Source organism: Corvus hawaiiensis, chromosome 16 (genome assembly GCF_020740725.1).
Source record: "Corvus hawaiiensis isolate bCorHaw1 chromosome 16, bCorHaw1.pri.cur, whole genome shotgun sequence".
Classification (NCBI taxonomy): domain Eukaryota; kingdom Metazoa; phylum Chordata; class Aves; order Passeriformes; family Corvidae; genus Corvus; species Corvus hawaiiensis.
The window spans coordinates 16213486-16449985 of record NC_063228.1 but is presented as its reverse complement, the minus strand read 5'-3'; the positions used below and the strand labels follow the sequence as shown (position 1 = coordinate 16449985).

General features: G+C 45.6%; 7 protein-coding genes and 1 long non-coding RNA gene across 13 annotated transcripts; 2 read left to right on the top strand and 6 right to left on the bottom strand.

Annotated features, from left to right (window-relative positions):
- Positions 1–9450: 9450 nt before the first annotated feature.
- CRAMP1 (cramped chromatin regulator homolog 1) lies at positions 9451–62701 on the bottom strand. Of its 3 annotated transcripts, none has more exons than XM_048320582.1 (21): positions 62386–62701; positions 59855–60204; positions 50620–50813; positions 49059–49212; positions 45888–45971; positions 43344–43392; positions 35973–36058; positions 35141–35264; positions 33983–34064; positions 31659–32918; positions 29217–29391; positions 26846–27027; positions 26101–26175; positions 24805–24886; positions 24017–24121; positions 23184–23362; positions 18810–18878; positions 17247–17481; positions 16767–16931; positions 15971–16116; positions 9451–13685 (listed from the first exon to the last, which is right to left on the bottom strand). In XM_048320582.1, the coding sequence occupies exons 2-21, from the start codon at positions 60201–60203 to the stop codon at positions 13521–13523; spliced, it is 3960 nt and encodes a 1319-aa protein (XP_048176539.1). In that variant the 5' UTR covers position 60204; positions 62386–62701; the 3' UTR covers positions 9451–13520. The 3 variants fall into 3 exon arrangements, with proteins under 3 accessions (XP_048176539.1, XP_048176537.1, XP_048176538.1); XM_048320580.1 differs by lacking the exon at positions 62386–62701 and adding an exon at positions 60673–60754; XM_048320581.1 differs by lacking the exon at positions 62386–62701 and adding an exon at positions 60673–60754 and having other exon boundaries at positions 50620–50810.
- Positions 62702–68044: 5343 nt separating this feature from the next.
- On the top strand, positions 68045–174109 carry IFT140 (intraflagellar transport 140). 4 transcript variants are annotated; one of them, XM_048321091.1, is made up of 32 exons: positions 68165–68247; positions 71058–71133; positions 73406–73581; positions 74744–74965; positions 78345–78466; positions 79128–79270; positions 82957–83132; positions 86495–86586; positions 87718–87824; positions 89001–89146; positions 115457–115660; positions 116054–116126; positions 118263–118354; positions 119159–119286; positions 120824–120941; positions 121379–121506; positions 123886–124033; positions 125749–125880; positions 127013–127045; positions 128190–128386; positions 165188–165365; positions 167569–167759; positions 168759–168854; positions 169202–169334; positions 169424–169567; positions 169972–170100; positions 170308–170490; positions 171180–171386; positions 171549–171761; positions 171841–172007; positions 172975–173116; positions 173636–174109. In XM_048321091.1, exons 3-32 carry the CDS (start codon positions 73435–73437, stop codon positions 173834–173836), a joined length of 4392 nt encoding a protein of 1463 aa, XP_048177048.1. In that variant the 5' UTR covers positions 68165–68247; positions 71058–71133; positions 73406–73434; the 3' UTR covers positions 173837–174109. The 4 variants fall into 4 exon arrangements, with proteins under 4 accessions (XP_048177051.1, XP_048177048.1, XP_048177050.1 ...); XM_048321092.1 differs by lacking the exon at positions 68165–68247 and adding an exon at positions 68843–68986; XM_048321094.1 differs by lacking the exon at positions 71058–71133 and having other exon boundaries at positions 68045–68247.
- TMEM204 (transmembrane protein 204) lies at positions 128681–157767 on the bottom strand. The gene is made up of 3 exons (XM_048321096.1): positions 156660–157767; positions 143514–143669; positions 128681–130866 (listed from the first exon to the last, which is right to left on the bottom strand). Exons 1-3 carry the CDS (start codon positions 156937–156939, stop codon positions 130622–130624), a joined length of 681 nt encoding a protein of 226 aa, XP_048177053.1. The 5' UTR covers positions 156940–157767; the 3' UTR covers positions 128681–130621.
- Positions 174048–193379, bottom strand: TELO2 (telomere maintenance 2). The gene is made up of 19 exons (XM_048321095.1): positions 193000–193379; positions 192366–192434; positions 191088–191235; positions 190614–190716; positions 189779–189847; positions 188774–188915; positions 187404–187540; positions 186596–186684; positions 185246–185356; positions 184517–184602; positions 184173–184270; positions 183138–183254; positions 182123–182194; positions 181424–181594; positions 180625–180716; positions 179719–179818; positions 179142–179206; positions 178420–178535; positions 174048–175582 (listed from the first exon to the last, which is right to left on the bottom strand). The coding sequence occupies exons 3-19, from the start codon at positions 191126–191128 to the stop codon at positions 175479–175481; spliced, it is 1713 nt and encodes a 570-aa protein (XP_048177052.1). The 5' UTR covers positions 191129–191235; positions 192366–192434; positions 193000–193379; the 3' UTR covers positions 174048–175478.
- A 1118-nt stretch (positions 193380–194497) lies between these two features.
- On the bottom strand, positions 194498–202045 carry RNPS1 (RNA binding protein with serine rich domain 1). Its single transcript, XM_048321064.1, is given in 8 exon segments — positions 194498–195580; positions 196804–196945; positions 197414–197567; positions 198088–198190; positions 199346–199537; positions 199812–199967; positions 200308–200338; positions 200341–202045. Coding segments are annotated over 8 exon segments (963 nt in total). The 5' UTR covers positions 200420–202045; the 3' UTR covers positions 194498–195474.
- Positions 202046–206211: 4166 nt separating this feature from the next.
- On the top strand, positions 206212–217961 carry LOC125334312. The gene is made up of 4 exons (XM_048321063.1): positions 206212–206403; positions 215136–216159; positions 216292–216464; positions 217162–217961. Exons 2-4 carry the CDS (start codon positions 215751–215753, stop codon positions 217537–217539), a joined length of 960 nt encoding a protein of 319 aa, XP_048177020.1. The 5' UTR covers positions 206212–206403; positions 215136–215750; the 3' UTR covers positions 217540–217961.
- Positions 217962–218743: 782 nt separating this feature from the next.
- Positions 218744–220541, bottom strand: LOC125334313. The gene is made up of 2 exons (XR_007207113.1): positions 220503–220541; positions 218744–219529 (listed from the first exon to the last, which is right to left on the bottom strand). It is a non-coding gene; the product is annotated as an uncharacterized LOC125334313 (long non-coding RNA).
- Positions 220542–220558: 17 nt separating this feature from the next.
- Positions 220559–235881, bottom strand: LOC125334427 (the record flags this gene model as incomplete). The annotated part of the gene is made up of 13 exons (XM_048321245.1): positions 235803–235881; positions 233130–234279; positions 230316–230532; positions 228597–228754; positions 228164–228265; positions 227289–227477; positions 226338–226897; positions 224652–224925; positions 223752–223962; positions 223230–223366; positions 222109–222222; positions 221131–221334; positions 220559–220596 (listed from the first exon to the last, which is right to left on the bottom strand). Coding segments are annotated over exons 2-13 (3075 nt in total), but the record flags the coding sequence as incomplete, so codon positions are not given.
- Between the last annotated feature and the right edge of the window lie 619 nt (positions 235882–236500).

Below are 236500 nucleotides of genomic sequence, written 5' to 3'. Positions count from 1 at the left end.
TCTTTTACCTTCCTCAAGTATCTCCCACAAATTTAAAATCTCCTGCCTTCTGGCAGGCTGTGGGGGATAAGATTGGTGATTTAAAGCGAAAGGGAGATTCCTCTGGAGAAAAATTTTTTCCCCTCATTCTAGTCCTTAGGGACTTGCATAAAATGGATCAGAAAGTAAAAGAAAAGCACAAATCCCCTCACAGTTCTTCCCATATCCCTCCTTCCTGCCCTCCTGCTCCTTATCCCACTTCCCATCCATTGGAAAAACCGAATGGGGTGATATGCCAAGAGGCACAGAGTTGCTACCTTCTCTCTGACCCTTCTCGGTCTTTCCAGCCACCCTGTCGGGGTAGCCCTGGCCAGGCTACCTCAACCTCTTCCCAAACCCCGTATCCCTCGCCCTCTTCCCCAGCTGTAACTGTTCTAAATGCTGTTTGCCATTGTCCCCCCCCCACTCCACGTGTCCGAACAATGGCGCCAACCGCTTGGCACAGTCCACCCCTCCCCCCTCTTCTTCTTCCCACAATCCCTTTCGCCCTCCTACCCCAACCTTTTCCTGTCCCCGCCCCCAGATGTGACATCATTGGGCTCCTCCCACACATCGGGTACCGCCCCCTGCATCGGGAATCCCCGCCCATCCTGTGGCCACTCCTCCTGGTCCTCCAACCCCGCCCCCTGTGGAGGACTTCCTGGTTCCCACACCGCCTCTTCTGGTTTCCATGGGGTAGAAACTGTAAGCGATGCCATCTTGAAATCGGGTCCGGGAGTTCCCTCAGCTCCCTCCTATCCCTTCGCTGCTCCTGTAACATATGATTGAACTGGCAATAATCCCATATAGAAACCTTTTGATTCTGCAGGGCTGAAAGAGCTTTGCAAAGCCCAGAAAGAATTTGGGAGGGAATCTGTCAGTATTTTAAGAACCTTCTTAAGATAACTCTCTCCAGTCCAGTTATTGTGCCACATGACCTCAAAAGCATTTCTTCTGCTTGCTTTCCTCATCCGAGTTTCAAATGTGGGAAGAAGGTTGGAGAAAGCAACTGGGAGAGGTCCTCCCGATTTTACTGCAGGATCCAAACAAGGTGGGGGTTTCTATTGATCACCTTACTGGTGAGGGGTTATTAGCCAAGCCTCAGAAACAGGCTCAAAATACACCAGAGCTGGTCCTGAATGCTGTAAAGCAAGCAGCTGAGCAAGTGTTCTTAATGATGCCCCCTAAATTAGCACCTCAATTGAATTACACTGAGATTCAGCAACTGCAAAATGAGCCATTTATTGATTTTTGTGGATAAACTGAGGCTCGTAGTAGAAAGACAAGTGGAAGATCCTAAAACAAGAGAGCATATTATAACGCAAATTGCAAAGACCAATGCCAATGATGCTTGTAAAAGACTGATTTTGGGTCTTCCATTTGAACCTCCACCAACCTTAAGTCAAATGATTCATGCTAGCACAACATTGGTGCCAATTAACAAGCCAAATTTATAAACGGGGGAAAACTTAATAGGAACGGTAGCCGCTGCAGATGCAACAGATTCTCAGGACAAAAGAAATGCTAACTGGGTCTGCCACAGCTGTGGCAAACCAGGGCACTTGGCCCGAAACTGCAGAGCTCCGGCTCCAATTAATCAGAGTTCCTGAGGTGTCTCGCCAGGGCAAATGTCATCGCCTGCCACTGATGGGATGCAGCCAAAAAACTGACAGGACCGCGTGGAGTGGCAGGGCCACACGGGGGAACAAATCAAGAAACTGCCACCAGGAAAATGGTTACCACGACCTCTGCAACTCAAATGGACTTGGTGACACCCCAGAGAATCGTCGTGAGTTGTGAGAATCTGAGAGACTGTATATTATTTGTGTTAAAAGATGTTGTACATTCACCAGCTGACATTTGTGTTACACCAGAAATTGTTCAAGTGGGTCCACAAGGGTTCTTTACTGTCAGTATCCAGTGTGTTAACCCTCCCTATTTTCTTGCTGCTAACCAGGTTGTGGCCCAAGCTATTCTCATGCCCAGTAGTCCACCACAGGACTACAATCCCTCTGTCTTCTGGGCTGAGGTAGTTGGGAACGACAAACCCATGCTTAATTGCAAACTGTCTTGCCAAGGCTCGGACATCAGCCTGGCAGAAATGATGGACACGGGAGCAGACATGACAGTCATTTCTTCCCACAATTGGCCATCACACTGGGAGCTGCAGCTGGCAGAAGGTATCGTGACGGGTGTGGGGGGATCTATATCTGCCCAGAGAAGCAAGGCAGTTGTCCCAATTGAGGGTCCAGAGGGACAGATAGCATCAGTCCATCCTTTTGTAATTGACTCTGGATTTACATTGTGGGGCAGGGATCTCATGTCCCAGTGGGGGGCTCGAGTCGAAATTCCATCTCAACCCCAAAATTTTTAGTAAAGGCCACTGCGGAGCGCCCCTTCATGAAATTAAATTGGATCTCTGACGAACACATCTGGATTGATCAGTGGCCTTTGAAAAATGACAAATTAAAGGTGCTCACCGCACTCGTGGAGGAGCAATTGAAAAAAAGGAAATATCGAACCATCTAATAGCGCTTGGAATTCCTCGGTATTTGTAATCAAAAAGCTGGGGAAAGACCAATGGCACCTCCTACAGGATTTACGGAAAATAAATGCAGTCATTGAGGACATGGGACCCCTGCAGCCCGGAATGCCTTCACCCTCCATGCTCCCCAGGCAGTGGAAGGTAGCAGTCATTGATATTAAAGACTGTTTCTTCCAGATCCCTCTGCACCCAGACTATGCTCCTCGATTTGCCTTCTCAGTCCCTTCCATCAACTGAAAGGCTCCCATGCAGCGCTACCAGTGGTGAGTTCTGCCACAAGGCATGAAAAGCTCATGCACCATCTACCAGTGGTATGTAGCTCGTATTCTGTCCCCCATCAGAAAGTTAGCAGCAAAGGCAATAGTGCTCCACTATATGGACAATGTTTTGGTGTGTGCTCCTAACCAATGCTATTTAGACTGGACATTGGGGAAGGTAATCGAGGCCTTAGAGGCAAATGGATTTGAAATCCAGGCTGAAGAGGTCCAGAAAACCTCTCAATTTAAATACCTTGGACTAAAAATCCATGAACAGACTGTGGTTCCCTAACAAGTCAAGATTAATGATAACCCTAAGACCTTGCAGGAACTCCACCAGCTCTGCGGGTCCATAAATTGGGTGAGGCCACTCCTAGGGCTGACGACAGAAGATCTCGCTCCTCTGTTCAAACTCCTGTGAGGGAAAGATGACCTCACATCACCCAGGCATCTGACAGAGGAGGCGAGACAGTCCATCTGTAAGGTACAGGAAGCGCTGTTGTCCCAGCAGGCACACTGCTGCGCCCCAGGTCTGCCTTTTCAATTTATTGTATTAGGGGAAATGCCATACCTTCACGGGCTGATATTTCAATGGGACGAGGTGCAGAGTGATCCCCTGTTAATCATCGAGTGGGTTTTCCTCTCGCACCAGCCATCCAAAAGAGTCACAACGCCACAGGAGCTCATGGCTCAGTTGGTGATGAAAGCTAGATCCCGCCTCTGCACCCTTGTAGGGTGTGACTTTACATGCATCTACCTACCATTGGCAACCGATTCACTTGATAACCTCCTTCAAAACAATGAGCACCTCCAATTCACCCTAGGCAGTTACACAGGCCAAATTTCTATACACCACCCACAACACAAACTGTTTATTTCAGTCTTCAAGCTGATTCCAAAAGAAATTCAAAGCAGAAAACCATTAAATGCCTTGACAATCTTTACAGATGGCTCCGGTCGTTCTCACAAATCTGTCATCACATGGAAGGATTCTCGCACTCAGAAGTGGGAGTCTGATGTGCAGGTAGTTGAAGGATCCCCACAAGTGGCAGAACTTGCAGCCGTGGTCAGAGCATTTGAGCGGGTCAGTGAACCATTTAATTTGATAACTGATTTGGCCTATGTAGCAGGTGTAGTTTCCAGGGTAGAGAGAGCCTTACTAAAGGAGATTGCAAACCCAAAAATTCATAACTTGCTTTCGAAATTGATTCAACTGATCTCCCACTGAAAGCACCCATTCTATGTCATGCATGTGATATCACACACTGACCTGCCAGGATTTATTGCTGAAGGCAACAGGAGAGCAGATGCCCTAGCTATGCCCATCGAGTTAGCGAATCTGCCTAACAGATTCCAGCAAGCCCAGCTGAGCCATGCAATGTTCCATCAAAATGCTCCAGCTCTCATCCGGATGTTCCACCTCACTAGAGACCAGGCGAAAGCCATTGTGGCGACTGCCAGAAACATCAGCTTCCATCATTAGGTCAAAGGGTTAACCCCTGAGGCCTAGGCAGTTGTGAGGTATGGCAAACAGATGTCACCCATTTGCCCCAGTTTGGCCACCAGAAATATATTCATGTTTCTGTGGATACCTTTTCTGGTGCAACCTTTGCCTCAGCCCACTGTGGGGAGAGGGCCAAAGATGTCATCAACCACCTAGTCCAGGCCTTTGCTGTGTTGGGGACACCAAATAAAATAAAAACTGACAATGGCCCAGCATACACCTCTGCAGAGTTAAACAGATTCATGAGTGAGTGGGGTGTGGATGACATCACTGGCATCCCTCACTCGCCCACAGGCCAAGCCATCGTGGAGAGGAAACATCAGACACTAAAAAGACTGCTAGAACAACAAAAGGGTGGCAATGAGATCGCTGCCCCCACCATAAGACTGTCCAAAGTGTTGTTCACTTTGAACTTTTTAAACTGTTCCTATGAGGAACCTGATCCTCCCATCATGAGACACTTCACAAACTCTGCCAAACATAAACTGACTGAGAGACCTGAGGTCCTAATAAAAGACCCTGATACTTTACAAATACATGGCCCGTACCCCCTAGTCACCCAGGGTAGAGGCTACGGGTGTGTTTCCACCCCAGAGGGTCCAAGATGGATCCCTGGGAAGTGGATCAAACCCTTTTTGAGACCACCTGCAGATGCCAGGCAAAGGAAAGAAGCTGCCATAGCCTGGAAAAGAAGAAAAACCAAGCCACCTGGAAAAAAGACTCCTCTTCCAGGCCTGAAAAACAAACCGTCCACCTCCCAGTCTCCTTAAAATGTGTTTCCCTTCCCAAAATGACCCCTCAGTTTTGTTTTGAAAGAGGGGGAGTCGAAGGGAGCCAATTAAGTAATTGTATTTGTATTAATTTTATTTGTGTTACACTGTTCCTAAAGTTACCTGCCTTGACAGCGTGATGACATCCTACCTGCTGCTGTCCCACTGCTGCTGCAGCTCCTCCTGTGCACCAGGAGCTCCAACGGCCGGATTCCTTCCATTATCAAGGACATTGTATGGGGTTTCTTTATAGTGTTGTTAATTTTATTAGCCCTTCCCATCGTTAAGTGTTTGGTTTTGAAATCCCTTAAGCCTTCCCCTCATTTCAAGGTAATAAAGAAGGGAGAGATGTTGGTGTGACCCAGCCCACTGCGGGGCTGGGGCAGCGTGATGCCAATCAATCCCAGCCCCTCCCCTGGATCGAGTTTCCCCAAGACGCAGACTCAGAGGGTGGGGCGACAGGCGGCTCAGAAGCCTAAGCCGCACCCCCTGGGCGGTGCCCGGGTACAAGCCACCTCCCCCGGTTCGGGAAAATTCTTGGTTACTCCGTCGTTCATTAGTACTGTTATAATTCTCGCTTCTCGGTTTACCACAGTGGCTCTTGTTACATTGTATCCTCCCCCTGGCTTGTAACTCATTGGTTGTTTTCCCCTTTCACCGGGGTTTTCAAATTCCCTATAAAACTGAGGAAAAAGCCTCAGGGGACCATCCCATCGCATACCTTCCCATCAGATTCCATCCCTCTGAGCTTGTTCAGGTTGTGAAACTTCTAACAATAAACCTGTTAGAAGCCAGACCCGAACAGCCTCTCTCTTCCTTTGTCTCTGAGCCAACGTGAGCCAATCCCATCGGCTCCTGCCGTGTTCCCTCTGCTGAGGAGCCAGCTAGCTAGCTCAGCCAGCAGCTCTTTTCCTGATGCCGAAGTCACTTCAGTGCCCCGCAGAAGTAGCGCAGCTGGACTGTCTCTGACCTGGGGCATGCCAGAGTTGGTGCCTCAAGCACCAAATGCTGCGTTATCACAGCTCTACAGCTTTCCGTATGTCAAAAAGTAAATTTAGAGGCATAAATTTAGCAGCATACTGCTGCTTTTGTTTTGAAGGACTAAAAAAACCAAATCAAATAAAGCCAAAAAAACCCCACAAAAAATATGTACTATCACTGCAGTATCTTGTTTTGCTAATAATTTTTCAGACTCATTCCTTCTAGTTTTACTTAAATTTTGGTCTTAGTTTTGGTCATTAAGGGCAAAGTTAGCTAATTTGTGAGAGAAGATTCAGTACCAGCTTTGAATGAAGGTGGAAGAGATTTAAAGGTCTCTTATGCTGACAAAGGCTCGCAGCCAGTGGAGGGGAGAAGCTGCACAGAAGACCTCAAACTTGGTCATAGCCCAATTTTCTCAGTAAACAGGTGGGAGAGACAAGTACTCACTTTTTGGATGGGAAGGAAGTATCAAAATATTACTAATAAAACTTATGTTGAGCTTTTTGGAACAGTCTTCATTTCTTATCAAGTACACACTTGCACTTTCTCAGTGCAACATTAAAGTTGCCTTTTTGTATGCCATGGAGACCAAAATCCTAGAAGTGTACAAAAAGGAGTTAATTACTGACTGTAGTGGTTTTTGTTCGAAATATCCATTACTTACTTATTTTCCTTCTGTGAGATAAGGAGAAAGCAAAGCAGGCACAAAACTGAAAAGAATATAAAGAAGTTTATTAACAGAACTAAAAAAAAGTCAGAATCAGACTAAACCTTCAGAACACTTTCCTCCCCCCACCTTTCTCCCTTCTCCCACTGACAACGTAAAAAGACAACCCTTGAGATTTTTCAGTCAGTTTACCACCTCTATAATAATCTTTTTCAGTTCACTTAGAGAGAGGAGTCTCTTGCTCATGCTATGGAGACATCTCCACAAGAAACAGTTCTCTCGTGGCTTCAGTGTCACAGCGAGACAGCCGCTCGGGTTGGTTCTCTGCTCGCATGTGAGAGTCCCTTCCCTTGACTTACAGCTTTCCCCACAACTGCTTTCGAGGGTCCCATCTTTAGCTACTGGGGTACCATTTTAAGGATGAGCTGTTCAGAAGCAAAAGGTTCTCTTCATCTATCTCTGGGATCATCTTCATCTCTAGGAACAGAGTTCTTCTTCCCTGGGAGCAAGGGTCTTCATCACTTTCATCTCTCTCTGTTCAAGCTTCTCATCAAATCACAGCTACTTCAACATTTGCTTATTTCAGCACAAGTACTTTTGCTCATGATTGCAGTTTGAATACTCCATCCCCCATGCTTTCATGAAATTACAATGGGTACTCTTGAATCGCCCAAACCAGGCCAAGAGACACTTCAGAGACAGAGTTGGAGAAGCGGGTATTTGCTTTATTCGGTGCCGGGTGCGTAGGGGATTGCTCCTCCTAACACACACACACACACACACACACACACACACACACACACACGGCACTTCCTACAACACAATACTATGGGTAAAATTCATGAATAGTCATCACATTCCTTGGGATCGGAGTGGTTATCCAAATTAGTTCTCGGAAGTCATTAATATCATTAGCATACGTGTCACACGTGTGGTGTGTCCTGGTGGTCTCACTGAGGAAGGCTCCTCTTCTTCCTCAGGGGTCTTTCTGATGAAGATCAGTAGTCTTCATCACAATGCACTTTTCACCTTTCTTTCTGGAGCATGTGCAGTCCTTTGTAGAATGATTCAGCAATCTCTGTGCTGGTTTCAAGTAAATTCTTGTTCCTCTTATCTTGACAAGATTAGGGTGAATCCTGCTTCTTAGGTTTTGTGATTAACGTTTGCTGTCTCCCAATAGTTAACTGTGCTTGCATGAGTTAACTATTGATCAGTCTTATCACTCTGATGTATCATAGTTCATCACCATAGCTTTACAGCAGAATCTCAGCTTCTAGGTTTGAAGCATCTCCTCTTTCTCCTCTCTTGGGATTTCAGCTCTTCCTTCTTCACTGACTTTGGTGTCTTTATGGTGTTTTCTTCACGTACCTTCCCCTGACTCGGGAGAGGATTGATATTAGTAAGTTTCATCTGTTCTGAAGGAATCTTACAGCACTAAGAGAGTTAATCTCACCCGGACCTTGCAGCTGTAATTCGCTTATCACTGTTGGTAACATGGTCTTTGCCGGGCGGTGGCCTCAGATGAATTTTGGCCACACTAGGTGAGGGCCAGCCTGGCCTGGCCACGCCGTGGGGCCACCTGCACGGAGCAGGGCCGTGGATGGAACAGGGCTGTGTGGCTCTGGGGTGGCTGTCTCCTGGCCAGCCCGGCCTGCACTGAGGGGCTGCGCCGGGTGTCCGGCGAGCAGAAGTGGCTGAGATCTCAGCCAAGATGTGCCAAGCAGGGCCTGGCCCGGCCTCACTGGGCTGCGCCGCGGGCCCCCAGTTACCTGTGCAAAAGCCAGAAGCAAGAGAGCTTTCCCAGGCACTGTTCATTCTTGAATGTGGATCACAGAGGCGTGTCAAGCTTCTTAAGTGGCTTAAAAAAGTTGCCAACATTCAGACTAGCCAACTGATTGGTTCTGTCGGGTCTAGAGGAAGCTGTAAGCACCTCTTTGCAAGAGAATCATTTCCGTGGCTGATGGAGCCCTCTTTAACTAAAAACCTAAACTATGCTAAACCATGACACTGACCTAGATCACAGGAATTTCAGGCCTTGAGTCTAACTTGCCCAAAGCAGGGTGTGCTGCGTCAGCCCACCTTTCTCTGGGCATTAGTTTTATCTTGGAAAGCTCTGAAGACAGATACTATGCAACCCTATCAGGGCTTCCTGTTCCCGAGTGTCCTGGGGTGAAAAGTTGTTTCTGGTAGTGGCTATATAAAACATGATGGCCTGAATACAACCTCCACAGCTGAGTTTCTGCTTATCTGAAGCTGTGAATGGGAAAAAACCCCACAAACTCCTAAGATATACACTACCATCTTTATTGTACCTTCTTTTTGGTGGTGGTTGGGATTTTTTTGGTGGTTCTCTTGTTTTTCTTTCTTTCTCCTGGTGCCCACAGCCCCAGACAGGCCATTCACAATAGCCAGCCTTCTGGTTTGACACATTTCTAAAACTCACCATGAGCAGACACTACTGAGAATGGAAGCTATAAAGCAAAAACAACCCTACCAAAATTTTCTCTGACCATGGGGAGAATCATCAAAATTCTGGGATGGGAGATGCCAATGGGAGTTAGCCAACTGCTTTCACTGCAACCAAATCACCTTGAAAGGCTTGGCCTTATGGACAAATTTTAACGCCCACCCCCACGAGGCCGTGATCATGTAAATAAAGCTTAAATGGAAAAACCTGAGAGGACATGAACAGCAAGGAACACACTGGATGCAAGTTAGACCAAGTATTAGTATGTATTTATGCACAAGAATAAAAACAGCTTTACAAGTTGAATTGGAAATTTAAACAGAGGAAGTTTAACAGCTTTTGTATATTATATTAAATAACCAAAACACCTTTTTCCAAAATTGGTAAAGAATAAATAATATAATTTACAGTATGGTACAAAAAATAATCAGTAAGGACAGGCATTTTGCTTTATACATACACTATATAGGTATATTTATAATCTATAAAACAAATTCACATCTCAAACAAGCCAGAAACCTTAGATGATATGGCTTAGCTATTATTAAAAGAAACAGCATTAAATTCTGCTGCCAGAACCATAAGCTCTAAAGCAGTTATCATGTTTCAATAATTAATGATAACTTATTGCCGTAGTGCTTGCCAAGGTTTCACTTAGTTAACATTTACAAATTGCTGTGAAATTAACAGATTCAAAGGTTTGAAAAGGTTAAAAAAAAGTGCAGTACTTTCCTTATAAATGCATCTGAAGTCTGAGTGTAGAAAACAAAATGCAACTGAATTTCTACTGGGGATCTGCTGTCAGTAAATGAGATGTCTTTATAGGTTAGATTTGATTCACGCCATTTAATTCAATTTAGAAATATAGAGGGTGTCAAAAAAAGGCTTAACAATGCTGTATGAAAAACAATTACTATTCCTATGCTTAGCAGATTTAGTGATACATGAGAAAATGGATTGCGTGGGTGATCAGGATGCAACACCGTGCACAGATCTCTGTCAGTGTGTGTACACACACCGGGGTGGATCCAGCCTTGGGCTATGGTGCTGCTCTGCCCATGGTGATGAGACACTGAATCTCCTGCCATTTACCTGGTCAACTACTCAGACCTGGCTTATGGTAGGTAAGTCACTGAGAGGGAAAAGCCTAGAGCAGTTAATCCTAGACCTGGAGGCTGTTAGTGTCCATTAGTCCTCTCCAACACCTCATAGTGCCCCAGGAAGGTACTAACCTAACGAAGTCATTTCTACCTCAGAAATGATATTGTGTGCATTTCAGTGGCACTTGCTTGGATGTCTGCTTAGCCTGACATTGTCCCTCATACAGATTTTGTTACTGCTGTTGGGGAAGCTGAAATAATGAAAATTGAAGAAGTTTTGAGTATTACAACCCCGCCACCCCCCCATGCACGTGTGCACATGCACGTATGTGTGCGTGTGTGTATACACCACCTCCTTAGCAGTCTCAGGCACAAACTGATGATGACTACTATTGTAAAGCACATTCACCTAAAATCCAGAGCTGGTCTAATCAGAGATGTGTTTAAATGGCCTTTCACATAGTAAGGGTAACAAATACTGCATCAATTCAGAATTACCACAATGATCTTAATTATTCTTAAGTTCTTCCCTCATCCTCAAAGGGCTTTATTCTTAAAATGCAGTTTGCAAAGCATTACTGACTTCTGAAATAAAATTCTGCTTCATAATGCCAACTTTTAAGGGGCTGATGCCAAACACATTTCTAACCCCAACATTCTGAGTGCTGAACTGATTTCTGTCATTTATACTCTGTTATTACTGGGTGGTTCAAGCCCACTTGCAAAGGTTCAGCATATTAGAAGTTTTCTGATGTCACAGCATCATCAGAAACAGCCATTTGTGCTGCCTTTATTCTGCAATTGTGTCCTTCCCCTCTGGGAAGTGAGTGGGCTGAAGCAGGGCAGCTGACAGCTCCTTGTATCGCAGGCAAAAAGCCTTCACGGATTGGGATGAAGTGCTCTGCTTTCCACTTCTGCAGCAGGTGCAGCAACACTGGCCCTTTTTCAAGGCAACTTCAGAGCCAAACCCAGTGTCATATCCACTGTGTTACCAGCATCAGTAGGGAAGATGAAAAGTTTGTCAAGTTACAAATACACTGGAGACCCTCACATTACTCTTGCAATATTTAGAAGTTTAAGAATGAGAGTTCAGATTTCTTTTCATACAGTACTTGATTAGAATGTAACACATTTCCTCCCGCATGTTCCGTAACCCACAGCCATAGTAGGTACCTTCTACTTTTGTCCTGCAAATCTGAAGGATTTTTGGAGACATAGCATGTAGAATAATCAGCATTAGTAATGGAGGAACCCAAAACCAAGAGGGAACAATCTGGGAAAGTCCAAACCAAATTACAGCTAAATTCAAAGTAAAAATGAAAAGTTTTAGTAGGAATGACTCTTGAGATTAAGGGGTGTCCTCTCCATACCAAGGGGGAATGCTCAGAACAAAACAGGCCCCAGCATTCATTTCTGTGACAGCCTTCAACTTTTCCTATTCCAGGTTTATGTGATTTCCTGACAATTTTGTCAGAATTCTCAAACACGGCTCTGTGTCCATCAGAAAACTTGTTCCATTTTCTCCTAATGACAGAAAACACAAGGCCAACTCCAGAGAAGCTAAAAGTCATCGACCTAAAGCAGCATGAAGGGACTGGACAAACAGCAAAGAGAGTCAGTGCATTGTGAGCAAGTTACAGGAGACTTCCAGTCAAAGAAATACCTTGTACAAGTAGCTAAACGCAGCAGAACTACATCCACCAAGTGCAAGTGGGGAAATGAACCCATGATAACAGCCTAACAGATGGAGAAGGTTTGTTTATTTATTAATAATACCAAGTTGAGGTTTATATAGGAGCAGCCCCTGGGAAAAGTTCAGAGCTACTCAAACCAGCCAAGGGACACCCTCTAACTGGAGAAGCAGCCAAGTGCTTACAAAAGGGGCACAACATGGGTATTCTTGCTCAGGACAGGAAAAGAAAGGAAATAAAAAGGGAAAGTGAATAAGAAGTCTCCTGAGTTATAAAGCTAGAACTGACAGACAACCCCAAAATTAACTTGATATCCTGTTGAACCCACTGGAATCAGGATCTGGGTTTTTCCTACAGTAAAACACAACATTAAATGCACAGGGATTTCAGAGAGGGAGTGCCAGACCCACTCATGCCTGGGAGTGACTGTAATGAAGAATGATGCTGAGGTACTACAGAGCACCTGGAGTTCACAGAACAAAGAGGAAGTAAGGAAGGACTAAGGGATTAAGCTAGAACTTAACACTTCTCTTCATGACACAAAACAGATCTCAACCGCCGTAGCATTAACCTAGTATTTTTTCCTACATATTACAATATTCTTTCCTGTTTCCTCTCCCAGGTAAATCCTGAGTTTTTGTGAAGATGGCAATATTTACATGTTTCCAGCAAAGCCAAGACTAATTATGACACAGCTTTCCTAGTGTAAGCTCTTTTGCCATGTTTCCAGACCTAAAAAGCAACTGTTAGGGAGAGCAATAAAGCACTCCCCCACAGGGTGAACTGTGCAATGTGCTTAAGAATCTCAAAGGTTAAGAGTATGAGTGCAGTCAGGGTGATGATGATGGTGATGTGATGGGGTTTAAAAGATGGGGATCCAAGCAGCATGGAAGGAGGGAGGATCAGAGCTCCTCTACCAAACAAGCAAGCAGGTGTGAGCTCCGCTGGAATGGTCAAAGAGCCAAAGGAACAGAGTGGTCTCTAAGAACACAGCATTGGGGAGTGGCAGCGCCCTGGACAGAGTGCAAGAACTTCAGTTTGACTGAATGGTAAGAAGACTGCCAACTAGGACGTGCCAAGATACACAATGGTTCCCCTACCCACCACTACCCTTCATCCTCCACAACTTTCACGTGGATCCAACAGCATGGCATTTTGATCGCTACGCAAACAATGATTCGTGTACAGGAGCTTGTGCCAATCCCTTCCCCTGCTTGAGCTGCTTGCTTAGGCCATTCCAAAGTGCAAGTCCAGGACTGTCCCACAAACCTGCAATCTTAAATTGCTGATGCAGGGACACACTGTCTCCTGTAATGTTATTCCATGTTCTGTTGTTGCCAGCATATTGCACATTCCAGGACTAGCAAGTACTTCTTGAGACCTTTGAAACCAATTCTTCTCTGTTAGAAAGAAGCACACAGGACAGGGATAACTCAGCCTCAGCTGCTGCCCTCATCAAGTTCCAGCGCCGCAAGCTCCAACTTAGCTGAACAGTCTGCACCAGCCTGCTGGTCATTCCCTTACTGTGACAGATCCCCAATCGGGGGACCACCACCTCCTCCATCAAACAGGATCTCCCTGCGAGTCGGCTCAGGTATAGACAGCTCCTGGGCAAGGTCATTAAACCGAGATATGTAATCTATGCTGTTCTCATTCATCATGCAAGCCAGCTGGGAATCCACCACCTGGAAGAGACAAGGAGAGAAGAGATGATACATGTCAGTGGCAATTTCGTGGAATTACTGAGGTTGGAAGGGACATCTTGAGAGCATTTTATGCAACCATCTCACTTGAGCAGGGTCAGCTAGAACAGACTGCCCTGGGCCTTGTTGGGCAGGTGCTGAATCAGCCCCATGCACAGACATTCCACAACTCTCTGGGTACCCTGTTTCCATGCCTGATTACCTCAAAATAGATCTCTTGTCTTCAGGTGGAATTAAATGTGTTTCAAATTTTGCTTGCAGCCTCTTGTCCTGAGAAGAATCTGGCTCCCTCAGCCTCTCCTCATATGAAAGAGACACTTTATCTCACTTGACCCAAGTTAGAGAACAGCTCTTCTCATCCACAACTAAATGGAAGCTGCTAAAAAACCTTACCACCTATAGTCTCAATGGGCCTTACCTGCTCCAATTTAGCATTAAGGTGCACAGGTAGATGATCTAAAGATATTACCTCTGCCACAAAAACTGCTCTGCTGTGCCTAACATGGAGGCTTACCCCATTTTCTTCTTAAGGCAGATGGTAATATTGAGGGCTGCAATGTCACTTCAAATCCATGCAAATAAATGATCATATATTCCTTTAATTAGAACACACCTTGACAGCTTCTCACCACCAAGCAAACAGAATCCTTGTATTTATGCCAGAAGTGGATCTGTGTTTCATGTCTGAAGCTGCCAAGGTCACACTAAATCAACATGAGCTTGGTGCAGCTCCTGGTTACAAGGTCTGTACAGAACCTCCTTATCCAAATCCAAAGGGCAATGAAGAAATGACACATTCCTTCCATAAGGGCAAGTCCCCAAGAAATTACAAGTTACGTGGCATTGTACTGAGTTAATAACTGTAAACTGTGGGATAACTGAGACTGGAAGGGACCTGAAGAGGTCTCTAATTCAACTGCTTGCTCAAAACAGGTTCACCTATCAGGACAGACCAGCTCACTCGGAGCTTTACTGATGTGAGCCCTGGAAAGCTCTGAAGACAGCCACTGCGTAACACCTCTGGGCAACCTGTTTCCTTGCCTGCCTATCCTCAGTGTGAAGTTTTTCTATAGATATACCAGAACCTTTCTCAGTTCAGCTTCTGCTTGTTTCTCCCACCGCCCATCACCATTCTGTAAAGGGCTTGGCTACTTCTTCTCAATGACCCTACTGGAGGTACTGGCAGGCAGCAGAGTCCCTCCCACCCTGAAGCCTTTTCTAGGCTGAACAAGCCTAGACATCACATCCTTTCTTCAGCACCTGATCCTGCTGGTGACCCTCAGCTGACCTGCTCTGGTTAATTTCTCTCTCCTATATATTTGGTGCTCAAAACTGGTGACAATATTCTAGACATGGTCTCACAGCAGGCAGACTCTACTACTCTACAGAGTACAGCACATTAATCATCATTTTGTTCAATATCCTGGCCATACTCCTGTTAAAAACAGCTCATGACACCGTTGGTCACCTTTGGTTCCACAGACCATCCTGGATCATGCTCGGCTCATGTCTATTGCCATACCCAGGTACAGCAGAGCTGCTTCCCAGACAGCCAGTCCCCAGCTGATACTGCTGTAGGGTTATTCCTTCATTCCTTCCTAGGGCAGGACCTTGCATTTTCCTTACTAAGCTGCATGATGTTCCTGCAGCTCACTCTTCCTGTCTGTCTCTCTGAAAGGGCGCTCTGTCCTTAAGTGTGTCACAGCCTTAAAAACTGCTGAGCTTCATTCTACCCCTTCAAAAGTGTTCAGAACAAAGGGATTGCTCTGCCAACAGAGACTAACTCAGCAGCACAGGACCTTCTGCCATCCTCTCAGGTGACTTGGTATTAGCCATCTCCTACTTCTTCCTTCTGGACCTATTTATTTTTTCCTACCAGGCCTCCAACTGTATTGTAGCTGCATCGCTATTAACCTTTCTATTATCTTTAGCACTTTCAGTTCTTGCTCTGCAAAGAAGGACATACAAAACAGAAAGACTGAATCTCTCTCTGTCAAAACAAAGATATGTCCAACAGGTGAATACAACCTCCCTCAGCTGGGTTGAAGGAGTTCACAGCAGCTTCTCACACCAGCTCTGCTGCCAGGTAGCCTCAGATAATTTTACATCTTTCTGTTATGACTGTAACCCTGTCTACTGAGCTGAAGTGCAGGTGTCAAAGCACTGCCTTCCAAGTATCTCAGGAGGGTCTGATGGACAGTACCCAGTAACTGTAACTTCCAGCACTGCAAGAGGAAGAAGATTCTGAGTGTAATTTGCTGACATACCTCTGCCACGTCTGCCAGGGACCGCGACACAAAGGAGTCCCGTGAGTTTCCATCCAGCAGGCTAGGTCCCAGTAAGGAGGTGCCACTGGTGTTCCCAACTGGAGTTGGTAACATTTTTCGTCCCTTCTCTGGGGAGATAAAACTTGCTACAAAGAAAAGGCACATCAGTAAGTCACTGCACTGAGTGTTTTCAATTGAGAGGATAAAGAGGAGGACAAGGAAATTCAAAATGGAGGACAGATATCCATTTCTTCCATCTTTTAAAAATTATGGTTACCAGCATGAATACCATCACCACACTGCTAAGAGCAGGGAGACTCATTACACTGGCTCCATGAATTATTAATTAAAAAAAAAATCTCTCAACAACTAAACCTCACCCAAACCCAATGCGTGACCTCATGTCTTTGAGACAGTGCTTATCAAGCACACAACAAAGTCTATTTTTCCACGAGCAGAGCCAAAGGCATCTGTTCATTTTGGCACAACAATCCAAATGTCTCACCCTAACTGATGAGTCAGGCTCCAAAGAGACTACAAAGAACTGCCAAGGAATTATTTGTCCCAAGCTACGGGCCCAAATCTAAGCAACGGGATCTTTTGAGGAACAGACTTGTAAAGAGAGAGAAAACAAGGCAACACTGTGGAAATGAAAGCAAGTATTTGGAATAATTCTAGAAATGTTCTTCTGGGTTTATAATTTTCCAAAGGATTCACTTCTGATAAACAATGTTGGTTTTGTTTTTTTAACAGGAAAGGACTTTTTGGTTGCACTTCTCTGCATCTGGACACTTACAGAACAAGCTGCTGAGGGAGGAGTCTGTGGAGTCATTGGGGTACCACTGCGGATCGTGGGGGGGAGATGCAATCCAGTTCTGCTGAGGACTACTGGATGGGGATGGAAGACTTTTGGAGCTGTCACTGCCATTCAGCTTTGCAGGAGAGAGAGAAACACCTTCACCTGTAAGCCAATGTTGGGGATCACTAATTCAGTCAATGTGGTAAAGTTACAGGACACTGCACCAATTTTTGTTTAGAAAGGAAAAAAACCCCAAACAACAACAATAACGCCCCTGCCCCGTATTTGCTAGAAAATAAAGGCCATAAAATAAAGAATTTTATTTCCAACAGATATTTAGAGAAAAGCAAACAAAAACAAACCCACAAAAACCTCATAACCTAAGAACTGCTTCCTGGAAAAGCTTCTGCTGCCATATAAGATGTCAGGGATTTTCTTTTAAGTTGATAGGCAGACTTCAGCTAATCTTAGACTTACTGTACTGGCCAGAGCTGATGGCTATTTCAATGATGGAATCACTGATCTGAGTGGCAGGTTCCCCTTGGGAAAGCACATCTTCAGGTGGTCCAGGAAGGGAAATATCCAAGAGAGCAGAAACATTGGGAGGAGAGAGCCGAGTACTGGAAGCTTCTGATGAGGGAAGTGGAGGAGTTGACAGACCATTCTGGAGAGAAGTCTTGGCCAGTTCTGGCAGAGAAAGGACCGATGTGCCCTGTTACAAGAAACAGAATTAATTGTTTATAAATTTATTAAGAACTTGGAAAACTAAAAAGCAACATTTCGGCTCTTGAGTATCAGATTAAAACCAGATTTTTAAGAGAAAAAAATCCAGTAGATAATATGCCTAAATTAGGGGAATATACTATTTATATAATAAATCTGTATTATTTTAATGGTAAGTACCTGTAAGCATAAATAAATATGCTGCAGGCCATATCCTGCCAAATCATCTGAAAAAATATGCATCTGTAACATTCCAAAGAATATTTAAAACAGCCAACATAACAGAACAAACATAATCTTAAAATTAACAATTTTGATAAATCTACAAGATAGTTCCAAATAGATATGTATTAATTTGCCTTTGTATGGGAAAAAACCCTTTAACTGATGGAAGAGTATACAGATATTTTAAACTGGTAACTCACATTTATTCACTTTTTACAGCCAGATTTCCCAAAATTCAAGTGATCTTTAAGGAGTGTCATTACCAGTACCTCATCGTAGAACTGTAACATTTTTTCAGATGTAGTGTATACACAGCTGTCCTAAGAGAAAGAACCAGAACCCCAGGCCCCATTACCACAATAAGTGCCTCATAGGTTCACGTCCTAACATCTGTCCCATAAAAAAATCTTAATCTCCTTTATGCTCTCCAATCAAACTAATTTGACCTTTCTCACATGCAGGTGTCACAGGGAGCATAGAAAGTGCTTCCACTCAAGAAAAGAAGAGCCTGTATTCTGAGGCTTAAGAATCCAACACTAGGTCCTGGATCCCACTGGAGAAAGACTTTGGGGACAGGATGGCAACAGCCCTACAATTTAGGTGCCATCAGAGTTACTCTTAAGTATCTGTCTATGTCTTACTGGATCCAGCACAAAGAATAGTGAGTCTCTGGAAAGGATGCTGACATTACAATCACACTTTAAGTATTAATACTCCTTCTTTAGCGACATGGAGGCAGCAGGACTGCGAACTGCTGAAATCTCTCCTTGTGATGTCTAAAATACACACATAGATATAGCAGGGCACTTATAAACGCCTTCACTCTATTAAGAGATATGTAAAGGCTGTTTGTTCTTCACAGTTCACAGACTGTCAGCTTCACTTGATTTTAGGGAATGGCACATGCACATATTTAACCAGCTTTCCTAAATTTCCTTAAATTTCTTCAGATGCTAGGGATTTAACTTCCACCAGACAGTACCAGTGGTGCACAATTACCTGGGAATATGGAGTTTTAACTAGCAATACCAGTGGTATTTTCACAGAACATTACCCATTCCAAGAGCACTGTTCCTTCAGCACACACTGTACCTGGAAGCCATCCTGCTCGGGCCGGGTCGGCAGGCTGATGTACGGTACCCGGCACCCCGGGCCTGAGCCCTGCAACCGCAACAGAAACCATGTGAGTGACCAGCCAAGGAGGGAAGAGATAAGGGCCTATCACCATCTATCCGTGCTCTTCATACATCTCAAGTCCTTCAAAACTGTTGTCCTGGGTTGCAGTGTATTCTATTACCATCTTCATGAGCTGTTGGAACCAGGTGGGGCAGTGTTTCCTTGCCTCCTTGCTCTGGACCATCTTCTGTTAATGAGCCCATCAACACCTGGCCTCATGACTCATCATCCCATTGTGAGATGCTCCACCCAGAGGGAGGAACCAAGCATTCCATCCTGGATATAATCTGAGATTCCCAACACCACAGACACCCTTTCCACTGGATTCTCAGAGGACAGGAGCTACATAGCCACCTCTGGACCTTCCAAGGAAGAGCAGCCCCTTTCTACAGGATCACTGCTTCGACAGAACCACATCCACCACTTCAGGAGGAAGAGCAGCCACCATCTTATTGGACTGCTGCCGCCACGCTGACTAACAGGGTGTCAGGTTGTATCCTGACTCTGTCACTTTGAACCAGTGTTTTCTGCCTTTTTTTAAATTTCCCCATTAAATTGTTATTCTGACTTGGTGCCTCCCACTGGTTTGTTTTCAAACTAGTACATATTTTGGTGCCCAAGGTGGGGCTTGCTCTGAGAGAAAGTCAGAATTACAATTTTGTATTAACAGAAACCTATTCACCAGGTGCTCAGCTTGTCTATATGGGTACACTGTATCATGCTCTATATTTCTCCTCACCTGGGGAACTGCCTGCCTGTTGTATTGCTCCTGTTAAAACCAGGGAATGGTATGAGAATTGCTTTATTGGTTTATTATGTCTATAGCATAATAACCTGCGAGGCGATGAATACCATTCGGAATATATACTCAGTTTTGTTTGGCTGTCCTAGTCTGGGCTCCTATGTCTGGGATCTCCTCAACAATCGCACCCAGCCCCTGGTGGGAAGAGTAGAGAGTGGTTTCTTCCAGTCTTTCAGGCCAGGCACAGCAGTTTTTGAAAATATTGCATTCCCTCTGGATGTTTAGGATGGTATAATCTTCTTGTCAGTTCTATTCTCTTTTTTCTCTATGGCCTGCATTGTGTACACCATGCTTAGAAACAAAACACTACCTGCTGTGGTACAACATCTGCTTGAGGAGGGAAAAAGGAGCAAAGTCAAGGGACCTGCCCAAGAGATCCAGTTCCTGGGAGTAAAGGGGCAAGATGGATGGCATCAGATTCCCACTGAGGTCATCAATAAGATCACAGCAATGTCTCCACCAACCAACAAGAAGGAAACACAAGCTTTCCTAGGTGCCATAGGTTTCTGGAGGATGCACATTCCCGAGTACAGCCAGATCGTGAGCCCTCTCTACCTGGTTACCCGCAAGAAGAATGATTTCCACTGGGGCCCTGAACAGCAGCAAGCCTTCGCCCAGATCAAGCAGGAAATCGCTCACGCCACAGCCCTTGGCCCAGTCAGGACAGGACCAGAGGTGAAGAACGTGCTCTACTCTGCAGCCGGGAACAATGGTCTGTCCTGGAGCCTCTGGCAGAAGGTGCCTGGGGAGACTCAGGGCTGACCACTGGGATTCTGGAGCCGAAGCTACAGAGGATCTGAAGCCAACTACGCTCCCACAGAGAAGGAAATCTTGGCAGCCTATGAAGGAGTCCAAGCTGCCTCAGAAGTAATCGGCACTGAAGCACAGCTGCTTCTGGCACCCCGACTACCGGTGCTGGGGTGGATGTTCAAGGGAAAGGTTCCTTCCACACATCACGCCACTGACACCACATGGAGTAAATGGATCGCCCTCATCACGCAGCACGCCCGCATTGGAAACCCGAATCGCCCTGGGATTCTAGAAATTATAACAAACTGGCTAGAAGATGAGACTTTTGGATTATCTTCTGAAAAAGAGGAAGAGCAAGTGACTTGTGCTGAGGAAGCCCCACCATATAACGAGCTACCGGAGAGTGAAAGACATTATGCCCTCTCCACTGATGGTTCCTGCCAAATTATTGGCGCTAGCTGGAAGTGGAAAGCTGCAGTATGGAGCCCCACACACCGAGTTGGACAAGCTACCGAGGGACAAGGTGGATCGAGTCAGGTTGCAGAGCTTAAAGCCACCCAGCTGGCTTTGGATATTGCCAAATGAGAGAAGTGGCCGAGGCTCTATCTCTACACCGACTCGTGGATGGCAGCTCATGCTGTGTGGGGATGGCTGGTTCGCTGGAGAAAGGCCAACGGGCAGCACAGAGGGAAACCCATCTGGGCCGCTGAGATTTGGCAGGACATCGCTGCCCGAGTAGAGAAGCTGACCGTGAAGGTTCGACACGTGGATGCGCACGTACCCAAGAGTCGGGCTAATGAAGAACATCACAACAACGAGCAGGTGGACCGAGCTGCCAAGGTGAAAGTATCACAGGTGGATCTGGACTGGCAGCACAAGGGAGAATTATTCCTAGCTCGTGGGGCCCATGATGCCTCTGGTCATCAGGGGAGAGATGCAACATACCGATGGGCCCGTGACCGAGGGGTGGACCTTTCCATGGACAGCATCTCACAGATCATCCACAGTTGTGAGACCTGTGCTGCAATCAAACAGGCCAAGCGGGTGAAGCCTCTGTGGTACGGTGGACAATGGTCAAAGTACAGGTATGGGGAAGCCTGGCAAGTTGACTACATCACCCTTCCCCAAACCCGCCAAGGCAAGCACTACGTGTTGACCATGGTGGAAGCAACCACTGGATGGCTGGAGACCTACCCTGTGCCTCATGCTACAGCCCGGAACACCATCCTGGGCCTGGAAAAGCAAGTCCTGTGGAGACATGGCACCCTTGAGAGGATCGAGTCAGACAACGGGACTCATTTTAAGAACAGCCTCATCAACACCTGGGCCAGAGAACTCCTTATCATGCACCAGCTGCTGGGAAAGTTGAACACTGCAGTTGACTACTTAAAACCACCCTGAAGGCACTTGGTGGGGGGACCTTCAAAAATTGGGAAGTGAACTTAGCAAAGGCCACCTGGATGGTCAATACCCGAGGATCCATCAATCGAGCTGGTCCCGCAGAGTCTGAACCCTTGCACACAGTGGATGGAGATAGAGTCCCTGTGGTACACCTGAGAGGTATTTTAGGAAAGACTGTTTGGATTAATCCCATCTCAGGCAAAGGCAAACCCATCCATGGGATTGTCTTTGCTCAAGGACCTGGTTACACTTGGTGGGTAATGCAGAAAGATGGGGAAACTCATTGTGTACCACAAGGAGACCTAATCTTAAGTGAGAACTGTGTGTAGGGTTTCACTGTATATATATATGTGTGTGTGTGTGTAGAGTTTAAGGAAGGTATTGATTTGGGATGATGTAGATGGTAATAGAATAAGGGGTGGATTATGTCCTGGGTTGCAGTGTATTCTATTACCATCTTCATGAGCTGTTGGAACCAGGTGGGGCAGTGTTTCCTTGCCTCCTTGCTCTGGACCATCTTCTGTTAATGAGCCCATCAACACCTGGCCTCATGACTCATCATCCCATTGTGAGATGCTCCACCCAGAGGGAGGAACCAAGCATCCCATCCTGGATATAATCTGAGATTCTGAAACCACAGACAGGCTTTCCACTGGATTCCCAGAGGACAGGAGCTACATAGCCACCTCTGGACCTTCCGAGGAAGAGCAGCCCCTTCTACAGGATCACTGCTTCAACAGAACCACATCCACCACTTCAGGAGGACTGCAGCCCCCATCTTATCGGACTGCTACCGCCACGCTGACTAACAGGGTGTCAGGTTGTATCCTGACTCTGTCACTTTGAACCAGTGTTTCCTTTTATTCTTTTCCTTTTCTTTAATTTCCCCATTAAATTGTTATTCTGACTTGGTGCCTCCCACTGGTTTGTTTTCAAACTAGTACAATTGTCCATTAACTCCCTGAGAACATGACATGGACTGAAATGGACTAACACGTATCTGGGTCTCAGTGAAAGAATAAGCAAGGAGAAATTACAGTTTCCATTCCAAATACAATCCCAGATCCTCTCCTGAATTTCTGAAATGCCATGATTTCTTTTCAAGCCAGATTTCAACACTATCAACTGCAAGCCATTTTACCGGCTGGAAATTCATTCAAGGAGATGATGAATTGATCCCTCAACCCCAAATATACACTACACAACACGGACAGCAGCGTCTAACAGCAAGCCCCAGGAGAAAGCTTGCTGAGGAGTCATCATAATACAGGTTTTTTATACGATGAAAGACCAAGACAGTTAAGCACTTGAAAAAAGCTCATTTAAGAGCCTCTGACCTCCACAGTCGTGATGGAGCCTCCGTTCTGATGCGCGACTGCTGGCTCCTGCCCTGTCACCACTGTGGGCACTGCATCTGGTGACAATGGTGACACACCTGGCAAACCATCGGCATCCAGGACAGGCATGGGGCTACCAGGGATAATGCCAGCACTTTTAGCTGCCAAGTCGATAGCGCCTTGTGTGAAACAAAAAACCAAGAAACATATTACAAGCTTCTTCATTTTGTTTTGATTCTCTAAAAGATGATTTTTTTAAACTTACCCAGAGTCAGAACACAACCCACATGAAAAAGCAGCAATGGTAATGATCTGATCATCTGGGTGAGCTGCTTCTCTGCACTGAGGGTATGCTGCTTTTAGCTAAAATGTTTAACTTTTCTGCCCTGTTCCAACCTGTTACCAAGTATATCAAAATAGTTGAGAAACATCCCAGCTCCCCTCCCCTCCTTTCCTTCTATTTTTTTTTCTTTTTTGTCCTCCCAATTGGTAAGTATTTCATTATGCAATTTCTAGAAACTTCCTATGGATTACTAGAGGAGCTCTACAAACAATAGAGCCTTATTTTGATATCTTGTCTCTGGCAGCCATGTAGACTCAATGTAAAAAACCTAAGTTGTTGCAAGGGTCAACCTCATCCAGATCTTTTAAAATCCACTTCAAACATCTGAATGTCTTCTCATTGCAAAAGAATCCTCTAGGTAAAACATAAATGCAGTCACTGTTTACACCTCATTAATTGTTCTAATTATGGAACCCACTCTCTGTTGCAGGACAGTATCTGCCTGGAGGACACCAGCATGGCTTTTATTGTAGAATTCAGAATGACTTACTAGACAGATGGTTGGTGGCCTGTGTTGGAAGACCTTTGGGCACAATTGGACGAGAAACAGCAGCTTTAGTCAGTGAGGACTGGACTGGCCGAAATGAACCTCTCCCTGGGGGGAAGAATTTATACCTTTCAGGCAAATGAAATCTAATGCCTTTAAAGCAGAACACAACACAGTTGAATGGAAGCAAATAAATTCCAAGTGGCAGCAAGCTGCAGAATGCAAGCAGTGGAGATGATGGAATAGAGCTAAAATAGTGATGTGAGCTAAGCAGTGCCTTGCCACAGACAAACAACATCAAGTGCTGCTGTGCTATTGGAGCTGCTCTCATACTGTCAGTGAAGACAACCCTCCAGGTCTCATGCTGGCTTTGATGGGGGATCACCTGTACTACCACTGTACTCAAGGGTGTACCAGCAGAAAAGGACATATGGGCAGCGGATTGCTTATGCTGTATAAAATTTGGACTGTATTCCAGGTACTAGGGAAAGTCCAATAGAAAATCTAGACAAGTTATGCCCTACAGAACAAAAATTCCTATCTAAGTATTTTATTCCAAATTTTGTCTCCCTATTGGGAACTCCTTACTCTTCCCTGCTTTCAATCTTGGGAAACTGAAGAAAAAATTTTTATCACAAGCACGACTTGCTTAACAGTGATCCAGGAGAGCAATCCCATCATCCCACAGGCTGGTGACACTGTAATTTTGAAAGGGTATTTTCTTCTTTTTAGAAATTACTTCTTTATGCAGTTTTAAGGGACACTTTTTAGTTTATAGAAGTGCTACTCACCTGTAATGGATGAATTGGATAAAATAGAAAAGGAACAGACATGCTGGGACGGATTTCCAGACGGCCTGGGGAGCAGTGTTCTCTATGCGAGAGAAACAATAAACCAGAACAGATTTAAACACACACAGAGGGTAACACTCATTGTATAAGTTGCAGGAGTTCACAAGACCTTCCAGAATAAGCAGAGTACTTCTGTGGTATTACTATCATGCACCAGACACAGCAATGAGATCAGTGTGCTCTTGAGAAAAAAGCTACAGAAAGGAATGATGTGTTTTCTCTGTAAACTACTAAAAGAAAGTATTTCCACATGGAAAATTCCCAGAGAAATGCTGATTAGAACTATATACCTCTCCGATTATACTTGCAGTGATTTTCAAATCTCTCTCAGAATTACAGCAGTGATCTTAAGGATGGGACTTAGTCTGTGTACAAACTGATCTGCCCTTAAAATTCAGCAAGTGTGGATGAGCGAGATAGCTGTGTGTACTTGGGAGCTCTTAAAACACATGGAATTTCCCAGATCTGAAGATCTCAGGATCAAAAAATAGTCCAAAGGTAATTTCTGTGTGTCCTACTCTCATATAAAACAGAAGAAAAAAAAGGTATATTGACACTTGAGAACTTTGTTTTCCCCAGTAGGTTACTATTATTTAGGTTTCAGATTTCTTTTTTCTCACCTGCCTCTGGTGGCATGTGCCTTTCCCTGGGTTATGAGAGCAGTATGAAGGAGGGTAATGCCTGTTTGTCACCAAAACACCACAACAGGCCACCTCTTACATACATCTCTCCCCAAGCTCCATTTTTTCCCAGGAGTCATTGTTCTTTCAAAGTGTGTTACGGCTTATTTCACTACAGAGGCTTATATCCACTGCAGTTTAACAGTCACTACTGAACAGGAAGCAGGAAAAGGATCTAAAGCAAGATTTTGTTGTTAAGAGGGCTGCCAGCTCCAACACTGCCAGCACAGGGCAGCACAGGAACACACTGCCTATGCCTCAGTGCCAAAGGCCCAGGTAGCAGAACCTGCTTCCAGGTTCCAGAAGCCTCTTCCAGAGGCTTTTTTATTTTTCGAAACTACCTTAGGCACTGGACTTCTGCTGTTGTTGACATTCTTCATACAGGGAATGTATCATGGCTAGTTACCCCAGAGACTGAAGTGTTTCGTCCTTCATAATTTCAGCTTCACATTTGCAGTGGATGCATGAAGGAAATAGCTTTTTTTTGTTATGTGCAAATCACTACAGCCTTACTGAAACTCAGGGAGCAAAACAGGCATTTACACTTTGCTCTGACCTGTACAACCAGTGGCTTCCGCAAGTGCCTGTTCCGTAACTTCCTGGGCTTTGGCAGGAAGAAGTCCGACTGCATCTGGACAACAACAGGAAAGGCATTACAAGTATTTTAAGCATCCAGACGAAGAATAAATTATACCCCCCAAATTCTTATTTTCAGTAAAGCTGAATTAAGAGTTAACTAAAATACCATGTTTTGTTTCAGACAGCACAATATCCTTTCTGCTGAAGTCAGAGTATTTGCCACCAAGAATCTATTTTTTCTTCTTTTTTTATGGAGATATAGTTTTGTCCCAAAAAAGCAATTTCACTACTTAACTACTGCAGCTTCCTACGAAATTCTTTCGGAGATTGTGTACATAAAAATTAGAATTTGACTTAAATACAGAAATGAAGCTGTGTTAAGATTAGCTACACATCAGAAGGGGGTCAGTTTTTGCTAAACCTGGCACATATATTTGCTGGAGCAGCTTAATTAGACAGCAAATCAGTTTCATTGGGCTGTGTAATGGCATTCAGATTTGAATTACCTGAATTACCTGAACAGGTAATGTCACTTCGAAGCACAGTTACACAGTCAAAATTTGACTCGTCTCAGTTAATACAATGTTAAACTTGAGCATCATAAGAAGCACTGCTTCACAGGGCAGCCCATACTTTCTCATGATTTCAGAATCCCTGTGATACCTCCTGGAAGCTGGCTCATGCACACCATGCTGCATTTTCTATTCAGTCATCTCACTTACACTGATGGTGTCCAGGTGCTGCCTGAAGGTCAGCTCTGCTTCCTTGCTGGGTAGGAACAACTTCCCATGACGACTGTTGGGGGGCAGGGTTGTAGGGACTGCAAACAGTCCACTGTCGGCCTCAGTGCTCCCAGAACTTGAAGGATTAGCCACCAGGAGAGGTCTAGGTAGGTTTCTCAAACCTAGAAGATTTTAACAGCAATTTAAATGAAATAAAGTGAAAACAAAAAGGAAATAACTCTTTAGTAACTGAAGGATCATAGAGAAAGCTGAGACTTAAAGATTCTGACTCTGTCACCAGCTGTTTTCAAAATCAGGAATCTCTCCATATTTCAGTTGTCCCACCTGCAAACTGACCGTATTTACCTGCTATGGATACCACTAACATTCACTTGCTCTGAAATTCTTGGAAGTAGGGGATTAAATATAATTTTACACTACTTAAGAAACTAGAATTGAGGCCTTGTTTTCAGTCCCACATAGACCGTGACAATCAGTTTATCTGTTCAGCTTGTAGGCATACTTGAGGGCGTATCCCAGTAAACAAACTATATCCACCATTTCTTACGTAGGGGAAGATAATACAAACACAGAGCCACTTTACAGTGTCCTCACCCCTGCTTTCCCTATAGTAATTCAAAGTGCAACCCCAATAAAATGAATCTGGTGATGGAGCAGGGATCAATTTACCTTCCCAAAGACGGACTGTCTTCAAAATACATACAGCACAACGAAATAATGGTAGCTTGTCTGCGTAAAACTTCCCCATTTATGTTTAGGTTTAAAAATTACAGTAGGATTTCCCTGTGCTGTGCCCACCCTGCAGGCAGCCAGGATGAAAGCCAGCATTGTTAGCCTGTCACTCTTAGGTACCCAAGATGTGCCTCTCTCCACACAGGTGCTTTACAGCACCAGTTAACCTGCTCCTGGGTTCACTGCTTCTCAGAGCAGGGGTGTGAAAAGGACTGCCTAAGAATCACAACTGGTCTGAGTAACACCAACACCATCACAGACTTTCCCAAAGTCATAAACATTTGGTGGCAAATGCAACTGGGCTGAAGCAAAGAACCGAAGTTCTTGACCTGCATGGCTGGGGCTCACAGGTTACAGCACCTATTAAAGAAATGGCAATTCATAATCATTCTCTATCTTATAATCATAAAATCACATGACTGGTTTGGATTGGAAGGGACCTTCAAGCTCATCTCATTCCACCCCCTGCCATGGGCAGGGACACCTTGCACTATCCCAGGCTGCTCTAAGCCGCATCCAACCTGGCCTTGGGCACTTCCAGGGATCCAGGGGCAGCCACAGCTGCTCTGGGCACCCTGTGCCAGGGCCTCCCCACCCTCACAGGGAAGAATTTCTTCCTAATATCCCATCCAAAGCTATAGTGGCAGGATGGCACAGAAAATTTTCAGTAATTATTTATCAACAGATTTTATACCGTGCATTTACTCGCCTCTTTTGTAAGCTGATACTCTCTTGAGATCTCATACCCTGTGCCAGTCAGCTTGTGCTAGTTCAGGCTGGGAAGGGGTTAATTTTCTTCAGTGGCTGGTATGCGGCAGTTTTGGATTTGTGTTGCAAACAATGTTCATAACTCAGGGAGGCTTTAGTTACTCCTAAGCAGGACTTACACAGGTCAAGGCCTTTGCTGCTCCTCACCTCACACTGCCAGTGAGGGGGCTGGGGATGCACGAGGAACTGGGAAGGGACACAGCCAGGACAGCTGATCCCAGCTGACCACAGTGATATCCCAGACCATGGGGGATCATGCTTAGTGTACAGAGCTGGGGGAAGAAGAAGGAAGGGGTGGACATTCAGAGTGAGAGTGTTTGCCTTCCCAAGTTAGTTACATATGATGGAGCCCTGCTGTCTTGGGGATGGCTGAACACCTGCCTGCCAAGGGGAAGCAGGGAACAAATTCCTTGTTCTGCTTTGCATGCATGGCTTTTGTTTTCCCCAATAAAGTGTTTTTATTTCAACCCATGAGTTCTCTCACTTTTTCAGTTCTCCCCCATCCCACCAGAGAGGAATGATTGAGCAGCTGCATGGGGCTGAGTTGCTGGCTGGGGTTAAACCATGACACAGCTCCCAAAAAAACCAAGTGGCTTCTCTAAGAGCAACTCAGGAGAGTTTTGCTGGATTGTGAACTGCATTACTGATGTGCATTGTTATTCAAGATTCAAAGCAGCACTGGATTTAAGACAATTCTAAAGCAAGTTAACACACACCAATGTTCTCAGACTGTGAAGTTCCTAAGAGTAAGAGCACTCCTCCTTCCAGCGTTCTGTCACTGGGAAGTTCTTGTCATGGTGTGAGGTATTAAGAAGTTGATTTCATCAAGTGGAATTTTAGGAAAACTCACCTGAGGAGCTGGAAGCAGCACCAGGAGAAAAAGTCTTGTTGCGAAGGGCAGACTGATTCCGTGTGCAGCCTGGACTCCTGGTGTTGATGGCAATCACCTTTCCTGGGGGAGTCAGAGACTGCTCCTCCTGAGCAGGCTTTATGGGTGACGTGGCAATGGAGCTCACCTCGGGTGTCTGAAAATGCACATTAAATGAATGTTGTGTGCTGGCACAACAAATGTCTTGTGAAACTGTACTTAGGAAGTACACTGTACTTAGGAAGCCTTAAAATTAAAGTCTGACATTACCTTAAAGTAGTCTAAGCAATACTTCCTAGTGGGGGTGAGGGGCTGCTGAAATTCCCTTCCTGCCCATTTAGCAGTGTTGGATGTCACCAATTCAATATATTAATTTATGTTACAATTGGGTTAACACTCAACAAGCTTCACGCAATGTGCTGGATCACCACAGGATAGAAAGCAAGATGAAAAAAAAAGGTGTTGGTTTTAATTCAGTGCAAAACTATTTTGCATAAACTCCATCCCGAGGGCTGCTCTGGTGGGAAATACACCTGGAAAAAACATTTTAATTCTCTCTTAATTCTAATCAAGTAGAGTTTTGAATTTTTTCCTTTCCCTTCTCTTTCACACTGTAACACAGCACTAACAAGAGACACATGCACTTCATAATTTTCCAGGCCTATCCAGTTGTTTCATTAAATGTTTAAATTGTTTTCTAGACAACCCTCCCTTTTAAACAAATCTGTGTGCAATCACAGGCTTAAAATTACACCCCTGCTCAACTGCAGTGCCACTTGCCAGTTTGTTTTATGCTGATGATTTTCATTTAAGGAATGAACCACAGCACAGCTGGCTGCTTTAGCTGTTACAGATTATCTGGAGAAAACAGCAGGCGTGCACACAATCAGTCCTTCCTCCTAAAATACCCTGTGGCAAAAATATTATGGTTCCTGTCATTATTTGATGAAAGGCAACTTTCAGGATGTCCACAGTGCTTTCAGTGAGGCAGTAAATACCCTCCTGGCCTCTGAAATATCAGTGCCACAACATTCATGCTTCAAGGAGAGTATATGTTTTTCTGAAAAAGTGAGAATAAAGTGCTATTTGACAAATGAAAGGTTGTGTTCCTTCTTTTTGCTGGAATGAATAATAAGGTACATATCATTAAAGAGCTCCTTTATTCAGTAGTACTATGCTACTTTGATTAAGACAGCAAGAGTGTGAAAGTGACAGGAAAACACACGCAAATCCTAACTGCTGGTTTCTCCAAATCCTAACTGCTGGTTTCTCCAAATCCTAACTGCTGGTTTCTCGCCCTCTTTAATTCCTCTCCCCCCAAGTCTCAAGGATGTCCTTCATTATAGTTTGTGATTGTTTCATTATGTCATGCCTAGCTGTCACCTGTGTCACCAGAAGTAAAAGTAGATGCCAAAGAGGAGACAGCGTCCCAGATTCGTGAGATGTCAGACCAAAAGCCTTTGCAGTTTAAACAAAGTCTATATCTGGAGCTGCATCTGAACAAAGATGGGTTTAAATTTATAAAATCCTTCATTCTATGCCTGTAGAATCAGAATCAAAAGGAACTTTGAGGGGGGCTACATCACCAACAAAGAAGGATCAAAGAACTGTTTGGGAACAGTGATACATTTGCATCCTGGGTGGAACATAATCTTTAGCTCATCGTATCTACCACAGGCATTTGAGCAGATCTGCTGAACTCTGTGTCTTTTTAAAAGATGTTTTCCTAAGTTTCAATTGGCTGCACTAGATGGAATTGGCTGCCCAGGTATCACTGGGGCAGATCTTAAATACAGGTTACAAAGCACAAGAAGGAAAGCAAGTTCATTCCCTAAGGTCTGCCTAAGGAGGAAGGTATTTTTCTGGGACTGGTAAACAGCTATCCTGAAGTCTGGGATACACAAGTCAGCTGTGGCAGGCTATTGACTCTGCTATTCTTAAGAAATACGTTCTTTTCACTCTCACACTTAGTGTAATTTGAACTACATAAACACTGAAAATCAATGCAGTTTTCATGTGGAATATTAATCTCATCCAGGCTTCATTTCCCATGAAAGGCTGGATCAGATGATCTTCCAAGGGCCCTTCCAACCTAGGCTGTTCTACAGTCCTGTGAATCAGAGAGAACAGAAGGCACTTCACCTCACAACTGATCTTTCCAGCAGTCACATTAAATGTTCACAGGAACACCAATGAGACTCACAGCAAACCAGAAGCTAAAAAGGCTGTGTAAAAAGCATATTGAAGCAAAGTCCACCCTGTAGTCAGCTGTCTTGTGTTGTGGTTTTTGTATTCTTTAAACACAGGAATCTCCAAAGATCTTGACATGGCTAGTTATCGATTTGTTGTGAATACATAACTGGGCAATTTTTCCCCACATCAAACTAGAGTTTACTATCTGGAGCATGAACAAGAGCTACTTACTGGTTTGGGATTGACTTCAGTAGAGATGAGTTTCAGAAGGCAGTTCAGGAGTCTCTGCTTGTGAAAGGTAGGACATGCAGGGACAGCACTTGACTCAGATGTTTGCTCTCTAGCATCCTGGGTTTCTGGCTCCAAGACAGCCAACCAGTCATATTCCAGCTGCAGTTTGTTCGGTTTGCCCATCATGAGGTAGACTTCAGCCAGCGTAAGGCTCTCAGAGGTTCGCAGACTCCATCCTTCTTCTCTAACCTGTTGGGAGAGCCGACTTGGGTCATCCTTGAGAGACTTTGTACTGGATTGTCCCTGAGGTGGAGGTGGAAACAAGGAGCCCAGCTTCTCTTGAGAATCCTCCATTACTGCATCCGTGATATCCTTGGTACAAGCATCGAGCTGCTGGCCCTGGCTGTGGCCGGCCTGAGTTTCACATCTGCTGCTGCCGGGGGAAGCCACGCCACCTCTCAGTAGCTGGGAACAGGAGTCAGAGGTCTCTGCACTCCTCCTGCTTGGAAAAGCCACCAGAGAAGCATTACCAGCTGCTGAAGCAGAGTCTTTCCCATGCAGTTTGTCTGTGCAAGAACATTTCTCTGGGACAATTAGGTCCTGGCAGGACTTCATGTACCGTGGGAATGGATCGAGCAGAGAGAGCTCCTCCACATCAGGGATCTTGCTGCAAGCGCACGCTGTGCTGCACGATGGTAGCACAGCTGCCTGGTCACCAGCCAGGGCCTCCCTGCCCTCCATGCAGGGGCCCACTGAGCTCAGCTTTTCCTGGTGCCCTCCTGGATCCTGAAGTCCAGAAGGTGGTTTCTGGAGGGAATTAGCGATGCCAAGATTTGAGGCTGTTCCTTCCACCAGGACAGGCTCTGGGGCACCATCTTCAGTGCTTCCAGCAACTTCAGCTGTAGGCTGCAAGGTTCTGCTGGGCTCTGTAGTGCTCTCTGCCCTTCCCACACCCTTACCTTCCATTCCCCGCAGGTATTTCAGCTGTCCCCTTGCTGTCCCCTGACCACTCTGTATGCCGAGGATTTGGGCGGGGGGGAGTAAGTGAGAGTCTTTTGTATTCTGTTTGCATTTGCCTGTTTCCTGCCAATGCACAGTACAGAAAGCTTTGGAGTGGACCACTCTGGCTACCCCAGGCAGTGGAGTGAGGGTACAATTCTCCCCTGGAAAGAGATGGAGCATCACTTTCTCCTCTGAGAAGCTGCTTCTTGTTTCTGAGTCTCTGGAGTCCTGAAGTTGCTGTTCTTCTAGTGTTTTACGCTAAAAAAGATGTGTCAAAGAATGCAACAATCATCTGCCCCTTCCAAAAAAGCACCTGGGAGCCTACTCTGCAAGTTTAAAAAGAAAAAAGTAAAAAAACCCCCTAGCTGATCAAAGACATGTTCTCTATTCAGCACAGATTATAGTGGAGACACTATAATCAGAAATTAGGTCCTTTGTGGTGATAAAGACTACAGTGAAGACCTGCTACAAGCCCAAAATAAATACCTATTCCAAACAAAATTACTTCTCTCTCTTCACACACCACTGTAATTGAAAAAAAAAATCCCAATCAACAAACCCCAACAAAACCAAGCAAAACCTCCAACACTGCACAGCAAAGCAGCCTCTCACAAGTGCAGCAAACTCCACCTTACACAGTCTGACATCCTTCAGAATTTCAAGTGCTACGCTGCTGCTTCTTCCAGGCTCACGAATTAAACAGAAAAGCCTGAATGAAAGGCCCAAGAAGAGGATAAAACCTACATGTCAGAAGGACTGGGTTCAGAACAGAACAGCCTTTAACTAACAAATCCTTCTAATGCACGGATCAAAGTTCAGAGGCAGGGACACCTTGCATGCTGTATGGCTCAGACAGTGCAAAGATACATTGCAGGTAGCAGCAGCTACCTCCACAAGAAACTTAAGCCTCCATTGGTGAAACTGCACAAAGTGCAAAGATCTTAAAGTGCCTTAATCTTTTTGCTGAAACTGGAAACAGAATTGTCAGTTATTATCCATGCTGTATGGGGGACACCCATTGATAATGAACCAGACTAGGATCACTGTTTGAGGAAATGAAATAAAGGCAGGAGCTTAATTTATTCCTAACTAGCTTTCACAGGATCATAACAGAGAAGAGTTGAGGTAAAAGTAGAACATTATGGGATCTCCCATGAAAGCTTCCATTAGTGTTGCTGAGACTTTACCTCTACCTTTACTAAGCAGGGACTGGTACATTTATGGAGTAGATTCACTTTTCCGATGCAAAACTGAACTTGGAATAGGAAGGGAATTGCTCCCAGGACACAGCACGTGGAAAAGACAGAGTAGGAAAAGGATACAACCCGCACTTCATGGAGAGCCCACTTCTGCTTCAGGAATTCAAGGAGGCTGGAGACCTTCCGATGTAGCTCCACGATCATCCTGTACGCAAGAGAAACAAAGCAAGGGAACAGAGAACAACTGTCAGCAGGAGCTCCAAGTCCTAGCCTCGATGCTAGAAGGGGAATTAAGGAATAAACTGGCATTCTGTAATGCCACCAGAAAGTACACTCCCAAGCTCTAAGAAACAAAACCAAAACAAAATCCAAAACATATGTTATCCCACAACTTTAAAATCTAGGTTAACTCACAACTGTGACAACTCACATATTCTAAAAGCCTGTCAGATACACCTGACTGCCATGATTCAAGAAACTAGTTTTTTCCAGATGGAAGAAGATAGGAAAAGATGGCAGGACTTAGCTGAACTGCAAAAGCGCAGGCAAGGCACAAAGCTACCACATAAAGTATAGAAAGAAAGAGAAAAAGAGGCACAAAAGACTCTTAAACATTTACTTTTTGAAAGCATTTTACTAAATAAACCTAATGCAGAGGAGAGAATGGGTATTTTTATCATGATCTTTGGTCACTACACTGAAGTGCTGCATTTAAGACAACACTCAACATCACAGAGGCATTGTGTTTGCTGCCCCATATAAGTACCAGGATGAACAGCCACTGATGACACTGAGCAGCTACACCAACGATGTTTTGCAAGGGAGAAGCTACCAACACCTTCCATGCTGCTTTAATCATTGGGTGCAGGTGAAATGTTCAGAGCCTTGGTGCAGGCACCTCTGACCACCGTCTGTCTTCCCTCCTCTCTATGGTACACTCAGTACAAATTCTAGTAGAACCAATGCTACTATCTCCATTTTACTTGCACTCTGCTCTGACATTAAGTGGCACAAAGTATACTCATCTCCAAAGCTAGTAGCTCCTTCATTACTCAAAAGTTACAAAGGACAATGGTAATCTAATTTTCCCATGTGATAACTCATGTCTACAAACCATGCACTCTGGATGGGCAAAGGCTTCAGACGAAGTACACTTAGGCCAACTGCATTATCAAAGACGAACTGCCCAACTGGCAAAGAGAACCATGAAGAAAGAGGAAGGGGCTAGGATGCTGCTCATCTATTTCCCAATTCTGAGCACCACAATCAGTTCTCCATTACCTAAGCCGTGGGTTCTGGGCAAGACTCTGTACTCGAGCCCATGCATGGTTATTCCGTGGCTGCAGCTCCACAGGGACCTTGAGAGGAAGTCGTACTGGCTTTTGGTCCTCTTCATCACTCACACCTGAAGGAAGATGAAGCACAAAGGGTCAAAGCAAGGACAACTCAGTCACAACACTGTATGCTCAGTTACACAATACAAAAGATCAGACACCAGCATCACCTACAGACAACTCGGGCAGCTCAGCTTCACCAGTGGAGCCTGCTTCCTTAATTACCTTTTGTTCCAATATGTTCTTATCCTTGGACACTGCAGTGGTACTGGGGATTCCAGTTGAGCAAGCAGTGTCAAAAATCAGATGTCTGGAAACTATGAGCAAGTGCAGTATTTCAGACCTTTGAACAGCCTGATTCTACTTACTTGGGAACAAGGAAGAGGAAGAAAAAAAAAAACCCAAATGAAATCACACATAGCTGAATGGGAGAAGGTAAAAAAGTTGAAAATGTTTAAATGCTAAACACTATACTGCTGCTCATTCACTGGCACAAGGGACTAACCTTCACATACAGTGAAAGCACAAGGTATAAAGCAGCAACCGGTCTCGTGTGGGTATTTCCTTTTCATCTTAGCTAGTAAGAAAACTGGGTGGGTCCTGAAGTTACTGGGGTTCCATAAGCAATCAGGCCAAGACAGACAATACTGTGCCCAGGACAAACATGCAACCACCCAAACTTCCCTGCCAGTGATGGACACACCAGAACAAGCCTGCTCACTTTCTACACTTCTAGCTATCTTCTAGAACACCCTCATGTTCCAGCATCTTTTACTCACCATCTGGATCACAGAGTTTCTTTAAAGCCCTGCACATGGGAGCTTTGATACGCAGGTTTCTGCCTTTGTAACGAACAGTCGTAGCCCTGGATACATGGAAAGAGAAGGAACCAGTAACAACAGTGTGTGAATATAGACCTATCTCTCTTAGGCCCTGTGCTCTTCAACATCTTCATATATGACTTGGATGCAGGACTGGAAGGGATACTAAACAAGTCTGCAGATGATACAAAACTGGGAGAAGCTGCTGACTCCCTCGAAGGCAGGGAGGCCCTGCAGAGAGAGCCTGACAAATGAGAGGACTGGGCAATCACCAATGAAGTACAAGGGAAACTGCCAGATTCTGCACCTGGGATAGGGCAACCTTGGATGTATGGACAGACTGGGGAATGAGATGCTGGAGAGAAGCTGCAGGAAGGGACCTGGGGGTCCTGGTCGATGGCCAGCTGGATCTGAGTCAGCAGTGCCCTGGAGCCAGGAGGGGCATCCCTGTCCTGGGGGCACCAGGCCCAGCATCGCTGGGCAGGCCAGGGAGGGGATTGCCCCACTCTGCTTTGCACTGGAGTGGCCTCACCTTGAGTACTGTGTGCAGTTCTGGTCATCACAATGTAAGAAAAATTTTAAACTATTAGAGTGTCCAAAGGAGGGCAATGAAAATGGTGAAGGGCCTCAAGGGAAAGTTGTATGAAGAGCAGTTGAGGGCACTTGGTTGGTTCAGCCTGGAGAAAAGGAGAGTGAGGGGAGACCTCCTTGCAGTTACGATTTCCTTGTGAAAGGGAGAGAAGGAGCAGACACTGATTTATTCTCTGTGCTGGTGACCAGTGACAGGACCCAAGGGAATGGCCTGAAGTTTTGTCAGGCCAGGTTTAGGTCAGATATTAGAAAAAGCTTCTTCCCCCAGAGTGCTTGGGCACTGGAACAGGCTCCCCAGGGAAGTGGTCACAGCACCCAGTCTGACAGAGATCAAGAAGCATTAGGACAATGCTCTCAGGCACAGCGTGACTCTCGGGGATGGTGCCGTGGCAGGGCCAGGAGTCGGACTTGATGATCCTTGTCCCTTCCAACTCAGCTTATTCTGTGATTCTGTGATCAGAGGCACAGAGCCAAACACCATCATAGCTACAGGAACGAACACAGAAATATAATGGTCTGCAGTGCAGGTTCACAGAGCATTCAGTCTTTCCTACCACCTTACTTTTCATTGTGGAAGTGCTACTCTTGTGACTCTCCTCTTCCAGACTTTCATTAAACACTTGGTTGTCCACTCAGGGAGGGACTTCTGTTTTATAAGTGGACCAGGATTATGTTACTTTGGTTGAAGAGTACGCTCACAGACAGCTTCATAAAAGACAACTGGTTTTGCTTTAGTCTTCCCTTTATACTCACGACTCTTAATGAGTAAGAGTCTGAAGTTTTTGCAGAGTCTTGCATCTGGAAATATGATCACCTTATCTGGTGAGGTCTAAGAGCTTGTGCAGAAACCTGAACAAAGTAACTTTTTACAGTATGATTTCACTGGTTTAGCTTCAGTATCACTTTAGCAGTTTCAAAGATCCGTAAAAGTAATTTTTGTTTTCACCCAGTGAAACTACTTCACCCCATCAGTCCTGTTTTGATTTTAGGGACTCAAAAGGCAGGCATTGAGCCCAATCAAATTACCAGTGGCAGTACTACTACCTAATACTTGAAGCATTAAGGATCAGCTAGCATAGAAGCAGCAGGATTGAACACAAGTCCTTGTAGTAAAATGAAATAAATTATAGAAAATATTCTTATGCCTTAAATAAAACATCATGCAGGAAGAGCAGTTGTCTACAGTGCTAAGAGGAAAATTTGCAAAAAGGCAGCAGAAGTGAAGCGAGACCTGAGAAGATGGAGCTGGTGGGGTGAGCAACTCAAAGTTTAGTTACTCAACTGTGAACTTATATAGATTTGGAATATCCCTGGGCTGGAAGGGCAGATTTCCTTTCAACTTAATTCTTGGAAACAATTGCTTGAAGACAGTTGGTCCCACCAAGTCCAACAGTGTAAAGTCTCTGTCAGTCTCTGCCAGTGTAAAGACTCTTAGAGAAGGACACAGAAACCCCTGTGGGTATCTAAGCAATAGGTTAAGGTAAGGACAAAAGGTAAAACGTCCTCCTGGGCACCTCAGCCTTAGCCTAAGACTCCATATCCTCTTGTATGTATCCTTATACTAAAGTATAGATATGATTTTATCAGAAAATCAGCATTTTGTACAATGATCCTCTTCCCTATTTGTAATTTGTTATTTGTAATTTGTTTTAATACAGCAAATTCTTTTGACTACTTATGCAAGCTGAGACTCTCCTCCTTGATTTTAGCTGATGCAATTCTTTATTATCCAATGTGCCCTTGAAGCATGTGAGTGAAGAGTCAGAAATAGCATTATTATTATCATCATCATAATTATTACCTTGACAGTACAACAGTGCAAGTAAGAAGGGGTTTGGGGAAAGAAACATATTTTTTATATTAACTGATATGACTATATAAACCAATAAAGTTTTGTGGAAATTGTTTCCTCACATGAGTGGAAGCTGACTGAAACAAGGGCCTGGCTGCTCAGAAGTCCCAGAACGTTTGATCTGCCTAAAACAGCTGAGCTAATTGATCTAAGTAAAAGAAGAAAGGTGCTGTTGTTCATTTTTCTTATTTCCTATTTCTGCTCAAGAGCCCAGCTAGTCGGTCATAAAGCATTTATTGTTGAGTTAGGCTTCCTGGTAGTTGTTCCTGCTCAATTTGTCTGCCACCTGTGCAGGTGGACCTTGGGCTGCAGGTACCCACCATCTGTTACTGTAGAGCAGCTTATAAATGAACATGGATCAGCATTACAAACTCCTGACTGCATGTCTATCTATATTTAAAGGACAGAAAGATGAGAAAAAAAAACCCCACCCAACCAAACCCTAAGCCAATAGCCAGAAAAGAAGTGTGAAAAATATATTATGGAAAAGATATTATTTGAAAAAACAAACAAAACACTAGGAGGAAAATCACATTGGAGGAAACCGAACAACTGCAAACCCTGCTGATATCTATAAGGAGAAGCAGGGACTACTGCATTCCCTGAGCATGATGGGAAATGGCACAGCTCAGAAGTCAGCAAGCCAAGTACACCATTCAGTAAATGAAGAAACACAGAGCACACATAAATGCAACAAAACATTAAAGACTTTCCACGCAAGTTTTCACCCTGCCACTACAGCACTCTTCCACAACTACAGCAATCAATGCTATTTTCATGGTTCCCTCACGCACGCTTTAGAATATCCCAGCTCCCCCCATTCAGGTGTTCTGCTTCCCCTAATTCCCTCTTCCATTAAGTATGATTAGCTTCAAGCAATCTAGGACAGAGTCTAAAGAATAACTTATTATCAAACTAATATAAAAGTAGATCTATTTAGACACTGTAATTTTCTAATTGAGATCCACAGCTGGGAGGCTAGAAAAAGACTATTTCTACAAATTTAAGGAGGAAGCACAGTAAAGGAGTCAGTCCACAACAGAACTACTCTTAGCTTCAAAATACCTATTTTCTTCTGCTACCTAGATCCTGGATGTCTCCAAATGCAGAAAAGGATAAGTCTTAAAAACAGTCACTCTACTGACTATGCATTCAGAATTACCAGTCTGACTTGACACCAAGAGCATAACCTGCCTACTTAAAATGCTTTGCTTTATACATTATTTTTTTTCAGTATGAACTGCTATTTTATGATCAAGACTTTAGAGAGTTACAGATTCCCCCTCAGCATGCCAAAGAGCTTTCCCAAGGAACTGCAAGGCAGAGAAGAATCACTTCTATCCCACATAAAGTACATTCAGAACCTGAACCAGACAGAGCATTTAATGCCTGTTAATGGTTTCTGTCTTTCTTAACTCGTGCTATAAAGAGCCCCTCAGGCTGGGGGGTAAAACCACATACACTACCAGACAACGAAGAGTGCTCTGCTTAACTGGTGCATAGTCACAATATTTCTTGAATTAGGTGTTTCTTGTGGTTTGGGTTTTTTTTTTTAATCTTACCCAAAATTCCTACATATTTACAAAGAGATCAATAAAATATTTGTATTCATTCATATGTAGTTTTTTTATTAAATGTAAAGAGTGTTGCAAAACCTAAGTTAAATAAAAATGTTTCCCTCCTAAAAATGAAACAAAACAAAAAAGCTTCAGTTTAAGTTTATTTAAATTAGTTATTGAGCAGTTCTGCTATACCACCATAAACCTTTTTTTCTCGTTATACATCCTAATCACAGAATACAATTACATAATAAATGTGTAGTAAAATTAAAATGCTGTAATAAAAACCTTAGCACAAAGGACTGGACAGAGAGTGGTCCTATCTTTCAGCAGCTGGAGCAGGCCAGTGTTGACCTGAATATGCTGAACTGCTCGGAACAGTTACAGAAGCTGACAGAGTAATTCTTAGCTCCCCCTTGCATTTATAAAGATGCAAACTTTGATCTATTTTCTGCAAGATTCCCCAACTCCTGTACCACTGGCTGTTGTCTAGTCTGATTTGCCTGTTAATGACATTCTGAAGACAAGTACATGGATGTGTAACAGCGAATAGCCTTAACTCCAACCGCCAAACAGGGATATGTCACACAGAGACTTTGCCAGTACTTGCCAGAGCCACCTGATTGGAGATCTCAGGCACTCCTTAGTATCCATGACCTGGGTTATAAGCTCAACTAGGAAGTTTTTAATTATGGTTTTCTTATGAGTCCCTCACAGGGTCATTTGTTTTTCCATACTCCATGAAATTAGTACAGAAACCAGAGATGCAAAACAACCACTGAATTAGAGCATGTAACTCCAGGGTCTGGAGTGGTGCTGCAAATAAATTGCCAGGTAGCTCCTCACAACCTTATCCTTTCTTGACTTTTCTTACCAATTAAATGAGGAGAATGTTTACCTAAGGAGCAGATCATCAGAATAACACACGATCACATTCCCCATTTTTAATCACTTTGGATTCACTTTCTTTCATAGCTTTCCTCAGTGACAAGCCTTACAAAATGCACTGCATTCAGAAGCGGAGAGTCACACTTGAAAGCAATACGTTAGGAACCGGAGAAAGAACTGATTACAAACAGGGAAGAGGATCATGGAATTGTACCATCACTGAGCAAGATGGGAAGTTGAACCAACCAAGGTATATGCAATGTGCTTGCTTCTGGGAGCTGTGAGGCTGCCCTGCATGTGCAGGTGGTGCAGACATCCAGGTGGAAATGAAGACACAGTTTGCTCTTCTTCAACTGATGAGGTTCACCACCAAATGGGGTAAAGGATGGAGGAGAAAAAGGGAAGCAAAGATGGGTCTCCCATATGTAGACAAAAAGCCTATGCAAAAACAACTAATTCTGAACTGGTTAAAGTTATGTACACTCTAATTTTAGTGTAGAAGATTAGCATTAATACTTTCAAATGCAAAGACTCCTGTTCCCAAAATGGTTGGTTACAAGACTGGCTTTTATGGAGTAAATACCTAGACTTCACAGAAATCACTAACCCTCATTAACAATTAATTAGAAGAACAAAGGCCTGAATCATGCAAAGTGATAGACCGATGCTACAGCTCACTAAACGTCATCAGGCTCATTTGTTATGCTTTAGGTTGTTTGGATGACACGTTATTAGATAGGCTCTCTAGTCTAGCACAGAGTGACTAAACCAATTGTTGATATTCTGAACTATAGAGATATTCAGGAAACTACAGATGAAGGCTCATCCCAGGCTCACTTTAACTGGCAACTCAAATTTAAAGAAGTAATTTGCTTTAAGAATAATTCTGTTAAACATACTGGTCATATTTTCCTAATTGTACAAAACCCAAACCAAATGGGAATTTCTCTTCCAATTTAAAACCTTGCAGTTAACAGAAGAATGAACAAGTGATTCAAGCATCACATTCAAGACCAGCAACACAAGCACACCATACAAACAGCATCTCTCAGGAGAGGAAAGGTTGTTCAGCTCCTAAGAAACTGATCTGGAAACTCCATTTGAGAACACAAGAAAGGTACAACACCAAGTATCCATATTATGCAAGGTAAAGTCAAAAGACTGCAGCCACTGAGGGGGCAAACTCCTGGTCCTGTCTACAGTCAAGTTTACTTCATCAATAACATGTCTGCTATGGTGAACACCCTAAAAGCAAGAATGCAAAAGGTAAAAATGGACCTGTACCAGACAGAAAAGAATGCTTTTTCAAATCAATTCTAAAGAAGGGACTAAGGACAAATCAATGCCTCCTAAGTAATCACATGCCTTTTCCTTTGAAAGAGATTTCACTTTAAAACACATCAACTCTAAAAGCTGAACTACTTTGGAAGAATTTATGCATAAATACATCAGGTATGCCCTCATTTATAGTAATACGCAACTTCTAACCCCTCCTGCATTCTAGGAGTACCTCGACTCATAGACTGAACCCGCAAATCCCACAACACTCTCTTGAAGTGAAAGAGAACACTTGTTCTTAATGCCAAGGAGATGCAGAAGTGACTGGAGGGCTGAAGCCTCCAGCGTGCTGAAGGGTCATTTCACATCTGAAAGTCAGGACACGTGAGCCCTGCTGAGGCAGGATGGTTTGGAGATGAACCCTCACTGCAGGAAGGACACTGAGGGGCTGGAGTGCATCCAGAGAACAGAATGGAGCTGGGGAAGGGTTTGGAGCACAAGTCTGATGAAGAGCAGGTGAGGGAGCTGGGAAAGGGGCTCAGCCTGGAGCAAAGGAGGCTCAGGGGGGACCTTGTGGCTCTGCACAAGTCCCTGACAGGAGGGGGCAGCCAGGGGGGTCGGGCTCTGCTCCCAGGGAACAAGGGACAGGACAAGAGGAAACAGGCTCAAGTTGCATCAGGGGAGGTTTAGATTGGATATTCGGAAAATTTCTGCACTGAAGTGTGGTCAGGAAGTGGAACAGGCTGCCCAGGCAGTGGTGGAGTGACCATCCTGGAAGAGATTTAAAAGACCTACGGATGTGGCGCTTGGGGACAGGAGTTAGCAGTGGCAGGGCTGAGGTAATGGTTGGACTTGATGATCTTGGATTCCAACCTAAATAATTCTATGATTTCCATGAGTGAATCCACATAGCTAAGTGCTGTAGCTTCTGTAAAGAATTCTCATTTAATTATTTTATTAAACTTCACCCATCATTTCTTACTATTAATTAATGGCTTCATGGAAAAGGGGAGAAAAATCCTAATATAAAACAAAGAATGGAAAACATCAAACTTCAGCTCTCAAAACTTTAGAAATGACCCAGACTTTGGATGATCAATACAATAGTCAAGTGGCTGAACAACGCAGCTGTGTGAGTTTCAGGAGTAAGTTCTTACTTACCCAGCTTGAATGAGCTCATTGAGTTTAGCAGCGTTCTTGTCATCCATACCTTTTCAGGAAATGAGATAACACAGTGAATTAGGATTTACAGTGCTAAACCCATGGCCTTTTCTGTGTCCTGCTGGGCTTTCAAATCTATTACATTTTATTCTCACATAGGATTAACATGCATAAATGTGCTATAACATACCTCCTCTGGGAAGTTTGTGTTTTCATAACATGCAAGCTTTACATGATCCTTGCCACAAAAATTACTTTATACATGTGGATTAAATGACCCTAGTTTAGGTACTACAGCCATCTTTGATGGCTTTTAATCTGACACTGAGGTATTAAAAAGTAAAGCTTCTTCTTCCTGCTCAATCTCTGTTGCTAAGGCAGCAAGGCAGAATGAACAGCATCCTAGTGCTTAACACAACAAAAAAGTAAATAAAAATAATAAAAATGCACATGCAGCCTTCACTTTTTTCTATGCATTATAGAGCACATTTTTAAATGGACATTTGGTAACTTGATTTATATGACAGTTAGGCCCAGATCTATTTACTGAACAAGTAACCTCCCTGTGGCAATGCTAAAAGTATTTCTGGAGTGCTCTTGTGTCTCAATAGCTCTTAGTAAGTCTTCTCCATTTCTGTGACTGTGAATACCACAAGACAAAAAAAGGGGGTGGGGGGGGAGGGAGGAAGAAACTGCTTTCCACAGCTAAAGAGCAGACCTGTCATAAATGGGTGTAGAGTCTTGCACCTTGAGTACATTTAATCTTGAAGACAAGAATTTTCCAAGTGACAGTGGGTAAAGGACGTAACCAAGTCCCAAAGTTGTAAAAAGACAGAATACAGAGGCTGCAGGCATTGCCATGGTGACTGTGTGAAACCTTACTCCCAGTCATAGCAAGAAGGGTCTGCTTGTAAAACAAGATGTGGGTACAGGAAAGAAACACTAATACTGATTTCTGATGACAGGGCAATGTGCCTTGCTTCTGCACCTGCTTTGTCATCAAACACTTCAAAATTGCTTCTCCAAGCTGAGCACTGCTTCTCCAATTAACACACTGGAGATCTTTAAACAAATAGAATAAAGTCAGTATGAGCATTCACAAGAGTCTCATTCATTACCTGTTACAACAGCAACCCCAGGTAAGGGAACAACATAGCAAAAACACCCTTCCAAAATTCCACAATCCTTTTAAGAATTGTACATGTTCACTCACGAATGCTTTTGTGTCCATTTCACTTTACCACTACTATGACTTCACAAAGAAGTGAAAGTATTTTGATGGTTTTCCATGTCTCACAAATTAAACAAAACAGGTAGAAGATGCACTATGGTGTAATACTGACTGTACAAAAAGTCTGGGGACAAATGAAAAATGCATGGATAAAAAGGTGTAGGTACACAGACTGGCACATGCAGGGCATGTTCCTCTGCCCACTCCCCAAGCCAGTCATGTCAGAGCTCCCTCTGGTCTGGAAGTCATGAAGACCATGGGAACCATGTCCTGGGGTTCCATCCCCTCAGCGTGGACAGTAGGGTAAGGCAGGGATCCTCTCTCTACTCAGGTGAGACTCCACCTGCAGCTCTGGGGGTCCCAGAATATGAAGTACTTAAAGAAGGCTTAAAAGAAAGACAAGGACAGACTTTTCAGCAGGGCCTGGAGGGACAGGACAAGGGGTGATGGTTCTAAACCACAGGAGGGGAGATTTAAGCTACATATAATAAAAACATATTTTATTACAAGTGTGGGGAAGCCCTGGCCAGAGAAGCTGTGGCTGCCCCATCCCTGGAAGTGTTCAAGGCCAGGCTGGATGGGGGTCAGAGCTACCTGGTCTAGTGGAAAGTATCCCTGCCCATGGCAGGGCCTTGGGACAAGATGGTCTTTAAGGTCCCTTCCAACCCAAACCATTCTGTAGTTCTGTGAGCCTAAGCTCAGGTATGCTGCTAATGCAATTAATCAACTGCCAGCAAACAGCACAGCACTGTTGTGGCACATACTCCTCCACCTACGCTCACTGATACAGACAAAACTGGACTCTGGTGCTGACAAGGTCAGAACCCACCTTGCTTAGCCAGTGAAGTTATTTCCAGTTATGATTTGTGCTTTTTCATATTCAGGGTGCAGTGAGAACAACTTAGAGAAAGACACCACCCCAGATTTTGACTGCATAGGTACAAATAATTGTGGGTGTAAAGGGTATCATTTACACACTTAATTGCTTAGGTTTCAATAGCAACAAAATAGATCATCTAAGCTTTGTGTATGTTTACCTATTTATTGTTTACCTATATTTACCTATCACCTGTGGGATATACATGCATTGCATTCTGCAGACAGATAAAACTAAAGAAATCTATCAAAGTGGACTAATGCAACAGACTAAGGAGGTCTCTAAAAATAAAAATACCTTTAATGAAGAAATAACACCATAGATTACAGCAGTAGTCAAGAACTCAAAAGTGCAACTGAACTACACACTGCAAACTTCAAGGGTAGTAACTTCTGATTCCATCATGTAAAAATAATCTGGAGTCATTCATACTCACATCCCCCGATCTTTTTCCTTAGTTCCCCATAGCAGATTAAGCCATACAGCTCCAGGGAAGATTTTTTCAGCCCTTGAGAAAACACTAGAAAGCAGAAAAGGTTCCAGTGAGATGCAGGTTGCAGATACTCACATGCAGCTACACTGCATATACTCATTTCAACACTGAAAAGGAGAGGATTTGTATTTTCCATGATGAGACAAATCAGATTGAAAGCAAAACTAAGTTCTGGTTCAACACTATAATGGGACTGGTTCACCAACTTCCTTTTCATGGCATTTTTTATATTACAGGAAAACAAAGCAAAGCAGCTTCCATAGAATTTACACAAATATGCAACTGCTCAATATGTAAAATAAAGCTAATTCATAATAAAGCTATCTCTAGTATCAACTGTTTACAAATTCTAAGGGAAATTTCCAGATGCCCCCAAGCAAATGCATACAGAACTCCTTTATATGAAAATTCAGAGGTAGGTCTGGATTTTCCAGAAGACAGAGAACATTTTCTGTGCACACAAATACACTGTAAGAGATCTGATGCAAATTCTAGATTCTAAATTTTTACACAAAGAATTGCTGATATTTTATTCAACTTTGCAAGGGGTTTTTTTGTCCTTTCTCATCAACACACATGACACGGACATTACTGCTAATAGATCTAAAGATCTATGACAGCAAGGAGAGTCTTGTGATTCACTAATCAGGTGAAAATATTTATTCTTGTCTATTCATCAAAACTCTAGTTTTCTTTGATCTCAAAATCCAAGCACACATATTTCTACCAATACTAAAGCTAATCAAACTACTACACTGATTGTTAAATTCCATCAGACAATGAGATTCTAGACCACACATATATAGATACGTAACTTTTTGTTATCCAAAAAACACATTTAACTTCTTCTGTGACATCTTTTTATATTAAAAATTCTTCCATAAAATGTGTTTGCTGCAACACTGGTTTTTAAATAAAATACTAATGGCTTCAGCTTAAAGTGCTGCCTTGTTTTGAAAAAACGAACTCACAAATACACCTTATGCCAGGTGGTTTAGATACTCAAGTCCTCCTTTAGGTAACCTAAGCTCAGGAACAGACAAGTTCATAAAGAGATTGTATCATACAGTAGCTTTGCATTCCTTCAGCTTCTTTCTAGCCATATCCATTTCCCCTTAATGAGTTACTCTTAATAACTCATTATTTTTAATTTTTAATGAGGTTTAACAAGACCAAGTGCTGGGTCCTGCACTTTGGTCACAACACCCTGCAGCACTACAGGCTGGGGACAGAGTGGCTGAGCAGTGGCCAAGCAGAAAGGAAGCTGGGGGTGCTGGTTGACAGCTGACTAAACATGAGCCAGCAGTGCGTCCACATGGCCAAGAAGGCCAATGGCATCTAGCCTGGAGCAGGAATAGCGTGGCCAACAGGACCAGGACAGTGACTCTTCCCCTGTACTTGGCACTGGTTGGGCCACACCTCAAGTGCTGTGTCCAGTTCTGGGCCCCTCAATTTAGGAAGGACGTTGAGATGTTCCAATGTGTTCAGAAAAGGGCAACAAGGCTGATGAAGGGTCTGGAGCACAAGTCCTGTGAGGAGCAGCTGAGGGAGCTGGCTGGGATTGTTTAGCCTGGAGAGAAGGAGGCTCAGGGGAGACCATATCACTCTCTAAACTCCCTGACAGGAGGGTGCAGCCAGGCAGGGGTCAATCTCTTCTCTGAGGCAACCAGGCACAGAATGAGATGACACAGCCCTACTGCTGGGTCGGGGAGGTCTAGGATGGACATTAGGAAGAAGTTCTTCACAGAAAGAGTAATTGAGCATTGGAATGGGCTGCCCAGGGAGGTGGAGGAGTCACCATCCCTGGAGGTGTTCAAGAAAAGACTGGATGTGGCACTGGGTGCCATGGTCTAGTTGACAAAGGTGGTGATAGGTTGGACTCTATGATCTCAAAGGTCTTTTCCATCCTAGTTGATTTCTGTGATAAAGAGACTGTATTGTGCACTAGCTTTGCATTCCTTTAACTTCTTTCCACATCCATTTCTCCCTGATGAGTTATTTTTAACTTGAGAGGCCACAAACTGTGTAGATGAATTTACTATTCAAACTCTTGCTGATATTTTAGAGTTCTTCAGAAAACCAAAAAATTCAACCACCACAAACTGCCATGATTTATGCATCTTAGAATACACCATCAGAAGGACCAGAAAACTCTGGAGACTATGAATCAGCAAGCTAATGTGAGAACTGACATTTTTGACACCTTAAAATCAAAAGAACTGAATCTTAGTAAATTCTGGTCACTCTGAAATACATTTCTTTAGCCTGTTATTCAGATTATGCCACCCACAGACTAACTTGAAGCCTCTCTCCCCATTCCTAATTAGTATGGATTTGATAAAAATCCATTTTCAATTCTCATATGTTACTATTACTGTTACAAGACACCACCAGCAGTTATCTGACTTCCCAATTTCTTTTTCATTAAACCAGTTGCAGAAGGAGGGAAAAGAATGGGAAGGGGAATATGACACTGGGAAAGCTAAGTTATTGAACCAATGGTACAAATTCAAACTTCTTTAAAGTGGGAGCAAATATGTCACCATTTACACTTGTATTGCACTGTTTATTTATTTCTGCCTTCCCCAAGAATTGCCAAGTGGTGCTGGGTCACTTGAAGTTTGCTTGATGAAGCCATGCCTGACTAATGTTTAGGCAGTTCTCCTTGAAGGTGTGTTCCCGAGAACACAAAAACATTTCCTTGAACCTGGCTTTTCCCCAGTAGTAACAGCAGGACCTACATTTATTATGGTGTGGTGAATTCACAGAATAGTAGTGATACAAATACCAGGTTTTGAAAAGTATTTTTCATGAAACACAAACCTTGGTAGGGCCATGCTAACAAAACTAAGAAGTGAGACATGGTGGACTCCCCACTCCTGAAGGTCTCCACAGCCAGGCTGGACAGGGCATTAAGCAACCTGGTCTAGTGAAAGGTGTCCTTGCCCATAGCAGGGGATGGACTGGGATGGTCTTTGAGGTCCCTTGTAACCCAAACCATCCTGTGGTTCTACGACTACGTTCAGTATTTACTTCCTCCTCAGTATTTATTTCCTCACCTCTAAAAGGCAGGACTCCAACCCTTGCACCAAGCCCACTTTGGTGCATACTAACCATTGTCAAAGTCAATGTACTTGGAGATCTTGTGCCAGGTGCGGTAGTAGAAGTGCCGGACCTGCTCCTTGTTCTTCACCATGCTTGCTGGTTTGCCTTTTTTCTTGTATTTCAGGGCAATGTTGTTCTGGATAGCTTCAAAGTCCTTCCCATGCTGAAGAAAAAATAAAGCAAATTGAAATACTCAAACCCAAACTTGGATCTTGTCATAATTCAAGTCAAACAATGTCAGGGACTTTGGAATTCTTTGTGGGAAATTGGATTTCAGTGGCCATAAACAGAACACTGGTTTCCTTTGCTTTATATAAAATGCAATATAGATGCCAAATTAATTACTTTCCAATTTCTTTACCTGTTTCAAAATAAAAACAGTAAGTTGCTAGCAAATCAGAAAAAACCACCCATCTGTACTTACAACTGTGTTAAGTAGCAGAACTAAAAACACTGATTTTCTCCCTCAGCATTCTTTACTTTTCTCTGCATTTCCCCCACCATTTCTCACTAGAGTGAATGAAAAACATATTATATTTACCAGCTGCACTTTTATTTACAGTGCATTTCATATTACTGTTACTAGGAGTACAAAATTTGAGTTTCAAAGGATTTGATTTTATACACATTAACTCCTGCTATCACAAAATTTTTGTATTCAGAAAAGGTTGGGACTGATTTAAATACAAAGTAGGAAAACCTCTTCTGAAAGGCAGTGCCACAAAATGGATGGAAGGAGGGACTAAACAAACTGAGTTTCAGATCCACCTTAAAGCAAATTTTTAAAATTTTTCCTCAGTATTCAAAAAAAAAAAAATCAGTGAAGTGACTTAAAAATTACTTGATTCCCAGGAATATTACTGCAATTCAGAGGAATTTAAAAAAGAAAACACTGTTTAAGTATTCATTTTGTCCACAAAATATATGTATGTGATATCATGCCTATGATGAAAAAACAGTTATTCAAAAAGATGCATGTATGCAGAGAAAACTCCCCATCACTGCTTTTGTTTTTACCTTTGGCATGCATTTTCTAAACAGAAATGCTGTTGAAATAATCACAGGAACAGGACAAGCAGGAATCCATCATATACTTTGTAAGAGACAGAAGATAAGATGATGTACCTTTTCTTGTCTCTCAGCCCTAGGACTGAACTGACTCTAACCTCTTCATGGCCGAAGACTAAACACAATTGTCATTAGAACAGAGCAGCTTTTCTTTGGTATTACTACAGAGCAAGTGTGTTGCTTTTGAAAGTTCAGATGGGGACATTATTTAATTATTCTGCATTTGAAACAGAACCGTAATTCAATAACAACTGAAATGATTATAAACATTCATTAATAGAACTCAGAAATATTTCCTGTGTATTTAGAGAAAAAAACCCAACAAACTTGACACTTTTGACACGTGGCTTTGACTGACAGCTGTTTTACAGTGTATGGCCCCACAAATGCTCATGTGTAAGTGGCCTTCTGCTCCTGCCAGTCTCACCTGAATCAACCTTCTTTAGGAATATCCAGACTCTAACCAAAGCCATCTATGTCTGTTATTTTCTTCTACATGTACCTCATACAGTCCTTCAAAGAAGGTATTCTTGTCCTCCGTGCTCCATGACTCCCACTGCCGTCGGACCTTCTTCCCTTCCTCCTTCTCTCCTGTTGAGGAGCCCAGGTTCCTTGCTGCTGACTTGGAATTCCCAGCAGGATTACTGGGAGGAATTCCTGATGTGCCACCAGGTGCAGTCCCTCCATTATCTGCTGCTGTAAAAAACCATGACCAGAGTGAATATTAAACCAACAGGAGGATTCATGGATAGAGCTAAGGGAGTAACTCAGAATTTTCTCCTTTTTCACTTGAAGTACAATGGGCAAATAATGAGGTTTGTTTTATAGAAATAAAATCTCAAAGCACAAAAAACAAGGGGAAGGTTTCAACGGCTTAGTTTTGTATTTCCAGAAGTAACACAGATAAGCAGGAATGTACCACAGCAGCCTCTACCAGACAACCCTCTCTGATGGTTATATACTAGTGAGCTCTGCAGTCACTGCCCTGCAGCCAGGGGGAACTCCAGAGCAGTGCTGAACAGGGAGCTGACCAATGGACCAAAGTGATGTCTTTGGGGAAAATAGAACGCCACATCCTTGTCTTTGGTCCTGATCCTACTGCCTCCAGAATAACTGTGGAAAGGGAAGGATTGAGAGATGTCGACTTCAGTTCATCACACAACAGTGGATGAGCATCCAGAATCTCATCTGCAGTGTATGATCCTCAGAGCACCACCTCTGATATGGCCCATCTAGGAAAGCTCTAGTTATCCAAAGGCCAGCAAGTCTCAACCCATTCTCCTTTCCCAAACCCTGCTGCAGCTTTCAGAAAAAGACACAGAAGTGTAATTTTGATTGTCCCTTTGTCAGTTATCAGCATCCAAAGAACACGGAAAAAGATATGAAGATTGGAAATACTAAAATGAGAATAATGCCAGATAAAACTGAGAGAATTCGCTGTTTACTCAAGTAGGGACCCAGGAAGAAAATAGGATGGAAAATCCACAAACAAAACATCATGCTTGGTATGACACTGTATATCAGAGCGCTAATCCAGAAACCGAGGTCAACTCCCCAAAATGCGCTCATTTTTTTCCATAAAAATGTAACCATTCCCATTAACTTATATTTCCAAAATAAATTATCTTGAACTTTATTTAAAAATATTATTTACAATTTGACTGTCCTTATTGATGCAGACATATACTTAATAAAACAGAAGTCTTTCAACACTGAACATTCATTGCTCGTTATAAAGAATGCTCAGTACACTTTCCTTTTCTCCAGGCCTTTATGTCTTGTGTTTTACCTCATGATATACTGGCTTGCCGTAGTTTATTTGCTTATACACCCAGCTTCTACACTACAGCAGTTCCAACCAGTTTCCCTAATTTTTATACATATCAGCATAACTCTGTCTTTCATATTTAGGCTTAAAAAGTTCCGTTATCTTTACAAATTCAACTACATGAAGCAGGTTTTTTTACCTGACAAAGCCAGTATTTTATATATATGTACATATATATCTAATTCAAGAACCCAGATATCCCACTTTGATAATTCTAATAGTATTTTTTAAAAAGCGTATCAGAAGAATCTGCTGTTACAGGTCCACTATGCTTTACAGTTTTGAAGGACTTGTATGTAAATCTTAACAAGTCAGTTGCAATTTGAAGGTAATTCCTTCGGGCAACAAAACCGTATTTCTCCAAATCCTATAGAAACTGGTTTGTTCAAGTAATGGAGAATATTTGAAATCAAACCTGGAAGAGAGCAAGGTGCATGAAAGTACATTTTTTTCCTGCATACAATAAATAGTTACTTGATATAAAATATGATATTGTGACCATTTTGGAGTTAATGTTTCTTTTCTTTCTAGGGATGACTATTTGACTCTTGAAGAAAATTACTGTCACCACAGGGAAGCATGTAAGGAAAGACATGAAAAAACATTAGACATCTAGAAGAAAATGCACTTATAAACAACTTCTCAAATAAACAGCTTCTTTACTTCCTAAAGTCTTCATCAGCCACTGATAAAATAATTGAGACTTAGGCCATTTAATTCTGGCACTGTTGAGGTAAATCCTTTAATAAAAGGTAACCACAAGAAAAAACCTGAGCACTTCAACAGAAGTTACCCAACACAGACACAGAACTGACACTTCTTTATTCTGCAAATGTGAGACTGGAATATCACAATTTGCACAGTAATGAAATACACATCTTTGGTCAAGAAGGGGAAAGTCAAACACATCAAACCCCAAACTCAATCTCCAATCTCCTGTTGCTACCAGTTCCCAACACAAAAGATGTCCTTTATCAGAAGACAGGTACAGGATTTCAGTCCAGAGTCACTATTCTGATCACAGATCCCTAACTGCTGAGAAATCCTTCAGAGGAACAACGAATGCAGGATTTGGGGGTTTCACTTGTGTGTTGGGTGGTTGGGTTTTGTTTGGGGTTTCTGTGGGGTTTGTTTTCTTTTTTTTTTTAATACTTACACAAGTAAGTAAAATCCTAAGTCAACTGCCAGACGAACAGATCTTATCAAGGATTTTCTAAAGATTGTTCAGTACACTTGGAACACATAAAGCTTTCATTATTAAAAAGCAGAAGAAACTAAAGTGTCAGTGAAGATTTTACGGTCTTATTACAATTTAAAGTTCAGTACACTTTCATTTACATTTTAGTTGCAGGCAAAAGACGGACTAAAGAGTTCTATTTGATGTGCTGAGGGCTCCATGGACTCAACTTCTACACAGGACATGTAGCTCATAATTGATCTTTTGTTCCTTTATGCACACAAACTGTAGTCCTGGGAAGTTTATCAGAATCTTTTTTGTTTTAAACTCTTTTATAAATTACCATCCAGACAATTGTTCAGAATATTGTATATGAAGATCTAAAAATCTAAATATCCTGTCACCTCTACAGAACTCTTACATGCCATCCAATTCTTCCAGGAACAAAAGGGTTTGCTCATTCCTTTGCATAAATTTTCTTACTACTGTGCATGGTAATATTTATCATTGGGTTATCTCAATCCAATCTAGAGTATACTGAACCTTGGTATGGCAATGGAATGTACTGTATTCTAAAACATAAGACTATAAACCAGAATAAAAGGGAAAAATAGTCATACATCATTAAATTACCCCCCGTAAATTCATTACCTCAATCTTACTGTATGAGATTCTTGTTACATACCGAACAGTTAACGAGCTTTCATCCCCTCACTAATGATTGACGACTCTATGATTAATTCCCAATAATGGATGATTTAAAACTTCATCAATGCATTAAAACAAGAAGCTCCCCTGAGGCCAGCTATACCATTACTGCTGCAGAATGCTGGGGCTCACTCTAACAACCTGCTCAGGCGCTTGTAAAATGATGTAAAGTCATTTATAGAAAAGACAAGACAAAGACAAGCTGGACATTCTCCCACTGTCTACTCATTTTGCACCACCCAGCCAGTGACCTGGACATCCACACCATTACAGCTATGGCAACTCCTTCCCTTTGCTCCAGGTGTGCCAGAGCACCAGCACCTGTGTACAAGGTACAAGGCAGTCATTTGGATATGCAAGTTCCCAGCATATCCCCTCAGCTTTCAATACACAGTTTGCAAAGACTTCACGTTTTTGTACTCAGTATTTGAACTGCAACCCCCAACAAAATCATGGGTCAGAACACCAGTGCTCCAGGGAAACTTATTCAGTCCTTTTATCCAGTGTTCTCCACCCATGTATATGTACCACATTAAAACTTCATTTATCTGTGTCTGACATAATATCATCTCAAACTACATTCCCATGGAAAAAACTGTCTCTGTAGTTTTAAGCAAAACATAAAACATTTGCAAAAATTTATATAAAGAGATTTAAAGACTGCAGTTTAAGAATCTGATATGAAAATTACAAACAATGGAACACACGTATAAAATAACTGAGACACTGATAGTATTGGGCTCTCATCATGGCTACAGCCACAAATTCTTCCTTCTAGGTAGCATCTCAGAGTTTGCCTTTCAGACTTCCACTGACAGCTCTTACAACAGGCCAGCTGATTCATATCTTCTGTGACAGATTACACACACACGGAAGCTGGAATCCCCAGAGTAAATTCTCACTACACCCATGTATCCCAACACACAGGCTGGGTTACAGGCTTAGCTCACAACATCTCAACTTCTTCTGGAGTTACCAGTCACCGTAGGTGGAACATTCATTTGGAAATACCTTTATAAACAAGATGGTGCATTCACACTCTTGCATGCCACAGCTCAAATGCCGAGTGTTAGGACTAACTCACTCCCCAAATTGTGGGATACAAATGCCAACTTGTAAAAGACAAATTCCCTGCAAGTCAACACTTCATTTTGAGTGCTAACTTTATAACTGGAAAGGAAGTTTCTACTCTGTATGCCTCCACAGGACACAGCATGGACTCCTGCAAATGGCAAGTTTAGAACAGCTTATGTCTTATTGCATGGTTATGCCACACAGTGTTCTTGCTGTGAATTAACATCCAAAGTTTGAAACAGAAACACAGAATATTCTGAATTGGAAGGGACCCACAAGGATTATGGAGTCCAACTCTTACCTGACTGGCCGATATAGGAACTGAACCTGCGACCTTGGCATTCTTAGCATCATGCTCTCACCAACTCAGCTAATCTCAGGCTCAGCTGGTAACTATCCTACATGGACAATGACAGCCTACCTTCTTCTAACTCTTACTAGTTAGAAAATTAGAGGTAGCTGAATGTGTTTAAAGCATACACAGTGTCAATTATCAACCAGAGCCTCCTAACAAACCTATGCTGAAGGCTTGCTTCTCTATGGACAGGATATGTTTATTATACAATGTATCAAAGGCAGCACCAGCTGAGCTAACCAAGAAGAGCTATAGAAACCCCCCATGGTTTCTTACACATTTGGTCACATCTCCCATAAATCACTATTCTCATGCTCTTCCCTAAGAAAACACCCATAAAGTTCATGCTGAAGTTCCACTTAACCCTACGGCTGTGCAGCCTTGCAGGCAGGTCCCTGTCAGAGTTCAGCACCTACTGCACAGGAGGAGAAAATCCTCCTCTTGCAGTATGGGATGAGATATTGTGGAGTCCTGGTCCTCAGCGACTTCCAAAGGGAGGGAGGGAGAACTGAGGTAAACGGGACAGCAAAGAATGAATGAAAGCATGTCAGGGTAGGATGGAAGGAGAGGTACCAAGTGCAAGTGAGATGGATAAAATTAAGGATAATGTCAGAACAAGGGACTGTGCCAGTAGTTAGTGAACAGTGGTTCATGTCCTAGAGAAATAATGTTGCAGGAGTAACATCTCAAATGAAGGTTGTATACAATATATTCTGCAACATATGAACTCAGGAAGATACAATAAAACACACTGTAAGTACATACATCAAGTGTATTGGTATCTACCTCCTCTCTATAGGAGGAGACAGTAGCTGATTTAACCTGTATGTTACCAAACATGAAACTTTGACACGCTGAAACAAACTAGACTGCTTTTTAGCAAGTTCTATACCATGCCAAAAGATGGAACGCTTTAATTCAACTAAGCTTTCAGCTGAATAAATCCTTTTTCAAAAAAGAACTTCTTATTACTGCAAAAGAAACCCAAATACTTGTTTGAGCCATTCTACACATTTTAGGAATAAATCCAGAACAACAACATGAAAGACATCTTCAAGCTTCAGCTCATCACCATTAGGCTATTCCTCCTGACTTCATTCTGCATTCAGAAAGTGGATAAAAACACGGAAATGGCAATACTCTACTCTAGCTTAAGCTACATCTACAGCATATGATGGCAATGTATTCCACACTGCCTTTTACCAACGTGGTCACAACATACACATACATACATATTCCATCCACTCTGGCTTCACGGACCAAAGCCCCAAAACACACCTTAACACCCGTGCTCAGCAACCATGTGGCATGTTGGTGTTTGAGACACAAACTCTCAGAAATCCCTCTTTTTCAGCAACCTTAACTTGGTCTGCATCTCCTCCCTCAACAAACCTCCCTGCATATAAACTCCCAAAATAAACTGCCTCCACACCACTAGTTCTTCAAGCTCCTGCTATGGTTTCATGCAAGTTACTTAAAGACTTCCTTCCAAGCCTTCATGCTTCAAAAGTCATGCACCAGTTGAGGCATAGATTACGGCCTTGAAAATATAATTAAAAGATGAAACAGCTGAAAAGAATATGATAATAATTCTTTAAAAATGCAGAGATTTAGATATTTGTGCAGGAAATTTGAGAAACTTTCCTGCAATTCCAAATGGATTGGCTACTGAACTGAAATAGTTTCCAAACTTTATTTTGCTGTACTACTTCCTTGTAATTCCTATGAAATTTTTGCCTTAAACTCAAAAGTGCACCTCAGTACACAAAAGGAAAGAGACAGGATTCAAAGGTGCAATTAAAAAGTACGTCAAGGCAATCTGACTATTAGCAACATGTTTACACACTCTACAAGGCAGAACTTGGAAATTATTATGAGCAAGCTTTTGTGAGCCTCAATAAGATAAAGTTGAAAAGTCACCAGCTGCTGAGTGGGCAAACTCTTTTTATAGTTTACAGCCAAGTTTATCAATTATTTATCTGCTAAAATTAAGGACCCTAAAAGCATGAATGCCAAAAGTAAAAAAGGTAACCACAAGAAAAAAATACAGAAACACACAGAAAAAAATTACTATTTTCAAAACTTTTTTGAAGACAAACCAATGCCTGCTGAGCAACTACAATTTGAAAGAAAGTATGTGCATTGATCACACTCCTTAAAAATTAGCAAGTGTTTTCCCTTCAGAATACAGAGGTTCTAGAAGTAGAATCACTTCAATAAAATGTTAACGGTTACACAGCATTATTGAATGCCTATGACAAAAACAAGTTTCTGGTTTCACTGGACCAAGCATAAGCATGGTCTGGTCACTCCAGCTGGCCACTGTCAGAGTTACTTCTACAGCCATCACCTTGACTTTGACATAAACAATGCAAAAGCTTCCAGGTTTCAGAGCTCATGTAAAGTACATGCACTCCAGCTTTTCATCATGTTTATACTTACAGAGGGAGGAGAAAGGTAGTGGGACAGCTGATGGAAGGATTTAAGTCCAATCTTTATTAGCCATCTCCACCCTTCCATTCATTCCCTATCAGAAGCTGGCTCTGTGAGACATTTCGCTCAGAACACAGAGCACTATGAATTCTGATCACAAGGCATTCCACTGGGGAGAATTTAGACAAGCCTGGAAAACCTCTCATTATGCATCTCTGAACATAAAGAACTCAAATTAGAAAGGATCCTGCTCCATGGCTCTGTTCTCCAAAATCTGACAATTATAATCTCAACCATATCAGAGAATTCAATCAATCGGACACATTCACACCAAATCTGGTCAGGCAGAGCTGTGGCTGGTCTTAAAATTGAAAAAGTGAAAGCACAGTCATAATTCTACCACTGTCACTGCCAATGAATTTAAGAAGTTCTCCCAAATCTGACAACATGGTACAGTGACTGCAAACATTATCCATGACTGGTTACTGAGATAATATTTTCTGTTCTGTATGTAATTTTCTTAAGGTCGCTTTGGAATCTGAATTGCAAAAATGAATGAAACTTCTTTTCCTATTTTGTTGATACTCTTAGTTAAAAATCATTCTGCTGTTCTAGAATTGGAAATAAATGTTTATGTACAAATACACCAACATGAATATACACTTGCACAAATGTATGTATTTGTTCACACGTGTATCCATTTCCAAATCAATGGAATAATTTCAAATGGACATACTCAACTTGCAAATCACGTACAAGACGTATTTCAAAGAAACACCTCCTCGCATCTAATACTATTTACAATCCTGGAATTAATTATACGTAGCTAAACACTCCTGGGTATTTCATTTGTTTGTTTATTTGGTTTCATGCAACTGGAAGAGAAATTAGGTAGGCCTTTCTGTTCTGTCCTCTACCACCACACAGAGTTTTCATTTAACATTCAAGATATTAAAGAGGGCTTACTAAAGTATTTAGAAATACTTTGTCAATTATACCAACTGCCAAGCAACTGAGTTCAAGAACTTTTTTCTGATATGACAATAACTAAAACATCCCAGTTTGCACTCCTTTATTACTGCAACACAAAACTATCATAACTACAGTGTTTACTTAATGCCCAGCACGTGCACACCCCTGTGACGGACAAGAGTGTGGTAACCTCCAAGACACATTCATGCTACATGGAACTATAGTTCAATTTAGCAGACGAGAGTAAATTTTATCATTTTAAAAGTTGATGCAATCTTTTCAGTGCTGTTTTTCTGAAAAATTCATAGAAAATAACACTTGAGTACTTTAGCACATGATATCCAAAATTAGGCTCAAGTACAGCTCAAATGCAGTGCTAAGATGTCATCTAGTCACTGCTGAGCACACACAATGGCACCAAAATATTCAAATATCCCTGCTGCCTTCCAGCCATTCAAGGTAGAAACAGCTCAAAAAAAAAAAAAAAAAACCCCAACTAATTCTTGTCTCCAATGCTAAAGTGAAAAAGCAGGTGTGTGTATGTCTGCACCTACAGACTTTCAGATACAAACTAATCTTAATAAAAACTCAAATCACACAGAAATGCCCAAACTGGTCCGAAACAGTAAAACAGGGCTTGCAAAACCTTAGAAACAAATACGTCAATATGTGTATTTCATTGCTGTTTCCAAAACAGTTATTTGGATCATAGAAATAATTGGGGAAAATCACCAATGTCTTGTGGGTTGTTTTTTTTTTTCCTTTGCTAACTAGCACCCAGTCAGTATCTTGTTATTATCCAAGAACAGAATTCAGAGTGCAGCCCCCTGATTACACAGCTAGCTAGAGTATGATTTCCTAATCAAAATACAGGAATTTCCCAAAACTCCAGAGAGATGAAATAAAGACATTAAAGATTTGCCTCATAATGTAGAATTTTTCCTTCTCCACATAAACATCCAGACCCCCCATTTCTGGAAGTGCAGAGAGGACAGTGGGCAGCAGAGAAGCTGAAGCCTTGGGACACAAAGAAGATTTCAGCCATGAGAAACAAGCCCCAAAACACCACCCCAAAACCAAACAAAAGATGGCATCTACAGAAGGAGAATGACAACCCACAGCCCCACAGGTGCCTCCCCTCTTTGCCATCCCCCTTGTCTGCATGTTTTTAGGGTGTCAAAACACAGTACCTTTGCCTTTTCCGGCAGTGCTGCTGCCAACAGAGGAGGATGCCTGGGAATCCTTCTTCAGTCTCTTGCTCTGAGGTCTGACGCTGGACCTGAGAAAATGATGCTGGTCCTGGCTCTGGGAGGGCTGGAGAGAGGCCGGGGCCGGTGACAAGTTGGGGTTCGGTGTAGGGCTGCTGGTAGTGTTGCTGTTAATGATCTTCTCTTCTTTCTTTGTGCTGCTGCTGCCTGGAGCTGCCTCTCCTCCTCCTCCTGCCCCTTCTTCTTCCAGGGACTCCTCATCTCCTCCTGCTCTCTTGCCCAGCTTTTTCACCCCTTCCTCCCCGCTGCTCTCTCCCAGTTTCACTGTCATCCTGCGGGGGAGGAGAGGGAGAAAAGAGCGGGCACACAGTCAGGCCGGGGAGCCCCCCGGGGAGGCAGAGAAACCCCTGGGCTGAGAGGGGAGAAGTTTAGCTGCAGAAATTCCTCTCAACATGGCCGCCGTTGTTTGTTACTAAATCCCCTTTCGTTTGCTGTCCCGACCCAACAACCTGTGCCGAGGGCGGGAGGGGGAAAGCCCCGCCACAACCCCCCCCAAACCGGCCCAAACGGCAGCCGGGGCCCCCCGGTAGCCCCCCGTCTCCGTCCCGAAGGGCTCCGAGCCGCCTTTGGCCGAGAAATCGCCCGGCCAAACTCGGGCGTGTGGCAGCGCTCGCCAGCGCCGGAGGAGCGGCAGCCGCTGGGCCGGCGGAGCAGAACGGAGCGGGGAAGCGCTGCTCCCCCATCCCATCCCATCCCACCCCTCCGCGGGTCCCGGGCCCGGGGCTCTCCTCTCTCCTCACCGCGGAGCCGCGGCCCGGCCCGCCGCGGGGGGGGGATCCATGCTCCTGGATGCGGCGGCGGCTTCTCCTCCTCTGTGTGTGTGTCTGGGGCTGGGACTGGCCGAGGCTCCCGAGGTTCCCGCTCCCCTCCGCCCCCACCCCGCACCTCCCCGCGCTCCTTCCCGCCGGGCAGCCCCGACCCCGCCGACGGCACCACCGTGGGCCGGGTCTGGGCTGCCACCGGGAACGGGCAGGGACCGGCTCCCCAAGCCGGCACCCCTGGCCGCCGCCTCTGCTGGGGGAGAATTAATGCCACCCCATTTTTTTTTTCTTTTCGCTCTCTCTCTCTTTTTTTTTTTTTTTTTTTTTAAATTTGGAGGGCAGTAAACTCCGGAGGCACCTGCAGCGGTTGTGAACCATCGCTTCGTTGCTCCCGGCCATGCAGAGACCTTGGCCAAGCAGGGCAGCCCTGAACCCCTGTGTGCCAAGGGAGCATCCCTGGGCTTTCGAAGGCATCTGTCAACTTTTGAACCTGACATTGATGACCACTTCCTGTGCTGACTTCACAAATCCTCTCAATTCTGAAGGTTTTTTTCAAATACTTGGAACAAAATGCCAGATATGAACACAAGCTTAAGGCATCAAATCACATTACCTGTTAAAACCCAACAACTGTTTTAGTTTTTCTTAAAGAGTGTAAAAATATTACTGACAGCATATCTAAAAGAAGTCAACTTCCAAGAAAGAACCAGTTAGAGCACCCAGCAATGAGCAGCACTTGGGATGCAGCTGCCTTGTCAGCATGGCAGGAGCCATCATCCAACTTCCATCTAGGGAAAAGATAACCAACAAGAGGAGGAAATTCTGAATATCACAAACATTGGAATGACTATAGATTAGGCTGACACCAGGATAATGAGGTTCAAAATAAAGGAGATGCATCAACATGATAAGGCATACAAACTCATGAGGTTACTGCTTATGTGTTCTATTCCCACTATTAAAATTATATTTTTCCCTCTAATTTTCACCTAAACCCCTGAACCCATCCAGAATTGTGTTGGGGAATGTTTCAGTCTTTGAAAATGCTCAATAAACTGACCTGAACTGTGGATCTAAACGCACACTGAAATTAGTTATTTATTCACCTGACAGGTCCTTAGTTACAGACTGGTTCTTCACACACCAAACCCTACAGTTTCTAGTTATTTCGAGGACAGAAATCTTCAAATTCTGACAGTGTGTGCTCAAAAACTTCGTGTAAGCAAAGCTTAAATAATTTCAAGCTTGGTTTTATTACTCCAAATTAAATGATGCACCCACCCACTGACATCCCCCAACAATTAGCGAGGGGGAAACAAAGAGACACTCCTTGGGGAAAGCTCCTTACAGGAGCCGAGTAGCACACCCCAGGATCTGCTCCACTTCTCAACTGCTGGCTCCTTCTAGCATTCTGCCTAAGTCCTACGTGCAGTTTCCCCCGTTACAGCTGCTTTTGCCTTTCGTTTTCACCATGTTCTTCCTTTCCCTTTTTCTCCCAAAGTGAAAATCTCTTCAGCCTCGCTGCTTTGGTCGTGCACACCCTCATGGCCGTCCCTCCGCTGCCTTCCGTAAGAGCCGCAGAGACGCGTTCCCCAAGTGCGGCCGGCCCGGACGGGAGAGCGGGGCCGAGCCAGTCTCCCCGGGGCCAGGTGCGTCCCGCCCCGCAGGCTCCATCCCCCACCCCTGCCTCACCTGCTGCATCAATGCCGTCACGCAGCCTCCGCGTTCCGGCTCCCTCGCCGGCGGCTGCCTCGGCTGCTCCGGCACCCGCAGCCCCAGGCACCCCCGGGCTGTGCCCAGACCCGCCAGCTCGGGAAGCGGCCGGCGCGGAGCCCAGCGGCCCTCCCAGTTTTGCTGGCGGCGGCAGCCCCGCTCCCGGCAGTGGGGCCGACCTCTTCCCCGGGCTGCTCCGAAACCCAGCCGCGGTCCCAGCGCCGCCAGGCTCGGCTGGGCTCGGGCCGGGGCTGGGGCCGCGGCGGTTCCGGTTCCTCCTCGCCCTGCCCGGGCCGGGGGCGGGGCCGGCGCGCGCGGGCCCAGCTGAGAGCGCCGGCGATCCCCGCCCCCCAAGCAACGCGCCCCATTGGCCGGCGGCGAGCGGGAGCGAGGCGGGGGCGGGGCCGCAGCCCAGCGCGAGCCAAACAAAGCGCGGCGCGGGGCGCGTGACGAAAGCTCCGCGCAGAGGAAGAGGCGGCAGCGCGTGTCCGCCGGGGGCGGGGCGAGCCCCCGAGATCTGGCTGTTGATTGGCTGAAAGAAACACCAATTGAGAGCCCTCTAGCCGAGCCCTTCGGCGGGGGTCCGGGATGCCATTGGTCAGGGGGCGGGTGATTGGCATGTGGCGCAGTATTTGTGGCCGCCGGGCGGGGGCGCTGTGGCTGCGGCTCCGCCGCGCTCGGGGCTCCCCGGCTCGGGGCTCCGCCCGCTGAGCGCAGAGCGGGGCCGCTGGGCCGGGCTCGCTGCCTGGCGGCACCGTATCGGAGCCGTAGTACTGCTGGCTCTCGCTCCCTTCGCCGGGAACCCGGGGAAAGCCGTGGGGCCGCTTTCTGTGGAGCATTTGGGGCTATTCCTGGGCTGCATCTGGGAACAGCCGTCCCCCGTGAGGCCCTTTGCTGGACTAGGGTTTGCTGCCGGGCGTCCTTCTTTTCACAGCGGGGGCTCCTTGATGTTGACTGGTACTTTTACGTGGTGACTTCACGTTAACTGCTAAGCAAGATAATTTGTAAAAATCTTACAACTGATACCGTGTGAGATACTTTTTCCTTTGTAACGTGTTTGTGGAAGGAATGTTAGATCATCCTCTTTTTTGCATCTTTGTAACTCTCATTGCAGGAAAGGATGCCTTAGTCCTCTTCTGAGGAAAATCTTTGTAAGCTTAGAAATAAAGTCAGAACTGTTTAAACCTCATGATGGTGTCTAAATTCTGGAAAATTGGGCTCCCGTAGAGTGTGGTGCAAGTAATTATCTATGATGGTAGAACTGGAACGTGTCTTGAGCACTGTATCATCACCTGTGAATATACTTCAAAGTGTATTTGTGAGTAACCAAGTGGACTGCTCTAAATGGAATTTGTTTTTTAAAAAAAGTTTGTAGTGTCAAGCTTTGCATTTAAACATCTTAACTGTTCGGGGTTTTTTTTAGAGAGTGTTTTTCAGTTTCGTTATAATCTATCACAAGATCATACGGCTTATTTTTGCTCCTTGGTTTGGCCACAACGAAATTCAACAATACTGTTAGGAAATGATGGATTCTGCATTTCCACTACCAAGTATTTCCATGGTGCTTTGCCATGAGATGTGAACTAGAGAGATGTGGAATTATGTTCAGCTGTCCAGTTGAAGGTTTCCGTTCCCTCTATGTAAATAACTTTCCATGCTTGAATAGCCCTATTGCCTCTATTTGTGAAATTGCTCATGTGTCTAAATGTTTGTGAGAGAAAGGCTGACTGAAAAGGACTTGGACAAGAGCTGAGAGGCAGGGGCTAGGGTGAGACGTCAAAAGACACTTGAACTTCCATTTGTTCAGTTTTGATCACAGCCCCTCCCCACTATTCTGCTTTTACAGACCTGCACAGCTACAAAATGCAGATAATCTTTCAGTGTTTGTTGCCATGGTTTTCTAGGCCAGGCAAGAACATTACCTTGGATTTGTCCCACATACTGTGTATTTTAAGGTATGAATAACAAATTGCATTTTTACTAGAAACAGAGCACGCAATGCAGAACTATCCAGCAGAAGGACAAAGTTAATACTTTAGGTTTATGTTAAAATGCTTTTAAGTTTGCATCTAATGTGCATGATCATTGCAAATTATAACATGGAAATACTTTTCCAAAGATCCTAGATGTAAAAGCCACCAATATAGTGAATGTTCTGTATTTTCCTCTTACATTACTTACAAGCTAGTACATTTCATTCATGATTTATTTCTTCTTAAAAGGGTCTGAAGTTGTTTATTCTGGCAAACAATAATGAAGGAGCTTTGTGTTGCTAAAGCAGTTCTTTCCCATCCCAGGTAAGAGGATTTAAATAGAAGGACAGACTGCTATTGTTAATCCCTTATATCGGAATAGGAAGCACCGAGTCATGTGACTTTGTTTTGCTCTTGGTGTGTGAGGTCAAGCCCTTAGAAGAAGGGAGGAAATGGGCTGTGAGTAACTGCACTACTGCAGTCAGTCCTGGGACTTTAGGGAGTTGGAGCTGTTAGGCATTATTTATGATACCGGGGGCTTGGAACTAGATGATCTTTAAGGTCCCTTTCAACCCAAAACATTCTGTGGTTGTATGCTTTTATGAGAAGGGAAAATGTTAAAATCCAGGGATTCCACATTCACTTGTCTATTTTGCGTAATGTCGCGGTTTGACACTGACCCAGTGCCAGGCACTGTCCTGGGGTGACGTTATGAAGCCGCTTTAGTCCAAGGCCCGAGAACGCTGTGCCTTTAGGATGGACCCGGGGCGGGAGCCACGGGCCGAGTGTGGGGCAGTTCAACGGGGGCCCAAGGGCTCGGGGGCTCTGGGGCTCGGGAGGGAGTGCGCCGGGAGCATTGGGCTGCTTTTTGGTTTCCTTTGTGTTCCAGCTAGCTGGGAAAAGGTTCTGTTGGTTTTTTTTTTTCTTGTTCTTTATTCCCTTTCCTTCCCCCACTGCCTCCCTTCCCTCCTCGCCGGTCCGGAGAGCCTGCGGGGGCGGCCCCGGTGGGCCCGCGGGGTGGCCCCAGCTGGTCGCAGCCCGCGTGTCTGTTCCCTCTCCGGGAATTTGTTGTATTTTGAGGTGGTTTTTTTTTTTGTTTTAATCCTGTTCTATCCTATTTTGTTTGTGTGTTAATAAACAGTTTGGTTTCTTTTTCCCACTTTCACTCCTTGTGACCCATTTGTCCATTGACGGAGGAAAAGGGGAGGAACACTCATTCCGGAGTGTTTCCTCCTGAAGTTTTGTATTAAAAACCGAGATAGCCACCCATGAAAGTTGCTCACTCGCCCTCCCCTGCCACAGCTGGGCAGAGGTGAGAAAAAGAATTAACGAAGGGTTGATGAGTTAAGAACCAGGAGAAAACACTCCAAGGGCAAAACAGGCTCAACTTAAAGTTGCAAAGTGATTTTATTACTAAAAGAATCAGAGGAGGATAATGAGAAGTGAAATAAGCCCTTAAAACACCTTTTCCCCCTCCAACCCCTCCCTCCTTCCCACTGACAGCGGGTGGGGGGTTTGGTCAGTTCGTCACCCGAGGGTTTGTTCCGCTGCTCAGGGAGAGGAGTCCTCCCCCTGCTGCACCGTGGGGTCCCTTCCCACGGGAGACAGTTCTCCGTGAACTCCAACGTGAGAGTTGCCATCTCACGAGCAGCAGCTCCCTGCGACCTGCTGCACCGTGAGTCCCTCCCACGGGCAAACAGCCCTCCAAAAGTGCTGCACCGTGGGTGGGTCACTCTTCCACGGGGTGCAGTCCTCCGAGGCCAGGCTGCTCCAGCCTGGGAGCAGGGCCCTCTCTCTGCACCGGCTCTGCCCCTGGATCACAGCCTCCTGCAGGCATCCACCCGCTCCGGCGTGGGCACCTCCCCCAGGGGCTGCGGGTGGATCTCTGCATCCCCCGGGGATCCCCAGGGGCTGCGGGTGGATCTCTGCATCCCCCGGGGATCCCCGGGGGCTGCGGGTGGATCTCTGCATCCCCCGGGGATCCCCAGGGGCTGCAGGGGCACAGCTGCTTCCCCATGTTCTTCACCACGGCCTGCAGAGGAATCTCAGCTTCAGCACCTGGAGCACCTCCTCCCCCTCCTTCGTTAGCACAGAGGCGTTACCATCATCTCTACCCGGCCCAGCCTTGGCCAGTGCCATGTCCATCTTCAGAGCCATCAGGGACTGACTGCTGGACATGGTGGAAGCTTCCAGCAGCTTCTCACAGAAGCCACCTCTGTGGCCCCCCCCGCTACCAAAAACCAGGCCACACAATTTTGAATATTGAAGGACAGGCAAATTTCATTCCCAGCTAAGCCTGTACAAGTATGAATAGGTAGTTTAATTATTGGGAAAAATTCTGTGTAACACTGAACCAGCCAATTCTGAGAGCTGTAAAGTGGTCACTTGAGCAGAGACAGTCAGTGGATTATTTAGGTTATTTTTATTTCAACCTAGAAAGGGATGATAGACTAGATGTTTTTTTGAGGCTCCAGCTGGCTGTGTATTTCTGACTTGACTGTATCACGTAGTTGCAGTAATTTCCACGACAGCCTGGTTGTTTGAGAAAACAAGGCATCTGCACGTGGTCTGCTCAAATCCTCAGCTTCTTGTCTGATGATCTCAAGGCTACAGTGAGAACAATCGGCTGGGCAGAGCAAGAGAGGAATTGCTGACTCTGCTTTGGGAGTGGCACCTGAGTGAGCTAATGGGGTTATTGCATGTCCAAGGATCCACCATGAAGAGATGCCATGATTGACTGTTAGAGCTGATGCCTTGTAAGGGAGAAGATAAAAAGCTCCAGGACTGTGTTGGTTCTGCTGCTCTGGTCTATGGGGGTTGCTGACTTGTATCAAGATGGTCTAAAGCCAGTGTTTTGCCTCTTTACCTGAAGCCTGCCCATAATTCTAGAAGATATACAGTTTGTTTCAATGCAGTATGCCTCTCACTGAGTGCTTTTTCCTACTTGCTACCAAAACAGAGGGGTTGTTTTTTTGTTGTTGTTTGTTTGGTTTTTTGATTTTGTTTTTCCAGAGTGCCTGTGTATTTGGTAAAGGAAACTGATAAACACCACATAAATTACACATTACACATGGCCAGTCAATCTCAGAGCATGCAGGAGCTGCTTGTCATAGCTATACCAGGTGTGGCTGCTTTTCATCTGCTTGCATAGAAGTGTTGTGACTTCAGAGGAATTACAAATGACTGTGGACAGGACAGTGCTGTGAGGATTTGATCTTGAATTTTTTCAACCCTTTTGAAGGTGTTAGGCAGACTTGGCTGTTAGGGCTGGCTGCAGGCCCAGTGGGACCAAGAGCTGAGAATGGAGCTGGGCTGTACCTGACATAGGTTGTAGGTGGGGTGCTGAGGAGGCACAGGGTGGTAGGAGGGCTTTACGGGTTGTCTTCATTTAGATGTTACTAGAAAAACTTGGTCATTAAGTTAAAAACTTTTGCCCCCAAAACTCTAAAAGAGCCGCTGAGCTCCGGGCCGTACAATTACATATGGTTACGATATGCGTTTCTATCTCACGGAGGTTCAGCTGGGTTGAGCTCTGTCACGGCAGGTACTTGATAGCGTTGGGGGCCGGAAGAGTTTGGGGAAGGATCTCTATTCTCGGGGCGGCGGCACAATCCATCACCTGCGATAGAAAAAGTTCCTCGCAGGTCAATCCACCAAGCCCTGGAGACGACTCTGGGACCCCAGCGCAGCAGCCACCACTCGCCGGGACCCGCAGCACCACCGCGCTCGGCACTTTCCGCCACTCTCCGTGTGCCGCCGGGCGGCTTCGGCCCTTCCCGTCACTCCTCGGCAGTTTCCGCTCGGGGCTCGCCCCGTTGTCGGGGTAACGCAAAGCATCGCGGAGCGAGTGCGGCCTGCGGCGCGGGCGGTGAGCGCGGGGCGGGAGAGCGGGCGGCGGGCGCTGCCCATGGGCGGGGGAGAGCGGGCGGCGGGCTCTGCCCGCAGCAGCCCGTGGGGTGTCGGCCGGCTCTCCGTGATTGTGTCTGGGCCCGGCCCGCAGCAACGGGATCGATCGCGGTCAGCCGGAAGTGAGGGGCGCTTGAGCTGCTGCCCGCGGGCGGTGGGAGCTGGGGCGGGGGCCGCCGAATCTGCCCCCGGGCGCGAACGTGGCGGCGTTGCCCGCGTGTTTGCCCTCTCGAAGCCGGGGAGTTCGTGGAGCCCCTTGTTCTGTGCCGGCGAGTGGCGGTCACGGCCCGGACGAGGAACCCACGCGGAGTGCGCTCCACTCCAGGAGCTGCCCCATGGCAGCAGCAGCCTGGGCTCGGCCTGGCACAGGCTCCCCACTCCTTCTCCCTCTGTGCGGGTGCAGGATTCAACAGGGTTTTTACTTTATCTATTTTACAAGTTAGAAAAGAGTACATAGTCATAAACCATCTTTTTGTAGCACAGATCAGTTTTGTATTACTTTTTTTTCTGGGTCTGGCTATTTTAAACAATTGCAGACTTTAAAGGCAACATTTCTTATAGGTAGGGATTAAAGGAAAACCTCTGCTTTTGCTTTGGTAACTGTTGAGTCTTGTCAGAGTCTTGTTAAGGCGACTCGGACAGAGATCCCATTTCACTATGTGTCTGGTGACTGGGGGGCTGATGAGTCCATAGCTCCACAGGTACAGCAAACCAAGTTGCTATCAGTCTCGCTTAAATGTACTGATAACGTTGTGACAGAATATAAAAGCAGTTTTTTAAGAATTTTCCCCAAAGACAGAATAGCATCTTTTTTTCCCCCTGAATGTTGATGATTGTTTTGTGAAATATGTGCGCGTGTTCTGGCTCTCTGCTGTCATTTGCAGTCGTTAATGTTGTCTGTACTGTTCAACTCTGTGAACCTCATGAAGTTCAACAAGGCCACATGCAAAGTTCTGCACCGGGTTGGGGCAATCTCCATTACTAGTATAGTCTGAAGGATGAACAGATTGAGAGCAGCCCTGAGGAGAAGGACTTGGGGTACTGGTGGATGAAAGGCTGGAAATGACCTGGCAATGCACACTGGCAGCCCAGATACCCCCATGTCCTGGGCTCATCCCCACAGCATAGGCAGCAGGGAAGGGGGAAATTCTGCCTCTCTGCCCTGCTCAGGTGAGACCCCAGGTGTATCTCCAGCTCTGGGGCTCCAGCATAGAAAGGATGTGGAACTGGTGGAGTGAGTCCAGAGGAGGCCACAGACATGCTCCAAGATCTGGAGCCCCTCTACTCTGGAGACAGGCTGAAGGTCTGTGGGTATTTAGCCTGGAGAAGAGAAGGTTCTGTGAACGCCTCATTGCGGCCTTCTAGTATTTTAGGAATCCATTCGGTGCCAGTGCCGGCAGCTCAGGGTGCAGTTACAGTGCAAGCTGCAGGTTGAGCTTTGGGTGGCCAGAGCAAGAGGATGTGAACTGCCGACCCTTTGCATAACAAAGGACATGGAGCCCTGTGGCCCAGCCAGGTGAGGGACACTCAGAGACACTCAGCAGCAGCTGACGACCCCCAGACTTTCCTGCCCTTAGACTGAAAGGCTGTAAAAGTTCCTTTGTTTGAGGTTCCACAGCTGGACGTACCAGCTCAAGCTGTAATTTTGTTATTGGACCAAAATTAAATTGTTTCAAGGATCCAGAAGTCTGAGACTTCTATGGGAAACCTAGAGTTGAGCTGGTAAGGAAACTTGGTTTGGCTGTGTGGGTGTGAGAGTGTAGCTGTGCAGGGCCTTGGTCCCAGCACAGGCGGTGCAAGAGTGACTGTCAGGGTGGCTCCTGAATGGTTGGACAGGGAAGTTGTCTTAAAAAGAACTTAACGGAGGCTTATAAGAAAGGTGGAGAGAGACTTCTTATGAGGGCCTGTACTGACAGGATGAAGGGCTAATGGTTTAAACTGGCACATGTTAGGTTTAGTTTAGGCATAAGGAAGAAAAGTTTTACTTGCGGGGGTGATGGGGGGGGAAGGCCCTGGCACAGGGTGCCTGGAGAAGCTGTGGCTGCCCCAGCCCTGGCAGTGTCCAAGGCCAGGTTGGATGGGGCTTGGAACAACCTGGGCTAGTGGAAGGTGTCCCTGCCCATGGCAGGGAGTGGAATGACATGCACTTTAAAAGTCCCTTCCAACCCAAACCATGCTGTGATTCCATGAGCTCTAACCATTTTTAAGAATTGCCTGTGGGCTGTTTCAAAAGTGTCTGTCAGATGTATCTAATTTAATTATTGAGATCGGGTATGGGGGCTTGGCCATGTTCTACTTCAAGCCACAAAATGGTTAACTTTTGCAGAAATTCTATTTTTTTAAACCTTGAAAAAATAGAACGTGCAATGCCAGAATAGTTTGTAGAGGCAGTGTTACTTGGTTTTCTTTTTCTTTCTTTGAAGACTTGTTTTGAAGAGGCAGCTGTCAAAGCTACAGTGTAAATACATGAGCTAGCAGTAAACATGTGAATAATGAATGCCCAAGATCACAGCAAGAAAATGAATGTTGGTTTAATTATTTTTATACCACTGAGTAATCCACTTATGTAAGCCATTTATTTATTTGTGTGTAGCAGTCTGCTGCACAATTCTGTGTAGTTACTGTGATGGTGAAGAGTATTTTATATCAGGGGTTGTCCGTAATTTACGTGACAATATCACTGAATCTTGTTTTAGGAACTGCCAGTCTGCCATTTTAAATACACACAGTATTGACTGAAAATTTTTTCTTGCTGTCTCTTAATTCCCAAAGCTGATCAAGAGATGCAATTTGGAAGCTTGGTAAACTTATTTCTGTCATTGAAGGGGACTGAAATATCTGAATAATAGTAAGTAATATTTCTGACTACAGATGCAAGGAACACTTAAAAGCAGAAAGTGGTTGCTATAGAGAAGGTATTACAGCTGTATAGCTTGTGTGATAAAACTGTTATTTCATATGAAATGTGGTTTTGTTTTCATTTAGGCATCTTATATTTTTATTTTAATCTGAAGTGAAATTCTTTAGTATTTCAAATTTTGAGCGTGTATAAAGCTTATAGTCAAATATGGACTAAATCCTTCCTCTGTTAGAGGAAAATGAAACAGATAAAATAAGGAGTAAAGTAGTACTATGGGCACAGAACTCTGGAACAGAACTGGAGATGTAAGAAAACTTTTAAAATACATGAAATCAAGAAGAAAAACACTCTAAATTTTGGGGTTTTTGCATGGCAATAAAACTAGACCCATGCTATGCCACTTTGAGAATGCTGAGGATTTTGAAGGATTATGAGGATAAAGGTGAGTGGGTCTTGTTGAAAGATGAAATTGTTTGTCCTTAGGCTGACTGCTCTTGTGTCTGCTCTCATGTCTAGTGGCTGATGTTATTCTTTGTATGTGTCAGAGGCAAGGTACAGAACTGCCAACTTACTGAACAGGGTTGCCCACCTTTCTAAATAAAGTGCCCAGCAAATTAGTTATTTTAGGTGCTGACAGAAGATTTAAAGAAAAGAGGCCTTAAAAGAAAAGTCTGTTCATGCCCATTTTACATCCTGGTGGCTTAGGCAAGTCTCACTGCTGTGCATGTATGTGTGCCTGTGGGTTCTGAACTCATCGTTTAGCTGTGCAGAAGAAAAAGTCTCTTCCCCTTAAATGTCACAGGAGTGTTAAACATTTCATGCTTGGGTTGGGGTTTTTTTGTATGTGTGTGTTTGTTTGTGTTGTTTTTTGGGGGGTTTTGTTTTTCACCAGGTCTTGGCAGGGTTCTGTACCTGGGGAGGAGTAACCCCATGCCCCAGTCCAGGCTGGGGGCTGCCCTGCTAGACAGCAGCCCTGCAGAGAAGGACCTGGGGGTCGCCAGCTGTCCTTGACAAGCCATATGCCCTGGGGCCAAGATGGCAGATCCTGGGGTGTGTGAGGAAAGGCATTGCCAGTGGATCAGGGAAGGGATCCTGCCCCTCCGTTCAGCCCTGGTGAGGCACATCTGGAGCACTGTGTCTGGTTCTGGGAGCTGGGCCTCTTGGGCCTCGCGAAGAGATGGCTGAGAGGGGACCTCATCCATGTCTGTCAGTGTCTGCAGGGAGGGCTCAGAGAATGGACAAGGCTCTGCTCCGTGGGGCCCATCAATGGGACAAGAGGCAATGGGCAGAAACTAGAACACAGGAAGTTTCATCTAAATATGAGGAAGAACTTCTTTACTGTGTGGATGACTGAGTGCTGAACAGGCTGCCCTGAGAGGATGTGAAGTCTCCCTCATCAGGGATATCCCAGAATTGTCTGGACACAATCCTATGCCATGTGATCTGGGAAGACCCTGTGTGAGCAGGGAGGTTGGAACAGTTGACCCACTGAACACTGTGACTGTGATTATTTGCTAGTAATTGAAGGTGTTTTGCTCCGTCTGTTTTTCTTTTGAAAGCGAGCCGGTTGGATCTCATGATGCAAATCCCAAAGACCACCTCTGTGTATAAATTATTACAGATTATTAGTGCCACCCTCCATTTCTGACGCACAACTCTGGAAAGGGTTTTGTTCTTGTGTTCTTCTGTGTACAACATCAGCACTTAACTATTTTCATTCAAATGTTGGTAACAGTTCCAATGTAAGTAGCAGATAGTGTGATTTGAACTAATCCTGTGTGATTTCAACAGTACAAGCTCCGAAGCGGTGGCAACAGTTGAAACTCTCTTTGAAAGCCCAGACATGAGACTTTACAACACAAAAGTGTTCTGTCTGTGTATTAATTAACATCTTTGGATGTGAAGTACTGGAAGTAACTTTCTGGTAAATTCTGAATTATTTCAAAGTCCTCTGAAGGAGGCCAGCACAAGCCACTGGTGAGAGACTGGTACTGTGCTATGCACACTGTGAATCTACAGAGTATGAGGCTCAATGTTTCTGAATTTTTTAAAAAAAAATACCACTCTGACCTTTCTCATGTCTATGTAGTATGTGTAATAAGATGATGCTGTAGTTTTATTTTCCCCCTATGTTTTAACCCTACATATCATTATATATAGTGCATAAATTAAATATAATTTAGCATATATGTAGTGTATATGTATTATCTACATAAGCATATAAGCATACCTGTTAGAGATGTTTTTTTTCCTTATACAGGTGTGCAGTCTGTGACAGCTCCTGTTGTTATGGCTGTGTATGTGGATCATCGAACAGATGCTCCTGATTCCGTTGCCTCCCCTTCCCATATAGCATGGCACCCACTTCATCCACTCCTGGCAGTTGCTTCTATCAGCACAGCAGCTGGGGGCTGTGTGGATATCTACCTGGAACAGGTGAAAAATCAGCAACTTTGCTTTTGGTCTCAATACAGAGTCACAGAATCACAGGACAGTTTGGGTTGGAAGGGACCTTAAAGACCATCTTGTTTCAACCCCCTGCCATGGGCAGGGACACCTTCCACTATCCCAGGTTGCTCCAAGCCCCGTCCAACCTGGCCTTGAACACTTCCAAGGATGTGAGAGGTGTGTGAGAAGTCACAGCTTCTCTCAGCAACCTTTATCATTGTCCTAATTTAAAACTTCACATTTTTAATCTCTATTTTTGCAGGCTTACTTATCCTCCTTAAATCTCTCTCTCTAGAATTTAATTACTGTCTATGTCCTGTGCTATCTAGAACATGACAGATTCATCAGCCACTCATTATATGTATTTTTAAAAAGGTCTTAATAAATTAAATTGACCTTTCCTTTGAAATTTGATGTCTACAGCCTATAAGTCTTGTTTGTGATGGTTACTGATTTGCTTTTTGCTTCTCACAGTGTGAGAATTTCAGGCCTATAAGTAAATGAACACATGCCACTGCTGCTTTTTAACTCTTAAGTGAATAGAACATACTAAGAAATGGAAATTAAACAAATCATTCCACCACTTGGAAACTGAACTGATTTGTTGGACTCGGCTTGTTCCTTTTGAGTTGGTTGCTTCCTAGTACAGTTTCTGCCTGTAGATACACAAGGCTCTCATGTAAAAGAGTATGCAAAAGAAGTAAGACTTTGGTTTTCAAAATTTTTGGGGAAGTAGCACTACAAGGTATCTAGCAGCAGACTTACTGAAACATGTAAGTCTGTTAATATGAGGTAGCCTATAAAATGTGTACTTTTCAAAGTGTATTCTGAAAAATTGTCATCCAAGTTTTACAGATGGAAAAATAAATACATAGAGAGGTTAAATGATTCACGTGAAATATTCTTGTGAACTGTGCCCAAGGGAGGATTTGCCTTTAAGAGTTGTTGAAGTATTAGATTATTCTGTGTCCTTTGTGATGTGCTTTATTCTTTTTCAATAGCTGGAATTTCTTTTTACCTTGAAATGTGCTCGAAGCCTTCTTACATCCTTTATACGGGAGAGAAAGCTTGATATTGACTGGGCTGTGAATCTGAAGGTTTGGCTGCTGATTTTCCATTGGACTGAGTTCACACAGATTTCTGTTTACAGGGAGAACATGTGTCTGATTCCCATGTTGAGAGAAGCTTTCAGGTCACATTACTTGCCTGGCACCCTTCCAGACCCATTCTGGCATCAGGATGGGAGACAGGAGAAGTTCTGATACTGAACAAACAAGACAAGGAGCAGCACACTGTACCCCCAAATCACAGCGCCAAAATCACAGTCCTGAGCTGGAGTACAAGTGGTACCTGCCTCGTGTCTGGGGATGGGGTGAGTAGCTGAAATGCCCTGCACGTGTTTGATGTGGAACACAGTCTTCGAAGCTCTGTAATGGGAAAGGATCATGGAATGGAGATCCATGGGGAAGGAAGAGTTGTGTGGGAGAGGAATTTCCTTTCATTAGGTACAAATTAAAACTGTTAGGGGGTAAAATCAAATCTTAGTGTTTTAAATGTTTCTACAGTATAATTCTACAATTAAAGAATTGCTGTTCTACAATTTTTCTTTAAATAAAAGTGTGTCTAATCTCAGTGAGTGCTGAGTGTTGATGAAGGTTTAAGCCTATTTAATGGATGGAGTAATTGAGGTATAGACAATTTGAATTCTTTTGCTCCTGTCCATGCACAACTTTTATGGAAAACTCAGGAATAAAGCCTAGATGTTGAGAGACAAATTCCAGTTACAATATATTCATCTATAGTGAGTGCAAAGCAGTGCTCACTTGAATACAGGAAACCCATGCTAATCTCTCTTTTTCTGGTTTTATTAATGACTTAAATTGTATCAAAGTGATTGTATTGGGAAATGTGACACTATTTCTTGATGAGCTGGTTGCCCTTTTATATAGTGAAGTGAGAAAGTAGCTATTGAATATTCAGGATTAAGTATTCGTAGAAGATTCTGATTTTGCCAGTTTTTGAGTCGGCAAATGAAGAAAAAAAAGGTGTTTTTTTCTGTATTTTCCCTGATACAAACTTGAGCTTGCCCAAGAATTTCAGTTCTGCTCTTACCTATATGTCAGAATTCTTATTCTATAAAAATCAGAGGAAAATATAATTTTAATTCATTGTTTGTAAAGTTCTGCTGCTGCATTTGACAGAAATGCAGAAATTCAAAATTGAGTAAAATTGAGTAAAAAAAGAATTTATCATCTTCTTTGTTAGAAAAGAGAAAGTTCTGCCCAGGCAAAAGATGGATACATCTCAGTGTAGCTGAAGCCTTAATCATGAGACAATACATTAATGTAGTCAGAGCTTACATTTATGAACAAAGTTCTTTTCAAATTGGTTTCAAACCAGTGTCACTATGGTATGGTCTGAGGTGCAGCACAGATATGCTTAATTTCTTCCATCTTTTCCAATAGTTTATAAGTTTATTTTTAATATTTTCCCCATGAGGGTTTATATTGAGGAAACTTCCATTAGGTGAGTGCTGCCAGGATCATGTTCTGCTCCTACTAGAGGAAAACCTTTAGAAACAAGATAAATATTTGGACCCTGATTTGGTTTCTCTTTTACCCAGAGGATGGTTGGACACTGGAAAGGCTCCCCAGGGAATGGTCAGAGCTGCAAGGCTGCCAGAGCTCCAGGAGCCTTTGGACAATGCTCTCAGGCACAGGGTGGGATTGTTGGGGTGTCTGTGCAGGGCCAGGAGTTGGACTGGATGATCTGTGTGAGTCACTTCCATCTGAGCATATTCTATGATTCTGTCTTCACTAGGATTTCTGTCATCGTGCATCCTGAAATGCAAGAAAATTATTTGAAAATAGCTTCATAAAGTTGGAATAGGATGCTGTGAAAATCAGAAGCTCTTAATTTGTTTTAAGTAAAATAACATGGATGATTTCCATGTTTTGATCACATAAAGGATCTAGGTGCTTTCTATAATGAAGGCCTATTTTTAGGGCAAGTAGCTTTCATACCAAGGAGCTAAAGCTTTGGGTTTTTAAAAATAATTGGGAAGGTACAGGATAGAATCAGAGACTATCTCCACTTGGAAAGGACATTTAGATAGATGATAAGGTCAATGTCCTGTGTAATTTAAAAATATCATTTGAAAACAGACCAGTTCTACGTCTTTTCCAGTGACACTTAGGAGAGGTAGTGAGCCTTTTTTATTTCCAATCTCATGTGTTCCAAACTAAGAATTGAGTTTGCAAGTAGGTTATCAGGATACAGGCTGGAATATCTAGAACGAGGTGGAAGGAAGGTCAGCAGCTTTAGAAAGCTGCAAGCTTTTCCTCCAGCTTATAAATTGTGCAGGTGGTTTTAGTCGGGATCCTTGGAAATTGGTGACATATAAAGCTGATGGAAGAGTGAGAGGAGGAACCAACAACTTCATAGGATCCTGTGATTTTCAGAGGTAATGAGCAAGCATTTTACGAACTGCAAGGGTCCTCTTGGGACAGGAGTACAGCAGTGTCACAGTTGCACAGCTAAGTGGCATTCTTTAAGCTGCAAGACATATTGCACTTAATAAACAGTTTTGGATGGTATAACTATTGCCATCTTACTGCTGAAAAGAAGTTAGAATGTTGAATCTTAGGGAAAAAAGAAGGAAATGTTACCTTGGAAGGCCTCGGCTGCATCTTGTGTGGTTTCTAGTTAGAATTGGAAAGAATAAGTGACCACTGCTACCAGTTTTTCACTTCTAGAAGGACAAGACTTCATTGAAAACAATAAATAAAAAAAGAGCAAATTCGAATACTGCTTTATTGTTGTCTATCTTAGTAAAATAAAATGAGATTGAACTTGATATTGAAAATTGTTGCTGGGTTTTTTCATGTAGTGCTTACATGGAAGGTTCCCAAATACAATTTGGTTTCATAAGCACTAGCATAACAACAACAACAATAATCACCTTAGCGTTCCAACTGTGGGGATGTAGTGTAAGTCAGTTTGTTGGAATTCTTTCCAGTTACCAGGGGTTTGTTGCTCCTGAGCTGGCACTGCAGGGTGTGAGTTATGTCAGCACCTGTGCCAGGCTTGAGGGCTGGCCTATGTTGACCACTGTTGAGTTAATTAGCTAACCAGACTTCCTTTCTTTAACATCTATGATTAGTCTAGTTACTAGATTCTTTTTCTAAAAGCAAATACTTGAATGTCTGCTCTGAAAGAGGAGGAAAGCTCCAGAAATTCAGAAATTCTGCCCTTAGTCTTTCTGCATCCTGTGACTTCACATGTCTGGTCATATTCTTGTGCTCATCTACATCAGTGTTATATGCACTTACTGAGGGATGCATATGCTCTACTGTCTTTTATTTCAATTGCTAAACGATAAGATATCAGACTACTTGCAAGAAAAAACATGGAAAGGACATTATCAAAACAAATATTTACATCTGCTACTTGCAGAAGAAAACCAAGACTGTTTCCTTAATTGCTCTGGCAGTGCAATCTAACAAAAAATGGATAGGACCAATAAGCTTTTTTTAGATAATTTGATTTTAAATAAGCAAATAATATAGTATTAAAGATAACTTTGATTCCCTGTGGCTTAGTTTTAAGTGGGAGTAATTGTATGTGTCAACTAAACGAAAGGAAGGGTGTTGCTCTGTCAATAAAACGTTTATTTTTATGTGCTATGAGTAGCTGGAGTCTGGATTCTCATCTGTGTGCAAAGGGTAATGAATTAACTTGTCTTTTTCTAGCACGGTGTCTTGTTTCTGTGGAAAATGGACCATCGAGGCAGAGTCCAGGGTCCTGCCCTGGTTAAGCAGGAGTATGGGAAATGCTTGTGTCACTGTGTCTTTCGGCCACCCCCTCCGGGCGAGTGAGTATTGGCCCCGGCAGAGCTCTGCTAGACCAGGTCTTTGTCTTGTTCTACAGAAAGAAAATCCTACCCACAGACGAACTATTTTTAAATATATAAAAAAACGTTTTTCTCCTAACTGCCCTTTATTTCCAAGCTCTTTTTCCACTCTGGTAGCTGGCTCTGTGTCCTGTGTGCAGCAACAGATCTTCCTCTTGTCCACATCTTCTGTCTGTTGCTGTTGACTCTTCTGTCTTAGTTTTTCTAATTAGCAATATTGCTGGTTGTGGAAAGCGGTAAACACACTGGAAACACAATTATATTATTGTCAAAAACAATTACATTAAAAGTCAGTTCTTAAACATTGTTATTTCTTTCCTCTCCAATCAAGAAATAGGAAGCAGCTGTAATAAAAAAGAAGAGTTTTCCTTGTCTGGGCTTTTCTGTTTCACATCTCTGTAAAAATAGTGATGCGTATGGAAAAAAAAGGTGAAACAATGCAAATGAATGCTAATATTAAAATTTTGTTTGATATCTTTTCGAGTTTGCCCTTTTTTCAATCAGTGTAGGAAATATTTTTATTCTCTTTATACAATATGCTTTATTAACTACTCCTCCATTCTTTGAGACTGAAACTACTCTATTATGAAAAGAATTGGGGATGAAGTATCTCTCTTTGCAGGGACTTTGTGCAACTGGCAAAAGCGGCTGTGAGTGGTGATGAGAAAGCCTTGGATATGTTTAACTGGAAGAAAGCTGGAATGGGACCACATCTGAAAACAGCAGTCCAGGAAGGACTCTCCTTCTTTATCACTATGACAGATGGTAAGAGCAAAACCACTTTTCCATTTGGCTGGGAAGTTGTTTCCTTAGAGCGTCAAAATAGCTCAGTGCATGATAGTCTTGTTTTCATATATCCTACATCTGGGGTATATTCATATATCCATCACATTCATATATTCAATGGGGTAGAGTATTCATAGGAGTTGTAGAATGTTTAGTAAGAAATGAATAAAATTATTGAAATCTTACCATCTTCAGGGTGGTCTTGTTCACAAGGACACCAGAGGTGCTGGGTTAGTCAGGTTCCTGAAGAAGTGAGTATGAGGAAAACAATCTCTAACACATAAGTGTAGATAAAATCAGCTTTTGTGCAAAGCTTCAAAATAATGCATATGTTTTGGGTTCTTTTTTCTATAAATAGGCAAATTCTGCTAAAATATACCTCTTAAAATAAATTCTGAATTTGCTTTTCACTTTTTTTCTCATGCTTTGAAATGATGCTTCAGTCTTACAGAGCAAAAAAAGTCTGAGAATCTGTTTTGTTAGTTTTCTCTCTGTTTCTTCTCTGCATTTCCCTTTTCCTTGACTTTTACTCTTCCCTGTCTTTTCCTATCCCTTTAATCTTCTGGGTACTAGTTTGCTCTAAGCTAATTTTCTTCCCACCCCAATTCTTCGCATGATACCATCTCTGTAACTTGCTCTCTCTGAACTGGAGCCAGAATGTGTGTGAGAAGTTGCATAATGGGTTTTTCTGGCAGGTACTCCTCTTGATTCAAGTGTTAACTGCTCTGAAAACATTTCAGTTATGCTGGTTCTGCAGTTCAGTTATAATTTGACTTAGTGTTTTACTAAAACTGACACCCCTTGTTTACAGCAGTACAGCACCAGCACAGCTTGCAGGAGTTGCATGGGCCAGCTGTGTGGTTGGTTTGCAGAGCAGTAGACTATACCTTCTTTTGATGTGTGAATTACAAGCCTCTTTACTAGAAAGGAACCATTTAAATGGAAAATGGACACAGGGCACTTTGTAAAGGTAAAAGGAGAGAAGCTCTGAGAAGCTGTGCCCGTTCCATCCTCACCTTCAATGCCACTGTTGTGGTGGTGCAGGGCCCCATCTAGGGACAGGCTCTGTGTCCTGCGGGTGCTGTCTTTGGTTTGGGCCTCCTTGTTAAACTTCTCAAATTTCAATCAAATGACACGGACTGTTCCCTGTGAGCAGTCTCATTGCTTAGGTTGGTTTGGGCATATGTATTTCAGACTCAGTTCTTTATCTAGTTAGTGATCTGCTGTAACTCCCAAACGTCCTGAGAAGGACTTGGGGCTGCTGGTGAGTGGGAGGTGGACATGACTCAGCTGTGTGCACCGGCACCCAGAAACCCTGCTGTGTGCTGGGCCGATCCCACAGTATGGGCAGCAGGGGAGGGGGGGATTCTGCCCCTCTGCCCCACTCAGGTGAGACCCCACCTGCAGAGCTGCCTCCAACTCTTGGGTTCTCAACACAGGAATGACATGGAGCTGTTGGAATGAGTCCAGAGAAGGCCATGGAGATGCTCCAAGGGCTGGAGCCCCTCTGCTCTGGAGCCAGGCTGGGAGAGCTGGGGGTGTTCACCTGGAGAGGAGAAGGCTCCAGGGACACCTCAGAGCCCCTTGCAGGGCCTAAAGGGGCTCCAGGAGAGCTGGAAAGGGACTGGGGACAAGGGATGGAGGGACAAGACAAGGGTGAATGGCTTCCCACTGCCAGAGGGCAGGGCTGGATGGGATATTGGGAAGGAATTGTTCCCTGGGAGGGTGGGGAGGCCCTGGCACAGGGTGCCCAGAGAAGCTGTGGCCTATCCTGGAAGTGTCCAAGGCCAGGCTGGACAGGGTTTGGAGTAACCTGGGATAGTGGAAGGTGTCCCTGCCCCAGCAAGAGGGTTAGAAAGAGATTAGTTTTAAAAGTGCCTTAAAACCCAAACTGTTCTGTGATTTAACAAGATGAAGATATCTATGCAGTGTTTTATTTCAGGGAGAAAATAAAGCAGTGGGGCAGGACTTGGATTTTTTTTTTATATAGCTGGAATGTAGGGGATGGTAATATATTTGCAAGAGTTTTGGAAATTTAAACATTCTTTTAGATCATATCATTTGGGTACAACGTTTTAGTGCGAATCCTTAATGTTCATTCTTACACACTTGTGTTTTCTGCTTAAGCTTTTGGGGTAAGATGCTACTTAATTTCATAGTTTTTTTGATTTGCAGTGGTGTAAAATGTCACCCTTCTATAATACCGTGATTTGCTAAGAAATTATGTGGATATGGCTTGAGATCTGTCAGATTTTGATGACATTGGTTTGGGTAATTTTTGTAATACCACTTGCAAGCAACTGTACTGCTTGTAGGGGGGTTTCACTGCCTAAACCCATGCATGCAATGGGCCAAGGCCATTGTATGAGGTTCAGTAAGGCAAAACCACGTGCTGCACTTGTGTGACAACAACCCCATGAAGTGCTCCACACATGGGTGAGAGTGGCTGGAAAGTACGCAGCAGGAAAGGCACCGGGGGTGCTGGTGACAGCAGCTGAACCTGAGCCAGGTGTACGCAGGTGGGCAAGAAGGTCAATGCCACCTGGCTTGGATCAGCCATAGCGTGGCCACAGGCCCAGGGCAGTGACCATCTCCTGTGCTGGACACTGCTGAGGCACCTCCAGTCCTGGGGTCAGTTCTGGGGTTCTCACAACAAGACAGACCCTGAGGGGCTGGAGCGTGTCCAGAGAAGGGAACAGAGCTGGGGAAGGATCTGAAGCACAAGTCTGATAAGGAGCAGCTGAGGAAGCTGGGGGGCTTGGAGAAAAGGAGGCTCAGGGGGCACCTTCTGGCTCTCCACAACTCCCTGACAGGAGGGGGCTGCGGATAGGGCTCTGCTCCCAGGGAATGAGGACAGGACAAGAGGAAATAGCCTCAGGTTGTGACAGAGGAGACCAGACTGGACATCAGGAGGAATTTTGTCAGAGGAAAGGTTTAAACATTGGAATGGGCTGCCCAGGGCAGTGGTGGAGTCACCATCACAGGAAGTGTTCAAAAACTACTAGATGTGGCACTTCATGATATGGTTTAGTGGGTGTGGTGGTACTTGATCAAAGGTTGGACTTGATGATTTTGGAGGTCTTTTCCAGCCTTCATGATTCTGTGATTCTATGATACATAGAGTAGTACAACTTAATGAAATGATAATGGCTTTTAAAATCTTGATATGTGCGTTAGTTGCTGTTGTCGGTGTTCTTAGAAAAACACTGTCCCATTTGCCAGTGAAATTATGGATTCAATCTGAATTTGGTGTGTGGTGCAGTGTTTCCTAAACAGTGAAGAACTTCAGGTCCACAGTTTTCTGCTGTAAAACTAAACTCTGCTGTAAATTGAACCAATTATTAGCTGCCATTCTTCTTTCACAGATTTTTTTCTAAGGCTGAAGATTTCAGAAGCTATCATTCATACAGAAAGTTTACTTGCAGTTTAAAATTATTTAGATTATTCCCCTTTGGATTTTCTAAATGGGGAAAAATACACTTTGGTTTATTGCTCTGGTCAGCTATTGTAGTCTCTATCCTGAGGCAAACTAGAAAATGAAAGAATCTTTGTTTTTACCTTTTCAGCACTTGAGGAATGTTTTATTAAGGTAGAAAGCATCAACTTTGACTTTTGTAGCTAAAAGCTGTTGACTAAAATCTGCACCTTGTTTATTTGTGCTACAGGTTCTGTGCACTATGTGAATGAGAAAGGGAAGACAAGGCACGTATTGTCCACAGACAGTCTGGTTCGAAAGCTCCTGTTGCTAGAGGAAAGAAATGTTTTACTTGTAATAACAGAGAATCTGCAGTTGTCCTTACATGCAGTTTCTCCCAATGGAGAGGCAGAAGAGCTTATGAAGGTAAGAGTCATACTACAGGGTAAAGTTGCAATATTTATTCTTTATAAGTATTTCTTGGGTTTTTTTGGTTATCACAATGTTGATTTCAAATGAATCAACTCTCATTTTTGTTTCTCAGATAATACCTTGATGAAGAAGCAAAAATAGCTCATCTAAAAGTGGAATAGATGATGAGTTACTGAACTTGGAAAGATGGTTTTCATCTTGTCTTCCTGTTTTTTCATAATTTTTTTTCAGTTTGACTCTATCTTAATCCTTTTACACTTAATTTCAGTTTCTTAGTGAATTAGAGAAAAATTGGAAATTCCAGTTGTTCTGGTTGCAGAGGGGGCGGAGCTTAGCAGTGTGTAGATGCGGCTACGTTGTTATTCTATGCCACCTATATCATCACTGGTTTTGGGGAGAAACTGTGCACACCCCAGAAGTGGGAACCATTCTGCCTTGCTCTCTCTCATGGGAAGGTTGTCGGCATCAGCCCTGCGGATTCTGTCTTCCGCCTCTGCCATCCACCCTCTCCCATTTTCTCTGAGATGCAGCTGTGGACGTGGTGCTGAAAGGAAAGCAGCAGAACACAGAACTGACATGTGCTGAATGGCAGCACCAGCGGGGAGGCTCCCAGTCCAGCCAAAGGGAGCCCAGCCTAGCCCAGTCCAGCCAAGCCCATTCCAGCCAAGCCAAGCCAAGCCAAGCCAAGCCAAGCCAAGCCAAGCCAAGCCAAGCCAAGCCAAGCCAAGCCAAAACAAGTGCAGCAGAATTGCAGTGAAGTGGCAGCGACCTGCAGGATCAACCCCCAGTACGGTGGAACGCTAGAAGCAACGGTGCAGGCACTTGTGTGGAACTGAGCCCAGCAGAGCTGCAGTGCGACCCGTCTTGGATGACCCGGCTTTTGGGGGGTCTGTTTGCCATTGTTTTTTGTTGTCTTGGCCTGAGGGGGCAGGAGGAAGCCTCTTGCCATACTGCCTTTGTTTGCGACGGTGTGTGGGAACCTGGGGAAGTCACATGGGTGCAACCTATGGGGAGCATCCACCATTTTGGTGTTGTCTCAGCAGCTACATAAAACTAATTTTTTGTGGGTAGAACACCTTCTGTTTTAGGATATTTTTAAAAATTCATATTGCTGTTGTTACTGTGTGTTTCTTATTCCATTGCCTTTTGCTTTCAGTAAATTATCTCAGCCCATAGTCTCTGCTTGTGTCCCTCCCTTCCAGAAGGGGCAGGAGAAGGGCCATGGCTTATTTGGAGTTTAATTTTTTGCTAGTGTTAAACCACCACATTTAATTGGTGCCCAAGGTAAGGCTCAAGGGGCTTGAGATAACTTTGATCTAACCATTTGTGTTTTAGGTAGAGAACTCCCTGGTTCCAGTGTTGCTTGGTCTGTTCATGTGGGTGTGATACCTAACCCTGTATATACTCCCTCATATGCGCTCTGTATCCACCACAGTGATCTCTTTCAAAGTAGGGAGAAGGATCAAGATTGCTGTACTCTGTGATAACAGTTTATGACGTGATAATATCAAAGGCAATGGAGGTCATTTGTGATGTGTATTCAGTGTTGTTCTGTCCTGGCCTTGCCTGCTACCTCTGAGGATTCATTAATAATCATACCCACCCTGTGGGGGAAAGGATGATTTTTCCCAGCCTTTTATCCTCGTCTCCTCCTTCAGGTCTGTTACAACAGCTTTTGAGAATTTTGAATTCTCTTTGAATGTTAAGGGAAGCATGCCCTCATTGATGTGGCTATGTCTCCTCTGTACAGTCTACACCATGTTAAGATTCAGGACAGAGATTTCTTGGGAAGTTGTCCAGAGACGTGTCCCGGGATGGACAGTCATTAGTGGTGTGGCATGTGGGAGAAAATGGGCAGATTTTGAAAGAGTATTCTACTCCTGGTTTGGAAGTTCACCCCTGAACAACTATCAGGGCCCTGATAAAAATGGCAGGATGTTTGAAAGAAAATTGCTGTGGCAGTTGTGTGAAGTTATGAAATGTGCTGGACCCTGGATACTATTTATTGGACACTGCTTGTTTATATACAGCACCCTCAGAGGGAGGAGGAGGAAAGCAGAGCAACAGGCACCATGGCCATTCAAACTGCAGCTGAACCACAAGAACAACCTGTGCTAGGAGCAGTTGCCCGTATTCAGAAGAAGAAATCCAAGACCAAATCAGTTCATGTAGTGAGTAATGAAGAGGAAGCCGAGCCCTCACAACAGGAGGAGGAGGCAGGGTCAGAGATAATCACCTGATCCCTATCCCTGAGTGAGCTGTGAGACGTGGAGAGATTTCAGCCTCCAGTCAGGTGAGGCTCCAGTGACCCAGCTGCTCTGATGCTGGGCTATCATGGCCCATTATATGAAATTAGATGGTAGTGACACTTTACAACTGGGATCCATGTCCTGGGATGCAAGTATTGACCAGGGGATCGGGAAAAGACCAGAAATTCTCAGCCTCTGGACGCAACTCCTGTCAAATGTGAGGGAAAGGTTTCCTTGGAAAGATGACCTTTTAGTGCACTGAGACAAGTGGAACACCATGGAGCAAGGTATCTGGTACCTGAGAGAATTAGCTGTGATGGAGATAATATTTTCAAATAACAAGCAATTCCCTACTAATCCAGACAACGTCCAGTGTATGCAAAACATATGGCAGAAATTCCTACAGAGTGTGCCGGTGTCATATGTCAACTCATTGGGAGTGATGCCATGGAAGGAAGGAGAACAAAACATGGACAATTTGGTTACCCAACCCCAGATAGATGAAGAAACTATCCCCACCCCGCTACGGGCCTGTGTCTCCTCACTGGAAAGACTGACAGAGGATCTCCAGAAATTAGAAGAGGAAATTAAAGAGGAAAAGCTCACACCCTGCCCTATGCTATTACAAAATGCTGCTTGTGGGTAGACCCCAAACCTTCACTTTCCTAAGATGGTTTTTTTTTTCTTTCTATCCAAGACAGAAAAAGACTGGACACTTGTGTATTACAGGAGTGTCCACTTCTTATTGATCATTACTTATGTTTGACTAGAAGTAAGATTTGGTATTTCACATTTTAAAGCAATCTTTATTAAATTCTAGGAGAAGATCTAGTGCAAGAGTAAAATACTGCTCCTTATCTACTTAATTAACCTATTACAAGGTTTCTTTTATTAAATTTATACATTGCAGTCTTGATGCATTTTGTGGTGATCACTGTCTGATTTGTCTGAATTCACTGTCTGAATATATCTGTCTGAATTGACAGAAAGGTCTAGTTATTTTTATATTTTTACTTTTTAGCCAAATGATGCAGTTCAGATGCTTACTGTCCTTCAGCATGTTCCTCCCACCTTCTGTAAATTTATTTATTTGCTTATGGTTAACAGGTGAAGTTGAGTGGGAAGACTGGTCATTCTGCCGACATTATTTTAATAGACCATAGCCTGGTTGTTACAGCACTAGGTGAGACAGTCATCAGGTAAGAATGAAAGTTGTTCTGGCTGCCCCTGAGAATGGCCAGCTAAAAGTTAAGGTCTGCAATGAACTGAATATTTTGCTGAAATACTGGTTGGGGGTTTTTTTGCCAATAATGAAAAACTCCCAATATTTCTTAATTTTGTTTGTTAGAATAAGTAGAGAAATGAAATGGAAAATTGTTTTCTCAAGGACAGAAACTAATTTGGTATGACATGCTTTCTTTCTAGGTATTTTACTTTGTCAGGCAGTGCTACCCAAATCTGTTCCTTCCTTGAGTGCTGTTACTGATTTCTTCGGAAAATAAATCCATTTGGGGGTTTTGCATGAATACAGCCCCTTTGCTGTTCTTGCTAATGTTACTGTCTGATCCTTAGGATACTTATAGCATCAGCAACCAGAAAAGAAGTGCTTACTTTTCAGGACATTTCTGTTACTGTAATATAAGACAAGTATTTCAATTACTTCTGTCCCTAGGCCTTTAAAGTATGTTGCTTTGCCATGCTGTTATGTAACTGTGTTCTGTAGTTTTACCTTTTTGCAATCTTTTCTTCCTTGTCTTTACTATGACCTGCTCTACCTGTTTCCTCTAACCTTTTGGGAGGGTGGGAGTGTTCCATTAATATCAGTAGCTCCCTTTATTGAACCTCTGTCTGCTACTATCAGACAGAATCTTTTGTTAATTTTGTGAGAATGCAATAAAGACCAAGTATCGAGAAGAAATAATTTCATGGCAATATTTAGCTCTAGGAAATAAACCTGGAATCCAAAGGACTACTGGCTAACCAAGGAATAGTCTTAAAATAGAGGAGGAAGCATAATTAGAGATGAAGAAAATTGCAACTAGCCCTCACCTTTTTCTTTTTTTCTTAAAGCTGCGCTTGCTTCTGACTTCTTTCTTCATTGGAGAATATCCCTAAACATGCTCCAGATTAAAAAGTCAAAGGAAAAGGAAGGAGGTTGTTAAGAAATTCACACTACAGAGACAGCTGCTGACAATTTAATCTTAAAAATTAAATTATCTAGGTATTATGGAAATAGTAAATTAATGCCATGTACAGCGTCCTATTGACTGTGTTTGGCAAGACACCTGGAAAGAAAAGCATTGTTAACACTCTTGTTTTGTGTGCCTTAGGTTCTGGGATTTGGATCGAGATGAGAACTATGTGCTCTCCCTAGATGTGCAATTTGGCTTTGAGGGGGGAGAATGTATTAACTGTGTGTCTTACTGCAGTGCTAAAGGTGAGAAATAACCTGGCGGCTGTGATCTCTGCTCCTAAGCCTTTCCAAACCTCAGCCTTCCATGCCCTATAATCATTTCAGTATGTTTGTCCTGTGACTGAGGATCTCGGTGGTAGTATGCGATGTAGAAGATTTTAGTTTGGATCAGAAATGTGCCTTTAAAGGTGCAGGAAGATCATTAGATATTCAACTACACTTGGACCCACTGTGGAGTTGTCTCATGGCATACGAGCTGGATTCCCTTTGATACAAGTACCCCTGGAGTTCACGTAACGCACTTCAACGTTTTTTGGGCATTCAGTCTACAAGCCTGTACTACAGCTAATGCAAAATAGAACTTAGCAGCATGTATCATGTGGATGCCAGGTCCTTACAACAGATCCTTTCTACAGAGCTACTCCTGGGCACCACCTTGTTTGCCAGCATAGGCACAGCTGATGTCTGCTGGAATGGTTTTCAGTGGTCGGTTGCCCAAGGTGACCAGCTATTTAAAAATAGACGCAAGCCATAGGAGGAACAGCTGAGGTCACTTGGTTTGTTCATCCTGGAGGAGACTGAGGGGACTGTCCATTGGGCAGCTTCCTCACAAGGGGCAGATCTGATCTCTGGTTTCTGTGAACAGTGGGGGGACCCGAGGGAACAGCCATAGCTGTGTCCAGCCAGGGCGAGGTTAGACTGGATATCGGGAAAAGGTTCTTCCCCCAGAGGGTGGTTGGGCACTGAACAGGGAAGTGGGGACGACCCCAAGGCTGCCAGAGGTGAAGGAGTGTTTGGACAACACTCTCAGGCACATGCTGGGATTCCTGGGACTGTCCTGTGCAGGGCCCGGAGCTGGACTGGATGACCCTTGGGGTCTCTTCCAGCTCAGGATATTCAATAGTTCTGTATTCTAAGAAAAGATTAAAATGAAGTAATTAGCTGATACATTTAAAAAATAACTTCATCTGGTAGCTTAGAAGATGCACCTTGCCACATGGAACTTCTCCCATTGTTTCTCCAGAAAAGTTCTCCAGTACAGGACTAGGATGCTGGTTTGCAGTCAGGCAAGAAATGCTGCTGCTGGAAGGTGGCTTCTTTGTACCCGGGAACCAGAGTTCGCTGCCTGCTACACTGTCTGATGTGCATTTGTTTTTCTGAAGTCCAAGATGAAATGCCTGAAATGTTTGTGAATGGCAGGTCTCTTGGCAGCTGGAACTAGCAAAGGGAGAGTAGCAATGTGGAACAAAGCAACAGGATCTGATCAGAGCACATGGGCTTTGGAGGGCAAGAAGTGGAAGTTCCAGGCATCTACAGAACTTGAAGGAAATGTCACTCAGATAAAGGTAAGAAAGAGCCTCCGTGAATGTTAGTGGGACTTCACAAACCTTACATGAACAGACCGTCTGTGTGAAACAGATGAACACGATCTCTATCATTTAGATATGTATTCCAGCAGAGGCTGGTCCTCCTTCAGAAGTAGGAGGAAAACCCCTGAGAATCAAGTAGCTTTAAAAATTGAAATGGGCAGAAATACTCCCTGTTTGTAGCTAGTCTCTCCATCATAAGGCTCATTGGCAAACCCTTTGGATTCAGCTTCCTGAAATTATTTTCTGGAAGAAAAAGATTATCAGGAATGTCAATTTTGCATAAATTTACTAAAATAGAAAGAAAATCTGACTAAATGAATGATTTTATTCATTAATAATTTTTTTTCTATTTGTTACTTTCTCAATGTAAAGTTTAATCTCACTGGTAGCTGTAAAACTAAAAAGGTGTATTTACAACCAAATATTCTTTGGTGAGAGGTGCCATCTAGAAGGGAATGTTATATATTTTAACATATTGTCTGTTAAATGTCAGGATGCAGCATTTTTATTTATTTGGAATATTTTCATTTGTCACAATGAGGTTAAACACTGTCATTCTACACCTAATAGCATTTTGATATACACAGAAGAGAAATGCTGAGTGTAACAATCATAAATTTAAATTTTAAAAGTTTTATATTAATGAACAGCTTCTTTTTTTGCCACCAGCATTCTGCTAAAAGGCAAAGCTTGTGCTTAAGGTTCTCCAGCATCTTTGGTTGTTGGGTTTTATACCGTATTATTAAGTGTTTTCAATTTTTGAGTGTTTCTGTTATACTTTACATCATTCTGTTGCTGTGCTTCATACGTGAGAACAATCCCCATTATTTTTTATAAGGAAAGAAAATCAAATATATCTGGTGACTTTCAAGAGAAAGTAATTTTATATTTGCTGTTTTATATTTTATATATATATATTTTTTTTTTAAATTTTATGTAATTTTATATTCTGTTTTCTCATAAGAGTGGAAAGTATTTAAAAAGCAATGGCATTTGCTTGCTCTGTGTTGATATAGAGTAAGGGTCTGTAACACCATCCTACTTAAAATGTTAAAACAGAAGTGCTGTGAAAATGGAGAATCCAAGTGTTTTATTAACAAGCTTCGGTAACAAAAGGTCCAGGATATAGGAAATAATGTGTGCTGTAAGTATCTCATACATCTACTAATAAATTGAGGGAAGGGAAGAGATATAGGGGATATAGTCAGCTTTACTATTCAGGCCTTTTCCAGATAACAGGATATGGAGCACTGTCCAGAAATAGTGCGTTGTTCCCAGTGTTTGGGAGCATAAACAAAAGCATTGTCCAACAATCATCAGCAATCATGATTTATCTCATCAAGATGTCTTTAATTATGGACATTTTATCTAGATTATAATTATATCTATATATCTATCTATAGCTATAATTATAATCTAGATTATTTTAAATCCTGCACTCCAAAAAAAAATTTTTAAAATATATAAAAAATTGTTACATGTGAAATCTTCTGGTAATCCTGTAAAAGCCTTTTCTTATTTTCCCATGAAAAAGTCAGAACTTAACGTGTTTACCAGGGTGAGGACAGAGGGCAGCAATGACTTCATTTGATTCCATGCGAACCTTATCTTTATTCAACCTGATCTGATGGCTTTGAAAGAGCTGGGGTGGGAAGTGCTTTCTAGCTCAGTTCCACAGTATAGTATCCCCTTAATTGTAGCCAAGGGTCCTTAAACAGAAAAACAAACAAAAAACCCCTGGACAAAATAGCTTGTTTCTTAAATCATTCTCTGTGTGTAGAAAAGGGCGACAGAGCTGAGGGGAAGAGTCTGAAGCACAAGTCTGATGACAAGAAGCTGAGGGAGCTGGGGGGGCCCAGCCTGGAGAAAAGGAGGCTCAGGGGGAACCTTCCCACTCTCCACAACTCCCTGACAGGAGGGTGCAGCTGGGAGGAAGCCAGGCTCTGCTCCCAGGGAGCAAGGGACAGGAGGAGAGGAAATGGGCTCAAGCTGTGCCAGGGGAGGTTCTGATTGGATATTCGGTGTCAGAAACGAAGCCCGCTCCTCTTGTGAGGTTTTAAAATGTTATTAGGGGACAAAATCGACAAAGTCAACCAAGCAAAAATCAATCCTTTTACCTGTAAGCTTTCTAGGGTCTGTGCAATAGTAGTGATATACTTTTTAACACTTGCTTCTCCTTCTTCTTAGGTAGTCAGAAAAGGCAATCTGAACATCATTTCATAAGGAAATACCCCCAAGTCTGATCTAGGTTGTGTTCGGATCCTTAATAATGCCAAAGGCAGACACTTTACTCATGACATCTTTGTTTCAATCATCAGTTTAGTTAAGGTCTCTTTTAGAGTTTGGTTCATTCTCTCTATCCTACCCGAACTCATGGGTAGGTGAACTCAAGGGTGCCATGGGGTATGCAACTTCCATTGTATTCTTAGAGCCTGAGTTATTTGCTGTATTACTTTAGATGTAGTGTGCTCCCCTGTCTGAGTCAATCTTGTTGACCATCCCATACCTAGGGATGATATGTTCCAAGAGGATTTTTGACACTGTGTAAGCTGTAGCTCTAACAGCTGGGATAGCCTCCACCCAATGAGTCAAGCAATCTACTATTACTAATAAAAATTTCCATGTCTGCACTTGAGGAAGTTCTGTAAAATCCACTTGGATGCTTTGGAATGGCCGTGTAGCCAATTCACAGCCCCCTGGTGTTGTTTTTCTCATAACTTTCTTATTTACTTTTTGGCAAGTTACACACCTTTCAGTTACTTGTTTTGCCAATCCAAAGATCCCAATGCACCCATCATTCCTTAAAAAGTGATCACACAAGGCCTAAGTACCCCAATGAGTCTTCTGATGTATATCTTCTAATATCTTCCTAGTAAGGGCTTATTAAGTAACTGTCTCCCGTTGGGGAGTTTCCATTTTCCCTGTTGGTCCCGCTCTCCCCCTATCTTTCTTAACTCTTTTTCTTCTGCTTCAGTAAATTTTGGAATTTCCAATTCTTCCTCGCTTTGAGGCAGAATCAACATAACCTTTTCGCTTCCATTTTCTGCTGCATCTCTAGCTTCTTGGTCAGCCAAATTATTCCCTCTTATTTCTGACGTCATTCCTTTTTGGTGTCCCTTGATATGTACTACAGCTATTTCCTCGGGCAATTCTAATTTTAAGACCTCTAAAATGAGTCCCTCGTGAATCAACTCTTTTCCTTTTGAATTAAGTAATGCTCTTTCTTCCCAAATTTTCCCAAAAGTGTGCACTACCCCAAATGCATATTTTGAATCAGGTTCCTTTCTTGTGTGCTAAATACTCCAGTGCTGTCTTTAAAGTATATAATTCACAAGATTGAGCAAACCAATTTGAGGTAGTTTCCCTTTTTCAATGGTTTGCATACTTTCCCCATCAACCAAAGCATATCCTGACGTTCTTCTTCCTTGTAAGCATCTAGATGAACCATCAACATATGTTCTCTTTCCTTCTGGGAGGGCCTGTTCCGCTAAATCCTCCCGAACTTTAGTTTGGTACTGTATGACTTCTAAACAATTATGGGTTAAATTACTCTTTGGTTTCTGTCCTGGGTTGCAGTGTATTCTATTACCATCTTCATGAGCTGTTGGAACCAGGTGGGGCAGTGTTTCCTTGCCTCCTTGCTCTGGACCATCTTCTGTTAATGAGCCCATCAACACCTGGCCTCATGACTCATCATCCCATTGTGAGATGCTCCACCCAGAGGGAGGAACCAAACATTCCATCCTGGATATAATCTGAGATTCCCAACACCACAGACACCCTTTCCACTGGATTTCCAGAGGACAGGAGCTACATAGCCACCACTGGACCTTCTGAGGAAGAGCAGCCCCTTTCTACAGGATCACTGCTTCGACAAAACCACATCCACCACTTCAGGAGGACTGCAGCCACCATCTTATCGGACTGCTACTGCCACGCTGACTAACAGGGTGTCAGGTTGTATCCTGACTGTCACTTTGAACCAGTGTTTTCTTTTATTTTTTTTTCCTTTTTTTAAATTTCCCCATTAAATTGTTATTCTGACTTGGTGCCTCCCACTGGTTTGTTTTCAAACTAGTACATATTTTGGTGCCCAAGGTGGGGCTTGCTCTGAGAGAAAGTCAGAATTACAATTTTGTATTAACAGAAACCTATTCACCAGGTGCTCAGCTTGTCTATATGGGTACTGTATCATGCTCTCTATATTTTTCCTCACCTGGGGAACTGCCTGCCTGTTGTATTGCTCCTGTTAAAACCAGGGAATGGTATGAGAATTGCTTTATTGGTTTATTATGCCTATAGCATAATAACCTGCGAGGCGATGAATACCATTCGGAATATATACTCAGTTTTGTTTGGCTGTCCTAGTCTGGGCTCCTATGTCTGGGATCTCCTCAACAATCGCACCCAGCCCCTGGTGGGAAGAGTAGAGTGGTTTCTTCCAGCCTTTCAGGCCAGGCACAGCAGTTTTTGAAAATATTGCATTCCCTCTGGATGTTTAGGATGGTATAATCTTCTTGTCAGTTCTATTCTCTTTTTTCTCTATGGCCTGCATTGTGTACACCATGCTTAGAAACAAAACACTACCTGCTGTGGTACAACATCTGCTTGAGGAGGAGGGAAAAAGGAACAAAGCAACAAACACCATGACTGTCGCAAAGAAGAAAGGAACAAAAAGCAAAGCAACAGCGTCCATGTCTGCTCAGACTGTCACAGAGGAGAAGGAAACCAAAAGCACCATCAGTGTCTCCATACAAACTGTCACTGAACCAGAACAGCCTAAACTGGTACCAGTTGCCCCCGTTCAGAAGAAGAAATCAAAAAGCAAATCAGTCTGCATAGTGACTGACGAGGATGCAGCAGGACCTTCGCACCCAGCAGAAGAGGCAGAGCCAGAGATCATCACTCGGTCGCTATCCCTGGGTGAGCTGCGAGACCTGTGGAGGGAATTCACCCGCCAGACGAATGAGTCCATCCTGACCTGGCTGCTCCGCATCTGGGACGCTGCAGCCAATGACACCATTCTGGATGGAAGTGAGGCCAGGCAGCTGGGATCTCTGTCCCGGGATGTGGTCATTGACCAGGGGATCGGGAGAACCCAAGAAACTCAGCTTCTGGCAGCGACTGCTGACAAGTGTAAGGGACAGGTACCTTTGTAAAGAAGACCTCCAGGTGCACCAAGGAAAATGGAGCACAATGGAACAAGGTATCCGGTGCCTGAGGGAATTGGCTGTGCTGGAGATCATTTTCTCAGAAGACAAGAGATTTCCTAAGAGCCCAGATGGTGTCCAGTGCACGTCACAGATGTGGCTGAGGTTCACACACCTTGGACCAGAGATGTACTCCCGTTACCTGGCAATGCTGCAATGAAGGGAAGGCGAGGACAGGGTGGGCGGCTTGGTCAAGAAGCTGAGGATTTACGAGGACACCGTCACAGCCCCGTTTCGCACCCATGTCTTGTCCATGGAAGCAAGGCTGGCTGAGCAAGTCCAGAGCTTGATTGAAGAGGGCCATCAGAAACTGAAAAAGGAACTTAAGGAAGAAATTTACCAGATCTCGCCAGAACCAACAAGAGTCTCTGCCATTAGGAGTCAGCATCCCCCAACCAGGAAGAGAGGATACACCCCACGAGGTAATCTCTGTTTTTTCCTTCAGGAACATGGAGAAGACGTGAGTAAGTGGCATGGAAAACCCACCTCCTCCTTAGCAGCCAGGGTACGTGAACTAAAAGGAGGGACAACTACCACAAGAAGCTCATCTAGAGTCAACACTGCTCCGGTCTCTTGTGCACAGAACTCCAGACGATACAGGAATGATAATATGACCGATCCTCTTGAAGGGACCTCAGGAGCATATTCACCAGAGGGGAGCAATGTGTACCATGACCAGGAATAGAGGGGCCCTGCCTCTAGCCAGGTAGAGGAAAGGGACAGTCGGGTCTTTTGGACTGTGTGGATCCGATGGCCTGGCACATCTGACCCACAAAAATACACGGCTTTGGTTGACACCGGCACTCAATGTACTCTGACGCCATCAAGGATGTGGGAGCAGAACCCATTTCTATTTCTGGAGTGACGGGAGGATCCCAGCAGCTGACTGTACTGGAAGCTGAAGTGAGTTTAACTGGGAACGAGTGGCAGAAACACCCCATCGTGACTGGCCCAGAGGCCCCATCCATCCTCGGCATAGACTATCTCAGAAATGGGTATTTCAAAGACCCAAAAAGACATCGTTGGGCTTTTGGGATAGCTGTTGTAGAGACAGAAGATATCAGACAACTGAGTATCTTGCCTGGCATCTCAGATGACCCCTCTGCCGTGGGACCGCTAAGAGTTGAAGAACAACAGGTGCCAATTGCCACAGCAACAGTGCATCGTCAGCAATACTGCACCGACAGAGACTCTGTGGTTCCCGTCCATGAGATGATTCGTGAGCTGGAGAGCCAAGGGGTGGTCAGCAAGGCCTGTTCACCTTTCAACAGCCCAATATGGCCAGTGAGTAAGTCCAGCGGAGAATGGAGACTGACGGTGGACTACCGTGGCCTGGATGAGGTCACACTATTACCGCAGGCCTGGGCCCTAGGGAATATCACCGTGTCCCGCAGCCATAGGGAGGAGGAGGAGAGAAGATCCAGCAGGCAGGAATTGTGCAGCAAGATTGATTTATTTAATTATTTTACAAACTCTTTTATAGACTTTTTTTCTTCGTAGTCTAATTGGACAAAGGATCAGCCACCCCTTGGGGGTGATTGGCTAAAATCCTAAAAACATTCATTGTCAAAATATTTTTCGACTATACCATAAACAAGACTTTTCAAGGTTGCAGGTGGCTTGGTTGTTTACATACTCTGCTACCTCTTCTGTGAGAGAGAAAAGTCTCTCACGGACTTAGAAAATAGCAAGGAAATCCTCGCTAGCAGCATTTTTGTATCTACATCACGCCACCAATGAGTGCTGCAGTGCCAGACATGTTGAAGCTCCAGTACAAGCTGGAGTCCAAAGCAGCAAAGTGGTATGCAACCACTGATATTGCCAATGCCTTCTTCTCCATTCTTTTGGCAGCAGAGTGCAGGCCTCAGTTTGCCTTCACCTGGAGGGGCGTGCAGTACACCTGGAACTGACTGCCCCAGGGGTGGAAGCACAGTCCCACCGTCTGCCATGGACTGATCCAGGCTGCACTGGAAAAGGGTGAGGCTCCAGAACATCTGCAATACATGGACAACATCATTGTGTGGGGGAACACTGCAAAGGAAGTATTTGAGAAAGGAGAGAAAATCATCCAGATTCTCCTGGAAGCTGGCTTTGCCATCAAAAGGAACAAAGTCAAGGGACCTGCCCAAGAGATCCAATTCCTGGGAGTAAAGTGGCAAGATGGACGACATCAGATTCCCACCGAGGTCATCAATAAGATCACAGCAATGTCTCCACCGACCAGCAAGAAGGAAACACAAGCTTTCCTAGGCGCCATAGGTTTCTGGAGGATGCACATTCCTGAGTACAGCCAGATCGTGAGCCCTGGTTACCCGCAAGAAGAACGATTTCCACTGGGGCCCTGAACAGCAGCAAGCCTTCGCCCAGATCAAGCAGGAAATCGCTCATGCCACAGCCCTTGGCCCAGTCAGGACAGGACCGGAGGTGAAGAACGTGCTCTACTCTGCAGCCGGGACCAATGGTCTGTCCTGGAGCCTCTGGCAGAAGGTGCCTGGGGAGACTTGGAGCCGACCACTGGGGTTCTGGAGCCGAAGCTACAGAGGATCTGAAGCCAACTACGCTCCCACAGAGAAGGAAATCTTGGCAGCCTATGAAGGAGTCCAAGCTGCCTCAGGTAATAGGCACTGAAGCACAGCTGCTTCTGGCACCCCGACTACTGGTGCTGGGCTGGATGTTCAAGGGAAAGGTTCCTTCCACACATCACGCCACCGACACCACATGGAGTAAATGGATCGCCCTCATCACACAGCGTGCCCATATTGGAAACCTGAATCACCCTGGGATTCTGGAAATTATAACAAACTGGCTGGAAGGTGAGAGTTTTGGATTATCTTCTGAAAAAGAGGAAGAGCAAGTGACTTGTGCTGAGGAAGCCCCACCATATAACAAGCTACCGGAGAGTGAAAGACATTATGCCCTCTCCACTGATGGTTCCTGCCGAATTGTAGGTGCTAACCGGAAGTGGAAAGCCGTAGTATGGAGCCCCACACACCGAGTTGCACAAGCTACCGAGGGACAAGGTGGATCGAGTCAGGTTGCAGAGCTTAAAGCCACCCAGCTGGCTTTGGATATTGCCAAATGAGAGAAGTGGCCGAGGCTCTATCTCTACACCGACTCGTGGATGGCAGCTCATGCTGTGTGGGGATGGCTGGTTCACTGGAGAAAGGCCAACGGGCAGCACAGAGGGAAACCCATCTGGGCCGCTGAGATTTGGCAGGACATCGCTGCCCGAGTAGAGAAGCTGACCGTGAAGGTTCGACACGTGGATGCGCACGTACCCAAGAGTCGGGCTAATGAAGAACGTCACAACAACGAGCAGGTGGACCGAGCTGCCAAGGTGAAAGTATCTCAGGTGGATCTGGACTGGCAGCACAAGGGAGAATTATTCCTAGCTCGTGGGGCCCATGATGCCTCTGGTCATCAGGGGAGAGATGCAACATACCGATGGGCCCGTGACCGAGGGGTGGACCTTACCATGGGCAGCATCTCACAGGTCATCCACAGTTGTGAGACCTGTGCTGCAATCAAACAGGCCAAGCGGGTGAAGCCTCTGCGGTACGGTGGACGATGGTCAAAGTACAGGTATGGGGAAGCCTGGCAAGTTGACTACATCACCCTTCCCCAAACCCACCAAGGCAAGCACTACGTGTTGACCATGGTGGAAGCAACCACTGGATGGTTGGAGACCCACCCTGTGCCTCATGCTACAGCCTGGAACACCATCCTGGGCCTGGAAAAGCAAGTCCTGTGGAGACATGGCACCCCTGAGAGGATCAAGTCAGACAATGGGACTCATTTTAAGAACAGCCTCATCAACACCTGGGCCAGAGAACACGGTATCGAATGGATATATCATATTCCTTATCATGCACCAGCTGCTGGGAAAGTTGAACACTGCAATGGACTACTTAAAACCACCCTGAAGGCACTTGGTGGGGGGACCTTCAAAAATTGGGAAGTGAACTTAGCAAAGGCCACCTGGATGGTCAATACCCGAGGGTCCATCAATCGAGCTGGTCCCGCCGAGTCTGAACCCTTGCACACAGTGGATGGAGATAGAGTCTCATCATACCATGAGAGGTATTCTAGGAAAGACTGTTTGGATTAATCCCATCTCAGGCAAAGGCAAACCCATCCATGGGATTGTCTTTGCTCAAGGACCTGGTTACACTTGGTGGGTAATGCAGAAAGATGGGGAAACTCATTGTGTACCACAAGGAGACCTAATCTTAAGTGAGAACTGTGTGTAGGGTTTCACTATATCACATATAAGATATGTGTTTGTGTGTGTGTGTGTGTGTGTGTGTAGAGTTTAAGGAAGGTATTGATTTGGGATGATGTGGATGGTAATAGAATAAGGGGTGGATAATGTCCTGGGTTTCAGTGTATTCTATTACCATCTTCATGAGCTGTTGAAACCAGGTGGGGCAGTGTTTCCTTGCCTCCTCCCCCCAGACTATCTTTCTGTTAATGGCCCATCAATGCCTGGCCTTATGACTCATCATCCTATTGTGAGATGCTCCACCCAGAGGGAGGAACCAAACATTCCATCCTGGATATAATCTGAGATTCTGAAACCACAGACACCCTTTCTAATGGATTTCTGGAGGGCAAGAGCTACATAGCCACCACTGGACCTTCTGAGGAAGAGCAGCCCCTTTCTACAGGATCACTGCTTCAGGGGGACTGCAGCCACCATTCTACTGGACTGCTACCACTACCCTGACTAACAGGGTGTCAGGTTGTATCCTAAGTCTGTCACTTCGAACCAGTGTTTTCTTTTTTTTTTTTTTCCCTTTTCTTTAATTTCCTCATTAAATTGTTATTCTGACTTGGTGCCTCCCACTGGTTTGTTTTCAAACTAGTACAGTTTCCCATATAAAAATTGAGCCAGGTTTAGACTTGTCTACCATCAGTGTCAAACCATCACTGTTTATTAAAATTGCTTCATATTTCAACATCCTTGAGTCAGTTAACCATTTCTCAGCTCTTTTATTTAACACATTTCGAACTGCATGAGTTGTGTGCACACTTAATTTACTTCCAAAAGTAAGTTTACCGCTCTCTTCTACCAGGTGTAGGTGTAGCCGCTATAGCCTGAATACATACTGACCACCCATGACTAACTGGATCTAACAGTTTGCATAAATAAGCTACTGATTTCTTTGCTCCTCCCCAGTCCTGGGCTAAAACTCCATGAGCCACTCCATCCTCCACATTTGAATGCAGATAAAAGGGTTTTTCTAATGAGGGTAGACTCAAAACTGGTACCGAGGTCAGTTTAAGTTCTAACTCCTCTAGTTTGTCTTCATCCTCTTTGGTCCACTTTATCTTGTCTCCCTCTGTCAATTTTTCGTATCAGAACCTCACTGCTTGAATATATCCTTCAATCCACAATTGACAGTACCACAATAATCCAAGCAGTTTTCTAACTTCCTTCTTTGAAGAAGGAGGGGGGAGAGATAAAATCCCAGTGATCCTCTCAGGATTTAGCTTTTGGCTACCTTTACTTATTAAATGACTGAGATACTTCACTTCTGACTCCACAAATTGTAATTTCCTCTTCTACACCCTCAATCCTTTTTCCCCAAGGAAATTCAAAAGTTTTAGAGTGGCCTCCCTAACTTCAACTTCAATTTCTCCTGGTAATAAAAGGTCATCTACATATTGGGTAATCTGTATTCCAGGAAAAGTGAGGAAGGTCTGTAATATTTCTTCTAAAGCTTGCCCAAATAAATTTGGAGACTCAGTAAACCCCTGTGGCAGTTTTGTCCATCTTAATTGTTGTTTTGGTCCAGTGCCTGGATACTCCCATTGAAAAGACAAAAATATTTCGACTATCCGCTGCTAACAGACAAGCCCAAAATGCATCTTTAAGATCCACAACACTAAATCACTGATGCTGAGGTGGGACTTTACTTAAAAGTGCATAGGGGTTTGGTACCACTGGGTAGCAAGTCCGGGTTCTTTTGTTAACTTCCATTAAGTCCTGAACCAATCTATAAGTCCCATCTGGCTTCTTTATTGGGAGAATATGGCTATTATGGGGAGACATACAAGGTTCCAGTGTCCCATCTTTTATCAGTTCTTCTATTACCAGCTTTAAGCCTTCTCTTCCTTCTAAGGATATAGGGTACTGACACACATGTATAGGACATTCTTCTTTTTCAGTCGTTACCCTTATGGGATCAATATCCAATCCTCCCCTATTTCCTCCTCCAGCCCAAACTTCTTTTGTTAATTCTTCCTTCATCTTCTTGGTGGAGTTTTAGCACTTTGTCATTTTCCCTTCCTTGGGTATAACCACTATTCCTAATTGTACCTGCAAGTCTCTCCTCAGTAAGTTATAGCCTGCTCCTAGGATCTGTAAAACATCTCCCATCCCTATTTTAGTTTCCTCTTCAATTACCACATTCTTGATCACAGGAGCCTTAAAACCCTCCCCCTTTGTCCCCATTACTCTGATAGTGTCATTACTTACATTACACCCCCTTGGAACAGTAAAGACACAGGTTCTTTCTGCCCCAGTATCAACTAAAAATTCTAATACCTCCTCCTGGGGGCCTATTTTCAATGTTATCAAGGGCTTCAAATTATATTTATCCCCCAGGAGGTAGAGCCCCTGACACCCTAGTCTCATATTTCCCCCGTTGCATTTCTTTAAACACCTTCAGGTCCCTAGTTTGCTTTGGGCATTCCCTCTTAAAGTGTTCTACTTTTCCACAATGAAAACACGCACTGCTTGGTATACCTCTGTTCTGCTGTGGTTCGGTTCTCGATGCCTTGCTCCCATTGGTGATCCCTTCTTCCCTCTTCCCCTGTTTCCTGGGGCATGGTATCAATACTGAAGGGGCTCGTAGGTTTGGATGGGTTAACCCCTTGCATTGTAGCCACATAATTTTTGCCTTACTTTTTACTGTTTCTTCATCTCTCTGCATGTAAGCCCTCTGTGCTTCTCCTAACAGCTCATTTAATCCTCTATCCTGCCAATCATCTAATTTTTCTAATTTTTTCCTGATATCTGGCCAAGCATATGTGACAAAGTTAACTTTTAATAACGCTTGACCAGCTGGACTGTCAGGGTCTATTCTGGAATATTGCTGTATATTTTTCCAAAGCCTTTCTAGCCATTCTGTAGGGGTTTCTTCTTTCCCCTGCTGTCAAAGGCTTTGCTTACATTCTGCTTCTGAGGAGCGGCTTCTTTTGTTCCTCTAACTATTAGAGTATGATAATCACCCATATTCTGCCTGCCTACCACATCGTTTTGATTCCAGTTGGGAGAGGCTATATGCATCTTCTGACCTCCTGGTGGACCCTGTTGGTTTTCTCTCTCCCAAATTCTCATCCCAGCTGTCCTGATCATCTGCCTCTCTTCTTGTGAGAATAAAATACCCATTATGGACAGCATTTCTTCCAAGGTATAAATACTGGGTCCCAAAAATTGGTCAAATTGTTCCAAGAGACTTATGGGGTCCTCTAATAAACCTTTAATTTCTTTTTTAAAAATCCTGGAAGTTAAAGGGGCATTGACAAACCCTGTTCCCCCATGGGCCCCTCCCAAGGGTACTTCTCTGAGGGGAAATAAACTGGCTCCCTCGCTATAGTTTCTCAGCTCTCCTGAATCTTCCTCCCCTTCTAACATCATTATCTTAGGTGTTGATTTTTTCTTTTGTCAGGGGTTGGTCATTGGGGAATCCATTATGGATTGCTTTTTATCTTTCATTGAACTCCCCCTTGTATTCTGGGAGGGCCCTTCATTTGTCGGGGGAGGGGCTGTTGGGACTGGATAAGGGGGAGGTAATACCTCTAGTGGTTCCCACGTCTTTTCCTCCTTGTCTTCATCCTTTTTAACGTCAGCCACCTTGAAAGTGCTTACCCCCATAGGCCAAATTTCTCCTTTCCAGCATGAGGTGTACTCACTGTCTTCTATATTAAAAGGTTCTTTAGCATTTACATAAATATTTAGAGCATGACAAATCCACCCTTCAAATGACCCATACCTTGGGCAGTATAAATGATCTGGTCTAATTTCTTCCTTTACCCATTCAGTCATCCAATATTGGATCATTTTCACTTTATTTTTCCCCTTTGTGCATGGGTTATGTTCCCAGTTAGCTAACTTAATCCCCAGTGGACTGTCTGGGGGAATATCAGCCATCACCTTCTTGGTCCCTTTTTTCCTGGGAACTAACTTACTTATCCATTGTCCTATAATGTTTCCCCAGGGGTTCTCTCACTCAATTTGTCCTTTCGCTTTGTCTCTTCGCCAGCCAATTCCCTTGCAGGAGATTGGAAACGTGGTTAGAAAGACTCCACTCTTGCTTCACAGATCCGGGCTACCCAGTCCATGTCTCACGCACACACCAGTCAAACCCCCGTAATCCCTCCCAATCGAGCAGTCCATTTTCTTGTCTGGGTCTTCATGCTCATAAATTACAGGCAACCATGGTTTTTCCTGGGAGCTCCTTCCTGTGCTTTGTGGGTCCCTTCTTGTCAACGGGATGTTAACTTGCAATCACTGATAGCACCAGAAGAAGCCGAACAAACCGCTGAAATCAGCAGGGTGCACCTTTCACTCGGAATCCCCTAGGACCATGGAGACAAGGTGTTCATGTGGGTGAGTCCCCAGTTGCGAGAAACGAAGCCCATTCCTCTTGTAAGGTTTTAAAATTTTATTAGGGGACAAAGTCAACAAAGCAAAAACCAACAGTGCTGGGCGCATGGCCGTTGTCAGAGGCGTACTGTCTCACGCGAGGCTTCAGGATTTTTTACCCCAGGTATTGCATCAACTACATACATATTCATAACTCAGAATACATAATCATAGCTTTTCGGAATTCTTTTAACATTTTCTTAAAACTGATTAACATGTTCCCTTCCCCGTCCCACCTTTTTAGAGCATGTGCAGTTTAACTTGAGAGTTCAGCAAATAGTGGCTTCCCGTTACACTTGCTCGCTAAACGCTATCCAGTCAGGCTAGTGGGTTCCCCCCCACTCCCGCTACTGCAAACTAAACACAACCATATCTGCATAGGAACACGAACTTTTAACTTTTGCAAAAGCCAACACTTCAACATACATTTATCACATATGGGAAAATACCTTCCCTGAAAATGTGGTCAGACGCTGGAATGGGCTGCTCAGGGCAGTGGTAGAGTCGCCATCCTGGGAAGTGTTCAAAAGTTGTGCAGATGTGGCAGCTGGGGATGTGGTTTAGTGGTGAACGTAGTGATGGTGCTGGGTTAACAACTGCACTTGATGATCTTTGAGGTATTTTCCAAACTTTGTGTTTTTATGATTCTATGGTTCTATAACTTTCACAGAATAAATTGAAAAAGAGTTAACTGGAACATGGAGATTCTTCCAGGAGAAATAGAGAAGTGTGCATTTGGACCCCTATATTTATGAATGTATTTAGCTTGCTTTGCTAGGGGATTTGAGCTATATTAACTGAAAGGGTTGTCAAGGCTGCTAAAAGGATATGGTAATGTCCTGGTTCTGTCCAGGACAGGGTTAATTTTTGCAGGAGCCGGGAGAGGGTATGGCCAGGTGGCTTTGGTCAGGTTGCATGTGAATCACTATCTTGTATGCTTTTGTCATTAATATTGCTACTGTTACTTTTCTTATCTCATTGCTGTTTCCAGTAAATTGTTCTTATCTCAACACGTGATCTTTACCTTTTGTGCTTCCAATTCTTCTCCCCCCACCACAGCAGGGAGGGGGGAGTGAGCGAGTGGGTGTAGTGTTGGTGTGAACATTAAATTGGAGAGTACCATTCTTACCACAACAGGTAATCAAATAGAAACTGTTCATGCACCTTGCTTTCACACTTTGCAGAGTTACTGTTTAGCGGGGGGGGGGTGGTTCCGAGTGCAGGGGAGCCAGCTAGAGTAACGACACGAGCACCAATACGATTTGAGCATCGTTCTCTGCTTTATTGTTTACTTACACTAACTCATATCTACTTTACAAAGATTCACACCCTATTCTCACAGGACAGTCTCTAAGCAGCGGGGGAGCCAACCAGTGTGTAACTTTGCCAAGGATTTTCAAGGCTGCCTGCTGCCAGGTGTCTTTTAAGCCTGTCTGCAGCCTGAGGCCCCTTCAGGGGTTCTTCCCTAGCAGCCCTGGGTTGCCCAGACTGTCCTGGGGTATCATATGCCCCTGTTCCACAAGGAATCCCTCTACACATCCCCCGTTTTCTTTTTGGGCAACCCAGGCCTGGTCGATGATCTTTCGCAGTCCCGCTTTAATGCAAGAAGAAATACACCCAAATACTATTAAGCCTAATATAACTACAAATAGCAATTGGCAGCCTTCTACTACCAAGGTACGCAGCCATCCAGTGATACCCAGACCCTTAAGCCAATCTCCAATAGGGTCGTCTGTCTCCCAAAGGTTGTGCAGACCCCTCTGGAGGTCAGAGAGGTGCTTGTGAATTGAGACAGAGTGGTCAGAAAGATTCATACAGCAGGAACTCTTCACAGCTGTGGCCGTGGGCTAATAATAGAAAATCAATGGCTGTCCTATTTTGTAATACTGCATGCCTAACACTAGTAGCATCTGCGCTTAGCTCATCAAGCATCTGCAAAGTTATGTTTAACTCATCCCTTGCCCAGCAAGCAAGTTTATGTAAAATTGTGTGAGCCCTGGCTGCTGAAGCACCAGGTAAAAACATAGATGCTAGCCAAATTATACCACGACTCCAAAAGATGGACTCTTAATTTCTTTTACATTTGAGCTCATGGATTGAACGCCGCACCCTGGTTTTAGTGCGGTGGGTGATACTTAAGAGTTGATGCAGGCTTGGATGGAACAGGGTGAGTTTTCCCTAAGTAGCACGGTCCCCCATGAGGGCCGGCGGGAACCCCATTCCATGCGCAGTCCCTGCATATTAAGAACGTACCACTGGGGAGGTGCTTCAGGGCTTGACCCGTGAGGTTGATTTGGTGGTAAATTGCTTCGGACTCGTAGTTTCTCAGAAACCAGTCTGCAGGAGGGTCAACAGTGGCCCAAAGGGGCTTATTAACGTTTAACTGACTGATAGTGGGAGGCTCGAATGTCATGTAACCATCCCCAGTTTGGTTTGTGGAACCCAGTAGATCTAACTCTTCTGGTGTCCCCATAGTGACATTGATGTTTTTCAAGAATGCACCTTGCCAGCAGGCACGCTGCTGCGCAGGCTTCAGTCCGATCAGCCCTGAACACTTGCCATTGTTTGTGGCGTTCCCCTATCAGGGAGCTATTGTCTAGCATCCCTCAGAAGTCTTGTGGGTTAAAATATGGGACCCCGATTAAATAGGTGCGAAATGGGTCCCCTGGCGTGGCTAGGCTCAGACACATGGAGTCTTGCCCCGTTAATTCAGCTAGGGTGACCCACATGTTTTGTCTCTTTTGGATTGCTGTCAACATTGCATGGGACCCGGTTAGGATGCTTATGAGAAGCAAACCTCTCAGAATGTTTGCGGGCCCAGCGCTCCGGGGCCACCACATGCTGCCACGGGATACGAACCTGTGTGCTACTCTCTCACCCTAACACTGCCACACTCCGTACTGCCTTCACTCGGTCTAAATGGGCGGACAGCCGATCGAAGACAGTCAAAAACAATTCCTCCACCTGTGTCTGGTGCTATACGCAAGAATTTACGTAACTCCCCTTCTTGGTTCTGCCTTCGCAGAGGAATCCCCAACAACCACCACAAGTCAGTAGCAACCACCCAGGGCAGCTGTTACGTTCGCCACAGGGTCTCGCTATTTCCCCCCCCTGCGGAGAGTGTTGGACCTGGCAGGTTCTCAGCCTCCTCACTCAGCCACGTCTGCAGCCTCTCCCAAGGCTTCTCGGGATGGAGGTCTCAGAGTTCCAGCTGTTATGGTAGTGGCGTCACTTTCCTCAGGAGCTGATGCTGACTGCGCCTTCTCGCTTCGGGGTCTTGTATGCATAGCACGGTACCACCTGCTGGGCACCCCTCTGGTCAGTGCTGCGGCGATGACTTGTCCCTGTTGTTGCAGGACATTCTGCAGCATTGCAGTAAAAGCAGCTGTTTGAGATGACTGTTCCGCATGGGTAGCACGCACGAGCATCTTGTCTACTCCTGCTCCCTGGGGCAGCGTAGCAAGAATTGTCTTAGTTTGCCTATTAGCATTTTCAAAGGCAAGGGTCTGGAACATTTGCTCTTGGAGCTCTTCAGGGAGCTCTTCAGAGAGCTCAGTTGCATCCTTTAAGGCTGCTGACAAACGGTCGATCAACTGACCATATGGCTCTGACAGCCCCTGTCGGACTGCTGCATACGGGGGAGACTTCTTCTTTTCAGGTACTGACAACAAGGCTTTGTGGGCAAGAGTCTGTGATGGCTGATGAATAATTGTGGGCATGGTCAGCTGTGTCACTGTCACTCCATAAGCCCCACTCCCAGTTAGCATGTCAGCTTGGAGTGCATACAGTGGGTCTTGTGTATCACCTTGGTGTTTGCTAGCTTCTTGTGCTAGCCGCTTCCACGTTCGCTCTCAGAGCAGGAGCTGTGAAGGGGTTAACAACAATTGTGCGATGTTGATGCAATCATTAGGACACAGGACATCTGCTGTAAAGATAAACTGCAGGATGCTCCACATAGCTTCAGACCGTAGGCCGTGCGTGGTGACCGTTTGCTTGGCTTGCTGCAAGAGCTTCCAGTCATGGGGTTCCCACTTTGCAGTGTCCCCTTGTATCAGTACAGGACAGGCGAGGGCATCTACAGCGTGCCAGTCACCTTCAATGATTGCGTCATGGATAACTCCATTCCATCTCCTTCGCAATGGATCAGTCCTCACTGTTGGGGCTGATGGAGGCGATGGCTGCATCTCCCTTCACAGGAAGGGAGGGGCCATAGGCACTGTGCCCAGTTCTGCCGACGGGAACGTAGGAGTTCTGGTGGCTGTCTTGACCGGTGGGTCCACAGGACGCCACGGTGCTGATGGTGTGGTTTTGCAAGCCTTAGACTCCAGCGCGTCCTGACGTGTAGACAATTCAGCAAGTTTCTTGATTACTTCATGCATCATCTCTCAGTGGTTCTCCTCCTCTTGGGGCTGACCCCCAGCAGCCCTGGCTGGCTCTGGCTCTGCCTCTGCCTCTGCGGGCAACAAAGCCATAGAGGCTGCTTCGCCGTTGGACGATGATCCGCTGTCTGGCAGAGGGGGGTTGCGCGCTGCCGCTTTCAGCTGGGAGCTAGGACCGCTCGTTTCTCCTTTGCTCGCCTGCGCCCCACCCCCAGGGTCGGGAGCCTGCGCTTCCGCCTTTGCAGCCATTTCTCCCTCAGACTTTGGAGGGGTAACTTCCTTCCCTGCCGGCTCCAGCAACTCCCGCAGCGAGCATACAGGTGCTGCTGTACCCCTCATCAGTCTACCTACAGGCAGCCCGAAGAATCGTGCAACACTGGACTCCACCCTGGTCTCTGGCCGCTGCTCCATAAGACCCCCGTATGTTTCCTTCCCAGAGCCGCCATCCCCTGAAGTTTCCATGGCCACAGCGGCCACCTTCCTCTCTGCTTTCATTTCTGCGAGGGTGTTTGTCACGGCTCTCCAAGTTAATCCGAGAGTTTAGCTTCTCTATCTTCCTTTCCACCCTCAATCGTGGACAGCCACAGTTTGTTCCCAACTTCCCACCACGCTTCGGTCAAAAAAAAAAAGCAAAGTGTATTTCAAAAATCCTTGTTCCTGGGCCCATGTAACGAGGGCATTAAGATCTCGATCTTTCACAGTCTCGCCTCTCTTAGAGAGGATACTGGCTAGGAGGCGAGTTCCAGCCTCGTACTCCATAGCTTCTTACCTGCGGGGCTCGCTCGGCTGCGCGAGCTCCGGTCTCCGTTGCCACTCCGCTTTGACACCCTTCTCACATCCGGCTCCCACAGGCTCCAACACCGATGCGATGACTCGGAGTCTTGCTGCATTTCAGTGAAAACGCATTTAAGCGAAAAACACACCGCATTTAAGTGAAGAAAAAAAAAAAAAAAATCACTCAGGTCCCTGTTCGGGCGCCAGGTTTAGCGGGGGGGGTTCCGAGTGCAGGGGAGCCAGCCAGAGTAACAACACAAGCACCGATACGATTTGAGCATCGTTCTCTGCTTTATTGTTTACTTACACCAACTTATATCTACTTTACAAAGATTCACACCCTATTCTCACAGGACAGTCTCTAAGCAGCGGGGGAGCCAACCAGTGTGTAACTTTGCCAAGGATTTTCAAGGCTGCCTGCTGCCAGGTGTCTTTTAAGCCTGTCTGCAGCCTGAGGCCCTTTCAGGGGTTCTTCCCTAGCAGCCCTGGGTTGCCCAGACTGTCCTGGGGTATCATATGCCCCTGTTCCACAAGGAATCCCTCTACATTACTAAACCCTTCAAATATGTGATGCTCTCTTGCAGCAGTAAATGTAAGGTGGTGAAATATCATCTTAGGAAAAAAAAGTAAGTTGAAAAACTGCTCTTCTGCTTAGACTAAGGGAGTCTGAGTAGCTGGGTGTTAGTGGTTTTCTCAAAGGAGTTTCTTCCCATTTGTTGTCAATGAGGTGCAAGGGGGGCAGCTTCCTAGGTAAAATGGCAGAGATTAAGAGACAAAAGGAATGGCCAAGTACCTTGATATACCAATGAAATGGTTTTGGGGGAGGGGAATGGGGGTTTTTTGACAGTCTCTTAGCTGGGGCTAGTGCAGTTTTTTGCCCTGCTTGGAGGGGAGACGGGTTTGCTTTTTAGTGCTGGACTTCTCCTGCCCAGGGGCTCAGTGCTGCTGTGAAATTCTCCTTGCTGCCTGTTGGTAAGCCTTCTGCTTGCAGGAGCTGCCGGTTGACAGGGACTTTTCAGCACTCACCATTGCCAGGAGACCTTCACCACCTGAGTGGGGGTTTCAGGAGAAAACCAGGCCCTCCACCGCCGTCTCTCCAGAATCAGGGTTCCAGCTGCTGGCTAACTGTAACCTCAGCAGCTGCCATCACCATGATACTGCACCGGACATGTGAGAGTCCAGGGAAACCAAACTGCCCCCTTCTCTCTCTCCCCAAGGCTGCCGCTGACCCCTGGGGAGGCTGAGGGCTCACAGTGGAGCGTTCCCTGGAGCCGGGGGGAGCCGCTGCAGCCCCTCTGCCTCGCCCAACACTGCCCCCTGCCGGCTGTGGCCATCACTACACCAAAGGGGAAATTGCTTAACGGCTGAGAAAACTTCAGTTATTGGGGTTTTTTGTTGTTTTTTGTTTGTTCTGTTTTATATATATATATTTTCTAGTAAAGAACTGTTATTCTTGTTATTATTTTCCCATATTTTTGCCTGGAAGCCCTGTATTTTTGAAGTTATAATAATTTGGAGGGAGGGGGCCATCTTTCCATTCCAGGAAGGTTCCCACCTTCCTTGGCAGACGCATGTCTTTTAAACCAGGACATTAATTGGTGACCAATGTGCGGCCCAAGGGCATCGAGAAGAAAGGCTGAAAAGAGAATAACAGTTTCTGGTTAACCCATTTGTGTACCAGATATAGAAACCTTGTTAGGCAGCACCATGTGGTCTAGCCTACCCTGGTTTGGTTGGCATATGATCATGGCTATGTTTTTCCTGTTTGCAGGTCATTATTTAAACATGGGTCCTATAACTAAGGCCATTGTGGCTGTTACCCAGTTTGTAGAATGGGTCAATAAGGTGAGGAATTCAGTCCTTGTAAACTTCTTCTGGAATGTGGGCACAAGGCTATTTAACTATCACAGACTAAGTTCGTATCTTCAGGGTTTCCTTAATAATGGTGTCCATTGTGAGGAAGCAACACAGGGGGAATTTTCTCCCAGTCCTTCACCCACTTCTTTGGGCCTACAACAGCTTCTGAAGAGTTAAAATTCCCCCTAGAAGTTAAAGATATCATATACTTTCTTTAATATGTTTTTGCTGTGTTTATTCAGTAAGGTCCATCCACCATTCAGAGACAGGGTGAGGTTACCTTGTCTAACTGCCCCAAAACCTGCCACAGAGGTGGGGGACACTGCCCAGCAGAACCACCTGCAGTCAGAGGGAATAGTGCAGCAGAGGTGGATATCCAGGGGATAGCCATAGGATATCCAGAGGTGGATAGTGCAGCAGTGGAACAAACAGACATTATAACCGTCCAGGTTCCAGCTAAACCACAAGGGCAGCCACAGCGAGCAGCAATCGCCCCTTTGCAAAAGAGGAAGTATAACACCAATTCAGTGCGCTCAGCTAATGATGATGAGGTACCAGGGCCCTCACAAGCAGGGGAGGAGCTGGAGCCTGAGATCATCACTGACTCATCACTGATCATCACTGATCATCCCTGTTGTTTGACAGTCTCTGCAGTCTGTGAAAAGACATTACATGATGGGGAGGGCGAGGCTTTTTTGGCTTGGTTGATTCAAGTTTGGGGCCTTATTTGGTATAGGCATGGAACTTGATGGTACCAAAGCAAGGTTTTTGGGATCCTTGGCCTAGGATGTGGCCATTGAGCAAGTGTTTGTGAGGGAGCCAGGACCCTTTTCTTTCTGGGAGCAGCTTCTAGCAAGTGCAAGAGAAAGATTTGTTTATATGGACAGACTGCAGGAGCACCATCATAAAAAACCGTGGAAGACCATGGAGGAAGGATCCAATGCCTGAGAGAAAAGGCAGTGTTGGAGATACTTTTTGGAAGGGGTGGGCAACATGATAATGACCCTAACAAGGTCAGGTGCCCAGTGCAAATGTGGTGGAGCCTTGCACATCAGGGGCGATCTGAACACTCCAGTTTAACGGCAAACATGCATCTCAAGGGGAACCAAGAGACAATGGGCTCTGTAGCAAGCAATCTTAGGAATTACAAGAGCATGGTCCAAGGCCTGATGCAGACCCACATCTCTGCTGTAGAGACACTGGTTGAGAGTCTCAAGGATGATAATAAACTCAGAGAGGAGATTAGGGAGAGATGTTTACCTGTGGCACCAGTGCAAAACAGAGTCTTTGAAGTCAGAGCCAGATGCCCTCCAGACAGAGAGCTGGTATGCCACACAAACTGACTTGTGGTATTTCCTACTTGACCATGGAGAAGACATGAGATGGTGGGACAGGAAACCTACCTGTGTCCTGGCAGCCCAAATACAAGAACTGAAAGAGAAAGGAAAAGGGAAGTTGGTGAGAGGGAGTGCAGTGCCATTTTCCTGTGGGCAAGGATCTGACCCACTGGAAGGTACCTCGCATATGTATTGACAAGGACCAGTATTAGGGGGGTCCTGCCTCTAGCCAGGTAGGGGCACCGGGGGATGACTGTATCTACTGGACTGTGTGGATCCGATGGCCTGGCACGTCAAACCCACAAGAATACAAGGGTCTGGTTGACACTGGTGCTCAATGTATGTTAATGCCATCGAGATGTGTGGGGTCAGAAACAGTCTCCATTTCTGGGGTGACAGGGCGTTCTCAAGAGCTGAGGGTGTTGGAAGCTGGAGTGAGCTTGACTGGGAAGGACTGGTAGAAGCACCCCATTGTAACTGGCCCAGATGCCCCATGTGTCCTGGGCATTGACTGCCTTAGGAACGGATGCTTCCAAGACCCAAGAGGATATTGATGGGCTTTTGGAATTGCTGCTGTGGAGACAGAAAGAATTAAGCAGCTAAACACCTTGCCTGAACTGTCAGAAAATCCTTCTGTGGTAGGACTTTTGAAGGTAGAAGAACAGCAAGTACTGACTGCCACTTCAACAGTGCATCACCGGGCCGTACGACATAAATCAAGATGCCGTGATCCCCATTCACAAGATGATCCATGAGCTAGAGATCCAAGGAGTGTTCAGCAAGGCCCACTCAGCCTTTGGACCCATTTGGTCCGTGCGCAAGTTGGGTGGGAAATGGAGATTGAGAGTGGACTATCATTGGAGATTGAGAGTGGACTATTGAATGAAGTTACACCATCACTGAGCGCTGCTGTGACAGACCTGTTGGAGCTCCAGTACGAGCTGGAGTCCAAAGGAGTGAAGTGGTACGCCACCACTGACATTGGCAATGCATTTTTCTCCATTCCTCTGGCAGCAGAGTGCAGGCCCCAGTTTGCCTTCACCTGGAGGGGCGTGCAGTACACCTGGAACCAATTGCCCCAGGGGTGGAAGCACAGTCCCACCATCTGTCAGGCTGCACTGGAAAAGGATGAGGCTCTAGAACATCTGCAATACATTGATGACATCATTGTGTGGGGGAACACGGTGGCAGAAGTCTTTGAGAAAGGAGAAAAGATCATCCAGATTCTCCTGGAAGCTGGTTTTGTCATCAAAAAGAGTAAGATCAAGGGACCTGCCTGAGAGTTCCAGTTCCTGGCGGTAAAGTGGCAAGATGGATAGCGCCAGATACCCACCAAGGTCATCAACAAGATCACAGTGATGTCTCCGCTGACCAGCAAGAAAGAAACACAAGCTTTCCTAGGTGCCATAGGTTTCTGGAGAATGCACATTCCCAAGTACAGCCAGATCGTGAGCCCTCTCTACCTGGTTACCCAAAAGAAGAACAATTTCCACTGGGGCCCTGAATAGCAACAAGCCTTCGTCTAGATCAAGCTGGGGACTGCTCATGTGGTAGCCCTGGGCCCAGTCAGGACAGGACCAGAGGTGAAGAATGTGCTCTACTCTGCAGCCGGGACCAATGGTCTGTCCTGGAGCCTCTGGCAGAAGGTGCCTGGTGAGACTCGGAACTGACCACTGGGATTCTGGAGCCGAAGCTACAGAGGGTCTGAAGCCAACTACACCCCAAGAGAGGAGATCCTGGTAGCCTATGAAGGAGTTCAGGCCGCCTCTGAGGTGACTGGCACAGAGGCACAACATCTCCTGGCACTCTGACTACTGGTGCTGGGCTGGATGTTCAAGGGAAAGGTTCTCTCTACCCATCACACCACTGACGCCACATGGAGTAAGTGGATTGCCTTGATTACACAGCGCACCTGTACTGGAAAGTCAAATCACCCAGGGATTTGGAAATAACTACAAATTGGTCTGAAGGTGAAAGCTTTGGTCTCACTGATGAAGATGAGCAGGAACAGGGGACATGTGCTGAGGTAGCTCCACCATACATCCAACTGCCAACATAAGAAATGCGCTACACTCTTTTCACTGATGGTTCCTGTCACATTGTAGGGATGAACTGAAAGTGGAAAGCAGCTGTATGGAGCTCCACATGACAAGTTACAGAAGCTACAAAGAAGAATGTGGATCAAGCCAGTTTGCACAATTCAAAGCTGTCCAGTTGGCCCTGAACACTGCTGAATGAGAGAAGTGGCCAAAGACTTACCTCTACACTGACTCTTGGATAGTGGCAAATGCTCTGTGGGGGTGGCTGGAAAGGTGGAAAAAGGCCAGTTTGCAGTGTAGAGGAAAACCTATCTGGGCTGCTGAAGAATGGCAAGACATTGCCGCTTGAGTAGAGAAACTGACTGCGAAAGTCTGTCATGTGGATGCCCATGTCCCCAAGAGTAGGGCTAATGAGGAACACTGAAACAAGGAACAGGTAGATCAGGCTGCAAAGACAGAGGTGTCAGAGATAGATTTGGACTGGCAACACAAGGGAGAGTTGTTTCTAGCTTGATGGGCCCATGATGCCTCAGGCCATCAGGGCAGAGATACCACTTATAAGTGGATACAAGACCAAGGCGTGGATCTAACCATGGACAGTATCTCCCAGGTGATCCATGATTGCGAGACATGCGCTGCGATCAAGCAGGCCAAGCGGGTGAAGCCCCTGTGGTACGGTGGGCGATGATCCAAATACAAGTATGGGGAGGCCTGGCAGATTGATTACATCACACTGCCTCAAACCCACCAAGGCAAGTGCTATGTGCTCACAATGGTAGAAGCCACCACTGGATGGCTGGAGACCTACCCTGTGCCTCACACTACGGCCCGGAACACCATCCTGGGCCTTGAAAAACAAGTCCTTTGGAGCCATGGTATCCCCAAGAGAAATGAGTCTGACAATGGGACTCATTTCAAGAACGGCCTTATAAACACCTGAGCTAGAGAACATGGCATTGAGCGGGTGTACCACATCCCTTACCATGCACCAGCAGCTGGGAAGGTTGAGCAGTGCAATGGACTATTAAAGACAACATTGAAGGCAATGGGAGGTAGGACCTTCAAGCAGTGGGATTAGCGTTTAACAAAGGCTGCACAGTTAGTTAACAACAGAGGTTCCACTATCCAAGATGGCCCTGCCCAGTCCAAACCCCTGCGTACAACAGACAGGGATAAGGTTCCAGTGGTGCATATGAGAGGTATGCTAGGAAAGACTGTTTGGGTTAATTCTGCCTCAAGCAAAGAAAAACCCATTTGTTGGGTTGTCTTTGCTCAAGGATATGGTTGCACTTGGTGGGTGGTGCAGAAAGATGGAGAAACATGATTACCTCAATGGGACCTTATTTTGGGGTGAACTGTTTATGACATTGTGCCTGTATCCATATCTGCATGTATATACATATATAATTAGGATAATGTATGTATGTCTATAGTTTAAAAGTCTAAGTTCAATGTAGCATGTATGGAAAAAAAAATTTGGAGTGGATACTGTTGTGGGTTAGGTTTTCTCAAAGGAATTGCTTCCCCTTTGTTGTCTTCCTGAGGCCACCATTAACCCCTGGGGAGTCTCAGGGCTCGCATCAGAGCAGCCCCTCTGCCTCACTTGTAGCCGTAACTACACCAAAGTGGAAATTGCTTAACAGCTGGGAAAACTTAGGTTTTTTTCTTGGCTGTTGTTTTTTGTTTGTTCTGTTTTATATATGTATTTTTTACTAGTAAAGAACTGTTATTCCTTTTCCCATATTTTTGCCTGGAAGCCCTGTATTTTTGAAGTTATGACAGTTGGAGGGAGGGGGCCATCTTTCCGTTCCAGGAAGGTTCCGACCTTCCTTGGCAGACACATGTCTTTTAAACCAGGACACCGGGTAACCAGCATAATAGTTTGAATCTGTAATATTTCCCAGTCATTCCCTGTAGTTTGTATTTAGACAGTAGGACTTTGTGTATTTATAAAAATATTTATTCAGTCTTTCCCCTTGGGACATTGCTGTGACAGTTCAAGAAATTGTGTGGTTTTTCTTTTCCCATTGTGTACAGTGGGGGTCCCGAAAAAACCTGCTGGCAGTGAACAACATCAGCTCTGTGGTGATCCTCAGTGAGCAGGCCATGTTGGCACATTTTCATCAGCAGGTGGCCGTGGTACAGGTGTCTCCCAACCTCTTCAATGTGACGACCTTCAGCGCAGGAACCACTCACAGCCTTCGTGTTGATATGAATGCTAATGGAGTCTTTGCTACTAAGGTTAATTGGTTTGTTTTTTATTCTTCTTTTATTTTCCAAATCAGTGGCCTAGTTAGGTTTATAGAGACCAAACTTCCTAAGTCTTTAAGAGAAGCCTTTTTTTTAATATTCAGCTTAGTGTGAAAGCTATGAAAGTATTGTTGTGACAGTAGCAAAGGTGCTGTAGTGAAGCTGGTTTTTTTTAAGATAGAGCAGGGACTCAGGAATTCTCTAGGGTGCTCACCAGAACCCAGAGAACTTCTGGACTGCTAAAAGCCTTCAAACCCAATGTCCAGAGGAACTAGTAACTGGTGGCTATTGTAGGGGAATTCTTGCTGTATTATTGCATGAACTCCTGTATGTTTCTAAAAGGAACTGAATGTATATATTTATTTGGTGTTTTGTTTGTTTTAGGATGCTGTAGTGTTCTGGAATGGGAAGCAAGTGGCTGTCTTTGAGTGCTCAGGAGATACCTTCAGAAGTGCAGGTAGGACTTATTGGTCAGAGTTGGAATGCTTATTTTCTTCCACAATTATATGTTCATTCATGGTAGCTGATGGACTGTAATCATAGAATCACAGAATAGTTTGGGTTGGAAGGGACTTTAAAGCGCGTCTTGTTCCAACCCCCCTGCCATGAGCAGGGACATCTTCTTCTAGACTGGAAAAAACCCTTAGGGCTTGAGAAAAACTTTTATCTGATGTAGCAAAATTACATTATACAGAGCCTTGCACAAAACATGATATGAGGCTAGAACTACTTCTTTTTATGTTTTTATAAGTACACCATTGATGTTGATCAAGAAGAGCAATTTTTTCCTGCTTTCGTAGCTGTGGCTCCTGTTGCCTTTACACATAAGACATGGCAATGGCTATTGAAGGCTTTTCCACTTCTCTTGAGAGAAAGTGTAATCAAGGTTACATAGCACTTACATAGGAACTGGGAAGGAGGCTTTTTGTCCCAGCTCTCAGGAGAAGTTGTCCCATAAATTGCTATATATAGTGCCAAGTAGAGTAAATTATCTTTTTAAATGATTAATTCTCCCTTGATATTTCTGCCTTGAGAAATAAGTGATGCAGAATTCCATCAATCCCATTCTAAATCTTGAGATTTGTCTTTTAAGAACCATTAAGTGTTTCCTGCTTGTCTGTATTTACTGACATATTTTATAACTTTTCCAAGCTGAATCATTCCTTTATTACCACCAAGGTCCCAACAATCTACATCACTTCTGAAGTTATTGCAGAGCCACTGTTCTGACAGAGATTCTGTTATCCCTCTTCAGTAGCAGTTCAATGAAGGGAAAAGTGAATTCTCTTACAGAACCTCACACTGAACTGTTTTTTTTTTTCTTTCTTTCACTCCCCATATCAACTCTTTGCCTTTCCTCTCTCACTTGTTTCCATGGACAGAGTGTACCAACACTTGTTTACAGTGGGAGCTCCAGCTTTTAAATGTAGTGGCAGAATGGAAGAAGGCTGAAACACCAAGGAGTAATAGTGACTGATATTCATTCAGGTTTCAATAGTGACTGACAGATGGAAAAAGATGGAAAAAGGGATTTGGTGCAAGATAGTGGAAATTGAGTGCTGTCTTGGTTTGAAAGACAGGTGTCTGCCAAGGAAGGCAGGAGTCTCCCTTGACATGGAAGAAAAAAAATTGCAACCCCCTTCCCTCCGAGTTATTATAATTTTGAAATTAAGGGGCTTTCAGGCAAAGGTATGAGGAACAGGAATAACAGTTCTTTACTAATATATATCTATATGTGTATAACAAGTCAAACAAACAGCAATAACTCTGGCAGTAACAGCAAACAATCACAAACCCAGTGCCAGCCTTCTTGGCTGTCAGGCCCTTTCCCCTCGGGTGCAGTTCCGCTCGCAGCCGGCAGGGGCGCTGGCGGCTCCCGGTGAGCAGGGCAGGTGCGATGGTTCCCCCGCGGCTGCAGGGGGCGCTCCGGAGCGAGCTCGGGGAGCACGCGGCACTGGTGCCCTGGGATCCCGGGAAGGGATGGGACAAAGAAGCTTCACAAACCCCTGGGCAGCCGATCCCGGTGTCCGGCTGGATCCTCGGGAACAGCAGGCTGGAACAGATGGGACGAGCACAAATCCCGGGTGGCAGACGAGATGTATCCAAACTCCGGAGCTGCAGTGGGAACCCCCGGAGGTTTCGGCAGGCAGGGCCAGCAGGGCTACAGCATAGCAAAGGCTCGGAGCAACGGCAGGGGCAGGGCGGCCGCAGCCCGGCTGCCAGCGGGGCAGGGAAGGCGGGCTTGGGAACCCGGGGTCTCGCCGGTAGAATGAAGGCAGCCGGAAAAGCAGAAGTCTCCAGTGCTGACGAATTCCTTCCAGCCTCCCTCTCCGTCCAAACGCCAGGAACTCACAGCCCACAAGCCCAGGTGAAAAAGAGTAGCCAGATGGACCCCTCCCCCTGGGGCCAGGTCTTTTGTTTTTCTTAAGCACCCAGTAATTTGTCCCCCTGGCAACGTGTATGCGGAAAATTCTTTAAGAGAAAAAGAAAATAGAAGGGGAACTCCTAAAACCCCAGCAAGTGCTTTAAGTTACTTCTTTTCTTTTTACAGGACATATTTATTGTAATGATTGCTTTGTTGTGATTGTTCCAGGCTCTTTCCTTTGTGACTCTCCAGTTCTGTCTGTGCATGGAGAAAATCTGTACACAGTGGAGCCGTATCAGATCCAGGTCCGCACCTGGCAGGTAAGGACTGAGAAAACCATGAAGGGACAAATAGGCCTTATTGTTTTCAAAGATTGGTGTTAGATCTTAAAAGTTAAGTGCATGATCTTTCTAAATCTACTAACTCTACCTTGTCATAATACAATACTAAAAATAAGAAATATTTTCAGTATTTCAGCAGAAAGATCTTTGACATTTTGTGTTCTTTAAAAAGTCTGCCACTCTGAACACTACTGCAGTGTAACTAATAAGTATTTACAGACTTTTAAGACAATCTAAATTGCATTCAGGTTGAAATGCATATATTACTTTCAGGAAGATGATAATATTGAATATTCTTTCAAGATAATGAAAAATACCACTTGCACATTTTGTGTGAACCTTTGCAGCCTCTGCTGGTTTGTGAGAACCAAACCAAGAAATCTAATTGTCAGAGTTCTATAATACATCGTTTTATTTAGGAAGTAAATATTATATTTTAGAATGTGTGTGATTCATCACATAAATATAATGTATTTGTTTTTATAGCTATGTATTTAGGAACCTTCAGGGACTTGATATTTCTATGTCTCTTTCACTTGGTGAAGGCTGTGTTACTAAAGAGAAAATTATTGCAGAAGGATGCCTTTAAATTTAGACTTTTTTTGAGGTTATATGTGTACCTGAAACCCAGATTACATTTGTGTGTGCATATTTCTCCAATTTGCTCGGAGTGATTCATCTAACACAGAAGTTCAGCAGTTCATGACTCAATTTGGTGACAAAATAAGTCCCTTTTAGTGAGGCTGTGGCCACACAAACCTAGTGTTACACATTTCTTCCCAGGGCACAGTTAAGCAGCTGCTGGTGTTCTCTGAAGCAGAGGGGAATCCTTGCCTCCTGGATGTCTGTGGGAATTTCCTGGCTGTGGGAACTGATCTGGCTCACTTGAAAATCTTTGATCTCTCACGCAGGTATTAATAAGGCTTTTAAAATAATCTGTTTATAGTTAAGCATGTATTTTGTGGAGAATCTTTAGCTGGTTTTGATTTGATGAAATGCAACAATCCCTTTGACTTGAGGCAATACATGCAGCCTGTGTGAACTGATGGTTTATTTCCAAAGCAAGGGAAGAACAATGGAATAATTAGGCAAGTCATGGACTGATGGTCATCACCATGATGATGATGATTATTTTAAAAAGAGAATACCTTGAGGGATATTTAAGTGCATTTAAAAGTGTGTGGAGAATTTATGGAAGATCAAGCCAAGGATGTCCCACATTTCTTCTGATAACTTGAACAAGACTCGAATCTCAAAAGAGTTGAAATAAAGAAAACTAGGTCTTGTATCTCCTCATAAATCAGCAAACTAGTTTCAGTGAATCTGTGGAGAAAGTGAACCTAGAACTGTGGAGACTCTGTTCTTCCTCCTGTTTAGGTTAAGAAAGAAGTTTACCTGACTTTGTTCAAACTTTGCTGTACTCCCATACTGACAAACATGAAAAAGATAGTGACATGATGTTCCTTTTGAAAATTTAGCTGCTAATGACAAATGTAATTTTGAAAAGCTGGAAAACCTGAAGAGTGAACAGATTCTGTTCTTCTTTGCATGCTGTCACCAGAGGAATGCTAAAGTCTAGTTAGTTGCCCACTGGAAACTACCTGGGTTGGGATGACACACATTCCACCTGGGACACAGTTTGAAGGTTATTAGATTTGGGCAGGTTGTAACTAGCATAAATACTGGATTATGATGTTTGATAGTGAGAAAAAATAGCTTGACTCATGCACTCTCTGATAAATTTTTGTGTTTGGTACTGAAAATACCCCTTCTCAAATTATGACACTCTTTAATTTCAGGGCACCATAGTTGGCTTAGGACAAATGTTATTTTTATAGACTCAAAGATTTTTTTTTCATGAGATTGTATTATAGGTCTAAATTGCTGTCACTTCAAATTACTGTCACTTCTTTTTTCTGCATTCTTTTGTTTCATGAGATTTGTCCTCTTTATTGCTGACTGATTACTGGGTTTGTATCTATACCAGCAATAAGATTCTTTTGAGATAATAAAATATAAATACGCCCCGCCAATGACATTTCTTTACTTCTGCTCCACAATATGCTTTCCATACACAGAACTCTTTTGTGATGGGCTCTATTCAACATTCATGGTACTGTTCAACTTACTTCTGTAGGAAAAGCAGGCCTCTGAATTCAGAATTCTGGCCAGATGTTCTTGCTGGATAGCCATGTTTTTGGAATCCTGTAGAAGCATTGAAGTTTATTCTTGCTGATTCATTGAGGAAAGAGTGTCCGTTAACGTATTCCTGAAAGAAAGGCAGTGGCAGCAATCATCTGGAGAGGAAGCGGGAGTCTGGGGCAGTGGTGTCATGCAGTCAAAATAGTTTGCTTTTAAAAGTCTTATCCATAATTTGCTAAATGTTTTGGCTGATGCATATTGCCAGTTTCTTGCCACCATATAATTGAAGTTTATTCCTTCTCACAGAGAGGCAAAAGTGCACTGCAACAGCAAGAGTTTATCCAAGCTGCTCCCTGGCTGCGGAGACATTGCATCTGTGAAGTGCAATGCTAATGGCAGCAAAGTCAGCATCCTTGTCAGCAGGGTGAGGCACAGCTCTTCACTCACTGTCTGGGATTTGTCCATCGGTTCATAGACTGGTGTGGTTCAAGATTACTGAGGACGCAAGATTCACTTCTCAGAAATAAACCTACCTGGTCTGGGCAGTGTATTGAGTCATGTAATGAAGTGTCATGTTCCGGAATTAATTAAGGTCTCTTAAGGCTTTGTACTGTGTTGGGAACAATACAGAAAAGGAAGGAATATTTTAGTTACAAAAGCTGCTTTGTAACACTTCAAAGAAATCCAAGGCTGACTTGTTGGAATAGAAAAACAGCCAGGAATCTTCTGGTATTTCTTAGTAAGAATGACCTTGTGTGATTACCAGCAAAGAAAGCTTAGAGCATGAAGTAGATGGGATAAACATATCTATTGTTCCTCTTGACTGCATGCTCCAGCAACCTTTGTTTTCCTTTCTTGTAGGCAGATGGGAACATCGATTCCAAGATCTGTTTCTATGATGTTGAAATGGACAAAGTTACGCTCTTTGATTTCAAGGCTGAACAGGGAGATGGTAGAGACAACCTTTCTGCTGGACAAGGCATTGGCAAGTAAGGAGCTTTTACTTCAAGAAGCATTAATGGTGGATTTAAGATGGAAATCTGCCCTGTGGAGACAAGCACACTTTGATTCTGACATTCCTCTGCCTTGTGAAGGAGCTTGTATGAATTTAATTATTTCTAAATAACTAATTAACACTGGTGAGTTGTATGTCCATCAAGTTGCATTCCTGTCTATTCCAATAGCACGAGCTAGGGAGTGTCAAATGAAGGTCCCAGAAAGCAAGCTCAAAATAAGCAGGAGGTGGTTCTTCAGCCAACATGCCAAGGAACTCCTTGCAAAGGAAGTAGAGAAGATGAAGATATGGAAGATATCATGGAGATATTGGACAAATTCATAGAAGAGAAATGCAGGGAGAGTTATTAGCAATTTGGAAGCCACATCTAGCTAAAGAGATCTCTGAGGAGAGGATGATTTGGTGTAGGGGCTTTTATACAGAGATATTACATGACTGGAATCAGGATCCACGCCTTTAAATAAAGAAAAATCTTGGAAAGCTCCCCTTCCTTGAAGAGTTTACGTAATAGGAACTGAAAAGAGGACATTCTGAAGGTCCTCGTAGGAAAAAATGTATTTTTTAAGTATAATAAAATTGAGTTTGTGTGGGTAAAATCTCATGAGATGTCTATTTAGAACTGATGCCTTTCTGTTCATGCAGACTGTTCTGTGGGAAGTGAATTAGAAATCCTAGCTGTACAATGCAGTGAAGTAGGAGTGCTTGTGAAAATATGGTGGAATATTAGGGTACAAATTCCCATGTGGTTTTACAATAATTTTTCTGACTGTATTTTTCTGAAGAAAAACCATCATTGGAACAGGTGGATTGCTTTTTTAGCTGCTATCTTCTATGGGTATTACAAGCAAGAAAAAAAAGGAATTACTCTCCTTACAATTGGAAACCAGAAGAAACTACCCAGCTTATCAAAAACTAAGGCCAATGCAAATTTGAAGTCCTACATCCTGGTTAGTTATGCAGCAGTGTAGTCAAGGGTAAATGAGGAAGTTGTTTCCTAGTGCAGTATCTTGTGTAGCCCAACAGAGGCCGACCCAAGCCAGGAATGTTGTTTCACTGTTTGAGTGTTAGTGTCTGTGTGAATAATCCATTTACCTGTGCTTCCTTTTAAAGGATCTTCAAATTAGAGTGAGTAAACTCAGCAGAAAATGATAATAATCTACACCTCTTCTGCTTCTCCTTCCCTCTTCCTGAGGCAAAACCTAAACACTCCCAGGTTTTTTACACAAATTCTGTTTTTCAGTTTGCAATTTACTGATTTTGAATTCCATGTCAGGGAGAGGACTTAGGGTGTTTCTGCACCTCTTTGAATGTCTCTTTCAGTTTGCTCTTTAGCCCTACTCCAATCCTCCCCACAAAGTCCACCCTTCAGTGGTGACAGCAACTGAGAAAATACTTTAATGGTGTCTTTGGTTTCTCTTTTAAATAATTTGATGTTTTTCAGAAGAAGGAATACTAAGCCATTGCTAAAATAGTGTGATTCTGTATGTCTGGAGTCTTGACATGGCCGGCACTGAAATAGTATTGAAATGCCCAAAGGAGGCAATAAGATGTTATTATTTAAACTGCTGTCAGAGACTGGCTTTCCCAAGGCTGCAGGGGAAGTCCTTGTGCTTAATGTGCTGTTCCATGGTGCCTCTGAATTCTTGACATGCAGTAGCCAGGTGGTGGTTGGTCTCTTCTTCCAGGTAATAATCAATAGAATGAGAGGAAATGGCCTCAAGTTGTGCCCGGGAAGGTTTAGATTGGGTATTGGAAAAAAATTTCTTCAGGGAGAGTTGTCAGGCATTGGGAACAGGCTGGCCATGGAAGTGGTGGAATCACCATCCTGGGAAGTGTTCAAAAAATGTGTGCATGTGGCACTTTGGGACATGGTTTAGTGGAGAACATGGTGGTGGTGCTGGGTGCATGGCTGGACTTGGTGATTTTAGAGGGCCCTTCCAATCTTAACAATTCCATGGTTTAGAGACAGAGCTGAGGTAGCCCCTGTGTTACAGCAGCAGACACTGAGGTACCTTGTTTGAAGGATCTTCAAGTGTTGCTGTGGAACCTGCAATCTCAGGGGAGGCAGATTTTGGGTGCCTATTTTTATAGGCAGTACCAACTCTTTTTCTACCGAAGTGCTTTATGTCCTGTCACCATTGTCAGTGTAACAGACCAAACTAAAAGTGTCGTTGCCACGTGTAAAATGTTAGGAGTCAGGAAAATGTATCTGGTTAATATTTTAATGCAGAGTATAAATAACTGAGTATCACCTGAGAATGATCCCTTGGCCAGAGCTTTATTTACACTCATGCACTGAATGGGCTGGAATTACTTTGTCTCCCTTTCTACACTTTTTCTTGTCTCTTGGTAGGTCTGTAGTGGAGTATCCAGAATTGCACAGTCACATCCCTGCTTGCCATTTCTGGGACCAGAGTGAACCAAGACTTTTTGTATGTGAAGCAATTCCTGAAACAGGCCTCCAACCTCCAGACCAAAAGAAAAACCAGACTGAGGGCACAGTATGGTCTTTTTTATTTGTTTTATCTTGTTTTACATGGAGTTCTCCCTGTCCAAGTAATAAATCCTTCGTCCTTCATGAAGGATGTAGGAGTGGGTAGTACACATTACTACGTGCAAAAATGAGCAGTGAACCCTGTGTTTGGTGTCTGTCAGGCAGCCCCTCTATGGCAGCTCTCTGGTTTGGGCCCAGCTTGCATACAGTGAAGAAGAAAAAGAGGGGATTTCTTTAGCTGTGATAGAATTTTGGGGATGACCCTAATGTAAGCTTGTATCTGGACTACAATTTTTCAGGTGATATTATTGGGTGGATTGATAATCTAGAAGTTTGTAATTTTAAAAATTGCTGATTTTATATCTTGAGTCCACTTATAGCAGCAAGAATTAACTTGATAGAATAACAGGGACACTACTGTTAAGGTGAACAGAGAAATATGCTCTTCCACCCAGTCCTTCCCATCATCTGCTTTTCTGGAGAGACATTGCACATTTTTATGTGACTTCCCAAATTACCTGTTATGGTCTTTTTTACATTAGAAAAAAGAGTTAATTTTTATTGATCAGAAATGATCTAACCAAAGATTTCTTTCATCACACCAACAATTCTTCCCCTCTTCCCCTGCTATTGTGCTTGTAGTGCTCCTTACCACTTTGTCTGTACAGAACTGCCTTTCCTGTATAAACATTCCATTGATTTGAAACATCCATGTTAATCTCAAATTTTTGGATTTGTGCCTTATTTTAACTAAACCTCATCAAATTAGAGATAGAAAGCTCTTTGTGTCTTTTGTTGGTTAAAATGACCTTAGATGAATTGTGAGAAGATCGAAGTAGAAAGGAGAAGTGGGATAGTGATGTCTCAAAAGGCTTGGCTGGGGTCTTCTAGCAAAGAGAAGAACAATTCAACCTAGTACTCCTCATGTAAAAAAATATTTGGCTTCTAAATAAAGTTGAAAAAAAAGGTACAAAAGGAATGCAACTTACTTTTTGCCCCTTATTCAACAGAGCTTTTTACTGTCTGCTTATGCTTTAGGAAATGAGAAGTCTGATTAACTTCTGCTGGAAATAAATGTTATTTTAACTTGAGTCAGGTCAATACTTAAACTGTTAGAGGAACTATTTTTGAGTGGATTATATATTTCCTGGGAACTCAAAGCAATCAGAGAGGTGATGAACCTACAATGGGAATAATATAATGTTTTTTAAAAAAAGTTGAAAACAGTTGTGGCTGCCCCATCCCTGGAAGTGTTCAAGGTCATGTTGGACAGGGCTTGGAGCAACCTGGTCTAGTGGAAGGTGTCCCTGCCCTGGCAGGGCGTTGGAACTAGATAGTTTATAAGGTCCCTTCCGACTCAAACCATTGAGTGATTCTCTTATTTTGTGATTCTGTTTCTTTGCCCTGAGCCAGATCTGTCAGAGAGATGCCTAGAGCAGCAATCTGGCATGGGGCTTTTCTCTTTATGGTGAAGGTGGTTGCTGAGGCAGAGGTGGAGGTCCCTGTGCAGGAGGACCAGTCTGGAATGCAGAGCAAGGCGCTGGGTGCTCACTGTAGGGAGGAAGTGTGCAGCTCTGCCCTCTCCAGCAGCTGTGTGTTTGAATGTATAGGTCATACTATTGTCAAGAGAAGCTTCTGCCAAGTGAATATGGAAAATAAAAACAAAAAGAAAGAAGGATATTGCAGCATAAAAACAAAACAATGGTTTGCTTCCTTTTCCAGATGGATGTTTGGATTATATCGTTCTTCAGCACTGAAGAGCATGGCCTTTTGTTGCAGGACAGCTTTCCATTGCCTTCATCATACCAGGTTCTTTTGGGCATAGAGGTGCCACATTATTACTTTGCAAAAAAGGTGAGGTAATCTCTAAGAATTCCTTCCCTTCCCAGAAATTAGACTTCCCACTGTATAGGGGTCAAATTAAACCAAACTGAGTCTGGGGTAGGTACAGCAACACCAATGGCAGGGGATGCATCACATAGAAATGACATAAAGATAATTCTGATGCAGATGAACTTGGCAGAATTGTGGAGTTTGTAATGAGACAGCTTTTTATGGGTATTGCAAACTGAATGCGACGTACTAGGGTAGGAGAAATGGGAATTACCAGGTAATGCAACTGAAAGAGGGATGTGAAAAAAATTCTGCTTTCTCTAGTCACTGTGCCTGTTGCAAGTACAAGAGGGGTGTGTGTGTGAGCTTTATGTAGGCCATAAGAGAGGACATTTTGTACTGGCTTGGCAGAAGCATCCCACTTCCTTGCTGGAATGGAGCTTGATCTCCAAGAATACCTAAGAGAGCAAGAATAGTCATCTTGCACTATCAACAAATGTCTGTGTGCTGCAAGTGCCAGGAATGCAGGCTCTAACTTCTAAAACTTGATTTTCAATCCAAAATTGTTTGCATCTCAGGTAAGTAATACCCTGCACAGTTCCATGCATACTGGGCAAGCTGCAGCCTTTCACCTACAAATTGTTTTCTGGTGAAGCTCTGACCTGAGTTTCCTGGTGCCTCTTGGGATGATGATTTTATCTGTTCCTGTCTTGTAGGGGGAGTGTAACACAGCCCATTTATTATACTAAGGTATTTAGTTTTGTAAAATCTACAAGAAATTAATATTAATGACACTTCTAATCCTCATGTAGTTTGTGAACACTATTAGACAAGGAGAATGTATCTACTCATTATGTTCAGATTCAGAGCAGCACTTTGCAATTCATCCCCTTCAAAGCACTGCCTGCTGTCAGTCTTCCTGTGAAGACTGAGCTTTTAGAGTTGTACTGTGTTTTGCTTTTCTTTTTCCCTTAAATTGAAAGGTCAAATGTGATATGCTGCGTTTTCCAATCTTTCTTTTTAACAGTTTTCCATCATATCTCATGCTATTTTACTTTGATACTGTGTTTGTGTTTTTTTTTTTTTTTTGTTTGTTTGTTTGTTTTGGTTTGGTTTTTTTTTTTGACTCTCTATGGATTATTGCTGCCATTAGTTGTGTTTTCGGAGGGGATGTGTCTATAAACCTGTAAGTATCTGCATTGCTTTGGTCCTCTTCCTTCATCTTCTGCTCCTCTATCTTGTTTCCGTTTTCTTGGTTGGTGGTTGTCTCTTCGTGACTAAGTCACTTTTTACATCACTTGTATTCATTTGGGAAACCTAATTTAGTATAAGAGCAGAGCCTGCTTTAAATACAGCAAATCAAGTTGATGCAACAAGCCTTGTTGACCAAGTTTCATTCCAGGGTTTCTCCTTATTCAATATAATGTCTTTACTGTCCTGGTGCCAGAAATCCCTCAAGTTCTAGTCAGACACATTTGCGCTTTTGATTTCTGTCTTTTATTGTACCCAGGACTTCCATTGTATTATAATATAATACTATTTTTTATTGGCTTCTGTATACCTTAAAATTTAGTTATCATATATAACTATATGATTGGGGTAGAGTGTACATGGACTTTGGCATCCTTCATGACTCAGGTGATCTTGCCCTTTGCTTGGCTTGGGAAAGTTTCCTTGTTACACTCCAGACAGATCATTTGACATTGAGGATTGAGACTTTATTGTTTTTCTGCATAATGATTGAATTGCTTTGAGCTGCCTTTCAGTGAATGGTGAAAGTATCCCTGAAGCTTTAGAACTGCCAGTTGTAAGGGGAAGGATTTGAACCTGAGCTTCAGCATTCATAAGATTTTCATGAAGGCAAGGATAAAAGAATTGATTCTGTATAGTTAACTTTCAGAACAGCAGACTAATGTTTGAGAAGAGACTAAACTTGGAGGAATGCTTACCTGAAATCTTCAGAAATCTGGGAAGTTAATAGTTGCTATTATAGTAGTAGTATTACTAATATACATACATACATATATATATATATAAAATAATAATGACTGTAATAAAAGGAGGTTGCCTTTCTGTGGTATGATACCAGTCTCCAGTGATCACTGACATGCTGTGATTGTTCACTGCAATATGTTAATCTCTTCTATGACATTCCATGTTTTGTGGCATTTTCTAGGAAGTTCTGGAACTTTGCAACTATTGTCACTATTGATCATGGTCCTGCAGATATAAAAAACTTGGGCTGTGATAGGAATAATGTAATTAATTACATGTACAGAGGAGTAAGTTTCAACCTGCTTGATACCTATATGACAACCTTCTCCTTTTAGCTGGGAGAAGCTGAGAAGGGAGCATCCGAATCTGGCTCAGGAACAGTCTCTCAGATGGTTGCCAGGAGACCCATGAGAGATTTCATTGGATTGGGAGACTGTGATAAGACCACCCTGGATGCCATGCTGAACTTCAGCTACTATCTGACTGCTGGAGACATGGATGAGGCCTTCAAATCCATCAAGCTGATAAAAAGGTATCAGAACTATTTGTATGTATTTCTTCATGGGTGCAGTTTATTTTTGTTAAAAGTTTATGTGAAGTGTAGATCCTCCTAGATTCTCCTTACCTTTTCCCTCTCTGATTTCATTCTCTCTTTCATTTTTAGCCAGATGAAACATCTTTGTCTCACAGACATTTTAGTGCATTCTCTGCTCATTCTTTGTCTGTAAACATTATGGATTCTTTTTTACTAAAGGAGAAAGAATTACTGATAAACAGTAACCTTATCCTGTGTCTGAATGGCAAAAATGTTGTCACTAGAAGAAAATGCACATTCACAATTTTATTTATACATCGAAAATAATCACAGCAATACCGAGTGTTACAGATTTACCGACCACATAGCTGATTTTTAAATTCACATGTACATTATTATAATATGGATATTGCAATATTAGAGGAAATAATATAACGTCTCTTAAATACTCTAATATTTTGTTTAAAAAACCCTTGCATTTAATCATAGCATATTATTTCTGGAATTCTTTTTTTTTTCCCAGAAATTAATGCAGGCAGATGAATACTAATCTTAGTTTGTTTTTACAAGCCTACTGCTAGAAGAAACTCTTTGTCAGCTTTATGGTATTTCCCCTGACAGTCTAGAGCACTGCAGTTGTTCTAGAGCATCAGTCTCTGCGGAGAGTTGCTCATTTGGAACGTGGTGCCAAGCAGCAGTTGGGGTTGAGTTTCTTATCACATCCAAACTGAGTGCAGAACAGAACTCAAGAGCCAGCTTGATGATCACATTTTAACAAAGTGTGGAAATAGTGACAAAGAAGCAAAGCAGTGTACTCAGCTGGGAGTAACACAACAGTCCTAAGGAATTTGTAACATTCACAGCTCATGGTCCCTCAAAGCTATCACTAATTTGCTCAGAGCAGCATCTTGAGAGTGCTTACACACCTGTCATTGCCTCAGGTTCCTGTATCCCATGTATTCCTGCATAATAGTTTTTGATGTGTTGTTTTTCTTTCTGAAAATTATGTGCATATGACTTTTGTGAGGCCATGTGCTTCTCAGGGTAAGGCTTATAAACATTATACCTAATTCTAAAGGTATTAATTTTTCACTTCATTACCATATTAAGTTATCAGGTAGGTTGTTTTTAAATCTCAGAATCCTGAAGTCCTGTATATTTGTCTTATTTTCCAGTCTGGATGCTTGAGTGGCAGCTCTATTCTCCAATATTCCCTGTGTTATGTGGCTCTGAGCATTGCTGGGCAGAGCTGGTGTCCTGCCATAGCACTCTAACGTCACAGCAAATGTAACTAGCTGGAGACAAAAGAAACCAATTTGGGCTGGAATATCTCTTTCTAATAATAGTTCCCAACAATGTAAGTTAATCATATCTCTGATTATTAGGGAGTTCAGGTACCCTCCTGTGGACATCCGCCCTCAATGTAACACTGAAACAGATTTTTCAGCAGCATGCGTGGCCTGTTCTAGCTGCGTACCCTTCTCATTTTTAATGTCTGTTTATGCATAGGACATTACCAAACCTGTGTCTCAGAATACAAAAGAAATGTCTGAAAAAAATGCAACTTAATTCTTCTGCAATCCCTTTCTTTACATAAGAATAATTAGAGTTGCTTTTGCTTTTTACTCTCTGGTCTCTTCTGGGGCTGGGAGCAGGTGTTGCAGCTAATGAGAATCCGTTCCTTGTAGAGAGGTGAATAGAAGGACTAGAAAGTAATGAAATTTAGACAGCTGTTAAACCCATCACTTAATCTACAGTGAGTTTTCTGCTTTCTCAGATTGCCTGTTAACTTCCAAGCTATTGTCACTGGTCTCCTATAGCTTTTTGGTTTATTTTTAGGGAGCAGGAGAACTTGATGCAGGCAGAGAAAATGTGTTTGGTTCCCTCTTTCCTGTATTCTCATTGCACACACTTGGTATCTTTTCCAGCTGACCCTGCTGCCATGCAGCAAACCTGACAATTCTGTGCTGTACAGCAGACCGAGAGGGCAATAGAATAGAATAGAATAGAATACATATATATATATATATATATATATATATATAAAATTATGTGTTTTATACATATGTATATAGATGGAGCCCATCCAAATAGTAATCGAGGGCCTCTGCCCACACAAGGGAGCATTGTGATGTCTTTCAACCCTTAGTTTTAAGTTATAGCATATATTTATAGAAAACAACTCCAATGCAGATCTCTTTGGAGATCTTTTCCCCTTTCAAGTGTGCTCTTTCAGCATGGTGACTCAACATAGTCATTTTCCAAGCCCCGGCGAAAGCGAGCCGTCAGGGTGCGGCTGATGACGATGACCCGGGGTGCCATGCAGTCCTCACGCCTGTGGAGGATGTTCCAGATTAGAATGGCAGCTGCCAGCGTGGCCAAAAGGCAGGCTCCAATGTTCAGGTAGCAGGACCATGAGAGGTTGGTGTATGGTCCGATACGGTAGAATGTCACCAGTCCAATAACCAGAACAAAACCTGCAAGAAGAATGGCAGAGTTATTTTTAATGAGTTCTTCTCTTGAGTTTCTGTAGTGGCAAAATGCTATAGGCATCTCAACATTTACAGACTCACTGTTCATAAGTCTGTAGAGCCTTTCCATCCCTGTTATGATATGCTGGATGTGTTCTTGAAGGCATATTTGGGCCTCATGATATGTGCAAAGAGAGTGCCTTTAACAGAGGCTCCGTTTTAGGTTTAAATCTGTTCACTCTGATTTAAATTTCTTACCCCCACTGAGCTGTATTTCATGTTGGGTTTTTATCCCCATGCATTTGAATCACGTACACAGATGTCCTCTTTCTTACTCCCATTGCCAAAAAAGAAAACAGCTGTATTAATGATAATAATAATAATTATTAAAAAACCTCTTTTATTCACAGTATGTACACTTATTCTGAAATTTTAAAATGTTTATTAAGGCAGGCTGCTATGTAAACTGTGAAGATGATGAATAGCCAAATATCTTAGAGAAAGAATAAAAAGCAATGTACAGAAACTTAAAAAAAAAGGGAAGGTGAAATAAATGGAACTTTGTGGTCCTACTTTTTCTTGCTGGAAGAAGATGTTATGAGGCAGAAGTAATGTCATGTCTCCAGAAGCTACTGAAGGCAACGTTTCTATTGTCCTCATAACCTTAAGCGCAGTACTAAGTTCCCTAAAAGGTAGGTAATATTAGAGCAATAACGCTGCATTTGTCCAGCATTTCCATTCAGGTGTCACAACGTGATTTGCAAAAAAACTGAAAAAAAAAAAAAATTGTCACTTTCTCTGTGGTGGTTACATTACTGATGAGTAGTAATGTTATTTCAGGAGTGAGGTGGGGTGTCTGTTCTAGTCATGCAGGAGATCCACGTTAGATCAAGGGGCAATCTGTATCCTTTTATACCTCCTTTTTTATATTACTGAGACTGCCCTTTCCCTCAAGAATGCATTGATAACCACATGATTACTTTTCTGCCCTCTGTTTATTTTATTATCACAGAACCATGCAATCCCAGGATGGTTCGGTGTGCTGGTTTGGCCAAATTTAGAAGTATATCCCCTGAGAGAAGGCAGGTTACAAACCACCCCTCCCCCACCAGGTTTGGGAATTAAGAAACTTTTTCCTCGAAGGAAAGTGAAAGAGATAAAAACTATTTATTTAACAAACACACAGAGAAAAAATTACTAATGCTAAATAATGAAACCTCTCGCTGTAGAGAGAAAACCTGAGAAAATTTCAGAGTCCTTCCGTAGGAAGGGAGCTGGGACAGGGTGGTGGGCCCACCTCCAGGCCCAAGGCCTCGGTGGAAAGTCCTCCCAATGCATTCTGATGTTGAAACAGTCCAGCAGAGAAAAGGCAAAAAAACCCCCGAAGTCCCAGGAAAACAAAAGTTCAACTCGCTGGAGGAAAAGGAGCTGAAAACCTGTCTGAAAACTGGTGGGAAAGAAAGCAAGCTGGATGCTTCCCTCTGCTCTCACTCTCCTGCCACAGCTGAACACAGAGAGCTGTCTCTATCTCTGTGTGACCTTGAACAAGCTGCAAACTGCTTTGAAGAAGTTTTGCTCAGTTTTTCCTCCCCCCTCTCAGGCTCAGTTTAAAGGCATAGAAAGGCACAAAATTAATTCCTGGGCATAGGGCAGCGATATGGGATACACATCATAAAGTCACCCCAAGACATTCGGGTTGGAAGGAACCTTAAAGCTCGTTGCATTCCAGCCCCTGCCATGGGCAGGGACACCTTCCACTGTCCCAGGTTGCTCCAAGTCCAAGGCCTTGGGCACTGCCAGGGATCCAGGGGCAGCCACAGCTTCTCTGGGCACCCTGTGCCAGGGCCTCCCCACCCTCACAGGGAGCAATTTCCAGTATTCCATCTATCCCTGCCCTCTGGCTGTGGGAAACCATTCCCCCTTGTCCTGTCACTCCAAGCTCTTGTCCACAGTTCCTCTTCAGCTCTCTTGGAGCCCCTTTAGGCCCTTCAGGCTCTAAGTTCTCAGAGCCTCCTCTTCTCTAGGCTGAACATCCCCAGCTCTCCCAGCCTGGCTTCAGAGCAGAGGGGCTCCAGCCTAGTCTCTCTTCCTGTACCTATTGTCAAAAAACCCTACTTTTCAGCTTTTTATAAAACAAGAAATTCATGGATGTAATTAGATTGAAACAAACACAAAGGGGCAAATAGGTCTCACTAACCAAAAAAAGATTTTCTTTTTGTTCTCCTATACACTTCCTTAACCACCACCATAACAAAGGAATGTCATTGCCAAAAGGACCCCTTCATGAAGGAAGACTGGAATAAACAAATATCCATGAAATGCCAGAACATATCTGGACACCATCTCTGTAAGTTCATGGGCAAGGAGAAGTCAAGAGCAAGTCCCAGGGGCTGCATTGTGTTTTCTCAGCTAGCCACAGTGGCAGTGCCTGCCAACACTGTCCCCATGGATACATGGCAACAGTGTGACCCCTGGCCCTGGTCCTTGATCTTCCATGAAAGAGCACATTCTGAGTGTGCATTGTATCAAGTTTTTTTCTTAAAAGAGTACTAGTAATACAGTGAAGATGGAAAAGACACAAGTTACAAACAGATAAAAACCACAGAGAAGGGAAATGAAGTACAAGTAGGAGGAAAACAATCATTACTTAAAGGTGTGACACTTGTACCATTCTCAGAGTCAGTAAAATGAAGGCTGAATCCCCTTCCTCATAATATAAACACTGAATGAATGAATGAATGAATGAGTGAATGTCTGGCATCCTTGGCTCTCCTGTGTTTACCTAGAAGGTGGTTTGCAACTCAGTTGCTTGCTGCACCTTCTCCTGAGGTAGCACTGTGTCACAGCTGGCTTGTCCAGAGAGGGTTTGGAACGAGGCATTTCTCTGCCAGAGGACAAATAAGGAGGAAATAGGTTCTTATGGGAGGAGTAGCTCTTAACTGCTCTTTCCTCACTCTGATGTGAAAAAAGCCTGATATACCTTGGATGGATTTTAGGTTGTTGACCCAATTGTAAGGATACAGTAACTCCTTGGTTTTGTCAGTAAGTCTGGTAGTTATTTTATGGTTCAGCTTAGTTACAAATGAACAAGTTTCATTTGGAGAGAATGTGGCCATGTGGAGCACACTGAGTTGCAGAAATCACTGATCCATACAATAATGGTTTGCTGGTGCAAATAAAATACTTTCCCCTTATTTCCAGTGTCAGTCTTCAAGTTCAGTTTGTCCTGAGGCACATGGTAGAGAAGAGAGGGGGAGGTGAGGTTCTGTTTTGTGAGAGACATCAGGTTTTTTAAGCTTTCCTCTCAGATGGCTCGGTTCCCCGTCTGTGGAACCAGGATGATACAACTTCGTGTGTTTATTCTGTATTTCAGAGCATTGGGAGCAGAGCATGCTAGCTGTGATATGCTTATAAAGAATTTGGATGTCTACATCTTCATGTAGGTCTTATAAGGATGATAGACACTGATACTGCTTTGCAGTCCACTGTTCAAAGGATGGTAGATAGCCATTTTCTTATGAAAGTAGGAAGTTGAGAGGAAAGGAGATGCTTGCACCTCCTGCAGCTGAGTTGACCCTCTTCATCTCCTTGTGGTTTAAAATTGGCAGGAGGGAGAGTATTGATACAAATCAAGAGACCCATCTTACTTAGTCCAGCACATGAGAAGACTTTGTGTAATCAGTTTTCCTTTTCAGTTGTCCTTTCAGAACTCATTTCCAATTCATACACACTTTCACAGGGAATCCATAAAGTGTTAATTTTCTTTTAAAAGTGTGAAGAAAATCGTAAAACCTTAAGCAGGAAGAACTTTGAGCAGAAGCTGTTTGGACCAGTGACCACTCACAGGTACCTCTAAGGGACAGTTATAGATATTAACAACAGTCCACTTCACACTATCTTGCAGTATTTTTTTTGAGGCTCTCTTGGCAGAGGGACATGGATTCAGGAATACCAGTTTCACAGAGTAACCCTGATGCTATGTTGTGTCTTGCAGCTTAATTTCCACTGTAGGAATATTTTCAATATTTAAAAGTTTTTCCAAATACCTGGCTTTTAATGAAATTACTTAGCTTTGTCTTTCTTGCTTTTGTATTACTTATGGCCAATTACTGTCCTAAATGGCTTAACACCTCCATGTTCTATCTGATGGAGCCATTATCCACCAGGAAAAGCCACTAAGGCTTCCTTACAGGTCCCAAAATAAAGCTATTTTTGCTAGAAGGTCGATTTTCCTTCACAAGCCCTTTGCCTGAACCCTGCTCAGATGATCAGCCAGTCATGCAAGAGGCTTTATCTCCTTTCCCAGTTCTGTGCCAGTGGCTGAATGGGGTAGAGGAACTGAGTTTGAGAGCTCCCCAAATTGACAGATTGCAGGAGCCAGTTGCCAGAGCTCTTGAGTGAAAATGTACGTTCTATTTAGGATCCTTTGCTACAGTTTAGACAGGAACTGACATTTAAGAACAAACACATGACAGAGGCAACAGAGGTGGAAGCATGCTACTGTAGAGTTCATACAATTAGTTTTACAGTTCTGCAAGAGTCAGAGAACTCCAGAATAGAAGTGTCACTGAGAACGTTATTTTCCAGCATTCTTATTTCATAGTAGCATGGCTCGATATGGGAATTGTAAATGTAGGAACTCCAGAGTAAAGGGTGAAAAAATCATAATGATCCAAAAAGGCTGAGTTTGCATAGGATGGTGTGTTTTAAATTTTGATGAATGCTGCTTTTGTGAGATGATGATGTGTGAAAACCCCACAGTTTGCTTGGATAGATTTTGTCCGTAACAGCTTAATCAAACTTGGACTTCTTGAAGCAGTATTCCAATGTGCTATATATGTTTTCCTTGCCCTTAGAAGAGTCTTCTTGTACACCAGCCAAGAACTGGGGTGGAACATTTAGTCTGGGCAAAAATATGCAGTTCACATATTTGTGCCATGTAATAGTTAGAAGTATCTCTATAAAAATTAACCTTGTTTTAAGAATAGTCTCCAGAGCTGACTGTGGTGACTTTTCACTTTTTAGATAGATATTTGTAGCGATGTCTGAATTCAGTTTGTGTTCCAATAAAATAGCTAGAGGAAGACAGTTGGCTTCCAAGACTGTTTCCCATAAACAACTCTACTAAAAATAACCAGAAAATTGCTCTCTTTGCCATCAGGCTTCTTGAGCTCACAGTGTACAATACAGGTTGAAAAGGGCTGTAGAAAGGACATATTTCTTTAAATTTATTTATGAAAATATTGAACATTTTCGTCTGATTTCTTTTCTGTTTTGTAGTGATGACAAGACTTTGAGATATATGGCTCAATTTCCCTGAATTAATTTAAGTACATCAATCGATTTCAGATAATTTTATTGTGTATTGTCTCAAGAATTCACAGAGGCCACAACTTCACAAAAAATCATGATGAGATTACTTGAAGTGCTTTTTTTCCCCATAGAACTGCTGTTTATCTCTAGTTGTTTCCCATCTGCAGCAAAACAAGCTGGGAGGGGGGTGGCTTTTCCGCTGGGGAAGGAAACAGATAACCAAGTCACTCAGAAGACTTTTGGTTGGAACAGTATTGACTGTGGTAGTGGGGGTGGGCTGGGAGAATGTTACTTTTTGAACTTACATTTCAGATCTGTATGCTGGATTTCCTGTTTGAGGCTGGCTGCAAGCCAACTACAGAATTTTGGCATTTTAAAAGAACTCTCATAGTCACTTTTTATTTCTGTGATAGTTTGTTGGTTTTTTTCAGACACCCCTTGATTCTCATTCTTCCTTTTTATTAGTGCACTGATAGTGCACTTGAAGAAATCTGCATTGTGTTTTCTAGGTCACCAGCAAGTCTATATCGGGATTTATAATCCTCCTCTTTACAGCTTGTCCTGGAGGATGAATTTGCTGCCAGGAAAAGGGAGAAGAAGGAAAATAGAACAGCCAGAGTGTTGAGAATACACCATCCATGCTTGTGCAGAACTGCAAACAGGGAAGGGAAATATTTCACTCTTTTTCTGTGTACCCCACCAAGTTTCACAGGGAGTGATTTAGCTGTGATGAGTCACACGCCCAAATGGGCTGTTTGTAGGAGCTCAGCTGTATTTATCAGCATGAGATAGATTCATAAAGTCATTCCTATAGGTCTTACACAAATTATTTATTAATAAACACCTTTTCTTGTATCAGTTTGACACAAAAGAAATTGTTACAGTTCAAGGCACATATGGAGCCTCTGTAATCATCATGTGGTCTTCATTGTAGCACCAGGCTGGATGATGCTTTGGTTTCTAATAGCACAGGGAATTAGAGTGTGACCTTTGAGGTTTGAGTTGTACATTGCTAAATACAGTAATCTGTTTGGGGTTGGGTTTTTTTGGTTTTTTGTTTTGTTTGCTTCTAATTTAAAATTTCCTTCCAAGCATTTTGGTAGTATGTAACATCTTAGAATTAAACATGTGAGTAGCACAGCTTCTCAAGGGTGATAAGACCCTTTTGTTGCTCACTTTTCTGAATTATAAGGGCTTTCTACTTGTGTTGTTTGAGTTTGTCAGTCCCTGTCTTTAACCTGATGGGAGATTTAGTGTAAGGCAGTGAATCCTACTTTACGTGTGAAATCTTTAACCAGTTTAGGTCTATTGACAGTAAATTGCTTTTGTTGGTTACCTTTTGGAGGTTTCCTTAGAAATTATGCCAGCCTATGAATGGAATGTTGAAGAGTATTCCCAGTGAACTAGGCAGAATTCCTCTTGGGCAGCTGCTTAAATAAGGATAAATATGAAGACTCTCACATTTGTTGTCGAATATGAGCATTGCTTGGCCTCTTGGGTTCTGAGGCAGCTGGAGCCAGTTAAAGCTCTGCTTTAGTTGTAGTAGGCCTCATATCAGGCATAGCTGTGGGCTCCTGTCTGCAATCAGAACCGTGGAATGTTTTGGGTTGAAAAGAATCTTTTAAAACCATCTCATTCCAACCCCTGCCATGGGCAGGGACACCTTCCACTGTCCCAGGCTGCTCCAAGCCCCATCCAACCTGGCCTTGGACACTTCCAGGGATCCGGGGGCAGCCACAGCTGCTCTGTGTGCCAGGGCCTCCCCACCCTCACAGGAAAGACTTTCTTCCTGGCATTTAATCTAAATCTTCCCTTTTCCAGCTTAAATCCATTCCCCTTGTCCTATCGCTGTCTGCCCATGTAAAAAGTCACTCTCTGTCTTTTGTTAAGCACCAAGCACCCTTTTTGTACTGAAAAGCCACAGTAAGTTTTCCTCAGAACCTTCTCTTCTCCAGGCTGAACACCCCCAGCTGTCCCAGCCTGTCTCTGCTACAGAGATGCTCCAACCCTTGGAGCATCTCCATGGCCTCCTCTGGATCCACTCCCATAGGTCCATGTCTGTCTCATGCTGAGGATCCCAAACCTGGCTGCAGTACTCCACGTGGGGTCAGCCTGAGCAAGAATACCCTGTGCAGAGAGAAGCAGTCATTGACAGGTGATCTTCCTGGACATTTCAGTGTCATCTTCTGCTTTTGTTGTTAAGTGCTCTGTTCATCTCTGGATACGTCAGAGGGTAAGAGCTGCATAATTGGATCTAGCAAGGCAACTGGGTTTGAAAGAGTTTTAGGAAACACCTCCATGTATATTTAATGTGCATGTTCATAAGCAATTAAGTGAATATTTGAGTTGAGATACTTTCTGTCTCACACACTTTTCTCTGCATTACATGCTCCTTATGCTTGTATATCCAAATTTTATTTATCTGTTAATAGATTTTTTACCACATTTCTAATCAGAATATGTGCCCTTGACATTGAGATGCTACAACCTGCCTGCTGCTCTTATCAGTGTTTAGCCTAAAAGAATACAGGCAGATCTTCTCCCTGCTGCAGCTATATTAGATGAGGAGTTCACCACACTTCTTGTGAGCTACTGTCCTTCCTAGTTTGCTGGTTCTGCTGCTTGTGGGAACCATTTCCAACAAAATAAATGAGATAGACATCCAGATTTTAGGATCTTTGCAAATGTGTTTCCTTTTGCAAAAATGTGAAAACAAAATCACTTTACTGTGACATTTGTGGTTCACATAAAGAACAGGAAAGTTTGGCACTGAGGGTGAAATAAAACTGACAAATAATGAAAACATTTAGTACAAATCAAGCAATCAGATTCTCTATTTCTGCTGTGATTTTTAGGTTACTTAGAGCACCTTATTTACTTGCTACCTTTTCAGGAAGTTTTAGGTTTACGGTTCCATAGACTTCATCTTAGAACACACCTGGCTTGAGAGTGTTATGAAGCAAAAAGGTGGAAAGAAGTAATACAGAACTCAGGATCACATTGCTCTCAGGAATATCTTCAGCCGTGTTTTCCAATGGCTGCTGTGCTGTTCTTTTCTACAGTGAGGTTTTCTGGATATCAACTGATCTAAAGTGGTTGGAGAAGATGATTCAAAAATTGTCTGATTTAGTTTTAAGAGCACAGAAATTAAAGTATGCATGAGCTCAGCTTTCCTGTGATGCATTAGGGGTCAGGAGTGAAACACTGTCATCAGAAAAACATGTTGGGCAAAGCTGGAATGCAATGCTTGAAATTCAAGAAATGTGAGACTATTTGGCTTTAAATGACAAGCTGAGTAGGAACATGAAACTTTTTAATCTTCAGGATATTATGTATTAAAGTTATTTAATGCTGAAAGTGGACTTGCAAAATATTAGTCATTATGATTCAGGTAACACTGTGAAAAGGTAACACTGCTGCAGCAAGAACTGTGTTTAAAGTCTCTGCTACAGTTTTTTAATGTTTAAGGCACTTAGCATATATTTCTACTAAAAGTTTAAAAATCTATATTTCTATTTCACTTTGGTGTGACTTCACGTATCTCAGCTTGTCCAAAGGTTTTAATTCAACCCCTGTGCTTTGGCTTCCCTCTGGGCCTGACTCCAGAGGAGCTTTCACTGCAACATCTCCCCCTCCTGTTTGAACCATGTAGACTCCCTTAACAGCTTTGTTGATCATTTGCCGAATACATTGAAGCAAAGTCTTGGACATTCAGAAATCAGGATGAGATCTAATGTAAGGGATATTCTATCCCAGATTTTCCCCGTTAAGTTTCTGATATTTTTCTCTGAAGTTTGTGATAATCATCAGTGGACAAGATCAAGACTTGGCTGGAGACCCTCAAGGCCTGATCCTGTCTGGCAGATGACTGTTTGTAGTAGTTCAATATCCACTGAAGTGCTCTTTCTTCCCTGTCCTATTAGTATGGATTTCCCTTTCCAACAGCTCTTCTGTCAGCTGTTATCCATCCTATTCAGCATGTGGAGTTTGTAACAGGTCCTTGGAAAAAAACAGAAACCCCAAAACCCTCTAGAGGGAAATTTCTGAGCATTGACACAAAATTCCATGTACAACGCTGGTTCCATTTTCACCAGGAGCCTTTTCCAAAGCAAACAGCTCACTTTCCTGTTAACAGGGAGGTGTGAGGCTGTGGAGCTTTGTAGCTGTGTGAATCCCACTGCTGTCCCAAACAGCATTGCTGTTTCCTCTCTTCTTTCTTTCCTCTTTGCTTCCTGGGGCTTTATTTTCTGTCAGAGGTCCATCCTTTTTGAATGGCTGTCAAATGCTTGTGCAGGTGGCAGGAGTGAGGAAGTGGTGGAGCCTGGAGCCACCGCAAGCTCCAGTGGATCTAAGATCATTGATTTGAGCTTGTGATAGACTTTGCAGGTAATACTTAGCACACTTAGTTTTCTAAGCTAACAAGGACTTTTGTTCAGACCATGGGAAACTGTTATGAAATCTACACAGTTTCAGTTGAGTAAAAACAAGAAAATTGTAGGTTGATCCTTCCCCCACAATATGAGATTTCATTCTATCAGTGACCACTGCAGTTCTCTTCAGCACTTGTTGGCGTATTCCAGGATGAAAGAGATCAAGCAGAAGTTGGAATTAGAGGGAATATGATTCAAGATAATTTCTGAAATTAAGGATTTCAGAATGTAAAGATGAGGAATTGCACAACAATTCTTCAGATCATTTGGATTTTGAAAAGGAAAAAACAGGAGGTAGATGCTGGTGTTCTTTCATTTGAAAGTGTAACAAACAGAAATTACCCAGCCAGTACTTCAGAAATGTTTAATAAGATCTAAGTTTGTTCATTCTTAAATGCTCTTCTCACACAAATGATCTGTCTGACCTAAAGTACCTTGTCTTTCACTCTTCAAATGAAGCAGGAGAGAGTCTGGAAGGGGTTTCTCTTGGATTGTTTGCATGGGACAAGTGCTTTTAAATACAAGTGTCATATTCACTGTTCTGATGTTTTTGCTCAATATTGCTCCTTTTCTTTGAGAATGCCTGAGAGGTTACTGTCTCAGAGTGGAGACTCAGAGACTGAATATCACCTGTGGCTCACAGCACCTGGGGTGGCCACTGTCTTCCCCTTCAGTATAGAACTCTTGGTCTCCAGATGCAGCAGCAGCCCTTCATCAGAGCATGGAAATGCTGGGCTTGCTCACTGTCTGTGCATGGTTTTTGTCTGATACCAAAGACACTTCATCCGTAATGTCTAAAATGCTGTCGCCTGGGCCCAGTCCAGGGAGTTTAGTGAGTGCAGACCCCTGATTGCCCAGGGAATCAGCAGTTGATGTACCACTCTTCTGGAAAACTAAGGAGGTCTCCAAAAAGTCTATTTTATATTGGGTTAATGCAGATATAATGACTTCTTCCCACCTTTTTCAAAAGTATGCATTCTAGAAAACTTCAGGTGATTGTTCTGGATATCAGGAAGGAATTTGTATAAACGTAAAGTGACATTAAGATAATGAGATGTAAAATGAATATCATGACCTCAGGGCAGAAAACCATCTGATGATGGTAAAGGAGAGTGTGGCATAACTGCAAAGGGGGATGGGGAATGGGGCAGGGATAGTGACTGTGTTATTTCTGCAGATTCACACAGCACAATATGGTATCTGGCAGCCTGTGATGATACGATGTCTTCAAATCATAACAGGCTGCCAGATCCATCCCTTCACTCCTTTTGAACATAGGCAGGCAGATGAGCTCCTTGATCCAAAAGCTTCTTCAGCCATTCTTATTAGTATTTTCTTAATGGTTCTGACTGTGGCTTTTCTCCCCTGTCTCCTCCCAGCACTGGGGATTTCAAGGTTCAGCTTGCATAACAGGTAATAGCAGGCATTTCCTCCTCCTGCGTCGGGATATCCTGGCGCCCTTCAGTCTCTCTCCGACTGTGTTTAAAACAGACTCCAGCACAGGAAAAAAAAAAAAAAAAAAAAAAGCCCAGTCTAAAATTAGCAGCCATGGTAGAAGAAAGGCCCACGTCTGTCCCCTGTGCTGTTTGTCAATGAAAGAACACATCCAAACAGGGCCAGAATGCATTTCCGCTCTGGAAAAACAGACAGGTCAAGTTTGGAGAGGATGGGAGAGTACAGCAGGCATCATGCCGACAGTCAGGGAGAACTATCCAGAAGGTATCCACAGTTACACACACATGAAGGGGCTGTAGGGAGGGCTTTTATGGCAAGGCTGTATATCCGCCTTTTGGAAGCACTGACTGGTGCTTGAGGCTCTTGCTGTACCTGGAATATGGATCAGGTGCTCTGAGGGTTACAGAACCTCTGCAGTCTCCTCCTCTCATCTGGATTTCAGGTTCCTCATCCTTAATGGACTTAAAAAACCTAACCATTTTATTGCTAGGAGACTGTATTTAAATGATCTAGGCCAGATTCTGATTTTGCAGTGGTGTAAACATAAAGTCTCAGTAGTTTTATGCCATTCTTAATATTCTGAGTTGTTAAAGTTGAAATCAAAACTTTAAATTAAATGGTGTTGCTTTACTATAACTTGTTCTTTGCATTAATAATATATTGATAGATATATATAAATGTTGTATTCTTAATCTGATCTTGTAAACAGCTTGAATGTTACTCCATTAATGACAGTTTCCTGCATGAATATTGTGTAGGATTGGACTCTTACTGTAATGAATACTGAAGTTACTTACTTTATGTAGTAATGAAAGGTATTATTGCAGAATGTTTACACTTTGTTGACACTGCTGTCAAAATGGAATTGTGATAAACCCACTTCCTCTTTTCCTCATGCAGTTCTGTATACAGTCCATGAGAATTGCTGAGGGAATTTTATTTATGGCAGTCAGTGGTATGAATTGACTGTGGCTTTCTTTGCTGGACTGCAGATCTATCTGTTTGTCAAAATCCAGCTGGTGGTCATTGAGTAAAATTCAGTAAGCTAAAATCAAATAAACATGTTTCAACAAGACTTCAAAAATTTGCTCAGCCGTTCTGCTCTGCTTTCTCACAGTTCCTTTAGTATATTTTGCCCTGCTAAATTGTGGGATTACGACATATCCAGTTTGTTTCTCTTATGTTTGCCTTCCTGGTTTCATAGGAAATAATAAAGGCTTGGGGTTTTTTTGGTTGGCAGAAGCCTCATTATGACATATGCCAGATAAAAAAGCTTCTATTCACGTGCTGCAGAATCTCATGGGGAGAGCTTGTCAGAGACAATGAACTTGCTTTTAGATATAAGCCTTTTTGCTATTCTTTGTACTTGAAAGATTTATAAAGTAAGAAACACTTTTCCACCTGGATTTAGTAGAGACTGAGTACTTTTCCATCGGTAGAAAGGAATGCACTTACTGGCAAGCTGGAACACAGCAGCTATGGCCTCCTCCCACCACTGGGTATCCTGGGAGATGATGGGGAGCTCCATCAGCCCCAGGACGAAGAGGAGCTGGCCGGCAGTCAGAGCCACCGTGGCAATGAGGTTGCAGGCGCGCATCATGTCGAACTGCACTAGGGAAACAGAAGCAGCATAAAGTTACAACAGTATAAAATTGGGAAAAAGAAAATCCTGACTGAGAAGGAATATAAAGTTTGTCAGTCCACAGAAAACAATTCTCAGACAGCAGTTCCTTCTCCCAGCAGTCCCTTGCTCTAACTGCCTTCCCTGGGGTCTGATTAAGAAAGGATTTTCATCAGGATGTGTATTGATTCTTTCCTTTAGTTGCACAGCATCCTCTCAGTATTGCTTCAGTGCATGAAACAAGCAGCTAATTTCCCAGAATGGCCCACTGGAGATGCTGGAATTCTCTTCACTGAAGATTCTGCCTATACTCCATAGAATTGTTTGGGGCAGGATTGATGCTTGCTTTGTATTTGTGTGTCACAGACTGAAATGGAACCATGAATAGTTTTTCAATGCCCTAAAATAATAACCATCCCTAAGACAAACTGATAACACCCTGAATTTCTTTTTCCCCTAGTCCATCTGTATTGTCCTAAAAAACATCCCATGGATGTTAGTGCTAAGGTCTTACTGGTTTACAGAAGCTTTGTTTAGAGGATTCTTGAATTTTTCTTCTTTTACCCTTTATTAATCTTTCCGATACACTGCAAAGACCCTTAGATTTCCGTCTGTTGGGAAATGGTTGTAATGAAGATGTCAAGGCTTGGCAGTTCTAATGAGGTGTTAGGGCATAATCTGCATGTACAGGTAAAAAGTTACCTTTGTAAAAATTGTGTGTGTGTGTGAATATACATATATATATTAATTCTAATAATATTTAACAATGAAGTTGTTGGAGTATGTTGTGGGGTCTACTGTTGACCACCCGGCCAGAACAATGATACTGATGAATTCTACTACAAGGAATTAAGGGATATCTCTAGATCAGCTCCCCTGGGCCTTAAGGGTGATTTTAAGTTTCCAGACATCAACTGGGAATATCGTACAACAGACACAAACAGATCCAGGAAATTTCTGAAGCATGTTGAAGGTAACTTCTGGTGCAGGGACTGAAGGGCCAACTAGAAAAGGTGCCCTCTGAGATGTGCAATTTGTAAAGAGAGACTTGTGGGCAAAGGGGTGACCTCTTAATAGTGCAGGAGCCAGCAATTCCAAAGCACGCGGAATCATGCAGGCAGGGGAGAAGGAGGGCCTGGCTGAGCAGGGATCTTGAACTGAAAAGGAAAGTGTACAGGCCAGGGTCCATACTGGAACACCATGACAGGGAGGATGACAAACTCAAAATGAAAAGGACATTGAGTAATGGGAGTATGCCCAAGGCAGGGTGACCAGGATGGTGAAAGGCCTTGAGGGTAAGACACGCAAGGAGTGGCTGAGATCACTTGGCCAGTTCAGCTTGGAGAAGAGAAGGCTGAGGGGTGACCCTGTCAGATTCTGCACCTTCCTCAGGGGGAGGTGCTGATCTCTGCTGTCTGTTGCCAGGACCTGAGGGAATGGCTGGAGCTGTGTCAGGGGAGAGTTATGTTGGTTATTAGGAAAAGGTTCTTCTCCCAGAAGGTGGTTGGGCACTGGAATAGGCTCCCCAGGGCAGTGGTCGTGGCACCAAGACTGCCAGAGCTGTGGTTTGTGGTTTGTTTGCTCTTAGCGATATGTTTTAGTTTTAGGTAGTCCTGTGAGGAGCAGGGAGCTGAGCACAGTGATCCTTGTAGGTCCCTTCCAACCTGAGATAATCTATGATTCTCTATTAAAGAACAAATGCAACAGTGATTATAGACATGGACATCTGTAGTCTTGGCTAGAAACCTGATTAAAATGTGTCTCCCAGCTGGCAACTGAATTGAATATATTAATTACAAAGTTGGGTACTTTTAGTCAGGCTTTTTTTCCGACTTCTCCTGTTAGCCTGATGGATGTCCTGTTTTTATCCTTTTCCTTTCTCTCTAGCAAAAGGTGGTAGTTACAAATACCATTGTGCCAGTCCCACATCACTTGCTATGTGTCATTGCTATTCTGAAATAGAAGTAGCACCATGTTTAAGTTGGCATATACTAGAGAAAGACAGACTCTGGACATGAATATTCAGCAGATTTTTAGAAGTGTTTTAACTGGCTTTAAGTTTGGTGGATGCACTGACCACTAGAATTTGGTTCCTGATCTTCCAAGGAGACTGCTAGGAAGTGCAGAAAACAAAACGTGATATAAACAAGGGTAAATTTAATTGTGTTAATCCTGAAGTCTGACCTACGTTTGTGAGTCATAAAAATGTTTACCCTTTATTTTCCCCACAGGCCATCTTCAGCTTTCAGTTGTTCTAAGCAACTCATTTAATTAAAATTTAATAAAATATAGTATTGTATCTGAAGAGTTAGTTAAGAACCATAGTCCATTAAACTTTTTCCACTGAATAAAATGTTAAGAAGGTAACATACTAAGTATTTTTGGCTTCTCCTAGTGAGTTAATTTCTGACCAGAGAAGAAAGTTATTTTACTCAAAAAAATAATTTGTTCAAAGATTTTGTGTTTAACTTCCAAAGTTGCCCTTTTAGCATTGGCAGCTTTTCCATTTCTTGCCATGTTGAATACTCACAGGTCATGAAGCACATTGGCTGATAATGGAATCACAGTCAGATGTCTGAACTTCATAAACACCAGGAAAACTTTGAACATTCAGATGGACTCAGATGGACTTCTCTAATACTTTGAGCACCAGTGCTTGCTGAAGAGATAGTAATGACTTTCGAAGGAGAAATGCCCAAAGTAAGAGCAGACTTGCAGCCATTATTAGTACTTTCATTTGGTGATAGAACTATCTGTAGCGTCAAATTAAAAAATTGTTGCCATAATAGATTCTGTTGCCTTGTCTGTATATAGTATGTATGAGCTCAAAAAAAAAAAAAAAAAAGCAGCCTCTGTATATAAATAACCTTTAAAAGTCTGAAGTTTATGCCAGAAATACATACTGGCCTGTGACACAGAAATTAAGACCAAATTTTTGCTTTTGCTTCTGTTTGTGACTTTTTTAAACACTTATCTGTATTACAGATTTTAGCTTTGCCATGGATGATGTTATATCATGCATACTAAAAATAGTGAGTTTCTGCCTGTGACTCAGTTGAACTTCATGCAAATTTGTAACAATTTAATCTTTACAAAATGGTTCTTTGATCACTGTCCTCTCCTGCAGCTGGAAGTGCAGCAGCACTGAAGGGTAACACTGATGATCTTTGCTGCTGTTTGTAAGAACTCCACACTTCAGGGTGTTTCTTGGCCTAATACACTAGATCCCTCGGAGACCTGTGGAAATGCAATGGGTATTTTGCATAGCTGCTCCTTTTAACCAAAAAGAAAGTTGCACATGGTCCATGGAGCTGCAGCAGGCTGATGATTGGTAGAATAAGAAGGAAGTAGCTGGTATGATGTCATTAAATGGAGAGACAATTATTTTTATGGAATAAGGTATTACAACCTGAGTACCTTTCCATCTCGCATATGAGAGATGTTGGCTTATTCTAACAGGTTTAATGTATGATCTGTCATCTTTCGGTTTTGTTCCAGAATGTTAATGATTTCTCTTGGGGAAAAAAGCAAACTTAGAATCCTAGAATTGTTTAGGCTGAAAATGAGCCATAAGATCATCAAGTCCAACTGTTCCCTCAGCACTGCCAAGGCCCCCACTAACCATGTCCCCAGGTGCCACATCCACACATCTGTTAGATCCCTCCAGGGATGGGGACTCCACTCCTACCCTGGGCAGTCCATCAGTAATGTATAACTCTTACAATAATGCATGAAATCCTTTCTTCTTGCAGTAGAGCTTGTTAATTGTGTTCAGCCTGAAAGTGCAAGGTGACTGTGCTTCCTTACTCACAGCTGTTGTGACTTTGCATGCTGTCAGCTCAGCACATTGTAATTTTATTTTGTACATACACAACCCTAAGCTGAGCTTCTGCACCAGCAGCTCTGACCTCTTTTTAGTGATGACAACCAATAGACAGTATGGATCAAGAAAGGGAATTGAGTGTGCAATGTCAAAGTATTTCTTCAGAGCTCAACCCAAAGCCATTGAAGAGGGAAATCTTGTTGAGGAAGGCCAAGACACAAAGCTCTTCTCCTGCGTGAATGACTGCTCAATCCAGGAATAAATACTTCTAATCTCTTATAAAACTGGATGCAATATAGTTTTTGTAAAATCTGTGAAATTTAGTATTTACCTTTGTGCTCTTTTACTCTATTTTAAATCATATGTACAGCAAAAATGCCTCAGTAGCCAGCTTTAGTCTATTCTGATGAGTTTTCTATGGATTTGATAATTAGTATAAATTTAGGATCATCTGTTCAACCATTTCAGCTGCATTTATAGTAGCCATGATTCCAGCGTCACTTTCTGTGGCCACTGCAGACTTCATCAACTTTTGCATTTTGTTTGTTAATGACAATTTGTAAAACAAGATGGTCATAGTGGGTTTAGTGTCTGCACAGTTACTGGTGGCATTTTTGTTAACCTCTCACTCCTAGAATCTGTTGCCTAAGACCATCATGACATAGGTATTTTGTATTTTGGATATCCTACTTTTTTTGTTTTGAACTCATTAATGTCATTTGTCTCTTGAAATTTAACTCTGATGGAGTTCCCTCCCTGTGGCCAGAGGTGGGTGTTCCCTATAGCTGGGGGTCAATACTTCCAGCAGAATAGACCTAGGCACTGCAGAAAGTGTTTATTCCTTTGTGTCCATCTGACAGGTGAAAGAGGGAGGACAAGCCCTCCATCAGTACCTTCATTCACCTCCCTTAAGATGCAACTTGGCTATTGAGAGCTGGAAAGGGTTGGAGCTGAATGGCTCCAAAAACTCTGCTCTAAGTATCTGCTGTTCAGCAGTATACAGTGCTGGGTTTTGCCTTTTTCCTTCTGGAAGCCCATTGTGGGCCCCATTTTCTCTGAGAAGCACTTATTTCATGGACAGGGCATCCAGATGGGACTCTTGTACAGCCAGGGCTACTGGCTTAATGAATTCTGCTTTGTTTGAAACAGTGAGCAATCAAGAGTCAAACCCCAAACTCTAAGGATGAGACCAAGTCAGATTCCTTGTTTTTCTCACTTCCTAAACCAGCTGTATCCATCCAGATTAGAGACGTTAATTTGATTTTCTTATTTACAAGCAGCAATTTTGTTGTTTTGATTCATGATACTCCCAGAACTGTTGGTGTTATGTTCCAGGATAGCCCCAGGACTGTTTGCAGGAGTAGGTTAATCATTCTGGAGAGTAATTTGCAGTGTTTTGGGATAATGAGGAAGGATGATCTCACTGGAAAATTACATTATGTTAGTTGCTTAATATGTGAGCGTTTCTTACCCTTTTCTGTCTGCATAGAGGGGAAAAAAAAACCAGTTAAGTGGGAATTGAAGCTTTTTAATGATTAAGCAAAATGGCTCAAGATATTTTCGTAGTAGTCTAAAACTCCCCCTGAGAAAGACCCCTTCAGATAAACAAAAATTTTAGTGCAAACTTTAGTCCAGCTTCTGTGAGTAAGTTACTAAGTCTCCAGCCCTGGGAAGAATCTAGTGACCACACATTTATTCAGTGCATGGGGACAGTGCTGACTCCCAGCAGCTCTGTGTGCCTTCACAATCTCCTGCTGGCATCTGAGCTCTAGGAGCTGACTGGGAGTGTGCTGTTATTCCTGTCCACTGTGGGACACTAAGTCTGTTGCATCTCAAAAATGGTACTTAAATTCTTAATTAGCTCTTAAACTCTTAATAATGCAGGATGGGTTATGCTCAGCTGAAGGATGGTGCCACGTTAGCTTGCTGTGAAGCTGATTGCGTCTATGATTACATCCGTTCTTTAAATCTCCTGAGGGATATTGCTTCTTGGTTTTGTAATGAAAGGAATTTAAAAAAAAATATTCTGTTGATGCTGTTTCCTATGGTTCTTAGGTTTATTTATTAATCACTTACTCGGTGAATTATTTAGGATGCATTCTAAGATGTACCTGATTGTCCTTTTAAATGCTTCATGTTCATACATTACTTTATTCTGGAAAGGAGGATAAATGGTTGTGTTTCTGAAAAGAAATTTCTAATTGATTGTAGATAAAACTGGTAATGCTCCTTACATTAGGTTGCTTCATTTATTTTTGTTACAACTCATTTTCAATTTCTAGTAGCTGTGCTAGACTTTTTCTTGGGCTGGATGTCTGCAGGCTGAGATCATAATCTGCTGATAAAAATCTAACTAGATAAGTAATTCGGTTTTCTCTAATATAATCAGAGATTCTAACTGAGCATGCTGTTTTCCTCTAGAACTGGTCATTCTGCTGAGGTGTTATTCTGAGATAAAGAATGCATCATATTTTTCAGCCTTTTGGAGTAATTTTTAAAATCCACATTATAAGGATTTCAGAAATGCAAACCAAGTACCAAAATTACCAGAATAGTATGCTTTAACCTAAATGAGTGAAAGGCAAGAGTCAGAAAGAGCAAGGCTTCTGTCTTGCTGACTCTTACTTATGCTGTTCATAAACATGAGTTCCAACCTAGAGAGCTGGATTCTGTATTAATAAATAATTTTAGAAGAAACCCTTCCTTAGAATTAAAAAAAAAACCACTTCAGTCAAACTTTTAGCAACGAATCATGTGTTTCTTTGTTTTGGATGTCACCATTGTCAGCAAAGGTCAGATGTGCTGAGCAGTCTCTGCAGCTGCCATGGAAATCAGCTGGAGCTGTGCCTTGGATACCAAGAGCACTATGAAAGTGCAAAGTACAACCGTGCTTCATTTTACAACATGGGCATAGGAGGTCAGCACTTACTGTTAAAACAATTCTGAGATAATAGGGACAATAAATAGAACCACTGTAATTATTTATTGACTGTCAGCATCATGCTATGCCTCCCAAACCTGTGCTCTATTTATAAAGTCTTCGACATTTAATTTCTTCTGTCGATTTAAACTTGTGGTATTTATATTGTTAGCTCCTTCCAGGATCAGTTAGGAAATATACGGAAACACTTTAAAAGTCCTTGTGGAACAAACTAAGCCAAATGTTGGCAGTATCTCAGAGCACCTTTGCATGACTGTGTCACTGAGACCGTGGGAAGGTTTAAAGAGGTGCCTCTGTGATGCAGATGTATTTTGATGGTCTGAATAGTCACTAATTTTTTAAAAGTGAAACAGATCTGAATCTATTTTTTTTCTTTTTTGCCTTGTACCCTTTCCACATGATCATGTTGTTTGCAGGTCTTACTGACTTTGCCCTAAAAAGGGAAGTCTCTCCTGCTCTTTTTAAAAAATCTTTGTAAGTAGCCATAGAGCTTTCAGCAACAAGAGTCCTCAGTATGTTCTGTTGCTGGATGAATATCTTAAAAATTATGACTGCATGGCTATCTCAAAAATTATTTTGTTTTCACCTCCTGAGAGGCTTTCTGAAGTATGCAATTTATGCTTTTTTCACTTAAAAATTGTGATTTAAGGAAGAGGAAGGGAGCAGGGAAAACCCAATCTGTTTTGGCACAATTAAAATAGTGTTCTGATGTGACAAACTGGTGGAATCTTCCATCCCTTTAGGTATTTTGGAACTTTACCATTCAGCTCATCTAAGTGTGAAACTTCACATTTAAATACTTATTTTGAAAGGCAGACAGATCTTGTCTGGGGAGAGGAGAGTGTGGTTGGTGGGTGATTTTTATAACAGCTTCAGTCATTACTTTTGGAGTGAAGACATGGCTCCATTTACTATTTTCAACATAAGCAAGTGCTTATGGTTAAGTGATGGGCCCTTGCAAACCCAGCATTGAGAGCCTTCAATACAGTGATCAGTTTTAATAGACACAACTGTTTCTGATGAGATATGAGTTGTGTAGATATCACGGTTTGCCTCTTTGTAAACCTCAGCAGGGTATTCTGTATTGGCGGCTTTGATAAATGCATTAACCTGAAATTTTCAAAAGCTCCAGAGCCATTTTCACTCATAATGCTTTAATTGAATTCAAAGTCTTGGTGGTAAGAGTAACCAAACTCTGATTGCTGTGACAGTATTTCTGTGCAACACTTGTGTATGTACTGCCTTGAAACGTGTATTAGGTTCATTTTCCTGTCCCGAATCCTAAGGAGTTTTGCACTTTTCCAAAATGAGTACACGGAATTGTACCTCGACATTAAAATGAGCATTCACTCCAATTTGAAAAGCCATGTCTCTCAGAATTCATCTCTACTGGCCTCCATCATTAAATTAGTAGTGTCACTTATTTAAATGTTGCTCATATTTCAGATAGTTGGATGGGAAATCACAAACCCTGAGCTGCCAGCTGCCCGTGCTGCCTCATCTCTGGAACAGCCTGAGCAGTCTATCAGACAATATATATCATGTGTATAATAAGGTTTGGGGCTTTTTTGAATCTGGTGGTAGTTCCTGTCTTCTCCAGATGCACTTGGCCTCCGTTCTGGGTCTCTGTCTATGGAAATACATATATGTAGACAAGTAACACGTCTACAGCACATTCAGCTGCTTTACTCAGCCTGGCTTGCAGACAGCCAAATTTCAGAGAAATTGGAAATTTTGGAGATATTGGAACTTTGTGTAAATGCAGTGGACATGGGCATTAAGGGGAACAGCTGCCTTTGTAGCAAACCTCAGCTCCTCATTCCTACCCTGAGCAGCATTCTGCCTCAGCCACCAAATGTCCCTGTATCTATGTGTGTGCACCAATCATCCATCCAGGCTGGACAAATGTTTACCTGGGGTTCCTGTGGCAGTCATGTAGCTGCTCCTGATGCCGTGCCTCTCCCTGGCATGGGTTACACTCCTTGTTAGAACTGAATTCCCACAATTCCCACAAGAGCAATCCAGCTCTGAGCATCAGAAATTGACACACACGTCCTGCTGTTGAAATTTTCCTTATGTCTCCTGCAGCCCTGAAGAACCCAGTGAGGTTTTGTATCTTTTAAACCCCTCCCTATTCCTGCATTTCCACATTGTTTCTAATGTTCTTTAGACAAAAAGGGACAAACTGTGACGTCGGCTGATGAATAAATCATCTCCCGTGCCCATCCAGAGATAGCCTCAGAGCACGGCAGAACTTAAGGGCGTATTTGTACTCTGAAGTGTGGCTAAAAATACCTAAGCTGATTCCAAGTAATCTGGTGTGTTCATGCAGTATTCCTGGCATGGTACTGGGCCAGGACCTAGGTGGCTTTGAGAAGGGTTGGCTCTGAGAGGCATCACTGGTGGTGTAGCTGTGTGTTCTTGCCACTCGAGGTAGCTCACGTGTCCCTGTGTGGAGCTGCATTGCTGGGTGGGCTGCGCTTGCTCACCTGTGACATGGGCACAAAGCTCCTTGTTGACTACTCCTGACATGCTGTCTTACCCCTCTTACAGCTCTTACTGAGGCTGTGCTTCTACTGCCTGTGGGCTTTTTCTGAGGCATTAAGAGATGCAGACAAGAGCATAATCTTCCAGAATTTTGCAACAGCTCTGAAACTGCAGCTCCATAATCTTTGTCAAATGTCTTTGCCTACACTCAGGTGACAGGAAAGTTAGGCTACTTGGCTGGGTTTCCTTAAAGTGTTTGAAGAAGGGCTATACAGTCTGAGTTCTCAGTGAAGCATTTAAGTTTGTATCATTCAATGGTTTGTCCAAGTTATAAAAACTTAGATTGATGTCCTCTTAGCTGGGCTGATTCTCAGCATAGGTGAAGGTTTCAGATCGGAGAGTTTATTACCACTAAAAAGGAGCCATCTCACCCCTCCTTACACCTTTATCACTTAGCTTGTGTTAGCAGCAGCACTTGTTGGACTCTGATACCACTGCCTAATCCAATGGAAAAATATCCACCAAAAACCCCATCCCATCTCCATGTCCAAAACTTCCACCCTAACCTGGGGATTCTTTTGCTGTTAGTCATCTGAACCATCACAGAAGCTTTTCAGCATCACAGGTGGTTGAAAGAGAGGTACAGGGCTGCACAGCAGGAGGATGAGAAAGAGAAAGGTTGGTAAAGACAACCAAAAGGGCCTGGGATCTCCACTTCCAGGAGAGTGAGGTTGAAGGACAAGAGTTGAAATGCTTTCCCATGGGATCAGTTGCCCACACTTCTGATGTTGTGCCTTGCAGAAATAGTTCACATTGTGACACTTCCTTTCCCTGTATTTTTAATATAATTTACTCCTGTCCGTGGATTTCTTTTTGGGTTTTTTGCCATTTCTAGGAAGAAATCCCTCCCTTTCAGGTTGGTGAGGCCCTGGCACAGGTTTGCCCAGAGAAGCTGTGGCTGCCCCATCTCCCTGGAAGTGTCCAGGGCCAAGTTGGACTGAGCTTGGAGCAACTTGGCATAATGGAATGTGTCCCTGCCCATGGCAGGGGGTGAGATGAGATGGACTTGAAGGTTCTTTCCAGCCCAAACCATTCCATGATTCTGTGATTCCAATGGGAGAAAGAGCAGGCAGAGAAAGTCAGTGAAAAGCAGGTTCTAAGAATGTACTTCTCTCTGCCAGGGAAGAAGCCAGCTTATAGTAGTGCCTATAGTTGGCTGCTAGTTACACATGGCTTGTACAGGAGTCTTCTCTTCCCAAAGAGCTTACAGTTTTTCTGTTGAACTGTGAGATAAATAGCTTGCCTCTCAAATATGTATATCTGTATGTGTATAAATACATTGTTTTATATGAGCCAGATTGTGGCCTCTTTTGCGTTGCTTTTGGCAGAACAGGTTTTCTGTGTTCTACAAATGGCATCCAAAATACTTTGTGGTAACTCAGCATTGAGGAAGGTGTTTTTTCCTTCATAAATTTATTTTTAGACGTATGTATATATATGCATATGTATACACACACACACACCTTCCCTGCACGTCTGTGATTCATCTACAACTGGCAGATGAGGATTGCCATAGGTATTACTAAAATAATTTGTGCTTTCTTATTAGAGAAATTCTTTAGAATGACAAATCCATGGATGCAGAATCAGGCTCATACTGACCATGTGTATGTCCATGGAAACAAAATTGTCTTAAAAATAAATGACACAGTTGTGTTTCCTACTGGGTTTGTCACGACACAGCTGCAGAGGGGGGATTTTCCTTTAAGTGCTTTATCAAGATTCAGAATTGACCTTGGCTTACTATTTGCTTCCAGATTAAGTAGGGAATGGATGCTTTACTCCTATACAGATCAAGTCCCTGGGCTTGAAAAGCCTTCTTTAAATTAGAATTAGTGGTTGTCAGATAATTCTTCTGAGCCCTTCATCATGCTATAATTATTACTTGGAAATTTTCATATTTTCTGTCACATTATCCTTCTATTTGACATCAGAAACTGCTGCCAGACAGTTCTGCTGTGAAACTAATACTTCTCATCTGTAGGCACCATACACCTTCTGGCCTGCACACAGCAAGAAATACAAGCTTGTGTGGTAAAAATGCTGCAGGAGCCAAATTCACTGTGCAGCAGCTTGTTCCAGTGTGGAGTACATAACGTACTTTTACAATTTGTGAATGGTACACATGTTCTTCGAGTTAGAATATGGCTTATCAGTATTAATTGGGGAAGTGATTCCAGAGATGAAGCTGCAGATACACATCAAGGAACTTCTCCCACAGTCTAATCCTTTTTATAACCATTTATTGTCATGAAAGTTCTTTCAGTTAAAAAAATCTTGAAAGGGTAAGGACTTAAAAACCTTTGAGAAATTTTCTGTTTGTGATTTATGCAGGCTCAGTATTAGCAAATGTACAAAAAATGTTTCTGCATGATTTTATTGGAAAGTATGATCTGGAATGGGTCCACATTAAAGCATTTTTAAAAGAAATTCCTCTAATATTTCTTTGGTTTCTCTCCAGAGGGATCTAAGAAACTCCAAGGACCAATTTCAAACCATGAAAAAAATCTGGTTTGAAATCATGTATGTTATTGATGCTGCCAACCATCCCTCAGAGGTGCCAGAGCTGTTTATGAGCATCCTTAAAATCTTGGGAAAGTCCTGTGGTCTGTTGAAGCATGGACTTTATAGCCATTTGTTCTGTTAAATTCCATGCCTCGAAGGGTTCAGCGGAAGCACTGACTCCCCTTCGAATGGCTGCTCACAGCCTGGCTGCTGGGATTGCCGGGGGGGTTAGGGGAGAAACCTTTTGGCACCAGGGTAGTTGTGGCCCCAGACACGGTGTCTGCAGGTTATTTTGGACAGTCTTTAAAGTCCCTTCCAACCCAAGCCTCTCTGTGATCCTATTCCAGCGCAGTTCTGCTCTGGGGGAGCAGGGTTGCACCATTAATGCTATGAATGTGATACATAAGGTTTATTATTTATTAATCAGTTCTGTAATTCTCATGTTATCCAATAATTTTCCCAAGCTCGGTGTAAGCTATTTGTGTTCTTCAGATCCCACAAGTCTGTGAAAGTGCAAAATGAAAAATACACCATGGGTAATGATTTTTGTAGTCACCAAGTTGTATATTAATTGTATTTTTTCACCAAGAAGAATAGTTACACATTTTAAGACCTTTCTCAATTTTACATGTTTTACCACAACTATTTCTGTCTTTTCTGCTCCTGGCATTTCCAGCATAAGCAAACAGAAGGGAGAAATAACTCAACATGTTGCAATATCAACATTGCAATATCTTTTCAAGATTGGGGGTTTTTTTAGTTTTAGGGTATTCAGAGAAACCGTGGTTGCTGTTGCACTGAGGAGGAAGGGATATCTTAGGGCAGGAGCCCAGGAGGGAGAGGTGAGCTCAAGATGTCTCAGAACTTTAGACTTACACTTCACAGATTGTTTTATCAAAGCAGATCGATTCCTGGGCTGTATAAACCAGGCAGCACAATGCAGATTGCTGGTTTTGAGGGGGGAGGAGGAGTTTAGTTCATCACTGGTGAACATCATGCTTCTTATTTTCTGAAATTAATTTATTTGGGAATGAATGTGAAGAGATGTTTAGATTAAGATGGATAACAATGATTTCAGGGTTAGGCCATTGAACTCCTGGGGACCAGGTGCACCCTATCTATCGCGACCTCGTGTCTGCAGAGAAGACAAGAGACTGTACTTACATTTGACAGTGCTGCGTGACTCCTGGAACCCAGCCGATTCTGAACCCCATCCCAGGGCTTCACACTCCTGTTCCTCCCCTTGCCCGTGCCTGGCACTGGTGCTTGCACCCCCTCTGCTCCGCTCTGCCAGCCAGCACATCCTCCAGAGCCCCACACTGCGCTTGCGCCCGTCCTCCAGCGTTTGGTACACCCAGTTGGGGGTAAAGGCAGCCGCGTTGTTAAGGATGAGTGAGACCAGGGCTACCAACACAGCTGTGGCTACCAGTTTCTGGACAGTCATATCTGACTGTCAGCTTGCTGCCAGTCTCTAATTGCAGACGACACGAGGTCCCAGTCAGCTGCAGCACATTGAAATTGGGCTGGGAACAGGCAGCTGCGCTGGGGTGTTACAGGGGGCTAGAGGACATCACCGTTCATTCTTGAAGTCAACTCCAGAGAGGTTTCTGACCAAGGAAATGAGAATTTTGTGAGGTAGATAGGAGAATTCCATAAAATAAGAACACAAAGAAGCTTTTTTAGGTCCTTCCCAGCGCTGACTTATCCACCTTCTTGCACCTTGATAAGTAATGCCAGTCCCGTGGTGAACTGGATGACAGGGAGGTCCATTCCGTGTTGGATGGGGCGAATCCAGACAGAATCCAGTCTTGGGGCAGGAGAGCCTGAGCTGAGGTGGGGCAGAGGTGGGATGGGATGCTCGCCGTAGCCTGCCGAGCACCGGGTCCTCCAAGCCAACCAGCGCTGCTCCAAAAGCCTGGGTTTGGGTGCAAACTTCAGAATATCCTGCAAACGGTGACAGATGGCATCCTCTCAAAGCCAAGCCGAGCCAGAGGGGAATGCGGTCATCGCAAAGGTGGTCTGCAAGTCTGGAGTATCTCGAGGAGACTGCTCTGCTATGTCCCTCTCCGAAGAGCCGAGCTGTGAGTGCCGGGACGAGAACAGCCACTGCGGTGAGGAAAAGGCCCCCCCACCTCCCCACCAAGAGGAAATGGCTGTTTTTGTGGCTCGTTTTGGTGAGCCTCAGGGCGTAGTCGACTGCAAAAAAAAAAGAGCCACTGCCACGGCAGTCAAACATTAACAGGATGTGTTTCCTGAAAGGAAAAGACTATGGAGACTTCTAAAGTTGTCCCTCCTCCCCTCGGAGAGCCCCCTCCCCGCCTCACGCCTCCTCTCCTCGCCGCTGCCCCCAGCAGGGCTGCCAGGACCCGCAGCGTCTCGGGGAGCCCGAGGAGCACAGCGGAGCTCCTCGGGAAAAGGAGAGAAGGAAATCCCAGCGTCAGCCCTCGGAGCATCAGTTCTGTGGAAGTGGACTGAGGAGGCGGATTTTGAAATACCTTCTACTAGAAGCAAAACAATATTGGGGTTCGCTGCTGGACAGCGCGACGAAAGCGCTGCGGGGGTGCCCTGATGTCCGCGTCCTCTCTGCACCGTAGGAGGGACCGTGGCAGATAAATAGGGAGTATAAAATCTCGAGATTTTCAACCCGATAACAAAACAGTTTGGGGGTGTCTGCAAAGGCAGGCGCAAGTGTTGGGGTGTGAGTGAGGTTGAGAGTCACTACACGGTGCCGGTGCCCGAGTCCCGGCGAGCTGCGAGCGCCGGCGGCCCCGCGGAGCCTCGAGGGACGCTGCCCACCCCGCTCGGTGCCCGGGGCGTGGAAACGCTGCTGCCATGGGCGCCAGGGGATGTCCCTGCTGAGAGCCCAGCCCGGAATGGACTGCCACAGGGCAGGGCAGGTGCTGCTCTGATAAACAGGTTAAAGAGAGCTGTTGAGGGCATTCCAAACTGTCCTTGAACCTGGCTCTTTCCAGAGTGGCTCTCCAGAGGGCTGTTTGCTGTTCCCATCAGCTGCCTCGGCAGCACCGGGACGAGGACAGGGATTGTGGTGGGCACTGCCCTGCGGCCGGGCAGTACTGTCTGGGGTTCTGCCCTTCCTGAGCTGAGCCGGGCACAGCTCTTCAGGCTGCCTAAATACCGCATGGGTACATACGTACACAGCGAGCTGAAGGCACGGTCAGCACTGAGGAGACCTGGCACAGACCTGCTGAAGGGCTGGCATGGGAGTTCACATCCCTGTAATCAATAACATTAGATTAGAAACTGATTTAATTTTATAGTGGCTCCGTCTTACCAGGCAAGAGGCTTTGCCCCTAAACAGCTGATACACAGAAGCAAACCAGTCTGAAATTTTTTGCAAGGCAACATTTTATTTTCAAGACTTGTTGGTGAGAGAAGGGGGGAAAATTCCAATAAAGCTATATGCTCCTATAATTAGTTTTCAGCTACTGATATTGAATGTACTAACCTGGCTATGAACTCAACTCTCCTCTATGTGCTCTGATAATTTTTAATCTTTAAACAAATTCAGCTTTAAGTACTTCGAGCAACTTCATCCCTTGAGAGCATGATAGCATCTTTGGTTTTTCTTTTTCCCTGTGATTGGTCATGTTTCTGTACATTTCCGGTTTTAGAACTTTCAGTATAAACACACCGATGTCTGTCATTCTTCAAAGAAATTTCCTACCAGCAATGACCATATTTGCATATTTTAAACTCCTTGGGTTATTTGCTGTTATGGTTCTGTGTTTATCATAAGCCAGAGATTCAGCAGCAAGGGAGATGATTTTTATATACAGATAATGCCAGGAGAGATTTATCTTTAGGGAAAAGTCACACACCTGCTTCTGCCTCTCCCCATTTGATTTCTGTGATTTGATGAAGTCTGAGTGTGTATTTTCAGCAGGGCCCAAGCTTCCTTCTCATGTAACATTTTCAAAAATAGTAATTATATTTTACAAAGGCTAAACAAATCAGTCTAATCATAGAATCATAAAGATTGGAGAAGATAAAGTCCAACTGTTGCCCCAGCCAGAGATTCATGTCCCCAAGTGCTACATCCACACAGCTTTTAAATCCCTTCTGGGATGGTGACTCCACCACTGTCCTGGGCAGCTGTGCCAGTGCCTGACCACCCTTTCCATGAAGAAATTTTCCCTAATATCCAACTTAAACAGTATGGGAATCCTGATCCTTAATAAAAAACAACCTTAGTGAATGCTTCTCTGCTGACAAACAGGCTGTAGGATGTGCTTTTTGCAGCACTCACTGCATTCTGTGGTGCACAGGGGTTTGTGTCATACAACCCACATGGAGCAATCTCTTGGTGTTGGTTTTACGAGGGTAAGTTTGGAACAAAGCTATGTATTCAATGGGATATTATAGATTTATTCTGTAAAGCTGCTTTATCAAATGCTCTGTTTCTGCCAGGGAAGAGTTTTTAGGAGTAGCCTCATCAGCTTTCAGTGTTTGGATCATCCATGAAAAATACCTGACTTTTTTTAGAGTAGCTCATATAATATCATTAACACTATCAAGAGTTTCATTGAACAGCTTTTCATCTATTACTTAGTTCCTTGTTGTCTTTTAGTCCCATGGAAAGATACAACCAGAATCCCATAAATGCATTTTAAAAGCATCAAACCTAATTTAGCTACATCAGATAAAACCTCATTTTCTCAAGTCCTTAGAGTTTTCCAGTCTAGTGGAAGGTGTCCCTGCCCATGGCAGGGGTTTGGAACAAGATGGTTTTTAATGTCCCTTCCTACTCAAACTATTCTGTGATTATCTATAATATAACATTATAGGATGCAATTTAATTGGTTATATATAATATTATGGGGTCCAGTTCAACAAAGTGGGGCCCAAATTGAAAAGAGGGTTTTTTTTTTACCCTGATCCTGATCAGTGTTCATTTTCCAAATATAGCCCATTAATAGAGGGAGAAAAGATTTTTCAGTGAGATGCTTCAGACATATAAATCTCCAGCACCTCTAAATAAAATTCCATTTTTTTCTTTAAACTTTCATGCTAAATAGGCAATGAAAAATATATGGGAACAGAAAGGTTTGTGAGATCAGACTGTGGATGCTGTAAACACAGTTCACACAGAAAAACAGATATGAAAGGTCAGATACAAAGCGAGGAAACTTCCATCAAATATGTGGTAAAATTTGTGTCCACTCTTAAAAGGCGTCAACATTTGCTTCCCAAATCCCTGGCACTGTGGATGTGGCCTGGAGCCTGGGGAGCTCAGGGTGCAGCAGTGGATGGTGCATCCCTGTGCCTGCTGGGGGGCTTGGGGCTCTCAGGCTGCTCGGGATGCCTTCCCATGGCTCTGCTCCCACTGCTGCTGCGCCTGGGCTTCGTTAAGTTTCCAGCTTCAGCTGATGAAGTACAGATGTGAGAGGCTTTCCAAGGGGGATGAAAGGAGGAGGAGGGGAGGAACAGGAAATTCCTGGAGTCAGAGTTGGGGGCAGGGAAAAATATTACTTGGCATTTTATATGGACAGCAGAGCCAGGCCTGGAAAGGAGGGTTGCTGCCTTTTAGGGATGCATGGACAGATTCATCTTTCTCGCTACACTAGCAGCTGTTGGGAGATAAACTGTAGTTTTCCCTGGGATTTAAGTGAATCTGTTCAGCACCTCCTGTTTGTTCACCAGACCCAGATCCATCTGCCCACATTTCTGAGGGGCAGCATAACTTGCCCTGGTGGTGGAGGTGTGTGCCTGCCAGGGAGGTTGTGCATCTCAAGGCTGAGGTTGGTCTTCTTGAAACACAGAGAGACGTGGAAGTGGGTTGTGGGTGCTCCCAGGATCCCCTCCCCTCCTCTTTCCTACCCTTTCCTCTCCATGTACCTTATCAGAGCACTGTCCCTCTTGTGAAGGGTGTGTCTGCTGGAAAGAACCAGTCTCTGCTGCAGCTGCATGGGGACCATGGCTGTTGCTCTGCCCTGTGCAGCTGCTCACCAAACCCAGCGGGGTGTGGGAACTCCTCTGGGCAGAGCAAGGCTGGGTTCCTTAAGTGAAGCACTCCTTCAGGTGTTTCTGCAGGGCAGAAGCAGGAGAAGGAGTGGTCAGAGGGAGTCAGTTGTCTCACATGCCATGGGTTCTTGTGCTGGTGAGCTGCTCTGATCGTGTCTCTCATGATGCCAGGATGATTTTTTGCCTTTTCTTTTATACCTCTTTTTATATACCTTTTTATAACTTTTTGTATTCTTAGTGGTTTTTAGCCTACATTCTTAGACTTACTTTGTTAAGAGACTAAACATCTTAGAAGCTTTGTAGTTAGGGGTCAGTGTGCCCCAGACCCCAAGGTCCTCTCCAGAACACATTCTGGAAACTAAGATAGAACCATCCAGGGGAAGGCTCCTGGGGAGGGGGGCTCACTCGAGCCTCTCATTGGGGAATCTTTGATAGATCTGCTAATTAGTAACACCTATAATGTTATACCAGATTTTGGGGGGGGAGGGGAGGGGCGCATTTTGCAGGGTGCATTTCAATGCATATGACCTGGATGTGTGCACCTAAGGATCCTTAAGATAAATACCAAGGTAAAATCCTTTTTTCCCTTCTAACTGTGTTTGACTCTTGATTTTAAGACCAGGAAAAGGCATCACTCAGAATCTTAGAAACATGGAATGGTTTGGGTTGGAAAGGACCTTAAGGACCATCTAGTACCAACTCTCTGCCATGGGCAGGGACACCTTTCTTTGGTGTTCCTCTTGTCTCTTGCTGTGGTCCCTGTGCTGGGTGAGTCCATGCAAGCTGTGCTCTGCTGTGAACACTCCCAAATTCAGTGTCTTTGGTGCAGTTTGAGCCTGGTGTGCTCACCGCCTGCCCAGCTGGGGTGGCAGAAGGCACTGTCTGCCAGAACAAAACCAGCTGCAGAGCACATCAACTGCAGATGTTTCTCCCTCTGAGTTTGTTGCTGCCCCCAGCGTACCCACAGCTGGAGCCTCTCAGGTTCATTTCTCAGGTTTGGAGTGGAGAAGAAAGAGGTGGGATGGCAGAACTCCAGCTCCTCAGGGCAGAGGTACCTGGGTGCCCACGTGGCCCACAGGCAGGTGCCTGGGGGACAAGAGCCCCCAAAGAGGAGTTCTAGGGGCAGTTGCTTCTGCTCAGCAGCTCCTGCTGAACTGTTGCCATCCAGGAAAGCACAACACAGATGAGAGATGATGAGCAACATCTCCTAAATCCTGCTGTGACTCTCTGCACGCTGTTATCTTTTAACTTTGTACTTTAAAATACATTGTGTAGTCTATTTCCTCTCAAAAGTTTCCACTCCCTGTAGTCTAAATAAGAATTCTCATCCGCTCGCCTGTTTGAGCCCATGAACTCTCATCTTCCTGCGTGGAGGGACTTGAGAGCTGTCAGAGCTCTGAAAAATAAAGACTTTGATTTCCTTTCAGAAACTCACTGTTAGTCAGCTTGACAAAGCCCAGCACAGACGTGCATTCCTTCACCCAGAGCCAGCTGGCTGTTGCCAGCTTCTTCTGGCACACTGCAGAGCTTGGAAAATGTACTTCTCCTCATGTGCTGTGAAGCACAGTTGTGCCCAGGTACAGCCTTGAGCAGCTTTTCCTAAGGACAGAACTCAACTGGCTGTGTTGATCAACACCATGTTAATCATGTCAATGTTCTTAAAAGGTGTTTTTCCCTCCTTTCCCAGTTCCAGATACAGATAGTGTCTGGAATAAAAGAGAAACCAGTTCCAACTTTTCGGAAATTAGGAAGGTCACATCTGCTGACACAAGCAGAATTTCTGTATTGAGTGGTGATGCACACAAGGATCTTCTGTCAGGCCCATCCAGGTCTGAAATGACCATGCTTTATTTCAATGTTCCTTTTGGCTCCTCAGCTGGGGAGCTTGGACATGTGAGAGAAGAGCATGAGGAGGCTGTATTTGAATACTACTCAGTTGTAAGAAAGGTGTCACTCAGACATGCATTTTTGCTTTTTTAAACCAGAAACACTTCTGATCTTTCTGAAATTTCTTCCTGATTTATTGCTTCTGTTCCTTTTTTATTTTCTCTATACCGTTTGTCCTCAGTGAAGTCTATATCACTTATTTATGTTGATTACGACCTGAAACCTTTATACAAGTTGCACTGCAAGTAAAAGATGCTCTAATTCTAAAGCAAATTATGCAAAGAATTTTTCCTGTGCCTTTTCTTAGCGTATGTGCTGGAGAGCACGTCAGGGTTCACCTGTTCCGCTGCTTCCCGGTTAGTCACTTTCCCCTGTTTGTGCAGGGCTTTCCCACAGCCACTGGAAACAGAAAAACATTTTAATCATAGGAAAACTGGAAGGGAATTTGGTGGCAGGACGTAAAGTGCCATTCTATTCTATTATTTTCTGTTTTTTTCCTGCTTTTAAAATTTAGATCTTTACTTTGTGCTGTGGTGGTGCCTGAGAACTGCACAGACTTCTGCTGAGGGTGACGTAGAAAAAACCCCTTATTTTGAATGCTTATGGTTTTTATTAGTCAAACATATTGCATGAAATTCTGAAGAGCCTCAAATGTGAATAGAATCTGTGAAAATCTCTGCTTGTCCTGCTCTGTGATGGTCAGTTCTGTCATGGTCCTTCTGCTGAGCAGTTCTGCTAGCCATTCCAGCCAGGAGCACGGTCCTCAGCCTGTCCTGCCTTGCCTGGGCAGGAGACTTTGCAGTGTTAACTGTGAGCTCATAGACCAGAGGAGTTCTTGTTCTGAGCATCACAAAGCTTTTCTTTTTGCCCATTTTATGCAAGTTTTAAATTAGAACATGTTTGTTTGGTAATTTGTTTCCTACACATCATTCCCTATTACTGAGTAAAACAATTGGGCTCCCAACAGCTGTTCAGTATTTAAACTACTCCAGACTGCAGCAGGAGATTTCCAGTACGAGGCTAAGGCTTTTCTCATCATTTTAATTTTGATTTCTGAACATCAGTGTGGGAGTATTGTGACTGTCTATAGGCTGCAGCTACAGCTGGATGGGCACATGATCAATGTTTATGTATGTGCAAACATAGAATCACAGACTGGTTTGGGTGGGAAGGGACCTTAAAGACCATCTAGTTCTACCCACCCCTGCTTTGGGCAGGGACACCTTCCACTGTCCCAGGCTGCTCCAAGCCCCGTCCAACCTGGCCTTGGACACTGCCAGGGATCCAGGGGCAGCCACAGCTTCTCTGGGAACCCTGTGCCAGGGCCTGCCCACCCTCCCAGGGAACAATTCCTTCCTAATATCCAATCTGGATCTCCCCTTTTTCAGTTTAAAGCCATTCCCCCTTGTCCTGTCCCTCTGGGCCCTTGTCCTAAGTCCTTCTCCAGCTCTCCTGGAGCCCCTTTGGGCACTGGAAGGGGCTCTTAAGTTCTCCTCAGAGCCTTCTCTTCTCCAGGCTGTACACCCCCAGCTCTCTCAGCCTGTCTCCAGAGCAGAGGTATAACTGCTGTTCTTAGGCATTGGTGTAAATCAAATCCCACAAGATTTCCTTAAGGTTGGGGTCATTCATCTCAAGAACTGACCTTTGTGTGTGAACCTGCTTCTGTTCCTCTTCAGTCTTCACACAGCAACTGGAGTCTCTGTTACACTCACCCCATTCCCAACGTCCTGATGGTTTCCCCTTTCACACTCTCTCTCCTCCCACCTCACCTGCCTTCCAGGTGACACAATAACAGCTCTCCTTTTCTTTCCCATTTCCTGCAGTGAGGCTGTCTGGGAGAACATGGCTCGCATGTGCGTGAAGACTCAGAGGCTCGATGTTGCCAAAATTTGCCTGGGGCACATGGGTCATGCAAGAGGAGCCAAGGCACTGCGGGAGGCTGAGCAAGAGCCAGAGCAGAAGGCCAGGGTGGCTGTGCTGGCCATCCAGCTGGGCATGCTGGTAAATCCCACAGCCAAGCTGTGAAGTGTTTATATCAGACTGTGAAAAATGACCGAGTGAAAGACTGCTGACTGAAGGAAACATCTTTTAAAGATGGTTTATATGTGAAACATTTAACAAAAACCTGCTTTCTTGGGGCATAAGCCTCTTCCAAGCTTAGTCATTCTAGGTTTCACTGGATATAAAAAAGGCTATATTTTATTAGAGTTAAAATGTTTCAACAAACATGTTTTATGCTCTGATATAGGAAACACAAATTCCATTTTGAAATTATTTGTTTCCAGAATGAAAGACTAGAGCTGTGTGCAGTCACAGAGTGAGGGCTGACCTGAGGTTGTTGAAGGAGTTTAGGCAAAATAGACTTTTTCTGCAGGGCTGGAGAGCTCTGGTCAGTCACATTCATTGCCTGTGCTGTCCCAGGGATGCCTAGTCACCCAGATTTCTATCCTGACTTCTCCCATTGTGTGAGAAGGATCTTGGCTGGATCCAGCTCAGCCAGAGGACAAGGTCTGGCTGTTCCCCACAGTTGGTATGGAGCAACTGTCTCTCATTCCTCCATCTGGAGCCCAAACTGGCAGCAAATGCACTCCAAAGTGGCCCTTGTATCTTGTGTCTGACTTCATTCCCCTTGATTGCCAAGAGAACTGAGATCTAAGCTGAGTTTGAGACCAGCATTGTCATGTGGATTGAAAATTGACTGGTGCTAGTTAGAGGTGTGTGTATTCCACTAATTTAGTGTCTTCAGCAATGATCCATAAGAAAACCAGAAGTTTTTAGTTAGGAAACCATATAAGAGATCCAGGCACATTATCTGTCAGAGGGAAAAACTGGGAAAAAATTTATGAAATAACCCACAGTCTATAGGAAATAGTGAATTAGATAAAAAATAGCAAGGTGCTATGGCAGCAAGAATCAGTTTGGGGCAATGTTTGAGGAGACACCACATCCTGGGGCCTGGATTTGATAACTCCTGTCTGTGTATTCAGGGCAGCTACAGCTGGAATGATGACTTCCACCCTTTTAAGTATCTCATTACCAGGAAAAAAGTTGGTGAATTGGAAAACGTGCAGAGAAAATCAGTGCAAATTGCTCAGCTCTTGGAAAGATTTCACAGACAAGGAAGTCTTGGAAATGGCCAAATAATTAGAATTTGGCTTGAAAAGGTATTTAGCAGTCTACAGTTGTTTGATGAGTATGAGAGAGAGAGACAGAGACAGAGACACAGAGAGTAACTATTCTGAGTTAGAGGTAAGGAAAAAAGGAAAATTCAAGCTAAATGTTTGTAAAGGCTTCCTGGCAGAGAAAGCGATGAGGCTGAAAAGTGTCAGTGCTTCTTCTCTTGAATATTTAAATCTGTTTGGAAAGGTGGAAGGGACCTACAGCAAAACAAATGCAGTTCTACTGCTTTTTTCCATCTCGTACAGAATCCTAGGGCAGGCATCTTCCTTTTCCACTTTCTGTGCTTTTTTAAATTTGAAACAATAAGAGACAGAAAGTATTTTTCTGTCTTGGACAGATAATCTCAATTTACTAAATATAGTGTTCAGCTGGACAGCAGTTGGGTGGAGCAGGAAAATGCTCCTTCCACAGGAGCTAGTACCTCTCAGAGCATAAAAATAATAGTTCCATATTTGCTCACCCTTGCGTCAGCATCAGCAAAACCCTCCTGTTCTAATTCTGTAATAAATTCTTAACATTTATTCCCAGGAATGGAGCTCAGTTTTCCACGAACAGCATTGCTGCCTCTGAGACCTGCTGGGAGGTCACAGGGCTTCCCTGGCTTGCAGCACCTTAATTCCCAAACCCTGAGTGCCAGGATCTTCTCCTAAGCCTCACCCCTGGGTGGGCAGCATGGTCGGTAGCTGTACCCCCAGCTAAGCGTGTCTCCGTTTTTGGTGATTCGCTCTCCTGATGACAGCATTTGATCATTGGTGACTTGCTTTTGTCACCCCCCTCCCTCCCAGTCAATCCTGTACAATAAATGTCAGGATCTGAGTGCTTTCCTTGTAAAAACCACCCTGTTTCCCAATAACGTGCTATTCCAGGCTACATTTATTTAGTTGCTTTAACCCTCTGCCTGAATGATTATTGCTTTAATTGCATTGCAATGCCCTGCACTAATAAACTGCTCCGAGGTGCAGCGCCTGGCGTGACTGACGCGGCGCAGTCGGGCTGACGGGGATTTTGGGTGTTCCTCTCCCAGGAGGATGCAGAGCAGCTGTACAAGGCTTGCAAACGGTATGACCTCTTGAACAAGTTCTACCAGGCCTCCAACCAGTGGCAGAAAGCCATCGAAACGGCCGAGGCTCACGACAGGGTTCACCTGCGCACCACCCACTACAACTACGCGAAGCACCTGGAGGCAACCGGGCAGCAGAGCCTGGCACTCACCCAGTAAGCACCAGCTGGGGGTACCTGGGGGACTGGGACCCTCTTTCTCCTGTGGAGACGGGTGAAGGAGCATGTCTAAAGATGACCACTAAAAATTAATTAAAGTTTTTTCCTGTTTCTAGTGCCTTCTGTCTCACAGAGTAAAAGCATTCCCAGTGACAACTTCCAGCACCCTCTCACGCAAATAATGTGTGGTGTCGAAAAGATCAAGAGTTTGTCAGGGACAGTAGCTAAACCCCACTCATATCCAGTCCCATGTTTGTCTCTGGAAGACCACTGCCATCTTTTCCTTCCTTTTCCATGACAAGAACAATTATTTGCTTTTCCCAAGAGTCCCAGACACAACTGCTGGAGCAGAATTTAGTTTGACTTGGTTGCCTCTGGTGCCTGGTCCTCTCCTGTGACTGCTGAGTCCCATGAGAAGTTAGGGAAGGGTATTTTTGGTGTCTTGTATTTCTTGTTTGAGATCTTGTTTTCATATGAGTTTTCCAATATGAAAGTTCCCATCATCATCATCCAATAAGGTCAACTCTGTTCAGAATCAAAGCAGATCTCTGCTGTGCTCAGGCAGACCCAGTGATGGCCATGGTCGTGAGGAGAGGTGGGTGCTGGGGTAAGGGCTGTGAGCTCCCAGCAGTGGCAGAGGCTGATGTTGCAGTAGGTGCTACAATGTGGAGCCTGGGGCATCTGTGACCTGTTCAGCCAGGTTGCTTGATGCTTGGGGAACTTTGGACCATCACTGGCACTTTTGAAGTATTTCCTGTGCTGTGAAGATCACACCTCCCTCATTCCAAGTGCCTGGCAGTACCAATAAACTTTTAATTTTTGGTGGTGCTGGTGGACTGCAACTGGTCTTACAGTGAACTTACTTACACAACTGGAGCAGTTCTTGCTAGTGGCGTCAGTTGATGGCTGGCAAACAAGATTAAATGGATGTTTTACACAGAAAGAGCTAATAAGGAGGTTGTCATTTCACATCTAATATGTTCTTCTTCTCTACAGCTATGAGAAGTCAGACACACACAGGTTCGAGGTACCTCGAATGCTCTCTGAAGACTTACAAGCCCTGGAAAACTATGTCAACAAGATGAAAGACAAGTCAGTGTTATGCTTGTTCCTTCTACATGGGGCTGTCAGGTCTGACATACAACTCGTGATGAGAGCAAGGATGAAGCAGTGTGAATCCTCTCAGTCCCATTCAGCCCCTGCCTTATCCACTATGACCCTCCCACAGCTTTTCAGGTTTATGCCGCACTTGCTCAAGAACTGCCACTTTGGTTATCCAGGCTGACCTCCTGTATAGTGCAGACCTTGGGAGTGTCACACTTGGGTTGGGGTAGAGCATGTGTTCTAAAAAATGTGCTCAGTCTTTAGTTCAAGCTAAGAGTGAAAAACGCAGCCTCTGGCAGTTCTTGTTGCTGCAGTTAATATTGTTGCTTTTCCAGGAGCCTGTGGAAGTGGTGGGCACAGTACTTGGAGAGCCAGTCAGACATGGAATCTGCATTAAAATACTATGCACTGGCTCAGGATTATTTTTCCCTAGTCCGTGTCCACTGCTTTCAAGGCAACATTCAGAAGGTAAAGCAGCCTGCTTCCATCTGCTTCCCGAGTTCTCATTCCTGGGAGGAGCATGGACACGAAGCAAAGCTGTACAATTCCCTCTGCAGGCTGCTGAAATAGCGAACGAAACAGGGAATGGGGCAGCCTCCTATCACCTGGCACGCCAGTACGAGAGCCAGGAGGACATCAAGCAGGCCGTGTACTTCTACAGCCGGGCCCAGGCGTTCAACAACGCCATCCGCTTGTGCAAGGTACGCAGAGAGGTGCAGTGTGCCCACAGTGCACAGGGCTCTGCCCTTTGGCAGCACATAGTGAAGGTGCTACAGGGTGTTTGTGCCTTTTCTTTCCTGAGCACTGCCTGCTCATGGACAGCCCACAATGAAGCTGCTCCAGGTTTCTGCTGACGTCTTCTACCAAGGGTGGATCAATAAAGCCTTGGTGGTTTGGAAAAGTATTTTCTTGAAGAGCTTATCAGAAATTCCCTGAAAGAAGTAATCATAATTTAAGCTGAAAGTCACTTGGGTTGTAGAGGTTTTACACAGAAGGGGGTGAGAGTTTAATACTGGGTGACAGTATAAAGCCACAGGCTTGCCAGAAGTTGGAATTATGAAATTTGTGTGTGCACATCCAGAGCCAAACCTTTGCTTTTGAACAGGCGAATAATTTAGATGATCAGCTGATGAACCTGGCTCTCCTGAGCTCACCAGAAGACATGATAGAGGCAGCCTGCTATTATGAGGAAAAAGGGGATCAAATGGACAGAGCTGTTATGTTATACCACAAGGTAAATGCTTTTCAGTAAAAACTCCCAAACTTTACACTGAAGCAGTTCCTACAGCAGAGGAATGTTAAATCAGCTGCGGTTTTTACTATATCCTGTTTATTAGTAATTTTTTCGTGGTAATGCTTTATTAAGCCACTCCAGGGTGTCCTGGGAACTGGCTCTGTAGTGCTCATTCTAGTCTTTGAAGCCTCATTCCTAATTTTGCAGGCAGGACACTTCTCCAAAGCCCTGGAGCTGGCCTTCGCCACGCAGCAGTTCGGGGCCCTACAGCTCATTGCTGAGGACCTGGATGAGAAGTCCGACCCGGCCCTGCTCGCCCGCTGCTCCGGGTTCTTCATTGAGCACGCCCAGTATGAGAAGGCAATGGAGCTGCTGCTCACGGCCAAGAAGGTGAGCTGAGCCCTCTGGTGCCCAGTGCACACATAGAGGAGCACAACAGGTGTGTACCTGCACATTCATCTGTGCAGGTAAACAGATGCAAGAGACACTTGTAAAGTTTCAAGATTCCTCTGAAGCCAGTGATTCAGGGGCACTGGCAGCTCAGCCTTGCCGAAATGCTGGGTACCAGACCAGTCCTGTGCTCGCTCCTCTTTAACAAGCTTCTATGGCTGGCTTTCTTCTGCATTTTGCAAGGGTACAGTAGCCCTTTCCTGGATGACAAGCTTTGGTATAGCTTACTCAGAATTTGTTCCTTACTCCTATTTGTTCCTATACCAAAATATTTAATAAAATATTTATTTGCATTTACTGAAAATGTTATTATCGATCATGCCTAACAAACCTGACTTGTATGTCTCTGCAAATCTCATGTTCAGAGTCAAAATTGCTCAATCTTTAGTGGCACACTTGTGTGAGAACAATGCTCTCATGGAAGAACAAACATATTCTTAGCAAACAAAATGGGACAGTGTGTGCCTGACCAGGGGCTGATGCTAAGACACATAACTACAGCCCAGTGCTCTGGAGAGAGCATCCTCAGCTGCTTGTATTTGTAGCTGATTTCTGTAGGTTAAACCACAAGCAATGTGAGGTGTCATGATAGCGTTTGCAACATCTCATCACTCTCTTGCTCCCATCAGTACCACGAAGCTCTGCAGCTCTGCCTGGAGCAGAACCTGACCATCACCGAGGAGCTGGCCGAGAAGATGACAGTCTCCAAGGAGTCCCAGGATCTCTCTGAGGAGTCCCGGAGGGAGCTGCTGGAGCAAATTGCTGACTGCTGCATGAGACAAGGCAACTACCACATGGCCACCAAGAAATACACACAAGCAGGAAACAAGTTAAAGGTCAGCGTGGATAGCCTCAAAACAAGGGTGTTTTGAAAAGTAAACTTTGAAGCAGACTTCCTACAGTAACTACCCAAATGAAACTTCTGAGCCATCTCGATGGTGTTTTTGCATTCACAATATTTTTCCTCTCTCTCTCTGTGCTCTACCTTCCCTTGCCAGGCTATGAGGGCATTGCTGAAATCTGGTGATACTGAGAAAATTATCTTCTTTGCGGGAGTTTCCAGACAGAAAGAGATTTATATCATGGCAGCCAACTACCTGCAGTCACTGGATTGGCGTAAGGATGCAAAGATTATTGCGAATATCATCAGCTTCTACACCAAAGGAGGGGCCCTTGACCTCCTAGCAGGTTTCTATGATGCATGTGCTCAGGTACTGCCCTTTCTATGACTGCTGGAGGTGTTTGGTTTATTGGCTCTGGAGCAAGACCATCTCCTTTCTCCTCTTGCAGGTAGAAATCGATGAGTATCAGAACTATGAAAAAGCCCACAGAGCACTGACAGAAGCATACAAGTGCCTTTCCAAAGCAAAGGCCAGAAGCCCTGTGGAACAGGAAAGCAAACTTGGCCACCTGCAGAGCAGGATGAGTCTGATGAAGCGATTCATCCATGCTCAGAGGTGAGTTGCAGCATGGAGGGCACAGAAACTAAGTGACAGAAATATCATACCAGGACAGAAGTCATAACAGCACCTGAAGTTTAATAAATAATTTGCAGCTTGCTGCAAAAAAAGCTGCTGGTACATTTTTCTAGCAGGAAAATCATAATGTGATTTTTAAAAGTGCATTTAAAAAGTTGCATTAAAGATGGAAAGGTAACCTGAAAGAGAAGACCAAGGGAGGTGTAGCCAGAAAGGTGATCATCATAAAATCACAGAATCACAGACTGGTTTGGGTGGGAAGGGACCTTCAAGCTCATCCAGTTCCAGCCCCTGCCATGGGCAGGGACGTCTTCCACTATGCCAGGTTACTCCAAACCCTGTCCAGGTAGGCCTTGAACATTTCCAAGGATGGGGCAGCCATAGCTTCTCTGGGCACCCTGTGCCAGGGCCTGCTCACCCTCCCAGGGAACAATTCCTTCCCAATATCCCATCCATCCCTGCCCTCTGGCAGTGGGAAGCCATTCCCTGTGTCCTGTCCCTCCAGCCCTTGTCCCCAGTCCCTCTCCAGCTCTCCTGGAGCCCCTTTAGGCCCTGCAAGGGGCTCTGAGCTCTCCCTGGAGCCTTCTCCTCTCCAGGTGAACACCCTCAGCTCTCCCAACTTGGCTCCAGAGGGGCTCCAGCCCTTGGAACATCTTCATGGTCTCCTCTGGACTCTCTCCAGCAGCTCCATGTCCTGCCTGTGCTGGGATCCCAGGGCTGGAGGGAGCTCTGCAGGTGGGGTCTCACCTGAGTGGGGCAGAGGGGCAGAATCCCCCCCTCCCCTGCTGCCCACACTGGCCAGTCAGCCCCAGGACAAGGCAAGTTTCTGGGTTTTGTTTGGGCTTCTGTCATGAAACCTAATGCAGTAAAAACTCTTGTGTGTCCTTGGCCAGACAAGGTGAATGCTCTCCCTGGGCTGTGACACTTCCCTTTTGCCCTTTCCTAGAGTTTACCCTGAAGACACTGAAGAAGCAGTCAGGCAGTGTGAACTGCTCCTGGCTGAACAGGACTTTGATGATGCCATCCGGCACGGCGATGTCCTGGGATTCTTGGTTCAGCATTATGCACAAGTGGAGGAATTCCATACAGTAAGTGAAGTCTTCTTCCACCCTACAGAACTCATAGTATACACCTGTGCAGCTTGGTGGAGCGTGGCTCTCACGCAGGAAGACATTCCATGGTAGGAGCCTAAATGCGCAGCAGGGAGAGGCACAGCTCAGGAACTATATCCATATTTTTCATTCTATAGGAGGAGAAAAGGAAAGCTCACGGGACACAGAGCATAAATGGTGGTAGATTCTTAAGCATTCCTAGAGATTCAAAGAGAACCTGTCTGGGTGTGTGCCTCAGCAATGCCACCACGCTGTGTTTGCCACCTGGCCAGAGAAGAAAACTGTCAAATGGCAGTTAGCTGAGGAAATGGTGAATCACTCCTTCAGGGCAGATGTGCCACACACCCCCTGAACTGTGACCTGCTGCTCTCATGAAACACGAGGGTGCCAAGTGCAAGTTCCTCCAGCTGTGCTGATGAACTTCACTTTTAATGTGCAAAGCACAAGAAATGGTTTACTGAGGCCCCTCTGACAGTGATCTCTGCATTCCTTTAGGCTTATCGCTACCTGGAAGAGATGCAGAAAAGAATTCCAGCCTCGAACCTGAGCTACTATGTGTCCCCACAGACCATGGAGGCCGTGCACCGAGGAGCTGGCATTCCCATGAGCCGAGCCCTGGCCCCAGAGCACACTGGCCACGGCAGCATGGACAACAGGGAGGAGGAAGAAGTGGCTGATGAAGTGGAGGACCCCTGACAATGAGCACTTACCAAATACAAAGCTGACTTTATTGTAGCTCATTTAGTCCATCCTCATTAGGGGGCCCAGATCAGTCACATGCTGTTGCTACACAGCTTTTTGGTTATTACCAAGAAATTTATTTTTCCTGCTTGACTGTACAAGCAACAGTATTAGAGTTAATACATTCTCTCAAGCACAGCATACAGAGATTCACATGTATGTGCTGTTAGAAAGCTGGTTTTAGTATTTTAATAAATTTGAGGCAGAAAAAACCCAGTAAGAACTGCACATTGTAACTTCGCTTTTTTATCAGTACAGAGAAGAGCTGAATAACTGAGATGTTCATGTACAGCTTTGATCTGCTAAGGTGCAGACTGTGATTCCCTAGAAGTGAGACCTTCTGAAAACAATCTTCATCCCATTTGGGTAGGAGCTTGGTTAAAAGTCAAACTATCCCCTCCTGCAGGCTGAAGGCTGACTCTCTCCAACAAAAGCTTCTGTGTTTAAATACATCAGAGGGTCATGTGGGGTAGAGCAACCACTTACAGACATCTGGGGTAAACCTCAGTCACAGAATGCCTGGGTTGGAAGGGACCCTGGATACCTCCTGGATGCCCCCTGGTCCAACCAACCCCTGCTCAAGCTGGGTCACTGTGAGTGAGTGAAGCTTCTTTCATACTGTGAAGATCCCTCTCCAAACAACAGTTACATCAAGCCACTCTGTACTAGTCAGATTTTTGGAGGCCAGTTTCTTCCCTGGCACAAGCAGGACTGAGAGAAGTGAAGCTCAACATTAACAACCAAGGTTCTGCTCACCTCTCTGCCTGTCACCCTGCCCTGCCAAGGGGTAGTTATCAGTTCACTCACGTTTCTTACCAACCAGCACTTACACTTAGAATGATTTTTCTTTTTCACATTTTGTGACTTGCTTCAAAACTTGGGGTGAACATGAAGTTTCTAAATTGCTTTCAGGGAAGAAGGGTTGGGGAAATTTTAAGGTCAAAATCTGAACATTATTTATTCTTTAGTAGAAATTTACTTCTGTACTAAGATTATACAAAAAGAATTCCCTGCCTTATTCCTTCCTAATCACAGCCCAGCTCTAGCTCAGGCCTTTAAAGTCTGGCACACTTTCAGCACTTCAGTGTAGCTATCCAGTGTTTGCATGCCATCAGCAGTGCCATTCCCTGCACCATGCCACCCCTTCCAGCAGCAGACCAACACCTAGTCCCCCAAACTCCAGCTGCTCGGGGACATGGGAGCCTTCATAAGGGGCAGGTCATAGTGGCAAGTGGCCCTCCCCAGCCCTCCTGTTTTTCTGACAAGAAGGCTGTGTGAGATCTTCCCTGTATTTTTAGCCGAGCGCTCAGACCTGCCAAGGTTATAAATAGCTGGGGTGGGGGCTGGGGGTGCGGGAGGATGGCAGCGCTCGCCTACCTTCCTGCATCTGTACACGCTGTACCGGATACCAGAGCTCACTCAATTGGCCTCCACTACAAAGTCCAGATGTCAAGTCAGGCTCGCTGGCTTAGAGCTCAGCACCCTTCCCCCTTCTTCCTCTCCTCCAGCCAGGTGACTGCTGAAGAGGCCCCAGCAGTGCCCGAACACATCCAGCTGGCAGGAGCACAAGGTAAAGGTCATTTCTGTTACCCTTCAGCTAGGAAGGGACAGCTTCAAGTTTCTTTTTCAGGTTCTCCATTAGCAGCAAGTTCTGCAGGGCCAGCCTTCTGCAGTCCCCATCAGGGTCTTTCTCCATCACATCTGCAAAAGAAGCAGCCACTGTTAATTGGAGAATGGGAAAAAGTGCCCTTAACACTTCTCACTGTTTTACTGACAATCACAGAACTAAACAACAGCATTTGCACCTACAGCTGGGCTGGGCATCAGCACTTGCAGGAACTGCATTAGTCCAGAAGGCAGCGATGCACAAACTTGATCATGTAAAGCAGCATGAGTTCAGGCAAGCCCTGACGGCCACACGGGGTAGTGCTCCAGTCTTGTAGGAGAAACAAAGTCAGTTGGTCTGAAACACTGTAGAAACTGACCTTGGATCCCATGGGATAAGCTCTGTGCCAGAATTTGTACTTTTCCCCTTGAGCTACACAAAAGCTTTGTACAGCTGAGCTACAAGTGTGAATGCAGTCTGCAGCTAGAAATCCACTTTCTCCAAAGTCTAAAGTCTCTGCCATTCTTGAAATCTAAAATAGTCAGCGCTCCCTTCTCCCTTTGGGGTCATGATGCCATTCCAATGGGGAAAGAAGGAGACAGGCCCCAAGGTTCAGCACATTCTCCATTCTGAGAGACCAGTCTTCTGATAAATGAGCTCCATACTTCATGCAGCACGTAAGGACAGCGTGAGGCTGTTCCCAGCAGCTGTTATTCCAGGGGCCCTTAATGGGCCTGCAAAGTAACAACCAGGATGCATGCAGGATGTCTGAGCAGGGGAGCCTGGAAGAGCAGGGAGCCTGTGTGAGGATATCCTGTACGCACAAGCAGTGTGCTGGGAGCCCGGCACTGTCAGCCCAAACACATGACTCATGTCACTGGGAGTAGGGCTATTTATAATGCAGGGAGAGCTGCACCCTGGTGCTTCCACACTCCCTCTGCAGAAGACAAAAGGGGAGGTTACAAGGCAGATTGGAACAAGCTCAAAAGCTCAGAGTGCTGCTGGTGCTGTTTCTGTTCCATGAGCATGGACCTGACATAAACAGCACTTACCCGTGACAGCACCTGCAAGGGGTGGGGAATTCCCTCAAAGGCAGCAGCTGAGGAATCAAAGGGACCATTTCCTAGAAGCATTTAGGTATTCCCTCCCTCCCCTGGGAAGGATCAGGCTGCTCAACAGCAAGTCCAGCATGATGGGCAAGTCCAAAGTGGATTCTTGCCTCTCTCCATAGCTGAAGTGTCTCGAAGCGTCCAGTAAGCACAGTGCCAGGGCTGCAGCCCAAAGGCTGAAGAGCCAAAAGTCAGTCATAGGACACACTACAGCAGTTTGCAGAGGTCCTGATGTAACAACAAACTGAAAGAGGTTTGTGGATTTCTACTAAGCGCTTCATGTATAACATTTCCTATCCCACTGTTCCTCACTGTGCTTTGGCCATGGCAGGGGAAACACAGATGCTTTAAGCTGAAACCCAAAGTGGCTAAAAGACATAGTAGTCAAGGCTCCCATGCAGGACACCTCTTGCAAATCTTGTCTGGAAGAGCCATGAAGCATCAGCAAGCCCATGAGCTCAGACCTGTGATTCGCAGAAGCAGGTCTCTAGTGCCAGACTTGACCTGTTGGAGCAGCAGGGAGGGCCCAGTGCCTCCCTGTGCAGCTGTTTTCCCAACAGCCTTACAACAAATAGCAAAGGCACAGCCCAAGAAGCTGCTGTGTTTCAGGAAGCAGCTCTAGAAACCCTTTAAATTGCACTTAAATTGCATCTGACCATACATGGAGCTGAATTCTTTAAGGCTTCTTAATGACTCCTACAGCACTTTTCCTTTCTCTGGTATAACCACAACAGTTATCTTACCCTGCTCTCATTCCCACCAGGAATAACCGTGCAGCTTTCATGCAAAAGCACTAGATGTAAAGACAGGGCTATTACACTACCTACAAGCATGAGAAGATGCTACTAACTTGGTCATCCTCCTCCTCCTCCCCAAAATAACTCACTGAAAACAGATTACGCAAACCCTCATGCTGGGAATACATTCCTGAAAGGCTTCACTTGGTAACAGCAGTGTTAAACGCAGAGACAAGCAGATTCCTGAGAGCACATCATGTCATGGGAAAAGTGAAGTCTTCGGCCCCACAAGCCAGCTCTCTTCCTTTCAAAGGGCACAGAGCACCCCAACCTGCCAGGATCAGAGGCCAGCTGGGTCAGTGTTGCTTCCTGCTTGCTCCCTGTGGGAAGCGACTCACTGAGAGTGAGAATGGTGAAGGAAACCAGACCAGGGAATCACAAGAATCACCCTCGGAACACCGTGAAGGCTTCAGCATTAGCTCTTCTTTTCCCTCCAGCTCACTGCAGTACCTGAGCACTGATCTGTGCAGCTCCAGCCTGCCAGAACCCACAGACACAGCTCGTGTTGATGTAAGGTGTGCTGGGTACAGCATTCAAAGTCATTTGCTGTCTTTTGCAGCTTTTTCTTTCCATCAGCAATAGGAAGCTAGAGACTGGGCCATGCTCCTCTTCCTCCTGTTTTTAGCTCTAACAACACCCCTCTCATGAGCACATGGTGTAAACGGGCTGTACAAGCCTTGTGTGTTATTGCTGGCCAAAGTCACGGCCTGGGTGTTAACAGGCAACGTGACAACACTTCCTGCAGCTTCATGAGGTGAGTGGCTGGATGCTCAGACAGAGAAAGGGGGCACAGACTATCTTTGGGGATTTTTGTGGTTGGCCTGTGAGAACAGTCACAGTTTGAAGTGCCATACCCAGCTCTTGGCTTATGCCTCAGATACCCCAGTGCTGCATCCCTACAGCTAATCATGCAGATCTCTGGTGCACAACGCCAGGACATCACTGCTGCCATCACAATTAGAGAGATGCCGCACAACGACTGCATCACTAACCAGAAAAGCACTGATGTACCCCACTGCATCCTACCTCCCAGCCAGGACTGAGTCTCCAACAGCTCCTCTGTCATGTCTGCCAGAATCCGTTCCGTAGGGACGCTGAGGAGCAGAGAGGAGATACAGGACAAAAGGCCCTGGCGCACGTACCTGTGGAGAAGGACTGAGCTGGTTAAGGGCCTGCAGCTTTATGCTTTGCCTTGATTTCCTCACCTCAGGGGCTCTCTCCAGTTTCCAATGGTATGATGACTTTTGCCATATTCCTACTGCTTAGGGGTGTGATGTTGCAGTGTGCCCCACATACAGAGCCCCTGCCATGCTGTGCACTGAAGTCTAGCACAATTCAGAGTCCTGGACGTATCTGAGAGCAAAACAGAAATTGGATGCTTACATCCTTTTGGCTACATGTCTTAATTCCTTTCCAAGGCTGAATGCTGGAATCGAATCTAAAGTTTTCTGAGCTCCCTGAGTAAACACAGACAAAACTATCACATGGACAGGTGGTCAGGAAATTTATCAAGCATTCTATAGATAATGGCTGTACTGCCCCACTAGAAGACACCAGCCAAGTTCATGTGTTGGGCTGGCATTAAACTCAGTCACAAGAACACACAGCTGGAGGAGAGCACAGAGTTAAATGCATTAGGTCACTGACACTCTGAGCCAGGTGCTTGTCTTGGACAAAGGAAAACCATGACTGGAGGCTGGCTCACAGCTGATCTTTAAAAATGAGAGTATACAACTACAGTAACTCACGAGTCCGTGTGGAACCGCAGAGCCCAAACAAACTCCAGCAGTGCCTTTCCCATTGCTGTCACTGCCTGCAAAAGAGGATTGTTACAGCACCACTGAACACCATCCACGCTGCCCTGTAGAGCTGGGCCTCGAGACATACTGCTCATTGAATCGCAGCATGTCCTGAGCTGGAAGGGACCCACAAGGGTCACGAATCCAACTCCTGCCCTGCACAGGACACCCCAACAATCCCATCGTGTGCCTGGGAGTGTTGTCCAAATGCTTGAACAAAGGTTTTGTTAAGATCAGTGCTACAATTGAATTTATTTTACAGACGAGGAAACTTTGGCAGTAAAGTGAAATAAAGTGCCCAACCCCCTCAAGAAGTTGACAAGAGGCAAAAGATAGTGCAAGGTTAGCTTGAATCCCATGTCTCTTTTCTGACCAGTTCTTCCCAGCCCATTTCACAACTTCTCAGCCCACACAATTCCAGCTTGCTGCCAGTCTCAGTGCAGCAGGCCCTGAAGCACACAGCTGCTCCAGAAGGCACCTCAGGCTCCCAGGCTGGAAGCCACCCCTGCTCTCTGCCCTTCCTTACCACAGTGTTGACGGCCAAGTACATCAGGATTGCTAAAGTGTGGACCAGTCTTCCAAGGACTAAGTGATCTTCTCCCAGAAGATCAAATGTTGTTAAGGGCCTGCAAGTGCAAGACACAGAGTTGTGTAACAGTGAGAAGGCTGATCAGTGCCTCTCTGGAACAGTCAGGAGGTTATGCAGGGGGAACTGTCCCCCATAAGCCTGAATCCCTAGAACAACAGTCATTATACAGGCACTACCAGGTTAGCACAGACCAGAGCTGTTTGCTCTCATCTTTTCTCACAAACCAGTATCTCCCAGAGCAACATCCTCTACTCTTACAGCAGGTATCACACATTCTACCAACAGGCTTTACTTGGAAATACCTACAGGCAAAAGCTGCCCCCACTGCCATACCATTACAACTGGTATTACAATAATCTTGATTATGATGGAATTGATTATTCAGCCTTCCTTAGGTTAGCAAAGACTTAAGGGACTGACAATAAACTGTGTCCTGTGTCCTATACTGTGGCCTCAAAGACCAGTGCAGATGATAGGCCCAACCTGAGACAGAGTTAACTTCTGTTCAACACTGCAGTCTGAGCTCTGTGGTTTGTGTGAACCTCCCACAGTAGAGGTTCAGCCAAAACAACTGGTGTGGTACTGCCTGTGTACCTGCTGACAGATTATCCTTTGTGATGGATCTTCACTTCTGCAGGGTCCTACATACTCCTGCCCTACAAAGGGTAAGTCCAAGAGACCACAGCCCCCTCTCCCTAAGCTTTGTGAAGGATCCAAGTGTCAGTGTGGTGTCACTGGGCTCCTGCGCAGCTCCTGCTGCTCTGAGGCAAGCAGGACAAGCAAAAAGGTTCACTCTGGCAATTGCCATGCCCACATCCCACATCCTAAGGTGCTCACACTCACCTGTCAAAGTGCTGAATCAATGGGAAAAAGAAGTGCCCAGCAACAGAATTGAACTCATTTGGGCGAGAAGCCAGTTCCACATGAGACTGACCCTGTCCAAGAGAAAAATGAAGTCTAGGCACAAGATGCAGCACTCAGCTCTTCCACTTCACTGGACACTGTCAAGACTACAGATTCCTTGCAGCCAGCCCATCGTCAACTGCTGCTTGTACATCTATGGCTACCAGTTTCCTGACTGGACTGCTCACTTCCCACTTCAGATCTTCTCCACATCTAAACATTTCAATACAATATAGCTCAGTACTGCTCAGTTAGATAAAAGGAACAAGAACATGCAAGGGATAAAGGAGTTTTGGAAAGCAAACTCTCCAGGCTGAACCACAAGGGAATTCTGGAAACTAGGAAACTGGCATCAATTTATCTCTCTGGAAAATAGGAAGGCTGAGACAGTGTAGCCCAGAAGCAGCTATTCTGCTGGAGGCCCTGGGATCTGTGAGGTGCAGTCACAGCTCCCTGCAGTGGCCACACAAGCTCAGAACAAGCACAGAACAGCAATTATCCCTCAAAGCCAGGTAAGGAATTTCAGGTTTATCTTCCTCCCCAGCTGGGAGAGGAATACAGGAGTTGGTAGGCTGCACCAAAAAACTCAGACTCCATAACTTCAAATATATATTTACCTGACTTTCCTTTGGATTGGACCCACTTTCACAGGTATTTTGCTCTTTCCAGAGAGAACTTACAGCAACTCCAAGTATCCCTATTTTTGGTGGATTTGACATTAGTCTGTTTCTGGCCTCACCATATCAAATCTCCGAGTCTTGCTTTTGATCCTCTCATCAACAATTCTTCTCCAGTCCTTAGAGCTGTCACTTCCTGGAAGGAGCTGGATACAAGGCTTTTGAGCACCAGAATGCTTGGTCTTCCCATGGAATTTGGGACAGGACAGTTCCTGAGCTGCCAAAACCAATACCTAGATAAAACAGAGAGAGGTTCAGTTAAAAATGGGTAATCCCTAGGGAACAACAAAAGAGTCACCTGCATCCAAACTGACAGGAGTAACAAGGCAGAAAGACACAACAGGTTTAGAGTGAAGAACAGCAGGAAACTGACCTCCAACAGCCCCCTGGCTCTGAGGTACTGACCAAGAACTTGGTCACTTAGCCCTGAAACAGAGCAGTGGCTCCTTCTTCAGACTCAAGTGTGGAAAGAGTCACAGACAGATTGCTGTCCTTCAGAAAGGGAAGACAAAACAGACTGATGATGTGAAAGTACACAGTGGCTTCTCCCAGGCAAATGCCCAACACATGCTCTGTATTCTGTGGGGAGGGATCCCTGTGTAATGGAGCGCAGCAGTCAGGAACAAGAGGGGAATGCCGGCACAAATAGAAATGTAAGAGATTCCCACGGCTCTGCCTTCTCCCCTGAGGAATAAAAGGTTACATTACACCTTGGCACTGGTGCAACAGACAGAAGGAAAGTGGGAAGTGAGAGCACTCACATCAAGGATGTCCATGCGTTGACGGAGACTGTAGTTCAGAGAGTAGAACTGGGAGGTCAAGTACTTTGCAACCTGTACAGAAAAATGAACACAGACCCAGGCAGGAAACAGCCTTCCCATTAGCTCTAAAAGCATTTAATTTCACAGGTTCTGCTACCTGTTAGGTAACAGCAAGCCTCCAGGAGAAGGGAAGAAACATGTAGGGTAAACTGGGGAAATTCTGACACTTCCACTTCTAAATTCTCCCAAAAGAACTAAATAATAGATGAGACTGTGTCATTCTTCTCTCCCTCCTATGCAGAGGTACCCAAACAACTGGCACAGCAGCTAGGAGACCTCACTATGGCCTTTCAGTACTTAAAGAGCATTATAGGAAAGATGGAGGAAGGCTTTTTACTGGGGCCTGCTAGGATGAAGCATAAAGGTGTTAAACTGGCAGGTGATAGATCTAGATTGGGCATTAGGAAGAAATTCTTCCCCGTGAGGGTGGGGAGGCCCTGGCACAGGTTTCCCAGAGAAGCCATGGCTGGCCCAGCTCTGGAAGTGTCCAAGGCCAGGTTGGATGGGGTTTGGAGCAGCCTGGGATAGTGGGAGGTGTCCCTGCCCATGGCAGGGGGTTGGAATGAGATGGGCTTTGAACATCCTTTCCCACCCAAACCAGTCTGTGATTCCCTGATTACAGTCACCAGTCAGGCCTTTCTCTGTAGAAGCCCTCTGTGCCTCAGTTTCCCTCTATGTGAAACCATTCAGTACAACAAGTCCCTATCTGATCTGCCTTATCAGGTACACTCAAACCAACAGCCTCCAAACAGTTCCTCCAGTCTGACAAGGTTTTCTTTTTCCTATTGGTTCAGTCATTCCTTGCAGATTCTTCAGGGGCATAAATGTTGTTAGACCTGGACTACCTGTTCTACCACACTGACAGCTCCCTCTATCAAAAGAGAAAGAGACTTTAGCTGCTTAAGTTTTTGCCTGTGCCTCAATTGGAAAAAGGAAAGTAGTAAGAGGGACTCACAGGTATTGGGTCTGTGGTTAAAACAGCTACTTGAGCTCTTTGACGGAGCTCTACAAAGCCTTCAATGCAGGTCTTCTCCTCCAGATGCAATAATATTTTTGCCAGCTCCACACTAACCTGCTCAAAACAGGAAGAAAGGAATCAAATCCCTGATGGTGTTTGGTTTTTCCTTGTAGGATTTACACACCACTTCTAATGTTTAACCAAAGACAAGGAGGCATTCTCTATAGGCAACATGTCCATTCCTTAGCAGGGAGAGAAAACACACTAAGCCAAATGCCATCAGACATATTTCTCAAAACCCTGAACAGATCCTCCATCTGCCAATTCTCTGTCCACATTCACTTGGGCTTTTTGGAGAAGCGGTAGCATCATGACATAGAATGAATTGTCACTGTAACTGATGGGTTAAAGGGTACAGTAGCACAGCCCTTCTCCTTCTCAGCTGGTGTCTCTGACACTTTCAAGTGTTCACTAGCAGGTAGTGGCCAGCACTCTTCACACACTGACTGTGTCCCAGGTTCCTCTCCCCTGAGCTTCTCATCTTGACCAGTACAATCCAACTACTCCCTCCACAAGACATTATACTTGTACAAGCAAATAGGGAAAGTTCATTTGATTTTGCCTCCCTTTGCATTGGGGAATAACAATTAAATTGAATTTCAATTCAAAATTCAAAATGGCTGCTCTGTAATCTACATTTCTAGTGTTTTTCCTGCCCAGCACAAAGCATGGAGCTTCCTCACACTGGCAAGCACTGGTAGGACGCTTCATTTTGAGCACTGGAGCTGCAAGACAGCAGAGTGCTGCCAGCGCCTTTGCTGCTTCTCTGTTCCACTGTGCTCTATAGCCTCACTTTCAAGCCAACTATTTCCTTCTACTTCCAAGTTGAAAGCTTGTGAATGCACACCTTTACCCCAGCTACACATTAGCCTGGCCTTCTGCTCCACTGGCACGTTCAGTCTCCTCACAACAGCAAAGGGATAGGCCCTCTGCTCCTACAGCCCACAGGTAACCTAGATCACACTACTTCACCTCTCTTGTTGCTGCTGGATTCTTCCGAACCAAGCTCTCAAGAGCCTTGACTGTAGCTTCCCATTTGTCCACATCCTCAGATCTTGATCCAGTCAGAACTGAAATCAAAAGACAAACAAAACTTATTAGCAGAATGGCTTTGCTTGAATAAATGCCCAAACTTCTTTCTGCCAATCATTTGTCTTAGTACAGACACTCAGCATGACCAGCATTAGGAACTAAAGTGAAATTACTCAAAAATTCTACAGCTTCTTCAAATTAGCTCAGAAAAAATAAACCTACACAGAGTTCACTCTCCCAAGCTCAGTAAGAAACAGATAAAGACTCAACCCAAAATCTCCTACCTTCAATACAGTCTCGGATATACACAGGAGCCTTAATTTTTAGCTCTTTATCCTCAGACATGTCATAAGGGGTGAGGTCATCATCACTGTAAAAGAAATAAAGGCAGGGGTTAGTTTATGGGGTGCAGATGTTCTTGCTTTCCCCAGATAGCCACACAAAGAGAAAGAACCAGTGCATACGCTGTCACAACCCCATCACTCCTGTATCACTCAGCAGCACTTGGCCTGAGAGGGATCCTTGGGAGTTCTAGGGGAAAGAGCAGCTCTGTGACCAGATCTGGAACTGGATCTCCTGGTCGAGTACTGGAAGGAGTTAGCTGACCAAGAGACTAGAAACTGACTCTCGAGATTTCATTATAGATTGATATACATATACATACACATATACACATAATATATGCATATATATTAGCACATATATAGATATATTTCTTTATATAGTGACAGAATGAAGCAGGTTCACTATTAAAATGGGTAAATACATCCACAATTTCCAGGAAATATATATCTACATCAAATGGAACAAATACAGTGGTTGCACACAATGCAGGCCTTGCCTAATTTATTGACTAGTGCAATTTCCTATGCAAAGCCCTGCTCTGCTGCAAACCACTCAGCTGAACAAGGTCAGAAATCACAACAGTTGCCAAGAAATGCAGGTACTGACAGATCCTTTTTCCCCACATCTGCCATTTATTTTCCATTTCCTCCCCGCTTCTTGCCCTGTACCTGTCAAGCTCAGCATCCAACTCCTCATCTGGCATCACAGGGGCTGCTGTATGGGGTTTCTCATTACTCTCTGGTACCAACGGCAGTGCAGCACCTGCTTTCTCACTCCTGCTGTGAGGAACAAGAAGTTCTAAAATGAATACAGTAATAGTCCTTACTCACAAGGAAGAAACAACCCACCCTACCAACCCTTGCTGCCTAAACAGAAAAGCACGTAATTATTCCTGCTGTAGTTTCACACCCAGCTTGGCTGACACAAAGTACTGGGAAGGAGAATGGAGTAAGAGGAGAAAAGAAGCAGAATCTTCTAACAGAAGAGCAATGGATAAAAAAAATTAAACTGGCTAATTTGCTGTGTTCCCCTGCACAATACCTGGGACTGCTAAGAAAAGATTCCAATAACCAGATCACATTGACTTGCACCAGATTTGAAACTGTGAACAAAACTGAACTGAGAGTAGGTTTAGACTGGATATTAGGAAGAAATTCTTCCCTGTGATGCTGGTGAGGCCCTGGCACAGGCTGCCCAGAGAAAATCTGGCTGTCCCATCCCTGGAAGTTCAAGGCCAGGTTGGACAGGGCTTGGAACAACCTGGCCTTAATAGAAGGTGTCCCTGCCCATGGCAGGGGGTGAAATGGAATGGGCTTTAAGGTCCCTTCCAACTCAAATCATTCCATGATTCTACAAAACGGGAAAAAAACATTCTTAACCATTGCTAATAGGATGAATACAATAATTGTGAAAATTTCTTCTGTGTCTATCTAGTTCTGCGGACTTTGGCATTGTCTTTTCATCTCTCTGCTTCTCAAAAGCTGTCTGTAACACCTGTCTATGCTGATCATGCCCCTAAAATGGGAGCAATAAATCTTTTGTACTTCCCTGGAGTGCTGGACAGCTTAATCTGCTAGTAACATAAAGTACTTCATTCCTCTGCTGATCAAACAGTGCTTCAAAGAGCCTCAGCAGATGCTCTGGAAGTTAAGAGCACTGAAGAGCCAGTCTTTAGAGTGACAGATGCAGTAGATTTTTGTCACGGGTGAATGGGCTAGGGGCATACAGCACAAATACCAGATTTCCAAGAAGCAAACAGAAATGCCCATTTGATTCTACCCAAGGGCACACAAGACCCCTGCAGCCCAATTGCAACACATGCAGCTATCAACAGGCAATTTTAATACACACTACCAATCAAATTATGAATGTAATTAAATCACACTGTAAGAAGGTGGTGCATTATGATGCTTAACAATACATAAACCATCTCGAATACTGTACATAGTTCTTGTGTGTAATGGGAAAAAGGCAGGGAGAGGTGCAAAAAGATGGCATGAATAGTAGTAATAACTTACTCATCTTCTGGAAAGCTGGGGACAACACAGAATGGTGGAGTCTGCACCAGAAGGGACTTCAATTCTCTTGTTTCATCATCTTCTTCATACTAGACATTCAGAATAAGTGTTGCTGCACTCTATTACTGCAAATATGCCCAGCATTCAACATTTCACCCTTGTACTGCACATGGACTAAATCACGAGCAGATGAACCCTCACCCATCCTGTCTCTTTCAATCCCTGTGCTGACAGCAGCAGGTGGCTGCATATGTCCTTATATTTGAGAGTAGTACCTGATGACACCTTGTCTGAATGTCATTTCCATCTTTCAAACATTTAATAAATGGCAATGTGACAGGAGGGATGTGGCAGGTTTTTAAAGAATTCATGTGATTTAATCAGATAAATCACACAAATTCTACTGGAAAGAGCACAGCAAATATCTCCATGTCAGTCTTGAAAATCCCAGCTCAGAACAGGTCTTCCCACCATGTCAGGGACTGAATGCTCACCACTGGTTTAGGTTTGAAGCTCCCCCTCAACTCCCCCGAATCAGATTCTGATTCCCTCATGCAATAAGATAAACTTTTATTACCAAGTTTATCCCGACCTCTGCCAGCAGATTGCATTCCTGAGGTAACTCTCAGCCACCTGGCCATTTCCTATACAATTGGTTTTTGTAAACAGATTCTCTCTTTGTGAAGGTATGGCTGCCTCTCCTTATTTCCAGATTAAAAAGTGCTACAATGCCCCGGTTCATCTGGTTTAAAGCTTTTACTTCCTCTAAGCCCAGCACACCAGTCATAAATTTCATTGAAACCTTCACCTCAAACTTCAGGACAGGCCCCTCAGTGTTTATTTTCAAGCTGATGCTCTCTGCCACCACCATGCCCAGACGCCGTAGCTGTGGCAGACTGCTGTCCAAGTGGCATTTCACACCCTCCATCATGCTTGTGAGAAGCTCTGAAACAAACAACCAACAAACAGTGCATGTTTGAAATTCTGAAACAGTGGCAGAAACAAACACCCATCTTTGTGTGCTTCCCTGAGGGCAGCTTTACCCACTCACCACCCAATAATGGATAGAAAGGGTCTCTGAACTGTGGCTTCCCTCTCTGCAGTGGCAGTGCTGCCCTTCAGCACCAGCACAGCAAACCCACACCCTTCCTGGGGTACCAAGTCAACAAAACATTACAATCTATTCTAAACTTGCAATATTTTTGTTTTCCCTGAAACAAAAAAGGATGGTAAATCAAGTCAATCTTCAGTTTGGTTTTAGAGCGCTTCAGAGTCACTAAAATAAAAAAGTCATGTTTTGAGGACAAGTTCTGACCAGTACAACAATCACATAGAGACAGATATTTGCCTAACTTTGGATAAGTTCAAACAGGCAGACAACACAAGTACTTCTCAGCCCTTGGGGAATAATGGCTGTCAGCTTCACCAGGCAGGCTTACTGCTGGTTTGACTGACTTCCTTCATCTCAGAAAACTCATCTTTTCAACAGCTGTCAGACAAAAAACTGACTATAAAACTACAGAACTGGTAGTATGTATCAGGTCACTTATTCACTTAAAGAACAATTAATTCTAGAATGAAACAGATGAGCAAGTCTTGAAGTGAACCTTCATATCCCCCATAAGTCACACACACACACAGGAGTAATTCTAGACATTGCACAGATTTTTTTTTAATTGCAACAGAAACAGAGATTTTAGGCCAGGACCCCAGTGTACTGTGCACTGTGTGAGCACAGAACTGGAGGCCCACGCCAGTGACTAACCTGCTCACCTCACACTGAGGAATGCCTGTGGACAGTCAGACACCAAGCTAACAGCTTTTTATCCTCAGATACCTTCCCTGCCTCTCTGGAGCTGCTCCCATGCTCCAAGGTTAAGCCTATAAATCACAAAGTCCCAGAGTCAGTCCTTGTTTTCCTGTGACAAAACTTTGGGGGTTTTAAACCACTGCTCAGGTAAGAGGGCAAAGTTAGGCCTTCCTCAATTCCATAACCTAAAGTTATGCACTTGGAATTGTATCATATCAATGCTAAAGATGATTCCAGCAGGTTACCCCATTTGCCAAAGTGAAAACGGGACAATTCTGCTTATCTGCAGATCAAAACAAGATCTTTTTCTACTCATAGTAAGACTCTCTGCTAAACAAATCTAAGCCCTGCTTCTCACATAGCCTCACCTTGTCTGCAGCTCTCAATTTCATGCCCCTTCAGGTGGGAGAGGCAGATGAGGATGGCCTTGCTAATGTACAGCTGCTGCTCAGCTGGGGAGTGTTTCACGGCACTGCTGCTGCTCCAGGTCTCCAACAGCTCCTGCAGCACCTGAATTAGAGAACTCAGGTTGGCCTGAAATGGATCTTTTCTATACAGAGGTAATTTTTTGAAGCACATTTTTACTCTCCCTACAAAGAGAGTAAAAAAATACAAATGTTGTATTTCAGGGCCCAAAACGTACTGTGCTTGACCACCCAAGAACGGCACCTTCCTTTAAGATATTGTTTAAATTGATTTAAATTTGATTTAAATTTAGAAGTGATGTTTATTTCTCATTAATAAATATATTATATGCAAAGCAATATGTATTATTATCAAAAACCAGTATAATATTATATGGTTTTATCTGTGTTTAGTCCAATTTTAGATAACTGTCATTACTTCCAGATAATTTTAGAACATGTTAACAGTGGAAAAAATAATAATTTGACAAAATGGTAGGGATTTCCAGATACACAGATTTCATAGAAGTTTCATCACACTGCTGACTCAGAGAAGCAAAATATCTGCCATCCTCTCTGAGGAAAATGGACATGAGAGAGATTCTGAAACATCAACCATTTGGTAAACAGACAACTCTCCACCAACTTTTTGTTGCCATGTGCCCAGCCACACAAACAGGGTGATAGAGGAAGCTGAGAAGGATAGAGGACATGGGACATCTGTCAGAATCCAAGCCTGGCTAGTTTTGCTACTTGGAAGACAATTTACCAATTAAATATGAAAAATTAATGCCAGCAGTGCAGAAAGCTTTGATTCATTTATCACAGCTCGCTTCTGATACGGCTCAGCTTCCCTCAACTCTCATGAACAGCAACCAGAAAGTCTGAGAGAAACACCAAAATTGTGCACCCCCAGACACACAGAATGTTCTCCATCAGCCACCTCATCAGTGACTCAGTGAGCCTTACTCTGAGCAACAAGGGGCGCCGGAGGCTGTCCAGGGACAGGTAGCCAAGGAGGTTCTGCAGCACGGCCGTCTGCAAGGAAAACCACAACTCCTGCTTCAACTGCACATAAAGCTGTCATCCAGCCATGACAAGTGTCTGTTTTTATTTACTACAGTAAACTTCATTCTGAGGGACTGTCTGACAGCATTCAGAGACACAAAAGTAAGCAAATTTTAAAAACCAAGCAAACACACATATGCAGTTGCTGATAAAATACATGGAAAACCGTGACAGAAATACAGTACAGTATTTTTACCAACAAAACCAGCACAGTCCCAGGCAAACATAGAACTCAGGAAGTCTAAAGAACATCTCTCACAACAGCATCACAAGCCACAGAACAGTTCCTAAGACCTTGTGACAAACTTAGGTGCACATGAAAAAACCCAACAGTCCTTGTCTCAAGTCTTTGATCTAATTCTTATCCCTGAGGGTGGGTCATGGCTGTTTCAGTCTCCTCTCTCAGATTCTAAGATAACAGAGTGCCTTCAGCTCCCCAGAATTCTGAAACTCTGTGCAAATAACCACTTGGTTCCAGAGGAGTACAGTAGTTCTGCTATTCCCCATTAACCCTGAGAGAGCACGTGAATTCCATTATTTCAAAGCTACTGTTCACCACTCTTTCTCTGTTACACTCTGCTGTCGGTGAACAGCTGCACAAAGCTGGGGAGACAGGGCTCATTTTGGAATGAAGAGTTAAACCTTCCTTGGGAAGAGTAAGAGCTCAGCTAAAAACCACACTGGCAGTGGGGAAAACGCGGCACTGCTACACTGCTGCTCCCCACAGAATCCTCACCGTGTGGCCATACTGCAAGAGCAGCATCTTCTGTGTCATCACAAACTGAGCCTTCTTGTTCTTCACAACCAGGTTCCCCAGCAATCTGGACAAGACATCTGCCCTAACAAGACAACAACAAAACATCAGGAATCCATGTTATTGCTGTCATGCTACTCCTAATCATAGGAAAATCTGAGAGCAGCTATTTGCAACCAAGTCTCTAGAATACCACTAAACTCAGACAATGAGCCACTAAGGGCAAAGAATGTTTTCACTTGTTTTTCCACTGTGTGCCATGATGTAGATACTTAAGAAATGGTGTACGTTCTCCCTGACAGGCAACAATCAACTACTTTATCCCTTGAGTCTTTTAGGAAATGGCAGTGTAAAAAACCACCTACACAAACACAGCACCTTTCACAGACTGATTCTGCAAGTATTTGTGACAATTCCTGCCTTTGCTGTGGATCAGGGAGAAAGCAGAGTTCTTACCCGGGTGCTCCCTGCACAAAACCAAGGACCACTGCTTCCATCCAGCGGTCTGGCACACATTCCACCAACCGCCAGCATATCCTCTGCCAGATGCAGTCTGACTTGGTGAGGTCTGTCAGGTGGGGCACCAAAACTCCCAGAATTTCCTCTGAAGCAGAAGAGAAAACAGTAAATACCCCAGATGGGCAGGACTGGTGCAATGGCATCTGAGACTGACCTGAGAATTTCAAGATCTTCACAACATGAAAAATACAACATACAGTTTGCAATTCTAAATTGCTCCTGCAGTAGAAATCAGAATAGAATCATGGAATCATTTAGGTTGGAGAAACTCTCTAAGACCATCGAGTCCAACTATGACTCACCACTGCCAAGGCCAACACTAAACCATGTTCCCAAGTGCCACATCCACATGGCTTTTAAATCCCTCCAGGGATTTAGTGACTCCACCCCCACCCTGGGCAGCCTGGTCCAATGCCTGACCACCCTTTCCATGAAGAAGTTTACCTCAATATCCAATCTAAACCTCCCCTGGCACAGTTTGAAGACATTTCCTCTTGTCCTGTCCCTGTTCCCTGGGAGCAGAGCCTGATCCCCACCTGGCTGCCCCCTCCTCTCAGGGAGCTGTGGAGTGAGAAGGTCCTCCCTGAGCCTCCTTTTCTCCAGGCTGAGTCCCCCCAGCTACTGCTCATCAGACTTGTGCTTCAGACCCTTCCCCAGCTCTACTGCTCCTCTTTGCTCATGCTCAAACAAGAACTGGAGAACTGACTGGTAATAACCACCCTAAGCAGCCTAAGGAACTGGCCAGCATTCCTCATCACAGAAAAGAGCCAGAAAATCTTTCTTCTTCTTCTTCCCCACCCCTGTTAATTACTGCATTCACGGCTGCTCCCACAAGAGGGCTACTGCATGCGGGCAGGGACTTACACTGGTATTTACAACACTTTCAGACATGAAAAGCACTAAAAGAGCATTTAATAGTCATGCCCCAAACGGCAGAATGAGAATCCTGATTCTCACCCTGATGAGGATGTTCTCTCCATCAGTTTTTGAAAGAACAGGTCCCATTCATGTGAACTGGCAGAAAAGCACCAACATCTACCAGATGCAGCTAAGCAGCCTCAGAGAGCAGAGGGCAGCCTGTGCAGCCCCACTCAGAACAGCTCCAAATTAACTCACTGGTCTCCCACTCCTGTTGATCATCATCACGGTCATCCTCCCATGCTAATACACTAAAACACGTTCCCTGTCCCCGAAAGAGCACAGTAAAACACTCACTTTGCCTTCCATGAACACACACCTTCCCCAGGACATGAGAAACAAAAGAGATGGAGCAGTCCAAGCCACCTGGGATAAAACAGACATGAGCTTTAACAAGCGTGTCACCAGCATCCTCCAACCAGCCTTCAGGAGCAGGTGCAAAGACTTCCACAAGCGCTGTATCCCAAAAACACAGATTAACTTTTTCTTTTCAAGCATCATCTCCTCCTCCCTCCACTACCTGCCTTCAGGCACAAGCCAGCATTCAGTGTTATTTACAGTGACAGGCAAAAGGCTAAAGCAGCTCAGTCCCACTTTAACCTGATGGAAAGTTATCAATGACACTGGTTCATTCAGTACCACTCAAATCTCCCAAACGATTCCTTCAGCACACATCAAGTGACCACAACTAAATTTTAGCAACAGATGATGCTGTTTAATTGCTTGGAGGATTGCTGCTTTCAGTAGTTTCTAAAAGGCCTCAGCTATTTTCCTCATTCCTGGGACTTTATGCTTTTAGGATAGCCTGAAGGAGGAACATAAGGCTCTGCAACACTCATCATCTGTATTTCAAGCAGCAGCTATGGGGTCCACGCACAAAACATTTCTTCTGAAACGGCAACCCTACAGTCCAGTCATCTTGCAGCCTTACCCCGCAGAGAGCTGGAGATCTTCTGCAGCACCTGGAGAACTGCACCACCCAGGAGAGGGAAGTAGGTCTGTGGGAAGAACACTGGTGGGTTTTTCCCCTGGAGTTTATTGCTCACATGCTCAGGCAAGCACACAATCTTGTTGAGCAGGGCATCCTGCAGCTCTGGGCAGGCCGCCTGTGCTTGCTGCTGACAGACCTCCCACAGTAATGCTGACACCCGGCCCTCCTGCAGGAACTGCTCCAGGACCCCAACGACCTCCCTCGGGTCAAGGCCAGGGCTGGAAGAAAATAACTGTAAGTTCCTGTCTCTTTTAAATGGTAAAAATAAGATGTGCGTGCTATAGCTTTTCTGTTGTGGTATCACCACTGAAACGCCGCTGCTCTGTTACACGGGATTTTAAACAAAAATCAAATTAAAGCGATTTTAATCTCTTTGTATCTGCAGTTTCCTCGGCTCCAAGCATTCAGGACCTTCAACAACCACGACTGAAAGAGCTCTGACTGCGGGACGCACAGCATCGTGCGGGGTCTGAAGGCGCTCAGGGCAGCGCCGGGGCTGCCCGCGCTCACCCACATCTCCGCTCCCCGCGCACTTCAGCCCCGCTGAAAGGCACCCCCGGACATCCCTGCTGCGAGCCGAGACCGGCCCCGGGGAACCCCAGCCCGTCAGCGCTGCGGGCCCCGCCCGCCTGCCTGCCCCGGGGAGCCACACTGACCCCGGGGAGCCGAGGGCCTCCAGCAAAACGCAGAGGACAAGGCCGGGCGGGCCTTCCAGGAAGCAGCGCTGCCACACGCCCTCGGGCCGCGCCGCGCCAGGCGCCCGGGCCAGGCTGCGCAGGAAGGCGCCGAACAGTGCCCGCTCCCGCTCCCCGAGGGCGGCTGGGCCGCCCGCCGCCGCCAGAGCGGCGCGCACCGCGCCCAGCGCCGCCGCCGGCCCCTCCCCGGCCCCTGCCCGGCCCAGAGCCGCCACGGCCTCCCGCAGGACGGGCTCCAGCCCCGGCCCCAGAGCGAGCCCCGGCCCCGGCGGCGCCGCCGGTGCAGCCATAGCACGGACGGGAGCGCGCGGCCGCCCCGCTTCCGCCCGCCCTGGGCGGCAGCCAATGAGCGGCGCCGGCCCACGGAAACAGGGGCACAAGCACCGCCCCCTTAAAGGGGCAGCGGCCCCGGCACGGCACGGCAGGGCAGGGCAGGGCACGGCGCGGCACGGCACGGCACGGCACGGCCCCGGCACGGCCCCGCCCCGGCACGGCGCGGCACGGCCCCGGCACGGCGCGGCACAGCCCCGGCACGGCGCGGCACGGCCCCGGCACGGCGCGGCACAGCCCCGGCACGGCACGGCGCGGCGCAGCCCCGGCACGGCGCGGCACGGCACGGCACAGCCCCGGCGCGGCACGGCGCGGCACGGCCCCGGCACGGCGCGGCGCGGCGCGGCACGGCACGGCACGCCCTTCCCCCACAGCCCCCCCCCGCGCCCAGCAACGCAGCGAGGCAGGACGGCTATTCTCAACCCTACTGCTTTATTCAGTAACTGCTTGTCGTACACAAGTACAAACACAACATGGCCCAAAAGGATACAAAGTTATACAAAACAAAAAAAATCTGTATAGTATTGACTGTACAACAGGTGGTAAATTCTTTGCCTTTCCCTGTGTGAGCGCCAGTTAATCCAGCCAGCATCGTGGCTTCAAGTCTCCCTCTCTGCCTTGCAGTTTCCAGCGGATTGGTGCTCAGTCGCTCATTTGGGATTTGTAAAAGCACTCACACTGTTTTCACTGTGGGTTGAGTAGGAAGTTTTTACCAACACCCTCAATGAAAAGGTGAAAGAAATCACTTATGGGGGCAGCTACAGAACACTTCTTAGGATTTCCAGCTTCTTCTCTATAGTGTCATATTCACTGGGCTGGACCGTTGTTTCTGTGGTTATTGCCTGGTGCAAGCATTAAAGAAGAGCTTACTCTGCAGAAACTAATCATCATGGGGAACTGGAATAAAGCAACAATTCTGTACTGAATTAAGTCTCAGGCAGGTCTGGGCTCCAGCTGCCCTGAAAAATCCTGTGCTGGCACGTGGAGATCAAGGTATGTGGCTCACTGTCTTACTCATTGGGGTTCTAACTAGAACAAGATTCACATGCTGGTCTGTACAGCGTGCTAAGCGTTTACAATCACCAAGCAGCAGCTGCTAACTGGAGAAAGAGAGGCTGAAACATCTTTCCTTCCCTCTATCTGGAAAAGATGTTTTTACAGCCTTTAAAATCAAAGCCATTTTTAAATAATTTCAATTCAATGCCAGGAATCCAGAAGCCTCACAGCAAAGGTTACTGGCCAGGAACTGGTGCTCTCTCCTCTTACGTTGCCTTCACTGCCAGGATTATCTCTCACTCCTCCTCACCCAGACTCATTATAAAAAAAAGGTACAATATTCCATCTGATGGGATTTAAGTTAAAAAGTAAAAAGCTGTCCAGTCCTTTTGCTTTATCTTGAGGAGTTTGAGCTGGAGCGGCTGCGATGGCGCCTTCGTCCGGGAGACCTGGATCGGGATCGCCGGCGAACAGGGGATCTGCGCCGAGGAGACCGGGACCTGCCAGGGAAGGAGCAGAAAGCTTCCCTTAGGAGACAAGCAACAGGCGCGAGTAATTGGTCAGCTCAACTACCAACTTTTAAAAAACACCTCCCTGCCTCCTGCCAAAATCCCTCACACACCATGGGAAAAGAGCTTGAGCAAAAAACACAGCCGGCTCCAGAGAGGACTGACTACACAGCAGGAATATGCTGGCTATCCTGCCTCTGCTTCAGGAACCATAAAATATTATTAATACCTGAACAACAGGCAAGAAACTGTTTCTCTTCCTCAAGGAATATGAGCTCAGATCCTACATCAGATCCTCCTTCACCTGAAGTCATCTTTGACTCCCGAAACGGTGATATTCAGGGGAAGGATTTATCCAAACCCTTTCAAATTACAACAAGGCTCCTTAGAGGGAGCTTACTTAAGAAGTAGTTTAGGTTCAAGCTTCTCAGTACTACACTCAACAGTCATAACAGTACAGCTACTGCTACGACACAGAGGTTCCAGGCACAGAATACTAACAGAGCTTTAACAGGATAGCAAAAATTGGAGTAGGAAAGATAACAAAGGGGGGAATAGCAAACCTGCATCTGTAAGACTGCAGCAAAAGGTGTGCTTAAAGGAGGACCCAGAAGCCTCCTGGATCTTGTGCCACATAACTACTGCTCATTTTTAAACCCGTGGCTCAAAGCTGTTCAGCAATCAAGTTGCTACTGACAAGTAAGACATTTTGAAGACATGTAAACACTGAAGACTCAACAACTTATCTAAGCACAATCAGGCAGCCCCAAGTCACACAACTGTCAGATCACACCTTGGGGGCAGTGTACTCCATTCACCTGACAAAGGACTGCTTTTTGGTCATGTGCCCATGCAGAAATAAGGGAGGGAAGTACAAGGACTTCTGAAAAACAAGAAGCTGGCACAGCCTGCCACAAGTGTTCTGTCAGCCAGAGTCTGTTCCCACTTCACCTTGAAGCCTTTATGCAGAAGGGGCTCCAGGGAACAGGCTGGGAAGGACGTGACCTTTCCTGGAGGCTGTGCTCAGGATGCAGACCAGAGCAGGCAGCCTGGAGCTAAGGAGTTAGGAATGGCAAGCCAGGTTCAACCGATGCCCAAAATGTGCCACTGTCACTTGGCAGGGGAAAGTCAAGTCCAACAGGATTGTCCCCTGCCAGGTCTTTCAGCGATCATCAGTTGCTACCGAGAAAGAAAAGCATTGTCCCAGCTCTCACCTCCTCCTCATGCGAGGGGGGGACCTGCGCCACATGGGCGGCGGTGGCAGCATCCTCCTGGGGGGGCTGAAGCGTCGGGGAGGCGGCCGAGGCCGTGGGGCCAGCACAGCTGTGGCCGTGATTTCCTGACCGTCAATCTGGCCTTTTTAGGGAAACACAGAAACAGGGAGAAGTAAGTCTTCTTCCACAATAACATAAACGCATCGTATTACTGCAACTCACAGCTTTGTCGCAGGCAGCACCGTGGACTGATCCCACTTCAGTTATCTCCACACCCTGCTCAGGGGCTATTCTGACAAAGTCCACACAACTACCAGACTTCTTAATCTAACCCCACCAAACTGCAGCTCAGATGTTAACCTGGAAAAGTTTTTTCATATAAGCGTAAAATAATTTTATCACTGTTTTGAAAAAAAATATTAGTTTTAATAGTTCTGTGATTTCTTGAATCTGTCCTGAACCTCACAAAAGCCATTTGGGCTGAAAACTGACAGTATTTTAGATCAGTTCACCAAAGACATCCCTATCACCTCTAACTCATTTTCTGGTCAAATCCATCTGCTCTGAAGACTTTTAAAAGCCCCCAGGCTACTTACAGGTCAGTACCTACCTCCATCCATGTGTTTCAGGGCTTTCTCAGCATCATCTGGGTTCTCAAACTCCACATAAGCATAACCTTTGGAAAGGTGTGGGTTTAGCCTGTCAACTGGCATGTCAATCATTTTAATCTTTCCATAAGTGGAAAAAATTTCCATGATGTGATCCTGTAGAGAGAGAGCAAGCCTTAGGGACACAGACCACACTCACTGGCCAGGTCTGGCTGGCAGAGCAGTAAATCCACAGCACATTTTTTCAGCAAAGTAAACTTTTCACCCCTGAAGATGTTTAAACTACATTCTAGCCAAGAAAACTCAAGCCAGACCAGCTCTGCAGATCCTTTATCAAGAACTGCCAGATATCCTTTATGTCTCCAAGGTAATTTCAGCTGTTGTCCCAAATTCTAGTTTTCTTCCTAGTAAAACAGGATATAAGGTCTGGAACACTGACAAAACAGGCAGACCTCTTAAGCACTACATGTGTCTCAGAAGCCTTCATGGTATTTGACTCAGTAAAATCCTACCAAAATTTTCTTCACTGATCAATCTGGACACAAAGAAACAATTTCTAACAGTACCACCTTGACAACTCTCTAGTAACCAAAAAGTCTGGAGAGCTTTGAAGGAGCAACTCACACATTCTCAAAGAACATGATTGCGTGACTACAGAGGAACATGACATTACTACCTTGGTCACGTTTCTAGTGAGCCTTCCAACATGCACTTTTGTGGGTCTGGGTGATGGGCTCCGCCTCTTGCGCTCCTTTTCATCTCTCTTGGGTGGTTTGGACCTGATTTGGACAACGGAAAACATCTACAGTTTTCAGGCAACATGCAGGACAAAACCAAGAAGCCAGTCATTATCACATGATTAAAAATACCATTTTTACTGAAGGGCATCTTTTTCCTGAAGAAGTTACAGTGTTGAGGTGGTGGTGAGGGTGTTCCACTCAGAAACACCTCAGGATTTGCACTTATCTTGTCTGCTTTTGCTTTAGAACTTTTTGAAAATTGAGGACCTTTTTTTGCAACTTTTCAACTTCACTGCAACTAGGGTAACAAATACAGAATTTAGCAAGCACTTTTATGAAGTTGCGGTCATAGTTAAAGCATTTCTCAGTTGTTAACACAAAAACATTCTTTATCTCAACAACTGAAGAGGGAAAGTAAGGCCATAAACATCACAGCATACCACTACCAGGCACACAAACAGATTCAATTATTTGTGTTTCTGTATTTTCTGTTCACTACAGAGGTCCAAAAATGTTTAAAAAGTCTTAAAATTAGCTGCATATCACAATGCCTTTGCAGTTAAAAAAAAAATCTGGAATGAAACTTTAATCTGTAAAAAAATCAGTACATAGAAAATTTGTATTTATGCTTCTTCCTAATCCTCAAGTCCATAAATTGAGTGATACACTAAAAACCCCACCCTGCCTTAAGCAGATTTTTATCAGCCTTCATCACCTTACGCAAAGGGAAAACTGTACAGACATTAAGATAGTTTGATTCCCACACCACCTTTATGGGGGCTTCCTTTGCCCTCCTTCCTATCTTATTTTTTTGTAAATAAGAATATAAATATACATATATATATAAATATCCTGGTTTTAGCCCTGACTTTTCTGTTAGTCGTGGCTGTAGTTTACAGCTTTACTCTGATCTAGCCCCATACTGCTAAGGAAACACTGATTGAAACCGCCTCTAACAACTCTAATATTGAAAATCTTTAAACTCTTCAAAATTAGGTTTTTAATCTCAGTTCCTACAGGGCGTATGTCTGGATTCTAAGGAAATGGAGCACACCCATTCTAACAAAATTCAGATCTCTAAGCTATGGAGAAAGCAAATGGTCTTCAGAGAACAATCTGTTCTGATCACAATCTTGTATTCTACATGGAATTAACCCGGCATCTGGCAATTCCTAGAAGACAAATAAAACTCACTTGGAGCGGGATCGTCTCCTGTTGTCATGTCTCCGTCGAGAGGGACTGGGAGATCCAGAAGAGCTGCTGGAACTGGAACTGCGTGAGGTGCTGGAGCTCCCAGAGCGGCTCGAGGCAGAAGAGGAACTTGAGCCACTGCTAGAACCAGTGCTGGAACTGGACCCTGAGCTGGAAGTTGAGCTGGAACGGGATCTGTTAAAAGGGGGAGAAGAATAAAAATTAGTGGAATATCCAGAAAAACAATAACTGAGAAACTTCTGACAACTAGAGAGAGTAACTGTGACTGAGGCTCCATAGCTCACCAGACAGCCAAAGAAATTCATATCTGAAATAGAAACCCTCTTAAGTTAGGCTAAAATTGCACAGTGACTAACACAACACAAGCTTTCAACAGGCCCACAACTAGCAGAAATAAAGCTGATTTCTGAAAATGCTGTCATTTGTTACTCTCCATACAAGTACCCACCTGGTACTGCTGCTCCCACTGGAAGCACTGCGTCTTTTGCGTGTCTTGTCCCGACCACGATCCTTTTCACCCGATTCCTTAGTGGCTGCTTTATCCTTGGACCGGTCCTTTGATTTCTCTTCAGACCTGTCCTTACGCTTGGTTGGTGAAGGAGCCCTTCAACAACAAATTGCAGAAGGCATTGCTTAAGTCAGAAAAACACAGACAACAAAAGCCCCACACCCAAATAAAGAACAGAACAGCAACACAAAACACTGAACTTTGAATGTAATTCAGGATCACTGTTACTGTGGAGTTAAAGCATTAGGCAATTGCAGACATTTTAGAAAAAGGGAAATATTTCACATTATAGAGCAGCTTGGAGGAAGACAGCCACAGCACACAAAAATTCACTCAGGAAGAAGAATTCCCAATTCCTCACCCTCACTGGGAGAGCCTAAGCACCCTGTAACATCCCAGTTTTGTTAAGCCTAGAAAATTTGGACAGCATGATCACTTAGTGCTGGAAGCTTTATTATTTTGACTTCTAGGAAACTCTTCTTTTTCAATCCTGGTAACTCCTTTTCCCCTTCAGAGGCATCCAAAGAAGCACTGAATGGGCCCCACATCTCAAATCTCACTTCTATCTCCTCGATTCAGAGAGCCAAATTAAACACAATAAACTCCAAAGAACAGCCTAGTTACAGAAGAAACAGGTTCACAAAGAAATTAACAGTTACACATATAACAGCAATCCTGCTCACAACACACTGGACATTCACTGCCTTCTCCAGAGTCCCGAGTCACCCATCCTGTCAGACGTGTTAGCAACAGCTCCCACCGGCACTGGAGGCCTCACCATACAGTCTGCACTGTTGTTTCACATTCACAGAAGTACAAAACACCTTATTTATCCAACCAAAAATATGGCAGACAGAAGGCATCCATTTCCTCTGCAAGATGCACAAGCAGCTCATGCCTCTCAACCCAGACCTGGCTCCAGAGGAGCAAGCACTATCTTTCTCCAAAACCAGTTTGTGCCATGCAGCACACATTTGTCAGAAAGGAAGGGCTGTTGAGAACAAACCCTCACTGAATTATGGCTGCTTCCAGCCTCAACAAGCTGCTCCCAAAGCTCCATCAGTCTTGGTAAGACCAGGTGAAAGGGCTGAGATTGCTGCACTGCTGCCACAGCAGCTCTCACTTCAACTTCTCAGCACAAAGTCTAAACTGGATTCTGACCTTGCCTACCCTCCCTGTTTGCCCTAGATCCGAAAGGAGACTAACTTAACACCTATTTAGCACTGAAATGCTGGGCATTAGTTGACTTCCAGATGTTTGCCATGTGAGGGCTGCATCCATCACAAAATCTGCAACGTCTATAAACATGCTGCATTTTGATTCCTCCATGGGGATTGTTTAACACCTGCATTACAAACCTGCCTCCAACATTTTAATAACCTCTAAAGGAGTGTGACACTTTCAACTACCAAGGAATGAAACATTCAGGAAATGGAAGCATGAGCAGAAGTGTGTTGGAGCTGCCAGCCTTATCTGCAGTGGCACTGAATATGCACAATAATGCAGGATGTTGGAAACATCTCCATCTCCATGTGCATCACAGGCAAACTCAGTGAACAAGAAAAAACCTCTCCAGCTCACAGCATCCAACCATCTCGTTGCTTCTGTGCTTCTGGCAAGCAATTACTTTATTCTCTGAATTGCAATAAAATTTATGGTTGGGAAGAGATTACTTCTGAACAGTGAAACTTGCTTTCCTGATTTTCAGCTTCACAGTTTGCCCTAATACATCAACTGCAAGAAGCAACACAAATGAATATTCACAAACCAAGCTCCCTGCAGAAACTAAGAAACACCCGTGGCCTTTCTGCATGGAGGACAGGAAACCCACCCCACAGACGCGCCACTGGCTGAGCTTGCTGGGAGAGGAAATGTCTCCTCTAGCACCAGTGGCAGGAAGAAAGCAGTCTATGGACTGTCTCACGGCTGTTGCAAAGGGAGCCAAGACAAGCAAACCTGCGTACATCACTCAGCTTTAGGACATTTCTATCCAGCTCTGTGCCTCTCTAGTGCAAGGTGTGAGGGGGCTGCAGTTCGGGAGTTGAAAGCCACTGCATGAGCCTAGCTGGGCAGTACAGAACAGACAGGTTCCTGGTTTCACAAGGCCAGAAAACTTAAGATTTTCCTTTCATAAAATAACAGAATCACAGACTGGTTTGGGATGGCATGAACCTTAAAGCTCATCACTTTCCGACCCCCCAGCCATGGGCAGGGACACCTTCCACTACACCAGGTTGCCCCAACCTGGCCTTGAACACTTCCAGGGATGGGACTTTTCTGGGCAACCTGTGCCAGGGCCTCACCACCCTCACAGGGAAGAATTTCTTTCTAATCTCTAATGTAAACCTGCCCTCTGTCAGCAGGAAGCCATTCCCCCTTGTCCTGGCACTCCAGGCCCTTGCAAAACATCTCTCTCCATCTTTCTTGTAGGTTCATTTCAGGTACGGGAAGGCTGCAATTAGGTCACCCCAGAGCCCATTTTTCTTCTTCTAAATATCCCATAGCCAGGTTTGGGTTATCTCTGCCTACGCATCAGCTCCTCCTGCACCTGTGGACTGTAAGAGTCATGATGTTATCAGCATACAAACCTATCTGTTAGTGCCCAAGAGTCAGATGTGGTTTTACCCCTTCTGGGAGAAGGGAAGAGGGAACACAGATAAAGACCAGCATGTTTGCTGTTACCCAGGCTGCTGCCGAAGCAGGAAATAGAATCACAGAATCAATTACATTGGAACAAACCTCTGAGACCATCAACTCCAACCTCTGACCCAACACCACCATGTCAACAAGACCAGAGCACTCAGTGCCACATCCAGTCTTTCCATAAACACCTCCAGGGACAGTGACTCCACAACCTCTCTGGGCATGCCCTTCCAAAGCCCAATCGCCCTTTCTGTGAAGAAATTCTTCCTAATGTCCAACCTAAACCTCCCCAGTGCATCTTAAGATGGTGTCCTCTTGTTCTATTGCCCGTTGCCTGGGAGAAGACCCCAAGCCTCACCTGGCTACAATCTCCTTTCAGGTTTCACTGCTTACTGCTCCTCGGGACAGGTGCTCACCAGGGAGATTAGCCAAATGGCTTTTGAACATTCAGCAAATGATGCTGCATTTAAGCAGCCTCCAAACTAACCAGCTGTTTTACTCCACTAAAACATACGTTCCTTTCCCAGGAATGCCACTGGCCAAGCTCACTTCAGTTGGAAACCTCACCCTAACCTGCGGGAATTTTCACCTGCACAAGTTCAGGCATTCACTGGAAAATGTAGAAAGAATAAACCACAGTCTTCATACAAGGCTGTACAGCAACGCATTTCTAAGCGACATGCTTCTTCCCTACGACCAAAACCTCTCACTCTCTAACGAATAACTGGTTTAGGGGCACCCACCGCAAACCAGAAAGCCTAAGAGCAATCTACACAAACCAAACGTCCATCTCACACACACTTCTGCTTTAGAGACAGAATCTGCACGCTTAGAGCTGCAGCTCTGTGCCAAAGGAAGCAAACTCGCTCGCCCCCGGGTTTCCCGTATGGCTACAAGCGAGTCCTTTACTGGCAGTTTGCTTCAGGCCTCCAGCTGCAAACTGGCAGAAGAATTCCTGCTGTGAGAAGGGTCCGGCACCCGGCACTTCTCTGCCCACTACGGCCGCTCGGCCCAGCTCTGGGGCCGGCGAGGCAGCCAGATCCGCACGCCGTGAGTCCCGTACAGCGCCCGTGGGGCACGGGGCCGCCAGATCAGCGCCTCGGGTCCACACAGCGCTCCTCCCGCCGGCCCGGCCGCTGCAGCGCCGAGACTCGGGCCCAGCTCCCCGGCAAGCCCCGGCCCCGCCCCGCCCCGGCCTTCCCTCCCCTCCCCGCCCCCGGCCGCGGGAGAGCGCGGCTCCGAGGCCCCATCCCTTGGCCCTCGCGCCGCCATGGCCTCTCGGCGGCCGCAGCGCGCTCCCCCCAGCGCTCCGCTCGGCGGCGGGGCCGCTCGGGCCGCGGCCGGGCCGGATGGACGCGGATGGCGCGGCTCCCGCCCCGCACTCACATCCTCGGCGCCGCCGCCGCTCCGCGCCCGTCGCGCGAGAGTGATGCGGCGCGGGCGGGAAGGGGCAGCGCCCCGCGCACGGCGATGCCGTCATAGCGGAGGCAGGGCCGGAGGCGGCGGGAGCGGCCTGCGCTGTGCCGCGCCGCGGTGCGCTGTGTGCCGTGCCGCGCCGGGAGGGTGCCCCTTCAGGGCCTGTGGCCACGGCGGCCGGAGCACAGCGGCGGGCCGGGCCCGCTCGGTGTGTTAGAGCACTCCGTGCTCCCGGCCCGCGCTGCCTCAGCGCAGTTCATCGGGCACATCTTACCAGTGCAGTGAATCCCATTCGTACTGCGTTTGCTTGTAGAGTTTATGCAGCTATGCTAACTGGTGAAATAAAAGTTCCTACCAAACCCTCTCCTGCATAATAATAGTAATGACAGTAGCAGCTGGAGCTTCAACCCAGCAGGCTACAGCCTCCGCACGTGGATTCTGGGCCCGCCCTGTGTCAGGTGCAGGTTGCAGATTCACAGCTCACAGACTCTGTTTTGAGGTGGTGGCGGATGTAGGGACGGCACTACTGAGAGGGGACTTGCCCTCTCAACTGCAAGAAAATTGGGAAGAGGAGAATGAAAGACTTAAGATGGAGCACCGGACAGTGGCATTTCATGGCACGTGGGAAGGATATCCTCTCTCGCTCTCCCTGCCAAATGTGTTTGCTGGGAATTTAAAAGGAAATTTGCCAATGCAGCCACTGGTCTGACCTTCTGACCACACTGGCTGCCTGACTTTTGACTTCAGAGGAACAAAGTCAGAAGTGTATTTTGACTCCATCCCTAATGCAGGGCCTTAAAAGCAACAGACCTTTCTGAGAAGCAGGTGTGCTGATCAGCTGAAGTGTTTGCCCATAGGCATATCTGTTAAATTCCCACCGATGGAAGCTTCACCTCTTGAATTCAGTGCAAGAATACGTCCCGTCTACCTCCGCCACAGGACACGAGCAAAACCATGGCAGCTGTCTGTAAATTCATTGTGGCAAGAAGAAAAACTGGCTTATTTTCTGTTCTGCTGCAAAACCAAGGGGTATTACATAAAACCTGCCATGGAACAGGTTCAGAAAACAAACAAAGAAAACAAACAAAACCCCAAAGAAAGCAAAAAGGAAGTTGTTCTTCACACAACATCTTGTTAAAAGGGCAGATTTCCCTGACAGGGGATTTTGTACTCTACTAAAAGTTCACATGGGTTCAATGAGAAACTGCATTATGTCTAATGAGGACTATTAGTAGACTGTCACGATGACCTTAAATCATGGAATCACTAAGGTTAGAAAAGCCCTCTAAGATCATTGAATCGAATTCCAATGCTGTTCCCACAGCACTGCCAAGGCCACCAATAAACCATGTCCCCAGGTGCCACATCTACGTATTTTTTTGAACACTTCCAGAGATGGTGATTCTACCACTGCCCTGGGTAGCCTCTTCTAATGCCTGACCACCCATTCTGCAAGGAGTATTTCCCCAATATCCAAACTAAACCACCCCTGGTGCAACTTGAGGCCATTTCCCCTTATCCTGTCCCTTGTTCCTGGGGAGCAGAGCCCGACCCCCACCTGGCTGCACCCACAGTGTTTAACATTTTTTTCTCTCTCAGTTATGGCAAAACCATGAAGGCTAACCGATCCCAAAGTCCTGCACACTATTATTCTCATAACAGCTCTCATCTCTCCATGGGTGGGCAGGTAAGGTCACTGAACCAGCAGAATAGTACTGTGAAAAAGGTTTCCTGCCAGCTGTTACCTGAAGCAGGTTCCTGCAGAGCTGTGAGCCGCAGGGCCAGCCCCAGGACGGTGGTGGCAGCGTGTGGGGGGCTCTGATCCCCTCCCAGGGGCTGCCAGCACCTGGCAGGACTGAGCCTTAAGCCAAGCCTGAATGAGGAGAGATGAACATCTCATTTGGGGGCACTAGCAGAGCTGAGAACAGCTCAAAGCACTTGTCTGCTTCAGTTTCAGAGCGAATGGCCCGGCCCCGCTGTGGCCTCTGCCCATGCCAGCAGCCCGGCTGGCACAGCGCAGCCACCATGCCCCCGCAGGAATGGAGCTGATGCTTCCAGGGCTGGATGGGATCTCTAGGGACGGCAGCGCTGCCTCCTGTGGGGCTTCCCCATCCTGTGGCACGGGTGTGACCAGCCCCGCCTGGGCGGTGCTCCGGGGCGGGCCGGACGGGTCCGTGCCCGGAGGTGACGGGCTCCTCGCGGCCCGGGAACGCGGCTGCCCCGAAAGGGTTACGAGAAGGGCTCCGCCCTCCCTGTACATCGGTCTCCTCCTGGGTGACCTTCCCGGCAGCCCTTGCTGGCTCTGCCCCAGCCAAACAAAGACGGCAGGAGCTTTTCAATCAGCCGCCTCCCAGAAAGTTGGCTGCGGGAGAGCCGGGCTGCGCTGGCACCTGGCTGGTCCCGGCCGCCGGAGAACGCGGCCGCGAGTTGGTGCCGTCGCCTGAGAGGACCCCGGCAGCCGTCGGGAGTCCCTGTACGTGGGTGCTCTGCCCGTTTGCTTCTGTGCATTGAGCTGGTTTGGGTGCTGAGAGTGGCGTGGGGAAGGATGAGAGGAGCTCCTGGCAGTGGTGCGAGCACAGGGAGGGTGCAGCAGGACAGGGCTCCGGGGCCCGCGGCCGTGCGGGGGCTGGTGCGGCGCTGAGGTTCGCTGTCGGAGCTGGGAGTGGCATGCCCGATCTGAAATGCTGTCCTCCAGCCGCTTCTTGAGCTCAGAAACCTGCCCAGCAATTTTCTAGTGAAGTGCAGACTCCTTTAGATACTGCCCACGTGTTGGTGGACGAGCAGGAGAGGAAATAACAGAGCTTTGTGAGTGCTGCTTTTGGCTCTTCTGTGCTTTTCTGTCCCTTCCCTCCTGCACTCCCAGGCTGCTGCTGAGGACAGGCTGTTTACGGCCACCTCCGCAGGTGAACTGCTCGGCTCCGATGCCTCTGGGGTTGGGGTTAATTGTCTGTAAACGCTGCCTGAGGCTGAGGGCGCTTGTGCGTTGTGTTGGCACCGACTTGCAGCTGGCGCTTCATTTGTCCTTCCTGTTCGGGTCTAAATGGTTCCTTGGCTTTGGGTTTGTGGTGGCGGCAACTGCTGAGAGCTCTCCTTGAGCCCCCGGAGATCCAGGTGACCCGTGGGTCATTCTGCCCAAGGCAACACTGGCATTCCTTTATCATGGTGAGGTGTGAGCACCCTGTACCAGGCATTGCTTAGCATTGTGGGGATTGCACTGCAGCACTGGCTCAACCCACAGCCATTCTGGTATTTTCCCTGTGCTGGAAGATCTTTGGTCTGCCTCCCTGTTCAGACTGTCACTCCTTCTGCACCTCTATGAGAGTAGGGGTGGACATGTGTCTGGCTCCAGAGGGTACAGTCTGTGTGACTTCCTTAGAGGAATTGCAGGTTGCGGGATTTGTCCTCTGAGGACTTGGAAACTTTTCATCCAAATGTGTAGAAACAGCCGTAGTTGTCATTGCAGGGAGTTGAGAGCATTTCCAATAGCTGCATTGTTGAGTAGCTATATAGATTTGGAACAGCAAAAATAGGAGATTTTGGGAGTTCCTCTCTAATCTGCAGAAGGGTGTGAATGTAGCAATTTAGCTGAAATACTTAAGGGTCTGTTGAGTCATCTGCCATAGTTTCTGAACATCTGGCCCTCTCTTGAGGTCTAAGGCTATTCTTGCAGTGCACACTGGTAGCTAGGCCATGAACAGGTTTAGGACTTCAGGACTGTCTGCCCCTGCATGTGTCAGTGCATACATTTGTGTATTTCAGGGCTTTTAGCTTAAAAACTGTGCCTTGATGCCCCTTTTCCTCTGTTTTCCTGCAACTGTATGCCCTGATGCTGTAGGAATATACCTGCTCAATGCTAAACTTAGTCAAATGTCCTGGTTTCACCACAAGGAATAAACACTGTGTTACACTTCGCACTGATTTCTTTGTTTCCTCTTCAGGCATGTGAAAGACTAGAAATTCAAGGTGTAGCCAGTGCAGCTCTCTCTGCTGGAAGGGCTGTATCTGTGGAGAGCAGTGACTCGAAATGCGTAATGCTTTACAGAGAGGCACAGGTAGAGGCAGGGCAGTGAGATACTTGGCATTTATTGTTCTTGTCTAAATACTTGATGAATTTGTCCGGTCTGAGGGCAGAGATTGATCTTGGAGCCAGGATGCAAAATCCAGCCTGTTCCTCTCCCACAGGCCTTCCCAGGTGCTCTGTGAAAGCGCCTTGTTCCTTCAAGCTGTGGCTCCACAGTTCTTAATATCATGTTTGGATGCTCCAAATCATTTCTTAATACAAACCTGACCTTTACCAGACACAGCATCACAACCGTGCTGAGTTTGTCAGACCAGGTAATAAAATGTTGAAGGTGACCTCTGGGTTTTGGGCTGTGGAAGAGTCAATCCAGTGCAAAGCCTTTTTGTTCAAGGCTATGAAACAGTGTGATTTTATACAGTGTCTCTCTTCTGTGGTGTGTGGCCTGGGACCCTTTCATCATTAGGGAGGATTTTCAGTATTCCTGATACTGTTCCTTTTCTCCCCTCAAACATGAGGTAACAGTACTAACAACACTAACACAGTGTTGTTACCCTGTGCCCCTGAACATCCCAACACACCCCTCTTTATCTTCCCACCATATCTTTATACCGTATTCCCCAGTGACCTCCAGGCTGTAGTGGCATTGTCTGAGGCAAGAGCAAACTATGTGTATCATCATACTCACAATTTTTTTTGCAACCCCCAAAACTGTTGTGGAGATCTAGCTTTCTTCAATGTTCACATTCTGCAAATCTTAAAGTAGAACCATAATTTTTTGTATTTTCCATGTGAGGATCTGATTTTTAAAGTGTGGCCAGGCAGGGGTAGCTCCTCAGCTGCTCTGAAAGCACAACCGAAATGAATGAAGCAGTTGTCAGAGCAGATGACAGAGCAAACCAAGCTGTGGGCTCTAAACAGCTCACTTCAAATCCTGGGCCAGACACCCAACCCTTTCTCTCTGCTATTCTGATGTCTGAACTACAACTTGATTAAAATCTTCTTCTGAGGTTATCCCTTCAGAGGGGAGCCACCATGGCTCAGGTAGCAGCAGCACCATCTAAATTTATCTTACCCATCACCTTTTAATAAAACCTATAACAGCTGCTCCTTCATCAGTTTTGCAAAGAAAGTAAGGTGGGATGCAGCCTCACTACACTCAGTGCTGTTAGATAACGTTATTGCTTCCATAAGGCTTGGCAAATCCCACAGAACAGTGGCACTGAGTAACATTGCAGCCTAGGAGAAATGGCTGTTTTTCCCTGGCGCAGATCTTCCTGCTTTGGCAACATTTCAGCCCTGGACACCTAATACCGTTCATCTTCTTCCAAGCTAAGTTCCATTGAACCACCTTGGCCAGCTCATTGCCATTCTTGGGGCTGTCCTGTGCAGGACCAGGAGTTGGACTCGATGATCCTTGTGGGTCCCTTCCAACTTGGGATATTCTGTGATTCTGTGAGCCCTTTCTGATTACCTGTCTCCGCAAAGCCAAGACTTCCCAGTCTATCCCTACAGCAGTAAAACTGTTCTCTGCATGAATAGCCAAGAACTATCCATATCCCTTCCAAGCTGTGCCAGGCAGGCTCTGGAGCAGGATCTGGAGGGCAGGAAGCCCAGTGGAGGATTGTCCTGCCCATGGACACATGGCTGTGTTCAGAGCACAGTTCTCTACAGGGTGAGGATTTGGGCATTCCTGGCAGACTCACTCCTTCCACAATACCATTGCTCTACTCGATATACTACTTGCTGTCTGAATCCATATCTGAATCCCATGTAAACCAGCACTGTCCTCCCTGTGCTTCAGGGCGATGATTTTAGTAATTTTTTCCCCTCCAAGCTGATGCAGAGTGAAAAAAAGGACTTGTCTTGCCAGTTTTTGCAGCAGCTGTTCAGAACACTGTGGGAAAACAACAATACCAAACAAGATGGATGAATGTCCCTCCCCAGCTGCTTGCAGCTTCTCCAGCTTCCCAGGGTGTGCTGGGGGTCTGAGAAGGAGGTCTGCAAATCAGATGCAAAGGAAAGTGTGGGCAAGAGAACCTTGTTGAGCTGTTATTAGTCACAAGGCCCAGATCTGACAGATTTGGCTTGTGTCTCTTTACAAGGTCCATGAGGATCAGTCCCCTTTTGGCAATGCTGAATCCATTGTGAATGAGGTAAACTGTTTCCCATGCCCTGGTACACTGGCCTTGCACAAAGAGAGTTGAAAGGAAAGAGACATAGCCACATCCAGCTTTGTTCATCATATCTTAGATGGACCTTCTCAGGGCAGGAGTAATTCTGCACTCTCTGCAGCCCAGCAAACCCTTGAGCTCAATGTGCTTTGGGATGTTAACAACATAAAGTGTCTGTTTTCAATTGCTGAAACCAGACGAAATTAGCTGTATCTTCTTGCTCTGTATCTTCATGCTCCCTGTGGGTCACAGCTTTTGCTTCTCTCACTCCTTCCTCTACTTCAATCACATCTGTTCTCAGCATCAGCAATTTGTCTCTCTGGTGAAACCTGTTGCTCCACCTCTGTACCTGCTGCCCCATGGCTGTGCTGCTCCTGAAATGGTGGATGGGAGCTTGTTGCTCTGGTTAAGCCCATCTGTACATAAATACCTCCATCTTTCCAAGACTGTTCCATCTCGTGGGCCAGGCTGGCCATGGGCGTGCTGTGGTGCAGCTAAAACAGCCTTTGAGAAAACACAACCCCAGGGTAGCACAGTTACCTGTGCCATGTCTGTTGGAGGATTAGCTCTTCCTTGCTTTACCCCAGCATGAATTCTGGAAGCAGCTTTGCTTGTACCCCTCAAGGGTGAAACTGCCTGTGTCCAAGAGAAGCTGTGAGACGAAAGGGAGAAGTCAATCTTCCCAGACATGAGCCAACTCCGTGGTCACACAACTAATGTTTCAGTCTTGGGGAATTTGGCATTCAGAGCCAGGTAATCAGGGCTTCAGAAGAACTGTGGAGAGACAGGTGGCAGTGGCTGGGGATGGATGGGCAGGCAGGTGGGGGAGCTCTACCCCGAGGACTTGCAGGTTGGATACTGGGGAATTCCTCTCTCTCAGGTTCACCTCCTGGAGTGGGGGCTTGCAGGAGCACAGGAACAAGTTGTGCAGAGGAAAAGCCTGCTGGGCCTAAGGCTAGTGGTTACATCACGTGACTTGTAGGAAATTTGGATTCATGCTCTTCCTCTTTTTTAGACCTTAAATCCACTCTGCTCTGAAAGGAAGTCTGGGACATGCTGCCTTCTTTCTCTTTCTCTCTTGAGGCTGTTTCATTTTTGTGTGTAATACCATCTGGGCCAGAGAGTATGGAAACTAAGGAAACAATCCCGGTGATGAGAAGGCTGCTCCAGGCTCTGGGCTGTGTTTCTGTGGATGTAGCTGCATGCAGAATCATGGAATAGAGCATTACCAGCAGCAATACCTGGGTAAAGGAGCTTTCCCATCTACAACTAAGTTCATAAAGACTTCAGGCATTGCAAGTGTTCGGCAGCAGCTGAAGAAAGGGTGGCTAATCTGAAATTTGGACAGACACCTAAATTGGCAGGCTGGAGCAAAATTCCTTTTGCAGGCATGGTGGTACAACAAGGCATGCATCTGCTCAGACAAAAGCATATGTCCAGCTGGCTGTGTAAGGTCTCGGAAGCCAACCCACCAAAGGGCAAAACTTGTAGCCTGTGGTGCTGCATGACAGCCCTCTCTGATTGGAACTGTAAGCTGGGTATTCCAGTCACTGCATCTTCCCCCTGGGATACCCATCCCACTGTAAAACACAAGGGGTGCGTGTGGGGGGAAGACACTTTGAGACCATGAGGAGCCATTGCAGCTTGCAGGGGAACAACGTATGGCTGCAGAATGTGGTTTTGCCAAAGGACTTGCAGCTGTGGCTGGGACACAGTGTGACAGCCAGGGAGGTGGAGGCAAGCAGGATTTCGGAACAGGGGACTTTTGTTGCCCACCCTCAGCTCATGGCACCTGGTCTTCATATGGAAATGCCAAATCAAGTCAACTTTTTGGTGCTGCTCTATTTTAGAAATAGCAAAGGCTGAGTCAGTCCAGATGAGACTGTTTCAGGGACTTTCTGGAGGAGACGAAACCTCTCTGTGTTCCTGATATCCACAGAAATGGAGAGCGTTAGAGGAAGAGGGTGAGCTCACACAATTGCTGTGAATTTTCTTCCATGGATGTGCTCCCTTTCCCTATCCTCCTGCAAAACCACCACTGGAATTAACTTTTCCTGAGTGGTGTAAGAAACCTTCAGAGCAACCATCTCACTCCCAGCCTGGCCCTGGAAAGTGAAAGGAACTCCATCAGTCACAGGTCTAGGAAAATCCCTGAATCTTTCCCTCTCATTGAATTGATTTTTGTTTTTCCTTGTGCAAAAATTATTGGAGAGTAAAGAATGCCTTGAAGGCCAGGTGAGTGTAAAGGTCTCATCTCTGTTTGTGAATGTGTGAGTTGGTAAGGTGTGTGCATAGCACAGGTTGCAGCTCCTTGGGGAAAATACCCTCTGGAGAGGGAGAAAGAGTAGAAGGTGATGGACTCAGTGTGGAAATGGGGAGCACATTTAGTACAGGAAAACTGTGAGTTTGCAGCAAGACCTGGATAAATGAAGTTACAAGTAGAGATGGAGGCAGGCCAGGCTGTTGCAAAGGCTGACTGTGGGATCTTATGACTTGGCCTTCCAGTACTTGAAGGGAGCTTCCAAGGAAGATGAAGAGATGCTTTTTACAAGGACATGTAGAGATAGGACAAGGGGGAATGGCTTCAAACTGTCAGAGAGTAGGTTTAGATGGGATTTTAGGAAGAAATTCTTCCCTGTGAGGGTGGGGTGGCCCTGGCACAGGTTTCCCAGAAAAGGTGTGGCTGCCCCTGGATCCCTGGAAGTGCCCAAGGCCAGGTTGGACAGGGCTTGGAGCAGCTTGGGATAGTGGAAGGTGTCCCTGGCCAGGGCAGGGGGTGGCATGGGATGAGCTTTAAGGTGCCTTCCCACCCAAACCATTCTGGATTCCTCAAATCAGGAGAAACAGTGAGGTGCTGGAGCGAGTCCAGAGAAGGGCAGTGAAGCTGGGGAAGGGTCTAGAGGATAAATCTTATGAGGAATGGTTGAGGGAGCTGGGGTTGTTTAGCCTGGAGAAAAGGAGGCTCAAGGGTAACCTTATCACTCTCTACAACTACCTGAAAGGCTTCTTCTCCCAGTGAGCTAGGGATGGGACAAAGACATAGCCTCAGGCTGAGCTGGGGGAGGAGTCAGGTTGGACATCAGGAAGAATTTCTTCACAGGAAGGGTTGTCAGGCATTGGAGTGGGCTGCCCAGGGAGGTGATGGAATCACCGTCCCTGGAGGTGTTCAAGAAAAGACTGGATGTGGCACTTAGTGCCATGGTCTAATTGACAAGGTGGTGATCAGGCAAAGGTTGCACTTGATCTCAGAGGTATTTTCCAACCTAGATGGAAATTCTGTGATTCTGTGATTTGGAGGAAATTGCTGGAATACTGTATTTCATGGAATACACTTATGTTGCTTTCACTGGTAACCCTTTTCCCCTACCTGACAGGGGTAGAGCAGCTGTTGTGCACTTTGTTTTCCCTCAAGGTGTAAGTGAGCAGGGCTGGAGCTGGATTTTGACCTGTACTTCTGCCTGCACTTGTCTCCTGCATCTCCTGCTCACCTGCTGGGTTCTGACCCCCAGCCTTCTTCACAGTATCGTCTCTGAAATGGCTTTCCAGGTCTTGGTCTACCTCTGATTAGTAAATAGATGTTTTTTTAAAGCCCTGCTGCAGAGGCAAGTGCTGTTCTTGAAGGATAAGGAGCCTGGGTGAAGCCTTGAGCATTGATGGTATCTCCGTGCAGCTGCTGTCCGCAGCCATGCTCTGCTGCCCTGAAGCCATCCTGGCCATACTCCTCATCCTGCTGCCCCTCCAACAAATGGGGGGTTCTGGGGGAACACTGTGAGTTGGGAATGCTGAGCTTATCAGGGGTTAGCAGGGCAGGGATGGTCTGTGCCTCCCATGAACTTTCCCCATGCCCAGGAAAGCAGGGCAGGGTGGTGGGACCTCAGTGGAGGGCTGGGGGAGGGCTGAAGCTGGTGAGCATGTGATAAAGGAGGGATTTGGGACCTGGGGATGGTACACAGAGAGCAACATCTTCAGTGGAGAGGGAGCTGGAGGAGATGCAGTGTGAAGTTGGTGCTTCTCCAAGGTGCTCCCCTCATCTTCCCTGCGGCAGCTGGGTGAAGGCTGCAGCTGTGGCTGTTGGCTTTCCTGGCATTTATGTAAATTACATGTTTCTGTCACCAACTGCTCAGATACTCCAGTGTCCTCTAGCCATGTCTGGAGACACTCTGGGAGGAGGGCAGAGTATATTGCCAGGGCTCAAGCTCCTCGTAACTGCAGTTTCAAGGTGGTGGTCTCCTTGGAGCATCTTCCCTTGACATGGGGAAGGTTGAAAATTTCTGACCTTTTGCTCTTGCTCTGCAATTGTAGTGTCTGCATCCAAGGATGTCTGTTTTCCAATATCCACTCCCCTAGCTCTTATCTACAAGGTCCCTAATGCACACAGCAGGGCATTGGGGAGCCTTCAGACATAAACAGAGCTGGATCAAAGTACAGCCTACATCTCTGGAGCTAATGTCTCTTTCTTTTGCCATGGAACAAGTAAGATGCAGAGGGGCAAACTCCTCTGTCAAATTAAGTGACTCCATTTCTCCCTGAAGCTGATGTCCAGTAGTCTCTGTGCCTCCTTGGCCAACAAAACACATTATCATCTTTTTTAAGATCCACGTGTGCCTTGGGAAGTGTGATTTGGAAAAGGTTCCTCTATCACATCTGCTTTGCAGCAGCCACTTGAGGTAGTCTCTAACCGGAAGAGTGTTTTGCTGCCTTCTGGGAATTCTTGGAAGACATTTATTTTAGTGAAGTGAAACCCCAAAGTATGTCCTTTAGGGAGCAGCTGCAGCAATGAGTGTCCAAGAAACGCCTGCAGATTAAGGAATTTGGTAGAAAGTGGAAAAAACCCTCCACCATAGTTGTGTAGACGCACACACGTGCATGTATAGACATAGATAGGTATATCTCTGTGTGGTACAGGCGTGTGCCTGGTGTGAGAGGGGAGGCACAGGAGGTGCAGCCCTTACAGTTACAGTTGTGCCTTCTTTACATCGGGTGTATCAGTGGTTGCATTTGCTTCTCCCAAAGGTACAGGACGGTGCTGTCTCCAGACCCAAGGGCAGGCTCTGCAGCACCAGCAGTTCCCACGTGGAGTTTCTACAGTTCTGCTCGCCGTGACCTTCTGGGCCACCAGGGAAACACAAAGGGGTCCTGCCAGCCCCATGCCATAAACCATCACTTGCCAGGACTCGCACAAGGCTTCCTGGGACACTGAGCAGCTGCTCGGGATCCTGACTGCTTCTGATTCCTCACTGTACTGCTGGCAGGGTGGGATTGATGTCCAGTTTGGGACACTGGGCAGAGCCAAGCCTGTCACCATCCTCTGTGCCCTTGGCAGACTGGGGGACCGAGCTGGACCCCTCTCTCTAAAGGGGCTCTGCGTGAGCGAGGGACAGGCTTGGGGCTGTCCATTATTCACTCCAGTGGGAAGAGCCACCTCCCTCACCCTTTCCATCTGGGAACCGTGTCACTGCTGGGGATGGCACCACATGGACACAGGGCAAGGGCCAGCAGCCTGGCAGCAAGCACCAGCTGAGCCTGAGCACCATCACGGGGCATAGAGCTGCCTGGGGGGTGCCAGCGTCCCCACCACGGCCGCACTCCAGGCATGTAGGTGCCGGGCACAGGAGGGTCCCAGCAGCAATGGGCCGGCTGGATGACCATGCCAAGAGGAGGATCGTGGAGCTGCGCAGGGCTGGCCTGAGCTTCCGCAAGATCAAGAAGGTGCTGGAGCTGGATGACATCCGGGTGACGCCGCAGGCCGTGTACCTCTTCCTCAAGAGGAAGAGCGTGGAGCCGGGATCAGCGGCAGCTGGCTGGGATGGGGACCAGCCCTGGCCCCCGCTGCAGGGGCATGAGGCTGAGCCCCCCAGGCTGCTGGGCACCCAGCACCCTGCAGTGCCCACCGGGGATCCTACGGGCAGCCGGGCGCCCTGCTCCACTGGCGGCCAGGACACCAAGGAGGGCATCCAGATTGTCAGTGTGGCCTCGCTCTACAAGGACGGTGGGCAGCTTGGGGACGCCCTGCCTGTGGGGCTGGCCCCTGGGAATGGTAAGGCCTGGCCCTGCTGGGGTTCACTATGGCCACTCCCTGCCACTGCTGGGCTTGGGAAAGGGCCTCATTCCCCACTGGAGACCCCCCCAAGGGCCTCGTTTTGAGGTGTTTCTCTCTCTGTTCTTGCAGGTGATGACAGCTCCACAGGCACACCCCTGACTCCGGGGACTGCTCTGGGGGGCCTGGCCACCCCCTCCCAGCCACTGCCCAGCCGAGGACAGCTGGGCACACCCCTCACCCAGAACTCAGCCCTGATGGTGAAAAAGAAGACTGTGGACAGGGCTATCCTCCTGCAGAAGAAGGTAGGATGGCAGGATGGGAGAGTCCATGTGCTCTGGCCAGGAGCTGCTGTGGTGCTGCCATCTGGCCAGCCCTGCACAACCCCCTGCTGCATCTACACCATGTGGTGGGGCAGGCTTCTGGGGGTGAAAGGCTCCCAGAGTGCCCTCCAACCTCTGCTAGCTGCACTTGCCAGCAATGCTAACCCTGGCACTTGGTGGATGTATCTGGGAAGCCCCTCTGGGTGGGGGTGGGGCCATGGGCTGCCAGGTGCTGGCCATGGAGATGCCAATTGCTGCCTGGCTTGGCCTCTAAACCGGCAGCTCACGAACCTCTTTTTAAGGCTTGGTGTCAGTACCAGCTCAGGAGGTTCTTCCAGCCACCCAAGGCTGGAAAGCAAAATCCAGGAGATGTTGTTTCTGTCCCTCCAGAGAGCAAACACAAGCTTGGCATCAGCACGGGCAGCCCCACTGCCATTCAGCAGCAATCACCCAGGATGGATCAGCACGTGCTAACAGCACATGGTGCACCAGGGGCTGGGTGGGGCTCAGGTGCAGCTCATGGTGAGGTCTAGAGGTCTGCAACAGGGTGATGGCTTTCTCTGAGAGCTTTTCTCTGAGCCTTGTAGCTAAGTGCAGAATAAATCTCTTGTTAAACACCATTGGATGGGCAGCTGATAATGTTTCACATTCCCTTCTCTCCTGCCTCCCACTATTCCAGGGCAAAGATGCCAGCACTCAGACTGCCCTGCCAGACCCTGCGGGTCCAGGAAATCCCAGCCTTGCTTGGGGCGGACCAGTGCCCCCCACTGCTCCCAGCTGCCCTGCCATTGCCGAGAAGCTGGATGCTGTACAGATGGAGGTGCAGAAGCTGAGCCAGGCCCTGCAGGCGGTGCTGGAGCGGCAGTGCCGCCTGGAACGCCAGCAGGAGCACCAGCAGCGGCTGCAGCAGGAGGTGCTGATGACACTGCAGCAGCTCAGCTCCACCGTGAGCCACGGTGCTGTGCCGGCCACCCAGCCCTGTGGCCCCTTCAGCAGCATGGCCGAGTCCTCACCTGCCATGCCCAACTTCAGCCAGTTTAAGATGGAGCTGATCTGAGCTCCCGCAAGGCCTGTGTGCTCCAGCAGTGCTGCGCTCATGGCACGATGGAGCTGGAACGAAGAACCATTTCTCAGAGGCTGCCCAAGGATTGCATGCCGCACCCAGCAGAGAAGGTCCCTGGTGCCTCATGTTCCCAGCCCTGCTGACTGGAAGGGGCTGCCTGGCACAAGAGGCTGAGGCCTTGCTCCTCCTGTGCTGCTCATCCTGGCTGGCACTGGAGCTGGCTGGGCCCATGGACCTCAGCAGAAGGCAGTTGCCTGCAAGGAGAAGATGCAGCTAAGACAGACACAGCAGGGAGGTGGGACTCCAAGGAAACCTGAGGCTTCCTTCTCATGAAGGTCAATGCCATGATGATCCATCCTGCCCTCCCCTCCACAGAACCTTGTTCAGTAAAAATCTGTCTACACCATGGTGCAGAACCAGTGTGGGATCAGTATCTGCGTTTTCTCTACCCCCTCACCCAACCAGTGCGCAGGCTGGATCTGTCTGGGTCGCTATCACCATGCATGGAACCACAGGGTGCGGAAACCCATGAGGTGAGACCAGCACTCCACACATGAAGGCTGTTGTTGGAGCCTGGCATCAGCTGCTGCACCGTTAGGGATAGAGCAGACTGTGTAGGAAACAATCTTTTACTGAGCAGATTCCACCCTCCACCCCACAAACTCAGCAGATCTGGAGTCTGGTACTGCTGCTGCCCACTGTCTGGCAAAATATGGGCGGGACCATACCAGTAAGAGTTGCTTCTGGGCAGGAGCTGATTAAGTGGGTGTTCAGCTCTCCTCTAACCCATTTTCCTGGGCAGGACACCCTCCTGGTTGTGATCCCCAGCAGAAAGGGCTGTCCCTAGAGCAGGCTGCTGGTGGTGCAGAGCTGCTCTTGCAGAGCAGGGCATGATGCTGAGAACCCCCTTGCCTGGACCAGAGGGGCGCAGGGGAGGCTGATGTGCCCTCATGAAGCAGCCAGGATGGGGTCTGTGGCTCAGACCCAGGAAGCCGTGGCAGCTCCAGCGAGAGTGTCCCCGAAGGAACAGCCCCCCAGAGGTCTGCAGCGATCCCTCGGCCGCCGGGGTGCCTTCCCAGGGGGTGCCTGTCTCAGCAGGCTGCCAGCTCTGTAGTGATTCAGTGGGAGTGATTCCAGCTCTTGCTCTGCGAGGCAAACCCCAGGCCAGACCAGGAGGAGAGAGATGGGAGGCTCAGAGAGCAGTTCTGCATGGGGCAGCTTTATTAGCCCACACCCCACGAAGGGGAGGCCAGGGATGAGTTCTCTGATCCCACAGGGGCAGAGAGCTAGATCTTATAGGGGTACAGGGGTGGGTGTGAGAGGGGAAAAGCCAATGGGTTACAAAGGATCTGCATAGGGTCTCCAAGAGGATCAGGGGTCTGTGTCCTCTCCCACTGTAACTGCAAGGTGGCTGCCTCTTCCAGGGGGATTCTGCTGGGAGGTTGTGCAATCTCCCTATTTCAGCAGGCCTCCCTCCAGGGCAGAGGCTGGGCATACCCTACACCCTCACTGAGCAGTGTAGTCCAGAAGGACCAGAGACTGGCCTTGCCTGCTGGGAGGAAAGGTCTGATGGGGGTGGCCTTGGCTCATCACCCAGCAGTGAATCCCGAGAGGACGCAGAGCATGTCCTTCCTCTGTATTAGCCAAGCAGGCTTCTGCCTGTGCCTACGAGGAGTCCCCAGCCTGTTCTGAGGTCTTGAGTCCAAGGTAAAAATTAAGAAGGGTAAAACCCAGTTCGTGTGTTTGTACACAGACACACAGAGCTGTAGACACGTGCACAGATGTAGAGGTAGGTGTGCACCTGGCATTTGGCAGGTCTGTGCAGCAGCCCCAGTGCCTGGGGGAGCTGGACACCCCCTCTGCCCTCCTGAGACACATCCCTGGCCTCAGGGCTGTCAGACCCAGCTGTGTCCGGGATCATTAGAAGTCTGCTGCCATCTGCCCACAGTCATTCATTTCTATGTTGGTGTAATTTTGGGGATGTCTGAAAAGCAACAGATGAAGAAAAACCCAAGATCAGTTGCTCTGCTCTTTTGCACAAGGTAGCTAATCTGCACCTCAGCTTTGAAAAGAAGAGGCTGGATGACATGCACTTAGCAGGCACAGTTTCCTAATGTCTCTGTCAACATTTCAGAGAAAACAGGAGCAGAACAGCTGCTATTCCCTGGCACGTGTACATTAACTTAAAACCACCTTGGTTTCTGAAAGAGCTTCCCTAAATCTGACTTAGGCTATTTAAAAAATTATTTTAAAAAAATAATTATATATATATACTTGGTTTTCTATTCCCCAAATGTATTCTAAGAAATTCCCTCATTTCTAACTCTTGCACATCAGCCCCTTAACCAGTGCTGAAAGAAGAACAGTGAAAATTAATAAAAATAAATCACCTGGGCTGGTTAAATAACCCATCCACTGTAACATTTATTTCAGACAGACGTACAGCCTGAGTGTTCAGCTGCTGTTTGCCTCCTGACCACGTTAGGGAACACCAAGTTATTATTTAAAGTGGTGTCATGTTATAACATGGAAGGTGTTTCCCACCAAGGGAATCCTAAGGTGTCTGTCATTTCCCTCCTGCTCCAAGGAGGAGCTCTTCCCTGTGGCCACAGCATCATCTGTTGTGTGCCACACACCTTCAGCTTTCTGCTCTCCCAGCACAGCATGTTGTCAGTACCACTGATGGCCCTTACACTGACATGCCCAGCATCATCCAGGATTCACTGCTGTTATCTCAACCTCCAGCAGAACCTGCAGTCTGCTCTGTCAGAAACAAAGGGGCTTTGCAAAAAGGAAGGGACTTTGCTGCAAAATGAGGAGCAACATATTGAAATGTCTGAAGGCAGTGTATGTGTTCACCTGAGTGAAGGAGAATGTCCCCATGCAGCAGGTAGAGAGGAGGCCCTGGGGAAGGACAGGGTAGGGGATGCACAGCAGATTCAAGGATGGTTTCTCACCTTTTGATGAAATAAAAAGCCAGGCCAACCAACAGTAACAGGAGCAGGAGAGATCCCATGACAAAGAGGGCAATTTCCCAGCCCTGGAAGGAAGCTGAGGGAACAAAGGCAGAGAAGAGGCATTACAGCCATGACCTTTCCCAGCACAGGGGGCTGCTAGGAGGTCACAGAATCAGAGTCACAGAATGAGTTGGATTGGGCCATGTTGGGTTGGGTTGAGTTGGAAGGAACCTTTAAAGGCCATCTAGTCCAACCCCCTGCCATGGGCAGGGACACCTTCCACTATCCCACGTTGCTCCAAGCCCTGTCCAGCCTGGCCTGGAACACTTTCAGGATGGGGCAGCCACAGCTTCTCTGGGCAACAACAGGTTGGGCTGTCCCAGCCTTCCACTCTTTTTCCCTGCTGCCCACCCTGTGACACCCCAGCTCTGGACAGTTCCAGCCTGGGTGCCAGTAGCTGCTCCCAGCAATTGGGCCTCGGGGCTTCCTGGCTGTGTGAGCAGCTCTGAATGCAAGGGGCTCCCCACTGAAGCCCAGTGGCTTGCCCACATCTCCTCTCGTGGAGACGTGGTCTGACCATGGCCCCAGCCCTGTTCACTGTGCTGGTAGCAGAGTCCCTCCTACTTACCACCATTGTGTGATACCAATGGCACATTTTTGGGGGTGACACACTCAGGACTGGTTTTCAGAACTCTCCCATCCACGGAGAAGGGATGGGGGCTGGCCAGGAATCCCTGGAGCCACGTTTTGATGGACTGCTCCTGCTCTGGCTGCTGAGCCCACACCTGGCCCCAGACCTTCACCAGTGAGCCCACACATGTCAGGTTAAGCTCTGCCAAGAAACAACAGTGCATTTTGGGTGGTCAGAAACCCTCTGGTGTCAGGGATCACATTGCTCCCATGACTTTGTGCCCTCCTGCTCCCATGCTCTTCACCTTTCTCTCCCCACTGCTCTGAAATCATGCTGCCGTGCTGCATCACAGGTCACCTGAGCACATGCTCAACTTTTCTTTTCATGACAAAAGGGACTTGAGGTTGTTATCCCACCCAATAGAATACTTTTTTACTACACTTTGTACCTCTACCCACTGGTCAGAATTGACTGAAATTGTTCCACGAGTCAAAAGGGCATTTGGGTGAGGGAGACAGAGCACAGCAGCAAAGTCTTCTCTTCCTTACAAAACCAGCCAAAACCCAGGAGACATTTCTTCCCATCCCTCAAAAGCTGTAGTCCCTAAGGCTTCCAGAAGTGACTATTTGGTCTGGATACTTTGAATAAATATAAGAGTTAGGAACCAGAGTACTCTGGACTGCACAGGGCTGTCTGCTTAGTGGGTTTAGGTTTGTCTGGCAGACACCAGAAGGATCAGCAGAGACTGTCATTCCTCATGGGCCCTCCAGCTTGGCCTCACGAACAGACCAGGTCAGGTTCTCTCCTGCTCCCCTTGCTGAAATCCCAGTGCCTGCCACTGTTCCTCAAGGTCCCCTCACTCCAGTGCCAGCCTGCAGGGTGGGCTGGAGCAGGGCCTGTCCTGATAAGGCAGCTGTGGATGAGCATTACAGGGAGGAGGGCACTTGAACTGGGCACGAGGAGCCAGGTACCAACCTTGCAGGTAGAGGTCGGAGACACTGCAGGAGCACTCCTCCTCCAAAGAGTTCAACAAGACCCTTCCCAAGCTTGCCAGCATCCTCCTGTGGTGCAGGGTCCACATGGAACAGTCTAGGGGAAGAGGAGATGTGGTTTTTCTGGGTGCAGTTCAGGACTGTTAGTAAGCTCCTGGCTGTGTGCCCCTTCCAAAAGACTTGGCTTCATCCCACCCTCCTCTGCCTCCCACTCTCCTTTGCCTTCTCCTGCCAGGTGAGTCTTTACTTCTGGCCTTCTACCACTGTACAGCAGTTTGGCTCCTTTGGCAGCCTCCTAGGGCTGTGGGGAAGGGCATGTCCCACATCACACCACAAGGGCCAGTACAGAGCAGGCTCTCATGCTGGGAGAGGAGCGAGGGGCCCACTCTTGCCCCTATCAGGAGGATGGAAGACAAATCTCCATTTTGCCAGATCTTGGCTCCCCCAAGCCAATCCAAGTGTGGCCTTTGCAGAGGCTGGGGACACCCCTGTGCATTTCCTTGCTGACTCTGGGTCAGGACTGAGACACAGGAATTTGTTGCCACAGATGAGCTGAGATGGGAGGGTTTGCTGGCAGTTTCCCTGACTGTGTCCCTGCCACCGTGAGAGACTGGAGCAGGGGGTTTCTGCCATTGCTGCAAATCTAACCCTGCAGAAAGAAATCCTGATCAGGGCTCAGCCCGGCCTGAGCAGAGACAAATGAAATATGTGGCCACCTTCATATCATAGAATCATCACAGAATGGTTTGGCTTGGAAGGGACTTTAAAGCTCATCTCATCCCACCCACTGGCATGGGCAGGGACACCTTCCACTAGACCAGGTTCATCCAAGCCCTGTCCAACCAACCTGGCCTTGGACACTTCCAGGGACAGGGCAGCCACAGCTGCTCTGGGCACCCTGTCCCAAGCCCATACAAGCCCATGCTGAAGCTGTAGGTGCAGGTGTTCCCTTGGGACGGCAGCACCACATCCACACATGGGTGTGTGTACCAGTTCTCTCTGGCACCTTTCACAGCAGCCCCTCTCCCATGCCATGGAAAGCTGAGGTCAGCCCCTGTCCCAGCCCTCCCACCCCAGCCTGGTGGGACACCCCACTCCACTCACTGGGTGTGAGGAAGCAGAGGTGGAGATCCGTGGCGAAGGCGTGCTGGGGACAGCTGTTCCGCGCTCCGGGAGAGGGCTCTGAGAGGGCAAACTGCAGTCCTGTGCTGGCATTGCCACAGCGGCTCAGGGACATGGGCCTGTCCCCAGAAGAGTCAAGATTCACCAACATGTCACACACCTTTCTTCCCACCTCCAAATCCCACCCTGGGCCCCAGTTCCTGGCGCTGCTGCGGATGATGGAGAGTTGGCTGGAGCTGAAGTCAGCTTTCACAGAGCCATCCTAGAGATGGGTCCAGCCTACCCCTCCAGCTGGAGAATACGTGAGCTTGGCCAGAGCAAACTTATTTGCTCTGACTGGCTTCTGCAGGAGTAAGATTGCTGCCTCATTACAGGCAGACTCCCACACCTAAGAGTTTGTCCTCCAGGATAGAGTTTTCCAAGCTACACAATACCTGTCCCTGCATTTCATTAACCTATTGCTCCCTCTTCACACCAGGAACTTTCCTAGAGAAGTAACCTCACCTGTCACCCTTGCAGGGCACAGTGTAAGCTGGCCCAAGGAAGCCCAGGTGTCCTCCAGCTGTGCCAGGCTCACATGTGTAAACCAAGGCATCCACCAAGTTCTCTGGCATTGCCTTCCTGCCAACAGGAATCCCATTGGTGCTGTACAAAGCAATAGTGCTGGAGCCCTCACTAGGAGCAGAGATGTTCTTGAAGGTCAGGTTTGTCCCATCTGGAAATGCCAGGGAAATAGATGAGATGAACATCTAGATTAGGCTGAACTTTGAGCCTGACTGGACAAGCTGGCAACGAGGAGAACTCCAAGAACAGAAACGAGAAACAAAGTAATGGTTGTGACCGAGGCCAAATAAAGCTGCAAGGAAGCTGCTTGCTGTGAACACGTTTCCAAAAAGATCAAGGTTCCTCTGAGATGCAGTCCTCTTCATGCAGCCCAGACAGAAATGAAGGTGAACATGAGTAAGAATGTGCCAAGGTGAATACGATAAAGGAATGTGCTGACAAAGCACCAGCTGAGGACCAGGAGGAGGCAGTACCACTGCAGGGTTCAGTGAGCATCAGTGAGTATGATGTGAGGGAACAACCCACAGCCCTAGTGGGACCTGCTTCTCCTGAAATCCCCTTGTCTTGGTACCAGCAGGAGGAACTCTTGGTCCTCCCACTCTCCTGCATGGAGAGCTTGGCAGAGGCACAGGGGAGGATTTATCACCTTCTCAGCTGGAGTATGACAGAACAGCCCAGGCAGAACAAATAGAGAAGAAGCAGGAACAAAGGACAGGAAAGGCAAGGCAGAATTGTTCTCCATGTTGTGCACCCTTCTCCATCTGTTTCCTCAAAGCTGCTCAAGCCCTTGCCCGTGTGTTTGAAGACAGACCCATACCAGGTCCATTCCATCAGACTTACCGTGCCCATGTTCTCCATCCAGCACAAACACCAACAGCCCTGTGGCTCCAACAGTGCCCTGCAAAGGGATGCTGGCTTGTGCCTTCCCCTCCTTCCCTGAGAAGAAGACCAAGCTGAGACCTCCAAGGCTGGTGCCAGGCTTCCCCTCCAGCTCCACGAAGCGGATGTGGGCAGCGCCACTGGCCAGGCACAGCTCACTGATGCGGATGACAGGGCCGCCTGGCACCGTGGAGCTGCTGCAGAAGTTCTCCCCCAGAGGTGTCACCATGGTCACCTATGGGGAGACACAAAAGCTGTTGCCACCACTGACACTCCTGTTTTATTCAGGTGGAGACACAGCTGCTCACAGCATTACCTCTTGTTCACCTGAACACCTGAGGCTCTCTGGTGAGACAAGAGGGTATAATCAAAATCACAAAATGGTTTGGGTTGGAAGGGATCTTAAAGCCCATCTCGTCCCACGTGGGCAAGGACACCTTCCACTATCCCAGGTTGCTCCAAGCCCCGTCCAACCTGGCCTTGGACACTGCCAGGGCTGGGGCAGCCACAGTTGCTCTGGGCACCCTGTGCCAGGGCCTCACCACTCTCACAAGGAAGAATTTCTTCCTCATACCCAACCAAAATCTGCCCTCCTTCATCTTAAGGCCATCCCCCCTTGTCCTGTCACTCCAAAACCTTGCCCAAAGTCCCTCTCCAGTTTTCTTGGAGCCCTTTAGACACTGGAAGGGACCCTAAGGTCTCCCCAGAACCTTCTCTTCTCCAGGCTGAACAACCTCAACTCTCTCAGCCTGGCTTCATAGGAGAGGGGCTCCATCCCTCAGAGGATGTCTGTGGAGATCTCATCTGGACTTGTTCCAACAGTTCCATGTCTTTATTTTGCTGGGGGCAGTACAGGACATGGTGATTCTGTCTCACACCAACTGCTCCTCACTTACTATCAGCTCAAGGATTGTCCTGACTGTGGGGTCCCATCACCACACATCCCCATCACCTTTGTCCCATCCTCAGGACTAGGAACACCTCTCTTTCTCTACTGTTGGAAGCACTTCCACATTTGTGTCTACAGTCTGTGGCATCACATCCTTGGGCCCATTACCACTACCAATGCATCTCACTCCTCTTCTACATCTGGAACAATTTTATTGCCTTAGTTTTGGACATCTCTCTGGCATCAGCAGCAGAGCAGCAAAGCCCTCCCTTACCCAGCTTTGTGTAGGACAAGCAGGCACACTCCACTATACTCCTTCAGGCCACTGTCTAAAACTAGATATTTTGAAATAAAAAGAAGCAGCTCAGACGAATTAACACAAATCAATCATACCAGTGCTCAAGGCACATCCTTCACACATCAGCCCTGCAGCAAGCTGGGTTTTAGGGACCTGATATGCTATTACACACACACTGGCGGTGGCACTAAAGAGAAGGTGACTCCACACCTGGCTCAGGGTAACCTGAGAGTCCAGGATGCTGCCCAAAAGGGAGCTGGTACCCGACCAACAGGCATGTGAACAGGGCAGGGAGGTGAGGGTGGGCTGGTGGGAGCATCAGCAGATGGCAGGAGGTCGATGTGGCACACCAGAAAACACTGTTCTCCTGAATAAAGGACACACTAAAACATGATCACTGTGGAAGGAGAACAGACATTTGCCCTCCTGGTGACTGGAGGGAGAAAGGACATCTTCCCACCTGGAAGCTGCTCTGGAGTTTTGTGCTCAGGCTGTGGCAGCGGCTCAGAGACTCATCCTGGGTGCTGTGAGAGTCGTTCTCGTAGAGGATGCTCTGCCCTGGCAGCAGCACTCTGAGCAGCTGCTCTGCCTTCTCTGGCACTCGGGATGAGTACACCACGGCATCCAGCAGCCCCCGCGCCGTCACGGCCATGCCCTCTGCGTACAGCGCCGTGCTGCTCTGGTAGAGAGCCACAGCATCTGCCCCATTCTGAATGGTGTTGGGGGGCAGTCTGATCATGGGTGCTGGGCTCATGCTGCTGCTCCCCACCAAGAAGTAACCCAGATTATCTGTGTGGTGTCCAGACAGATCCAGCACCCGGTAGGCCCGGCTGTTTTTCCCATTGTAGAGGACCAGCCAGTATCCCTGGAGGTTGAAGCGTGTCTGTCCAGTGTAGAAAAGTTCAATGTACTCTGCATCCTCTCTTCCCCCGGGGTTGTCTGCGTTCACCTCATTGATGAGTAGCTTGGCCACTTGCACAGAAGGCACTGGAGTCCCTTCGGGTATCTCTGATGGGACCCCTGGAAAGCAAAAATGTCCCAAATATGGGCCTAAGCACTGAGCTCCAAGGAAACAACACAATGTTGCATGGTATTTTGCTGGAATAAGACAAAATTTAGCAGAGGACTGAGGATGTTGGTTCACACTTTTATCATCCATGTCCTTTATAGCCCTTAGAAGAGGAGTCCAGGCAACACACTGGTTAACACCAGCTGTAACAACAGAGCTTGCTGTTAGTCCAGCCATTGAGCAATATGGGCTCTAGTAGCAGGACGTGATGGAATTGGAAGAGATTTTTGCCAGGTTGGGGAAAGGGAAGGAAGGATATTTCCCTCTTCTAGGAGAGCCAGATCCACATGTCCACCCTCAAACACACAGTATCCCCCATCCTGCAAAAATGATCACCAGTACCTGGAGGCACATTCATATCCCTGAGGCAGGACCTTCCTGTTGTGATGTTCCTTCCACCAAAGCTCACAACTCTGGGTGTCTCCAGGAAGGTACTGAAGGCCAGCAGAATGCTGCTCAGCTGCTCCTCTGACCTGGCAGTCAGCAGAGCGGTGAACACAAGCCCCAGGTCCTGGCAGGCTGCTTTTGGCTCTGCAGAGGCAAGCAGAGAACTGCCTCAGTTTCCCCAAGCCACCAAAGACCCACTTTCTCCTGGGAGAGACCCAGAGCTCACCAGCTCATCTCTACCAGAACTGTCCTCATGGTCAGACTGACTTGGGGCAGCTCATCCCATCAACACAGCACTGGGAGTTCTGCCTGTGCCAAGGGGCACCCTGGGACCAAGCCTGTGTCCAGCTCTGGGATCATCAGCACAGGAAGGACATGGATCTGCTGGAGCAAGTCCAGAGGAGGCCACGAAGATGACTTAGAATCACAGAACCATGGAATGGTTTGGGTTGGAAAGGACCTTAAAGACCATATAGTTCCAATCCTCGTGCCATGGGCAGGATCATATGGATCAGAAAGACAAGTAGACAACAAATTCCCAGTGGAGATGTCAGTCCTACTGCCACCTCTGTGGCTGCCAATGCCCCAGGCCAGAGCAGCTGGTGGTCTATGTGCTGAGGGAGCTGGGGATGAGATGCTCTGCAGAATGTGGAGGAACAGCACCATGCTGTGCCCAACCCTGGACATCTCTGTCATCAGCACCAAGATCAAATTAGCTGGATCCAAGCTAGGAGGACACAATGTGAGAGGGAACACTGGGCTGAAGATCAGGACCAGGTGGGCATTATCCACTGGAGGTCCCTAGACTGCTCTGCTCCTGCCCAGCTCACCTCTGAAGTAGGCAGCAGAGACTCCAACACTGCTGGATGCATCGAGGGCCTGGACTAGAGTCAGGAGAATCTCTTCCTGCTTCAGGAGCCACTCCTGGCAATCTAGGAAACAAAGAGCCCACTGTTACCTGGCCAGTGCCACCTTGGTCAAGGGATACAGCTCATCTGGGATGGGTGCAGCTCCACTCCTGCTTATCATCCAGAGGACCCCAAAAGCTTCTCTTCACCCAGTCAGTTGGAGGTGGGAGGGGAGACTGAGGAAGCTCAGCTTGGCATGGGCTGCCATGAAATTTTTGCAGGCAACTGTCAGGTGTCCTGGTTTTGCTTCCTTTGGGGTTAGTTCACACAACCCAGCAGGACTCTGGGTGGTCACCCTGGCTTTGTGCACATGCTCTGGCCCTCAGGAGGTCCTGCAATAGCAACCAATGCCCACCTGCTACATGGAGGCAGAAGGAGAGAGCCTGGCTGAAGTGTTTGTTGGGGCAGTCATTGAACGTGCCAGGGGTGGGCCTGCTGAAGATGAAGGATGTGGAGTCCCGGGTCACAGAGCAGCAGCTGCACTGGCTCATAGACACATTTCCTGGCTGATGTCTGCAAGAGAAAAACAGGTAGATGACAGAAAACATGACCTGCCAGCTGGGGACATGAGTGCTCTTCACCCACCAGTCACACATGCCTCCACCAGAGAGTGAAACTGTGTTTGAAGTCTTCTCCTTTCACAGGGTTTGGAGATACATCCCATCCTCACCAGTACCTCCTTGTCTCACAGAAAAAACCCCAACAGTTCAATAAAAACCTGAGAGAGAGAGCATGAGCTTCATACAACCCTTTCTCTTCTAGCATGGGCTGCATTTTTACTGGTCTGAAGACAGGTAAGGTGGTGCAGACACACTTGTGCTCAGCCTGGCACTACGGGGAAGAGCAGTGCGTGCTGCTGGAAAAGCTGAAAAGGCAGCACCTGAGAATGAAATGCTTGAGCAAGAGCCCTCAACTCAAAGGCAAAGATGATGGTCAGAGGCTGGACTAGGTGACCTTTAAAAGTCCCACCCAACCCCAACTCTTCTGTGATTCTGTGAAGTCCCACCGTGAGGAGCTGCACAGAGCAGAGCTGCTCAGAGCTCCCTGGGGAAGGAGACAACCTCCCCTGGGACCAGGGCCAATCGAGTCTCAGATGTGGGAGCAAGTGGGAGAAAGGAAGGAATAGGAATGTGCTGTGAATGAGTGGTGACCCTGATGTGGCTGTGGGCTACACCCTCTCCTGATGTGGTTGATCACACTTTAGTCTCAAATCGTGTTTTCACAGGCCCATCCAGAAAGGGTGAATCTCCTCCAGCCACTGAGCCAGGACCTTGGTATGGACAGTTACACCCAGAGGTCAGGTCTGATGCTTGGCCATGCAAACGACAGGCAAGAGTGTGCCCAGATGGTTTTTTGCTTACTGCCTGTCTCTAACACTCCTCACGCCATCTTCAGGCACTTGGCCCCTCGCTGCCTCTGCTCCTTCACCGCTCCACTGCCCTCTGCCCACTGTGTCCTCTTCCTCCCATTACTAGAACATGCCTAAAATGAGAAGGGAACTGTTCTCACATCTCACAAAAGTCTGAGGATTCTAACATTTCTCCTAACCCACAAAGACAAAAACGAACCCAAAACTAAAAAAGAAAGCGAGTGAACCCAGAATGAACAGTAATCCTGCTTCCAGTCCTTGGTCTGGATGAAACAGGGATTTCCTCTTGGGTCAGGCAAGCAATGCTAAAGTCCCTTTATCACCCTCATTTTGACCTGAAATTCCATCCTGAAGCTAAGAAAAACCTTTTCTAATTGAAAGCAGTACTGGAGAATTTATTAAATTGGCCATTACACTTTCATAAACAATAAAATATTAATGTTACAACCAGCAATCATCTGATCAGGAAATTCCTCCTCAAGTGCTTCATTCTGCAGCTGCACCAGGACCCATGTGGAGAGGGGAATATCTACAGCCTTAGGTGAGGCTGGGACTCAATATTGCCACGAGGAGACCCTGATCTGGAGGTGGCACTTGTCTCCCAGTCCTATCAGGGTTTGGGGCACAAGGCTGCAGTGAGCCCACCCGGCAGGAGCAACTCTAGTGTCCAACTGTCCTCCCAGCCCTGCCCAGCAAGCCTCTCACCGCTTTCCCAGGAAGGCAGGTCTGCCAGGGGTCAGGGTCTGCAGCAGCTCCGGGTCCGGTTCCTCACTGCTCGTGTACACAAAGGCATCCAGCAGGCCGGTCTCCAGCAGCGTTTTCCCTGGGACAAAACTGCTGCTGTGGCCTCTGTAGAGGGCAATGGCATTTGGGCCAGCTCTGAGGACAGGACGGGTGGTGTTCTCTGGGAACGGAAGGTCCACTGCACACCGAGGGAAGGAACAACGAGGGCATGTAAGCAACATCTGGGCAATACTCACCAACATCTCAATACTCATCATCTGGAGAGCAGCACACAAGGACTCAGAAGGTGGCTGGGATTGTCTGGTTAGTACAAATTTGGCATCTGCTGCCCCATCTTTCTGCTCACAAACACTTCTCATGTTCACTCAGCCTGAATTTCCCCATTCATGGCCAGTTCCACGATGTGGAGGAGGCTGGAGGGGGAAATCTGAGCAGAGTTCATCCTGCTGTTCTGGTTCTGCGAGCAGAGCGCTGATCCACGTGTCAACAGGCATCCTGGGAAGCCAGCACTGATGGGGCCTTGTCTACAGTAACATTAATTTTTAATTCTAAAAGAGATCTGCACACCCGACTAACCTTTCAGGTAGCAGTTAGTACACAACAGTATTTAAGAATTTACATTTTACTCTAGCATTTAACAGTCCGTGGTTTGTAAAAACACAAACTACACACACATACAGCCAAGGCCCAGGACACCAGCACACAGAATTAAGGCGGAGGTTTGGTGGAGTTTTGCAATTTTACGAGCTTCCTAATTTCTTTCCTTCTATTTACTGTTCCCTTCACAAGCTGTTTCTCCAGGAGGAACTGCTGAGGGCATTCAGAAACAGGCTTCTGGTATTTCAGTACTTCTGGCTCTATAAATGGCTCCAGGGAACAAACATTAAAGAAGGAATTGCAGGAAAGGCAGAAGGGTAAGGAGAAGTGGTTACTCTTTGAGAAGTGCCTACAGACACTTGCATACCAAGGGACAGCCCTGTGCCTCAGTCCTGATGTACCCCTGCCTAGGGAAGCTGTGGCTGCCCCATCCCTGGAAGTGTCCAAGGCCAGGTTGGAAGGTGTTCCTATAGCAGAGGGATGGGACAAGATGAGCTTTAAGGTCCCTCCCAACCCAAACCATTCAGGGATTCAGTCAAAAGTTTCCACACTGGCATCTGTCAAGGGAGGACTTTTACTCCAGTGCTCTCACAGCTTTAAGTTCTCTCAGTATGAGGCAGACAAGCTGTTCAAAGACAGGACTAGAAGCTGGGGCCTTTTTACGAGTTTCTGTCCCAAATCTGAAGTGATCAAATTAAATCAGCTTCTCACAGAGTGCTCAGCATGGAGTCACTATAAAAATGCCTTTTAAAATCATTAAAATACAATCACACAGTGTCATTGGGTGGAATGAAGAAAAACCTTCCCCAAACTGCTTGAGACATCTTAACAAAGCCTCATCAGAAAAAAAGTCAAAGCCTATCCGCAGTCACCTCCTTGACTAGTATGAGTCTTGAGGAGAGTTAAACACAATCCTTACAAATTTCCTTGTTAGTCTGAAAACTGGTTGTGTTTTCACATTGCTTTCCTTGACCCCCTTGGTTGTTTACTGCTCACAGCTCAACTGAGAGGGAAAATTACAGCGCCTTTCCTGGGGAAAAAACAGAGTCGAAGTGGACAATCAGCTCTTTTACATGTGGTGGAATAATATTTGGTGCCGTTTGAATTGTAAGGAGTTCAACTGTTTAAAGAAGTTTTAAGTTGTCGAAGTACTTTAATGGGAACCAGCTTTGTACAGGATGACTGTACTCCCAGAAATCATGAGTCAGTGAGTTACACAAGACATCTGCAGAGTCAGCATCCTCAGCACCTTCTTTTGAGGTGCCCAAAATAATGAAATATTTCTTCCTTCTCTGGTGGCCTGGAAGAAATTGAGAGCACTGGGAGGAAGTTCAGAGGGCAGCTACACACAGCTGGCACACGTGTGACCTGTGCTTGCAGCTGGTGCCATGGAAGCAAAGCCCTTGTGGTTCTTCTAGGAGAGTGTGTATATTTGCTGTGGGTGACCACCATGTTCCACACAGAGAAGGGGGACACTTCCAGGAGATGTAACACAACCAGGGGTGGTGGCAGGGTGGCTGCAGGGCTGGGAGCAGAACTGTGTCTTCCCAAGAAGCAAAGAAAACATGGGCTTGGGACCTCCATCAGGTGCCTAACCTGGGGCTCTGCAGGTCTACCACTGCCACACCACCTCCTCTTGTTTGCCCTGAAAGTGCCTCCTTTTGCTGCCCCTTAGCTCTTGCACCAGGAGGAAGGGTAAGCAATCAAGCCCTGTTCTCTTCCTTAGGGCTGCTCACATCTCTGAAACCTCTGCCAGGGCACTCCTCAGCTTTCCCTTTTCTAAGTTATTTCTTCTGGGGAAGCATTTCCACAGCACTTCCCATCCTAGCTGACCTGACTGAATGCCTCCAATACATCCTTTTGAGACTGATGTATTGAACCACACAAGGCACAGTTAAACATCCAAGCAAACCATGAATTTGTACAGAGGCATAAAAGATGTCCTCTGCTCTTTCCTCTTCTCCTAATAATTTCTGATATTCACTTTGCTTTATATAATTACTTTTTCAATAATTTCTAACATTTAATTTGCTTTTTTATTTGTCACTGAGTTCTGAGTCACATTTTCACGGCTCTCTCAGAACGCCAAGCAACAATAAACTCAACAGCATCCCCCAGCCCCGAGCCTGGCTGATCGCTCCTCCAGCCCTGAGCTCGTCACCCACACACGGTCCTTACCTGGGGCTCTGCTGTGTGCTGGGCCGATCAGGAGGAGCCCGTCTGGGGAGGTTTGGCCACAGACATCCATAGTGAAATACATGTCTTTGGTCCGACCATCAATCAGTACCAGGACAATGTCCCTCAGCACGGTGGAGTGGGGACCCTGGAGCTCTATGAACTCAAACTCGCCAGAAGAAGCAGCAGGAAGGACCTCACTGATCAGGACAGCAGATGAGTTCAGCTCAGGAGTCAGGATGCAGTGGTTCTCCCTGCCTGGCGTGGGCACCGCCACTTGGAAGATCCACTGAGAATCTGCCCCACGGCACCTCTCTATTGACTCATCCACAGCCCTGAAGGTGGGGTCCTCCAGGAAAGCCTCTCTGCCAGGGGTCAGCACCCTGACCAGAGTGTCTGCTCTGTCTGTCTTCTTAGTCTTATGGACCAGGGCATCTACCAGTCCATAGCTCGTGACGCTCATGCCCTCTTTGTAGTTCCCTTTTCCATAGTAGAGAGCAATGGCATCAGGGCCGTTCTGGATGGTGTTCCTAGGGATCACCAGGGCAGGGTTCAGGGAAGAGGAGCCAATGAGAAAGAGCCCTTGGCTGTTGGTGACTTTGCCCTGGAGGTTCAGCACCTTGTACGCTCGGTTCCCGTTGCCGTTGTACAAGACCAGGTAGTAGCCATCCAGGCGGGCTGTTTGCCCACTGGTGTGATAGAGCTCCACAAACTCAGCAGTGTCCACTCCTGGGCTATCAGCATTGACTTCGTTGATCAGGAGGGTGTGCTCGGTTTCCTGGTCCCTGGCAGGTTTTATAAGATTTTGAGCAGCACCCTTGGGAAAGCAGAAGTACACAAGTACCATGAATCCAATGTGCCAGGTATCTCCCATGGTGAAGGCTGGGATTTTTGTTACAGTTCAAGTCTAGAGAGAGAGCCTGTCCTCCTCTCAGCCACAAACAGGGCACAGGAGGAAGCTACCACAGGCTGTGCAGGACAGGAATGTGCAGCCTCTGACCTGGGTGCTCACTGGCAGAGGCACTGGCAGAGGCACTGGCAGAGGCAGGCACCCTTCTTCATGGAGTTCAGGTTTGCCAAACAAAACATCAATCCCACACAAATCTGAAGGGTATGGCTTGAACAAGAGATTTCCAGCTCAGGTCCTTTAAATCTGGGGGGAGGATGTGGGAAGAAAGAAGAATTGTGTTAGGAAACATAGAAACACACCAGTGACATTTAACAGCCTTAAAGCCCCATAATTTCCCCTCCGTGTTTCTTCAGAGGTTTGTGCAATGGGGCAAACCCAGAAGTCTGCAGTGTTCAGCATCCTGAGACTTGGGTGAACAATGGAAATTTCAGGTGTCAGTGTTAACAGTTATTTCCCTGAGTCCAATTTATTCCATGGAAATTAACACAAAATGGCACAAAGATGATAGTAACCATCTTCTTCATCAAGGTTCCAACAGGGAAAGAGAGTACAGGTGGATTCCTGTCACACACATGGCAGAGCAGGTCCACTGACCCCCACACCAACCAACCCAGCTGCAGCTCCTGCAGATGCAGAGGCTGTAGAATATGCAGTAGGGATGAACCAGCAATTTAAGATGTTTGGGAAAATAGTGAGATTTGTTTTCCCATTTCCAGAGCTTTTCCCCCAAACATCCATATCATCACCTGCTGAGTTTTGGTGACCTTCCTGGAGCCCTTGGCCAGTAGAGATCAAACCTGGGGAGGGTTCCAGCCCATGCAATGGTACCAGCACAGTAAGGACCTGCTGCCTTCCTGTGCTCCAGGGCCACATCCATGTGAGCAGGACAGATCATGAATGCACCCAACCCTCCAGCTGCTTAAAATCAGGGCTGCTGACCACAGCAGCCCCAAGGCGTGGACGCTTGTGATCTTTTCTAGGTGAGTGCCAACTGCAGTGGGACACAGCATCACATCCTTCAGCTGTGGCTGCAAACGCCCAGGCTGGTGAGCGAGCCTGTGGCCCCATTGCCACGGCCACCTGAGCTGATGCCAGGGCTGGTGTTTGCTCACCGACGTGAGGAATCAGCAGTAACTCCAGAGAATGAAGCTGACAGCAATTCCACAAAGAGCAGGCCCTGACGGAGAGGGGCCCCCCGTGCCTTGGAGGGCCCCACAGCCCCGTGCGCGGCCGCTCTCAGACCACAGAGGGTGGGGAAGCCCCCCCCCCCCCCACCACACACCTTCTGCCTCCCCACCACACACCTTCTGCCTCCCCTACGGACCCAGCCCAGCGCTGTTCTCCCTTCCAGGCGCAGTTCATGCCCAAAATCACCATCAACGTCCCCCTCTGGCAGGCTCTTGCTCCTGCCCAGTCTTCAAAGGAAAAGGAACTGGACCAGATTGTCTCCCCAAATCCACACCCACGAGGTGCCAAATTTCCACCACCTCTCGCTATTTCAGGTAAAGGTAGGAGGAAAAGAGGAGGAACACACAGGTTGTGCTCCTGTCCAGGGGCGGGCGTGGGACGGAAGAAAACCCACCAGGAATGGGAGAAACAGCAGGATAAAAAATACACAAATCCCCCACAGCTGGGCAAGCTGGAAGGGCAGGGGCGGGACTCTCGAGAGGAGGGGGCAGCTGCCGAAGGGGATGAGAGGAATGGGGACAGGGAGGGGACGGGACAAGCCCCCGGAGGTCGCTCGACCCCACCGGCCGCGCACTCACCGCCGCTCGCCGCCGCCGACGGGGCCGGTCCGGGAGGGCGGGGCGGGGGAGGAACGGGAGGAGGAGGCGGTGAACGGGGAGCGGCTCACGGGCTCCGTTCCGAAAGCGAGTTCGCTCGTCCCCGTGTCCCAGGAGATCCCGCTCTGGCTTTTCCCGGCTCTTTTCCCGAGGGGGGGTGGGTGGATGGACGGACGAATGGATGCGCTCCCAGAAAGCCAACTGCATCCTGGCTGCGTCCCCGGCTGCGTGGGCAGCCTCTGCTCCACTCCGGTGAATTCCCACTTGCAGAGCTGCCTCTGGAGTCCCAACAGCAGAAGGATGTGGAGCTGCTGGAGCCAGTCCAGAGGAGGCCACGGAGATGCCCAAGGGCTGGAGCCCTTCTGCTCTGGAGCCAGGCTGGGAGAGCTGGGAGTGCTCACGTGGAGAGAAGGAGGAGGAGAACTTAGAAGAGTTCTAAGAAGAGCTCAGAGCCCCTTCCAGTGACTAAAGGGGCTCCAGGAGCGCTGGAGAGAGAGTGTGGACAAGAGCGTGGAGGGACAGGACAAGAGGGAATGGCTTTAAACTGAAAAAGGCAAGATTCAAATGGTGAAAAAATTAGGAATTATTAGGAAAAAATTCTTCCCTGTGAGGGTGGGGAGGCCCTGGCACAGGGTGCCCAGAGAAGCTGTGACTGCCCCTGGATTCCTGGAAGTGTCCAA

What these genes read in the sequence shown, in the direction of transcription:
- CRAMP1 (XM_048320580.1), bottom strand. Translation starts at nt 60,713, where the DNA reads ATGGATCCCCCCCCCGCGGCGGGCCGGGCCGCGGCTCCGCG. An exon ending in CACTGCCGGAAAAGGCAAAG is followed by an intron (nt 50,814 to 59,854) that starts GTACTGTGTTTT and finishes GGTTTTTTACAG; the next exon opens with CAGCAGATAATGGAGGGACT. An exon ending in GAAACTCTGTGATCCAGATG is followed by an intron (nt 35,265 to 35,972) that starts GTGAGTAAAAGA and finishes ATCTTCCTTCAG; the next exon opens with GTGTGAGTGATGAAGAGGAC.
- TELO2 (XM_048321095.1), bottom strand. Translation starts at nt 191,128, where the DNA reads ATGGAAGCAGTGGTCCTTGGTTTTGTGCAGGGAGCACCCGG. An exon ending in TAACCACAGACCCAATACCT is followed by an intron (nt 182,195 to 183,137) that starts GTGAGTCCCTCT and finishes TTTTCTGTACAG; the next exon opens with GTTGCAAAGTACTTGACCTC. An exon ending in CTGCGGTTCCACACGGACTC is followed by an intron (nt 178,536 to 179,141) that starts GTGAGTTACTGT and finishes CCTTCTCCACAG; the next exon opens with GTACGTGCGCCAGGGCCTTT.
- IFT140 (XM_048321094.1), top strand. Translation starts at nt 73,435, where the DNA reads ATGGCTGTGTATGTGGATCATCGAACAGATGCTCCTGATTCCGTTGCC. An exon ending in GCCTCGTGTCTGGGGATGGG is followed by an intron (nt 74,966 to 78,344) that starts GTGAGTAGCTGA and finishes GTCTTTTTCTAG; the next exon opens with CACGGTGTCTTGTTTCTGTG. An exon ending in AGGCAGAAGAGCTTATGAAG is followed by an intron (nt 83,133 to 86,494) that starts GTAAGAGTCATA and finishes TATGGTTAACAG; the next exon opens with GTGAAGTTGAGTGGGAAGAC.
- LOC125334312 (XM_048321063.1), top strand. Translation starts at nt 215,751, where the DNA reads ATGGGCCGGCTGGATGACCATGCCAAGAGGAGGATCGTGGAGCTGCGC. An exon ending in GGGGCTGGCCCCTGGGAATG is followed by an intron (nt 216,160 to 216,291) that starts GTAAGGCCTGGC and finishes CTGTTCTTGCAG; the next exon opens with GTGATGACAGCTCCACAGGC. An exon ending in CTATCCTCCTGCAGAAGAAG is followed by an intron (nt 216,465 to 217,161) that starts GTAGGATGGCAG and finishes CCACTATTCCAG; the next exon opens with GGCAAAGATGCCAGCACTCA.
- TMEM204 (XM_048321096.1), bottom strand. Translation starts at nt 156,939, where the DNA reads ATGACTGTCCAGAAACTGGTAGCCACAGCTGTGTTGGTAGCCCTGGTC. An exon ending in GTCACGCAGCACTGTCAAAT is followed by an intron (nt 143,670 to 156,659) that starts GTAAGTACAGTC and finishes CTGTTTCCCTAG; the next exon opens with TGCAGTTCGACATGATGCGC. An exon ending in TGCTGTGTTCCAGCTTGCCA is followed by an intron (nt 130,867 to 143,513) that starts GTAAGTGCATTC and finishes TTCTTCTTGCAG; the next exon opens with GTTTTGTTCTGGTTATTGGA.